We start from the raw sequence: 288,358 nt of genomic DNA on the forward strand, positions 1-288,358 counted from the left end.
TTTGTGGGATATGGGGATGTCTGCCTGTGTGTTTGCCTTTTCTCTCTCATTGCCATATTATGCATTTTGCATTGTAGATAAGCAGGCATATTTTATTGATAATAAAAAACAACAACCCATAATTCCCTGTAAGTTGCTTCACACAGGGAAACTGGCCTTGCAGGGTGGTGATGGAATGAACACCCAGAAGGGAATTATGGACATTGTCTTTAGATAGCATCTCTCCCTCCTTTGTTTTTCCATAATTTTGGCTTCATGAGAGAATCCCTGCCCTGCCACACTGACTGCAGTCACTACCCAAGCGAAACACAGAATAATTGCCCAGAAATGCAACAATGATGGTTACTTTCATGCTAGAGTAAACTTCAAAGCAAGCTTCCACGTGGCCTTCAGAAAGCTCAAGATCTGCTTTTTGGTGTCCTGGCCCCGTGTCATGCTTTGAAGCTGTGCTTTTCATCATCAAGAGTATTAGGCTCTCTTTTGACCTTCCCACTTGTAACTTACCGGAATTGCCAGATCAGATTAAAGCAGAGGTCCACTTTGCAGGACACAATCTCCCTAATACTGGCTCTTTCCATCTGCTTCAACAGATATTTTGACCTTAAAGAAAACTGCCTTGGATTGCTCATGCATATTCTGCCTTGTGCATTAGTGCTTATTTAAAATCAGGGAAGAGGTGCATTTCGCAAAATGATTTTAGTCCCCACAAAAAACCGTCCAGCCCTTTCTGGTGATTTTTCAGAGCTGGATAATCAATCATTCCACAGAGGCCCAAAAATGTAAGGGAATTGTTTGTATTTTAAATTTCTATCCTACTCTTTCTCCAGGGAGACAAACATGAAAAAGTTAAAGCGATACTATTAAGTTCTTATTGGCTATACAGTGGTACCTTGGTTCTTGAACTTAATCCATTCTGGGAGTCCATTTGACTCCCGAAACCGTTCGAAAACCAAGGCGCAGCTTCCGATTGGCTGCAAGAGCTTCCTGCACTCAAGCGGAAGCCGTGTCAGATATTTGGCTTCCGAAAAACGTTCGCAAACCGTAACACTTATTTCCAGGTTTGCAACATTCGGGAGCCAATTTGTTCAACAACTAAGCAGTTTGGAAACCAAGGTACCACTGTACTTGCATTTATTCCAGATTTTAATAACTGCATTCCGAATTTCATTGTTTGCAGTTTTCTCACTTTTGCTTAACCACATCCAACTTATTCACCCAAAGCTAGCGCTTTTTTGTTTTCAGCTGCAGCGTGCTGGAACAGGGTTCTGACATCTTCCCAATAGGTGCCATTGCAGGCCAAAGGGGCCCCCACCCCTGCCTTTACGTACTTCTGAGAAGCCCAAAATGAACATTTCAAGTCAAAACGGAAGCTGGCCAGTGTGTGCAAGTCTACAGCATTTTCTAGATCTATGACTCCACCTAGCTCCTAGCCACTCCCAGCCGTGAATAGTCAACCTACGGGCTGGGTCCAATTCAGATTTCCTTTTCTTCAATCCATCTCCCATCTAGCAGCTTTGAGCTTTCCATCCAAGCCTCTACCATTGCACATGTGCAAGTTTGTGTGTGGCCCCTTCTGAGCTGTGCCAGCCATCTGTCTGAATCTAAGAGAAGGGGGGCATTTATTTGACCAGAACCAGAACCAAGGGCAACCCCCAAACCAGCTAGGAAGACATAGTTTTTAGCATCTCCAGGTAGTGAACTCGGCTGCTGCCAAACAGACATCTGTTCAGGGCTGTCCTGAGTCACTTACTGTAACAGATTCATGGTGAGTTCCGGCACCTATTTTTCTTGGGGAAAAGCACGGTCCTTTGCCAATCTCCTGGTGCACACACACATCCATGGAGGTATAGCCTTATTTGTCTGCTACCGCTGTTTGGTTTTTTGGGTTTTTTAGCTGCCTGTCATAGTGCCAACTTGCTAAGGTACCAAGATACACACCGTCGAGCTGATGTTAATTGCTATGCTTCATCACATCATTCCGCTTCATGGTTGCCCAGCAAAATAACAGTTCACTACGCTGGTTGAGAAACTCAGTCGCTACTTGGAGGTATTGGGGTTATTTGACCAAACCGGGAAAAATAACATTTAGAAATAACATTTAAAAGCTCTGTTATTCCATAAGACTTGGGTTCCTAGTAAGGCTGAACATAATGGCACTGTCATCCATCAGGTTTATGTCTCCCCTCAGTAAAAATATAGCTGGGCAGTTGTGTGCTCTACGTGACCTTCACATACCCTTCCTGTATGGCAGCAGAGCAGTGGGGTTTTCAACAAGGGACTTATTGTTCTCCCTCACTGGACGAACCTCACCCGGTAGGAATATTGAGCCATGCTTCACTGAGTGCCAGACTTTTTTTTTTTAACAACTCTATTTAAAAGTAAAAGTGCTTCTTTTTGAATTTTCATAACTTTCAAGGCCCGCTTTGCCTTTTTTTTAAAAACAACAACAACAGATTAGTTGCAAAAAGCTAGTTTCCGCTCATTGCAGGTATTGTTTATAAGACTCTCCTGCTCGGTGAACAATACTGTATAGCAAGCTTGCAACTTATGCACATTTACGGTAACTTGTGCTTATTCAACTCTACAAATGTGGAAATTTATTTTAAAGGGGGCTGGAAAGGGGGCAGGGTTCAACCGGGTGTTGAAATTTTGTGCCCCCTAACATTTTTGTGTCGGGGGCAACTGCCCCTTTGGTCCCTCCTTGCATGCTTTGCCATTGCATCAGTGGACAGACTTTTGCCCCTCCTCCTCTTGCACCCCACAAAAAAGGCTCTGGAGAGGGCCCCCCCAGAACAGCATGTGAGGAAAAGAGTGAGGGGGTATCATTCTATCTGGCAAGCTGCAAAGCGTTTGCAGATAGAACGACTGGAAATGTGTGGTATTGGATTCCATCTCTCAGGTTTGAAAAGAAGAAAAGCAACTATTCAATAAAATATCTCAGCATTTTTTTTGGGGGGGGGGCGGGAGATTACTAGAGCATGCACCTGTGTCTACTAATTTTCAGCTTGCGATCCACACACCTCAGCCAAATGAAGAAGTTACTTTTCGCCAAGATGAAGAGGAAGATACGACTGGGCAGCTGAAAAACAAAAACAGCATATATCCTGACTGCAAATTTGCCAGACATCTGAGGCTGACCTGAGCAGTTCAGGTTTGTGCTGTTATTCCCACCAGGGAAGCCAGAAACTGCTGTCAAGATTACATGCTACTGTCAAGATGGGATGTCTAGGGACAACTGGCAAATCTAACTTGGCTACTAGCAAATTTACGGATCGCTGGTAACTTTGACTATAAACATATTCTCCGAGACTAGATACACTTTCACAAATACTTTACCTCCAACTCAGCAACAAGTTAAACCTGCCAGGTCTCAGACTTCCGAGCCCCAAGAAGAGATGCAATTGCATGGCAAGACCCTCAAGCAGACCCCCCGATTAGGGTAAATAAATTCACACAGACAAGGATATTTTGTTTAAGGTTTTTGGGCAAAAATTTGGCCACAACTTTATTGATTACAGGAATGAGAGCGGTATTGGCTTAGGCATTGGCAAGACCATATCTGATTCCTGCCCCCTGAAGTCTGTAAGGGACATTGCTTCGGGGGAACCCGCCTGCATCTCCCCTGGTGTTCCCGGAGGCCTGGCATGGCCCTAGCCCCTTAAGCAGTCTTTGGACAGGAACCAGGGCCTGCCTTCCTTTAACAGAATACTCTTGAAACTGGAGGGGCAGGTGAGGCCGATCTCCCCTCCCCCATTCACCATAAGGCCATGCCTAACCGCCAAACCTTACAAAGTTGTGACGATTGCTAAGAGGTACCGTATTTTTTGCCCTATAGGATGCACTTTTCCCCCTCCAAAAATGAAGGGGAAATGTGTGTGCGTCCTATGGGGCGAATGCAGGCTTCGCGCACCTCTCCGTAAGCAGCGGGAGCCCAGCGCTGGGCTCCCGCTGCTTGCGGAGAGTTGCCTGCATGCTGAAGCCTGCCTGCGCTGAGCTCAGCGCGTCCAGGCTTCGCGGACCTCTCAGCAAGCAGCGGGAGCCAGCGCTGGGCTCCCACGGCTTGCAGAGAGCTGCCTGTTTGGGGGCTGGGGTCGGGGGAAGCTCGGGCTTCCCCCGCCCCAACCCCGCGCCTGGGGGAAAAATATTTTTTTCCCCTTTATTTCCCCCCCCAAAAAACTAGGTGCACCTTATGGGACGGTGCGTCCTATAGGGCGAAAAATACGGTAGGTAAAAACCAAGTGGCCCATGCCAATTTGCCAAATGGAAAAAAATCCTACCCGGTCCCCAACTCAAGCCGGGCAACCAAACAAAGTCAAAAGCAAGGCCAAAGGATCTAAATTAAAGGGAGGGTGGCCGGGTGTTCAGCAACACGAAGCAGGAGCCTGGCACACGTTGCGCTGCTGCATTTATACTTTCCCCCCACTATCACCCTTTGACATGATTGGGCAATAGCCCTGGGTGATTGTGGTGCCACCCCAGCATGAGGGCGATAACTCCACCCACACCAGGGTGGGGGGAACAAGGTTGAGAGCCTACCTGCAACCAGGACCATCTATTAAGATGATCCCATTTGCTTTCCTATTCTCTGCTGTTTGGGCAAACTTGCCAACAGCACAGTTTAGAGGCTAATTTTGTCCTCTGTCTGAGGGCCACTTTGTATGAAGATTTCACCTTGTCACGGGGGCGATAAAACACACAACATTGCCACACCAGAGTCGACATTTTAATAAACTGTCCCCTTTTAAGAAAAGAAAAAAGAAGAGGCATCTGTTGCTCCTATCTATTTTTAAAAAGGTTTTATTGTAATATTCATGGTATAGTGTGTTTTCTTATAGGCTTGCAAACATTTTTAAGTTGTTGCAAGATGGCCTGAAATTACCGTATTTTTTGCTCTATAAGACTCACTTTTTCCCTCCTAAAAAGTAAGGGGAAATGTGTGTGCTTCTTATGGAGCAAATGCAGGCTATCCCAGAAGCCAGAACCGCAAGAGGGATTGCTGCTTTCACTGCGCAGCAATCCCTCTTGTGGTTCTGGCTTCTGAGAGTCAGAATATTTTTTTTCTTGTTTTCCTCCTCCAAAAACTAGGTACGTCTTGTGGTCTGGTGTGTCTTATAGAGGGAAAAATACGGTATTTATTGTAATTGTTAAGAGTGGGTTTCTGTTTAATTTTTATATGCTGATATTATTATTCTATACTATTCTAATGATTGTTGGATGTTACTTTATCTGATGTAGATTGCTTATTTTTAAGCTGTTTTATTATCACATTGTTGTATTGCATTAGATTGTTGTAAGGGGTACATTCTTTGTTTCGTCAGCTTGTAAACCGCCTTGAGTGTTGTAAGATAGAAAGGTGGTATACAAATTAAAAGTGATGATGATGATGATGAATGCAGGGGTTGGCAGAACTTAACGTGATGGTTGCAGGCATGTGTCTTCCAAGGCCATTTGCTGTCAATCAGCTGTAAAGTAGATGTGCTGAACCGCCTGCCGTACCTCTTGACATTGTTCTCTTAGAAAGTTTTACTTCCAGCCACTGGAGCTCACTTTGGAAAATGTGAGCAGCTGGCAGGGTGAGGTCTGCAGGGCAGAAGAGTTCAACACCTCCCACTTTTCTGCTTGAAATCACCCCCCCATTTCCCTCCAGCTTTACAGCTGATTGGCAGCCATCTGCATTTAGAGACTGGTCTGGTTCCACCATCTCCAGCTGAGCCATCGGTATACTTCCTCCCAGAGCCAATTCTGGATCTCTGCGTTCCAGCACATTCCATTATGATTCTGTCGGTTCACTTTGCTTCGTGTTCTGCTCAGTGTGCCTTACAGTTTTACTTTGGGGAATTTCTAGAATTAATTTTGGAGTTAATTGAAAGCTTGACAGGCTGCCAAGGTGAATACAGATTAAATCGGTGCAATCCAAAATATTGATGCAATCACATCAGGATTCCTTGATGTGCTGTGATTTAATCCATACACACATCCACTATGGCGGTGGGGAGGGGGTGGGGGAGCAGAAAGAAAGAGAAATCTCTGTGGCAAACCGTGAATGTACGGCTGCGTGAACAAAGTATGGGATCAAAAGCAGAAAACCGGCAGATCACTAAAATACTGACAGCACTCCCAAAGCAAGATGAGATCACAGAACACTATAAATGTGGGGAGAAATGGCAGGGAGGATAATTTCATAAGAGTCTCTTAATTCTGATTTCAGGTTCTGTACTTTGATATAGATCCCAAGGCACAACTGTCTCGTCAAGATCTGAAGAGGTCCTTATGTCACATCCAGCACATTTCTCCTTTAACATTTTCAACATTCCTGTCACCACAAGTCTTCTAAAGATTTTTAAGGGACTCAACTCCAAATTGCTCCCCCATATTTCCTTCGTACTGGATGAGAGGTGTATTTTGCGCTAATGATATGTGAGGAACCACCCCTCAGCCTGGCAGTTCTGAAGAGGATTTTTCAGGGCTTTTGTGATCAATGCCCATCTCAGGCTTCCTTCCATCATTTTTCCTCTCACTGTTTTTCCTCTCACTGACTCACATCTGTCCGCCCTTTGGCTCACCTCACCCATTAGCTTTCATCCTCCCTTTCAGATGAGGCGATTCATGATCTCATTTTTGGAATGTGTCATCTTGCCGTGTGACCTCTGCTCCAATGGCGAGGAGCTTGAAGAAGTTTACCTTTCTTCAAGAACTCAGAGGGCCAATCTTGGTGACCCGGAAACTACAACTAATCCAGAATGTGGCAGCTAGACTGGTGACTGGGACCAAGACAATATAACACCGGTTCTGAAAGACCTACATTGGTTCCCAGTACGTTTCTGAGCACATTTCAAAGTGTTGGTGCTGACCTTGAAAGTCTTAAATGGTCTCGGTCCAGTATACCTTTAGCCTGGAGAAGAGGAGGTTAAGGGGTGATATGATAGCCATGTTCAAATATATAAAAGGATGTCACATAGAGGAGGGAGAAAGGTTGTTTTCTGCTGCTCCAGAGAAGCGGACACGGAGCAATGGATACAAACTACAAGAAAGAAGATTCCGCCTAAACATTAGGAAGAACTTCCTGAAAGTAAGAGCTGTTCGACAGTGGAATTTGCTGTCAAGGAGTGTGGTGGAGTCTCCTTCTTTGGAGGTCTTTAAGCAGAGGCTTGACAACCATATGTCAGGAGTGCTCTGATGGTGTTTCCTGCTTGGCAGGGGGTTGGACTTGATGGCCCTTGTGGTCTCTTCCAACTCTATGATTCTATGATTCTATACCTGAAGGAGCGTCTCCACCCCTATCGTTCTGCCCAGACATTGAGGTCCTGGGCCGAGGGCCTTCTGGTGGTTCCCTCCCTATAAGAAGCGAAGTTACAGGGAACCAGTCAGAGGGCATCCTTGGTAGTGGTGCCCACCCTGTGGAACGCCCTCTCATCAGATGTCAAGGAAATAAACAACTATCTGACTTTCAGAAGACATCTGAAGGCAGTCCTGTTTAGGGAAGTTTTTAATGATTGATATTTTAATGTGTTCTTAACATTCTTTTGGAAGCTGCCCAGAGTGGCTGGGGAGGCCCGGCCAGATGGATGGAGTATAATTAATAACTTATTCTTATGCTTATTCTTATTATCTTTTCCTCTGCAACCTGCCCCCCAAACCAATTTTCTGTTTAAATACTAGCTCTTTTATCATTGACCTGGAAAGGGAAGGGTCAAGCTGGCAGTAAAAACAAACCATCCATAAAGTGTGGTCATCAATACTCCATCCATAGCTGCCTAGACATTACAAAAAAGGTATTAGCTTTCATCTTATGGCCTAATATCAACTAGGTATGAGACTTGAGGGCCCTGATCTGAAAACAAAATGGCTGCAAAGCCCATATAAAATGAATGGGACTTGTGACGAGAATCTTAACCACAATAGGACATTTTCATTTCCTTTCCCTATTATAAGTGGGAAAGGACTTTGGTGGGCAGTATAACAAACAAAATAAGCATAGTATTTATATTAATAGGATAAAAAAGTATTTTCCAAAATATGAACAGAACTTGAAAGCCTTCCAGTAATACTTCTAACCTGATATATTTCCCCAAAAACCTTTCTTTTCCCTGCAGTTAGTTAGTGAGACATCTGAAATATATTGGAAATGACCCAGAGCCCAGCAGACAGAGAGATTACTTGTTCTCTTCTGCAAATGCAAGAGTGCTGTGTCAGCTCTGGGATTCCCTATTGTACACATGGATCATTTCCCAATTCAAAAGCCCTTCTGAATTATGGCCGTGAAATCAACAAGACTTTCAAAAATGTGTTTGGGATCAGTATGCAAACCAATTTAGATGCTGACATGCCATCACATGGAATTCAGAAGAGAGCCTCTGTTTCATTAGGTGATAAAAACAGCTGCCTAAGTTGATAAATAAGGCCAAGTCAGAGAGTTGGTGTGGTCTAGACTCTAGTGGACAGTGTTTGGCTTGAACAAAGAAGACCTAGATTGACATTCTAGTCTTGAAACTCAATGGATGACCATCATCCCTGGCTTCTGTTCTCCGAAGGATGTGGCATGCCCTCCAACAATTCTCCGATGAAAATAGGGGCATCCTATTCCATATTTCTATTTCTATCCCATCCAACTGGCTTGCTCCAGTCACTCTCGGTGGCTTGCAACATATAATAATAAAGAATAAGAATAAGAATAAGAATAAGAAATACAACATTAAAGATATCAGAATGTTGGACACTTTTATTGAAATGTGTCTGAGTTGATGACTGGACGGTTTAGAGTTGCCATATCTTGAAGAGCAAAAAAAGAGGACAGCCCAAGCCTGCTGCCAGCACCCCTAGGACTGTTTACAACATGGGTAGGCAAACTAAGGCCCGGGGGCCAGATCCGGCCCAATCGCCTTCTCAATCCGGCCCGCGAATGGTCTGGGAATCAGCGTGTTTTTACATGAGTAGAATGTGTCCTTTTATTTAAAATGCATCTCTGGGTTATTTGTGGGGCATAGGAATTCGTTCATTCCCCCCCCCCAAAAAAAAATCTAGTCCGGCCCCCCACAAGGTCTGAGGGACAGTGGACCAGCCCCCTGCTGAAAAAGTTTGCTGACCCCTGGTTTACAATATCTAAACTCTGCCCCCCACCCCCAGTAACCTTAATCTTAGCTGTTCCGGCTCCCAAAGTAGAAATGAAGATGCAGTGAATTAAACAAATGAATACTAAGTGCATATATGACATTTGCAGTGCATTCCTGGTCTGGCATTAATTTCTTTACTACCAACAAACAAAGGAGCCCCAGTAGTCTTAGATCCAGCATTAGAAAGGCATAGCGATTTGCCAAAGGTTTCCCACATTGCTAATGGGTACAACAAAATTTGCGCCATGGAGGAATTTCCTATGTTAAGCGATGGTGATTAACAATAGACAGTCCCGTGTTTGTTGTGTATTGCATGTGAACAATAAAATAATCTATTTCCCAACCGCATGTACTGTATAAATATGCTAATGTTTACAATGAATACAGTGAAACAGAGTCCTACTTCGATGGCCTCCGAAAAGTCAAGGCCAGCTGCTCTGTGACAGCAGGGACCCTGACGGATCCCCTCCACACAAGAAGGTCAGGAAATGCTAATGTGACATTTAGCTACAAGTGCCTCCGACTGACATTTGGTTGAAAGAGGGTCTCAGGAAGAGGGCAATTTATTGATTCTACGAAAATGAGCATCGCAACAGCGATTCCAAAAATGCCTGCCTTTTCCCCTTCGTTTCCTTCAAGAGAATGATTGCCTTTGTTGGTTCAGGGCAGAGAGCTTCCGGAGCACTCGGTTACTTTCAGATTGTTTTATGCCAAAGGAAAATATATTTCAGGCTCTCCGGCTTCTTTCTGTCAGGCAAGGAGAAATTAAGCAATACACTGTTTCAAAGAGGGTGGACAGATGCAAAGGATGTCCGGGCCCCTGCCCCTTTAAATAAGGGGTGTAGAACTATTGAAAGGAGCTGTTTTTTGCATCTTACTTCCAGATAAACTAGGGTCGTCATATTTCAAAAGGTAAAAATCGGGGGGGGGCACAAACTTGTTGAGCTTTTTCTGCAAAATCTAAAAAATAATAATGAACTTTTAAAGCTACTTTTTAGGGGAAAGCACCCCAAAATACCCCAACACTTCCAATATGGGCTACCATGCACCAAGGTTCCCCTGGACATTTTAACAAATTTTTGAAAATTCTGCCCGAAAGTTATTTTCAGCAGACGAACCCTGGATGCTGAGCCCTTGTTCCTTCCTGAAGAGGTGCAGATTCCCACCGGGCAGATGCCTCAATACTGAGCTTGGGAGTGCTGTGGTCAGTCCTTATGGGGAGCCCCCTTTACTACGTTGATCCTCCCCAATGCCATTTCCGCACTCATTCAAACAATGTTCTTCGCCTAAAAAAGGAAAGGCCATAATTTCACGGAGTGAAAGGTGGGAGGAAACCCAACCAAGTGCCAATCAGGTTGAGAGGATGGGGAAATCCTTTCTGGTCCTGTCAACCAGCGACCCAGATTTGCTCAGCGAAGGCTCTAACCTAGAGGTGGGCGGGTGAGCAGTTCTCAAGGCAAAATGCCGCGAGCTCAAGGGGAAGCAGCCTTAGATAGGCTTTTCTCTCCCCAGGGCCATCTTTAGCAGATGTGGTGCCAGGGTGCAAGTATCAGCCCAGCGCCCCCAAATTACCACAGATAGTGTTGGGGTGGCCGTAGCTACGCACTGCCAGCCATTGGGGGCGCGCAACTCTCCCCCATGCCACTGCGGGAGACTGATCCCCGCAGAGGCTTGGGAGTGAAGTTGCGCCATTCCCAAGCCTCCTGTGAAGGCCTGGGATTCGGACTCAGAGGCTGAACCTGAAGAATCCCAGCCTACACAGGATTCCCCGCCTCCAGAACCAGCTGAGCCAGGGCTGGGGCTTGAGCCTGAAGGGTCCCCACCTGTGCTGGGTCCTCAGGTGCAGGCACCAGCTGAGTCTGCTCTGGCTCCTGAGGGGATGGAGGACCCACTGCCTGCAGGTGCTCCACTTTCAGCCATCAGGGAAAGCTGAGGTTGCCTCTGGGCCCGGTAACCCTCCAGCCTCTCCTCAGCTGCAGAGGTGGAGGGAACTAAGTTCCCGCAGGAGGAGTGCTCGCCTCCAGGCCAGGAGAGGCGAGTCACTGTGGACCGGGGCCGCCCTATGCCTCGGGGCAGATAAAAGCCAGCCAGCCCCAGTCCCAAGTTGTGAGAGCCAGTTCCTGCCTGCACCCTGCCCTGCCGGAGCTCCTAACCTCACCCGACTCCCTGCCTTGGACCCAGCTTCAGCTTTGACGAACTGCCTCCATCCTGCACCCACGACCTTGGACTGGACTCAGACCTCGCCTCACGGTTAACCGACAGGACCAGCACACCTCCTCGGGAGAACGCAGCTTCCCTCCCCCACCTCCTCGGGAGGAGAGCGATCCCTGCAGAGGCTTGGGAGGGAAGCTGCATGCCCGCCAGCCTTATGGCAGGCACAACTTCCATCCTAAGTCTCTGCGGGGATCGCTCTCCTCCCGATGAGGCTTGGGAGGGAAGCTGCATGCCCGCCAGCCTTATGGCAGGCACAACTTCCATCCTAAGTCTCTGTGGGGATTGCTCTCCTCCCGATGAGGCTTGGGAGGGAAGCTGCATGCCCGCCAGCCTTATGGCAGGCACAACTTCCATCCTAAGTCTCTGTGGGGATTGCTCTCCTCCCGATGAGGCTTGGGAGGGAAGTTGCACGCCCGCCAGCCTTATGGTTGGTGGGGCGCAGCTGGCAGGCATGCAAGGAAAGGGGAGGCCACCGGCAAAGCCATGTAGCTTCTCCACTTGCTGGGGCGCCCCTGAGAGGCCCGTGCCCTGGCGTGACGCACCACTAAGCCCTATGGGAAAGATGGCTCTGCGCTTTGCAAGGACTCATGGAACAGCTGTTTCCCACGAGTCCATCATACAGAAGAAGAGTTTGGATTTGATATCCCGCTTTATCACTACCCGGAGGAGTCTCAAAGCGGCTAACATTCTCCTTTCCCTTCCTCCCCCACAACAAACACTCTGTGAGGTGAGTGGGGCTGAGAGACTTCAGAGAAGTGTGACTGGCCCAAGGTCACCCAGCAGTTGCATGTGGAGGAGTGGAGACGCGAACCCAGTTCCCCAGATTACAAGACTACCGCTCTTAACCACTACACCACACTGGCTCTCCCAGTGAGTCCATCATACAGAGAGAATACCAGGCAAAATGTTGCCCAGCATTTTGCTGTAATCTATGAGCCACAGCGCCACCGAGGAATGGCGTTCCTTTTTCCCTCAATAATCATACCCAAATCTGAATGCTAAATTTGAATCATGCTCTTCCCTCAGTATGAGGGAAGGAAGGAAAAACAGAAAGGAAGAAAAACAGAAGATGTCATTTGCTTCTTTTGATTCCCACCCTAATCCTGAAACAACACGCTCGGCTATGCTAGCGAGAGGCCCACTGCAGAGAGTCTGGTCCTGAAATACTTTATGAAGTGTGCGCTTTTAGTGCTCTTACTTTCATTCTGTATTAACATGATGCTCGTTGACAGCAAAGAGATGTAAAAACCCGTTGGCTCTGTAGGGTTCTCTCCCCCCCCCCCCTTTAATGCATGTATATGAATGGGGAAAGCAGGAAGATACCAATTAGAAACACCGGGTTCAATTTATTCAACAGGGAAAAAAATTTGTAGAAAGGATTAGTAGAGAAAGGAGAGCAGGGAAATGAGAACAACCAATGTCAAGCTCTGATGGAAGGCAGACCTGGCTGGCCTAGCTGCTATCTCAACAATGAGAAGGCCGGCTGCTCTTTTCCTTTTTCAAAATGTCATCATGTTCTCCTCATTAGAGATGCATGTTCCTGGTGCCTCTCAGCCATAGCCCACAGAGGGGAAGGGAAGGAACCATTGAGAAAATTCCTAGCCCTGCTCTATGCCTCCATTAAATGTTAGCACGTTTACGACCAGGGGACTAAGACACCCAGGGCTCTTGGATTCCTTTAAATTCACAGCTGGTCAGCTATGGGCATCTTTCCGCAAGCTACAGGAAATGAAGCCTGCCTGTGAAAAGAAAAGCGCAATATTTTCACGTAGCTCGCATGCTGCCGTGTTGAAGGGTCACATTTAATCGCTAGCAACCCAGTCCCGAAATGAAGTGTGATGGAAATTGCTCAGCACCTCAATGGTTTCAGCTAGCATCTCTTTCCACCAATCACCCATCCTGTAGAAACCCAGAGGGGTTGCGACCACACTTCCCCCTCCTTGTGAATGTTTAATCAGGTGCGAGAAGCACCGAAAGGAAATTGAAATCTGCGCAAACTCAAGGGAGACGTGAGCAGAAACGGAACGCCAATAACGTGCGCCGCTTCCCCTGGGGTCAAACCCTGAGGAAGCGCTAGAGACATTTATGAATGCAGGAAGGGATGACCAGTAGCCCCGTGGACCAAATTCAGCCCCAAAACCATTTTCTCTGGTTTCAGGTGCCCCGACATGTCATTTGCCTATCATTTCACACAATTCTGTGTCCAGGGCAGCTGTTTACCAGCTCCATCTGGTACGCAGGCTGAGACCCTCCCTGCCTGCGGACTGTCTCGCCAGAGTGATGCATGCTCTAGTTATCTCCTGCTTGGACTATTGCCATGCGCTCTATGTGGGGCTACCTTTGAAGGTGACTCGGAGACTGCAATTAACCCAGGATGCGGCAGCTAAACTGCTGACCGAGACCATATAACACCGGTCCTGAAAGATCTTCATTGGCTCCCAGTACGTTTCTGAGCACAATTCAAAGTATTGGTGCTGACCTTTAAAGCCCTAAACAGCCTCGGTCCTGTATACCTGAAGGAGTGTCTCCACCCCCATCGTTCAGCCCGGACACTGAGGTCCTCCTTCGAGGGCCTTCTGGCGGTTCCCTCACTGTGAGAAGTGAGGTTACAGGGAACCAGGCAGAGGGCCTTCTCGGTGGTGGCGCCTGCCCTGTGGAACGGCCTCCCAGCAGATGTCAAGGCAATAAACAACTATTCTACTTTTAAAAGACAACTGAAGGTGGCCCTGTTTAGGGAAGTTTTTAATATCTGATGCTGTATTGTTTTTAATATTCATTTGGAAGCCACCCAGAGTGGCTGGGGAAACCCAGCCAGATGGGCGGGGTATAAATATATTATTATTATTATTTCACAAGATATGTGTCCACACATATTTGCATGTAATGCTATGCTGGGGTCCATTAACTGTGAAGATTTTACAGCCAGGTGGTGGACTATATTAGGAAAACTCATCGTTCGTGATAGAGGGATACCCACACTGGTATCTGAAGAAGTGTGCATGCACATGAAAGCTTATACCAAGAACAAACTTAGTTGGTCTCCAAGGTGCTACTGAACAAATTTATATATATATATATATCGACTGTGTCAGACCAACACGGCTACCTACCTGAATCTATAATTTTTATACAACTTTAAGAATCAGAGCTCCCTCCACAAAGAATCATAGAATTGTAGAGTTGGAAGGACCTAGTCCAGCCCCTTGCAATGCAGGAATCTTAACACCCGGCCCCCCATCCAGTTTGAAACCAGGCCAGACCCTGCTTAGCTTTGCAAGCAGTTTTGGCACTACGCCAATCCTGGGAACTGTAGTTTGCTAAGGGTGTTGAGAATGGCTGGTAGACTCCTGCTACCATCCTCACACAACTGCAATTCGCAGAATCACCCCAGAAAGAAGAACTTATTGTTCAAGCTGGTCGTGGTGTGGATGTGCCCTTTGTCGATGCTTCTGAATTTGCTGGGTTGGAAATACGAACCGTGGGGTCTTGTAACGCTAATGAGCTTCTGTTATGTGAAAACAAGCAAATAAAAAACGAGTGAGACTCATTGGTTAGGACAAAGGCAGAAAATGTGCCTGATCGTGGAGCCTCCTGTTCTGGCTCAGTGAACAAAGGAAAGGATCAATTTGCCTAAGTCACTGTAAGTCCTCCATCACAAAGCTAGCATGCTGAGAAAAACCACCAGAGACCACAATCCTTGTTCCCCTGCAGTGCCGTGGAAAATCCTGAGCTAATAAATAAAGCTTGATTCCCAATGCAGGCGAGTGGTTAAAAGCAGCATTCCTGAGCCAGAAAGTTAATGAAGAAGGGAAGCACTGCAAAATTAATATTATCTTCCAGGTCCCGTTGCAAGTGCCGATTTTGAAATATAAAGCTCTTTATGGTTGAAAGATCTTCTGGAATGCCTCTCTTCATATAAACCTGCCCAGATTCTTAGATCATCATCTGAGGCCAGGCCAATTCTTCAAGGGAAACTTAGAGGAAGACAAGACAGGACTATTTCAGTTGCGGATGAATCTGTGGGACAATCTCCCCAGTGGGGGCTGCACAGTACCTTCGCTGATAACTTTTCAGAAGATTCACACACACACACACACACACACACACACACACACACACCAGACTTCATAAGGACTAGTATGATGATTAAGTCACTTGGAGACCTCTACGATACAAGAGGATAGCAAGTCTAATAAATGATGCCAGTGATGCCAGTGATAGTGTAAAATGTAAATTTCAGTGTCATGATCGAAATCTCTTTTATAAATAAAAAGGAATAAGGACAAACTCACACAGTGAAAAGCAGACTTTTTTCTCTTTTTTTTAAAGTCCAGTTTGGCAATCAACCCACAATGAGCATCAAACATCATCAAACACTCATCTGAGATATTCGGCATCATGGCACTCTATTCAGATGACTGATACACACACATTTAAGCAATATGACACATTTTAACGACCAGAAATTAATAGCCACATGTGTACTGACTAATGCTTTTGTCTGTTACTAATTCACTGGTCTTAATGGAGTGACTCATGGAATTTGTAAGAGTTAAAATGAGTCATGAATCCCGCATAACTAAACCAGCCTATTTCCTTACATAGGATTCCTGCCTACCTGCACAATCCAATTAAAGTTTAGTACCTTGAAGTCCAATGATTTAAACAGAAGTTTCAAAAGGGCTTAGATTCCCGCTGTTGAACTCAAAGGCCCTTAAAAGTGCTTAACTTTGATTGGTGTGTGCGTTTGCATCTGATAGATGGTGATAATTCATACCACATTAAGACATTTTATGGCGAATAGCTGGTTCACATTCATATCTTTTCTCCCTACCTTAAGCTTAGATAGTTCAGGTTTTTGCTCGATAGCCTTACAAATGTCTTTTTCACTTCCCTTCCTACACTTGATTTATTTTCTGATGAGATTGCTAAGTGCATCTCAGGGGTTTCTGTGTTTGTGCTTTGCATCTGCGACGGCCTCACATCTGGATCTGGACCCAAGAAAACCATCGGCTGAAGCTCTTTGTTTTAGTTTTCTAACCAAATGGCCCACGACTGCCTTTTGAGGTTGTCCCTCGCCACCTCCAAGCGAAACAACACTTCCAGCCAATAGAGAAGCCAGAAAGTTTAACAAAGAGCAGCACGTCACATGACGCCGGGGGGGGGGGGGCAAAATGAAAACAGAATGTTTCCCTCTTCAAAGGCCCGTGCTGCAAGAGAGACGCCCTGCAATCCAGATGTTCCAACCTCTTCCCTCCCCCTCCCGGACTTTCTGGGATATGAATAATGCCACAAGCCCTTTGCTCAAACGAAAGAGGAAAGGTACCTCCAGACATGGGGCTGGGGAGAGGGGGTGGGTGGGAATCATTTCTGGAGAGAGAACGGGGGAAAAAACGGTGGAAGGGAGGAGAAGTGGTACGAACAAGAAGATTCCTGCCAGCGTGTCAGTCCTTTTCTTCAACGCCTCTGCCAATTTGCATTTCATAACCCGATGAGCTACAGAAGGCCGTGAACTGGCACAGTTACTTCATCCCCTTGCGAGGAGGCTGGACGCAAAGGCCTCACATCTAAATTCCCCATTGCTATCATGCCGCTCTTTTGCCAGAATAGACGTTTTCCTTATTTTAATTCCTAAAAAAAAAAAAAAAATCTTACTGATTTTTCACCCATAAAAAAACCTTTGCAAATTTCAACGTAGACCTTTATTCAGCTGGATTTGTTCAGCCAGCCACATATGTGTCTTGTTTTCCTTTGCAGAGAATGCCTTCAATAAAAGAGGCAGGAGACCAATTAAAACTGGGGGGGGAAACTGACGATATTAGAGAATTGTTAATGGATTAGTTGCAGTATCACCAATTAAATGATGTTTTTAAGCTTGACAGAAAGAAAGGTTTTGACACAACGAAATCGAGGTTTGATATTGATCTGTTGGAAAACAATGTGAAAGTCGTATCAAAAATGTACACAAAAGATGAAGTAGTTAAGGCAGTGGTGATACATTGGGCTAGAAACTTTGGCTATAATATCCAACTTTCATCTTGGGGGAAATTATGGAAAGAGGAAATAAAATTTACTGCATGCTGTTTGCTGAAAATGATGTACCGTTGGTATCTAACACCAAGTAAAATTGCTAAAATGTACAAAACACGTTCTAAATTGTGTTGGAAATGTAAAGAGAAAGAGGGTACATTTTTCCATAGGGTGGACATGTACATTGGTAAAGACTTTCTGGGAAATGATATATAACGACTTAAAGAAAATGTTTAAAAATACATTTGTTAAAACATCGGAAGCCTTTTTACTAGGCATTATAGGTGAAGAGTTTCCAAGAGAAAATAAAATACTTTTTATGTATACAACAACGGCAGTGAGAATGCTACTAGCCCAGAGATGGATGGAAGGAGAAATACCAACAAAAGAAGAATGGCAGACGGAATTGATGGAATACGCGGAAATGGAGAAATTTATGGGGAAGATCCCGAACCAGGAAAATCAAGTATTTTCTAAAGACTGGAGTAAATTTGTAAAATTTCATCTCACTATTGTAGTTCTTTAAATACTCGATAAAAGGTTTCCAGTCCTCAGGGAATGTTTCATCATTTTTGTCTCCAATCTTTGCCGTTAATCTTGCCAGTTCCACATACACCATCGTTTTCAAAAGCCATTCCTTCCTTGTTCTAAAGGTTCCTGCCTTTCTTCTGGAGCTTGGATGAGGAAGATGAGGGAGAAGGGTAGGAAAGAGGCCTCCCCAGCTGTCTTTTCTCAGTGCAACAGCTCCAGGTCTAAAAGTCAGGCAACCGCATTTCATTTGCTGACGGTCGTTGTCTGCATTTATCATGTTTTTAATATTCTGTTGGGAGCCGCTCAGAGTGGCTGGGACATAGATTATTATTATTATTATTATTATTATTATTATTATTATCTAGTGATTCAACTAAGTGGTTGAAACCACTACTGCATCTTCACTTGAAAACCGGCAAGACTGATCTGAGAGGCCAGCATTATGTTCACGTTCCTTCATTTCTTCTTCTCCATGAGAAAATTCAAAACATATGTTCTTATCCATTAAACAGCACATATGTGAATGGTTATTAACAAATCCATTGATTCAAATTTATTGTCTTATATGACGGGGGGTTGGGATCATGCATCTAAGCTGTAAAATGGGCTACAAAGGCAATAAAAACAAAGGTATTTAAAAGTTGGTCAAATGGCAAAGGGGCACTTTACCTGCATCTATGACCACTTTTGTCTATCCAAGGCCAACGCTGGGAACATGAATCTATGGCACGGACGATCCATTTAGCACCACTGTGAGAACATACATGTGTGCTGTGAACCAGCACAAAGCCAGCATTGCACAACTGGTGCAATGTGAGGTCAGCTGAAGCCGGGATAATCCTGATAAATTGACTTTATACCTGGTGGTTTCATCTCAACCAAACGTATGGTCCTAAAATGAAATGGCTAATCTTTCTGCAGCGAAGTTTGTTTTCAACCAAGGGTGCCAATAATATGCGTTCATGGAATGAGGCTGCCCAGCGAAAGAAATTATGGTGGAGGGACACCAAGAAATTCTGTGGATGCCTGGGAAATCTCAAAGCTTGATGGAGCTGCACACATGCAAATGAGCAGGATTTGGCTCCCAGCAAAGGTGTCAGAGACTGAATGCAGGCAGAACAGAACTGCAGCTGTGGAAGGAAAGCAAACATACTGGATGTTAAATAACAGCGATGAGTGGAAGGCAGCAACCAGCTGCCCCTTTCTTCCTGACTCAGGAAAGAAAACAGCACTGAAACACACAGGTCACAGACAAGAGGAGAAAAGTAGTGTTATATTAGGGCACAAACTGGCCCTAATTTAAGCAACTGAGTAGGAAGGGGAATAGACCCTTTAGAAAGGAAATGAATGATTGAAAGCAGGAAAACCAGACCCTATAAATCTTGTCTAAGGGAATGTCTGTGCAGGAAACTCCTGGTTCACTGTTCTACCTTACAACCAGAAGTACATTACACTGAACTAGAGGAAAGAAGGTAACAGAATATTGTGGGGTTTGAGTATGTTCAAAGCATAAGCTCTCGCTGTTCGTTCCAAGTCCCTGCTAGAGTTGCACCAAAATCATGAGTGCTAACCTCTTGGCTTCTTCTTCTTCTTCTTCTTCTTCTTCTTCTTCTTCTTCTTCTTCTTCTTCAGCAATCACTCATAGTCGAGGAAGATTGTCTTCCATGAACACAGTTTTAACAGTGAGTCTGTAAGTGACTGTGGTGGCCAATTCTGGATCCACACGTCCTTCCAAAGTGGGGACATAGGTTTCTGGGTGGGAGCTGATCACAATGATTTGCCAAACATGCCTTCCTCTTAGCATGTTTCTCCCTTTCATCCTGAGTTTGAGCGTCTTCAAAGTCCATGACACCTTTGGTAAAGGCTGTTCTCCAACTGGAGCGCTCACAGGCCAGTGTTTCCCAGTTGTTGATGTTTACACTACATTTTTAAAGATTTGTCTTGAGGGTGTCTTTAAACCTTTTTTGTTGTCCACCAGCATTACATTTTCCATTCTTAAGTTCGGAATAGAGTAGTTGCTTTGGAAAATGATAATCAGACATCTGAACAACATGACCAGTCCAATAAAGTTGATGTTGAAGAATCATTGCTTTGACAGTGGTGATCTTTGCTTCTTCCGGTACACTGACATTAGTTCACCTGTCTTCCCAAGTGATATGTAAAAAAAGAAACACCGTTGATTAAATCTTTCGAGGAGCTGGAAATGGCGTTTGTAAGTGGTCCATGTTTCACAAGTGCACAGTAAAATGAATAGTACATCAGCTTTGTAAGCAAGCATTTTGGTTTCCCTGCGAATATCCCAGTCCTCAAACACTCTACACTTCAATTGGGAGAAAGCTGCACTTGCAGACCTCAGGCATTGCTGGATTTCAGCATCAGTGTCGGCCCTTGTGGAAATATAACTGCCTAGATAGGAACAATGATCAACATTTCCCAACATTACACCATTAAGTTAGATTTGTGGTGCTGCAAGGGGGTTGGTTTTGTGTTTGTTGATGCAGCACATTGGGTTTTTTGGCTCCTGAGCAATAGGCCAAGCTTTTCATAAGCTTCTTTGAACATATTTAGGATGGTCTGGAGGTCATCCTCCGAGTGTGCGCACACTACGTTGTCATCAGCATAAAGAAGCTCTATGACACTACTTTGCTATTTCCTATTGATGCAAACACATGTTGATACTCTTCCTTTCCATCTAAAATAGGTTTTACTTCAAATACCCCATTTCCTAAGAAATAATGAGAAAACTTGTCATGAAGGTTCTTATACATGTGACAATATATGCTCTATTTTAAAAATGGGTGGAACCATTTGCTTCTTCAATTACTTGGATATTAAGTGTACTCAGATGTCTTCCCCCTCTGATCCCTATAATATGTGAATGTAGTTGGAAATTAATGAATAAAAACAGCACCCTGAAAGAAGAAATCCCACTCAGAAGCAAGGGTCTGCTGATCTCTCTCTTAAAAGCCTCAATTTGCATGATTCCAAAAGCTTAGCTCTTCAGAAGAGGTAATATTACCAGAACTGATGAGTTTGGACTGCTTGAGTAACATGTAATAAAGAATTCAGACCGGAGGCCTCTGTCTACTGAGTCACTGGTAATCACTACCTGTGGGAAAGCTCAAAACCATCACAAAAGGAGGTAACTCTGAACCTTTTGCTTTTTAGATCTTGTTCCCCTCGGGACAGTGGGATTTTTACTTCCCATTTAAACGGAAATCAGCCAGTTTGGAAATTGCAATTTAGTCCTGTCTTCTGATCTTTTGTTTTCACAGAATTCTCCCATCATCAAAAGAAACAAACAAATGTGTTCAGTCACATTTAAGCTTATTTGTGGATAATTCATAGCCAATTCCTGCTGGCGGGATGTCGGTTACTAATAACACAAGGACTGCTGAAACGGCAGCCCTGTGGGCATCTTTCATCTAGGAGCCACTGAGAGAGAAAATGATGGCCACTTCATTCACTCCTGTTCAGGCTTCTAGGTAAGATCATTCTCATCCCATCCCTTAGGATTGATTTTGTTGATGGCTTTTCACCTCCCCTTTCTGTGGGAGATTTCATGCCATCAAACACAACTGTCTTTGCCAATAAGAAAGGGTTTAAGGACCACAGAGTTGTAAATTGTTAAAGAAGGCGCAGCTAGGCGCCTTACCTTTAAAGGTAACGGTAAAGGGACCCCTGACCATTAGGTCCAGTCGTGGCTGACTCTGGGGTTGCGGCACTCATCTCGCTTTATTGGCCAAGGGAGCCGGCGTACAGCTTCCGGGTCATGTGGCCAGCATTACTAAGCTGCTTCTGGCGAACCAGAGCAGCGCACGGAAACGCCGTTTACCTTCCCGCCGGAGCAGTACCTATTTATCTACTTGCACTTTGACGTGCTTTCGAACTGCTAGGTTGGCAGGAGCTTTACCTTTAGGGAGGAAGTATTGTTTGTTTCCGATTCATCTCTCCCCCCCACCCCTGCTTTGAACTGTGTAAGCTGAGCACATGGCTGGGACTTCAGACTCAGACCACGTGTCTGAGACCAACCTCTGTATTTTGTAACCAAGACTACCTTGCCTGCGTTTTTTCTGCTGTAAGCATTGAACGATACATGAGTGAGATGCCTATGGCTACTGTAAGTAAAGCATTTAAACTTACTTAAGTTTGTGATCTATTTGAGAGGAGTAAAGGTGGGGGAAGCAGCATTTTAAGCGCTTAACACTGGGACATTAAAGGTCTAACAATTTATATTTCCTGTGCCTTGCTGCATAGATCTGTGTTTTACTCAGCTGGGGGCTGTTTTGGCTAAAGAGTGAGTCAAGCCCTGCATGCTTACTTGAATTCAGCCAGCCAGCCATTTCTTCTTTGTAGTTCCCCACGCACGTGGGACTTCAGGATTAACTGGTATTCCCCAGTTATTTCCCAGCATTTTCCAGGGCACTGCTGAGTCTAGAATTTTGGGACTGAGGAGCCAAGCTTTATAATGGCCTGCCTCCATCGCCCTGGAATTTCCTGTGATGAAGTGTGAGCCACCATCTATCCTAGAGAAAAGGGTGTTTTTCCTCTTCACCGCTCATGGTTTTAGAGTTCTGAGAATGAGTTGGAATCCCAAGTGCCTACACTATAAAAAGACAGGAAATTAGTATAGTCCAGTACTAATGGAAAATATAAGACTTTATCAGATCTTTGTAAATAGTAATTACTCTGCTTGCAGGGTATTACTGTGAGTGATTTCCTAGTGGAACAATAATCGCGGAAGAACATTCAGTACATTTCCTTCTGTATGGAGCGTAGATGTCTGCATAAAAAATAATCAAAGGCAACTTCTGAAGTTGCTATGTTGCAAAACAGGACATAGCAGCACGGAATCCTAAATGGATCGAGGCCTTCATGCTTTAGGGATCACTTTCTTTCCCATCAGTCCCCATCATATGTGGTTATATTGATTTATTTACAACAGTGTCAAATGTCACCATCAACTACATTGATCTCTGGATAGGTTACTAACAGTGTTAATAAAAGATTAAAATACAAATATCAGCTGCAAAACAACAAAAACAGCAAGCTTAAGCCATATCTGGCATGCAAAAAGAGAGAGAAACAGATCTCATAAGTGCCCCCAAAGGGACAGGATCTTTATTTGCCCAGGAAGATACATTATGTGACCCATGAGAGCAGCAAAATAAGCAGACTGTATAACAGTGATAGAGTAAAATCAGGCCAAATCTTCATTGACAACAGCAGGCAGGGCAAGGGTTGGCATGGCATTGGAGCCAGGATCAGTTGATCATTCCAGAAGCCCCATGTTGATGGAATGGATCCACTGGGTTTGGACCGCTTCAAGCTTGTGCGATGGGAGTCAACCAATGTTGAACCTTGCCATGGTGCAAGCCAAGCAAGCTCTCAGTGGGCGACCCGGGTGCAGATTCCTACCAGGCTGATACCTCAAGCCTGGGGGTGCTGTGCTCAATTCTCCTCTCAGGTACCTTATGGGGGCCCCCATACTATGTTGATCCTGCCCAATACCATTTCCGCCCTCGTACAAATGTCATTCACCTAACAAAGGAAGGCCATAATTTCACTGAGGGGAAGGCCCATTGGGGGGACCCAATGAGGTCAACCAGTGACCCAAAATTGCTCAGTGAAGCCTCTATCCTGTGGGTGGGAAGGCAGGAAGCTCCTGAGCAAAATAGCCATGAGTTCTAGGGGAAGCAGCCTTATATAGGCTTTCACTTCCCCTTTGCAAGGGCTCATGGGACAGCTTTTCCCCATGAGCCCATTGCCCAGACAAAATACTGGGTAAAACCTTGCCCAGTATTTTGCTGCAATCTATGGGCCACAGCCCCACTGAGCAAAGGCACTTACCAGGCAAGGAACAGGCTTATACAATTTGCCCAATGTATTTAAAAGGTGATTATATGATGTCCCACAGAAAGGGACGCGGGTGGTGCTGTGGGTAAAAGCCTCAGCGCCTAGGGCTTGCCGATCGAAAGGTCGGCGGTTCGAATCCCCGTGGCGGGGTGCGCTCCCGTGTTCAGCCCCAGAGCCTGCCAACCTAGCAGTTCAAAAGCACTCCCGGGTGCAAGTAGATAAATAGGGACCGCTTACTAGCGGGAAGGTAAATGGCGTTTCCGTGTGCGGCTCTGGCTCGCCAGAGCAGCGATGTCACACTGGCCACGTGACCCGGAAGTGTCTCCGGACAGCGCTGGCCCCTGGCCTCTTGAGTGAGATGGGCGCACAACCCTAGAGTCTGTCAAGACTGGCCCGTACGGGCAGGGGTACCTTTACCTTTACCTTATATGATATTTATTAAACAACTGCCCAACGACACACAATAAAGTTTAAAAACTTAGAATGTATTATAATAAAAATTCCAGAGCTTCAGATATCTAATGAAAAACCCTTAATTAAACTAGAAGCAGCCACAACACACAAAGAACCAAGGATCGCTTCTTAGATCACTGAGATCAGTTCTTGGTTGCCATTTTCAAAGGCAACACATTTGACTTCTCGATAAAGTCCTCTATATAATATTACACTCACAAAGACACGCATTGATAGGCATTCCCAATGGCTGCTCTCTAAATCAGAAACTTCCTCTCCTTCACAATTGCATTTGAGTCAAAGCCTGGACATATTGTAGAAGCTGTGTAAAGGTTTTAGCTGGTTTCTATGAAAAGGCAGAAATGTGGAGATTATGGAAGGAATTCAATGTCACGCTAAGTTCCATCAGGGCAAGGATTTCAGCTTGCCAGACAGAAAGCTGCCCCCCATCCTCCCCCCAATATGCTGTTCTGGGGGTTCTCTTGACCACCACCACCGAGTCAATTTGGGGGACACTGCCAAAGCAGGAATCCTCGTTGCGCAAGCACAAAACTTTGCCCAGGGCTTCCGCTGATGGAACGCCTTAAGTGAATCCCACTCTATTTATTTATTTAGTGAATTATTATCTCACCTTCTGGCCTTTAACAGGGGCTGAAAAGCAGCTCTCAAAACATTTAAAAATCAAACGGACAACCTATTCTCACACAGGCACAGCTGCAAATCCCGGGGGAAACTGGTATGTGGCTCAGAGGAACAGTCTTTCCCCCCCTTCCCAGCTGGTCCTCAGCATGTGTTTGTTGCTCCATTCATTTTCAATATCAAAGGGGGAAATGGTTTAGTTGCTCATTTGGTAAAATCACATTTAGTTCATTACTCATTTGTTTCTGCTTGTTTTATCCATTTCATGTTATTTTTGCTACCTGCTGCTTTCAATAGGGGACCAGGCTGCCAGGGCAAAAGGGACCTTGCTGCCCACATCCATTTCCCAGAGCTCAGAGGGTTTAAGTCGCCCAAATATCCCAGTGATGTGGCTTTGCTCTATTATAGTCTATGGGCAATTTAAGCACCCCACCTTTCTGGGGTAGAGGGTTTGGGGATCCTTCACCCACACCTGAAATGGGTTCTGAATTTATACCAGAGGGATTATGAAGCCAGACAGAATGATAGCCCCCCATTCTCCCCAAAGTTCTGGGGGTTCTCCTGACCACCACCACCCACCCAATTTTAAGGGCACTGGGAGGTACCCAACTTTTGTAACACTATATACGGTTTGAGCTCTGACCGATACACACACACACTTAATTTTGGCCGCAGAAAACTCTCCAAAAGGTGTTTAGCATGAGAAATCGGGGTGTTGTTAGGCGATGGCTCAGAGGGGCCCAGGTCATCTGCATCTGTCTCTCCCCCCGTCCCCCACTTTTTAAAACTTAACACGCTTTTCCAAATGTTGTTTATAGGGTGGCTGGCATCACTCCTGTCACACACAGTCTTACATTCCCAGAGGCATCTCTATACATGTAAACCAGCACGTGCAAATTTTAGGCACCTTTCCACCACATGCGTTTGTGCCCCAGGCAGGAACCTAGTAACGTCCCTGGGGGAAATGCTGTGAGATTCTACTTTGGTTACCCAGTGAGATATTGCTGTCTTGTGAAGAAGGCACAACACAGGGCCTATCAAACCTCCAATTATTCTGGAGGTGGTTGGAGGATAAATGGCGCCAACAGATTTAGGTTGAATCCTGACAAGACAGAAGTACTGTTTGGGGGGGGACAGGGGGCAGGCAGGTGTGGGGGACTCCCTGGTCATGAATGGGGTAACAGTGCCCCTGAAGGACCAGGTGCACAGCCTGGGAGTCATTTTGGACTCACAGCTGTCCATGGACAAAATAAAAAACATCCTTCCAGCAGCACCTTAGAGACCAAATAAGTTTGTTATTAGAATGAGCTTTCGTGTGCATACACAATTTTTTTATTTTGTTTCGACTATGGCAGACCAACGCGGCTACCTACCTGTAGCTGTCCATGGAGGCATAGGTCAATTCTGTGTCCAGGGCAGCTGTCTACCAACTCCATCTGGTACGCAGGCTGAGACCCTACCTGCCCACAGACTGTCTTGCCAGAGTGGTGCATGCCCTGGTTATCTCCTGCTTGGACTACTGCAATGCGCTCAATGTGGGGCTACCTTTGAAGGTGATCCAGAAACTACAACTCATGCAGAATGCGGCAGCTAGACTGGTGATTGGGAGTTGCCACCGAGACCATATAACACAGGTCCTGAAAGACCTACATTGGCTCCCAGTACGTTTGGTGCTGATCTTTAAAGCCCTAAATGGCCTCGGCCCAGTATACCTGAAGGAGTGTCTCAACCCTGATTGTTCAGCCCGGACACTGAGGTCCATCATCGAGGGCCTTCTGGTGGTTCCCTCAGTGCAAGAAGTGAAGTTACAGGGAACCAGGCAGAGGGCCTTCTCAGTAGTGGCGCCCGAGTGGTTCCACAGCCCTCCCACCAGATGTCAAGGAAATAAACAACTACCTGACTTTCAGAAGACGTCTGAAGGCAGCCCTGTTTCCAGAAGTTTTTAACATTTCTTGTTTTATTGTGTTTTTAATATTCTGTTGGGAGCCGCCCAGAGTGGCTGGGGAGGCCCGGCCAGACAAATTATTATTATTATTATTATTATTATTATTATTATTATTATTATTCAGGGTCTCTAACTTAGGGTCCTGCCATACAAGACAGCACCATTGACTCAGAAAGGGTGCAAACAGTTAGCCGCCCTCAATGGATGATCTGAGAAGGTAGCAGAGTTAATTAGGGAGGTCGGCCGTATATTTGTCGAGGGGAAAATGTTTGTTTCGAACACCTCGTCAGCGGGGATGTCATGGTTTTAATGAGCCGCTCGTTTACTACGTTGCGGGGTGGGGGTGCGTGAGGGTGGGGGTGCGCGAGGGTCCTTGCCAGGAATAGGGCAGCCTCTGTACAATCTCGGGGTTTAATTAAGGAGATGGAGCATTGGATTCTTTCAGCCAAGTCTTGTGTAATTCCATCTGCTCTGAACTCAACAGGACAGGAAGCTCTTGACAGGGCACTTGGGGCCTACATCTGGAAACAACATGTTTCAAAGCTTCGAGAGAGGGGGGGAAGGGGGGAGAAAGGGGGGGAATAACAAGCAACGAGGAACAAGGGAGCAATGGAAAGATCTGGGTAGGGAGGCAAACTCACCAAACAATGGGCGTTTCTTTGAAAGAAGCATTTCTGGGGTGCATAATTGGTACCGCTGGATAAAATGTTTATCTAGGGGACGGGGAAAAGAGAAACAGGGGCTCGTATTCCTACAGTAGTTGAAAAGGTTCATGCATCCAGGGCTGGCTTCTATCATGATTGGGAACAGGCCAGTCCTTTGTTCGTTGCTACTCCAGCCTGTAAAGAAAAAAAGCAGGCAAGCAGACACTTTTTCAGTCATGAAAGGTTGGCTTGGTCCCAGAGGAGTTTTGAGAGCTACAACCTCCATCCCGCTTGCAATACCTACAGGTTTTTGTGGCTGTTGCTCTTCGCTTGCTCTAAGTTCTGCTGGCTCCAATCTCCCTAGAAATGTAATGTTCACATTTCACATTCTTCGATCGGTGGCTTCCGTACTACAAATTCTACATGCACTCGCCTAGTAGAAAATCCCATGTTACTTCTGAGTAGACATGCTTACGTTTGTGCTCTAAAATGTTAAGTTCTCGGCCATCCTTCATTAACATGAATAAGCACCTATAATGAGTTCTGGATAAACCTCCTTTGTGTCAATTCAGCTTTCTACAATGCGGAGGATCAACTTATTAAAAACATTTACCCCTGTCTTAATTGGTTTTATTTTCTCTTTTCTGGTTTTCCCTTAGTCAACAACTACAGTGGGCATTTTGTGGGAAACTGTAAGCAGAGCCAGCAATCGCTGATGTTTATAGTGAAGTATATTGTCTCCCTGCTTATTTAACATATGCAGAATTCATCATGCGAAAGGCTGGACTAGATGAATTCCAAGCCGGAATTAAGATTGCTGGAAGAAAGATCAACAACCTCAGATATGCAGATGAGACAACTTTGACGGCAAAAGTGAGGAGGAATTAAAGAACCTCTTAATGAGGGTGAAAGAATGAGAGCACAAAATATGGTCTGAAGCTCAACATCAAAAAAACAAAGATCATGGCCACTGGGCCCATCAGCTCCTGGAAAATAGAAGGGGAAGAAATGGAGGCAGTGAGAGGTTTTACTTTCTTGGGCTCCATGATCACTGCAGATGGTGACAGCAGTCACGAAATTAAAAGACGCCTGCTTCTTGGGAGAAAAGCAATGACAAACCTAGACAGCATCTTAAAAAGTAGAGACATTACCTTGCCGACAAAGGTCCATATAGTTAAAGCTATGGTTTTCCCAGTAGTGAAGTATGGAAGTGAGAGCTGGACCATAAAGAAGGCTGATTGCCGAACAATTGATGCTTTTGAATTATGGTGCTGGAAGAGACTCTTGAGAGTCCCACGGACTGCAAGAAGATCAAACCTCTCCATTCTGAAGGAAATCAGCCCTGAGTGCTCACTGGAAGGACAGATCCTGAAGCTGAGACTCCAAGACTTTGGCCACCTCATGAGAAGAGAAGACTCCCTGGAAAAGACCCTATTTTGGGAAAGATGGAGGGCACAAGGAGAAAGGGACGACAGAGGACGAGATGGTTGGATAGTGTTATCGAAGCTACCAGCATGAGTTTGACCAAACTGCAGGAGGCAGTGGAAGACAGAAGTGCCTGGGCGTGCTCTGGTCCATGGGGTCATGAAGAGTCGGACACAACTAAAAGACTAAACAACAACAAAATATGCCACAGAAGGGCTAGCGCCACCAGTTTTAACTGATTGTGTATATTTAATTTTCTTTTTCTGAGTTGTGAAATCGCATTCTCCGATGCATCTAAATAGTGGCAAGCCAGAAAAGTGTCCGTGGTCCAGACAAGCCTTGCAGTGGTGGTCAACAAATTACCATGCAAATCGGGCTTAGCATGTGGCATTCATGCCAATGTTTCACCTCCAATCTGTTTCACATTTGAAAACCATATGGTACCTATCATTTCACTCCCATCACCCCCTTAACTCTCCTTTGACCCTCACAGACCTTCACTGCAGAGAACCTTTTTTTAAAAAGCGGGCGGTGGGAGTGGGAAGAGGTCAGGATTAGATTTCTGTCTGTTGTCAATTAAATCGTATACCTAGCACTAACCAGACGTTGCTAGGATATGTCGCGACGAAGTGGTGCTTCTCCACAAAGAAGAAGAGGAGTTTGGATTTGATATCCCGCCTTTCACTCCCTTTAAGGAGTCTCAAAGCGGCTAACATTCTCCTTTCCCTTCCTCCCCCACAACAAACACTCTGTGAGGTGAGTGGGGCTGAGAGACTTCAAAGAAGTGTGACTGGCCCAAGGTAACCCAGCAGCTGCGTGTGGAGGAGTGGAGACGCGAACCCAGATTACGAGACTACCGCTCTTAACCACTACACCACACTGACAGAGAGATACCATCGCCCTGCGTCCAACCTGCTCCGCAAATCTTTCCCATCCCTCTGGCCTCATTTGCATGTTGAAATTTGCGAGGACTGCATTTTCCTCCCTTCACCTCGTTATCCTGGCGAAATGCATTCCCCGGTTCCACTGTCTGCAAGGTCACACGAGGGGATTTTGGAAGGCTCGTGATTCCAGGGGATGGGGTACTACAGACCAGGGCAAAAGAGCATCTTCTATTCCAAAACAGTAGCTGTACTGAGAGTGCACCACTTCAATCTGCAGGTGGTGGGCCACATGACTTGGGGACCCTCAATGCATATAAATAAATAAACAATCCTGCACATAGAATGCTAGATTTTCTTTTAGGCAAGAAAATCTCTTCCCCCTGGATCATGCAGGGATTTTGCTGGTAATGTGGGAATACATTCAACCATGTGATTCCCCCACCTACGTCCTGAAGTCATTCAGATCAAGAACATTTTTACCATGTGATCTAGTGTTTGTTTAGGCTAGCTCTTAGCAGAGATTGGCTCTGGGTCTCTAGACAGATTCCTTTCTGTACAGCAAATTCAAGGTTCCTTAAGTCATATTCTTCCTGTACTTTGTTTCCTCCTTTGCCTCGGTCCTTCTCCTTCTCTTTGTTCTACACATATTTGTCCTCAGATGGCCACCTTTGTCAACAAAGTTCTCAGCATTGGAGAATCATTATTTCCTATTTTTCTAGGAAAAGAGGTGCCAGAATCCACTGCGGACGCCTCCCTTGTTCTCTTATAATGGCAATGGTGTCCACCTGAGAGGTGTCAGAACTGAGTTCCGGCTGGGGGAAAAGGGGATTGTGAAGCCCACCTCAAAGTGAGCTTTACAAGCCCCCAAATTCTTCTCCAGCTCAGATTCTTCTCCCCCAAATTCTTCCCCAGCTCACTTGAGAGAGAAACACAAAAGCTAAAAACAACCAAGTCAAAGACAGGGAGGCGTGCAGTTCCTTGGCACATGACATTGTGCCAAGTGTTAAAACAGGTTCTGAAATTACCTTTCTGTCTAATTTCCTGCTCACTCAAGCCCATTAAGATCTCTCTCCCTGTGGAATTTAGCCAGCATTGGATTGTTGTCTTGGAAAAGCAGGCCCGTCTTAAAAGTGCAGGTCCACCCCATTGTATCTCCACTGGAGATACAATGGGCACCTCAGTCCCACAGTACGGCAGCTGCAAAATCAGAAGAGTCCCATTTTTCTTTCCTTGTATTAACTGAACATGTGCGTGGGGATGCTCTCAGGGCCGGATTTAGGTTTGATGAGGCCCTAAGCTACTGAAGGTAATGGGGCCCTTTATATGTCCAGCTGTCCTTTGTCAACAACAAATTGTCGCTGTTTTTTGTGTTGAATTTGGTAATTTATGGACCTAAAGGTAAAGGGACTCCTGACCATTAGGTCCAATTGCAGACGACTCTGGGGTTGTAGCGCTCATCTTGCTCTACTGGCTGAGGGAGCTGGCGTTTGTCCACAGACAGCTTCCAGGTCAAGTGGCCAGCAGGACTAAGCTGCTTCTGGCAAACCAGAGCAGTGCACGGAAACGCCATTTACCTTCCCACCAAAGCGGTACCTATTTATCTACTTGAACTTTGACGTGCTTTCGAACTGCTATGGGGGCAGGAGCAGGGACCGAGCAATGGGAGCTCACCCCATCATGGGGTTTTGAACCGCCGACCTTCTGATTGGCAAGCCCTAGGCTCTGTGGTTTAGACCACAGCACCACCCATGTCCCTACAATTTATGGACCTAATAGGTATCTAAAGTCATTTAGAAGTCAAAATAATGAGTCCATGCAGAATGTAGGCACCCTATATATAGAAATGAGCAAACCAGTGATATTTTAGGGAGGCTAGCAGACGGGGCCCATGACTTACATCATAGGAGCCTACACAACACAAAACACTGCTGCTGTATGTAGGTTTTATTTTATTTGTTTTTTATCTTATATTTTGGAAATGTACATCCAGGTTTTTTCCCTTTAATTTTTTTTTGGGGGGGGGGCCAAGAGAGTGGGGCCCTAAGCTATAGCTTCTTTAAGGTAAAGGGTGAAGGGACCCCTGACCATTAGGTCCAGTCGTGACCGACTCTGGGGTTGTGGCGCTCATCTCGCTTTATTGGCCGAGGGAGCCGGCGTACAGCTTCCGGGTCATGTGGCCAGCATGACTAAGCCGCTTCTGGCGAACCAGAGCAGCGCACGAAAACGCCATTTACCTTCCCACCAGAGCGGTACCTATTTATATACTTGCAATTTTGACGTGCTTTCGAACTGCTAGGTTGGCAGGAGCAGGGACCAAGCAACGGGAGCTCACCCCGTCGCAGGGATTCAAACCGCCGACCTTCTGATCGGCAAGTCCTAGACTGTGTGCTTTAACCCACAGCGCCACCCGTGTCCCTGTATAGCTTGTTTAGCTTATGCATAAATCTGGCACTGGATACACATCTGATCAGCATTTCCAGCCTGGGGAAGTAAGCTTTTAATATGCATTTGTTTCCTTGGCTGTTTGTTTTTAATGATCTATTGAATTTGGTTTTGTGTTCCTCCAGTGACCAATATGTTTCCAATGAAGCACCATGGTTGCTGTTTTCCAGAGCTGAATTTCTTGCCTATTGCCAGAGATATAATGTTAATTAATTCCATATACTTTGGGAGGGCGAGGGGCAAAGAATAAATTTCCCGCATCTACATAAATGTTAACAGAATCTAAAAAATTAAGAGATATGTCTCTTTTGATTTCTTAGTCTCATCTTATACCTGAATCAAACATTTCCTAATCTGACTGATGCTTTCAGTAAGCCGAGAGGTATGTCGTTATAGTTCCTATTATGTTTTTATACGGCTGTGTGAGTGCAGAGCCCAATTTTTAAAATGTTTTTAATGCTTGCTGTTTTATCATGTTTTTAATATTCTATTGGGAGCCTCCCAGAGTGGCTGGGGAAGCCCAGCCAGATGGGCAGGGTAATAATAATAATAATAATAATAATAATAATAATAAGCAATTCTAAACTTCTGTCTGATTTGATAGTGCCAGAAAAAGGCTGCTCCTGGTTCAAAAGAAAGTCATTTCCCCAACTTTTTCAAGTAACTGGGACAATATTCTAACGTAACCTTTGGGTTATATAAGGGTGGCGTTCATAAAAGTGAGAAGGGCTTTTCTTACCTATTAGCCAAAAATGTAATTTTTAGAGCTGTGCAGATATTTTTTAGCTCTCAAACTTTGGTTGGTTGGTAACAAAATGATACTCAGCTTTCCCCAAAAATATATATACTGGGAGAGAAAAATATATTTCTTCTGAATTTTTGGGAGAAGGTTGCCAACTTACCTTACTGAACTTTATTGAAAGAGCCAGACTTTTCCATTCCCCAAGCCTGCCAATCTTGTTTGTTTTGCTTTAAAAAGTTCCCATGCTGCCCACATCAGGACCAGGCTGTCTTCTGATAGCTGTCCTTGCTTGGAAGTCATTACTCCCGAAGGTCTGTCAGGAGAGATAGCCAGCAAGAAGCAGTGAGAGATGGCTTCTTTGAAAAAAAGCACTGAGCCCTTCAACATTTCTCCGATAAAAATAGGGACGTCCCATTCCACAATGATAATTTTACTATTTATGCCCCCACACACCTGGACTGGGTTTCCCCAGCCACCCTGGGCAGCTTCCAACATATTTGGAAACATTAAAACATTAAACATTAAATAAACTTCCCTATACAGGATGGCCTTCAGGCAGCTCGGGGGTCGGATAACTCCATAACCTCCAACATTTCTCAAATGAAAATACAGAAAGAGGGACATTCAGAATCCAGAAAACAGCTTCTCTAAATCAGGGACATCCCTGGAAAATAGGGACGCTTGCCGGAACTGGGAGTGACAGTTAGAGCTTTCACAAACTCTAACCGTCTTGGAACCTTGAAGAGCATCTTTCCTCCTCCATCATCTCATGTGCATCTCCTGACAGACTCACTGAGCAACTCACTTCGCCATTAAAATGTACGTTTGTCCTTCCCAGCCAGAAGTCCCCCAATGTAGCAGAAATTATTGTGTATATTGTGATTGCTTATTTATTTTAAAATTAAAGAACATATTATTCCATGTAAGGCCCAGGTTTCTAATGTAACACCTTGAACAATCCTTGCTATTTTCAGCTAGGCCTGAACACCTTGTCCCCTCATTGTCCACCCCCAAGGAAATTGTCACCTGTTTGGTCAAAATTCTTTTGGATCTCCTGGACCCGTCATGGGGCTTTCGAATCATTCATTGGGGACTTAAGGGTTATGACTTCCCCACTTCCCCATTCCAGTCCCCGAGAAGTTTACTTGCTTTCTCTCCCTGCTTTTTTCCTCTCATTCAAATTTTCCTGATTTCTTTCTTTGCTGTGCATATGTAGAGGCCTGAATATGTAACAGATTCAATAACAAATACGTAAGTTTTAACTGAATCTTTTAGGGTGGGTTTGAAATTTCAAGGGTTGTGTTGAAGGGGAGGGGAAGGGAGGACGGAAGACTAAGTTGGGATGAATGAACATGTGATAAGTTGTTTTAATTGCAATGGTAATGGTTAGCAACTAAGTACTAAACCTAGGGATGCGGGTGGCGCTGTGGTCTAAACCACAGAGCCTAGGACTTGCTGATCAGAAGGTCGGTGGTTCAAATCCCCGCGACGGGGTGAGCTCCCGTTGCTCGGTCCCTGCTCCTGCCAACCTAGCTGTTCGAAAGCACATCAAAGTGCAAGTAGATAAATAGGTACCACTCCAGCGGGAAGGTAAACGGCGTTTCCGTGCGCTGCTCTGGTTCGCCAGAAGCGGCTTAGTCATGCTGGCCACATGACCCAGAAGCTGTCTGCGGACAAACCCCGACTCCCTTGGCCAGTAAAGCGAGATGAGCGCTGCAACCCCAGAGTCGGCCACGACTGGACCTAATGGCCAGGGGTCCCTTTACCTTTACCTTTACTAAACCTATTTTACATTTTGGAAAGTTGTCTGTTCTCTATGCATTTGGGCAGCTCTTAAGATATTTATATTTATTTTATTTTTAAAATTTCTATACCGCTTTATATTTTTAATAAAAATCTCAAAGTGCTTTACAGCCTATTAAATCAATAAAACAATAGCCGGGCAATGTTCCTCTGGCCTCATGAGGAGCCTCTTCATTGGGGCTTGTGAGTGTGGCCTCACCCCCTGGGCCAGGTGGAAAGGGCCTTGCAGGGAGCAACCTCCACGACTCACAGCCAGGAGATGTTCCTCCGGCCTCATGAGGAGGAATTGTTTAATTCATGCAATTGTTTAATTGCACTGGTAATGGTTAGCAACTAAATACCAAGCCTACTGTACATTTTGGAAAGCTGTTTGTTCTCTATGCATTCGGACAGCTCTTAAGATACTGAAACCAAATCTTGCTCGATGGTTCCTGAGATCAAGGAGCTGTTTTTCATCTATATTTGGGTACAATCAGATGGCATTTTGAATCAAGATGGCAGACAGAACCTTTCAAAACTACAATGAGTTTTTGCTTTCCTCGAATTCCAGAAGGCTGTTATTAACATATAAAGCTAAATAAGGCCTTAGAAGCTTTGCCTATACAAAAGTCTACATTTGTCCTGAATTTCTGTCTGGGTGCTATTGCAGACCCTCCAAGTGTCCCTATTTTCCAGGGATGCCCCTGATTTAAGGAAGCCATCCCGGTTTCTGATTTGATCCTGGAATGTCCCTATGTTCCTTAGGACGTCCCTGTTTTCCTTGGAGAAAAGTTGGATGGTATGGAGTTATCCAACCCCCAAGCTGTCTGAAGGCAATCCTGTATAGGGAAGTTTATTTAATGTTTGATGTTTTATAATGTTTTTATATATGTTGGAGGCTTCCTAGAGTGGCTGGGGCAACCCAGTAAGATGTCTGGGGTATAAATAGTAAAATTATCACTGTGGAATGGGGCGTCCCTATTTTCATCAGAGAATTGTTGGAGGGTATGCTGTTGGGTGGCAATAGTGTAGCGCAGCCTCTAAGAGATTGAGATTTGAGTCTAGTCCAATAGTGGTATGAAGGTGTGAGTACCTGAAAACAAGCCTTATCATTGGTGCTCCCCAATCTGTGGGATGTTCTCTCAGGAAGAACACACCTGGTGACACCTTTGTTAGTTTTAGGCACCAGACTAATTCAGGCCACTGGTTAATAAATGATGCTTCCTATGGTGGCGCTTGCCTTTTAGTGGTGTGGGTAAGACCTGGCCCTTATTGTTATGTTGTTGGGTGAGCATTTGTATACAGTGGTACCTTGAGTTACAAATGCCTCAGGTTACAAATGCTTCAAGTTACAAACTCCGCTAACCTGAAAGAGTTACCTCGAGTTGAGAACTTTGCCCCAGGATGAGAACAGAACTCGTGTGCCGGCAGCACAGTGACAGCAAGAGGCCATACTAGCGAAAGCACGCCTCTAGTTAAGGGCAGTTTCAGGTTAAGAATGGACCTCTGGAATGAATTAAGTTCGTAACTAGAGGTACTACTCTATTTCTGTATTATCACTGTTTTAAAATTTTCTGGGTATAGACTGGTTTTGTTTGTTGCGCTTTACTTTTGTACTTTTGTCAAACCGGTTGGAGACTTTTTATGTTTTAAAACAACTGAATATATATATATATATATATATATATATATATATATATATATTATGTAGCAGGAAGCTTTGGATTCAAATCTTGCCTCACCCTTCAATAAGCCACTGCAGTGGTACCTCGGGATGTGAACAGGATCTATTCCGGAGCCCTGTTCGCATCCTGAATAGAACGTAAGATGCGACAGCGCGTCTGTGCGTGCGTGGGTCGCGTTATGCCGCTTCCGTGCATGCGCGGGACATCATTTTGAGCATCTGCGCATGTGTGAGCGGCAAAACCCAGAAGTAACGCGCTCCATGACTTCTGGGTTGCCATGGAGTGCAACCTGAAAGTCCTCAACCTGAAGCACATTCAACCTGAGGTATGACTGTATCTTTAAGTTTCAGGTCCTCAGTTGGGAATACTGATGTTGTTCAGCGGGTCACTGTAAAGGTTACATGCCAAATTGCTCAACACCACGTGAAGGGAGCCTGTGACCCTCCATGTTGGATTCCTTCTTCCCTCCGCCCCAGCCAGCAATGCTAAAGTCCAGAAATAACAGGAATTGCAACGCAGTAACATACCAGAGGGCCACAGTTTCCCCACCCTTGTTCTGTACCTTCTTAATAGCACTGCGGATGCTAAAATGTTCCTCTTCTCACTTACAGATCCAATGTCACTAAATGAGGAGATCACAGAGGCCAAAAGCCCTTCGCCCAAAGCTGGCACAAAGGATTTGCACCAGACAATAAGGGTGCCTGATGCGTCTCAATATTCCACGTGCCCTCTCTGTTTCAGAACTTTTGGCAATATGCTGTATGTAAACCCTTGTTTACATAGCTTCTGCTTTTCTTGTACACAGGACTTGTTGGAAACCAAGGCTGAATGTCCTTGCTGTAAGAAACCTTTCCATTCTGTTTTTCACTCAAAAAAGGTCAAAGGGCGCCCTGAAGACCTCTCGTCCCCAAGGCACGCAAAAGGAGATTCTTCACCCACCAAAAAGCACCGCAGAAGAAAACATGCTTCCTCACCTTCCAAAAAGCACCCGGGAAAATGTCCTCCTGTACCTTGCTGTTCTGGAGATTGCCTCACTCACCCCGCTCCTCCCAGCCCCAACTTGGAAACACGTCTCCTGCCTCCTCTTTCTAAGGACCCTGCAAAAGACATCCCATTCCTAAGTGAATTCACAAAACCTCAGGAGTCCTGCCACTCGCCCTTCTTAAGGAAGGCACAAACTCCAGACCAGCTCTTCGAAAAAGCACTGCAAAATGAGACTGCACTCAACTCTGCTCCAGAATGGATGGCGTCTGGAGACGGTCTTCACTACAGAACAGTATCTGCCAATCTGTCTAAACCGAGCTTTCTGGAAGCTGCCTTTTTGCTTCTTGCTGCTGGGGCCATGCTGTTCGTATGTATTTATATCTATTTCAGCTTCGTGAAGTTAGGTGAAGGCCAGAGAACTGCTGGGATGAGGGAAGGAGCATTATGATTTCTGAGGAAACGTGCCGTGATACGCCGTTTGATCCTAAGCCTCTTCACATGCTGTGTTTTTAGGTATACACCTAAATGTGTGAATGTGACAGTCCAGGTATTTGGAAACATATCTAACATACACAGACATTTAACACTGAGCCAGGGTTGGCTACAGTTCAGTGTATGCTCTGTGGCAAAACCCTCTCCCCTCTGCCTTCCCCAAATCTGAGAAACATCTGGTGAGGGCCTGCTCCAAATTCTTATGGAGAGGCCCGATTAGCATCCACATAAAACAGGTCCTTCTCAGTAGCAGCCCCAGGTATACTAGGACTCTTTGCTGAAAGAAATCGGTAAAGTCCTGCTCCCTGCTGTCATTTGGGAGGCAGGTAGCTCTGCCTCTTTGTGAAAAGTTTTTTATCACTGCACTCAGCATGGCCTGCTGGTTTTCGATATGGCTGTTGTTTTACTATTGATTGCTAACTTAGGGTGGATCTAGACACAGGGGGAAAACCTGCCATAAATAAGTCAGAAATTTGATCGGTTTAACGAAAGAAAAAAATCTCTATGGAAAATCACACGTTTTAAAATTCCTGTTCTCTTGCGCCATCTGATGTTGAATGTTTATAGTGCATTAAAATTGCTGTTTCTTCACTAATGGAGCTGAGTCCTTACTTTGTTGTTATATATGCACACCAGTTACTTGCATAGTGAGAAATTTAAAAAATTGATAACTGAGAAGTCAATTCTCAAGGAAATTGGTGTAGAGCAGAGTGGCAGATTCACATCCCAGGCCCTATCACCTCACACTGGCCAGGGCAGAAGTTTGTTTCTTGCTTTCCACTATATGAAAAATTAGGCTATTGGTGATGGGCCCGAGTGTTTTCCTCCTGTGGGATTTGCAGTAAGGCTGCAATCCTATTATTTGCATGCTTTACATTTTAAATGGTTTTGTTCAAAGAAGTAATAGAAGCAAACAATAAATGTTGCAAACAGACACATGGAAAAACCAAATGAAAGTAAAGAAACAGGTTAGAACGCCATCAGCAGAAGGTGGTGGGCACCAACAGAGGCCCTGTGGCAGAGGAAGAGGCCCCAAAATGCACACTGGGCACCCATATCTGTAGCCCAAGTCTGCGGCTCTGACCACGTCTAAAACAAGCTGTACACCTATTGCCAGAAGAACTGGTTACCTGATGATGCAGCAGTCCTTTTTCAATCCAGATTCACTTCCTATGTTTTCCCACATCCAGTCACTCGCAGCTGATAGGTAATTAGTTTATGGTTCCCAATGCATCCTTGTTGTTGTTTAGTCATTTAGTCATGTCCGACTCTTCGTGACCCCATGGACCAGAGCACACCAGGCTCTCCTGTCTTCCACTGCCTCCCGCAGTTTGGTCAAACTCATGCTGGTAGCTTCGAGAACACTGTCCAACCATCTCGTCCACTGTCGTCCCCTTCTCCTTGTGCCCTCCATGTTTCCCATCATCAGGGTCTTTTCCAGGGAGTCTTCTCTTCTCATGAAGTAGCCAAAGTATTGGAGCCTCAGCTTCAGGATCTGTCCTTCCAGTGAGCACCCAGGGCTGAATTCCCTCAGAATGGATAGGTTTGATCTTCTTGCAGTCCATGGGACTCTCAAGAATCTCCTCCAGCACCATAATTCGAAAGCATCAATTCTTCGGCGATCAGCCTTCTTTAAGGTCCAGCTCTCACTTCTATACATCACTACTGGGGAAACCATAGCTTTAACTATAGCTTTAATGCATCCTTAGGCTCTGGCGAAAAGGGGAGATAGAGAGATGAGTGCCATCAGTCTACTGATGCCCAAATCTCTGGACAGCAGAGTGACTGAAAAGCATACGGGGACAATATGGAACCCTGCAGCACCTCATAAGTCGATCGCCCTGGAGGAGAACCACTATCTGGGACCTGCCTCCCAGGAATGACAAAATCTGTCAAAGTATCTTCTTATGCTCCTGTGAGATGGTCCAGAAGGATACCATGGTTGATGGTATGCAACACCAAGAAGGAGAGATTCAGGGTTGCACTCCCCGAATGTCCATCTCTTGGGGTAACTCATCCACCAAGATATTGAATCAACCGGACTTAAAAGTTTAAAAAAATGCAATGACTTGGGCTACATTCATGAATATACAATGACAGTGTGTTTGGAAAGAACTGTATTCCTTCATTTCCCCACCCCCACCCCTCCCTGGTCTAATCCTATTTAAGCACAATTTGTAATTTTAAGACACTTGTAAAAGAAATTTAAAATCTAGGATTAGCAACTAACTAGGTGCTTATGTAATATCCTTTCAGGTGCATTCATTTGCCAAACAGATGGCTACGGCTGGGCTTTGGGGGAATAACGGGGGGAAAGGGTTGTGTTTGGGGGCTGGGATTGGGCGAAGAAGGGGAATGGTTTTTAAAAGTCAAGAAACAGTGAATTATCTTCCCAGAGAATTGGGGGTCCCTACTACAGCTGTCTGAAATACTCAGGTGAGAGGAGAGCTGGAAAGTTTCCAAAGTGCTGGGAATTCTTTTCCTGGAAGTGGAAAACACAGTACATTTAAGGCTTTAACCCTCTGCATGTTTTAATACTTGATTGGAAGCCGCCCAGAGTGGCTGGGGAGACTCAGCCAGAAGCGCGGGGTATAAATAAATTATTATTATTATTATTATTATTATTATTATTATTACTTACTAGTATGTACCCACAGAGGGTTTCTTGTCCAAATAAACATGCATAATAATAATAATAATAATAATAATAATAATAATAATAATAATTTATTATTTATACCCCGCCCATCTGGCAGGGTTTCCCCAGCCACTCTGGGTGGCTTCCAAAATAATATTAAACTACTGTGATACATCAAACATTAAAAGCTTCCCTAAACAGGGCTGCCTTCAGATGTCTTCTAAAAGTCTGGTAGTTGTTGTTCTCTTTGACATCTGGTGGGAGGGCGTTCCACAGGGAGGGCGCCACTACTGAGAAGGCCCTCTGCCTGGTTCCCTGTAACTTGGCTTCTCGCAGTGAGGGAACTGCCAGAAGGCTCTTGGTGCTGGACCTCAGTGTCCGGGTAGAACGATGGGGGTGGAGACGCTCCTTCAGGTATACTGGACCGAGGCCGTTTAGGGCTTTAAAGGTCAGCACCAACACTTTGAATTGTGCTCGGAAACGTACTGGGAGCCAATGTAGGTCTTTCAAGACCGGTGTTATATGGCCTTGGCGGCTGCTCCCAGTCACCAGTCTGGCTGCTGCATTCTGGATTAGTTGTAGTTTCCGGGTCACCTTCAAAGGTAGCCCCATGTAGAGCGCATTGCAGTAGTCCAAGCGGGAGATAACCAGAGCATGCACCACTCTGGTGAGGCAGTCCGTGGGCAGGTAGGGTCTCAGCCTACGTACCAGATGGAGCTGGTACACAGCTGCCCTGGACACAGATTTAACCTGTGCCTCCATGGACAGCTGTGAGTCCAAAATGACTCCCAGGCTGCGCACCTGGTCCTTCAGGGGCACAGTTACCCCATTCGGGACCAGGGAATCCTCCACACCTGCCCGCCTCCTGTCCCCCAGAAACAGTACTTCTGTCTTGTCAGGATTCAATCTCAATCTGTTTGCTGCCATCCATCCTCCAACCGTCTCCAGACACTCACACAGGACCGTCACCGCCTTCACTGGTTCTGATTTGAAAGAGAGGTAGAGCTGGGTATAGCAATGAACTGTTCAAAAGAGACAAGAAAAAGCCTTGCTAGCTCATTTTCAAAAGGTCCTTTCCAATTGCTTCCAAAGTGTATTTGACCCGGGGGGGGGGGGGAGTCCTCCCTGATGCTACATCATTTTGAACAGAATTGTTCAATAGGCACAAATTCTTGGATCACTGCATATCCCACAGAGGAAGAAAGAACAGCCTATTCCAACGTGTCTGAGCTTCCTTACCCAAGAATATCTTGCCATTTCTACCAGCTGCGACTGCACCTGCTGGAGAAGGATGAGTCAATCAGCTTTGGACAGCTGCTGCATTTCAGACAGGCAGCAAATCATTTGGCTCCATGTGCATCATCACCTTTTTAGGCCAGGGGGAGTTGTTCCTTTATTAACCTCCTGAGGAAATAACTATAAGTACAACTATAACTATAACAGGAACTAGGAGCCGGGCTAGAGGAGCTACAAGGAGCTACATTATCAGCCTCTTCACAGCTTCCCCCCACCCCTGAATTTGCAAGGAAGCTGCAAATTTGACTGACACAACAGCAAGGAGATGAAGGTGTCCAATTCTCTCCCTTTCAGCTGTTTGCCGTTCAAAAACTGGGGTGCCTCTCATGTGATACCCAGCCACCGGGAGAACGATACAGTGGGACCTTGGTTGTCTAACTTAATCCATTCCAGGAGTCCATTCAACTCCCGAAACGGTTTGAAAACCAAAGCACAGCTTCCAATTGCCTGCAGGAGCTTCCTGCCCTCAATCGGAAGCAGCATCGGACATTCAGCTTCCGAAAAATGTTCACAAACTGGAACACTTGGACGCCCGGGTTTGCGGCATTCAGGAGCTAATTTGTTCAGGAGCCAAGCCGTTCGACAACCAAGGTATCAACGTATAGGGACCAGGATCCTTCTCCCACTGAGAGGGGGAGAAAGAGGGGCATCTTAAATAATAATGAAGTGAATATAAAAAGGTAAAGGGACCCCTAACCATTAGGTCCAGTCGTGGCCAACTCTGGGGTTGTGGCGCTCATCTCGCTTTATTGGCCGAGGGAGCCAGCGTACAGCTTCCGGGTCATGTGGCCAGCATAACTAAGCCGCTTCTGGCGTACCAGAGCAGCGCACGGAAATGCCGTTTACCTTCCCGCTGGAGTGGTACCTATTTATCTACTTGCACTTTGACATGCTTTTGAACTGCTAGGTTGGCAGGAGCTGGGACTGAACAATGGGAGCTCATCCTATCGCGGGGATTCGAACCACCGACCTTCTGATCAGCAAGTCCTAGGCTCTGTACTTTAACCCACAGCGCCACCCACATCCCTGAAGTGAATATAGGGGTATCCTAAACAACAACAACAACTTGTTGGGAAATTGTTGCTGTTGTTGTGCGGCTTCCAACAGATACGAAAACACCATAAACATTAAACATCAAAAACTTCCCCTTTGCAGGGGATGTCTTCTAAAGGCTGTATACAGTGGTACCTCAGGTTACGTACGCTTCAGGTTACAGACTCCGCTAACCCAGAAATAGTGCTTCAGGTTAAGAACTTTGCTTCAGGATGAGAACAGAAATCGTGCTCCAGCGGTGCAGCGGCAGCGGGAGGCCCCATTAGCTAAAGTGGTGCTTCAGGTTAAGAACAGTTTCAGGTTAAGAACAGACCTCTGGAATGAATTAAGTACTTAACCCGAGTTACCACGGTAGTTACTTATCTCCTTGGCTCAGGGGTCGCATAACTTCATAACCTCCAGCGTTTCCAATGAAAATAGGAATGTCCTAAGGATAAGCAGGGGACGTGGGTGGCGCTGTGGGCTAAAGCCTCAGCGCCTAGGGCTTGCCGATCGAAATCCCCGGTTCGAATCCCCGCGGCGGGGTGCGCTCCCGTTGTTCGGTCCCAGCGCCTGCCAACCTAGCAGTTCGAAAGCACTCCCGGGTGCAAGTAGATAAATAGGGACCGCTTACTAGCGGGAAGGTAAACGGCGTTTCCGTGTGCGGCTCTGGCTCGCCAGAGCAGCGATGTCACGCTGGCCACGTGACCCGGAAGTGTCTTCGGACAGCGCTGGCCCCCGGCCTCTTTGAGTGAGATGGGCGCACAACCCTAGAGTCTGTCAAGACTGGCCCGTACGGGCAGGGGTACCTTTACCTTTAAGGATAAGCAGGACATTCTGGGATCAAATCAGAGACCTGGACGGCTTCTGTAAATCCGGGACTGTCTCTGGAAAACAGGGATCCTTGGAGGGTCTGGAAATATAGGTGGTTTTTATGCATTCAGAGGAGGGACCTGGTATCTCTTGCTTTTAGCAAATCAATATCTACATAAAAAAGTGTATCTCCTTTTCTTTCCCTCACAACTCCATTAAGAGATTGGCTGGTTTCCCCTGGACTAACCCTCTCAAGTAGCGTTCTCCGCTGATGAATGCACAGCCACGGTTTTTGCTTACGGTCCTAAGAGGAACAGTAACTCCACATGACCCCAACTTAGCCTCACGCCCCGTAGCGCTTCTTCTGCACGGAGCCAGGACTTTAGATCATTTTCAAACAAGTAACAAATATGCTTGTATGTCAGCTTCTGAGCCAAGAGAGGTTAATCAGCGGCTTTTTCCTTAATCGTTTAAATACAGGCCAGCTGCAAAGCCAGATCCTACGTTACTTCGCGAAAATGTGTATGGAAAACTTTTCGCTTCTTTGGGCGCAGAGATCTTAAATGTATTTATTCTTCTGCCTTTTCATATTTTTCTGCGTTTCTTCCCAACGTCCTCCTCCATTGTTCGCTCCACCTCTGCCTCAAAGCCTGCCATTTTGGCTTGAAATGAAATTGCAAACAGACCTGGTGCTGAATTCTGAATGTTTTGGTCGCAAGCATGGCTGTAAAGAAAACCAGTGGCTTTTGGGGGCGAAAAGAACTCACTTAGGCCCAGTTCAGATCCTCAATGGACCTCTGTATACACACCAAACATTTCAAGAACCCCCAGACCCCCCAAAAAAATAATCCTGGGAACTGTAGCTCACCCTTCACAGAGCAAAAATTCCCAGCACTCTGAACAAACTACAGTTCCCAGGATTCTTTGTGCTCTAAAGATACTTTTAACATGTTATATATATATCATACAAGATTATAGCCTCCAACATTTCTTTGAAGAAAATAGGGACATCCTATTCTATTATTATTATTATTATTATTATTATTACCCCTCCCATCTGACTGGGTTGCCCCAGCCACTCTGGGAGACTTCCAAATAATAATAATAATAATAATAATAATAATAATAATAATAATAATACAGTGATACCTCGGGTTACATACACTTCAGGTTACATACGCTTCAGGTTACAGACTCCACTAACCCAGAAATAGTGCTTCAGGTTAAGAACTTTGCTTCAGGAGGAGAACAGAAATCGTGCTACGGCGGAGCGGCAGCAGCAGGAGGCCCCCATTAGCTAAAGTGGTGCTTCAGGTTAAGAACAGTTTCAGGTTAAGTACGGACCTCCGGAACAAATTAAGTACTTAACCTGAGGTACCACTGTACATCAAACATTAAAAAACTTCCCTAGACAGGGCTGCCTTCAGATGTCTTCTAAAGGCTGTGTAGTTACTTATCTCCTTGGCTTGCATAACTCCGTAGGCTCCAACATTTCTCTGATGAAAACAGGGACATCTTAAGGAAAAGTGGGACATTTAGTCTGGCAGGCATTAAGGCTACTTTACAGATTAGCAGCGCTTGCCTGCTTCCTCATGCTCAATTTCTAAGTTTCTATATTTATAAATGCAGTGCACTTCTTTGAGGAAAAAAGATCATCTGTCGCCAATATTATTTTTTTCCTTCCCCCAAGAACTATGCCTGTAACAGCTGCCTCTGGAATATCTTTACCACTCACTCCGGAGAAGTGAACATGTGGCTCTTTCTTTTTTTTTACCCCCTAACCAAATGAGGCCAAACTGCAGTCACTTGAAGGGCAGCTATTTCTCGAAAGGGGGCCTGTGTTCTGTGAAAACCGAGATGCCCGAGAGCACTCGCCAAAATCTTATTTACAGTCTGCCGGAGCTTTTCAGAAGCAGGTAATCTACAGTGCATCAGGTCACCCGAGTGAAATAGAAGCCTAAAGAGAGATAACTATCCTTTTGAACCAACCAATTTCTCATAATTCTAGAGTGGGATTATTGGTCAGATCCGTCTCAAGGTGTCTGGAATGAATCCACTCAGGCACGTCCCAAAAGCAGGCGTTTCATCTATCATCATATATATATATATATATATATATATATATATATACACACACACACACACACACACACACACACACACAATTTTTTTGGGAGTATACAGAATTAACTAAAATGACTTATAAAATTCGAGACCAAAAAGGGACAAAGTTTGAAGAAGAGTGGGGTAAATTTGTTGCATACATAAGAATTAACTGTAGAAGTTTAAAAACTATAGCAGGGTTAATATAAACCCTGTGATGTGTATAGAGAGTGAATAAAATCTACAAGAGAAGATATATATTGAGAAAACCGAAGCAGGGAAGGAAGTCTGGGCATGAATATACGCAGTGTAAATAAGATGACATAAAAGGATGACTGTAAAAGATTGTTTTATTTCTCTTTGTGAAAAACTCAATAAAAAGTTTTTTTTTATTATATATATATATATATATATATATATATATGTATATATGTATATATTACTGGAGGTGGAAGGAGGGAGGAGGGTTCAATGCACAAAAGAAAATCCCTTTTAACAGAATAAGCAATATCAGAATACCTGTTGGCAAACAAAATAGACAAATACCAAGCCTCAGTGAAGACTAACAGCCTAAGCTACTCATTTCTCCCTAGGCTTTCAGCCTACTCAAATATTATTTTAAGCCGCCATGCAGAAATGAAGAGACATTTAAATGCCACATGTCTTTTACTGAAACTCAACGAGTCCAGAAATTATGCAATCTCACCTAGTTTAACGTGGGGGGAGGGAGACACAATGGGTTGAATGGTACTTTACACCGCAATATGACATTTGAGTCTTGATTGATCTCCAGAATTATTTTGTCAGAGCACATTTCCTCCAATTGTTATAGAAGCCACTCCTTCCATGGTACAAGAATCTCTTAGACTGTTTTATTTTGTTTTCAGTCGTTCTTAAATCGCCCGGTGATGCAAAAGCATCCAATGGGTATAGGATAAATTTTCTTAATTAGTCAATCAAGTTAGCCGACGCTCCCTCAGAAGTACAGGCAGAACTGCTTCCACAAGTCAATTAGACACACAATGTCTTTGTTGTTGTTTAGTGGTGTCCGACTCTTCGTGACCCCATGGACCAGAGCACACCAGGCACTCCCGTCTTCCACTGCATCCTGCAGTTTGGTCAAACTCATGCTGGTAGCTTCAAGAACACTGTCCAACCATCTCGTCCTCTGCCGTCCCCTTCTCCTTGTGCCCTCCATCTTTCCCACTGTCAGGGTCTTTTCCAGGGAGTCTTCTCTTCTCAAGAGGTGGCCAAAGTATTGGAGCCTCAGCTTCAGGATCTGTCCTTCCAGTGAGCACTCAGGGCTGATTTCCTTCAGAATGGATAGTTTTGATCTTCTTGCAGTCCATGGGAGTTTCCTCCAGCACCATAATTCAAAAGCATCAATTCTTCTGCGATCAGCCTTCTTTATGGTCCAGCTCTCACTTTCATACATCACTACTGGGAAAACCATAGCTACAAAGATGGATCTGCTTTCTTTACCTTGCCAACCTGGTATGGAAGGACTGCCTTGGACCCTGCCATCTGCCTCTGGCCCTTTGGATCCTTGTTTCCTTGTGCTAACACTGGATCTCCAATCTGCTATGGAGGCAGAGTTGGCTAAGACCTGTGTCAGAGAAGGTCCTGGGGACGGGAGAAGAAGAAGAAGAAGAAGAAGAGGAGGAGGAGGAGGAGGAGGAGGAGGAGTTTGGATTTGATATCCCGCTTTATCACTACCCGAAGGAGTCTCAAAGCGGCTAACATTCTCCTTTCCCTTCCTCCCCCACAACAAACACTTTGTGAGGTGAGTGGGGCTTAGAGACTTCAGAGAAGTGTGACTGGCCCAAGGTCACCCAGCAGCTACATGTGGAGGAGCGGGGAAGCGAACCCAGTTCACCAGATTACAAGTCCACCGCTCTGAACCACTTACACCACAACCTGCCAATAGCAGGGCTATGGGTTGTTCTCTCCAGCATTGAGGAGAGCCTCGAGGACCCAGTTCCCTCTGCCAAACTTAGAGAGGGAAATGAAAAGTGGAGGGGTTAGGTTACAGCAACAAATGAGCTTTCAAGTTCTTTAAACAAAGCCGGCAAATCCATTAAGAGAGGCAGACCGCTGTGTTTAGTCTGAGGATCGCATGGTTCCTCTATGCAGCAGTATTTCATCCTTGTACGTTCCCACTTAGTGGAAAAGGAATACAGAGAGAGAGAGACAGAGAGAGAGAGCAAGGAGCCATTTACAGTATCTTTGCTGCTTCATTTTCGTTCTCTAGGCCCAGTGCTCAGTAGCAGACTTCCAGGGGGAGGGGAGGTTTTCCCCACGGCCGCTGCAAGACCGACAAGGCACTGACAGCAGAGATACAGCTGGAGATGCCTTTACTCATCCCTCGAAAGAGCCTGTGAAACCCAGCCACTCAAATTCCTCTCAGAAGACTATATAGGAAGCCAGTGCCGACGCAGCTGGGGGTACAGATAAGGGGTGTCCTCTCATGACCCTAACTGGGCATGACATTCTGCGCTACCTTCGCATTTGTGGAAAAGCAGGCCACATGACAACAATCTGATAATGAAGCTGACTGACATCCCACCCCCAAGACCTAGAGTACCACAGAAGTCACTGTGGGATCTTTGCAGAATGCAGCTTGTTTTCCTCCTTCCGCCCCCCTCTGCATGAATGGGTTGGCTGGAAGGAGCACAGTAGTTTTCCGGTGCAAAACTCCGCCAGACCTGGAAGCCATTTGCATGTCGAGGTCCCCAAGACACCCCAAATAACTCACACATCACACAGAATTTTTGTTTAAGGTTTTTGGCATAACTTTGGCCACAACTTTATTAAAATACAAAAAATGTGAGTGGTTGCTTAGGCATTGATTGCGACTATCTGACCCCAGTGGGGACAGACTGACATTTTGCAAGCCTGCAAAAGTCAGAAAAGGGGAATACACTTGGGATAGCGACTGAGCAGGGAACCTGCCCTCAGCCCTCCCCAAATGCAACCAGGGGCTCTTGTGTGGCCCTAGCCCCTTGACAGGGTTTGGACAAAAGCAATGTTGAGCCCCTGTATTCCTTTAATGGAATACCCTGCAGCAGCAGAGTCTGAGGGGCAGGCACAGCCACTCATGCCCCTCCACCAACCAAACCATAAACCAATGCCTAACCGCAGCCTTACAAGTTGTGACAATTTGCTACGCAGTAGGCGATAACCAAATGGCCCCAGCCAATCAGCCAGATGGACAAAATTCCTACCAGGCCCCTGCCCCAAGAGCAGATGACCCCATGACAGGCATAGCAAGGTCAATGCGAACAACCTTAAATATGGGGGGGGGGGACGGCCAATCCGATGCACGGAGTGAAAAGAGGAAGCTCTACGCTTCGTGCAGGGAGCTTTAACATTTCTGGCTGTCAATCACATAATGGCAACATTAACTTCATCACAACAACAAGGGAAGCCCAATCACAACAGTGGCCAATGATCAAATAGCCCACCCCACAACTTTGGAGTATCTTGTCGGCCCCCACCGCAACACGTGCTCTCCATGAAGGAGAACATGCTTTGCCAGAAGACACTGCGCTTAGCTAAGCAGCAGCCATTTCTGTGCTGTCTTGAATATACTTCCCTTCTGACGATACGCTAGCAGGGGAGCTGTGCATTGAATGTCAGTAACAACGCTCAGTGGGTCATCATTGCAGTTCTCTCAGTCATGAAATAGGTAAAAGGTAAAGGACCCCTGGAGGGTTAAGTCCAGTGAAAGGCGACTATGGGGTTGCGGCGCTCATCTCGCTTTCAGGCCCAGGGAGCTGGCGCTTTTCCACAGACAGCTTTCCGGTGGCCAGCATGTGGCCACCATGACTAAATCGCTTCTGGCGCAACAGGACTCCGTGACGGAAACCAGAGCGCACGGAAACGCCATTTACCTTCCCACCGCAGCGGTACCTATTTATCTACTTGCACTGGTGTGCTTTCAAACTGCTAGGTTGGCAGGAGCTGGGGCAGAGTTACACAGCTGGGATGGGCACACCACCAGAAGGGACTTTACTAAGCACTGAAAGCCAGGACCATATAACACTGGCCCTAAAGGATCTACAGTACATAGGCTCCCAGTATGTTTCCAAGCATAATTCAAAGTGTTGGTGCTGACCTTTGAAGCCCTAAACGGCATTGACCCTGTATACCTGAAGGAGCATCTCCAGCCCCATCATTCAGCCTGGACACATTGAGGTCCTCCTCCAAGGGTCTTCTGGCAGTTCCCTCACTGCAAGAAGTGAAGTTACAGGGAACCAGGCAGAGGGCCTTCTCTGTAGTGGCCCCCTCTCTGTGGAAGACCCTCTCTTCAGATACCAAGGGGCATAAATGCCAAGGGGATAAATAACGACACAAGGAGATAAATAATTACAAATTCTTAGAAGACGTATGAAGGCAGCCCTGTATAGGGAAGTTTTTAATTCTTGACATTTTATTATGCTTTTATATGTGTTGGAAGCTGCTCAGCATGGCCAGCATATCATAAAATTAAAATATATAGGTCTATCCACTTATGGGACTTGGTTCCTCAGGAAGTCAGGCAAGCCTCATCACTGACCCACCATCTGCAAAGGGATATTTCTGTAATGTCCTTTGGGAATTAAAATGTGAGATTGGCTGCAAGGCTTGAACCTCAGCACACAGCAGTTTTCTGACTAAAAAACACATTTAGAGATATGTGTCTTTATAAAATAACTTGAAAGAGCCCTGAGTTTCATGCATTGTCCAATCAGTAGCATATTTGCTAAAGAAGTCATGGGCAGACTGAGAGGGAATGGCATAGAAGACAATTTAAAAAATAATTTGTATTTCTTTAAGGAAATTTGATACTTTTATATATATATATAAGGTACCAGTATAACCATACAAGCTTCCTACACTACCTGACCCATGATGCTGTTTGTCTAAAAGCACCCTCAGCTTACCAGGTTGCAGAAATGGGTCTTTGAGTCATCCCCATTTCCAAAGGCAGAGATACACATATGCGCTCTCTCGCTCTCTCTCTCTCTCTCAGAACAAAGACACATAGGAAAGCAAGAAATCAACGGATGTTAGAACATCCGCATCTGAGCGTTCTTTGGACAAAGAGGAAGCTCTCTTTGAATTTCCCAGTTTAACAGACAGAACTGGTCTCAGATGCCGAGGGAGGGACAAACCCACTATTGGATCTTGGCCAATCCCCACCCTTGGAAGCCCAGATTGACACCATGACCAGCCAATCAAGAGAAGGGGAGCTATTTTGACTACCGCCCCACCGCAGAGCCTGCCATGATTTCTGACATTCTCTTCTTTAGAGCATTGAAAATTCACTCACACGTGTTCATGTCATGCACCTGACATGACAAAGCAGTGGGGAGATTGGGGAAGTTTCTGCTCCCAGGTGACAAATACTTACTCTATAAAGAGAAGGACACGTGCATTCAAAGCACCAACAACTGAATGTCCATGTAACTTTGTAATCCCACTAATTTCCTTCACTAGGTGGTAAAGGACCCCTGACCATTAGGTCCAGTCGTGGCCAACTCTGGGGTTGCGGCACTCATCTCGCTTTATTGGCTGACCCGGTACAGCTTCCGGGTCATGTGGCCACCATGACTAAGCCACTTCTGGCGAACCAGAGCAGCGCACGGAAACGCCGTTTCCCTTCCCACCGGAGTGGTACCTATTTATCTACTTGCACTTTGATGTGCTTTCAAACTGCTAGGCTGGCAGGAGCAGGGACCGAGCAACGGGAGCTCACCCCGTCATGGGGATTTGAACTGCCAACCTTCTGATCGGCAAGTCCTAGGCTCTGTGGTTTAACCCACAGCGCCACCCACGTCCTCACTAGGTGGTAGGCAATGCTTTTTTTCAGCCAGAGCACAATTCCAGCACCTCTCAGGTGGGCGCCATTGTAGGCCGGTGCCCCCCACTCTGTGTCTTGACTCCACCTAGCTCCCAGCTGCCCCTGGCCACGACTGGTCAAGCTACAAGGCAGGGCCGATTCGTATTTTCTTTTCTTCAATCTGTCTCCCATGTAGCAGGGGCAGCCTTGAAGCTTCTGATCTGCCCTAGTCATCTGCCTGAATCTAAGAGAATGAGGGGGTTAGGGGTGTGTTTATTTGACCTGCACCAAAAACAAGGGCAACCCCCAAAACAACTAGGGAGATCACTTGGCATAGTTTTTAGTACCTCCACGGGTGCTGAATGTGGCTGTTGTCAAACTGGCATCTGTTCAGGGTCACCCCGAGTCATCTGGCGACTTACTGTAACAACTTCTTGGTGAGTTCCGGCACCTGTTTTTCTCTGGGGAAGGCACTGGTTTTAGGGAAGCCATCGGATCAGAGGAAATCGATGGCTATAATCTGAAATACAGTGGTACCTCGGGTTACATACGCTTCAGGTTACATACACTTCAGGTTACAGACTCCGCTAACCTAGAAATAGTGCTTCAGGTTAAGAACTTTGCTTCAGGATAAGAAAAGAAATCGGGCTCCGGCGGCGCGGCGGCAGCAGGAGGCCCCATTAGCTAAAGTGGTGCTTCAGGTTAAGAACAGTTTTAGGTTAAGTACGGACCTCCGGAATGAATTAAGTACTTAACCCGAGGTACCATTGTATAGAAAAGGCACCTGAAGTAAGGCTTCTTATATTATTATATTATAAGATGCTGATTCTAATTTACCTGCACACATTGAAAACGTATTATTTGAAAACATTTTTGCAAAGAGAGCACTTGGCCCGTGGAACAATTAAAAGGCATCTTACGCCATGAAACCTATATGCTGCACAATGTTTTTTGGGAAATGTAGGGGGAGATGTTTATGATACCAAAACATTAATTATATAGGGGATGGCTGGTGTAGCCTATAGACCAGATGATGATGATGATGATGATTTATTTATACTCAGCCCATCTGGCTGGGATTCCCCAGCCATTCTGGGTGGCTTCCAACAAAATATTAAAATACAATATAGTCCATCAGACGTTCCTCATCACCCCGACTTAACAATGTCCTAGGCTGAACTTTCCTGGTGCCAGGGTACCTAATGCATGGAGGCATGTTCTCCACCACTGAGCTATAGCCTCATCCTCAAGGCATTTGTCGTGGTGACTCAGTGAAACCTCATGTTCAGAGACTATAGACCTCGGAACATCTGTTGCTGGAAGACAAGGGGTGGAGGAGAAGCACTGCCTTTAAGCCCTGAGCTTTTCAGAAGTACCTCCAGATGTTGCTGAACTACAACTCCCATCCATCCGTCCTAATCATTGGCCATGCTTTCAGGGACCGATCGGAGTCATAGTTCAGGCCTTCCAAGTGTCCCTATTTTACAGGTATAGTCCTGGATTTACAAAAGCTACCCCAGTTTCTGATTGGATCCCGGTGTGTCCCGCTTTTCCTTAGGACATTCCTATTTTCACCAGAGTAGTAGTAGTAGTAGTAGTAATATTTATACTCTGTACATCTGGCTAGGTTTCCCCAGCCACTCTGGGCGGTTTACAGCACATAAAAATGGTAAAACATTAGACATTAAAAGTTTCCCCATACAGGGTTGCCTTCAAATGTCTTCTAAAAGTCACATAGTTGTTTATTTCCTTGATATCTGATAGGAACGCCCAAATGTTGGAAGGCATAGAATTATGCAACCCTCAAACAAAGGAGATGAATAACTATACAACCTTTAGAAAACATCTGAAGGCAGTCCTGGACATTCGACTTCCGAAACATTCAAAAACCAAGGCGCAGCTCCTGATTGGTGCAGGCACCCTGGAAACAATAACCAACAGCTGCATTGGATGCTTGGCTTCCAAAAAATGTTTGAAAACCTGAACACTTGCTTCTGGGTTTTCGGCATTCGGGAGACAATTTGTTTGTCAACTAAGCCATTCGAGAACCAAGGTTCCACGGTATAGGGAAGTTTTTAAATGTTTGATGTGTTATTTCATTTTTAGATTTGTTAGAAACTACCCAGAGTGGCTGGGGCAATCCAATCCGATGGGTGGGTTATTATTATTATTATTATTATTATTATTATCATCATCATCATCATCATCATCATCACGGATGTCCCTATTTTCACCAGAGAAATGTTGGAGGGCACGATAGCTCTGCAACACCTGGAGGGTCACAGATTAACCATCCCTCATCTAGGCACATGCTGCTCTCAAATGGTGGGCTTAGATGGACCTTTGGTCTGGCAAGAGTATTGTTAGCCCGGAAATGGAAGCAAGAAGAAATTCCGACAAAAGAGGAATGGCAGACAAAATTAATGGACTATGCAGAATTAGATAAAATGACGGGAAGGATTCGAAACCTGCGGGACCAGAGATTTACAGAAGATTGGAAGAAATATACGAACTATTTGAAGAGCAACTGTAATCAACAAATTACGCTAGTAGGACAACAAGAAGTTTTGAAAGGAGAAATATATGAAACATTGCAAAGTAGAGAAAGAATAGAGATATGAGTTATGAGATTTAGATGTAATAGTGAAACTAAGAAATGTATATTAAGTGAATAGAATGGAAAATTTTCAGATGTGATTGATGGAAGTAAAAAAAAACTGTATAATATGTAAAAGTGTGTGTGTGTGTGTGTGTGTGTGTGTGTGTTATAGATAGATAGATAGATAGATAGATAGATAGATAGATAGATAGATGATAGATAGACGATAGATAGACGATAGATAGATAGATAGATAGATAGATAGATAGATAGATAGATAGACAGACCGACCTTTGTCCATCTAACAGACCTTGATTTGATTTGATTTGATTTGATTTTTATGGATCTGTGAGAACTAGCTGAGGAATATTTCTTTGTACATCCGCTGAAACAATCTTGTGCAAGGAGCAAAGGTGGGGAGGGGAACACTGGGAACTGGGTTGCGAATAAGTAAAGACTGCAATGAGACGTAGGGTGATGCTGTTGCTAAGAAACTGACTTGAATGGACAAATTGTGCATCTTTTGAAGGCGGCTGCAATGGACACTGCTGGCTCCACTACCTTAGGGAAGGCGGTGCCCATGGAATCCAGCGGCAGCTGCTGGAATCCACTGCCATGCCAAGACATTAGAGGCTTAATCCATTTGTCTCTGTGGTTGATTCATTCACTTCAAAGCAATGCAACCCTAGGAGACAAGAGCATGATAGGGAATCTTTTCATTTGAAGGATGGGGAGGGGGGAATTAAGGAAGGGGACACCGAACAAAGGGAGTCGAGCAAATGGGAGCCAGTTCTCGATATAACTTCACAGAGCCAAGAGGAAGAAGACACATATCTTGAGCTCAGACCAAGAAGGAAAAGGCATGGGATGATGCCAGGCACAGTTGTTGTTGTTTTTAAAAAGCCCACGTTTGCGAGTGGATGAGAGAAACCAATCTGGAAAGGAACAGATACATAAACAGAAAAGGAAATTGCCAACCGGCAGGAGGAAGGGGCTCAGAAAAAGAAAACGGAGAGCAAGTTTAAAGGAAGCCACCTACTGACTTCTGGAAGTTGTTCATGTACTCTGTAATTATGTTTGCATCGACTCTCTTAACATAGCTAAAATCCATGGCTCATGCTTTATTTTAAGGGTTGCCTCTCCGTACAAACACTTCCTCCAATACTGCAAATGAGTATTATTTATGTCTTAGATGTTTAAATACTCTTGGCTGCCCTTTACTTGGATGGAAATTGTAGCCGTACAGAAATGACTATTGCGGCTTCTGACGTCAGGCAGCAAGGTCTGTTTTGTGGTCTCATCTCTCTATTGCTTAATCTGCACTGGAGAACAATCGCCATTCCTTTCACATGGGAGGTTTCCGTGCAGCCGAGATGCCTCTGTTCAACTTTAAGGACTCATCACAAACAAGAGATGTAAACACAAACATTGGGAGATGCCAAGAGACCTAAAGCCTAAGAGACTTGGGGCTGCAGCCACATCTGCACATACCACTTTGAGCAGTCATGGCCTCCCCCCAAAATCCTGAGAACTGTCATTTGTTAAGGTGGTAGGAGAACCCTGTTCTCAGAGTTTCCTGGGAAGAAGGTTGGTGGTTAAATCACACCATTAGGAGATTTGGGGTGAGGTGTCACCTGTATGCTGATGACACCCAGCTGTTTTTCTCCATAACATCTGCATCAGGTGAGGCCTTGCAAGCCCTGGACCAGCAAATAAAATAAAATAAAATACTTATACCCCACCCACCTGGCAGGGTTTCCTCAGCCACTCTGGGCGGCTCAGAATATTTAACAGCATGCAGCGGACGCTCGGATTGCGAACATGATCCATGCGGGAGGCACGTTCACAACCCACAGCGTTCGCAACCCACAGCACCATGTCTGCGCATCCGCGGGTCGCAATTCGCGCTTCTGCGCATGCGCAAAGCACGATTTAGCAGTTCTGCGCATGCGCGTGCGCCGAAACCAGGAAGTAACCCATTCCGGTACTTCCGGGTTTGGTGCAGTGTGCAACCCAAAAACACACAACCTGAAGCATCTGTAACCCAAGGTATGACTGTATTAAAAACACGATAAAACATCAAACCCTCCAACATTTCTCCAATGAAAATAGGGATGTCCTATTCAATAATGAAAATGATGAGGAGGATGATATTATTTATAGTCTTCCCTTCTGACTGGGTTGCCCTATCACTCTGGGCAGCTTCCAACATATAAAAAAAAAAACTTCCTTATAGAGGGCTGCAAAGGTATTTTGAAGTGAGTTGCCTTTGGGTCTTTTGTCTCAAGACAGTGTGGCATGAAGATGTAAACAAAGCTCTCAAGGAAAACAGCTCCAGGAGAAATGGGTGCTGTTAGAGAGAGAGAGAGAGAGAGCTTTGCTTATAGGTCTGTTTGGATTATTTCCTATTTTCTAAGATGTTGAGCTCGTGCTGGACAGCACAAGATATTGTAAGCATATTTTTGGATGTTTCATTTGATGTTTCTGTTTGGTTTCAAAGAGATCTGCAATTAAAAGCTTCCATAATATTTTCAGGGGTCCAGACAATGATTTCTTTCCAAAAGGAGTCAGTTCTCATGCTTCCAGTCACTTCAAACTGCACAGTTTTAATACCTGCAATACTCAATAGATAGGGCAACAGTGGATTCATTGCCAAGGGTACAAGCCACTCGGCTCAATCGTATGCCCACATACTTGGAAGGTAAACCTAATTGAACTTGGTATAATGGGAAGGCTCCTAATATCACAACTGGGTTGTTTCACTACTGCACGTAAGTCACTGGCAACAGGTTTGTTTTCTTTTAAAACTCAGATTTTGCCCAGACCTACCGAATCCCAGGGACGCGGGTGGCGCTGTGGGTTAAACCACAGAGCCTAGGACTTGCCGATCAGAAGGTCGGCGGTTCAAATCCCCGTGACGGGGTGAGCTCCCATTGCTCAGTCCCTGCTCCTGCCAACCTAGCAGTTCGAAGGCACGTCAAAGTGCAATCAGATAAATAAGGACCGCTCCGGCGGGAAGGTAAACGGCATTTCCGTGCGCTGCTCTGGTTCGCCAGAAGAGGCTTAGTCATGCTGGCCACATGACCTGGAAGCTGTCTGCAGACAAACGCCGGCTCCCTTGGCCTAGAGTTGGTCACGACTGGACTTAATGGTCAGGGGTCCCTTTTCCTTTACCTTTTACCGAATCCCAATGAAATGGGAGGAAAATATGAGCTGGCTTTTTTTTTATACCAATGACATCATGTGTGTGGTGGAGGGGGAGGGGACCATGAGGAGCACCAATTCTATATATAAAAAAACCACACACCTTAAAGTGCACATAAGGACCAGATAATGGCAGGAGGGTGAGGAAGAGCAAGAGATGTGAAATCATTAAAAAGAAAACAAATGAACGGTGCTTTTTTAAAAAGTGCTATTAAAAAAAGCTATAATATATCACTTTACCCATTGTAGTTGTTGGCTGCAATATCAAGAGAAAACTGAACAACTTGGTCTTGGCACCTGCGCGTTTTATGCTGTTTTATGAAAATGTAAAACAGACCTTTTTCTCCAAAACAATGGCACGCTGTTTGAACTTTTGACTTTCCTGCAAGGTAGTGCAAAATTGATTTGCTCGGCTACTGCACACTGGCAGGGAAAAATGATGCCCATTTGAAAGGTGACAGTGTTTGCTTTCCATTGGCAGACCAATTAATTTCACTCTCCTTCAAACCACAGTTCCCTCCATTGTAATGAGCCGCACTCTTCTTTCAACAGATATGACAGACACCAACTGGGTGCCAGGATTTGTATGCTGGATGGCTGTGGCTAGTGCAATTTCACAACATAAATATGGTGCCAGATTCAATGCCTGTTGAAGCTTCTGCCTGAACGAATGAAATGAAAACCAAGACTTTGTCTCTGTTATTATTGCCATAACAGATTCACTAAACAGTTAGGTCAAATTAGACATGATCATTCTCTGATCTTACTGCAAACCATACATCTCAACGCTTGCCTAAATGTAAATCTCAGGCAATGAGGTAAAAGAACTTTCCTTTCTCTGCAGACTTTTAACAGTCTTGCATTTCAGTGATGGACTTCATAAGTTGGTTGTTTTTTTTACTTGTTTATAATAGTAGCATTGCTAGATGGGGAGTTTGGTGCTGACTGATTGTATGTTTTTGTCAGCCTTCCAGAAACTTATGAATAAAGCTGAGTATCCTATTTTCAAATACACAAATAGAATTGTAATACCACTGTAACAGAAGCGGAACACAGGGCAGATTGTAAGGCATTCAGCATTATTCCGCATTTCTGCTGCTTAAGTCTGTTTCTCAAGAGGAAAGGATGTTTATCTTACTTCCTATCTCGCTCGTAAGTAGCCTGATACATAGTCTCAGCAAGATGGAATGGGTGAGGCCCACAAATGAGTTCCACCCATTAGCTACCAGAAGCCTGTCCAGATTTTTCTCAGTTGTTTTTTCCTCTGCTCTGGTCGTCTCTCTTTGTAACTAGAATGGACAGAAGTTTCATCTTGCAGCAAAGAAGCAAAATGCCATCCTAGTTCACGCAAAACACTAAGCCCAAGTTGTTGTTCTTGTTGTTTAGTAAACATATACAGTCATACCTTGGAAGTTGAACGGAATCCGTTCCGGAAGTCCACTCTACTTCCAAAACGTTTGGAAACCAAATTGCAGCTTCTGATTGGCTGCAGGAAGCTCCTGCAGCCAATCAGAAGCTGTGGACGCCCTGTCAGTTGTTCGGGTTCCAAAAGAATGTTTGCAGACTGGAACAGTCACTTCCGGGTTTGTGGTGTTTGGGAGCCAAAACATCTGAGTTCCAGGGTGTTCAGGATCCAAGGTACAACTGTACCTTCCTCTCTCCAGTGTGGTGTAGTGATTAAGAGCAGTAGACTCGTAATCTGGTGAACCGGGTTCGCTTCCCCGCTCCTTCACATGCAGCTGCTGGGTGACCTTGGGCTAGTCAGTTCTCTGAAGTCTCTCAGCCTCACTCACCTCACAGGGTGTTTGTTGTGGGGGAGGAAGGGAAAGGAGAATGTTAGCCACTTTGAGACTCCTTTCGGGATATCAAATCCAAACTCCTCCTCCTCCTCCTCCTCCTCCTCCTCCTCCTCTTCACAAAACGTATCTGTGCCATGGAGCAAATGAGTGGGCATTCCCACACACACACCTAGGTACAAGGTAGAAAAACAAAACCCAGAGCTGTGTGTCTGTGTGTGTTAGCTGAGCTGGAAGCAGACTGGAAGCTGGAGACCCAGAGACAAACTTGCTCCGTGATGGATCCAAAGATGTAACTAATGGAGATGCAATAATAATAATAATAATAATAATAATAATAATAATAATAATATACCACCCTATACCCGGAGTTCTCAGGGCAGTTCACAGAACAAAAAGAGTGGGCAGTGAATATTGTAAATAAACAAATAATCAGTTCGTTACAATTGACAAAAACCAGGTGACCAAAAAAAAATTATACTTTTCAGATACATACATTTCGCTGATTTTACAATCATTTCGAATCATTTTAAAACTCAACTTCTTTCCCCCTCTTTCTGCGGTTCCTTAAATTTATTTTTAATATCTTCTACATATCCAAATTCACTTAATTTACTCATTTGTTTATCTTCTTTAAATAGATACTGTATTTATCTGTTTATAAGACTAGGTTTTTCCCCTAAAAAATAATGTCAAAAATTAGGGGGCATCTTAAACCTGAGTCCCCCAAAATAGGGAGCGTCTTATACATGGGGGCGTCTTAACTGCAGGTTATTATCCTGCCAGTGTTTTCATCTGTTTACAATTTACCGTTTATAAAAAGTTTGTTATCTTGATTTCTAATTCAGGTGACATTTAAAACCTTTATTAGAAACCCAGAAGCTGCTTGTCATCCTAAACATTTTTATTTTTTTTTAAGTTCTGTTCTTCTCTCTCCTCAGTGTCCCAGCTCCACGGGGAGGTGTTCATTTTGTGAGCCACTCCAACCTATGTCCAAGATGCATAGATGTGTAACTAAAACAATATATCCAAAAGACAGCGCAGTCTCTCCTGAGCTTCATTCCAAGGGAACCAAACTTTGGGCAAATGCCGGAACTTCTCACTGCTCCAAGATCAGGCTGTGTGACAGTATAGTGCAGATGGAATCAAAACTGTCTTCCTCAAGATTCAGAGGCAGAGGAAATTGACACTTCTCATCATAGGCGTTGGAAGAAAAAGTTATTCCTTCAAGTGGTAGCATGTTTCAAAACAGAATAAGAGGAGGAAGCGCTATTGGTGCTTCTGTTTTCAACACTTCTTCATAATGTGTGAAACCGGCCAGGAAACCTCTGAGCTAAGGACATGCCCCACTGTTATTCAAGCTATTTCGGCTTTCCTGAAAATTCCTCAGTCCCGTCCAAGGAGGAACCTCCAACTCTACTTTGTGTCAGCCAAAATCCATCGGCAACCAAGTGATGTACAGAACTCGCCCACATCCAAAGAAAATTTTGCAAGGTCTCATCAAAGCCTCCTAGCCTGCCGTCAAAATCCCTCAGATGTTTTGCCTGAGAGACCCACAGATTCTCTTTGAATTTCATTTGTGGTGATAGAGTAGCAATTTTGCTCACTGGAGGGGGTACAATAAAACCATGTTGTGAAACCTTGCACTGATAGACGGAGGGTGGGGGGCTTGCAAGGGCTGCCGCAGCCTTCCTGATTGTTCCATTCCCATCTTTAGAATTTTATATGGGACTTCTGCCGCTGAATAAAGAGGGAAATTGTTTCCTTATCTTGATGAGCACCAGCCGTTTGCATGAAGAAGATTATTGCAGGAAGCTCATCCAATGCGCCGTTTGATGTGTCGCTGAATAAAAGACACACAGTAATAATAATAATAATAATAATAATAATAATAATAATTTATTATTTATACCCTGGGTGGGACCCGGGTGGCGCTGTGGGTAAAAGCCTCAGCGCCTAGGACTTGCCGATCGAAAGGTCGCGGTTCGAATCCCCGCGGCGGGGTGCGCTCCCGTCGCTCGGTCCCAGCGCCTGCCGACCTAGCAGTTCGAAAGCACACCAGGGTGCAAGTAGATAAATAGGGACCGCTTACTAGCAGGAAGGTAAACGGCGTTCCGTGTGCTGCGCTGGCTCGCCAGATGCAGCTTGTCACGCTGGCCATGTGACCCGGCCTCTTTGAGTGAGATGGGCGCACAACCCTAGAGTCTGTCAAGACTGGCCCTTACGGGCAGGGGTACCCTTACCTTTACCTTTACCTTTATTTATACCCCACCCATCTGGCTGGGTTTCCCCAGCCACTCTGGGCGGCTTCCAACCAAACATTAAAAACAATACAGCATCAGACATTAAAAACTTCCCTAAACAGGGCTGTCTTCAGTTGTCTTTTAAAAGTAAAATAGTTGTTTATTGCCTTGACATCTGCTGGGAGGGTGTTCCACAGGGCAGGCGCCACCAGCAAGAAGGCCCTCTGCTTGGTTCCCTGTAACCTCACTTCTGGCAGTGAGGGAACTGCCAGAAGGCCCTCGGCGCTGGAGCTCCGTGTCCGGGCTGGATGATGGGGGTGAAGACGCTCCTTCAGGTATCCTGGACCAAGGCTGTTTAGGGCTTTAAAGGTCAGCACCAACACTATGACTTGTGCTTGGAAATGTACTGGCAGCCAATGAAGATCTTTCAGGACAGGTGTTATATGGTTTCAGCAGCCACTCCCAGTCACCAGTCTAGGTGCTGCATTCTGGATTAATTGCAGTTTCCAAGTCACCTTCAAAGGTAGCCCCACATGGCTGATTATGAGAGTACATCAGCCCCCCAAATTCTTCCCAGGGGATGGGAAGATGCAGCTTCATCTGCGGTTGCCCATAAATCACCCCCGAGTTCGAAAGAAGGGGGGGATGGGGGCACTGGACGGAAAGCCCTCGAGTGAGCTCTGGATCTCCCTGACGCTACTTCTGAGAGTTGCATTACTTAAGATGAACGACTGGATATAAAAAGTAAATGCACATGTTTCGAGCGAATGAAAGGGTATATTAACTGCTAATTAAGCCAGCCACTGAGAAATTAAAAGTGACAGGAATGAACTGAACAGAAGATTACCTCCAAGAATTACAGCTATGTCGGTATGTTGAAACGGAACGGAAAGGGGGGGAAGCTCCTTCTTCTTTTATTTACGATACTGCCTAACAACCCCTCCCCTAGAAGAACCATCACATGACTGATAGCAAGTGAGATTGGAAAACAACTGTGTGGAATAGATTGTGTGGAAACAAAAATATTAATTAAAGGCTTTGCTTTTTGGAAGATATGGAAGAAAATGAAAGGCTCTCCGGTGACGCAGTCCTTAATCGGGATCCGCCATTATGAGACAGACTAAGTTGCGAGATTGATAGTCAGAGGGGGAGGTGAGCCATTGCTTTGTTTGGATTGTGTGTTTGAGTTGGCAAACCCTCCCCTGGAAAGACTCATTTATGGTGCAACTGGTCTGGGAAAATTAACGAGCAGACGCTTAGACTTTATTACATCGGAACAGACTAAAATGGTGCCTGCCGCTCGAGCAGGACTGTTGGATCAGCGTGTGGTGATTTAAGGGGAGGCTTACAAAATTCACACAGAAATATAACAATGTTTGGTTTAACTCGCCTGCAGAAACAACTCAGAGGTTATTAAGAAGAAAAATGATAACAACAAGAAAACTGGAAGATGGGTTTTGTGAACATCAAAAGCAGCAGAAATATGAAATGATTGGACCCTCACTGAGCTCGAAACATGGGAACCCCCAACAAAGTTTAAAATTTGGCAAAATATTCAGACTATATAATATGTATTGGTATAATTAATGTGATATGATTGGATTGTTAAATGGAAAACTTAATAAAAATTATTATTAAAAAAACAAAACAAAGGTAGCCCCACATAAAGTGGATTGTAGTAGTCCAAGCGAGGGATAACTAGACCATGCACCAATCGTTTATACAACAAGTTATTGCCACAGAGGCTCTTAGGCTCAACTGTTTGCAGTGGCATGCGGTGAAATCTTTTGTAGGGAAACAGTTAGGGCCAGAGGTGCCAGCTTGTGAGGGCGAATGAGGGGGTGACATCACACATGTGACGTCCCCGTGGTTGCACGGATGAGCATCACGCCGTCCTCCCTAAGCCAGGCAGAAACTTCCCAAGCTTAGGAAGGAGGCACCAGGTTTTAGAGTATTAATTAGAGTATTAATTTACCAGGAACATTTAGGGGACTAGCCTAATTCCCCTAGTCTACTAACTACATGCCACTAACTGTTTGTTAGTCGGGACACGGGTGGCGCTGTGGTATAAACCACTGAGCCTCTTGGGCTTGCCGATCAGAAGGTCGGCGGGTCGAATCCCTGCGATGGAGTGAACTCCTGTTGCTCTGTCCCAGCTCCTGCCAACCTAGCAGTTTGAAAGCACACCAGTGCAAGTAGATAAATAGGTACCACTCTGGCGGGAAGGTAAACGGCGTTTCCATGCGCTCTGGTTTCTGTCACGGTGTCCCGTTGTGCCAGAAGCGGTTTAGTCATGCTGGCCACATGACCCAAAAAGCTGTCTGTGGACAAACGCCAGCTCCCTCAGCCTGAAAGCGAGATGAGCGCCGCAACCCCATAGTCGTGTTTGACTGGACTTAACCATCCAGGAGTCCTTTACCTTTTTACTTTTAGGCAGTTGTCAACACTAGCTGGGTGCCCTGCTCTGTTAACTTTCTCTATGATATTGGATTGGTGGGCTGATGTCCACAGATCCAAGCTGGGAATGCTGATTCCTCCTGCCTGTTATTAGGAGCTCATTTGTGTTGAGTCAAAACAATGGTCCTCCTGGACCAGAACACCCTTGGCTTTGCTTGGCTTTGATGTTGATTCTTTGAGGTCTCAGGCAAAGACCTTCTTGGGTCTCCTCTGCTGTCTATTATCCATTGTACTCAACCTGGGACTTTGTACATGCCAATCACTCTCCCTGTGATCAAAGTTCAGATCAGGGATGTACAAAATCCCTGTTTCTCTTTTAATGGATTATTTCTGCAGAGTTGAAAAGCAAACTTGTCTATTCGGGGCATGTACAGTATGTGCAAATGTGGGTATTTCACATGTTAGCCTATTCAAGGCATGTATGTGCGAATAGTTATTTCATGTGTTAGCTTGAACCTCACCTCCAATGCACTCTTGGCATGGCACGCCCAGCCTGGTATTGCTTTTTTCCTTACTCAGGTGATTCGCAGGACACAGCCCCAATCTGTAGCAATACCACCAATTGATTCAGTGATTCCTCAGGCTACTTTTACCATTGCGTGTGGCGAATTTCCACGTGACCCACCTGCCTGCTATTATAATTATTATAATTATTTTCAGCAAGGGTGGCTTCCATCCTGCAGAACAGGTGCAGGTGTTTTAGGCTGGAGCAAACTAGCCAGATGGGTGGGGTATAAATAATAATATTATTAATATTATTAATTATTATTGCTACTACTACTTCACAATGTATGTTGTGCTAATGCTTAATGCGAATGTCCTTTCCCCCAAAACCTTTACAATGTTACTGGTTATCAAAATATCATCACTTTCGCTCCCCACCTCCACCCCATTTAATCAGATTTCCTTTTCCAGGGGAAAATGGATAAATTAAAGGGCGGGCACCAAATTGTTTCCAATTTCTTAATGATCCATTTGCCATATTGACCCCTGCATGGGGAAGCACCCACACCATGAAATCTGTTGGAGAATGCGTGTTGAGTTTTTCTTGTTGTTGTTTGTTTTTTTGTTTATATATTTATGGTGGATCATTCTAGCCTCCGTTATAATTTAGCACAGTGGTGGAGAACATACAGAGGCTCTTCTACTTCATCGTGGTGGGTGCTTTCCAAAACATGAAGGCCAAAAAAAAATTTCAACAGCTGGAATGTTTTATAGAAATGTTGCATGACTTTTGAGGGGGAGGAGGATGGAGATGAAAGCAGAAAAGAAACTGGCTTGGGGAGCCTTGTTGGAAAATTGGTTTTTAGTGCTAGATAGCCCACTTGAATATATGGAAGTGAGAGCTGGACCATTAAGAAGGCTGATCGCCAAAGAATTGACGCTTTTGAATTATGGTGCTGGAGGAGACTCTTGAGAGTCCCATGGACTGCAAGAAGATCAAACGCATCCATTCTTAAGGAAATCAGCCCTGAGTGCTCACTGGAAGGACAGATTGTGAAGCTGAGGCTCCAAGACTTTGGCCACCTCATGAGAAGAGAAGACTCCCTGGAAAAGACCCTGATGTTGGGAAAGATGGAGGGCACAAGGAGAAGGGGACGACAGAGGACGAGATGGTTAGACAGTGTTCTCGAAGCTACAAACATGAGTCTGACCAAACTGCGGGTGGCAGTGGAAGACAGGAGTGCCTGGCGTGCTCTGGTCCATGGGGTCATGAAGAGTCGGACATGACTGAACGACTAAACAACAACAACAAGCCCACTTGACTCCTGCATAATTTGTACTATGGAAACCTATGGCAAGCCCATTTTTCATTTGGCTGGCGACTGTTGAAAACAGACGCGATGGACCTCTTGTCCCGTCAAGGGGGACTCTCCTCCTGCTCTCAGATTCTTAAGGAGGAGACCTCTAGCCTTGAGGATGCTGATGTGTGGTCTCTTCTTCCTTCCCTTGAAGAAACGAACAAAAAGCAACAACTCAGCGGAAATAGGTCTTTACATTGACATGGGTGAAATCAATGCATACTCTTTTTCTTTACAGAGATGCCTTTTCAAGGGTGAATTTTCAGAGCTCTCGGGGATGGGTGTGCTTCATTGTAAAGACAAGGTGGTTTAGAGGGTCAGGAGGCGTTGCAAAATAAAATTTAACAAGATCCTTTGCAACCACTTCAAGTGGCAAATAGGCTGCTCTCAGTCCGGTGACGTTCCTGCCTAATTTGGGATAGAATGCCCCACGGAAGTGATGCTATGTTGTTTGTGAGAGACAGCTGCAACACAAGTGAAAATTCAGCAAGCGAGGCTCTTGCAGATATGGTTGGATGTCACACGGTTGTTAAAAGGCACAAAAGTCCTGCCAGGAATAAAGTTGGCAACCCTCCACACACGCACACACACAAACAAACCTGACAGCGGATTCAATTTTTCATTCCTTTTCTCACGGCGAACGCCTTAGTGCCTTAATGTTAAGCAAACTCACCATTTTGAAAAGAACATTCCAGAATGTTTTAGCAAGAAGGCACCTCTTATTTATCTTTCCCCTTTTCTTGCTATCCTTTCCTTGTCAGCACAATAGATTTCTTTTCTTATAAATATTTGTACCTAAAACAGGTGGAGGTGATGAAAAAGGGGTGGTTTTAATGGGTGCAGACCTCAGAGGCAATGAAGAAAGCAACAAGTCCAAGCTCGTTTGGTTGCTTGTTTATTGCCATGCAATATTGTCAATTATAAGCCTAATGGAAAGTTCAGGAATGTGGGTGTGTTGCCATGAAGGGCAGATCAACAGCACCATATATTCAAAGAACATCTGGTCACATTTAAAGCACATGACCTCACCAAAGAATCATGGGAACTGTAGTTTGTTGGGTAAGCTGGGGACAGGAACTCTGTGAGGGGGAAACTATAGATGCAATGATGCTTTTTCTACCTGGGCAGTTATCTTTACAAAAGAGCCAACATCGCCTGAGCTCTGCGAGTGCAGCTTTCTCTCAATTGAAGTGCAGAGTGTTTGAGGACCAGGACATTCGCAGGGAAACCAAAATGCTTGTTTACAAAGCTATGGTACTACCAACCTTACTGTATGCTTGTGAAACATGGACCACTTATAAGCGTCATCTCCAACTCCTTGAAAGATTCCATCAATGGTGTCTCTGAAAATTTTCACACATCACTTGGGAAGACAGGCGAACTAATGCCAGTGTACTGGAAGAAGCAAAGATCACCAGTGTCGAAGCAATGATTCTTCAACATCAACTTCGTTGCACTAGTCATGTTGTGCAGATGCCTGATTATCGTCTTCCAAAGCAATTACTCTATTCCAAACTTAAAAAAGGAAAGCATACAGTGTGTGTGTGTGTGTGTGTGTGTGTGTGTGTGTAATCACAATATGCAAGCTGCCTTGTAGACTCTGTACCCTAAAAGGCAGGCTATAAATAAATGTATAAATAAATGGCTCTATTCAGCAGTTCTCTACATGCACACTGTATGCCTGAATCAATGGGCTGCACCACTGACGCATGCCCTCCAGCATTTCTCTGAGGAAAATAGGGATGCCCTATTCAAAAATAAAAATAAAATAATTTCATTATTATTACCCCACCCATCTGATTGGGTTGCCCCATCGGCACTATAAACACACCCTCCAACATTTCTCTGATGGAAAAAGGGATGTCCTATTCCATCATCATCATCATCATCACCATCATCATCATTTTATTGTTTATACCCCGCCCATCCAGCTGGGTTGCCCCAGCCACTCTGGGTGGCTTCCAACAGATATAAAAACACAATAAAGCATTAAGCATTTAAAACAACTTCCCTATACAGGGCTGCCTTCAGATGTCTTCTAAGGGTTGTATAGTTACTTATCTCCTTGGCTCATGGGTTGTATAACTCCATACCCTCCAACATTTCTCCAGTGAAAATAGGGCTGTCCTAAGGAAAAGTGAGACATTCCGGGATCAAATCAGAAAATGGGATGGCTTCTGTAAATCCAGGCCTATCCCTGGAAAATAAAGACACTTGCGGAGTCTGTTCATGTCATGCACATCACTGATCTTACTGTCTCCATTATGAGATGCTTGAGTTATAGAGTGAAATTCATGAAGGATAATGCTATCATTGGCTACAAGTCATGATGACTATGCTCTGTCCAGAGGCATTAATGCTTCTGAAGACCTGTTTCTGAAAGCCACAGGAAAGGAGACTGCTGCTGTGCTCTGTTTCCCACAGGCATCTGGTGGGCCACTGTGAGAACAGGATTATGAACTAGATGGACCATTAGTGTCACGGTCCGGTTCATGGGTGATCAAAATCCTGGCTGGGGACGTCAAGGGCAAGATGGCGGGCTGGGAGCAGGAATGGGAGTCCAGAAGCCAGGAGTCAGAAAGCCAAGAGTCCGAGGGTCAGAGAGCCAGGAGTCAAGAAGCCATGGGTCCGAGGATCAAGAAGCAGGGAGTCAAGAAGCCGAGGTTCAAGGATGAACCCCAAGAAAGGGAAATGCTGACCTTATATCCCTTCCCGGCTCTTGCCACCAGGTGCTGTGAGTTACCAATTGGCCTCACCTGTGAGACAGCGCCTTGCCTCTTTAGAACAAACTTAAGAAGGCCCCAGTCCTGCAAAGTCCTATTGGTCACAGGGCCTGGCTCCTGCACGCACACCTGACAATTAGCCTCATCCAGCAGGCTCTTTCTTATATTCTTTACTGCAGATATTGCAGAAATGCAGAAAGAAGAGGAAGCACAAGTTATACACGCTTTCCATGGTCTCCACATTCAGAACTGCATTCAGGATTCCAGAGATGTTGTTTGCTTGTTTCTAAAAAACCAGACTTTTAGATCCCACAAGTGATATCCTATTCATGAAAAAAACCAAGGAGCTTTGGGCATTTCCCTAGAAAGTGTCTAATTCTTTCTTCTTCTGTAGTTATTTGGTAAGTGTTTTGTTGGCGTAGGGGGGGGGGAGAATTGGATTTGTTTCCCCTCCTGATGACCCCACCTGCAGATCCTTTGTTAAAAGACAAAGCACCACCAATTGGCATTTTCGAACTTCAGAGCAAAAGCTAAAGCTGGAGGGTTTGTTTTGACATCTGCTGTTTGTGGAAGGTTTCATCTTACAGGGTCAGATAAGCCATGTCTAAAGAGGAAATGAGTTAATGGAGTGGTTCTGATGATTGGGACAGGTGAGATGTAGCCCTTGGGGGGGGGGAGAAGCCGCAGGTATGCTTCCTTATTTAAAATAAAGCACAAGAAACAGCTCCTGGAAGGATATGGAGGGGAGAGCTTCCACCATAAGCTTCCAAAATCTGTAGCTCTGGTTATTTTAAAGGAAAACTCCATACATTCCTCAGCTGCTTCCGTGCAGAAAATTGCATTATCATCATGTGACAATCATAAGCAGGTGTGGTTAATGTTACGTGCTCACTTAATGGGGACTGCCATCAATCCCGACTTCTCAGTATACCTATGCTGCAGGTGTACAGTAAGTATATGCTGCAGTAGATGCGGGTGGTGCTGTGGTCTAAACCACTGAGCCTCTTGGGCTTGCCGATCAGAAGGTTGGTGGTTTGAATCCCCGCTACCATCACTCTGTCCCTGCTCCTGCCAACCTAGCAGTTTGAAAGCACACCACTGCAAGTAGATAAATAGGTACCATTGCGGCGAGAAGGTAAATGCCGTTTCCATGCACTCTGGCTTCTGTCACAGTGTCCCGTTGCTCCAGAAGTGGTTTAGTCATGCTCGCCACATGACCCGGAAAGCTTTTTGTGGACAAACGCCAGCTCCCTTGACCTGAAAGCGAGAAGAGCTCCACAACCCCATAGTCAGCTTTGACTGGACGTAACCATCCAGGGGTCCTTTACCTTTTTTTCCTAAAAGGGGGAAAACAATTATCTTTAAAGTTCTGTTATGGTTCCCCCAAAAAGCAACCTGACACCCTTGGGGATCAGCACTCAAAAACATGAGGCAGCTGCTGAGGCCCTAACACCTTGCCCAGTTCTGCACACTGAAGCTGGGCAGCTTTATCTGCATGCTGCTGTTTTCAATTTTAATAATTTTTATTGGAATTTTATTCACAACATAATATAAACCCCCACCCCCAATACACAAATCTACCCTCATTAAACGTGAACATAACATACAGTGAGCATAACATACAACAATACGAACAACGAAATAAAAGACTTCCTTTATCCTGTATCTGGCCTCCTTATTTACTTTTTATAAACTGTTTCCTTTATGAATAATTATTAAGATTTTTCTAATTATAACTTAAATATCCACAAAGTCTCCTGCAGACATTAATTGAAACAAGTCCAGGTATGTATTTTAGGACACTATTTTGTGAAGTATTCTCTGCATTTTCCCCATGATTTTTGAAACTCTTGTCTAGTGTGATCTCTAATTGTCTCTGTTAATCCAGCCAGTTCAATATGCTCTAACAGTTTGTCTTGCCATTCCTTTTTTGTTGGCACAGTTTCTTTTTTCCAGTTTTTAGCAATTAGGATCCTTGCCGTGCAAGCTGCTGTTTTCATTTCTCACAGGGCCAGAGTGGGGAACCTCTGGCACTCCCGATGTCGTTGAACCACAACTTCCATCAGCCCCAGCAAACATGGTCAATGACCAGGGATAATGGAAGTTGTAGTACAGCAGCATCTGGATGCAGAAGGACTATGGGAGGTGGCCAGTGGTGTGCACATGACATCACCCTCTTTTCAGCATCACCTTCTAATATCTGCACCCTGGACTGCTGTTCAAGGCACAGTTTAGAAGAGATCTGTTCATAACAGATTGCACCTACCAAAGATTCACCTGACTTTGAAAACTGAGGGAGCAAGGATTTTAGGAACATGCCTGGTACTGAGTAAGACCATTGGTCCATCAAGCTCAAAACTGTATGCACTGACGGTTAAGTATAGTAATGGAATTCACTGAAATTGCAAATCCTTGCATGCGTTACTATGTGTTTAGATTTGATTGGCTGGCAACTGAATTCTAGAGAGTTCTGTAGTAGTTCTCATGTGATTGGCTAATGTTGGTCACATGGGAGGTATCTAGTGAAGAAGAGACTCCATTTTATGTGTAGCAAGATGACTCTGTTTTAGAATCCACTGTGAACACTGCTAAGTTGAATGGAGTGTTGGAGTGCTTCTTCTCTGCTGGAAAGAAAGACAGCAGAGCTTCAGGAGAAGGTAAAAGTGGAAATCTCTCCTAGGAGCTGCAAGCATGGTGTAACCGAGATACAGAAGGCTGAGTGCGGAGCTCTGGAAAGGAAGGAAAATACAGTTGTTTGGAAGCTGGAAGAAGAGACTGTGAGCCCATGCTTGCGACTGTAAATATCATGTTTTAATTCATCAATAAGATTCTGCAAGTAAAGCTTTTCAGTGTTAAACTCTGGACATGGGTTTAATTCCCAAAGAAGAGTGTCAGTCACATATACTTTAAGATTCTCAGCTGCAATTTCACTACGCTTAATTCAACACTGACTGCAGGGAGCCTCTCTCCATGCTTCCAGGTGGGAGACAATTTGAGGCTCAACCCTACCCAAAGATGCCAGGGTTGAACCTGCATGAAAAGCCAGATGCTCTACCAGTTTTTCTGGGCTGGCAGCACAGAGGGCATGGTCCCTTTTGAACATTTCCTCTCCGCCTACACCTCCTGGCAGCGCTTGCTCCTTCCGGCAGTTTCCTCGCTGCTACTGAGGTCCTGTTGAAGCAACGTTGACACAAGAGCAGATAATCACGGTGACACCAGCCCTCGAGGTCGCCAAAGGACAAAGCTGCCGTTTGTTTGGCTTCACACATTGCGGCTCTTTATTCCACAGCTCTGCGGTGGCCTGTAAAACTCTCCCTCCCCCCCCCACCAAAGTAATTGCACAGCCGGAGCATGAAGAGCAAAGCGAATGAAAGCAATTTCTGTTTTCTTGTGTTGGTAAGCTGATGATATGGATGGCGATTTGTTGGCCTAGAGACCAAAATGATCCAAATTAGCTGAGAAAATTGGGACAGCTTTCTTGGCTCTTCAAAGAAGAAACTTGGATAATGCTTGCTGGGATACCCATTACCAAAGAGCAGAGCTACTCTGGTATGCGTGTGATTTCGCCCACCCCTGAAAAACTTTAAATCCTTTGATTAGGTTGAACTTGTTTTTTGTTTTTGTTTTTTAAGTTTCTTCCCCAATGTTAACGGAAAAATCTGAGGGCTCCCTTGGACAAAAACAAAGACACCAACCAGGATAACTTGGAGCAAAACAGCAGGCTGCAGGCTTGGCCTTTATTGAATACTGTCGCGACAGGACTCCCACCTGCAACAAGATGAAGCAAAATGGAAGTCCAGAACAAAAGAAGACCCCAACTTTTATTAGTTACTAATCCCCCAAACTACACCCCTAAGACTACATCACAACTACATCACAACTAGGAGGGGTTGAGGGAGGAGTTGTGGAGGTAACCTGAGTGTCTTGTCGCCTGGCTGTTTCCTCCTTTCCCCCCTCCCCATGAGTACTTTCCAGGTGACAAAGGGGAGCTTGCAGTTTCCTGCCCCCAGAGGGAAGAGCTGATCATTGTCCTTTGTTCCAGTCCATGCTGAATCCACTCCCATATGCAAGTTCTTTGTGATCTTGATGGTCTTCTGTCTAGGACCATCAGGGTTGACATAGCAACTGGGCAGGGCTCCTGTGTATGTGCTGGTATGCTCAAGGGATTATGGCTGGCCTGTATCAAACCTTCCCCATTTTGTAGTCCTTCCTTCATGGAGTAAAATAAAAGTGGAACAGTGCAGATCCGATGTATGGTTGATTTTCTATGAATTTATAACAGTAGTGTGTGTGAGAGTGTGTGTGTGAACTTTGTACAAACTGAATGATTGGGTGGGGGGGTGTTTCCTGCGACACCAACAAAAACACAATTTCAGGGAAAGCTCTGATTCCCATTTCTGTCACTGCCCAAGTGCTTTACCTCGACTAAATTATCTTAAATCAGTGATGGCCAAACTTGGTCCTCCAGCTGTCTTGGAACTACAATTCCCATCATCCCTGACCACTGGTCCTGTTAGCTAGGGATGATGGGAGTTGTAGTCCAAAAACAGCTGGAGGGCCAAGTTTGGCCATCACTGTAAAATGATAAATGCTGTCCTCCTGTTTATATTCACAAATTCCCTGAATCAGCTCTACTGTACAGAGAGTAACCTGACCAGCAGAATGAAGCCGGAGTGCAGAGGGAAATTAATAATAATAATAATATATGTATTCATTTATACCCCACCCAATAGGCTCCCAACAGAATAATGAAAATAACACAATAAAACATCAAACATTAAAAACTTCCCTAAACAGGAAACAATAGTTCCATGAGCACATATCAGCTAAAAATCCCCCGGTCATTCCTGTCACAGAAGGGCTCATTTCCTGAATGCAGAAATGCAGCCCTTAAAAGTAGTCCTTAAATGATAAATCAGCATGTGCCATTAAGGTAAGACGAAATGATTTTGAGGAGATATGGAGGGTGTTTGTAGAATTTGTACTGTTGAAATGGAAAGGGGTCAAACCATCACAAGAGATGTTGAAATTTTGGGAGGTTGGGGAGTTACAATGGAATGAAGACACAAGAACTACCCACTCTGGAAGAATGGCAGATGAAGGTGATGGACTCTATGGAATTGGCGGAAATGACCGGCAGAATCCGAGAACAGGGAGAAGAGTTGATTGGAAGAAATTCAAAGACTATCTACAGAAATATTGCAAAATTAATGAATGATAGAATGATGTTGGAGTGAGGTTAAGGGGTTTTTAGTAATAATGTTATGAAGGAATGTGCAAAATTGGATTGTTAACAGGTGAAAATTTAAAGTTATAATATATTAAGATCAAGATAAGGATAAAGGTAAAGAGGGAAAGGATTTGCTGAATAAATGAATTGAACTGGAATACAAGGAGGGGAGTCGTGGGGAGGTCCGGGAAACAAGTAAATGCAAGATATGTTATGAAAGGTCGAACTGTTTTTAATTGTTTCTTATTTTTGTATTCTTCTTTTTTCCTTTTTTTCTCTTTGTAATGTTTTGGAAAATTTTAATAAAATATTATATTTAAAAAAAGGGAGTTACAATGGAATGGTCTCAGTGGTGGGGTGCACATTTTTATTCTTATTTATTTATGGTTATTACTTTGTCAAAATAAAATTAAAAATTAAAAAAATGGGTTAAGATTCACATGTCTGAGCAAGCATGGTAACACATCACCCACTATTTTTGTTTATTTTATTGCACTTAACCACCACCTCCTCCAAGGTGTTCAAGGTGTCCCTCACCCCATTTTATCCTCACCAGAACCCTCTGAGGTAGGCTAGTCTGAGAGGCAGGAATTGGCCCAAGATCACCCAGTGAGCTTCATGACTGAGTGGGGAATATGAACCCTGGTTTTCCAGGTCCTCTAACCACTACACCACAGTGCCTGTACCTAATCCTCTTTTTAAACTGTAGGTCCCAGAGAGCGAACCTGGAGTCGTCTGCATGCAAAGTATTACCCCCAGAATTGTCTCTGGAAATTTGCCAAATAGGAAATGCAAAATGAATCTGGGGAGTCGCCTTCAAGATAAATTTGAGAATTGTTGAGGGCAGTCAACATGAATATAAGAAGTCCAGTGAAATTTCTCAGAGATCCCTGTGGAGGTTCCTCCTTGGTCAAAACATATGGGGTTCTTTTGCCCCCAAGAAAGCTGAAAGTGTGGATTTTTTTTCAGGCATCAAAGGGAGAAGGAGAACTTGGGACTCGAAATGCCACACGACTGCTTCCTAAGCATTCTTTGTTCTCTGTGCAAAGCTATCAGATATTTTGTTTGTCTTGAAACATCACTCACCATAGTCAAGAGAGATCTGCCCCCTTTTAAACTACAAACTTTACCTAGCCTTCTGCTCTGTACCCAGACGGATCTGTGCTGTTCTCTTGAGCAAATTTATCTTGCAATAAAGCTACTGGAAAGATCAACAAAGAGGTCAAGCATCAGACTCCAGTGCCATAATATTTGAGAGACAAAATGAAGCCCTCCAGCAACTTTCCAAATCTTGCCCTAATAACTGGGAGGAACTGAAATCATCATCATCATCATCATCATCATCATCATCATCATCATCGAATCATAGAATCATAGAGTTGGAAGAGACCACAAGAGCCATCGAATCCAACCCCCTGCCAAGCAGGAAACACCATCAGAGCACTCCTGACATATGGTTGTCAAGCCTCTGCTTAAAGACCTCCAAAGAAGGAGACTCCACCACACTCCTTGGCAGCAAATTCCACTGTCAAACAGCTCTTACTGTCAGGAAGTTCTTCCTAATGTTTAGGTGGAATCTTCTTTCTTGTAGTTTGGATCCATTGCTCCGTGTCCGCTTCTCTGGAGCAGCAGGAAACAACCTTTCTCCCTCCTCTATGTGACATCCTTTTATATATTTGAACATGAACATTGTTGTTGTTGTTGTTACTATACCTCGCTCATCTGGCTGGGTTTCCTCAGCCACCCTGAGTGGCTTATAACATATCTAAAAACCATAATAAAAACATCAAGCATTTTAAACATTCCAATACACGGCTGCCTTCAGATAACTGATAGGGGGGGCATTCCAGAGGGAAGGTGCCACCACAGAGAAGGCCCTCTGCCTGGTTCCCTGTACCTTCGCTTCTCGCAGTGAGGGAACCGCCAGAAGACCCTTGAAGGAGGACCTCAGTGTCCGGGCTGAATGATGGAGGTCCAGACACTCCTTCAGGTATACTGGACCAAGGCTGTTTAGGGCTTTAAAGGTCAGCACCAACACTTTGAATTGTGCTCAGAAATGCACTGGCAGCCAATGAAGATCCTTTAGGACTGGTGTTATATGGTCCCGGCGGCCACTCCCAGTCACCAGTCTATCTGCTGCACTCTGGATTAGTTGTTGTTTCCAAGTCACCTTCAAAGGTAGCCCCATGTAGAGGGTGTTGCAGTAGTCCAAGCAGGAGATAACCAGGGCATGCACCACTCTGGTGAGACAGTCTGCAGGCAGGCAGGGTCTCAGCCTGTGTACCAGATGGAGTTGGTAAACAGCTGACCTGGACACAGAATTGACCTGTGCCTCCATGGACAGCTGTGAGTTCAAAATGAGTCCCAGGCTGTGCACCTGGTCCTTCAGGGGCCATTCAGGAGCAGGGAGACCCCCCGCCCACCTGCCCGCTCCCTGTCCTCCTAAAACAGTACTTCTGTCTTGTCAGGATTCAACCATAATCTGTTAGCTGCCATCCATCCTCCAACCGCCGAAAGAAAATAAAGAAAGAAGGAAAGAATGGACAGGTATGTTTGCACACAAAGGTCCGTATAGTTAAAGCCATGGTTTTCCCAATATTGATGTATGGAAGTGAGAGATGGACCATAAAGAAGGCTGATCACCGAAGAATTGATGCTTTTGAATTATGGTGCTGGAGGAGACTCTTGAGAGTCCCATGGACTGCAAGAAGATTAAACCTATCCATTCTTAAGGAAATCAGCCCTGAGTGCTCACTGGAAGGACAGATCCTGAAGCTGAGGCTCCAATACTTTGGCCACCTCATGAGAAGAGAAGACTCCCTGGAAAAGACCCTGATGCTGGGAAAGATGGAGGGCACAAGGAGAAGGGGACGACAGAGGACGAGATGGTTGGAGAGTGTTCTTGAAGCGACCAACATGAGTTTGACCAAACTGTGGGAGGCAGTGGAAGACAGGAGTGCCTGGCGTGCTCTGGTCCATGCGGTCACGAAGAGTCAGATACAACTAAATGACTAAAAACAACAACAAAATTGGTAAGCTGGAACGTGTGCAGAGAGGGTGACCAAGATGATTGAGGGTCTAGAAGCCAAGCCTTATGAGGAACACTGGAGTGGGGAATTCTGAACAGACTGCAGTCCTAACCACACCCACTGGGCAGGAGGTACCTGCAGTTGTACCTGTGAGACTTTTCCCTGAGCAAACAGGAATAAGATCCTCAGAATATTCATTCCTACAAGATGTTGATTTACCAGCACAAACATGTCCAGGTTTGATGTTCTCCGTTTCTTATAAAACAATGTAACTTAAAACTGAGGGCTACAATGGGAACCGAGTCTCCGATTTTCCTTTCAGCATCCAAGAATTGGCTTGCCTTTTGAGCTTTCGCTGCCAGTCCACGTTCCAAATGATCTGTAAGAGGGAGAATGGTGAATATCTGCTTTCAGTTCCAGTCCAGACCACAAGCAATATATTTCCATCTTACATGACAGGCTTTCAAAGGCTTTGACACACAGAGAGAGACATACACACACAATGGGAAGAAAGGGGGAAAGAAGAGAATGTCTCAAGAATGCATGTCTTCTGTTTATCGTGCCTCTCCATCAGTCGCAAGAGGAAACCCCTGGCTTGTGTCCACGATGAAAATGCAGAGATATGAAAGATAAGCTGAATGGGTCTTTTTCATGGAATTCACATTGGAGGTCAAAGGTGGCACTACAGACCAGCCAAAACTGACTCCAAAGAGAAATGAGACCCAATTGACAGGGGGCTGGGATCTTTAAAGGAATGTTAGCTACTGGGAAATTTGGAAACAGTTAACAAGAGGAAGTTTATTTCCACTCCACCCCAAGTGCCCACAGAAATCCATTTATCGCAGGCTTTCTTGTTTATGAGGAACCAATAATCAGCTCCAAGGGGAAAGGGGAGGAGAACATGACACATCCCCAAGCGAACCTTCTAACATCATCATCATCATCATCATCATCATCATCATCATCATCAAAAAAGCCTATTTTCCAGATATAAATAGAGCTGTAATGGCTCGGTCCAACATTCCACAAATCAAATATTCCACTTCCGACTGTGTCCAGCCAGATATCTCTGGGGGAGCTCATGAAGAACAGGGAAGGAAGGTTGCATTTAGAGATATACTGCCATTATTGTGGAGGTCCAGCCAATGGGGAAGCTCAATGAATGGCAGGGTGCCCCGGAAGAGCTCCAGTGAATGTTCCCAGGTGGTGGTTGGGCAGAAGCTACTGCTGGCAGTATCCCTACTGGTCACCATGGATATGTTCGGGTCATAGCTGTCAAGCGTCCCTTATTTGGCGGGACAGTCCCTTATCCCAGCGCCATGTCCCACTGCTTTCTCTTATTGATGATGTCCCTTAAATTTCCCGGGTTTCAAAGGAAGCAGCTCTTCTCCCTCCCTACCTGCCGGCCAGGGAGGAGGGAGGCTCCAACTGTGTTGCTTGGCTGTGTTTGCTCATCCAATAAGAAGTCTAAGAACGACTGGGGGGTGGAGCTGGCATGCCTTGTGCCGATCAAATCGGCTGCATTACCTGGGGACTAGCCTTTGCTCAGCGCTTCCCAGCGGAGGGGTGATGGTAGTTTTCCTTGAGGCTTGAGGCTTCGTTTGGCTGCTGGCTAGGCTTTCTGCCTTTGGCTCGGATGGGCTCAAAAGTTGAACATACCTGTGCTTGGAATATCCCTTATTTTGGCTGCTGATCCCTTATTTTTGAGGTTAAATCTGTAAGTTGACAGCTATGGTTCAGGTATCAGAATGCATCTGGGAGACGAGTCAGGGCTGTTGAAGAGTCTTGAGGGTTGGATTAGGAGCCCTGGGGGACCACATTCAGACCCCCACCAAACCCCTGTGGTTCCCCATCCATCCTCTATATTCTGCCAGGCTCCACCCACCAGCTTGTGGCATGGCCCCACCCATGGCTCAATTGTTTTATCCCAGAACCTACCAATGAAACTACTAGGTCTTCTCTAGTTTTGCATGCCAAAATTCTGCCCGTTTGTCTCACATAGGGAACTTTGGGGTGCTGCCCTGTGCCCCTAAAGTACAAAACATTTTAGGGCCCACCCTGCCCAAACAGTGGGAACATGTACAGAGGAGAGCGGCCAGGATGATCAAGCCTTATGAGGAACAGTTGAAGGAGCTGGGTGTATTTAGCCTGGAAAAGAGAAGACTGAGAGAAGATATGTCAGCCGTCTTCAAATATCTCAAGGGCTGTCAAAATGGAAGATGGAGCAAAGTTGCTTTCTTCTGCTCTGGAGGGTAGGATTTGAACCAATGGCTTCAAATTACAAGAAAGGAGATTTCAGCTAGACATCAGGAAGAACTTTCTGACCCTAAGAGTGGTTCAACAGTGGAACAGACGCCCTTTGGGAGGTTGTGGACTCTCCTTCCTTGGAGATTTTTAAGCAGAGGGTGGATGCCCATCTGTCATGGATGCTTTAGCTGAGATTCCTGCCTTGCAGGGGGTTGGGCTAGATGACTCTTTTTTTAATTATTATTTTTTATTATTTTATTCACATAATATACATTCTTTACAAGAGACAACTCCAAAATAAAATCATATATAGCAAAACCATAAGTCTCATGTTTTCATTTACACTGATCTCCTTTCCCATACCTTTACTTGATATTTCTTGCTGCTTTCTGCTTTACTTGTAGAATCTTTATGCAAATTTAAATCTCTTAAATCCTATACCAATCTTTAACAATTTCAATTAATCCCTTCACCTCCCTCCCCCACAGCCCAGTACTTCCCTCCACCTGTGTGTGATCTTCTTTGCCAGGCTAGATAACTCTTGGGGTCCCTTCCAACTCTACAATTTTGTGATTCTATGAGTCTACCCCTAATTGTGAATGTTTTCAAATTCTGAAAATCTCTGTGAAGATTCCTGTCACAATATTAAACACAGAGAGGGAGAGAGAGGTTTGGTAAGTTTCATCTCTTAAACACAAATTTGTGAATAGGTCAAAAGGTAACAACTGCAACAAATTACAGCTCTTTTCATGCTACTTAAGTGAGCCCTATGCCCATTTCAATGTGGGGAACATAATAGCTGTATACAGGTGAACGCAACAGGTTTTGCATGACAGAAACACAGCCTTAGCCACAGCTGGGAACAATCAGAAATGGCTAACTCATCAGTGCTTCTTTTTGGATTTGAACACACTGCCAAATGTCTGGGGGTATTCACTCAAACTAACCTCCCAAGCCTATAAAATTAAGGTAGAAACCGAACACCAGCTTTTCCACAACTCATTTATTTCTTTCTTTTTTGGTAATGTCTTAAGAACGTTAAAAAGAGCCCTACTGCATCATCTGACCAAGAGCTAGGGATGAAGGAGGAATTCAGATCAGTTTGCATTTAGAGGCAAATCTATGTGATTTGCATTTTCCAAAACAATATGCAAAGCGAAACATATCCATCTTTTAACAATTCACCCTTCTCTGAATTTTTCAGAGCAGTTCTCTAGCTGAGTAATATGTTCAACAAAGCATGGAGTAGGGCAAAGTATATTAAAATGCATAAATTACCGCACTTTTCCGTGTATAACATGCCGCCGTGTATAACACTCCCCCTATTTTTGGGGACTCAAAATTAAGAAAATTGGGGGGGGGGGAGAGATTCCCCAAAGTTGTTGAGCTTTTTTTGGGGGGAAGGATTGCCCACAGCTGTAGAGCTTTTGAGGGGTCAGAGTTGTTGAGCTTTTTTTCGGGGGAAATGCCAAAAAACACTCAGTCGCCAGACCGGCAATGCCGCTTGCCCGTGTCAACAATGCAACCTATCCTCTGTCCCATTGCCAAAAAAAGCAGCAAATCACCTGCCCAATTGCTGCAGCGACAGCCAATCAACAACAGCCCTTGCAGCAGCCACCAATAACAATCTCCAACTTGTGGCAGGAACCAACCCCATGGCCCCACAGTGCCAGTATTTTGCCACAATTTTCTCTGAATATGCACATTTCTTTATGAAATGATGTCTCATGTTTTTTCAAAGCAGCTTCCCCTAAAATAATGCATTTCAAATGTTTTTTTTTAAACTACCGTACTTTTCCATGTATAAGACCATGTTTTTTTATTCCAAAATCATGCTCAAAATTTGGGGTCATCTTATATATGGGTAGTGCACTGTTGATTACAGCTGCTCTTCAAATAGTTTGTATATTTCTTCCAATCTTCTGTAAATCTCTGGTCCCGCAGGTTTCGAATCCTTCCTGTCATTTTATCTTATTCTGCATAGTCCATTAATTTTGTCTGCCATTCTTCTTTTGACGGTATTTCTTCTTGCTTCTATTTCTGGGCTAACAATACTCTTGCCGCTGTTGCATATAAAAACAATTTAACATCTTGCATATTAATATCTAGATGAGTATTGTCGACACTGACGGACATTGTTCGGGCAGGGGACTTTCCCCAGCCCTACTTGAGATGCTGGAGATCGAACCTGAGACCTTCGGCCTACAAAGAATAGCTGTCAAGCGTCCCTTATTTGGCGGGACAGTCCCTTATCCCAGCGCCGTGTCCCGCTGCTGTCCCTTATTGATGATGTCCCTTAAATTTCCCAGGTTTCAAAGGAAGCAGCTCCTCTCCCTCCCTCCTTGCTGGCCAGGGAGGAGGGAGGCTCCAACTGTGTTGCTTGGCTGCGTTGCTCACCCAATAAGAAGTCTAAGAACGACTGGGAGGTGGGGCTTGCATGTCTTGTGCTGATCAAATCGGCTGCGTTGCCTGGGGACTCGCCTTTGCTCAGCGCTTCCCAGCTGAGAGGTGACGGTGGTTTTCCTTGAGGCTTCGTTTGCCTGCTGCCTGGGCTTTCTGCCTTTGGCTCATAGGGGCTCAGAAGTTGAACATACCTGTGCTTGGAAAATCCCTTATTTTGGCTGCTGATCCCTTATTTGTGAGGCTGCTGGTCCCTTATTTTCAAATCTGTAAATTGACAGCTATGCTACAAAGCAGATGCTCACCCACTGAACTAAGGCCCTTCCTCTACGTCCTCGCCTCTCTCTGCCTGTCAAAAGCTAGAAGGTTAGCTCCTTGGTTACTTAAAGTCTTTTCACCCTGATCTTGAGTGGAAAAGGCTTCCAGAGCAGCTTACAAATTGATTTTAAAAAGGAGGAAGAGAGGACTTGCAACCTTAAAGACATGACACAAACGGAAAAGGCAATGGGGAAGGAGGGGAAACAAGCAAACTAAGGCACTAGTTCTTAAAGTTACCAAGAACTAGCTGGGATGGAAACAGTTGGGGGGGGGAATGAGCCAAATCTTGCTGATGGAATGGCCCTGTGACATAAGTTCTCAGAACTGCATGGCTGAACTTCTTAGTTCCCCCCAAACTCTGCCAAAAACAGAAAAGGAAAAAGCGTGGTTCTTGAGGCCAATAGCTCTTCCTATTAATTGTTTACATTAACATCAGGATGCCTGAAGGCTTAGTGCTTTAAGGTGAAATGTCAGCCCATCTCAGAAGGGCTCCAAAACGCCCATCACCGTGCCAGCAACAACGCACAAGAATCCATATTTCCACCCACATGTTTTCCTTCCCTGCCCTTTAGGGAGCTCGACTGGGACCTTGACGCTTCGTAATGCATAAGGTTTTGGGAATCTCGTTTTGGCCAGAAGTCAAACAGCTGCAAGTTGTGAATGAACATCGTCTCCAATGTTGCCGAGGATTCGTCTTATGACAGGAGATATATATAGCAAGAGAGTTTGAGGCCAGGGCGACCCATAAAGCTCTCTGGAGTCAATGAATTTCTGCTTTTAATGCATCATTCCAAGCTCGTTAGGAGGTGGAGGAGAAAGTGTTTGGCATTCTAAAAACAACTTACAAACATTCTAGAAACAATTTAACAAATTCAGCCAGTAATCTTAGGGCTGCATTGTTTATCAGCCATCAAATGCTTATGTAAAAAGCAATGTTTTCAATTTCTTACCCTGTAAAAAATAATAATCCCAGAGCTTTTCTTTGGGGAATTATAGGGACAGAACTACCTAAATTGTATAGAAATTTATTTGTGTATGTTACCACAGCAGCAAGAATGCTACTTGCCCCAAAGTGGAAAGAAGCAGAAGTCCCAGCAAAGGAAGAGTGGATATAAAAACTTATGGAATATGCAGAAAGCTGAAGTTTCTGGGCCATTTTCAAGGGCAGCCCCACAGACAGCATATTACAGTAGTCCAAATGGGAAGTTACTGGACGATGGACAACTGAGACCAGGCTACCCCCGATCTATGATTGCCCACATACTGTCTCGCCAGAGTGGTGCATGCCCAGGTCATCTCCCGCTTGGACTACTGAAATGTGCTCTACCTTTGACTTGGAAACTACAACTAATCCAGAATGCGGCAGTTAGACTGGTGACTGGGAGTGGCCACCAGGACCATATAACACTGGCCCTGCAAGACCTACATTGGCTCCCAGTACGTTTCCAAGCACAATTCAAAGTGTTGGTGCTGACCTTTAGAGCTCTAAATGGCATTGGCCCAGTAGACCTGAAGGAGCGTCTCCACCCCCATCGTCCAGCCCCGACACTGAGGGCCTTGTGGCAGTTCCCTCACTGCAGGAAGTGAAACTACTGGGAACCAGGCAGAGGGCCTTCTCTGCGATGGCGCTCTCCCATCAGATGTCAAGGAGATAAAGAACTACACAACTTTTAGGAAACATCTGAAGGCCACCCTGTATCAGGAGGTTTTTCATGTTTGAGGTTTTGCTATGTTTTTATATGTACTGCAGCCACCCAAAGTAGCTGGGGAAACCCAGCCAGATGGGCAGGGTATAAATATTATGATTATGATGATTATGATTATTATCAAGCACTTCTAGCCACAGAAACTACTTGAGACTTCAGTGACAAGCTGGAATCCAGGAGTACTCTCAGACTACTGAAGTAGATGTTCAGGAACTCCTTTGTGGCTGCACTGGTTTTCAACGGTGAATGCTGGTTTGGTGCCAGATAGGGCTCCTATCACATAAACATGCAACGGTTTGCTTTCATGAGTGCTGCCGGCTTGAGTGATAACGCATTTCCCCCCTGAGCAAATATTGATACTGCAAGGTCTCCATAGCACCAGCGATTCTTTGATATGCTTTATTGGGTCATAGATGGTTTCATATAGAGGCCTTCCTCCTCAGGTTCTATCTGCCCTTTAAGCAACTGTATTTTCTCAGGCTTCAGACTTCTGTCTCATTAGTGGGGTTTAATTGGTTTGGTGATGTTTAAGCAGCCTGTATTGTTTTATACATTTATCACTCTGGGGCCTATTGGCAGAGGGCGATATACAAGACGCTTAAGTAAATAAAGAACAAACACTACAAATCCCATGCTGCTGTGTAACTTTGGGTGGGGTATAAATAAATTATTATTATTATTATTATTATTATTATTATTATTATTATTATTATTATTTGCAGTTGCTAAGGGGAGCCCTTCAAACAGCAGGCCTCTCTGTGTAGCGCCCACTCCTGGGTGAGGTTTCCCTTCTGACTTAAAACTCCCTGTCTCTGTCACTCTACGATTGCACCATCCTCTTAACAACATTACTTTCTTTGTTGGATATTTTTTATTCATTATCCTTTTATGCTTATGTATAGCCCATCTTTTTCCCTGACAGGGACTCAAAGCAGCTTGCAGATTAAAAATAGGAACTGCTTTAAAACATAGGTGGCTGCCCTCCAACATTTGTCCAGTGAAAATAATATTATATAATTATATTATTTATACTCAACCCATCTGACTGGGTTGCCCTAGCCATTCTTAGCAGCTTCCAACATATATATATATATATATATATATATATATATATACACACACACACACACACACACACAACATATATAATGTGTGTGTGTGTGTGTTATATATATATATGTGTGTGTGTGTGTTATATATATATATATATATATATATATATATATATATCACATATATATATATATCACACACATATATGTATATCATATATATATAACACACACACACACACACACACACACACACACACACACAATAAAACATTGAACATTAAAAAGAAACCTTCCCTACACAGGGGTGCCTTCAGATGGTTTGGGCTTTGGACAATCCTCCAACATTTTTCTGATGAAAATAGGGACATTGTAAGGAAAAGCGGGACATTCCAGGAGCAAATCAGAAACTGGGATGGCTTCTGTAAATCCAGGACTGTCCCTGGAAAATAGGGACAGCCGCTCTGTGCTTTTCCCTGCCAAATATCAGACGCCCTACCTGTTCCCCAACGAAATGTTTGGTCACACGCCACTGCTATAAGGTCAATAGTGAAAGTATTGGAACTTGGAACAAATGTTCCCCTTTCCCAACGAAACGGCTGGTTCTTGTTTCCTTGGCAAACCGTTACAATACGGCCTGCCTAACTGTGGCGAAGTTGCACCCATAATCTTAATGTGTTGTCTGTGCTGTTGTAGCGTAAACTGTAAAAATGATCTCCATAGCCCTTCTGCTTGGAGAAGAGGGTGCAAGTGGGCAGTAAAAATCAGCGTGCGACGAGCACTATTAGTACAGCTGTGTTAAAGCAGCTGTGAGCCACATGAGCCTTAAGCCAGGCTACGGCCTAGGGCTGCCAGGATGTGAGTAAAATATTCTGCAGAACAAACAACATGGCTGAGATGTGTAAATAGCTCCTTATGTTCCGTCCAAGCTAGCCCCAAACCCCATTAAACAAGGCTTTGGCTTGTTCGGTTTTTTGTTTATTTGTTTTTGGAGGAATAATGGATTTTCCATCTGTATTCGGTGACGTTGCTGTCTGGCAACTTGGAAGCTGGTTCCTTTGATCTTCTGCTCACCTTTCACAACTGGTAGGAGGGGGTTATTCTACAGGGAATCAAAAGAAAAGCCCGCTTCTAGCCAAAGTTTAATATGAAGGAGATGTTTGTCTGCCACGGCCTAGACAGTCTCCTTGCATTGTGGAACAAGGATATAAAATTTACAGCATGCTATGGTTTAAGAGAAAATTGTATGAAAATGCTATAAAGATGGTACCCAATGCCTAGTAGATTGGCGAAAATGTATAAATTGAAGTCAAATAAGTGTTAGAAATGAAAAGAGAAAGAAGGTACCTTTTTCACATGTGGTGGTCTTGTCATAAGGTTAAAGCTTACTGGGAAATGATCTATAATGAATTGAAAAAGATGTTTAAGATAACATTCATTTAAAAAACGCAGAAGTTTTTCTCTTGGGAATTATAGGATTAGAACTACCCAACTGTATAGAATTTTTTTTATTTATGCAACTACAGCAGCAAGAATGTTATTTGCTCGAAAGTGGAAAGGTGAAGAGGTCCCGGCAAAAGGAGATTGGATACATAAACTAATGAAATATGCAGAAATGGCAAAACTTACCATAAGAATAAGAAATCAAAACAACACACTTTTTAGAAAGGAATGGAAGTGGTTTATTGAGTATTTACAAACAAACTGTAAACAGATTAAGACATTGGCAGGATTATTGTAAAAACCTGCAGTGCATGTAGATAGATGATAGATAGAAAGATAGATAGATTAGAATAGACGAATAAAAGAGTAAGTTAAGACAATTTGGAGTATGCAGGAAAGGACAGAAATAAACGTAAGGGACTGCAGAAAGAAGGGGAAGGGAGTCAAAATTGAAAATGTTAAAACTTGGCAAAATAATTGTTGTGATGTATACTGTATAAATAAAATTTATAAATAAAAATTAAACCAAAATAGACATTCTCCCTGCATCTGCACCCGCTCCAGATTTCAGCATAAACAAAAGAGGCCGGGAGAGTTATAAGGAAACCAGTGAGGATGACGTAGGTTTAAGAGTCAGGATAGTTGAAATAATGAAGTGTGGATGGAATGTTTGCCTGTGTCTACTTCTAAGACCTTAACCCAGAAATTCCTAAGCTATTGGACATGATACTGCTGTTTGTGTGGTGTAAGCAATAATTTAATTTCCCGTGAGCTCAAGCACCCACTCAAAAAAGAGGCTATCAGCTCCATCTCTGAAGAATTTTGCCTTATCCCAGATCCGATTATTTCCCATCTTTTCCAGCATCATCTCCTCTGGCCAATAGTGGAAATGCTGGGAATTTGGAACCTTCTCTGTGAAAAATGCCTGTTCTTGCCTCTCACCTGCCTTCTTCCCAAGCAGCCTCTGCTGAGGGCAAATAATTTCACATGGGGTGAGTTCTGGCCACTGAATTGCTTCCTGATGTAGAAGAACTCGGAGACGGCTGACCGTTGCTTCTTGGTAGGATCTGCTGCTTCCGATCAGGAGGCATATTCGTTTTCGTTTCATTATTAAATTTGCACGCCACTTAATCGCCACGGCTTCTAAAGGGGTTTAGCCAATTGCAGGATGCGTACGATCAACAACCGAAGCAGGAAGTTCAAGCTGGAACATCAGATAGCCAATTGCAATAGCCACCCAGAATGGCTGGGGCAACCCAGTCAGATGGTTAGGGGAAGAAGAAGAAGAAGAAGAAGAAGAAGAAGAAGAAGAAGAAGAAGAAGAAGCAGCAGCAGCAACTGTGTCCTCAAGAGCCAGCAGATGGTCATTGCCAATGGAGCCTCACCTATTTCATAACTGTGGGGCCACCAGTTGAAAACCACCTCCATCATCTTTTTTATATATATATTTTTTATTCATTTTCACTTTCAACAATTGTCATGACACATAAACCATAGTCATTTTACAAGTAGGATTCTCAGAATACCAAGACTTTCCTCCACAGTTTCCCTAGATATTCTTTTCAAACTGTATCGTATCATATTCTCCATATTTTCTTAAAATTCAATTCTTACCATAGTTCTCGTTTCATTGCAAGTGTGTGGTTTTTAAAAAATAAACCTGCCAATATTTTTAATTGTTTACAGTGTTCTGTAAACATGAGAGCCAGTGTGGTGTAGTGGTTAAGAGCGGTAGTCTCGTAATCTGGGGAACCGGGTTCGCGTCTCCGCTCCTCCACTTGCAGCTGCTGGGCGACCTTGGGCCAGTCACACTTCCCTGAAGTCTCTCAGCCCCACTTACCTGTTTGTTGTGGGGGAGGAAGGGAAAGGAGAATGTTAGCCACTTTGAGACTCCTTAAAGGGAGTGAAAGGCGGGATATCAAATCCAAACTCTTCTTCTTCTTCTTCTTTTAAGTAACTTATAAAATTTCCCCATTCTTTATTAAATTTATTGCCCTCTTGATCTCTGATTTTCCCAGTCATTTTTGCCATTTCAGCATAGTCCATCATCTTTATCAAACATTCTTCTTTTGTAGGTAGATTGTCCTCCTTCCATCTTTGGGCAAGTAGCATCTGCACAGCTATTGTAGCATACATCAATAATCTCTTCTGATCCTTAGGTATTTCTGGACCTAAAATTCCTAGTAAGAAAGCTTCAGGTTTTTTTCCACAAAAGTAATTTTAAGCATTTTTTTTTTCAACTCATCATAAATCATTTCCCAATATACTTTTGTTTTCTTGCATGTCCACCACATGTGGTAAAATGTGCCTTCTTTCTATACATTTTTGTAATTTAGTAGGAGTTAGGTACCACCTCCATCATCAGGTAGTGACAGAAACATGTCCTCCAACATTTCTCCAAAGAAAATAGGGATATCCCATTCAATTAGTAGTAGCAGCACCACACCCATCTGACTTGGTTGCCCCAGTCACATTAAAAAACTTCCCCATAAAGGGCTGCCATCAGGTGTCTTCTAAAGGTTGTATAGTTTCTTATCTCCTTGGCATCTGATGGGAGGGTGTTCCACAGGGTGGGTGCCACAACCAAGAAGGCCCTCTGCCTGGTTCCCTGGGAAATTATTCATAATGAGTTGGGGGGGGTGCTCAAAATAACATTCACGAAAAACCCCAAAGCTTTTCTTTTAGTACAGTGGTGTCTCGCAAGATGAAAAGAATCCGTTCCGTGAGTCTCTTCGTCTAGCGGTTTTTTCGTCTTGCGAAGCAACCCTATTAGCGTATTAGCGCTATTAGTGGTTTAGCGGCTATTAGCAGCTATTAGAGGCTTAAGGGATTAGCGGATTAGCTGCTAAAAGGCTATTAGCAGCTTAGTGCCTTAGAAAAAGGGGGTGGGGAGCGGGGGGGAAAATCGCAAGAATCGCAAGACATTTTCGTCTTGCGAAGCAAGCCCATAGAGAAATTCGTCCTGCGAAGCGCATTGAAAAATGGAAAACCCTTTCGTCTAGCGGGTTTTCCGTCTTGCGAGGCATTCATCTTGCAGGGCACCACTGTACTGTATTTTTCGCTCTATAAGACACACCCGACCATAAGACGCACCTAGTTTTAGAGGAGGAGAATAAGAAAAAATAATTTCTCTCCCTCTCTGCGCAGCACCCCTTCACTGAAGCGGCAGGAGAAGTGGAGCCCCTTTCATTTCTCCTCCTGCTTCGCAAAGGGGTGCTGCGTAGAGAGGGAAAGCTGCGCAGCGCCCCTCCAGCGAAGCGAAGCCAGGAGAGCAAGAGGGATCGGTGTGCATCCACTCCATAAGATGCACACACATTTCCCCTTACTTTTTAGGAGGGGAAAAGTGTGTCTTATAGAGTGAAAAATACGGTAATAGGTTCGGAGGTACCCAAAGGAAAGTATTTGTTTATGCTACCACAGCTGCTCGAATGATATATGCCCAGAGATGGAAAGAGGAAACAGTTTCAACTAAGGAAGATTGGCAGCAAAAACTGTTGGAGTATGCAGAAATGGTAAAACTTACCGGAAGATTAAGAAATCAAGAAGAGGGCTGTTTCAATACAGAATGGGGAAACTTTGTTGAATATTTGATTAATGACGGCAAACAACTGAAATCATTTGCAGGATTGACATAAGAACGTGCAGTGAGAATAACCTAAACAGAGCATAAAGGATAAACAGTAAATAGAAATGAATTGGATGTGCAGTGGTAAAAGATATAACATAAGTAACCGCAGAAAGGGGGCGGATGATTTGATATTTTAAAATCGTTGTGTAAATTTATTTTGGTGGTAATATCTGTAAAATGAGAACAAGAAAAATAAAATTATGAAATAAATAAAGGTTGTGTAGTTACTTATCTCCTTGGCTTGGGGGTTGCTAAACTCCATACCCTCCAACATTTCTCCGATGAAAATAGGGAAGTCCTAAGGAAATGTGGGACATTCCAGGATCAAATCAGACACCGGGATGGCTTCTGTAAATCTGGTACTGTCCCTGGAAAATAGGAACACTTGGAAGGTCTGGAGAACTGGATTCGATTTCATTATCTTAATGCACAATGGAGGACAACATGCAGAAGAATGATTCTCATGACCCAGGCAGGAACATACATGGGCTCCATTTATACTGAGTAATTCTTACTTTGACAATGTGTTGAGAGCGTAAGAGTGAAGAACGTCTCCCATTTTAATTCCGAAAACAGCATGCTCCAGTCTTCGGAAGCCAGGAAAAACCCTGCCTTAACCTTTGACTGCCAGAATATCTCACTCATTCCACCGAACTGCTCCCTTAATGAAGGAACATTTTTGCTCCTGCACATTGTGTTATGGGCTCCCTCCATCCTGTTTTCTTGCAGGGAGAAAGGGAGTGCCTCATTTCTTGAAAATCGCCAGGGGATCGTCTTTTAAAATTGCTCTGCCAGATACATTTTCCAGGTAGGAGAAGAAACAGTCCTCGGCTATTAAAAATACAAGAACCAGCTGTGCTCTTTAATTCTTGAGAAAGATGGATAATTCGCAAGTATAGGGCTCTGGCCCAAATAGTCCAGCAGTTCTTGGCTAAATGGGACCGTTAACTACCTATTTTCAATCCCTAGACAGTGGCGTAGCGTGGGTTGTCAGCACCCGGGGCAAGGCAAGTAATTTGTGCCCCCTAACCCGGGGCAAGGGATGCGGGTGGCGCTGTGGATTAAAGCCTCGGCGCCTAGGGCTTGCCGATCATAAGGTCGGCGGTTCGAATCCCCGTGGCGGGGTGCGCTCCCGCTGTTCGGTCCCAGCGCCTGCCAACCTAGCAGTTCGAAAGCACTCTCGGGTGCAAGTAGAAAAATAGGGACCGCTTACTAGCGGGAAGGTAAACGGCGTTTCCGTGTGCGGCTCTGGCTCGCCAGAGCAGCTTCATCACGCTGGCCACGTGACCCGGAAGTGTCTTCGGACAGTGCTGGCCCTTGGCCTCTTTGAGTGAGATGGGCGCACAACCCTAGAGTCTGTCAAGACTGGCCCGTACGGGCAGGGGTACCTTTACCTTTACCTTTAACCCGGGGCAAGGCAAGTAATTTGCGCCCCCCCGCTGCACTGTCCCTCCCCCAGATAGTCCCTCGCTCTCTCTCCGCACCGCACCGCACGCCTGGCACCCTCCCCTCCACAGTGGGCGGCGACCCAGCGGCTTTGATCGGATTCGCACAGCCAGCACTGCAGTGAGAGAGAGTGAGTAGCCAGGTAGGGGCAGAGAGCTGCGAGTGCGAGCACGCCCCCCCCCCCGGTGTTGTGCCCGGTGCGGCCGGCCCTCCCTGCACCCCCCACGCTACGCCACTGTCCCTAGATAATACGTTTTGCACCACATACACATGGATAACCTTTGTATGTTGTATTCATTCATCCAAAGTGACTACAGGCAGTTTGTATGCTCAAGTGAAAAAATTGTCCCTGGGTCTAACTACCACAAGCTGCAGGAAGGGGGAGGGGGAGGGTGTGTGTGTGTGTGTGTGTAGGCAAAACTCAGCTTGCATACATTTACAGGGGAAGATAATCAGGCTTGGGAAGGGCTGGAAACCCAGCCACCAATTCTCTCCTGCAAATGCATCCCCTTCCCCAGATTAGCATTTTTGAGGCAAACAGGAAACTGATTTTTGTCATGTAGTTCCATCCTTAAAGGTAAAAGGACACCTGACAAGTCCAGTCGCGAACGACTCTGGGGTTGCGCCGCTCATCTCGCTTTAAAGGCCGAGGGAGCTGGCGTTTGTCCTCAGACAGTTTCTCGGTCATGTGGCCAGCATGACTAAGCCGCTTCTGGAGAAACCAGAGCAGCGCACGGAAACGTCATTTATCTTCCCACCAGAGCGGTACCTATTTATCTACTTGCACTGTGTGCTTTCAAACTGCTAGGTTGACAGAAGCTGGGACGCGGGTGGAGCTGTGGGTTAAACCACTGAGCCTCTTGGGCTTGCCGATTGAAAGGTCGATGGTTTGAATCCCTGCGACGGGGTGAGCTCCCATTGTTCTGTCCCAGCTTCTGCCAACCAAACCTAGTTCCATCTTTAAGCACAACTGAATTGCAAATATGCAAACACATGTATCATATAAAGTGCTTTTTTTTCTTTTTTTAAAAAATGTTTAGGGGTACTCTCATTTTGACTCAAGAAAATCACCATTTTAAAGTTCAAATCAGGAAAAATAAATACAGTAAATGGACAAAAGTACAAAGATTCACAAAATGTTTAGGGGTATGCATACCCCTGCGTCCCCCCCAGGAAAAAAGCACTGATCATATATACATATTTTAAACTGCTATGGGCCTCAGGAGGTTGTGCTTTAGAAAATTAATATAGAAGAAACCTGGTTCCATTTCCCATGGTGCACGTCTCCTCATTGGCTATGGGGAGTCCTCAAATATGGCTGGCAAATTGTCCTTAAAGTTATATTGGTGGAATTTAGCAAAAGAGAGGTCTGGGCTTGGTTTGGTCTTTGCTCTTCTTTAGAAATTATTACCCCTGCAAATTATCGAAATAAATGCTAAAGTGTTCAGCATCCAGCCAGTTTAACAGTGGCCTCAGCACCGGAGGGAGACTTTATGGAATACAGCTGTGCTTATTTTATGGCTTCCGGGCCTTTTACAGTTTTTGCAGTGTGCCGTTTGTGAGGCTCCACTCTGCCTTTGTAGAGCAGGCAGGGTGCTGGGAGGGGGGGGGGTGTTTCAGTCGAACGTTTTCAAGCTGAAAGATGAAGCTTTGTTGTTTTGTTTTTTAAGCTCAGTAGACTCCTTGTTAGAGAACAGATTCAAATTAAATTATATACAATTGGTGCTCCAAACCGTTTCACTGAGTATTGTGTATCTGGGGCTGATTCCGCCGCTGGAAAAATTGGGGGCATTTGCGGTAGGTACGACCAGCTCTAGGAGTTTACCAGGTGTCACGGTCCGGTTCATGGGTGATCGAAGTCCCGGCGGGGGACGTCAGAACCGGGGGCAAGATGGCAGGGTGGGAGCAGGAACGGGGGTCCAGAAGCCAGGAGTCAGGAAGCCAAGGGTCCGAGGATCAAGAAGCAAGGAGTCACAAAGGCAGAGGTCCGAGACTCAAGAAGCAAGGAGTCACAAAATCAGGGGTCCGAGGATCAAGAAGCAAGAAACCAAATGTAGCAAGGCAGGGAACGTGTAGCTGTGGCAAAGAGCTGAAGGGAAATGCTGACCTTATAACCCTTCCTGGCTCTTGCCACCAGGTGCTGTGAGTTACCACCTTGCCTCTTCAGAACAAACTTAGGAAGGCCCCAGTCCTGCAAAGGGCCTGGCTCCTGCACGCACTTTTGCCGTTGGTAGCAATTGTCCTTCACAGAATATCAAGGACTGCCCCTCTCCATATGAACCTACCCAGACCCTGCAATCATCACCTGAGGCCCAACTTCATGTGCCTCCTCCTTCATGTGACGGGTCCAGAGGGTCCAGAAAAGGGGCCTTTTCTGCAGTGGCTCCCCACTTGTGGAATGCTTGCCCCAGGGAGGCTCACCTGGTGCCTTCATTATATATTTTTAGGCACCAGGCAAAAACAGTTTTCTTTAACCAGGCCATTGGCTGGTTGACATCCGCTGCTCTTTTAAATGTGTTGTTGGAGAAGGGGGTTATTGGTTTGGTTTTGCTCTTGTTTTTATTTTGTGTTTTTATGTTGTAATTTTATGTTTACAACTGCTCTGAGATCTATGGAGCATTTAGCATATGCTCCACCACTAAGAGACAGTCATTACTTTTAAATATTTACTCACATTTTCTTTGTTTCAGACTCTTAAAATCTCAATTTTGTTGTTTCTTACGCAGCTAAGTTTTATCTATGATATGCAGTCATACCTTGGTTTTTGAACAGCTTAGTTCTCAAACGTTTTGGCTCCTGGACGTCGCAAACAGGGAAGTGAGTGTTCCAGTTTGCGAACTATTTTTGGAAGCCGAACATCCGATGCTGCTTCCTCAGCTTCCAATTGGCTGCAGGATCTTCCTGCAGCCAATCCGAAGCCGCGCTTTGGTTTGCTAACGTTTTGGAAGTTGAGCGAACTTCCGGAACGGATTCCGTTCGACTTCCAAGGTACGACTGTATAGCTTTGCTGTGCTTCTACCAAGTTGCTAGGAAACTTTACTAAATGCCCTTGTTATATTTTCATGCTTTTATGCAAACTACTTATTATATGGAATAGTATAAAAACCGTATGGATAAATTAACTTTTCTGATTGGGTGGCAAAATAAGACTGATATGTCTTCAAGTAACTAGCCTTAGCTAATCAAAGAAGCAATCATCAATTACTATTGAAATTGATAGGGTTAGTGGAACTAATTTACCTCCCATTAATTTCAAGGCAACTTTAGTCTGGCTAAATTTATCTGGGTCTCTGCCCTGGAGACCTAATTACAAATATTGCCCAGTGGCATACGTAAAATATTTATATTAAAGAATTAAGTGGCTGGATATGATCCAATTTGAGAAGATTTATCAAGTGGATGGGGTTAACCTGAAAGAGCGTCTGCACATGTTGGGTCAGCCTGCACATGTGCAGAAAGTCATATTTTTTATCACATAGTTTCTGAGCATCCTAGAATTGTAGAGTGGGAAGGGACCCTGAAGATCCTCTATTCCACCCCCACCCCACCCCGAAGCCTGGGCATTATCAGCACCACGCTGTAACCAACTGAGCTATCCAGCCTCATTTGACAGTTTCAAAGAGAGAAAGGGGCTAACGAAAAGTAACTTTTGTACAAGGGTCTAAAAAGCGGGCCAACCTGAATACAGTGGTACCTCAGGTTACAGACGCTTCAAGTTACAGACACTTCAGGTTACATACTCTGCTAACTCAGAAATGGCACCTTGGGTTAAGAACTTTGCTTCTGGATGAGAACGGAAATCGCATGGCGGCAGCGGGAGACCCCATTAGCTAAAGTGGTGCTTCAGGTTAAGAACAGTTTCAGGTTAAGAACAAACCTCCAGAATGAATTAAGTTCTTAACCCGAGGTACCACTGTAATAATAATAATAATAATAATAGTAGTAATAATTTTATTATTTGCACCGTGCCCATCTGGCTGGGTTGCCCCAGCCACTCTGGGCAGCTTCCAACACACATAAAATAAAATAAAACCCACCATACATTAAAAACTTCCTGATACATGACTCCCATACATGACTCCCTTCAGACGTCTTCTAAAAGTTGCAGTTAATTTCTCTCCTTGACATCTGGTAGGCGGGCATTCCACAGGAAATGCACAACAGCCGAGAATGGTGACCACAGATATTGTTTTTACAGCCCATGCTTTTTTGGGGGGGTGAGGGGGGTTTCTGGGGGAAACAACACTTCAAGATAAAGGCTAGTGTCAATATTGATTACTTGGGCCTATTCGGCTAATTAATGCCTTGCCACCAAAAGGGTATCTTGCATGCACTCCCAGCAAAAGCCCTGGTGGCAGTTCTAGTTTATCTGAGGCAAGAGCTCCGTATCATTCATTTATTTAAGGTCTTACATGCAAAACACAGTCAGGAAAGTAGGGAGAAGGTACAGATGGATCTGAAGCTGACCGCCCACCATTCCTAAGGGCGAAATACCATCTGAGCAGGGTTATGACCTTCAGTTAAATAACTGAAGCTGTGGTGGATAATTAGGATGGGTGGTAGGGAGAAAGGGAGCAGAGTTTACATTTCCTTCATGTTATCTCTAGCTCTGACACTCTTCCCCAGAGTTCCTGTAGAAAGCACTCATCCTTCCTGAAGGGCAGGAAGTGTTTGTCGGAATGGGGATTTACATATTCCCTTGGCGATGGGGCCGCTCACCCAGATGGCATGCTACTTATTTCCTTCAAACAACAAAATAATGTGGGCAAAGTTGAGAGGTTGCATTGTTTGGAAAATGCTTTTCTTGGTTGTATTCTGCCCTTAGCTCAGCTATGAAGTGTCCGTTCCCCTGTAGAATGTGGGACTCGGTGTTGTTAAGGTGAAATAAAACCAAAGATTCCATAAGCAAGAGAGAAAACGTAAATAGGCCTGCTCCAAAACTGCTGTGCCGTTCATGTTTTCAGGAGATGCTTAGAAACTGCAACAGCTTCTTCATTCGCAGTGGCAGCAAGGATTTTTCCTCCTCCTCCTCATTTCGGTAAAATTAAAATAAAGAAGAATCCTCAGCCACATGGGGTTTAAAGATTAAGACCACCCACTAGGTATGGGGGGAAAATTGATTTGCTTCACATTTAAATGTGAGCCCATCTAATTTGCTCTTTCTGAAAAAAAATATGAGAACTGAAATTCAGCCATCCTTTGAAATCCACCTCTTTGAATTTTGCGAGCAGGGCCGGCCCACCCAGGAGGCAGGGTGAGGTGTCTGCCTCAAGTGGCAAGATACATAGGGGCAGCAAATCCCAATTTAGAGCTTTATTCTCCTCCTGATTCCCCTCCTTGTTCCTGATGCAGATCTCTACGAACCCATTCTTCCCGTGTGGAGAGTGGGGTGCCATTTTATGTTTTGCCTCAGGTACCATATTGTCTTGGAGGAACCCTCTATGCAAGTTCTCCAGCTAAATACAATGGTACCTCTCAATGCGAATGGGATCCGTTCTGGAGCCCCGTTCGTATCCAGAAGCGATCGCAACCCACGTCTGTGCATGCGCGGGTCGCAATTCGCAACTTCTGCACATGCGCATGATGTCATTTTGGCCGTCTGTGCATGCACGAGCAGTGAAACACGGAAGTTATGTGCTCCGTTACTTCTGGGTTGCCGCAGCGCGCAACCCAAAAATACTTATCCTGAAGCTACTTCAACCCGAGGTATGACTGTAATGCATATTCTGGGGTAAATGCATTCATTAAAGTGCATATATTCATGAAAACAACACACCAAAATGCACTATTTTAGAGGAAAGTGCTTTGCAAAAAAAAGTTGTACATTAAGCAAAATTGCATACGAATGTATATTGTTAGGAGAAAATTGCACACAAACGCTGACGAATTCTCATGAGGACTTTTAAAGAAATTAAAATGGTGTGGAGATATGGACAACTGAATTTAAGATTGGAAACATGAGAAACTGAGGGAAACCAAAATTGACAGAGTTGTCCACCTACCCTGAATAGTCTTAGAATTCACCCGCCATAGATATTGCACTTCTGCGGGCAATGAATTATCCCATGAAAGTATGAGAGGGGAGATATTTGGACCAGCTTTAGACCATACATTTCTCAAAAAGGCAGACTACAGAATGCCCTCTAATTCTAAGCACAGCTCTTGTGGTGTTTTGCTACCTTAGTGCTACATGAGCTTTGCTCCTACAGGAAGCAAGTATCCCAAAGTTGTTTCAGTGTTGGCGTTCAGTGGGGCATCCTGAGACTTTGAAGCGAGAAGGAAGGATTTCATGGGGAAGTGGATGACATAAGGCCTCTCCTAATAGGTCGCCAAGCATCAAGACAATAACTCACACTTTCCCAGGCCTGAACTGTGAATTAGATAACAGCACAAGAACACATGAAGGTCACTTGCAAGATAAATAAGTCTGGTGGCTTTGTTTGAGAAGGAAACCTTACAACATAAACTCTTTTCTAGTTAGGTTACCATATTCGTTTTAATTAATATAAGGGAGGATGGATATAAGATGGGCAAATTCAAGATGACTCCTGTTTTCCTAACACCCCACTTGCTCTTAATTTGTTACCTGCGCTGTGGGTTAAACCACAGAGCCTAGGACTTGCCAATCAGAAGGTCGGCGGTTCGAATCCCCGCCACAGGGTGAGCTCCCGTTGCTCAGTCCCTGCTCCTGCCCACCTAGCAGTTCGAAAGCACATCAAAGTGCAAGTAGATAAATAGGTACCGCTCTGGCAGGAAGGTAAACGGCATTTCCGTGTGCTGCTCTGGTTCGCCAGAAGTGGCTTAGTCATGCTGGCCACATGACCTGGAAGCTGTCTGCAGACAAACGCCAGCTCCCTCGGCCAATAAAGCGAGATGAGCACCGCAACCCCGGAGTCGGTCATGACTGGACCTAATGGTCAGGGGTCCCTTTACCTTTACCTTAAGGAACATCCTTACATGGGATCCTCACATGGTTAACCTTATTGGTTCTTTAATGGGCTTATGTGGAAAATTTTCCAACTACGTTTCAGTTACAAGCACAAGATGAGACTTTGGAAATTGGAAAATAAAACACTTTTCTGTTAGTGGAGCCCTGGCAGTTCAAGGCCTAGCAATTTTAGGAAGCTTCCAGATCAAAGAATGTATGAAGCGACTGGAGGACAGCTCTGGATTTAAAAGACACAGCAAATAATCCTGGCATTGATATCTTTCCAAACCACATGTACCAAAACTGTTGAAGTATTATTGTCACGTTCCCAACACTTCGCATGTTTTAGAATGCCCAGAGGGCCAAGGCTTTGAGGGGGACCCAAATGAGTGAATTCAGTTTTCATCTCTTTGTCATTCATTAGTTTCTTTCTTTTTTCTTCCCCTCCCTGCACCATAAAAGCATGTATCCAAATTCTGCCAAATGTGACATCTCTTGAGTATCCAATTCCTTCTTTTTAAAGGAACCATATGCATACTTTTAATTTTCCACTAATTACAAATTCATGGCAAGTGTGAAGTGATACTTTAGGGTCTAGTGGTGTTAATTTTCCATGTCTGTAACCAACGACATGCAAAGTGTCAAAGTGTTACTTTTCACATGGTCCTCAAATAAAATTAGCACTTTTCTGTCATAAAGTATGCCGAAAGAAATTGTATGTCTGGATGAGGGAGGTGAAAAACCTCAAGCCAAAATAACCAAGCATCTTTTCAGGTTAAATTGTAAATGTGAAATTGAGAAATGGTAGAAACATAAAATACACATCTTTTTCTATGCTATTCCAGCATCTGGAAAAAGAGGAGATTCAGAGGAGATATGATAGCCATCTTCAAATATCTCAAGGGCTGTCACGTGGAAGATGAAGCAAGGTTGTTCTCTTCTGCTCCGGAGGGTAGAATTTGAACCCGTGGCTTCAAGTTACAAGAAAGGAGATTCCAACTATACATTTGGAAAAACTTTCTGACAGTAAGAGCTGTGCAGCAGTGAAACAGACTCCCACAAGAGGTGGTGGACTCTCCTTCCTTGGAGGTTTTTAAGCAGAGGTTGGATGGTGATCTGTCATGGATGCTTTAGCTGAGATTCCTGCATTGCAGGGGGTTGGACTAGATGACCCTTGGGTCCCTTCCAACTCTACGATTCTATTACCGTATTTTCCGCTCTATAAGACGCACCAGACTACAAGACGCACCTAGTTTTTGGAAGAGGAAAACAAGAAAAAAACTATTCTGAATCTCAGAAGCCAGAACAGCAAGAGGGATCGCTGCGCAGTGAAAGCAGCAATCCCTCTTGCTGTTCTGGCTTCTGGGATAGCTGCACAGCCTGCATTTGCTCCATAAGACGCACACACATTTCCCCTTACTTTTTAGGAGGGAAAAAGTGAGTCTTAGAGAGCAAAAAATACGGTATTCTATCTTTTTATTTGTTATTTCCATCATGTTCTTTTTTTCCAGGCAACCTATGATAAGATAAGATACAACTTTATTCGCATTAGCCAATGGCCATAGCAACAGTAAAACATTATTGTATATGCAGAAAAGGAAATTTGATATAAGAGTACAATTTAAAGTCCTGAAGTAGCCATCAGTTAGTGGCCCTTATTCTGATTGGCCCTGCTATGAACCTGGCAACCTTTGCTGTTATCTGCTCATTTTGATCTGATAAAAGAAAGGGCGTTGTGGTAGTGGTTAAGCGCCCTGGGATGGTTAGTACGAGTGGGGTGATGATCTCGTTCCTCAGGTCTTTGTAGAGAGTACAAGACAGGAGGACGTGTGCCGCTGTTTGTGTGCTACCATCTCCACAGGGGCAACCTATGAAGGTGATCTTGAACACGGCATGTGTTATTCAGAAAAGACAGCTTCTGTACTCAGAACTTCCATCTAGCTATTAGTCCTAATAGATATTGACAGTGAGGATGGGGCAGATACTTGATACAGTTCAGATGCAAATACAAACCTACCCAACCCCCACTTTCCAAAACTATGTGTGAACCATAACATAGGCATCCTTTGGTGAGAGCCAGTGTGGTGTAGTGGTTAAGAGCGGTAGTCTCGTAATCTGGGGAACCGGGTTCGCGTCTCCGCTCCTCCACATGCAGCTGCTGGGTGACCTTGGGCCAGTCACACTTCTCTGAAGTCTCTCAGCCCCACTCACCTCACAGGGTGTTTGTTGTGGGGGAGGAAGAGAAAGGAGAATGTTAGCCGCTTTGAGACTCCTTAAAGGGAGTGAAAGGCGGGATATCAAATCCAAACTCTTCTTCTTCTTCTTCTTCTTCTTCTTCTTCTTCTTCTTCTTCTTCTTCTTCTTCTTTTTCTTCTTCTTCTTCTTCTTCTTCTATTTATACTTCCCTGAATTTTGCACTGCCCTCCTCTAGCTAAGTAATGCATACAGAAATGCGTATATCAGGGTCAAGTGTGGCACAGAAATGCATATATTGGTGGAAATAACATACCATCGTTATTACCATTGATGTATGGAGAGCTAAGTTTAAGAGTGTAAAAATGAGACAAATGATCAGATTCGCCTGTCCCCTGACAGTGCACTCAGAAGAAATAACCACAGAGTTCAGTGGCGCTTACTCCCAGGTAGATATGGGCCGGGTTGCAGTCTTGTAGAACTGTCCTCTATTTCTCTCATTCTTTTGGAAGCCATCTGTGTCAGTGGTTTGAATCCCAGTTTGTGGTGGTGAGTTCCAGTCAATTTTATTTGTAGTACAGTGGTACCTTGGTTCTCAAACTTAATCTTTTCCCTAACCAAAGCATTCCAAAACCAAGGCTTTCCCATAGAAAGTAATGCAAAATGGATTAATCCGTTCCAGACTTTTAAAAACAACCCCTAAAACAGCAATTTAACATGAATTTTACTGTCTAACGAAACCATTGATTCATAAAATGAAAGCAATAAACAATGTCCTGCATTCACACACTCAATCAATCAATCAATCAATCAGTAGCTGAACTGGGTTCCACACAGTCACAAAAACAAAAAACAAAGAGCCGCAAAAACAAAAACACAAAATAAATAGCAAAAACAGACAGACCTGAGCATAACACTCAAAACGGAAGTGTGGCACTCAAATCGGAAGTGTAACACTCAAAACGGAAGTGTAGCACTCAAAATGGAGCACGTTCAGCTTCCAAAAAAAAGTTCACAAACCGGAACACTTACTTCTGGGTTTGCAGTGTTTGGGTTCCAAGTTGTTTGAGTACCAAGGTGTTTGAGAACCAAGGTAAAAAGCTGTGTGTTTAGTCCAGTGGATGACTGAGGTTGTGCACTCATCTCACTCTATAGGCCGAGGGAGCTGGCATTTGTCCACAGACAGCTTCCGGGTCATGTGGCCAGCATGTCTAAGCCTCTTCTGGCGAACCAGAGCAGTGCACGGAAACGCTGTTTACCTTCCTGCCGGAGCGGTACCTATTTATCTACTTGCACTTTGACGTGCTTTCGAACTGCTAGGTGGGCAGGGACAGAGCAACAGGAGCTCACCCCATTGCAGGGATTCGAACCGCCGACCTTCTGATCAGCAAGCCCTAGTCTCTGTGGTTTAGACCACAGTGCCACCCACGTCCCTTGAGAACCAATGTACCACTGCATTATTATAAGAGTGAGGATTCCCCCTAGCCCTCCACACTGTTCACAATTATGATGAAGTCCATCCCACAAGACACACAAATCAGGGCAACTAAGGAAATAAAGGCATCATATGTAAAGGTACCAGTCCAAGGTCAGTGGCAAAAATCACAAACAAGACGCAAGAATTCCAGTCCCAGTGAAACACAAGGAACGTTGAATTACCTGTAAGCATCAATTGCCCTTCCAAAAGTGCTGGTCAATTGCAACATCCCCTACGCATCAGGAACACCAATGGGACACAGGAACACAGGATGCAGAATGGCCTGCAATTTATGGGAGAAATTAGCAAGACTTTTAAAGGCTGCAACTGAATAACTGAAGGCAAAAAAAGCTACAACATCAAATTCAAAACAATGAAGATATATCAGTGGGTGAATGGAACAGTTCCAGCCATCTGGCATTCATATGGCCTTGGCTGGGGTTGTTATTGTGCAGACATAAATGACCCACTCATACCTCCAAGCAAGGGCTTTCATTAACTACATATATCAAAACACTTTGTAGCTGGTTAATATTACAGCCTCACACATGCTAACCCCCTTTCACTATTTTTAATCTCTATAAAGTTTGAGGGTTCCTAGTCCATCAGTGTTCATACATTTTCATTGTTACCGTAGTCGGTGGAATACATTATGCATCCTGCAATTTCAGAAGGAAAAAAGGGAGGGGGAGAGAATGAAATGGCAAATTATTCATGCAAGTCCACCTAGGCCTGGAAAGAGCCTGTTCTCCAACAGAGCAAATCCTGCTTCTGTTGAAAACAGCCATCACGAAAATGGATTGAAATAAACTCTACTGCACATGTGAAATACTAGTCTAGACTTCCTGTTACAGATCAGTTTCAAATTACTTGTCTGTGTGAGTTTCCTGTGAGTTTGTTAACTACAGTGGAGTTAAAACAAAGCAACCAGCATGTGCTGGCTTTAAAAGAAAAAAAAAAACCCATATATGTTAGACTTTTCAGAACTCACAGTGCTTCCACCAAGGATTTACAAATATGGGTCGGTACTCCCTTTAATGCTGAGGAAAGGATCAAGGAAATTGTTTTAGCTTCACCCAAGGCCTTCATGAAACCCGCAGGTACAAAATCAAAGTAATAAATCCACAGCACAACGTTTTTGTTGTTGTTGTTATTTAGTCGTTTAGTCATGTCCAGCTCTTCGTGACCCCATGGACCAGAGCACGCCAGGCACTCCTGTCTTCCACTGCCTCCCGCAATTTGGTCAAACTCATGCTGGTAGCTTTGAGAACACTGTCCAACCATCTCGTTCTCGGTTGTCCCCTTCTCCTTGTGCCCTCCATCTTTCCCAACATCAGGGTCTTTTCCAGGGAGTCTTCTCTTCTCATGAGGTGGCCAAAGTATTGGAGCCTCAGCTTCAGGATCTGTCCTTTCAGTGAGCACTCCGGGCTGATTTCCTTCAGAATGGATATGTTTCATCTTCTTGCAGTCCATGGGGCTCTCAAGAGTCTCCTCCAGCACCATACAACAATTGCTGGCATGCTTTTTAATCTCCCTCTTAGCTCTGACTGCCCAGTAAACAAAAGAAGTCACAGATTTTAGGTATTACATTAAATACTTCCTTCTTTAACTTAATTGACCAGAAAGCAGCCCTGCCTAGGAACAGAGGGATAAAGACTCACTCAGGTCCCAAAAACAAAAACAGAGGAACAAAGGAAGAAACTGGTGCTAGGAAGTAGTAACTTATTTTATGAAGATTCATGACAAATATGTTTTGACCATAGGTCTTCCTCAAAAGCAAGGAGTCTTCATGTATCTAGCAGCAAACCCCTTTTCCCACTCACCACAGACTGTGCATGTGCAAATATGTCCATTTTTGTTTCCCTACATTTCTCATTTTTTCCAATCTTCTCCACATTTCCACATCAGTTTGCTAGTTTAAAAAAAAGTCCTCAGGAAATTGCTTCTAATGTTGTTCTCCCAATATTTTTCCCCCATGAAATTCTCCCTGCTATAATTCATTTTTAATGTTATTTTCACTCATATCTGCACATATACACTCACTTTATCTGAGTATAATTTCACTGTACACATTTAATTTCATTGTACACGGGTATAATTATTATTATTATTATTGTAAGCAATTTTGTACATAGGATTCAGCTAGAGAACTGCTCTGCAAAATTGGGGACGTGCGAATTGTGAAGGTTATCTGTATTTTGGTCTGCATTGCTCTGGACAGTGTGAATTAGGTAGATTTGCACATAAAGGTGAACCAGCCTGAAATTCTCTGCCATCTCTACCTGAGAGTAAGCACCGCTGGACGAAATGGAACTTACTTCTGAGTGGATGTGTGTAGAATTGTACTGTCATTTTGATAGAGCAAAAACAGCAAATTCCAGAGTTCGCAACTGAAGAGTATATTCTTCATAGCAACCCATACCATGTAGGCACAGGTATTGTTCATCAACAATCTGGAAGGAAAAGGCTGTCAATGTTGAGGTCTCCTCCACACTTTGCTTGCTCCGCAACTAGAAAACGTGGGTCCAAGTGGTTTTCCACGGGCTGCTTGCTTTTTAAGCAGTTTCCCATTTGCTCTGCCGCTCTCCCTGGGAAAACTCTCTCTCTTTACCATTTAATTAGAGCAGGGGTAGGCAACCTAAGGCCTAGGGGCCGGATCCGGCCCAACTGCCTTCTAAATCCGGCCCGTAGACAGTGGGGCATAGGAATTTGTTCATCCCCCCCCCCCAAAAAAAATATAGTCCGGCCCACCACATGGTTTGAGGGACAGTGGACCCACCCATGGATGAAAAAGGTTGCTGACCCCTGGACTAGGACATCCCTGTTTTCATCAGAGAAATTTTGGAGGGTATGTCATGGCTGATAGCAGCTTCAGGGGCAGGCATTTATATTGGGTTAATGGCACAAAGTGAAATTTTCTTCCCTCAATGCTATACTCCTGATCCAATTTGCTCCTCTTCAAAGTCTATAACTGGCAGAACTTATAGCAAAATTTCCAACGCCCACAAAGTCTGCCCCTGGGATCTCTCCTCATCCACTTCCTTCTCTGTCTCGGTCTCTCTGTCATTCTAAGATAGCTACTAAGTTTTGTTTTGTCGCCCTGCTAATTATTTGGTTAGATCAATCTAAAAGGGAAGGAAGCCAAGCCTTCACTAAGTGTTTTTTTCTAGTAATTTCTGACAGTAAATATAATAGATCCAATTTAAGTCTCGGAAAAAACATTTACAGAAATACTATGTGAATCATACTTGCTGAACATTACCGTTTTCTGTAACGTGTGGCACTAATGGCAATCAGAAATCATTAAAATATGCTCTGACTGTAATTTCTTTTTCGGAACTGCTTATATGTTTCTGGTAAACAATGGCTTTTTCTAATAAATTTCTAATGGATTGGTTGGAAGACAACTATGGTCAGACACGTTTGGGGGAATCTGGGTTCAGGCTTTCTGACCGTACATAAAACAGATTGCATCTAGTTAAAAGCTGAAACCTTTTCCTTAATTAAATTTCTTGTGCCTAAAGGTACTAGCCTCAAAACTAAAAATCAACATTAAAAGAACCTTGTAATATTATACAGACACTGAGTGGGCAGAAAGCAGACTTTTCATCTTAGTTTTTATCTTCCTGCCTTTTGTGAGCATAAATCAGGCACTCAAACAAAGTAATTTTTTTTTAAGAAGAAAAAAATAATGTGGAACAGAATTTAGGAACAAATCTAGGAAAGGTATGACTTTCACAAGTTTCCGGATTCATGGGAAATGCCGTGCTTTCTTTTAAATTCACATATTTGTATAAAATGAACTTTTAATCTAAGTCAGTGCAAAAATATTCGTTTGGAATCTGTTCCTTCCTCCAGCTTTTAAGACTTCAAGATGCCAGAGGTAGCTTTCATAATTAATCACATCGTGCGCATCTGTGTACAATTACATAAATATGCTTCATTCTTAAAGCTGTGTATACCTGATGTAATGGAAGTTAAATTTATTAAGTATTTTAAAAACATATGGTTTTCCCTTTCTCCCATATGCAAGAAGCTGATTGAAATCTCATACATAAGCAGAAACTGTTGTCTCTTTACTTTCATCTGAAGACTGGAAAACCACTCAACAAATCTGCGCTGAGAAGGTGTTGCGTGATGGCCCATAGCATAGAGGCAGCAGTTATTTGGTTCAATAAAACACAAATTCCTCATGGATCCTAGAATTCAAATACCATGGTTTTCCACATTCTAACTTTCAGCTGCCTAGCTGTCCAACCTTTCATTGACATCACAGAATCTAAACCAATGACTCTAGAGATGTTGGGCTATTGCTATTTACTGTATTTTTCACTCTATAAGATGCACCAGATGACAAGACGCACCTAGTTTTTGGAGGAGGAAAACAAGAAAAAAAAATATTCTGAATCTCAGAAGCCAGAACAGCAAGAGGGATCGCTGCGCAGTGAAAGCAGCAATTCCTCTTGCTGTTCTGGCTTCTGGGATAGCTGCGCAGGCTGCATTCGCTCCATAACACACATTTCCCCTTACTTTTTAGGAGGGACAAAATGAGTCTTATAGAGCAAAAAATACGGTATGTGTTCGTTTATTGCTATATTTGTTTACTGCCCCTCCAATCAAGCTCTCTGGGTGGTTAACATAAACAATAAAATACAAAATACAATTCACAATAAATGGACACCAGAGGGATCTTATATCTCAGGACCAGGGTCAGCCCAAGACATTTTGGCACTTGAGGCAAACCACAAAGCGGCGTCCTCCTTCCCACCGGAGAAGAAGAGGTGAGTGAAGATCTGCATCAGGAACAAGGCGGGAATAAAGATCTACATTGGGATCTGCTGCCCCTGTGGATTCTGCTGCCCGAGGCGGTCGTCTCACCTTGCCTCCTGGGTGGGCCGGCCCTGCTCAGTGCAAATCAACACAGTGCTGAGGCTGTAGATGGGTCCACTGATCAGAAGATAAAATATCTCTCTGATCACTCTTTCGTGATCCTAAAGGACAACAAGAAGAACATTTCCTTCCAGTCTAAGTTGTAACCACCACAGTACTGAGACCAGACCAAAGGCCTCTGATTGGGCTATAAAATATCCCTCTGACTATTATTTAGACATTGGCTGTGTACATACTGTACAATGAAAGCACATTGAAGAAGAAGAAGAAGAAGAGGAGGAGGAGGAGGAGGAGGAGTTTGGATTTGATATCCCGCTTTATACTACCCTAACAATCTCCTCTCCCTTCCTCCCCCACAACAAACACTCTGTGAGGTGAGTGGGGCTGAGAGACTTCAGACAAATGTGACTAGCCCAAGGTCACCCAGCAGCTGCATGTGGAGGAGCGGGGAAGCGAACCCGGTTCACCAGATTACGAGTCCACTGTTCTTAACCACTACACCACACTGGCTCAGTTTCCTGCAAAGAATCGTGGGAACTGTAATTCATGGCTCACAGAGCTACAGTTCCCAGCACTCTTAACAAACAACGGTTTCCAGGATCATTGAGGGGAAGTCATATGCTTTAAATGTGCTTTCACAATATGTGGTGTGCATGCAGCCATCCTCTTTAAAGGGTAGTCAGAAGGGGATTTTATTTCTTCCCTCGGTGCTAAGCACCACAGCACTGAGACAGGATATAAAAAGCAGGTTTTCCTTCAGTCTATTGCAGGTGAGTGAAAGGCCACCTTTTAAAAAAAGAAAAAGGTAGAGAACTAAGCGCTGTGGCACTTTGCACTGAAATCTGAGATAGAAGATCCTCAGCCTACTCTTTGGAGATCGGTTTTTTTTTTGAAAGGCAGTCTGAGGGATCTGTTATCTCCAATCTGAGGGTCAAGTACCAAAGTGCTGAGATCAGAGATAAGGACCCCTGTTTACTCTGTAAGAGCAAAAGACAACATTTCTCCCTACTATCACTCCATTGCTGGGTGAGTGGAAACACTGCATTTGAACAGATCCTTCAAAAATCGATCTGTCCTTTGGAAGACACAAGATCTACCCACCCGGGAAGAATGGCAGATGAAGCTGAAGGAGCTTCCTGCAGCCAATCAGAAGCCATGCTTTGGTTTCCGAATGTTTTGGAAGTTGAACGGACTTCCAGAACGGATTCCATTTGACTTCCAAGGTACGACTGTATTGTGCTGTTAAGCAGGTCACTTGGTCTCTGCTGAACAGCTTATTGGTGGGAACAGAGCCAGAAGGCTAGTTTTCATGACACAGCTTGCATACAGGCAGATGTTTGCAGATGTTTGTGCCATGGGACAAAACATCTAGAGGGCACCAGGTTGGCAAAGATTGGATAGCTTGAGGACAGATGCTTCAGAAGGTTTTTGTGGGGAGGGGGCAGAGAGGCATTTCATTAGACTATTACCCTTATCTATAAATTAGAAAGTGCAGATACTTTCTGATACTTCTGAATATGAAGTAAAAATTCTCTGTGAACTCCTTAGCCAATACTACTACATTATTTAGCTTCCATCAAACAAAACAAAACCAAAAAAAAAAAAAAAAAAAGCGGGGGAAGGAAAGGAAAGGAAAGGAAAGGAAAGACATGTTTTTACTTCCAGCAATCTAATAGTATTAAGCAATTTAAATTATCTTTGGGATACACCCAGTACTGATAAACAAGCTTAGCTTTTCTTTTTTAAGTAACCTGGGGCTATTCACAGCTGATAATTAACCTTGACTTTATGTGTTTATTATACAGGACAGCTAACATTCACATTCAGCCTACCTAATAAGAGATGAAGAGGTTGAGGTCCACAGCATTGCTGCTTTTTAAAAACATAATAGCAGGGAGATAATATACACAAAGAGGTCTATAATAAAACTTTTGTGCATGTAAAATACATGATCTTTTTTCTATATTCACACATATGTATCTTCAATTAGTAAAATTAAATAATACAAAAAACATCCCTTGTTGCACCGGTTCCATGAATTAATCTGAGATTTATTGTGCAAACTGTACACAAACAATATGCACTGGCGCTGGTACAGTATTCTTGATGTGGCGATTCTCATTTTTCATTTTGAAAGCGAACAATGCATATTATGCTGCCTGGAAAAAGAAATGGGAACACACTGACAATGAAAAGGGACGTAGTGAATAACTGAACCAAGTGGATATGAACTCCACCAAATAAAGAATGAAAAGCTGTGGTTATTTTAGAACAACAATAACACACAATGAATTATTAGAAAGCAGAAGGAAGTTTATAGGGCAGGCACATTTATAGTATTTTGAGCACGCAGCTGACAGACAGGAAAAATGGAAACCAATGAGAGCTAAGGCTTCTTCCATACATTAAAGCAGTGTCTGAAGAGTTACTCCCTTGTAATCTAGTTGCATGTCACTCCAGTAACATTTAAATCAGGGATCACCAACTCAAGGCCCATGGCCACATCTTGCACCCTAAAAAATGCCAGGTCTCCTTCCTAGATTCAAGAAAGGTATCAAATAGGCCTACTGTTGGCTGTGGGAACAGCAGATCATGGAAGGAAGCTGCCATTCACTCCTGTAAAATTAAGTTCCTGATCAGCAGAACTCTAGATGGAGGAATCACCAGGGCTACATCCAGGCAGAGATCATATATTGCAAACAGATCATTCAGGTCCATTATTTTTTTTGCATGTGCAATTGATACGCGAGCATCCACACATTGACATATTTCCAGCCACAGGACCAATTGTTATTCCACAGCTTGCAATCCACACTAGTGGACAAAGTATGACAAAAAACACGCAGGTAGTGTTTTTGTTGTTGTGTCCCTTGTCTCAATAAACTCTTACCTCACCCAATCCTCTTCACAACCAGGACACACCTGCAGGTAATTCCGCACCTATGTATATGCACCTTTAAAAAAACCAACCAGGTTTTGTGCACAAGAGTACACAAAAACAAGCGTTAGTAACCGTGTTTCACAATGGAGGGGGGTGGAAGCTTCTACAGTCATACCTCGGGTTACAGACGCTTCAGGTTGTGTTTTTTCGGGTTATAGACTCGCCAAAACCCAGAAGTACCGGAATGGGTTACTTCTGGGTTTCAGCAGTCACGCATGTGCAGAAGCACTAAATCGCACTTTGCGCATGTGCAGAAGAGTCGAATCACAACCCGTGCGTGCGCACACACGGCGCTGTGGATTGCGAACACTGCGGGTTGTGAACGTGCTTCCTGCACAGATCACGTTCACAACCCGAGAGTCCACTGTGCTTTTGGAGAATGGCACAACGCATTTCTGTTTCTTGGGGGGGGGGGGATAATACTGAGGAATTCAGCAAGATTGAATTTGCCTAAGGCTTCCACAAGAGTGGTTTTTTTTTAAAAAAACCACACACCCAAACCCCTAATATATGTACTGCAATGACAGTCTCTGAGGATTAAGCCCTCATACGTTATACTGTGCAGAGATCTTGACGGACCAGCTGCTCTTAACTGGCTTGCTAAAATTCAAATGTGCCTTTTGCAGGCAGCAATATGCTGAAATAGGCACAGTCCTGGCCACCCTTTTAGAAATGGCCACAGTGCGCTTAGGTAAGTCACGTGTGACAAACCACCCATTAAAAAAAGTTCTTATGGGCTTATACACCAGTAGTGATTGCAGATATACAACGGGTTATTTTTAAATCAGTTTTTCTGTGGAATGGGTACATCTGGATTAAACAAAGCATAGCTAAGAGCTGGCATTTTGATGACCACATCACGTGGATGGCAGAAACCAATCCCACAATTAACATCCATCTAGAAACACCTGTAGGAAGGGCCAAGCATATCTCTGCTTCCTTCCCATGGCTATACAGTATTGGGTGCAGTTGGCTTTGGAAGAAACATCATTTCTCATGACCATGTGGTTCCTCCAAGGAAATGGTAGCACATCAGTACTGGACCTGATCCATGGGGAAGAGGCTCCCATGCCACATCAGTAATGCACGCATTGGCTCTCTTGCCTCCTTTGGGTTATATTTCAGTGTTTCTGTTGTGCAACTTTGCTTTGTGTGAATGCTTGTTTGGTTGTAAGTTGCTTTGGCTGGCCTTGGGCAGGATAAAGTAACTAGAAAATGTAACAAACAATCTAACAGACTTGAATTGTATTTTATTCTTAATGTTCTGCTTGCAACTTAGTATCAGTTAGACACTGATTAATTCCTTCTTGTTTGTCAAATTATATATCTGTATCTATACAGTATATATATATATATATATGCATACAAAGAACTACTTTAGATGTATCCATTCAAGTCCCAACTCCTGGAGAGTGAATGGAACAAAATGCACCCTGGCCTTTGATACTTGAAAAGTGTATTTTTTTAGGACCTACTATAGTAGCGACTGCAATTTGTTTTGAACTGTTTTTAATATTGTATTTTATGCCATAGTGAGCTGTCTTGGGACCTAATGGTGAAAAGCAAGCAATAAATAATAATAAACTATGTTTACAGTGGTACCTCGGTTTAAGAACAGCCCTGTTTACAAACTATTCGGTATATGAACTCCGCATAACCAGAAGTAGTGTTCCAGTTAGCGAACTTTGGTCTACGAATGGAAGCTGAACGGTGGAAGGGCACCGGCAGCCGGAGGCCTAGTTAGGGAAAGAATGCCTCGGTTTAAGAACGGTTTCGGTCTAAGAACGGACTTCCGGAATGGATTAAGTTCATAAACCGAGGAACCATTGTACATGTTTTGGGTGTGTAAGGGGTGTCAGGGGAGCGGTAGTAGGATTATAATAATGGGTTGGAACCAGTGTATGGTCAACAAAGGTGGCTGGGGAACATAGGAGCCAACTCACGCCCTCCCCATACAATATTTGAGGGGGCTTCCCCTCCCCCAAAAGTTGATGGCCATTGCCATTCAAATGGTGTGTTTGCGCCGCATCATGTGATCGATTATGTAGGACAGGGCTTACTTGCCTCCCCCAATATTTTATTCAAGTTGACACCACTGATGGGTTGCATCTAGTGTAAGGTCAAGCGGAGGTGGCTGAACTCCTATAGGCTGAGGTCTCTTTGGCCCCATAAAATATTTTAGGGGGCTGTCCCCCCAAAGTTGATGGGCATTACCATTCCAATGGTGTGTGCATGTGCCATGTCATGGGATCCATTTTATGGGGTGGCCATTTTATGGGGTGCCATTTTATGGGGTGGCCATTTTATGGGGTGCCATGTCATGTGATCCATTTTATTCAAGTTGGCACCTTTGGTAAGTAACACTCCTTGTGTAAAGGGAGCACACACTCCTTCTTCTTCTTCTTCTTCTTCTTCTTCTTCTTCACCACCATCATCATCATCATCTTCTTCTTCTCTTCTTTGGCAATCACTCATAATCAAGTAAGATTGTCTTCCATGAACATGATCTTAATAGTAAGTCCGTAAGTGACTGTGGAGGCCAATTCTGGATCCACATGTCCTTCCACAGTGGGGACATAGGTTTCCCGGGGGGGGGGGGGTTGATCACGGTGAGGGTTTCCCAAGCGTGCCTTCCTCTTAGCACGTTTCTCCCTTTCATTCTGAGTGCGTGCTTCTTCAAAGTCCACGACACCTTTGGGGAAAGCTGTTTTCCAATTGGAGCGCTCGCAGGCCAGTGTTTCTCAGTTATCCGTGCTTATACTGCAGTTTTTTAATATTTGCCTTGAGAGAGTCTTTAAACCTCTTTTGTTACCCACTGGTATTTCGCTTTCCATTCTTAAATTGAGAATAGAGCAGTTGCTTTGGAAGACGATAATCAGGCATCCAAACATGACCAGTCCAACAAAGTTGATGTTGAACAATAATTGCTTTGACACGGGTGATCTTTGCTACTTCCTTTACACTGACATTAGTTCGCCTGTCTTCCCAAATGATATGGAAAATTTTTCGGAGACACCGTTGATGGAACCTTTCGAGGAGTTGGAGATGACGTTACAGGGTTGCCATGTGTCCTCTTTTTCCAGGACACGTCCTCTTTTTCAGAGGTAAAATATCTGTCCGGGTGGATTTTTAAAACGTGTCAAACTGTCTCTGGCTATACTATACCCCCAAATCCTGTCTACACCAGGGGTCGGCAAGGTTTACCTCTCCTGGGCCGGATCACTCTAGCGGAGATCCCTCTGTGGGCTGGATTGTGTGCGTGTGCGAGCACACCTCCCTGCAATTTCCCGCACTGGCTTCTGCACAGACGTGATTTCCGCCATTGTGTGCAGACGATTTAGGAAGGAGAAAGGCCCATTGGGGGGGATAGTTCGGGTCAAAGTTGTTGAGGGTTTTTTTCAGGGAGGAGGTAAAAAGTTGACTTTTTTTTTAGGGAGCCACAGTTGTTCAGCTTCTTTGGGGGGAGCCAATGATCTACCAGTGATCTACCTGATCACGATCTACCTGTTGGACATGCCTGCTTACATCATAGGAGCCTACACAACACAAAACACTGTTGCTGTATGTAGGTTTTTTTTAAATCTTATATTTTGTATTTTGGAAATGTACATCCAGTTTTATTTTCTCCTTTAATTCTTTTTGGGGGGCCCCAAGAGAGGGGGCCCTAAGCTATAGCCTTGTTTAGCCTACACGTGAATGCAGCTTATACTTAACCCTCAAAACTCTCTCTCCCCCCCACCCACCCACCCAGAGAGGGAAAGAGAGAGAGAGGCGGGCAGCAGCGCCATTTGCGCAGGGCACGCGGCTCCAACGCGGGTTGGGGGAAAAGGCGCCAGAGCCGCGGAGCCCTGAAGAAGAAGAAGAAGAAGAAGAAGAAGAAGAAGAAGAAGAAGAAGAAGAAGAAGAAGAAGAGAAGGCGGCGGCGCAGGGCGAGGAGGCGAATTCGAGGCTGAGCGCCCCACAGCCACCGCTCTGCTCGGGAGCGCAGCCTCGCCTCCGAGTCCCCTCCGAGAGAGAGATGGAGATGGGGAGAGGATGGTGTTGCTGACGCTGCCGCCGCCGCCGCCTCCTCCTCCTCCCCGCTGCCCCGCCGCCGCGAAGTGAGCGGCTGGAGTCGGCGGCCGACTTGGGACGAGGCAGCGGCGGCATTAGCAGCGAGAGGCGGCGGGAAGACGCGCCTCCGGCTCAGCCCGTCCGTGGGGCTGCGGGGCGAGGAAGGCGGCGGGGCGCATCGCCTGGCCCAGGTAAACGCGGAGTGGGGGTGGGGGAGGTAGGTAAGCGGGTGGGTGGATTTTTCCCGTGGGTGGGGGGGGGGCAAATACACTTTTTTGGGGGGTGGAAATCGGCTTCTCTAATACTCGGCAATCATTATTTTTTATTTTTCTGAAAAGTCCCTTTCCTCTCCTCTCCTCCACGCCAAAAAAGTTTCCCTCCTCGCTGGAAGAATGTCTGCTTTCTCTCCCTGCTTTCCAATAGCTTCTTCTATTCCTCTCTCTTCCATTTCGCCAGGGGAGGTAAGGGGAAAAAAAGAGTTTTCCTTCCACGTCGCTGGGTTTTAAATGGGTGCGATTGGAGGGATCCGCTCGTTTTCTCCTCCTCCTCCTCCTCGGGGCTTTAAGGGCGACTTCGTGGGGAGGTTTAGCGGCCATAGAGGTCAGGAGACAACTCCGAGAGTGGGGTGGGGGGTCATCTTACGCGCGCGCACCCCCAAATTTCGAGGGGTTACACCTCCCACCCACCCCAATAAAAAGTGGGTGGGCTGTACAGTATTGCCATTCCAATGGAGTCATGTGATCGATTATCCAGGGCCGGACTGACTTGCCCCCCTCCCAATATTTTATTCCAAGTTGGCACCCCTAAAACCCCTATAAAATATTCACCATCCCCTAGTGAACGGGCATTGCCGATCTTGGGGTGTGGGGGTGGGGCTTATTGTCGCTCAATATTTTATTCCAAGTTGGCACCCCTAACCCCCCTATAAAATATTTGGGGGGTGCCCCTCCCCGTGAATGGGAATTGCCATTCAAATGGTGTTTGTGCGCCTTGTGATGGATTATGTGGGGCGGGGCTTACAGGCCCCCCTCAATATTTTATTCAAGTTGGCACCCCTGTGAGTGGTTTCGTCCCAAGTCAAGCTGTCGTTTTCCCCGCTCCCCAACCCAGTCTCGAGTATCCTTGTTTAAGATGAAATTTGCGACATAGTAAACAAGATTCTTCCTCTGTCTAGCAAGAACCACAACTCTCTGCAAATTCTGCACCCCTTTTTCCAAGCGGGAGTTTTGAGTTCTTCCCCTTGGGGGTAAAAAAAATAAAAATAAGGTGCCCAGTTTTGGAATGTAAGGTTTAAGATCCCATCTTGATTTCTTTGGAATTTGTTACTCTGCAATAGGTTTCCAAACCTAGGTATTTCCCTCCTCCTCTCCCCCCCAACCTCTGCTCCTTGGAGCCATATGGTATTTTTGAAGTTTAAAGAGTGGCGACACCCTGGGAGTGTTGCTCTCAGCCTAAGCTGAGGTGTTGGAAATGCATAAGGATTCAGTTCCCAAGAATTAACCCGTTGTCAGCTTCCTTGCTTCGGCAATTTATGACAATATTGTTGGGTGTGGATTAGAAATCCCACAGCACGTTTTAAACCACCTTAAGTTATTCTTGCAGTCAGGGTGGTTGAAAAGTTGCGAAATGGTTGATTCTCTCCCCCCCCCCCAGCAGACAATTCTGATATGTTTTAGTCACTGTATGATGATAATTCTCCATTAACATGAAATATAAGCCTCTTCTGGTCCTAATTAGCTGTGCAGCCCAATCCCAGGCTTGCTTACTCAGAAATAAATCATACTGAGCCAGTGAAATTTACTCTTAAGTAAACATACTTAGAGTTTTACTCCTAGAGCACAATCCTAGAGAAGTAAGTCCTACTGAGTTCAATGGAACTTATTCCCAGGCAAAAGTGTAATATTGCGGCCTTAGTTTATTCAAAGTTGAATAAGGACTTTGTCTTAAATATGCACCGTTTGGTCTGCTAAGTATAAAGGAAAGTGTGTAGATTGAGCATGTTTCAAGCACTGCGTTTTCACAAGCTGTCTTGCCTTGGACAAAGCATTTTAGTTGAAATAATCGTCAAAGCAATGAGGCTTGCATGGACTAAATGCTGCATACTTTTAAAATTAATATTCATAGCGTCACAAATTCTGGGCTGATTTAAGTCCCTTTGTGCTTTCTCCTATTTTATACATGTGCTTGCTTAACTACAGAAGAAAAAAGTATCAGCATGATTTTGTAAAAATGCAGAGGAGCTCAGGATAAGAATGTATACACAGAAGTCTTTTGTCCAATTTCATTTCCTTAAGCTTGAAGAGGCTGAACAAGGATAGCCAGGCATAGTCTAGATCAGAAGAAGAAACTGGAAATGAATGAATGAAAGAAAGAAAGAAAGAAAGAAAGAAAGAAAGGTTAAAATCAAAGTTGACCATCTTTATCCATACAGTGGTACCTCGGGTTAAGTACTTAATTCGTTCCAGAGGTCCATTCCTAACCTGAAACTGTTCTTAACCTGAAGCAGCACTTTAGCTAATGTGGCCCCCTGCTGCCGCCGTTCTGCCGGAACCTGATTTCTGTTCTTATCCTGAAGCAAAGTTCTTAACCTGAAGCACTATTTCTGGGTTAGTGGAGTCTGTAACCTGAAGCGTATGTAACCTGAAGCGTATGTAACCCGAGGTACCACTGTATTTCTATCCCCCCTCTCCTGTGAGTCAAATGGGGAATCTAACTTCAAGTGAAGTCTCTAAATCATCCTAGGGCAGGGGTCTGCAACCCGCGGCTCCGGAGCCGCATGTGGCTCTTTTACACCTTTGCCACGGCTCCGGGGCGGATACTAGCGAGGGGAGGAGGCGCATTGTGTGCCCCAACACTCCCCACAGTGGCGGGCGCTGTACTGGCTGTGACGTCGCATGGGGGCGGTGCGTGCACCGTCCCGATGTCACCTTCCTGCCCGCTGTCAGATCGGAGGGCAGCGGCGCGCATGCTTTAAATGTCACAATGGTTTTGCGGCTCCCAGGTGTTTTTTTCTTCGGAAACGGGTCCAAGTGGCTCTTTTTGTCTTAAAGGTTGCAGACCCCTGTCCTAGGGTGCCTACCATTTGTTTTGACCTACAACTCCCATCATCCTTGACCATTGGTTGTGCTGACTCAAGCTGATATGAGTTTGTAGTAAAAACATCTGGAGAGTACCACACTCGTGCAAGATGCTCTGCATGTTCTCTGACTGTTTTAGATACAGTGTTTTTCTATATTAATCCATCTCACCACATGTTGATAGGATCTCTTCCGCTTTGCATTTCTGCCCATTAAATCATGACATTTCTGTTTTTAGGGATTTCCCTAAACAATAATGGGAACAGCCACAGCTCTTGACGATTTATGATCGCTGGCTTCACTCACTAGGACAGGAGCAGACCATGTGGTTCCCTCCAGATGTTTTGCTCGACTACAACTTCCATCAGACCCTGCCAGCATAGCCAGTGGTCAGAGATGATGGGAGTTGTGGTTCAACAGCTGGAGGGCATCATGTTTGCTAACCCTGCACGGAGGGGGAAAGTAAGAGAAATTGTGTTTCTTGATTTATGCCAATTTATAATTGTCATTGCTTGGCACCGATCATTAGATCTTCCTGCAGACTTCATACTCCAGAGCTGTGTCACAAGTCTACGATTTCTGCTCATTTCAGTTAAGAAGAGACAGAGGGCTAAAATGGCCAGCTGTGCATCTCTACCCCATTTACTCCCATTGAACTCCTAGAGGGCTCCATCTTGTTCACACTTCTTTTGACTGTGTAGTGAGATTGCATGGAGGTTTGGATTCATATGCTGGTGCCACCCAGCTGTGCTTCTTTTTAATCTGACCCGGGTCCTATAGAATCTGTGTTTCTTGCCATGGTGACATTTTGGAAGTAGGTGAGCTAACTGAAGTTGAACCACACTAGACTGAAATAATTTTGTTTGACACCTTTCGCATGCTTGTCTATTTGACCAGGATACGATGACGACAATTCATGCCTCTGTAACCTCAAGGTAGTCTGTTGTCACTTGCATGCTCGATGTGGACTGTCATTGGTGACTGTTCAGGAACATCCGTTTGTATAGAACACGCCAGCTCTTTTGATCACAGAAAAGAACTGTGTTAGTTCCCCATTGTGTTTTGGACACTACTGCTATGAAGTCCTCCATATCTATATCTACATTCCTCAGAGACCAACTTATTTCCAAATTGACCAATGGGTCAATTACAAACAAGCATGGGAATGTAGAGAGGCTGCCCCACAATTAAGAACATAGGAAGAGGTTTACAACAAGCCAAAGACCTGCCTGAACAAGGAGGTCTTCACTTGCTACTAGAATGCCATCAGAGAAGGGGCCAAAACAGCCTTTCTTGGAAGGGGGTGCCTGAGCCTGAAAACCTCCACATCCTCACATCCCTGCCTGAAGAGTCTTTAAACCCATGAAGGTTCCTATTGATCCCAAGCCATTTAAGGATCTAAAGGTCATGGCTAGCACTTTGAATTGTGCTCAGATAGAAACAGTCAGCCGGCGAATATGTTTTATCATAACAAGGAAGGGAGTTTCATGTTCCCAATAAGTTGACCTCAGTCAACAATCTGGTTGTGGAATCTGAGCAAGTTGGTACAATGATGCTCTTCTTCCTAATTTTTTGTTACCCTTGCTGTGTGTTTGGCAAATGGTGGAAAAGAAATGGAACATAGTAAATGAATGAATACATCAATTATAAGCTTTTTCAAAAAGGTCTAGCCAGTGGTTCTAGGCCATTTCTTTAATGTCAATAAATCGAAACTCAAATATTGGGTAAAATGCACCACCCCTATTTTGGTCATTTGTGCATTTGACCAAGTTTTTCATTTGACCAAGTTCTAGGTGCTTCTGACTTGGAGATATAGATAGATGTAGATATAGTTGATATAGATATAGATGATATAGGTATATGTCTCTCTCTCTCTCTCTCTCTATATATATATATATATATCTTTAAGAGCAGGGAGTGGGAAATCATTCGTTGGTGCCAACATATTTTTGTTGCATTGTGTGTTCTGCTCTACAGTGACTCATTTTTCCAGGTTGGGGAATTTGATTTCAGTTTGGCAATGAAAATTGTTGGCTCTGGAGTCTGCTGGGGTTGTTGTGGGCCAAAAGTCTTGCATGACTATCATGCAGGAAATATATACATATATCTGTTTTTAGCATTTGGAACTTTGGCTCATGGAATTCATGTCATGGCTGCTATTTATACAAATACAGAGGTGTAGTTTTAGCTTATCTTAACCTTTTTAATTAAAAAAAAAAAACAAGCACTGTAGGTCTGTAGATTCTGCATGGCCATTTGAAAAACACACACACTGTGCTTACATAGGTAAGGCCTGTGTATGCTCACAGTTCAAACCCGCTCCCCGCCCCCACTTTATTCAGTGGGGCTTATTCCAAGGCAAATGTGCATTGGATTACAGCCTTAATTTCCATAGATCTCTTACAGAATTTCTTGCCTTTGACTGCAATCTCAGATTTCACAGAGTTTCTCAGTAGCAATCTATTAATTTTCAAGCTTATAAATGTATAACTCATTACCTCGAACTTCAAACATACCGTGATGTAGTCTAATAACTCTTTTGCCCTGCTTTCTGAAATTTAGAATTTCAGGGAGCACAAGGGAGTTAATATGACACAGAAATGACTAGAGATATTATAGTGATGTATACAACTATACCATTTTTAGTTTGGAGTGTTCCTCTACTTTCTCTTAACTTTTAGATGAATAATGCAAACCAGAGGAACTTAAGGATGAACTAGACTTAAGGATGAACTAGTCCTTATTTAGTTGTGGGATTTTAATGTGTGATATTTCCACACAATGCAGAATTGTTTCTTTTCAGTATGCATTTTCATATGGTTGCATCTGTATTTCACAGCGGCCTGGTTCAAACATCATGCTAAGCCAGGAGTCAGCAACCTTTTTCAGCCGTGGGCCAGTCCACCATCCCTCAGACCTTGTGGGGGGCCGGACTATTTTTTTGGGGGGGGGGAATGAACAAATTCCTATGCCCCACAAATAACCCAGAGGTGCATTTTAAATAAAAGGACACATTCTACTCATGTAAAAACACGCTGATTCCTGGACCGTCCGCGGGCCGGATTGAGAAGGCGATTGGGCCGCATCCGGCCCCTGGGCCTTAGGTTGCCTACACCTGTGCTAAGCTAAACTGTGGCTTAGCAGGGACATGGAAGTCTTATTAGCTCCCATAGAAGAGAGTTCACTGCTGCTCTGCTCCTTCCTGGTCATTTTTGCTACCTACGTAAGGTAGGATTTGGCTTCACATTTCATCTGAATCAGGAATTGCAGTCAAGCTTTTTCCTCAGTAATTATGAGCTAAAGGTAAAGGTAAAGGGACCCCTGACCATTAGGTCCAGTCGTGACTGACTCGGGTTGTGGCGCTCATCTCGCTTTATTGGCCAGCATGACTAAGCCGCTTCTAGCGAACCAGAGCAGCGCACGGAAACGCCGTTTACTTTCCCACCGGAGCGGTACCTATTTATCTACTTGCACTTTGACATGCTTTCAAACTGCTAGGTTGGCAGGAGCAGGGACCGAGCAACGGGAGCTCACCCCGTCGCGGGGATTCGAACCGCCGACCTTCTGATTGGCAAGTCCTAGGCTCTGTGGTTTAACCCATAGTGCCACCCGCATCCAATCATGAGCTACACCAAGGTTTTTTCTTGGTGCCTTGGTATTTTTTATCCCGTAATTTATAGACATATTTGGTTGCTAGGAAATAATTTACTATCTGGTTGTACTGGCTAAAGAATGTAAAAGGTTGTATACTGCCATGCGTGGCTTGACTTGCTTGCTTGAGGTAGATGGAATTTCCTTGCCTATGAACACCTGTGATTTTATGTAATATGGAGCCCCTACTTTTTTGTTCTGTGCCATGATTTAAGCTCCAAGATGTGGAGCTGCTATGCTAAGAATCTTGTTTTGCAATCGGTTTTGAAAGTTGCAAGTTCTGTGATTCCTTTAAACTGCTGCATCTCAGATATGCTTGAATCAAGCCCAGTATTGACTGTGGCTGTAAAGAAAACAGTACCTCTTGAAAAAGAACGGCTGTTCTTGCTGTTTACATTTCTTAGGATTTAGATTTTGTTTTTCTTGGTTTATCTTTATGGTATAGCGGTGTTAAAAGACGTGGAAGGATTGCCAGTTAATTTGCATGGTTTCAGCACTATGTTCAAAATAACAAATGTAAGCATTGGAAATAGGTCATATTAGCCTCCTTGCCCCTCTTTTTTTAAAATAAATGAAGATACAGTAAAGTATGGAAAACATCTGTTCTGTTTTCTTTTTCTTCCTTATCTTCAATTTAAACAGCATAAGTTGCTTAAATAAAGATAGCTTTTGTGGACAGATAATTGGTTGGCTAAAAAAAAATGTGCTAAATTTCCATAGATTGTGTACATTACGCTTAATCATAAATTTACTCTGTTTTTGAACTAGAGCATGAAAATGAAAATGGAGTTAGCATAGTGATTCAAGAGCCCAGTCCTATGTATGCTTAATTGGAAACAAGTCCTGCTGAATTCAATGAATTACTCGCTAAGTGCTCCCCTAGAGAATGAACCAAGAAGTTCCTAGTTCAAATTAGAGCTGGGCCAAATATCTTACCTCCCACGTTTTTGCAGGCCATTTGTCCTCCACATAGGATAATCAGCTATTTTGGGGGGAGTGGTGAATTTTCCAAAATGTTGTCTTATCAAATACTGTAGCATCAAAAAAAACCTTCAAGCAGCAATTTTTTTTGTTTTTTTTTTTAAATAAAGAAAGAGGAAAAATAATTGGAACCTCTGACATACCTAATAAAGTAAGACAAAGTAAATAGAAAGATGCTACTCACTCAGCCTCCCCCTCACCCAAAACTAATCCAGTCTTCTGTGATGGTTTTTGATGCACCCCCTTGAAAACTGTTGGACCAAATACTTTGTTCTAGCAAAAATGAAAAATCTTAACTCAGCCACAAATTCACTAGGTGGCTTTAGACAACTGAGCTCTTCCTCAGCATGTAGATAATAATACTGGCCTATAATACTTGAAGGGACGCGGGTGGCGCTGTGGGTTAAAGCCTCAGTGCCTAGGGCTTGCCGATCGAAAGGTCGGCGGTTCAAATCCCTGCTGCGGGGTGCGCTCCTGCTGTTCGGTCCCAGCGCCTGCCAACCTAGCAGTTTGAAAGCACCCCTGGGTGCAAGTAGATAAATAGGGACCGCTTACTAGCGGGAAGGTAAACGGTGTTTCCGTGTGCGGCTCTGGCTCGCCAGAGCAGCGATGTCACGCTGGCCACGTGACCCGGAAGTGTCTTCGGACAGCGCTGGCCCTTGGCCTCTTGAGTGAGATGGGCGCACAACCCTAGAGTCTGTCAAGACTGGCCCGTACGTGCAGGGGTACCTTTACCTTTTTATAATACTTGAAGGTTCTCAGACTTGCTGGTATGAGAAGTTATTTGAACCATTAGGAAAAATGACCTGCATTTTTCTTATAAGCTCAAATTTTTAATTATTACCATTTAAGTAAGTTAGGGTTGCCATATTTCTTTTGGCAAAGTTGTTGAGTTTTTTTCAACGTTATGAGCTGCCATATGCCTGGGTTTTCCCAGATGTTTTAGCCCATTTCATACCCGAACGCCATTCCTGACGGACAAATCATGGTTATTTTGGATGTATTGCAGCCCTAAGTAAGCCTTGTGCATTTTCTCCCCTCATACACATATCAGTGTGGTTTTATTGTGAGTTTTTACAAAAGTTGTCTTACTGCTCTGCATGATATAATTAATAGTACCCTTCATATGTGGGCCATCATGACATTTCCTATTGACTAGGACATCAGGAGTTTCCTGAATGTTGATGTTCCCCTCCCTGGTAGTGTAGGAATCCTACCCACCCACCCTCCATTGTTACCACTGAGCTGGTTCGCATAAACAATGACTTGGTGAGATAGCTAAGGAGGTGGGCTGACTTCTGGAGAGGAGCTTGAAATTCCTTTCATCCACCTAAGGCCTTTTTGCTGACATGTGCATTCATGTGGTCCCCAGATGGGGTGGAATTGTTATCTGGGAACCCAAGGTTGAATTATTATTATTAAGGTTGAATTATTATTTCATTTGGGGACGCGGGTGGCGCTGTGGGTAAAAGCCTCAGCGCCTAGGGCTTGCCGATCGAACGGTCGGCGGTTCGAATCCCCGCGGCGGGGTGCGCTCCCGTCGTTCAGTCCCAGCACCTGCCAACCTAGCAGTTCGAAAGCACCCCCGGGTGCAAGTAGATAAATAGGGACCGCTTACTAGCGGGAAGGTAAACGGTGTTCCGTGTGCGGCTCTGGCTCGCCAGAGCAGCGATGTCACGCTGGCCACGTGACCCGGAAGTGTCTCCGGACAGCGCTGGCCCCCGGCCTCTTGAGTGAGATGGGCGCACAACCCTAGAGTCTGTCAAGACTGGCCCGTACGGGCAGGGGTACCTTTACCTTTATTATTTCATTTACATCCCATCTCCCCCCCCCCCAAGGAGCTCAAGTTGGCATATATGGTTCTCACCTTCTTCATTTAATCCTCACAACAACACTGTGAGGTAGGTTAGGCTGAGAGGCTGTGATTGGCTAAAGGTCACTCAGTGAGTATGATGGGCAAGGGAGGATTTGAATCCTCGTTTTCCAGGTCCCAGTCCAACACTCCCAAGTACTATACAGTGGACGCTCAGGTTGTGAACGTGATCTGTGCAGGATGCACGTTCGCAACCCACAGCATTCGCAACCCGCAGCGGCACGTCTGTGCATGCACGGGTTGCGATTCGGCACTTCTGCACATGCGCAAACCGCGATTTAGCGCTTCTGTGCATGCGTGACCACCGAAACCCGGAAGTAACCCGTTCTGGTACTTTTGGATTTTGGCGGTCCGTAACCCAAAAAAACGCAACCTGAAGCGTCTGTAACCCAAGGTATGACTGTATCAGCTTAGGAGGTCTTGCAAGCAGACCATTATGCTTATGTTCCCTCTATTGTGTATGTACTGATCTTAACATTAACATTTGCAATCATGGTTAGGTAATCATAAAGGTAAAGGTACCCCTGCTTGTACGGGCCAGTCGTGTCCGACTCTAGGGTTGTGCGCTCATCTCACTTAAGAGGCCGGGGGCCAGCGCTGTCCGCAGACACTTCCGGGTCACGTGGCCAGCATGACGAAGCTGCTCTGGCGAGCCTGCACCAGTGCAGCACACGGAAACGCCGTTTACCTTCCCACCAGAGCAGTACCTATTTATCTACTTGCACTTAGGGGTGCTTTCGAACTGCTAGGTGGGCAGGAGCTGGGACTGAAAGACGGGAGCTCACCCCGCCGCGGGGATTCGAACCGCCGACCATACGATCGGCAAGTCCTAGGCACTGAGGTTTTACCCACAGCGCCACCCGCGTCCCTTTTAGGTAATCATAGTGTCCCTCAAATATATGTTTGTACTGCAACTCCCATCACCCTGCCTGGTTCTCTAAGCAATCATATGAGAGATGGAAGGTGTGAGTGAGAAGATAACAAGACAGCTTGACAGACAAAAAGTTCTTTCACAGTTGCTCTGTTTTTGAAATTCTCTGATTGTCCCAGTTTCCAGAACAGTCGCCATGTTAGTGTGCATCTTGCAAGTGCCGCAAGGCAGGTGTATTCTCAGTGATTCTCAGTGATTGATTGAATGATTGGGAAGGTTGTTTTACACTGTGTACATAGTTGTGAAGGAAGCTCCTTTGCATGGAAGAATGTCTCTTTGATGTGGCCATAAAACACTAATGCAGGATGTAAATGCCAATTTGGCTCCTTAGCCTGAGGTAATGTTTTACTGCCTTAACCTTTGCACTAGACTCTAGTTAACCAGACTACCGCCTACTTTGCCTGATGGAAATACATCTAATTACTAGGTTACAAAAGATTAAAGAATTTAGATGGCAGGTTCAGAAGAACCTAAAGTGGGAAATAGAGTAAGGCTCAGTTCCACTGAGACGTAGCAGCTGTATTCCTAACAAGTAAAATCAAACTTTAATTGGTCATTAGTATTTTAGATGCCTTATTAAAGATACCGCATTGCAATCTATTCAGCGTCTATTAATCTATTAATGCTGGGATAGCTCAGTCAGTAAAGCAAGAGGCTCTTAACCTCAGGGTCATGGATTCAAGCCCATTGGTGTTCCATTGTGTTCTCTCTAGGGGTGTCTATTTGACACAACACATGAGGATAAAGTCCCATGGACTGCAGGAAGATCAAACCTATCCATTCTGAAGGAAATCAGCCCTGAGTGCTCACTGGAAGGACAGATCCTGAAGCTGAGGCTCCAAGACTTTGGCCACCTCATGAGAAGAGAAGAATCCCTGGAAAAGACCCTGTTGTTGGAAAAGATGGAGGGCACAAGGAGAAGAGGATAACAGAGGACAAGATGGTTGGATAGTGTTCTCGAAGCTACCAGCATGAGTTTGACCAAACTGCGGGAGACAGTGGAAGACTGGCGTGCCTGGGGTGCTCTGGTCCATGGGGTCGCAAAGAGTTGGACACGACTAAACGACTAAACAACAACAACATGAGGATAAAGCAGGTCTGTGCCCGCTGCCACAATCTTCTGGTGGATGCACACAGACCTTATAAGAAGGGGCTCAGGAGGGTCATTTGGCCTCAGAACTCAGGCTCAAAGAGGGCCTCAAATTTAGGCATGTGTTAATTTTTTGGCATTTGCTAAGTTTCACAACTTGTTTTATGCACATCGGACCACAAAAGAAACACTCTCACAGTTTAAAACTGGAAATTTAACAAATCAGAGATGTGATTTCATAAAAGACATTTGTCTGATAATGATTGCCGATCAGAAGGTTAGCGGTTTGAATCCCCGCAACGGGGTGAGCTCCCGTTGCTCGGTCCCTGCTCCTACCAACCTAGCAGTTCAAAAGCATGTCAAAGTGCAAGTAGATCAATAGGTACCACTCCAGCAGGAAGGTAAACGCCGTTTCCGTGCGCTGCTCTGGTTCTCCAGAAGCAGCTTAGTCATGCTGGCCACATGACCCAGAAGCTGTACGCCGGCTCCCTCAGCCAGTAAAGCGAGATGAGCGCCACAACCCCAGAGTCAGACACGACTGGACCTAATGGTCAGGGGTCCCTTTACCTTTACTTTAGTCAGATTACTTCTTATTAGCTCCCAGAGAGCTTTTCTTCTCCCCTCCTATCATTACCCACAAAGGCTTCTGAGGAATGGGATGGAAAGAAAGACAAGAGCGTTACTTTGGATCCCACTTCGGAGCTTGAAATCAGGCCTGTATTTCCTTCAGGGCCCTCAGACCCATTTGCCCAGCCCTGCCAGTGGAGTGACACTAGTATCACTCTGCTGGTGCAGAAGCCCTGTTCCACTCACCAAATGGAGCTTCCTAACCAACTGAACTATCTGCCAGCAGAAAGACCCAACTTGGAGTGTTCCAGGGGAGGGGCTGAGTTTGCCTGCGATTTCCTGTATCCTGAGCTGGCCCTACTGACTTCACTTGACTTAATCCAGGCCCAATCTCTACACCACCTCCAGGCTGGCATAACGGTCCAGGCTAGTCTTTGCCGCCATCTTCTGCCCAGGCTTTGAATTCTTTGCTGGCTATGCTGCTCCATCACATCCTATTGCTGCCCAGCCTGTGTTTGAATTATGCCCATCACCCTTTTTTTCCATTTTAATGGCCACAGTGAAGTTACTGTCTGCTAAACGGTTACAGATTATTCAGTAGCTAATGTTGAGTTCAGAATATCTTGGTCTGCAACCTAATTGAGGAAAGTACCTTTGAATTACAGCTGTATCCATTCATCTGTAAAGTACACTACCTACCTATCATTCATTTATTTATTTTTTAGTGAGCACACAAAGCTTTGGGAAATATGCTGCTTAAGTTAATTTTTATATTATTCTTTGAGATAGAAATCAATTCAGTGCACAAAGGAGAAGGGATTGTTTTCCACATATTTCTAATAAAGTTTATCACTGTTTATCCTGCCAGAATCAGAGGCAGGTGAGAATTTAAAATAGTTCATTCAGCTGCCAGTATCTGTAAAAGGTTACATACAGTATGTGGATGTAAACCAAATGGGTGTCAAGATTAGAACAGTGGAACATTTTACTTATACTGTATCTATTCTTTATTATTTTGGATAGGGAACTCTGGCAATTTTGGGGAGCGCTACAGCCCTTTAAATAGTCCCCTACAGCAAATCTTTCAGAAGTGCTTTTAATTTTAAAGATATTGAATGCCCCTTAATAAGTAGCATTATAACAAACAATTGCAGTTGAAGATGTTTGGATTATGGGTTTTGGTTTAATTATTCTAGAATGCTGATAAGCACTTGGAAGCTGCATTACCCCAGTCCAGTGCCATTAACTTTGAGAAAGAGCACGTGTTGTGGTGGGGGCTGCCAGGACACTCCAAAATTCGGGGCGGGCTAATTGACCATTGGCCACTGATGCGATTGGGGCTTCCCTTGTTGTTGGGAAGAAATTAATTTTACCATTTGCTGATTGACAGTCAGAAATGCTAAAACTTCTTTCACGAGGCTAGGGCTTCCTCTTTTCGACCGTGCATCGGATTGCCCGTCCCTCCCTCCCTAGAATAGGGTTATTTGCTTTGACCTTGCTATGCCTGTCATGGGGTCGTCTGCTTTGGGGCAGGGGCCCGGTAGGAATTTTGTCCATCTGGCTGATTGGCTGGGGCCATTTGGTTTTTGCCTACTGCGTGGCAAATTGTCACAACTTGTAAGGTTGTGGTTAGGCATTGGTTTATGGTTTGGTTGGTTAAGGGGCATGAATTGGCTGTGCCTGCCCCTCTAATGCTGCTGCTGCGGGGGATTCCGTTAAAGGAATTGGGGGCTAACTATTGCTTGTCCTCTCTGTCAAGGGCCTCGGGCCATAGCAATGAGCTCCTGGTTGCATTTGGGGAGGGCTGAGGGCAGGTTCCCTGCTCCGACGCTACCCCCAAGTGTATTCCCCTATTCTGACTTTAGCATCGTGCAGAAAGTCAGTCTGTCCCCCATGGTGGGGGCAGATAGTCGCAACCAGTGCCTAAGCAACCACTCACAAATTTGTATTTTAATAAAGTTGTGGCCAAAATTATGCCAAAAATCTTAAACAAAAATTCTGTGTGATGTGTGAGTTATTGGGGTGGCCCTGGGGACCTCAACACGCAAGAGGTTAATGACAAAAATATGTCTATATCTTTTAAGTGAAGAGTTTTCTACCCAAAGATTGCTTGCTACTGCAATTTCTACAATCATGATAGCGTGTAGTAATGGCCACCAACATGGGAGGCTTTAAAGGTAGATTAGAGAAAATCACGTACGAATGAGCTAGCTCTTAGAGACTCTGTGTACAAGGTTCTGGGTCCTGCTTGTGGGCTTTGCATAAGCATTTGGTTGGCCACTGGGAACAGGGTGCTGGAATAGATCAACCTTTGGCCTGATATTCTTCTTATGTTTCTTCAGAAAAACGTGCCAGATTACTGGTTGATAGTAGATAGTTGGGACACATTGTGCCTTTATTTACTGGTTTACTGGTTATCAATACGTTTCTGTGTCCAGTATAAAGTGCTGGTGATTACAGTGGTACCTCAGGTTACATACGCTTCAGGTTACAGATTCCACTAACCCAGAAATAGTACTTCGGGTTAAGAACTTTGCTTCAGGATGAGAACAGAAATCGTGCTCCGGCGGCGCAGCAGCAGTGGGAGGCCCCATTAGCTAAAGTGGTGCTTCAGGTTAAGAACAGTTTCAGGTTAAGAACGGACCTCCGGAACAAATTAAGTACTTAACTTCACCCCCATCGTTCAGCCCGTACACTGAGATCCAGCGCCGAGGGCCTTCTGGTGGTTCCCTCATTGCGAGAAGCAAAGCTACAGGGAACCAGGCAGAGGGCCTTCTCGGTACTGGCACCCACCCTGTGGAACACCCTCCCTTCAGATGTCAAGGAAATAAGCAGCTATCCTATTTCTAAAAGACATCTGAAGGCAGCCCTGTTTAGGGAAGCTTTTAATATTTAATGCTGTATTGTTTTTAACATGTGATTGGGAGCCACCCAGAGTGGCTGGGGAGACTCAGCCAGATGGGCGGATTATAAATAATGAATTATTATTATTATTAATATTATTATTATTACCACTGTACCTTTAAAGACCTAAGTGGTTTAAGATTGGGTTAGTTGAAGGACTGCCTTAATTCAAACCAACTTGCCTATACCATGTGATCTGCTTCAGAGGCCCCACTTACTGCCTACATGCACAGCCCCATTTGCTTATTCTAGTGAGCAGAGCTTTAAAAGCATTTTGGTAGTACTAATAGCTCACAACAGTGCTGTTTTCCGTATCTGTACACAAAGCATCAATTCATAATTTGACTGATGTCATGTATGGCTCACAGGCTGCTCTGTGAATACAAAATGTATTCCTATGGGGTGGAAGAAGAAATGTTGAATATTAGTATCATTTTTGCAGAGAAATGCAAAACGTTTACTGACTTAAAAAAAGTTACTTGAAGCCTCTTCACAAGTTACTTTTTAAAGGTTTAAACCAAAGATGTTTTTATTTATATTCTGCAAGCAATTGAGAATACTCTTTTTTAAGCAAACTTTTGATTCTGTTGCTAGATTGTTTTGATTGCTGGTGCTCCTCTTAGCATTTTTGTTTGTGCTGCTTTTTATCATTTGATAATTTGCGTTTTCATGGGTTGCTTTTATGTTTGTCTTATGGGTTGCCATTTTGAGCGACTCCTCTGTAGAGCTCGCAAAATGCAGTATACAGTGGTGCCTCGCAAGACGAAAAGAATCCGTTCCGCGAGTCTCTTCGTCTAGCGGTTTTTTCGTCTTGCGAAGCAACCCTATTAGCGGATTAGCGGTTTAGCGGCTATTAGCGGCTATTAAAGGCTTAAGGGATTAGCAGATTAGCTGCTAAAAGGCTATTAGCGGTTTAGGGGCTTAGAAAAAGGGGGTGGGGAGCGGAAAAAAATCTCAAGAATCGCAAGACATTTTTGTCTTGCGAAGCAAGCCCATAGAGAAATTCGTCCTGCGAAGCGCATTGAAAAATGGAAAACCCTTTCGTCTAGCGGGTTTTACGTCTTGCGAGGCATTCGTCTTGCGGGGCACCACTGTACATTTAAAAATAAATACAGGTGGTGATTATTTCATATTGGGGTTCTGTTCCTGGCCCTTGTGCACATCAGTGGAGCACATAGACGTGTGTCCCACCCTGTTATACCCTATTCTGCCATGCCCCCATTATACCCTTTTTATGACATGTTGAGTGACATTTTTGGGTCACATCCAGGTTCTGCTTCGCACATGTGTGCGCAATTGTGCATCTTCTGGACAAGCATTAATCAGTCATTGGTTGTTTTTAAATCACCATTTGCAGCAGGCCTCTGATCTCATTTTACCCCCAAAACAATTCTAAGGATCTGAAATAACATGAATTTCCGAAGGCTTCTTGCTGCAGAGAAGCCACATACTTATTTACTGAAGTGCTGCAACTTTTCTGCAAAAGTAACTGAACAATTAACTGAAAGCTTATTTTTCCTGTAAGTGTCCCCAGCTCCAATTGCACAGTGGTGTTGGATTGGCATCTTGGGCTTTTAAAATAAAAGGAAATAAGTAAGAGGATGCTTCAAGAAGTGATGGTTAAAAGCTCTGTGTACTCCCAGGAATCAATCTAGTAATATTTGCCATTCATTTAATTGTTTTTCTGAAAGTCATTAGTAGCCCAGTATAGAAGCTATTCAGCTACTTAGGGAATCTCTCTATGTTTTGCATATTAAATTATCACTTTGCATAAAAGCCTTTCGCTTCACCCAGAAACTCCAGCGGGTGCAGAATGCCACTGCGAGGCTTCTTACGGGGTCCTTGCCATGGGACCACATTCATCCAGTGCTATACCAGCTGCACTGGCTCCCGGTGGAGTACAGGGTCAGGTTTAAGGTGCTGGTTTTAACCTTTAAAGCCCTATACGGCCTAGGACCCTCGTACTTATGGGACCGCTTCTCCCAGTATGCCTTGCGGAGGACCTTACAGTCTGCAAATAATAATATCTTGGAGGTCCCGGGCCTCAAGGAGGTTAAAGTGGCCTCAACCAGGACCAAGGCCTTTTCGGCTTTGGCCCCAGCCTAGTGGAATGCTCTATTGCAGGACACCAGGGCCCTGCGGGACTTGACATCCTTCCACAGGGCCTGCAAGATGGAGCTGTTCCACCTGGCCTTCAGTCCGGGCCCAGTTTGGCCCCTCTATGGGACCCTGTAAGTTACCTTTTTGGCTCTTTTATCAGCTCATGTGGGACCAACATGGATAGCTAGCCCTGATGAATACTTGAGGTTCCCGACCCCTATGGTTGTAATTAGTGGGCAGCCATTTAATTTTATCCTGATTCTAATTTTAAGCTGTATTTTAATCAATTGTTTGTTTGTGTTTTAATGTATTTGATGTTTGCCGGTGAGGGCGGGGTATAAATCAAAATTTACTTACTTACTTGTAAAAGTCAGTATAATGTATTTTTATAGCCAGTTGCTACATTAATGCCCATTCTCCTACTCATTTCCCAGCTTAAAGGGTTTTAACCAAACCTAAAAGTAAAAACACCATTGGATTCAGAAACAGCACCTGCAGAAACATTAGAAGCCTCTGGCTTCAATAAATTTCCTGAAAGAAAATACAGGTGACTCCCTATTTTATGCAGTTTCACTGACACACACTTTGGGTTTGGAATGTAGCCCCCATGTAAATGGGGAGTCGCCTTTATTGACTGATTTCTAATTGGTGACTTTTACAAAGGCTGTGGAACCTCTTAGGTTGAAAAATTCCCATGTGCATAACTTGGGGGGGGGCATATTTATATTTGGGCTTTAAAATAAAGCCCTCAGTTCGAAATGTAGATAAATAATTTCTGAAGAATTTGTGGTTATCCTTTCTGAAAAAAGTATTCCAAATTTAAGCTATAGAACAGACTTGAAAATTGCATCTCAGTTGTAGCTGCTTGTACCAGTTCCTGAAAATTGTTTTTTGGACAAGCTGCAGAACAGATGCCTTGTTGTTTAGTTGTTTAGTCGTGTCCGACTCTTCGTGACCCTATGGACCAGAGCACGCCAGACACTCCTGTCATCCACTGCCTCCCACAGTTTGGTCAAACTCATGTTGGTCACTTCGAGAACACTGTCCAACCATCTCGTCCTCTGTCGTCCCCTTCTCCTTGTGCCCTCCATCTTTCCCAACATCAGGGTCTTTTCCAGGGAGTCTTCTCTTCTCATGAGGTGGCCAAAGCATTGGAGCCTCAGCTTCAGGATCTGTCCTTCCAGTGAGCACTCAGGGCTGATTTCCTTAAGAATGGATAGGTTTGATCTTCTTGCAGTCCATGGGACTCTCAAGAGTCTCCTCCAGCACCATAATTCAAAAGTATCAATTCTTCGGCGATCAGCCTTCTTTATGGTCCAGCTCTCACTTCCATACATCACTACTGGGAAAACCATAGCTTTAACTATATGGACCTTTGTCAACAAGGTGATGTCTACCCCAGTTTAATTGGTCTCCAGTCGTCCACACTAGCAGAACTACACTATCCACATCACAAATTGAATATGAAATGTTACCAATCCATGATGTCATTAAAAAAGAATTTGGTTTTGGTACTGACCATATTTTGCCAGCAACTTATTCATTGATGCTGAGCTGGACAAGTGTATTAGCAAGGCAGCTACAGCAATGGCTTGCCTCTCCAAAAGGGTATGGGAAAATGTGGTGTTGATGTCCAATACCAATATGAAAGTCTACCAGGCTTACGTGTTGAAGACACTGATATATGGAAGGGAGTCGTGGTCAACCACCAGGAGCAATGCCTTGACGCCTTCCACGTGCTGCGTCAGGAAGATTTTGGGTATCACATGGCAAGACAGTTTCTCAAACAAAGATGGGCATTTCCAAGCCCACATTCCCAGCATGTCCATACTCCTGTCTCAGTGACATCTATGCTGGCTTAGTCATGTCCACAAAATGGAAGATGGTAAGATTCCCCAAGGATATGCTCTACAGGGAGCTGGCTTCAAGCACCAGGTTCATTGGCAGACCAACCCTGCATTACAAAGATGTCCGCAGACATGACATGAAAGCTGGCAATATCAGCCCTGCCGTGTCGGAATCCCTTGCAGACAACGGCAGTGCCTGGACACAGACAGATTGTGCATCCATAGCAGTGACCAGAGGAGGAAAGGCTGCTGAGAGGAGCACTAAGAGAAAAAGCACTGGGGCACATCTGCAGCAGCACAACTGGATGCCTTCATAGGCTCCAGCTGCAACAAAACATCTCTCTCCACTATCGCTCTCTACAACCACAATAGGCTCTGTAAAATTCCAACAGTTCGACTTTACCCCTAAAGGCACACTTCTCCATTGTCTCCCAAGACAGACAGATTCCGCCAACAAGAACAACATTTAGAACCTTAGCACTGGTAATATTCATGGACATTAATTGGGCCATATAGTTTTAGGCGGCTTTAGGTGAGATCTTCTTAACAATAATTAATCACATTTTCACAGATATTGAGGCAAAATGAAACCAACATACAGATTAATTCCACAACAGGAGCCATGTCCAGTGGTTCTGGAATCATAGAGGCAATCTTCTATTGTTTCACAAATTTTTGTAGACCACACAGGCCTGTTTTGGACAGTCTATCCAGCAATAAATGGGGACTGGCAAAGTGTTTTTTCAAACACTCTTGTTTAGCTGTTTGCTAGGTAGAAAAAATAGGAGATTTATGGATCTCCTGGTGGGCTGCCAAAATAGCTGGTGGGCTATGTTTGGTTTGGTGGCTCACAAATTGTGCACTCCAGAACAGATTAATGCTGAAGTGCATCTTGTGAGGATGAACCAAATAATGAATATGAACAATTATACAAAGTGACTGAGTGAGAGCTCATGGGTAATGACCTGATACAATCTTGCAGATTTGCTAGGTCAAGGGAGAGGCTGTGATGTGTAGAGGCAAGGGAGAAGAATGGAGATGCAATAGCTAAACTGAGTTGAGGAATGGAAGGTCATCACTCCTAGAACATGCTACTTTGCCCTTTGGGTACTTTGCCTCTCCAAACAAACCTGGAACCATTAGTGGAACATGCATTTATTTATCCTTCCACACCTAATAAGAAAAATAAAATTCTTCCTGACCATGATGCTTGAAAAATATCAAAAATAATGTACCTTTGAAGAAGAATGACGGATTGGGAACCTTAGGCCTGGGGGATGAATGTAGCCCTACAGTCTCCTGTTTGACCCTCTTCTCAGGCCATAGCCCTTACTGGCCCTGCTCTTCATCATTCTTGAGCATTTTTTGCTGAAATGTGGCCTTGAACTCTGATAATGCTTCTCACTTTGCCAGATGGAGAATTGAAACCTCTACCTTGTGTGTGTGTGGCTAGAATATTGTTGTTGTTGACTCATTTAGTTGTGTCCGACTCTTCGTGACCCCATGGACCAGAGCACGCCAGCCACTCCTGTCTTCCACTGCCTCCTGCAGTTTGGTCAAACTCATGCTGGTAGCTTCAAGAACACTGTCCAACCATCTCGTCCTCTGTTGTCCCCTTCTCCTTGTGCCCTCCATCTTTCCCAACATCAGGGTCTTTTCCAGGGAGTCTTCTCTTCTCATGAGGTGGCCAAAGTCTTGGAGCCTCAGCTTCAGGAGCTGTCCTTCCAGTGAGCACTCAGGGCTGATTTCCTTCAGAATGGAGAGGTTTGATCTTCTTGCAGTCCATGGGGCTCTCAAGAGTCTCCTCCAGCACCATAATCCAAAAGCATGAATTCTTCAGCGATCAGCCTTCTTTATGGTCCAGCTCTCACTTATAGCCAACTACAAAAGCAAGAGTTGGATCCATTGCTCTGCCCAATGTTGCTTCTGGCCCTGCCCCCGCCCCCAAAAAAGATTTTCCATGAGGGAATATGGCCTTCAGGCTGGAAAAGTTTCTTTGCTCATGGAATATTGGGAAGTGTGTAGGACACCGAAGAAGATGTGTTATAACAACCATGTGTAAGAAGGAGGCAGAAGTAGATTCCACCATGGCATGTGATGCTTAAGATTGTTGGTTTGTGTTTAAATCTGACTCAGGAAAGCAGGGCTCTCACTGGGCATCATTAGTAATGCTAAAGGGACCCCTGACCATTAGGTCCAGTCGTGGCCGACTCTGGGGTTGCGGCGCTCATCTCGCTTTATTGGCCAAGGGAGCCGGTGTACAGCTTCCAGGTCATGTGGCCAGCATGACTAAGCCGCTTCTGGCAAACCAGAGCAGCGCATGGAAATGCCGTTTACCTTCCCGCCGGAGCGGTACCTATTTATCTACTTGCACTTTGATGTGCTTTTGAACTGCTAGGTTGGCAGGAGTAGGGACCGAGCAACGGGAGCTCACACCGTCGCGGGGATTCGAACCACCGACCTTCTGATCGGCAAGTCCTAGGTTCTGTGGTTTAACCCACAGCGCCACCCACGTCCCAGCTAGTAATGCTAGAAAGATATTTAAAGAAAGGACCCTTCTTGGTGCTAATCAACCTGTACTATGAGCACTATGGCAAATATCACTTATCTATCTAAGGGCTAATGCCCGTATATAATCAGTATGGGAAGTTCTCAACATTTTTTTAAACAACAACAAAAAAAAATCAGAGGAAAGAATGTCCTGGGTAATAAACTAGCATTGCCTGAGCATCAGTAACATAGTGCTAGGATGGAACTGAATCTGGGTATGTTTATCTAAAGAGAAGTCAGCAGACTGCGCAAGTCTAGCAATCAAGTCTGTGGCTGGGGGCAGCTGAGACACAGAATGTGTTAAGTGTCACTTTAAGAAAAGGACAACGGAGAAAATTGAGGGCATGAGGTTTTTTTTTAAAATCACCCTATGCTCCCCCACTTCCTATAGAGAAAAAAAGTGTTGCGGTGAGTGAAGTGTGAAAGCAAGCTCTGATACCAACACATTTAACATTTTATTGAATAGCACAGAAATAGTGGAAAGAAAAAAATGCTCTCTGCAAGCCCTAAATAGTACAGTAGTACAAAGCTTCTGTTCAAGGCTGTCTGGTGGCCTGAACAGGAGCGTTCTGTTGGGGCTTGGGAATACCCTGCAAAAGGTTGTTGCAGGAGCTCACTTTTGCTGAAGAATTTGTCAGCTGTCATGGAATTAAGTTCCATGCATTTGTATCTGCACATTTTGCAGCCGTTACATGAAACCTGTTAGCAATCTTCACTGAAGTTATATGTAGCTCGGTTTCAATAGACTTGGGTAAGTTCTTTAATGCCAGTGGCTATTGAAATTTGCAACTCAGACAATCTCAACTGAAAAATACTTGATTTTCTAAAATCCTTTACTTTGGAAGATTCTTTGTGGAATCTTTAGATACAAACTGCAGTCAAATGATCATTCAGATCGTGGTTTGGAGCACCGAGAAGTGTGTGTGTGTGTGAGAGAGAGAGAGAGAGAGAGAGAGAGAGCGCGTGTGCGCAAGTTGGTTTCATTGCACCCACTGTACAGTGGTACCTCGGGTTAAGTACTTAATTCATTCTGGTGGTCCGTTCTTAACCTGAAACTGTTCTTAACCTGAAGCACCACTTTAGCTAATGGGGCCTCCTGCTGCCGCTACGCCACCGCTGCACGATTTCTGTTCTCATCCTGAAGCAGAGTTCTTAACCCAAGGTACTATTTCTGGGTTAGCGGAGTCTGTAACCTGAAGAGTATGTAACCTGAAGCGTATGTAACCTGAGGTACCACTGTATTTACCATTTTTTACTATCTGAAAAGTGTTGCTGCTGTTGAAGCTTATAAATCATAATGATTGGGAATAATAACATATATAGTTCAGCCCATATATAGAACATATATAGTTCAGCCCCTCTGTAGCTCAAAGAAGCAAAACCCATTTCAATACCCAGGATTTTTCAGTTGGCCAAAACGAAAACACAAACTTTACTTGCATATAAATATCTAAACATTTTCATAAATATGGCTGTGCCAAATATGAGCTGAGGTGCAGTGGCTGCAGCACAAAATAGAAGGGATAGTCTGTATCCTACACTGATGCTGGTACACCCACCACCCAATTCTGCAATATGCTTTGCAATTGCAAATTTGTATACAGAAAGCCTGCAGCTTATGCATATTTAGCTCTATGCACTTAGCAAAAAAAAAAAAAAAGAAAAGAAAAGAAAAAGAGAGAGAGAAAAAAAGAAAAAGAAAAAGGGGGTGTGCGTCCCAGGAGGAAAGGGACTTTGGCAGTCCTGTGTTTTGACTATACGGTATGTGGATTAGGCTTTAGGCACACTCTCCAGAATGTAAACCCAGTGTAAGTTGGGGCATACTGTACTTGGGATCTCAAAACACTTAAGATCCTTTGCAGTTACAGCTTTGTTTAACTGGAGTTTTAGCACATTAAAGGTTTTCTGAAATCTAACTTTAATATGCATCTTGTAAGGATTTCTGAAAACTACGTAGGTTTTCTCCTTGTGTGAAATAATGTATTGCTGTGTATGTTGGATGAAAATGGCTGTTGGAAGTAGCACTTGGTCTTTTTATGCTCAACTTTCTTGTTTTATGTTTGAAAAACTGTATTTCATTTAGTTTTAGGGGTTTTTTGGGGTAAATGATTATTCACACAGGTTTGTCGCCTTAATCCATCTAGTAATTTCTTTTGACTTTTCTAAGGTTCTAAAACGTGTCTTCTGTCTTCTAGGCCCAAATGTCAGCATGATTGAGAACTGACTCAGAACCTCAAGACTTTACTTAAACATCTGATACGTGAAAGGAAGGGGGTTAACAGACCACTAACCATGGCAGACCCTTCGGCCGAAGTTCCCTTTTCTGTGATCACACAACCACAGCTAATTGAGGTAAGCAGAAACAGTTACAAGATTTTTACTAAGCTCCGCTGCTAAATTTTTATGCCTGTGCAATTGTCAAGCTTACATTTCTAAGCTCTTGTGTAAAACAATCATGTACCTTACTAAATGGCGAGAGGTGACAGTTGGTCAGCTGAAAAGGACCCCAAACTGTGACATATTTTAAGCTTTTTCTAGCTACTGCCACTGATAGGGTTTCAGAAGTGTTTTTTTGGGGGGAGGGGGGACTTAACTTAATTCAGCTAACATTTTGCAAATGTAGTATAGGTACAGTAGGAGCATATCTGGTTTTGCAGTGCAGGAGGTACCAATTGGCTAGAAGCCAACACAGATACAGCTTTGCGAAATGTCTATATCCATTCTTAAAAGACAAAATGAGGGAAGCCTTTCTCAGATGATTTTGAAATAAAACATGTATCCAAGACGTTGATAAACTGTCACTGTAAAATGTACAGTTGATAAACTGTAAACTGATAAAGATGTTCGTGAAATTCTGTAATGTGTAGACAGTGCATGTTATTGCTAAGGAGTAGTGTATCCTGAGAAGTAATCCTCTGACAGCATTTTTTCGCTTTTGGTATGCCTGTTATAGAATATGCTTGTCAGCAGAGTAATTGCACTTTATATTCATTCCCGTCAAACCCCACCCCCAAATGATTAACCTTCCAAAGTTACATGAAGATGAATTGTAGTGGCTTAAGATAAGATGGAAAATATGTGAAAAGCAAACAAATTGAAACAACCAGGGCAGCCTCCAAAAGCAATGCTTTATAGAATGCCAAGTTTTTCCCCCTTCATGATGTGGAATAGTTAGCACGTAATGCATATATTGAACACTAAAGCTATAATGAAATTGTGGTCTCCTTGACCTGACCTCAGTGGGTCACTGATAGAAAACCCATTTTTTCCATGGCCTCAGATTTCTGTTTACTTAGTTGTATATGCTATTTACATATATTTTTTTCCTGGAAAGGTTCATCACAGCAAGTAAACCTTAGTTGAATGTCATCTATGTTTGCAAGAGTCTAGTATACTGCCAGGATTTTTTTTTTTTAAGTAAAAAGTTGAGTGGTATGATCATGCCCCCTAAAACCTTCTGTCTCCTGTCCAAAGGAAATATAACTTAATGGGGTCTGGATAATGGCTTTGCTTACTTTTTCTGCCATTCCATGAGTTTCACAAGTTGATTGTTCATTACCATCTGAGTGTTATGGTATTTCATACCGAGGAGTGTATGTCTATAAAAACCAGGCAGCATTGAAAAACCTACTTGCACATCACTTTAAACCATAATTTAAAATAAGTTGTTCCACCCCTGCTCCTGGTGTACCAGAGGAAACAAACTACAATAAGGCCTTCTCATTATTTGTGGTTTGTTTCTCTGAAGTTGAAGAAGAGCAAAATAAACTGGTTAAATGTGATGTGCAAACCTACTCAACTTTGCACTGTTTTAAACATCTCCACTGCACAAGCATTTCAGAACAATCTTGCCTACATTGACTCCCAGTACATTTCCAAGCACAATTCAAAGTGTTGGTGTTGACCTTTAAAGCCGTAAATGGCCTCGGTCCAGTATACCTGAAGGAGCGTCTCCACCTCCACTGTTCTGCCTGGACGCTGAGGCCTTCTGGCGGTTCCCTCTCTGCGAGAAGCAAAGCTACAGGGAACCAGGCAGAGGGCCTTCTTGGTAGTGGCGCCCACCCTGTGGAACGCCCTCCCATCAGATGTCAAAGAGATAAACAACTACCTGACATTTAGAAGACATCTGCAGGCAGCCCTTTTCAGGGAAGTTTTTAATGTGTGGCATTTTAATGTATTTTTAATCTTTGTTGGAAGCCGCCCAGAGTGGCTGGGGAAACTCAGCCAGATTTGTGGGATACAAATAATAAGTTGTTGTTGTTGTGGTTGTTGTTGTTGTTGTTATACCTCCCCCACTTGCTGTTCTGGAGGTTCTTCCGGTTCCCCACCCCCCTACATGCCAGTTGTGTGGGGCATGGACAATTCATGGCATGAATTGCTGTTTGCTGAACAATTCACAGAATAATAGTTATCATGTTTTATTACATAGTTGGAGACTGTGAGTTTGAGAATGCTAAGCACATTTAAAAATCATAGCCTGATTGATTATATAAGGCCAGAATAGACAGTGCGTTGTTGTTTTTCCTGGTTTGAAGCAGCGTGACAGGGCTGTCCCTCCTCTAAGGGAATGAGACCCATGCTTGGCTTTCTGACACCACAGCAGAAAAGGAAGTGTGGTAGGGAGGGAGGGCAAGAGGTGGAGTAACCCAGATGGGCACAGTAGGGTTTCTGCTGATTACATAAATTCTTTGGGAGTGTGTGTTGTGTGGGTCATAACTGTCTTGGCCACCACTATTTTTGTATGCTGCCCCTGGCTTCAGCTTAACACAATGTCAACCCTGATGAAAGAGTGTGCTATGTTATTTGTATAAATGACAGTGATAAAATACTGGAAGTAGCCCTTAGGGAATGTGGCACTTTGAGTTTAGGCTGTTCCCTCACTCTTTCTCAAGAAAAAAGCCATTTGAGGGTTAAGGACAATATGACTTCCTTGTGTATGTTCTATTTCTCTCTTTCTCGCAAGCTATTTTCATTTGGTTGTTCCTTTGTAGTAATTTTACAATGAATAAATAGTAAGGAAGGTCAACACCCTATTTGGTTTTTTCCTGGCAGTCTGTGGAGGTTTGTAATCATAGCTTCCAACAGGGTCTCTTATGGTTTGTAATCATAGCTTCCAAAGAGGTCTCTGACCTCCTTGACACACAGTTGTTTCCACGGACTCCCAGTTGCTAAAAATCCCTTTTTGGTAATGTACACTTTGGACAAGCTCCTCTGTCACACACAACTGTCCAGCTCATATGACTTTCTTTGACAGTTGGCGCATATTATATACTCAGGTTTCAAACTATAATGCAAATAGGAGAAAATAGATAATGGGATTTTCTTGAACTTTTCCTTTCGTCCTTGAAGATAGGAACAATAATATTCTGCTTTCTAAAATACTAGCAAGGAGGTACAAGACAAGATTCAAACACCAAGATGCTGAAACCAGAATTTCCTTCAAAGGCTAATAGTTGGTTTGCTTTTTATAAAACAAGTAAACATAGAATCAAGAAGATGGTATCTTAAAGTGCCTTCTGCTTAGAGTTCAAATCTGTGGCCATATTTTACATAATACTTTAGTTGGAAGAACTGTTTGCTTGCAGTTGTTGACTGCTTTGGAATAGTAGCTGGCTGGATCAATGACTGAAGGATAATGGAATCTTATTTGGTATACAGTTGTTTTCTTAAAATAAATTACAGTTTGAGTATCTTATATTTTATTGACTAGACTGTATTTAGAGTTTGTTTATGTTTTAATTCCTTTCACAAAGAAGAAAAAGTTCCTATCTCACAATTTTCAAGGTTTAAAAATATATTTCTACTGAAATCCAACCTAGCATACCATTTGCTTTGAACCAAAATTTAGGAACAGTAGCAAGTTTTTAAAGCTTATCAGAAGAACAGGGAACCACAATCCAATTTTCTCATACTACAGCTCTTCATTCCTATTTATTTATTTGTTAGGTTATTGTGACTTTTCAGCACTTGAAGTAAGCCAGGCAATATAGGGGACATACAACTCAGTACATATTTGCCAAGGACAGAAGTGTTTGACTCCCAGCCCATTACAGTGCAAATCTTCTTTGTCCTTGCAAAACCAAAAGCGGGGGATATAAATAGTCGAAATGACTGAAAGTGGTATGTTCTGGTAGTTTAAAAATGTCTAAATATAAATATACACAAATTTATTATGCGAATGGAATGAATGAAGAGAACCAGAGGATAACGGAGACAGATAGTTGGCGCAAAAGATAAACAAACATTAAGGGACAGCGTGAGCAGAAGGGAACAGCATGGATTACATAAAATGACATTTTCATGTTGCCTCTGCCCACGGTCTATACAGTGGAAGGTTCACTGTCATGCAGCTGGATAGAGCAAGCAGGCTTGAGAATTTACGTTTTCTGCACCTAAGTAATAGGGTCCCCCCCCTTTAAATACCACCCATAGATAGGTAACACAGCCGAGAGTAGCAAACCCAGTGAATTGCATCCTTTAATCAGGATCTGTTCACATTGTTTCGGAATAAAAATTGTTGCTTATACAGTCATACCTTGGATTTTGAACAAACTGGCTCCTGAATGATGGACGCCCAGAAGTGAGCGTTCTGGTTTCCGAACAATTTTCGGAAGCTTCCAAGGCTTTGGTTTCTGAATGTTTTGGAAGTCAAACGGAACGGATTCCATTCGACTTCCAAGGTACAAATGTAATTAACTTTGAAAAAAGTAGGCAATATTGTGTGCTGGGATATTCTTAGCTGAAGCCTTTCAAATAACTTAGTCTATTACAGAGGCAGTGATAGACTGCATACTCCTGTTGACTTTTCAGCTCCTGTAAGATTTCCACTGAATAGTTTTCAGACTTGCTAGTTCCACATAGTCTTTTAGCTAGAAACTGAAATCCAGGGATGTTCTTAGGTGTAATCCTGCTAGAAGACATCTATTACACGTTGCATTCTCTTAATTACTTACAGCATGCATACATATTGGCCACACTAGAAGGCACAATTACATTACAGACAAAACTAGTTAAGCAGTTGTTCCCTTTTCTTAAAGAAGCCTTAGAACTATAATTCTGCAAGGAATCTTGGAGTTCACTAACTGATAGTAAAGGTAAAGGGACCCCTGACCATTAGGTCCAGTCGTGACCAACTCTGGGGTTGCAGCGCTCATCTCGCTTTATTGGCCAAGGGAGCCGGCGTACAGCTTCTGGGTCATGTGACCAGCATGACTAAGCCACTTCTGGCAAACCAGAGCAGTGCACCTTACCACCAGAGCGGTACCTATTTATCTACTTGCACTGTGACGTGCTTTCGAACTGCTAGGTTGGCAGGAGCAGGGACTAAGCAACGGGAGCTCACTCCGTGGCGGGGATTCAAACCGCTGACCTTCTGATCAGCAAGTCCTAGGCTCTGTGGTTTAACCCACAGCGCCACCCATGTCCCTAGCATGCAACAATTTCATCAAAAGATGTTCCTTAGCTTTGTATGGGACAAGCTACCCCACATAAACTGGAATGATTAAATTGTCAGGACACTTTTTGTTTTCCTCACATTAATTCTGAGGGTGCTATGTAACTGAACTACTTTATTCATTCATTGCTATCCTTTTGTACCATACATGCCGAAGGAGATGTTTGGTTCTTTATCTTTTTTATGTTTCCCCTCCTTTGATTTTGTTGTTGCTTTCCTTGTTTTGTACCTATAGAAAAATACAATAAAACTGTTTATTAATAAAAGTCTTAATGTTTGTAGTAGCGCAGTGATAGTTAACCTAATTACCGTATTTTTCACGCTATAAGACGCACTTTCCCCCTCCTAAAAAGTAAGGGGAAATCTGTGTGCGTCTTATGTAGCGAATGCAGGCAGGAGGCTCTGCTCAGCGCTCCCTTTAAAGAGCTGTGTGGAGCGTGTGTGCAGCTCTTAGGGGCTTTTCCCCAAGGAGGGAGAAGGGCTGCCCTTCTCCCTCCTAGGGGAAAAGCCCCCATGAGCGTGCACTTTAAAGGGAGTGCAGCTCTTGAGGGAGCCTTCATCCCCCAGCCCGGGAGACGCTGCGCACATCTATCCCATAAACCAGAACAGCAAGGGGCTATCCCAGAAACCAGATCCCTCTTGCTGTTCTGGCTTCTGGGATTCAGAATATTTTTTTCTTGTTTTCCTCCTCCAAAAACTAGGTGCATCTTACGGTCTGGTGCGTCTTATAGAGCGAAAAATACGGTAGCTGAATTTTCTCTTCCAGTGGCTTGTAATTCTTACGCAGTCTATTTGACCACTGACTAGACAGCAAGGTGGAAAATCAATTAAGCTCGAAAGGCTTTTATCTGTTACATATATTTTTACCCATAGAGGTAACTTTTGTTCAATACTACACATTACTATTAAAGATGGGCAAGCTCCCTCTCCCTCATGTCAGTTTAGCTCAGAAATGAGTTGAGCTACAGTATTTCCAAAACAAGTCCCAAGCCAACCCAGTCTTGTCATGCCCTGGACTGCCCTTCTCGTTAAGGATAACTGGCCAAGTTTAGTGGCACTGGAAGCAGCAGCACATGAGGAGAGAGAATTAGAGGAATCTATCCCTCCAGGACAAGATTAAAGTCTCTTGGGCATGTGAGCTACATCTCCTGCAGCTTCTCCCAAGGTCCATCTAGTCCACCAGGTCTTTGGTCCTGGCACATAGTTACGTGGCGCAAACCTCCCCACATCTCTCTCCCCTTGCCCCACCACTTCTTTCACCTCTCAGCAGCCTGGTAAGTTATCTTTAAAGTGGAGGGTGGAGGGTGGATTGGAAATTGCATGGACTGGTGTGGAGGGTAGGCGTGAAATTGGGAATTCTTCTCTGGCTCAGATTATAACTTGGGGCTTGGGAATGTGTTGAGTTTTTCCCCTTTTTCTTTTTTGGAGGCAAGGCATTGTTTCCAGACCTGAGCCCAGATAGCTTCACCAGCATCCCTATTCAATGCATATACTTCTTGTGGAAATATATTAATAGTATCTAGAACAAAATTGGTAAATTTGAAATGGATACCAGTGACTACAGATCTGACATATACTATACCACCTGTTAAATTAGACAGATTCAGCTCCACCAACATGTCATTTTCCATACGTTCTTTTTTTATATATAACCATAGTTTTAAAGCTTTTGTTTTGTTGTTTTGTTCTTTGATTTTGATTGCCTGTTCTAGTGGTCTTTATTTTTCTGGCACAGCAGTACTTCCATAGCCTAACTTCTAATTCTGCTCTGTCTTCTTCTTTTCAGTCTACAGTGATGAGCGAACCCCAGTGCTACTACAACGAAACCATTGCCTTCTTTTACAACAGAAGTGGGAAGTACCTAGCCACTGAATGGAACACTGTGAGCAAGCTTGTGATGGGCCTCGGGATTACAGTATGTGTCTTCATCATGCTAGCCAACCTCTTAGTTATGGTGGCCATCTACGTCAACAGGCGTTTTCACTTTCCTATTTATTACCTAATGGCTAACTTAGCTGCTGCGGACTTCTTTGCAGGGCTGGCATATTTTTACCTAATGTTTAACACAGGACCCAACACTAGAAGACTGACTGTAAGCACCTGGCTCCTTCGCCAGGGTCTCATTGACACTAGCCTGACAGCCTCTGTTGCCAACTTGCTGGCTATCGCCATTGAGAGGCACATCACAGTGTTCCGCATGCAGCTACATACCCGGATGAGTAATCGGCGCGTGGTGGTGGTAATTGTTGTCATCTGGACTATGGCTATTGTCATGGGTGCCATACCAAGCGTGGGCTGGAATTGCATCTGTGACCTCGCCCACTGTTCCAACATGGCACCACTCTATAGTGACTCTTACTTGGTCTTCTGGGCTATTTTCAACCTGGTCACCTTTGTAGTCATGGTGGTCTTGTATGCTCATATCTTTGGGTACGTGCGCCAGAGGACTATGAGAATGTCTAGGCACAGTTCTGGACCACGTAGGAATCGGGATACCATGATGAGTCTTCTGAAGACTGTGGTCATTGTGCTTGGTGAGTACATTTGCCAGATTTTCTTTTCTCACAGCCTTCCCAATGGGGCACCATTCAATCCTTGCTGGGAAGATGGAGGACTCATTCCCCGTCAGTACTCTTGTTGTGTTGCATTTCAAGAAAATGCTGAGTGCTAAAAGTATTTCGTGATGTAAAATACACATTTCAGTTGTGCCTTGTTCTGTGACTGTTTACTCCTAAGTCTTCCAAGTCATAGACTGCTGGGATGAATTACTTGCTCAGTTTGCATTCCTATTTTTATAAGATCACTTTCACCAACACTTAACACCAGCATTCTAAATTGTACAAGTTACAGAGTTAACTTCCCCCTGTCCTGCACCCCATCTGTATCCAGCATTTATCATGCAGGTGGAAGTGCCGCTGCAGTCTTGGAAGGCCTTCCACATGAGCTCCAGCTATTGATGCTACTAAAGTACGGTGGTACCTTGGGTTACAGACGTTTCAGGTTACAGACGCTTCAGGTTACAGACTCCACTAACCCAGAAATAGTACCTTGGGTTAAGAACTTTGCTTCAGGATGAGAACAGAAATCGTGCTCTGGCGGCGTGGTGGCAGTGGGAGGCCCCCATTAGCTAAAGTGGTACATCAGGTTAAGAACAGTTTCAGGTTAAGAACGGACCTCCAGAACGAATTAAGTTCTTAACCCGAGGTACCACTGTACTGTGGAAAGGAGGCTCACTGCATTGGCTTCCTCCTTGCTCATTGGAAGGGACACTTAACTTTTAAGGCATAAGAAAGGCCCTTCCATGTTTAATAATAATAATAATAGTTTATTATTTTTACTCCACCCATCTAGCTGGATTTTCCCAGCCACTCTGGGCGGCTTCCAACAAAATATTAAAAAACAATAGTCTGTTAAACATTAAAAGCTTCCCTAAATAGGGCTGCCTTCAGATGTCTTCTAAAAGTCTGGTAGTTGTTTTTCTCTTTGACATCTGGTGGGAGGAGGGCATTCCACAGGGCGGGTGCCACTACCGAGAAGGCCCTCTGCCTGGTTCCCTGTAACTTGGCTTCTCGCAGCGAGGGAACCGCCAGAAGGCCCTCGGCACTGGTATGGTATACAACAAAATAACTATCAGAAGATATTATATTGGGGTCTTTTTGTTTGATAGTTAATGCCTAGCATGTGCAGTTTAGCATGTCTTGGCGCCAGATGGTTTGCTGGCTATTATTCAGCATCCTTTTATTCTGTTGATTCAGTATGAAGATAACTACATTCTGAAAGCTGGAAGTACATTCAGGCAGTTAATAGGAGTGAAATGCTCATTTTCCCCTGCTGAAAATATAACAAAGGCTTTACATGTTAATGTTAGTCATACCCGACTAAGCCTCACTAAGTAACAGTGATGATTCTTACATTGTTTTGATAGTAATTGTTAGGACCGGAGCCAGCACGTGCTGTGGCTTTCAAGATATTTAAACACACACATAGCTCTCAGCAGCATCAGCCCTCATTTTACAGTCTCTCTCCAGTGTTTACATGCACAGGGATGTGAATTTAATCATGGTCCATTATCCTTTACTAATTATTGTCTGTGGGACTGAGATGTACTTCTGTTTACGAAGCTGTTAACAATAACTTTGCTAGCTATAGAAAAGAAGATTATCCCTCTTTCCCCCTTAACATATCTGCAAGCAATATTGTAAGAAATACAGGAAACTTAGGCAGCTGTTTGAACGTGTTATGCTAAAAATCTTGGAAGTTAAAACCAAAGAAGAGGATTTTCAGGAAGTGGTGTTTGACTATGAGTGAAAACTAATTTCAAGGAGAGATGCTAAGTTGACTTTGCCTTTGGCATAGAAAGACAGGACATAAATATCAACACAACTGGGGAAAAATTAATTCCACTTATTAAGGTGTAAGGCCTGTTAATTTGAGTTGGATTAATTTCTGAGTAAACAAGTTCAGGATTGTGCTGCACAATGGTACTTACTTCTAAGCAGTAGCGGATGGCATGGTGCAGCCACAACACTCACCTGACCCCTCATCAGTTGCAAATACGGGTGACATGTTTAAACAGTGTGTGGCGCTGTGGGTTAAACCACAGAGACTAGGAATTGCTGATCAGAAGGCCGGCAGTTCGAATCCCCGCGACGGGGTGAGCTCCCATTGCTCGGTCCCTGCTCCTGCCAACCTAGCAGTTTGAAAGCACGTCAAAGTGCAAGTAGATAAATAGGTACCGCTCTGGCGGGAAGGTAAACGGCGTTTCCGTGCGCTGCTCTGCTTCACCAGAAGCGGCTTAGTCATGCTGGCCACATGACCCAGAAGCTGTACGCCGGCTCCCTCGGCCAATAAAGCAAGATGAGTGCCGCAGCCCCAGAGTCGGTCATGACTGGACCTAATGGTCAGGGGTCCCTTTACCTTTTACACAAACACCAGGGGATGCCAAGTGCAAATGTTGTTTTGATGGCTTACAAGAAGAGGTTGCCTGGTTTTTCAGAGGTGATAATTACTTTTAAATATATAAGATAAAAACATTACTGTATTGGCCCAAATATAAGCCGTACCCGCAAATAAGTCGCAACTTTTAAATTGAAGGGGGGCTGCTTCCTTCCTCCTTCTTTCCAATGGCTTAGGGAAAGCTTGGGAGCGGTGGGCAAACTGTGAGCCATTGCCCCGCTGTCCCAGGCTGCTCTCTGGGGCGGGGCAGCCTCGCCGCTTTGCCGGTGGCGTAAGATCGCGAATATAAGCCGCTCTTTAACTTTTCACTGTTGGAATTTGGAGGAAAAGTATGGCTTATATTCAGGCCAGTACGGTAGTTTTCTTTAATACGGAGAAGAAAGAAATGTGTTTGATGGTTTCCTGAGACCATCTTTTTAGAAGTCTACGAAAACTCAAGCAATTTTATAATTAAAAACTTGTAAACACTTCCACAGAGTTCTGAACACATTGAGAATAAATAGCTACTGAGGTCTGTCACATCATATCTGAATATAGCACTGTTTATTATTAGGTTTATATTCCTCCAAGAAACTCAAGGTGCTGTATGTGGTTTCCCCATTTTATCCTCACAGTCCTGTGAGATAGGTTAGACCAGGGGTCAGCAAACGTCTTCAGCAGGGGACCGGTCCACTGCCCCTCAGACCTGGGGGGGGGGGGGGGCTGGACTATATTTTTTGTGGGGGGGGGGAAATGAACTAATTCCTATGCCACACAAATAACCCAGAGGTGCATTTTAAATAAAAGGACACATTCTATTCATGTAAAAACACACAGATTCCCGGACCATCTGTGGACCGGATTTAGAAGGCGATTGGGCCAGATCCTGCCCCCAGGCCTTAGTTTGCCTACTCATGGGTTAGACTGAGAGACTATGACTAGCCCTGTGAGTTTTATGGCTGTGTGGGAATTTTAACTAGGCTTCCTCAGTCCTAGTCTGAAACTGGACTCGAAGCACCACATTGTACTGGCTACCCAGTATCTGCCCGTCAACCCAAAGCTGTAGTTTTTGTTCAGACAATTAACAAATTTGAACAGTACCCCAAGTATACATTATTTTTAGTGTGAGAAGCATGGCTGTGTGGTGTTCATCACCAGTTTACTAGGCTTCAGAGAAGTGGGAGCATAATACTTTCTGTTTGGACTTTCAGATTTAGACTTCCATAACTTATCAAGCACTTGGGTTCTTCCAAACTGAAATGTCTTAATGGAGTTCCCGAGTAGAAGGTCAACCTGCCAATTATCCCTCATTTTTAAAGAGCTGCCATCATTGAAAGAGCAAACGAGTGGAAAATTCTGCATTCTACCTCAGGCATTTCTTTCTGTACAGCATGAATGGCAATGTTAGCAATCTGACTCTGCCAAGACTGTATTTCCTAGTCTTGGAAAAGCTAAATAGGCCTAATATATGCTCTCAGACATGCGTGTGGAAAAGATTACTGAATGTTTATCCGCATGTTGCATGGATTTTTCCAAATAAACTTTTGGCTTTATGCATCAGTAAACCTTGTATACAATACTGTGTGGAGAGAGAGAGAGAGAAGTATTCTGGCTTCTCCATTGTCCTAGCACCTGGTTGTTACATCTGTTATCTGAGACAAAATGAAGGCTCTTGCTGCGAAGAAGGGGGAAAATAAATATTTGTGTTCTTTTAAAGGAAAAGTCCCTGCAGCTAGCTTTTAAACAAAGTTTGAGCTGCCTTAACTCTTTTTATATTGGGAGAATTAGGTACACACCAAATCAGATTACTGGATAAATGGCATTTTAATGTCTGTTGCATGAATGTGTGGCAAAGAATGCCCTAGAGTCGTGGCCTGCATGTGACAGAATGAAGACGTCTGTGAGTTCTCCCTTCACACAGCTAGGAACGTAATCGGGAGATGCTGCAAGTCATTCAGCCATCGCAATAGTTTTTGGATATTGAAAGAGGAGGCATCCTAACGACAATCGAAATACCTGGTACCTCGGGTTACATACGCTTCAGGTTACATATGCTTCAGGTTACAGACTCCGCTAACCCAGAAATAGTGCTTCAGGTTAAGAACTTTGCTTCAGGACGAGAACAGAATTCGTGCTCCGGCGGCACGGCAGCAGCAGGAGGCCCCATTAGCTAAAGTGGTGCTTCAGGTTAAGAACAGTTTCAGCTTAAGAACGGACCTCCGGAACGAATTAAGTTCTTAACCTGAGTTACCACTGTATGATCTTCACTTGCATGTATAGAATATGGCGGCTCTTCAAAAAGGAAGCAGCGCTCATGTCATGGAGATGTGCTTTTGTGCAATGAGTTTAAGATCAGAGGTTAAGTGCTTTCGTTTTTGAAGAGCCTGTGAATCCATTTAAACCCACATTGCATACAGGCAACTTCTCTTTCTTTCTCTCTGAAGTAATTCCCTTTTTAGTATAGTTGGGGGGGTGGGGCTCGGATCTTTCCAATGAACAGAAAAGCGTTTTCATCCATCCCCTCTGTACTCACAGAAGGGCCAAACAAGAGAATCTTGTTTATCTGCCCAGTAAATGCCTAACATTGTGCCTGCCATCTCTTTTACAGCCTTGCTTTGCTCCAATAGGATGGTTTCCCTTCTCCAGATGGGGGGGAAATCTGCTCCTGGTAGCATGAGTGATGTGGGATCCAATCGAGTTTCACAAGAGGGTTCATTGTTTTGACTTATGACTAAGATGACTTGAACCTCTGGCTGGAGCAGTCGGGAGCTGGCACACTGCATCATCCCACAGAATTGCTGAAATGTTTAATCTTGGGGCAAAGTCAAAACAGAAGAGATGCCCCCTCCCCCATTCATGCTCTTTTTGTGTCTCCCCCCGCCCCCCCGAGTAAAATATTTTAAACAGAAGGAAATGATTTCATAGTTTGAGCTCTTTTCTCTTTTTAACAAGGCTGCTTTTGAAATAGCTAAAGTAATGGAGAACATAAAACTCCTTCTCCATAGCATGCCTCTTTGCTCTGGGGCTTACATAGAAATTGATTTATATAGCATACATAGGCATGAAAATGGACCCTGGTCAGGCACTGATTCCAAGCCTAACAAAAAAGTTTTAAATTTGAAATGTGCTTTAGAAAAGGGAGCTTACGGGAACATGGTTGGTGCAGTATATTTGTGCTTCAAGCAAATTGAAATACTAGGCATCCTTTCCTGGATCCAAGGCCCTCTGAGTAAATTTGTCCAGGATTCAGGTGTTAAAAGACTATATTTTTTTTTTTTAGTTTTATGGAATTTCCAAGACAAATAAAAATGCACTCAGTACATTCGCTAGGCAGCCCAGGAGCCACACAGCTCTGTCTCATGGCCCTAACAGGGCATGGAGGAAATTTGCAGTGGACTGGCCACATCACACATTACAAAAACTTTGGAACAGTTGTCACTGGGAGGGCATTTTCTGAGGCACCCCTATAACAAATATTTTCACCTGGTTTGCACATAGTACTAAACCATGGCTGAGCATTATGTGCCAACCATGCCCACATACTTGTGGTTGTTTAGTCGTTTAGTCGTGTCCGACTCTTCGTGACCCCATGAACCAGAACACACCAGGCACACCTGTCTTCCACTGCCTCCTGCAGTTTGGTCAAACTCATGCTGGTAGCTTCAAGAACACTGTCCAACCATCTCATCCTCTGTCATCCCCTTCTCCTTGTGCCCTCCATCTTTCCCAACATCAGGGTTTTTTTCCAGGGAGTATTCTCTTCTCATGAGGTGGCCAAAATATTGGAGCCTCAGCTTCACGATCTGTCCTTCCAGTGAGCACTCAGGGCTGATTTCCTTCAGAATGGATAGGTTTGATCTTCTTGCAGTCCATGGGACTCTCAGGAGTCTTCTCCAGCACCATAATTCAAAAGTATAAATTCTTCAGCGATCAGACTTCTTTATGGTCCAGCTTTCACTTCCCACATACTTAACTTTGTAATAAATCTAGATGCCAACTTTGCTGCCACATACACCCAGACAACATCATTATTGGCCCCAGTAACATGAAACATACCATCTCAGGCCTATTGAAGTGTTCATCTTCCAACATTATATATGCTATCAAAATGCCAACTGTGCCCTTCAGCTCTCTATACTGGACAAACAAGACAGACCTTATGCCAAAGAATAAATGGACATAAATCTGACATCAGGAATCATAAAACAGAAAAACCAATAGGAGAACACTTCAGTCTCCCAGGACATTCTATACAAGATCTTAACGCAGCTGTCTTATTGCAAAAGAATTTTAGAAATACACTTGAAAGAGAAGTTGCTGAATTACAACTCATTACCAAACTAAAAACTATGGAGAGACCTGGTCTGAATAGAGAGATTGGATTCATGTCCCATTATACATGCTAAAGCTAATTTTGATCATCTATCTCTTTAAAAATCCCTTGCCCTTCCCTGTGGAGCCAACTGCCATCATTAACAGTCATCAACAGTTATAAGGTTATAGTGACCTCTGCGTCAGAGTATCTGAACAAGAAAGCTCATACCGAGAAAGTTTATACTTAATTGGTCTTTAAGGTGCTACCGGAACATCTTTCAATAATTTTTAAAAAATCTTTCATCATTGTTATTTATTATGACAGACCAACACAGCTACGTACCTTTGGTTTGTCTACTGCCAATAAACCAAGATCTGAAGCCATAGCTTCTTGTTGCCTTACAAACTGTGGTTTGTTTTAAGTATGGCTTGGCATTATGCTTGATCAAACCCATCCACATTTCTTTAACTATAGTTTGTTTGACCACCACACCCCAGAAGTTCGCGAAACTATAAGGTGTGAGAGCAGCTGGAAGGCAGATCAAGCTGTGAAGAGACAGGCTATGGTTTGTTTGATCATCTGGAGGCTAGCCTGTGGTTTGTTAAACAACCATGGCTTAATGTTATGTGAAAACTAGGCCATTTAATAAATGTCCCCTGACTTATCACTAGTCCAGCATTCTCTTTCCCAGAGTAGCTAACCAGCTACCTATGGAGAGCCCAAAAGCAAGGCATATCAGCAATAGCCATCACTCATATTGTTGTCTCCCAACAGCTTGTATTTGAGGCAAGCTGCCTCTGATCCTTCTAACTATTGATAGCCTTCTCCTACTTTACTTTGCATGAGCAAGTGTTGTAAACAAAAAATTGCCCTTTTCCCTTATGGGAGCCAAGAGCCCATATAGAGGCCTTACATAGGTTCCCTATTGGTAGGAGAAAATAGCAGAGGCCAACCAGAGAATATTGAGAAGCAAAGCAGCTAGTAAGCTTGATCTTTATTGATCTGTTGCAACAGGGTGCTCCCCTCACCCGCAGGAGAGGAGGAGGGACCCAGAAAAATGGCATGCAAGGCCTTATAAAGACTTTTGAAATTCCCATCCTGTAGATGAAGACCACCCCCAGAAACATCATACATACATCACAGAAGATGCAGTCTTAAAACAGAAATTTGAATGTTGTTTTTCTCCTGTTGTTGTTTATCTCCTGTCTGGCAGGTTACTTGATTGGATTGCCTGGGGAGCGAGCCTGGCCATTCTTTTGTAGTGATAAATACTTATTTCCTGGGCCAGGTCACAGGCTCACACCCTATTCATATCTTAAATGTGTCCTTAAGACAGGATTTGTGAGGAAAGAGACAATGGGGAGGTTTCCCACTTTGACCTTGCAGAGAAAACATTTGGTCAGTTTAGGAATCAAAATGGTTCCAGGTTGGCCTTCCTGTGCTGATCTATGTATGTGCTTGGTTGGTACACTTATGAGCATCACCATATATCTAAGACCATAATATTCTTATCACACAAGTCACCACCACATCCTGTGGTACTGAATTCTGTAGTTTCACTGCATGCTGCCTTTTGTCTGTCTTGAATCTCATCACTCTTCAGCTCCAGTGGATGATCTGAGGTTCAGTACTGCAAGAAAGGGAGAGGGAATCTCTGTCTACATGCTTCACACCATAAATAATTGTACACAGCGACTTAAATTATGAGATGAATACTGAGTCAATTGCAATAATGCGCCACATGAATAAATTTTGTACAGACTTATATATGTGCACATTGGCTAGACAGGGACCACTGTCTTTAATAAAAGATTCACCTTATTGAATTTGGCTCCCAAGAGGACCTCTGACACAGCAGCGTTGGTGTTCCTAGAGATTTTGGAAGATAACTGGGTTTTGTAAGGGTTTTTGAATGGCCAATGGAGCAGATCATTGTTTGCACAGCTGCAGTGAAAGAATGCCTGTTAAGAGTGGGTATTCCAAGTACTTTGAAGTGTGTGAGTGAGAGAGAAAGGAGGGTGGTTTTTTCCTTTGCACAATAGCTTCGTTTTATACCCACATGTTCTGTTAAAAAGCATGTATCCTAGTCTCCTCATATATTTTATACTACCTGTTTTCATTGCTGCCTGATCATCATTATTGTTAACAATAATTTACCTAATAGTTTAGTATGAAATCACTTGTGAAACTGAAAGCAAAGTAGGCTGGTCAAACAAAGAACCTTAATGAAAGATTGATTAGTCAAAATGCCACCCAACAGAACAGCTGGTTTTCTCCAGTATTTACAAGTAAAGCATATGTTAAATAACTTAAAAAGAAGATACAGGTTAGTAATAAATTACACAATTTTTGAACTGTTAATTACAAAAGTAAATCAGTTGCCAGGAACTTTAGCACAAATTTGTAAAATCATTGCAGAATCAGAAATGCTAAGTAACCATTACCAGGCAAAATGGAAGGCAGACATTCTAAGAATAATACCAGTAGAAAAATAGATATGGAAATATATTCCATGATTTACCTTCTGTAAGAATCTTCAGGATTTTTCTTAGTAAAACCATCACTCAGTGGGATTTAATACCAGCCAGACTGAATAGAATTTATCCAACTTGGACTGATCATTGTTGGAGATGTAAAGCGTCCAGTACAGATCTATTTCATGTGTTATGGGAATGTCCCATAATTAAGACCTTTTGGCAAGCTGTTTTACAAGAAATAAGAAGTATCCTTGGTTATGGGATCAAGTTAGGATTTTGTTTGGTTATTTTAGAGCTACTACATCAGAGGAAGATTTTGAAAGGGTAGCCTTATTTATTAATGTCAACTAGAATGCTACATTTTGTCAAAACGTGGGAAAAAACCTAAACCATCTAGACACTTGGATTTCTAAGGTATGGGAAATTGTCTATATATGGTCAAGCTGACAGGCACAATTAGAGAAAAAGTAGGCAAAATGAATGACAATATTTGTAGAAAAAATGGAGTTTGGTTATCATTTGTTGGAACAATGAAGTACAAGATCAAGTTAATCCATATCTGTTGTTACTAGGAGAAATATTATAAAGAATTGCTCATTTTAAAATGTGATGAGTGCTAATGTTGATATTTGTAAAGGGAAAAAACAATTAAAAGAAGGTACAGGGACGCGGGTGGCACTTTGGTCTAAACAACAGAGCCTTGGGCTTGCCGATCAGAAGGTCAATGCTTAGAATCCCTGCGACAGGGTGAGCTCCTGTTGTTCAGTCCCAGCTCCTGCCCACCTAGCAGTTCAAAAGCACGTCAAAATGCAAGTAGATAGATAGGTACCGCTCTGGCGGGAAGGTAAATGGCATTTCCATGCGCTGCTCTGGTTCACCATAAGCAGCTTAGTCATGCTGGCCACATGACCCGGAAGCTGTCTGCGGACAAACGCCAGCTTCCTCGGCCTATAGAGCGAGATGAGTGCCGCAACCCCAGAGTCGTCCGCAACTAGACCTAATGGTCAGGGGTACCTTTAGCTTTACAGGAGATTTACAATATTAATTAATTCAATGCAAAGCTATAGAAAATTACTTTTTTGGCCCAAAGTATAGTACAAGCACCTTTATTCCTGACAAGCTACAAGTTAAGGTGTTGAATATGGTGCAGGTACACCTTCATTATTGCATTCCTCCACAAAAAGAAAGCTTTGTTTTCGATGACCCAGTAATTCCAGCAGTGCAACACATCAGCTGAGGGCGATTCCAATAGGAAAGAGTTTAACAAGGCACGCTGGAGTTTTGACCATTTCCCACTTCCAACCTCTCTCCGCAAGCAAGAACCCTTTGCTGTCATTGCAGATTGAAGCTGACATTTCACCATGCAGGCCTTACTATCTGTTTGCTGTACAGCTCAAGGAAATGCTACGTTTTCATAGCTTCAATGAGGATTAGTGACATAAGTGGAAGGTGGTTATTTTCAGTAAAGTATCTATATGAGGTCATGGAAACCTGTTCAGTGAATTGCTCTTTATATATAAAAAAGGGAGGAATTTCAAGAGGTGCTGCTGCAACTGAGTGGAAAGCACTACAGCAGCTTTAAGTTTGGATGTCTGTTCCTGTTTTGTCAACCCTTCCTGATTATTGATGGCAACGGCCATAGAATTGTGAAGTTGGAAGGGATCCTGAGGGTTATCTAGTCCAACCCCCTGCAATGTAGGAATCTCAACTAAAGCATCCATGACAGATCCAACATCTGCCTGAAACCTCCAGTGAAAGAGTCCACCACTTTCTGAGGGAATCTGTTCCACTGTCAAACAGCTCTTACTTTCACAAAGGTCCTCCTGGAATAGCATTAGCCTTTTTTGCTGCTACAACACTCCACTGACTCACGTTAAGCTTGTGGTCTATCAAGACCCCTAGATCCTTCTTACATGTATCCCTAGCGTGCCAGGTGTCCTCCTATCTTCTGTTTCTGCAGCTGGTTATTCCTGCCTAAGTGTAGAACCTTATATTTGTCCATATTGAAATACATTTGGTTTGTTTTGGTCCAGTTCCCCAATCAGTTAAGGCCACCATGAATTCCAATTCTGTCATCTGTCATCTCAGTTTGGTGTCATCTGTAAATTGGATGAGCACCCCCTCAATTCCTTGATCCAAGTCATTTTCAAAGACGTTGGACAGCAACGGGCCCAGGATAGATCCCTGTGGCACCCCACTTACGAATTGTGAATATGTCAGAACTGATTGAGTTCCTGCTTACGTTTTCCCCTCCGCCTTCAACTCTTTATTTACTTTAAATTTTAAAAAGGTGGTATATTGCTAAAGTGAATATTTGACTGGAGTGAGGGAAGGTTAGGTCATGACATGAGCGTTATGTGTTATCTGGCAGTGTGATGCTTTGCTGGCTTTAAAAATAAGGATAATACTGTGTGTTAATGGAACCATAGGAAAGCAGCTGTCTTTCAGAGGTGACGAAGGCTCTGTAGCGTTGCTACTCATAAAAAAAGAGAAAAAGATGTGGTGACAAGCTGTGAAATGAAACAAAACTAAAGGGCCAAGAAGATTTAATAATCTTTGGATGTCCACACTAGCTCATTCTCACATGATCTGTCATTCAAAATTGCCCAAGGAACCATGGGCAGTTGACATCTCATGCTCTTCTGAAATTAGGTTCCTACTCCTGCAATAGAGAGCCTATGGTACTTTCCCATGGAGCAGTTGACACAAGGTTTACAACAGGTGAGGATGCATCAGGGAAAGAAGTGCAAAGGTAAAGGGACCCCTGACCATTAGGTCCAGCCGTGACCGACTCTGGGGTTGTGGTGCTCATCTCGCTTTATTGGCCGAGGGAGCCGACGTACAGCTTCCAGGTGATGTGGCCAGCATGACTAAGCTGCTTCTGGCAAACCAGAGCAGCGCACGGAAACGCTGTTTACCTTCCCGCCGGAGTGGTACCTATTTATCTACTTGCACTTTCGAACTGCTAGGTTGGCAGGAGCAGGGACCGAGCAACGGGAGCTCACCCCATCGTGGGGATTCGAACCGCCAACCTTCTGATCGGCAGGTCCTAAGCTCTGTGGTTTAACCCACAGCGCCACCCGCGTCCCCGGAAAGAAGTGTATTTCCCCCCAAATAAAATTAAGAGCTTTCAGAAAATGTCATAGGTGCAGTACAGAAGTGCAGCAATGATAGAAGTCTGGACCAGAGTCCATAACTAAGGGTGTGGGAAAACCCCTCGGTTTTTGTGAGAATTCTAGGCAGAAGAGCCATATCAAAAATAAAGAGGGCGTGGCTGAATTGTAAGCTTAGGTACACATCATTAACATACATCTGCATACTATTTTCACTGGTATCATCAGTGCCAAGCAACTGAGAATGTGCTAAAGCAACATTCTAAAGTCTTCGCAAATCTTGAGTCAGCCCTTGAACAGTTAATTCATGACCTCATGTTATTGTTTCAGTGTTTCTTATTATATTTGCCATCTAAATTGTAGGCAAGCCCATAAGGACATAAAAATTATTGTTCTATGAGTGGCAGCTACAATTCTAATGATAGAAACAGATGTGTAAGCTGCAGCAAGATTCCTTGGTGGCTGTATTTTTTGGCCTTTGTGCAATATGCTCTCCCCCCCCCCCATGCTGCTCCCCCTCCCCATTTAGGCTCAATTCTTCTTGCACTCATCCGCCTATTATTATTATTATTACTACTACTACTACTACTATTTACTTAACCAGCGCCACTGAGATATAGCACAGCTCCAGAAGATTTTACTGAGTTAGGCAAAGCCTGAAGCTGGAGAAAATACATTCTTGAGTGGATGGCTGCTGAATAGAGAAGAACTATTTAATTTCTTCTTAGCTGGGTTTTTCATCAGCAGTGCTTGTTATTTCAGCTCAACCAAGCATTAGGAGCCTCCATTGCTTTTCCACATGGCATGGCTGCTCTTACATTTAAAATCCCCTCTCTTTAGTGGAAAACTTCCATAGTAACTCTGGAATGCTAAGGAGTGCGTTGGGGCTTACAGGCTGTACTTGACCCACTTAAACCCCTCTTTAAAAATATATATCAAAATATCAAAAAATGAGTTGTAAACTGAGAGATACTTCCAGAATGGACTGTTTCTAGAACAGAGACTGAATAAAGGCTTTCAAATAAGGAAAACTACTGCAGGGTCACCACTGAACCCATACATTCTTAAAAGAGATATTATTCTTTTCTGATATATTCCTCCTCCTTGCAGAAAATATTAATTAGAACTAGGTTGGCAGGAGCTGGGACCGAGCAACGGGAGCTCACCCTGTCACGGGGATTCAAACTGCTGACCTTCTGATCAGCAAGTCCTAGGCTCTGTGGTTTAACCCACAGCACCACTCGCGTCCCTTGTTGTTGTTTAGTCGTTTAGTCATGTCCGACTCTTTGTGACCCCATGGACCAGAGCACACCAGGCACTTCTGTCTTCCACTGCAGAGCACACCAGGCACTTCTGTCTTCCACTGCCTCCCGCAGTTTGGTCAGACTCATGTTTGTAGCTTTGAAGACACTATCCAACCATCTCATCCTCTGTCGTCCCCTTCTCCTTGTGCCCTTCATCTTTCCCAACATCAGGGTCTTTTCCAGGGAGTCTTCTCTTCTCATGAGGTGGCCAAAGTATTGGAGCCTCAGCTTCAGGATCTGTCCTTCCAGTGAGCACTCAGGGCTGATTTCCTTCAGAATGGATAGGTTTGATCTTTTTGCAGTCCATGGGACTCTCAAGAGTCGGACTACCCCTTTGTACCTTAGCTCTTGAGTTGCATCCTTGGCCAACTGCTAACACTGTTCTTATATGGCTGCAGTGGGGAATGTTTCCAAGTGCTTATGGGCTACAGCTCCCAGCATCCTTGACCACTGGTCATGCTGGCTGGGGTGGCTGGATGAGAGTTGGAGTCTAACCTTTGTGGTACAGTACTGAGTCCTTATATAAAAGCTCAGAAAGAGCTGGCTCTAAATATAGGCCAATATGTGCTTTGGATTGAACGTCAATATGACATGAAAGCATTAGTAAAATATGATACTTCAACAACACAAGGAAATGTTGGCAGGCCTATATTTTTAAAAGCATAAAAGCAAGAAAGGTGGTTTTAATTTGTTCCAGTGCGCAGGCTGCCTTATAGTTTGGGGTTTGTTGCTTGGATTCAAACCTACCCAGAGGTTCACTGGTGCAAATGAAAACAAGGGCATCCCCATCAGTAGCATGGAGATTACTCAAAGGGACTTGCTTTTGAATTTTGCCCTCAGGTCAAGTTCCCAGGCAGCACCAATAAGGAAGCTGTAATAATAATAACAATATATATATACTGCTGAACTTTAAGATGGATTTTTAAAAATAGTAGCAAATATAATACTTAACGGTTTTAAAAGTAGTCCCCTGCCCTGTGATGGATAAACTAGGGAAATTACAAAGCTCTTAGATATATTTATCACACACTTGAGAAGTCAAATGTGAATAGTGCCTTTGAGCCAAATATTTCTGACTTTCACTTTGTGCTTCAGGTGACCTCTTGTGGTGAGCCATAGATCTTGCAATAACATGGTTGTGTTGCTGCTTCATTGCCACGGAGATTGTTCCAGCAGTGGCCCCAATTTCAAAATACCTCTGCGTTCACAGTGGTGGTGTATTTACGGTCCTTAAAGCAAAATTGGCAAGTGTTTTGTAGTGTTTTGACTGTATTTGGATTAAATCCTGAAAGGTGGTTAAGCTATTCAGCTTGCCTAAGTTGCATGTTTTCATCTGGAGAATGGCTTTTTTAAAACGAGGGTTGCTTGCCATTTTTCTGAAAATAGCATGCCCCTTTTAGACCATTGTTGTTTGCTGTGGGAAAATGTCAGCTCCACCAGTGCGTTAAGGAGCAGCTTTAGATGGCAACCCATCTAGATGTTGTGTTTTTACAGGGATGTGGTGCTTTCCAAAACAGTGCTTAGAAATGTGGGACCGCTGAGCATTGTTTGATTCAGCTATCAGTAAATTAATGGACCCAGTTCAACACTGTAGCTCAGAAGCGATGAATGACTCCCTGAATTCCTTCTGCTCCCAGGCCTGTAATCTGCATCCTTTAATTAGCCTGCCTTTATTTTGGCTGATGCCTAATGAGTGGCAGTACTTTGGTTCGTGCCAAAGACAGAATGTGCTGCACTAATTTCCTCATGCTCATTTTTCAACAACCACATTTTTCAGGTAGTAGTATCTCAGAAAGCTGGAAGATCATACAGTGCAACTGCTTGCACTCACGCAAGATCCCTTATGCCTCAACATTTTTAATGAATTAGCAAGAGTATCCAGATGTATGGGTTGCCAGCACCAAGGGTGCTTGCAGCTTAATACTGTAGAGCAGGCATCCCCAAACTCAGCCCTCCAGATGTATTGGGACTACAATTCCCATCATCACTGACCACTGGTCCTGTTAGCTAGGGATGATGGGAGTTGTAGTCCCAAAACATTTGGAGGGCTGAGCTTGGGGGTGCCTGCTGTAGAAGGACCGTACAGATGTTGTAAATGGGTTTTTGGCAACAGGTTCCCTTTTAAAATAACTGGTTGTATTTTCTGTGGAAAGGGCCCATCAGGATTAAGTGAGGGGGAAATACAGACTACCAGTTTGATGCCAACATATGGAAGCTGTGGGGAATTTCCATGCACGAGGAGCACCGATCAAACAATAAGCACCCATCTGGAAGCAACCAAACTTCCATTATACTGGAGGAGCTTATATAGCAAGAAGTACATTGAGTTACACAAAAACACATGGCTAAGAGTAAAGCTAGGGTCTATTGTGTTGTGTGGCAAACTAAAACCTTGGAACTGCCAGCTTATTCTGAACTCCACCATTTCCCCTCCGAGAACTGAGACAACCTTAAAGGAACCTATTCAGAGATGAGCCTCACTGAGTTTAATAAGACCTGTAGTACAACTCTATACATACCACCTGGAATTAAGTCACACTTCTTTAAATAGTAAGTGCACGTAGGATTTCAGTCTTATTCCACCCCCCAAAAAAAACCCCCAATATTCTTTTTCTATGGCTGTTTCCCATTATTGTGATTTCCCTCTGTGCTGCCACCTGGTGCCGTTTCCCTCATTACGCAACTGGGGTTGCAGCGCTCATCTCGCTTTCAGGCAAAGGGAGCCGGCGTTTGTCCACAGGCAGCTTTCTGGGTCATGTGGCCAGATTGACTAAACCGCTTCTGGCGCAATGAAACACTGTGACAGAAACCAGAGCACATGGAAACGTTGGTTACCTTCCCATCACAGTGGTACCTATTTATCTATTTGCACTGGTGTGCTTTCAAACTGCTAGGTTGGCAGGAGCTGGGACAGAGCAGCGGGAGCTCACCCCGTCACCGGGATTCGACCCGCCGACCTTCTGATCAGCAAGCCCAAGACACTCAATGGTTTAGACCAGAGCGCCACCACGTGTGGTGTGTAGTGGTTATACTAAAACCTGTGTTTCAGTTCATGTATTGCTTCAGAAAGTGCAAGGTAGCTGGATTCACCTTTAAATGCAAACTAAATTGAATTTCTCTCCCAACCTACTTAAAAGGTTATTGTGAGCCTATGTACACCACATTGAGTTCCTTGGAGAAACGTGGGATATAAATGTAATGATCATCATCAGAATGGTGCAGGGACATGGCAATGTGTCAGCCTGGTTGCCTTCTCAACAGGGCAAAGTTGAGATGCCTTAGTTATTTGCCCAAATGTATTGGCCCATCACTGATGAAACCAAGGAAACTGCCAATGCAGTGCAACAGAGGAAGACAAAGAGGCTGAGCCCAGTTGCTTTAGTAAACCCCATTAACACTTTCACACAAAAAAAGCTGAGGAAGGGAGAAATTTTTGTGAAACTCAACCCTCTCTTTCCAGCTCACCACTATTCCTGATGTTCTTTAACTCGAGATTGCTCTACATTAACTATATCTCCTATTCTGGTGTATTTAAGGAGAATAGTCACATTGCCAGCAGAAATTGAAAACAGCAGAATAGTCCCCTTCTAACCCCAGTTGGCTGCTCATAGAGCATCAAATTAAAACTCGTGTCATAATCTATAGGCACCAACACTGGCCAAATGCCTCATATGTTTTAATGCCTTATCTCGGACTTTTTAAATAGCATTTGCACTGAAGCAGCATAGCAGAGAAGTTGTTTAACTGATAAAAGATGATAAAGACACAAACACTTCCTGTTAGTGTCAGAGTTTTGGCAGGGATGGGATTCCATGGGGACTGCATTATAACTTTTGTAATGGGTAAATGCTTCAAATTGTCTTGACAACAGCTGGGCCTCATTCATAACATTAGTTTCACATTATCTTTCTGGTTTTAGATACCATTGAAAATCCTGACTGTCCTAACTCAAATACTTCTGTCCTCTTTAAAGTTCCTCTGTTTATCTAAGCAGTTCAGTTTGTTAACTGAAGAATGAAAACTTACTTTGCCTGCGTCATTAAGAAATCCAGCCCTAGCATTTGAAGTGCTTTCAGTTTTCCCCAATTGATACTGAAATATAAATTCCATTCTACGTGGCACCCTACGAACTATGACTTTTTGCTCCATAAAAGAAGACTGTGTTAATGGGTTCTTTTAAAAAATAAAAATCATTACATGTACAGTGGTACCTTGGTACTTGAAAGGCTTGGCTCCCGAACAAATAGGCTCCCAAATGCCACAAACCCAGAAGTGAGTGTTCCAGTTTGGGAACATTTTTCAGAACCCAAATGTCCAACACTGCTTCCGATTGAGTGCAGGAAGCTCCTGCAGCCAATCAGCTGTGTCTTGGTTTTCGAATGGTTTCGGGAGTTGAACGGACTAAGTTCGAGGACCAAGGTACCACTATATGTGTGAAGCCTGTTACTTAGCTCAGCTCAGATGTGAGTGGTGTTGCCTAAGCTATACTGTGAACCTTAGAATATAATGTGATATGGTTTGTGCAGAAATCAGTGGCACAGCAGAGGGATATTCCCAGAACCTTATTTTGTGCAAAAACCGTCCTCTTAATACAATGTTCCTGGCTTCTCCGTATTTCTTTTTTTCTGCTAAGCATGCTGATAAGTATTTTTGAGCATCACTCCTGTCCCAAAACATGTGACGGAAATAAATGTTAGTTTGAAACATGGAGAAGAAACTCTCAAGTTGGATTCGTGGAAAAGCTTCAGGCATATTCCCCCCTCGCTCTGGGTGACTGGTCATTAGGGTCAATTTCACACGACTTTGCCTTGACCTGTGGGTTAGGCCCAACCCAACTGCAGTCAGAGTATAAAGAGGTACTTTTTAATTGCTGCAACATATGCTCAAAGAACTGGCGAGCCCACAGTAGGCCAAATCTACTTGACAGGCACTCTTGAGCAGGTGGTGAATGAATTAGGTAACCTATTTTATTTACACGTATCAATCCAATTGTTATCCCATCCATCTTCTCAAGCCTACATAGGGATCCCGTCAGCCCCAACTCAGCCATGCCCATTAGACTTCATTGCTTCACTCCACGGATGAAGCTAATTGGTCCACAACTTTGGATTTGCAAACATTCTTCCCATGCCTTATTATTCCCTTGTTTAGGAATCTGGAAGCAATGATGATAAAAACAAGATTCCTTTGGATTACAAGGATAAGACAGGCCTAGAAGCCAGGAGGCATAAATTATGTAGGAGTAACTGAGTCCTTTCGAATGCTTCCCCCCCTCTCTCTTTTTTATCAAAGCCTTGAAATAACTTCCTTTCTGCCATGCTCACCTTTTAGGTTTTTATTACCTTGGCACCATCTGTTCATTCCTTCTAGTTTTGCCTCATTGATTCCTTCTCCAAGCGAAACAAAAAACTAATAATCCTTTTTTGTTTCATGAAAAATGCTGATCCTCTTTTCATGTTCAGGAATAAAGGATGAAATATTTTGGAACTGGGAGTAGCCTAGAATAGTAGACTCCCTGTGGTGTGTGATTTGGAAAGGGCAGGCGCATTCCTGTGTCACCAGATAATCCTACCCCATAAGAAAAATAAAATGTGTCATGCTTGAGAGATACCTCAGCTGTTTGTTGGATAACTTTTCAAACAGACTCTTACTTACCCTGTCATTTGAAATAAGAATATTGTCCCATTGCAATTAGTACAAGAGTTGAAACGGGATAGTTTTGAGCTTTTGGATTTCAGATTTCATATCCTTGGAGAACCCTTTGCACATTGTAAGCAAAAGAACCTCCACTATGTTCTATCTAGAGCACATGCTTAAGGTAAAGGTAAAGGGACCCCTGACCATTAGGTCCAGTCGTGACCGACTCTGGGGTTGTGGCGCTCATCTCACTTTATTGGCCAAAGGAGCCGGCGTACAGCTTCCGGGTCATGTGGCCAGCATGACTAAGCTGCTTCTGGCGAACCAGAGCTGCGCATGGAAACACCGTTTACCTTCCCGCCGGAGCGGTACCTATTTATCTACTTGCACTGACGTGCTTTCGAACTGCTAGGTTGGCAGGAGCAGGGACCGAAGAACGGGAGCTCACCCTGTCACGGGGTTTCGAACCGCCGACCTTCTGATCGGCAAGTCCTAGGCTCTGTGGTTTAATCCACAGCGCCACCCACGTCCCTGGAGCACATGCTTAGGCCTGATTAAAAGGTGACACTGGAAATGTAAAACAAAACCAAAAGAAAACAAGACACTTAACGGCATTCTACCTGCTGCTTCTTGTTTCAACTGACCCAGACCACAGTCACCATGTACTGAACACCTATAGAGATCGTCGATCCATAATGTAGTAAAGCTGCATGCATGAGTGATATAACCAACTTGCATAGAACCTCACATGGGTTTTTCTCACATCCCTGGTGCAACATTTAAATTGGGTCTTAGTTTGTCCACTGCAGCGGCCAGGCATGTTGAATCTAGCTGTTGTGTCATGCAAAGTGAGTCATGCCATACCATATATATGCACATTGCAGGGGAAGAAACATAACAATGGAAAACCTATCTTTCAGGCTGTTTGGTTTACTGAGCAGCACTTCATGGAGCTGTTCTTATTCTGGGAACCGGGACCAGTTCCAGGTTTGAGTGGTCCCTGGGCATTGTGCTCTTGAGAAAGCCTACTCATCTATCAGTAGGTCCTGGAGGATTTACTTGGCTGTGGCAGCAGCAACACTCTTAAGTAGCGTCAGATCAATGTGATGTTGTGGTTGGAATGTCACCATATGTCAGGTGCGCGTGCAAGAGCCGGGCCCTGTCACCAATAGGACTTTGCAGGACTGGGGCCTTCCTAAGCTTGTTCTGAAGAGGCAAGGTGCGGCCACACAGGTGAGGCCGATTGGTAACTCACAGCACCTGGTGGCAAGAGCCAGGAAGGGGTATAAGGTCAGCATTTTCCTTCGGCTCTTTGCCACAGCAACATGTTCCCTGCCTTGCTTATTGATCCTCGGACCCCTGACTTCGTGACTCCTTGCTTTCTGACCCTCTGACTCCTGGCTTCCTGACTCCTAGCTTCTGGAAACCCATTCCTGCTCCCACCCTGCCATCTTGCCCCCAGTCCTGATGTCCCCTGCCAGGACTTTGATCACCCATGAACCGGACCATGACACCATAAGACCTGGAAGACCATGGTTCCAGTCGCCATACAGCCATGAAGCTCACTAGGTGGGCTTGGGCCAGTCACTCACTCTCAGCCTAACCTACCTTTGGGGAACAGGATAGCTATGTATGTCAGTGCACTGTCAGCAATAGGATCTGTCATGGCAATGGGCCCCTGGCAATTGAACTGCTTGAATACCTCTGTTTTAAGGCTTCTGTGGGGATTAACCTGCAGTGTAGAGCCTTGTTATCCAGCATCTCCATGCTGAGAGATGATCCACTGAGAACCGAGACAACTATTTTGATCCTTTTCATATTTTTGGCCCAGGAGCCGGTAGCCTGCAGCATTCTTTCCTTATTTACGTATGGATTTCATTTCAAGATGGTTGCAGCTCTTGCTTTTCAGTCATGTGTTGAAATATTCAAATTCATATTTGAATTTTAGAGTTGGAATATATACCATGAGGGCCATCTAAGCTCCTGGAATGCAGGAATCTTTTTCCCAATGTGGCAGTCAAACCCATGGCCCTGAGATTAAGAGTATTGTGCTCTACCAACTGAACTATTCCTATGCATGTTGTTGTTGTTTAGTCGTTTAGTCGTGTCCGACTCTTCGTGACCCCATGACCCCATGGACCAGAGCACGCCAGGCACTGTCTTCCACTGCCTCCCGCAGTTTGGTCAAACTCATGTTTGTAGCTTCGCGAACACTATCCAACCATCTCATCCTCTGTCGTCCCCTTCTCCTTGTGCCCTCCATCTTTCCCAACATCAGGGTCTTTTCCAGGGAGTCTTCTCTTCTCATGAGGTAGCCAAAGTCTTGGAGCCTCAGCTTCACGATCTGTCCTTCCAGTGAGCACTCAGGGCTGATTTCCTTAAGAATGGATAGGTTGGATCTTCTTGCAGTCCATGGGACTCTCAAGAGTCTCCTCCAGCACCATAATTCAAAAGCATCAATTCTTTGGCGATCAGCCTTCGTTATGGTCCAGCTCTCACTTCCATACATCGCTACTGGGGAAACCATTCCTATGCATACACCAACAACAACCTTCTTGTTATGTTACCTCTAGCTTGCTTAAACAGTTCAATACAGCAATTGCCTTCAAGGAATAGCTAAATCGCTTCCCACCCCCCAAAATGTGGGGACAATAGGTAATCTTGCTTATCTTTATTGCAGGTATTTTAATAGATGTTGAGAAGCTGTGCTCCAGAAATCCACATAGTTGTTTTGAAGGGATATGTTCCCAAGTCAAATAATAGATTAGATTTTTGCTCACTTATAGTAAGTGGCCCAGAATCTTGGAAGGTCAGTCCTTGATAGAATCATTCACTTCATATGGCCTCCTCTGCAAAAGCATGTAAAAAGGAAAATCTGATTAATGCAAGAGTACGAAGGTTACTTTTCTCACAGTCCTCAGGAAAAATGGCATTATTATGGCTAGAGGAGAATTTTGTTTGGTCTGCCTGTGTGACAAGGCTGGAGAAAGCAAGCTTAGGTGTAGTGGAGCGGGCATAAACACACCTGTAAGGAAGATTTTGAGTGTGGCGAATGGTTTGTAGGAGGGAGCAGAAAGAGAGAGGCTGTCTTCTGTCCTACCCTATGATGAGCTGAGGCTCTTCGGGCCAAGAGGAGTTGAAGACACTGTCATCTGGCATAAAAGGGGGCTGCAAACACCCTGAGGTTTAGGGGAGCATACCACAGCATATTTGGGCAAGCTGACTGAATGTACAGGTTGGAACATTCCTACCTTTTAGATTCCACACTTATCCAAATTTTGCGATGCAGCTATTGGTGGGGGACACACACTGAAATGTTGTTTGTCTTTTAAATGGCGTATTTTGGGATAAAATACCTTTAGAAATGCGTGTGTTGAGATAAAATACATGTGTAAAATGTATTTTGCGATAAAATGCAAATTTAAATGTGACTTTTCATGCTTTACTTTTTAATTCACATATTTATGAGGAAACAGGACGGAAGTGAACCAACCAGTACAAAACTGACGCAGATCAGAAATAGATAAATAGCTTCTCCCCCATCCTATGTTCCACTGAATGTGTCTTGCAAACTTTCCCTGAAAGGCATATGAAATGGGTTATTTCCTATTTTGAGGCTTGTTTGTTCACTCAAAAGATTTCTATACTGCCTTTCACCAAAAATGGTCACAAGGAGGTTTACAACATGTATTTTGGAATATGGTTTGTCTTTTTGTTCTCTGTAGGTTTAGCCACTTCTTGAGGTACCACCGCCAAATTTGGCATGAGAGTTCCCAATGGGGGTGAGGGGAGGTCTTCAACAACTTTGGGATGCTGGCCACCATTTTGAAACAAAATGGCAGACCCAAAGATGACTTTGGTGTAGCTTCAGCCAATTTTTGGCACGACAGGTCCAAACTTATAAATTACACTGTCCATTTAAAAATCGTAGTATTTATTATTATTTTTTGCTTCTAAAAATACCTGGGCAGCACCAGTACTGGATTCAAATCCCTGCTTAGTCCTGAAGCACTCTGTGCTAATCGGTATCTCAGCCTAGCCTACCACACAAAGCTGAGGATTAACTAGTCTTCACTCATAGTAGACCTATTGAAAGTAATGAACATAACTGAATACCATGCATGGCATTGAGTGCCTGGAGTAAAGGCATAATATTTAAAATGTGGTGAATGTGTTCAGAATATGTGTATAGATAGATAGATGATAGATAGACGGACAGACAGACAGATAAAACTTTATTCGCATTAGCCAATGGCCATAGCAACAGTAAAACATTACAGTATATGCAGAAAAGGTGTGCTCCCCATGACCCCATGGACTGGAAGATAAGGCCCAAATATTTGAAAGCTTTGACCTGTTTGATTGGCTGATTTCCCATACGCCAACTGTGGGGCCTATATTTTCTTGAGAGAACCATAACTTTGGTTTTCTGATAGTTTACGGCCAGGTGTTCTCTCTGGCAATACACTGAGAATTCTCTTATCAATCTTTTTAGGCCTATTTTTGTTTGGGATAAGAGAACTGCATCATCAGCATATAAGAGTACAGAGATTGGTTTTGAGGCCAGTTTAGGGGCATGGAACTCTGGAGATGTTAGACACTGGACCATGTCGCTTATGTACAGGTTAAAGAATGCCGGAGCTAAAATGCATCCTTGCTTGACTCCCTTTGTGGCTGGTACAGATCCTGTAAGTTGGCCATTTGTAGAGCAACACACTTTCAGCACAGTGTCATAAAAAGGCAGTTAATCAGATATAATAATCTTCTGTCTATGCTTGAGGTGTTCAATTTAGCCCATAGTCTTACTCGTGAGATATTCATATATATTATTTCTCCCTCTTCATTCCAGGTGCTTTTATAATCTGCTGGACTCCTGGATTAGTCTTGTTGCTCCTCGATGTTTGCTGCCCACAGTGCAATGTCCTGGCATATGAAAAATTCTTCTTGTTACTTGCTGAATTCAACTCTGCCATGAACCCCATCATCTACTCTTACCGGGACAAGGAAATGAGCGCGACCTTCAAACAGATTCTTTGTTGTCAGCGGAACGAAAATGCCAATGGCCCAACAGAAGGCTCTGACCGATCTGCTTCTTCGCTCAACCACACCATCTTGGCTGGAGTGTGTAGTAATGATCACTCTGTGGTTTGAAATTGAACTGAAAGGGGTTTTTTTTTGTTTTTCTTTTTTTAAGGAAACAAAAACAAGACACCCACACATGAGAATTTAGTGCTGGGTGGATTACTAGTTATTAAACAATTGACAACATTGTTGGAGGTCTTGGAAGCAGAGGAGAATAACAATTTTACTAAGCTCTACTTTAATCACTAATGGACGATAGTACTTTATTCACCAGTGCCCAGTCCACAAAAACTGCCCAGTCTTTAGAAGCCTCACTGTTGTTTTGTTTTTATCTTCTGCTTGGTGGAAGTAGAAAACGAGCTGCTTACACTGGGAAGCTGACAAACGTTTGGGAAAGCCATTTTTAAAGCTACTCATAACTAGCCTTCATCAGATGATATTTTTGTGATGGCCCTAACTGAAAGCATCTCCAATTAATTAAGCTTAATAACTGCTTCAGTGCCTTCTCATTTAGAAATTTAGGCTTCCTTCTTGTTGTTTTTAAAATGCATTTCATTAATAATTATCCCCATCAGCATGCTTTGTGATGGACATTTTCAGGGCAAGGACAGAAACCTGTTGTAGCCTTCATTTTTATTCACACTGCCAATAACAATGAAAAACACCTGTTTTACTACTACAGTTGTCAATATAGCGGCTGGGAAACGAATGTCTTTCCCTTGATTTACTAGAGTTTGAAAGCAGGCTTGTTGAAGATATGGATGTGCTTAATTCTCACACTGAAATCGGTGGGAATTAAAAGTTGTTTGGTGACTGGGTATATTGCCCTCAAGACATTTAGCGTTCTTTAGTAAAGAATTAAGCAATCTGCGTGACATATACTGGAAGTTTTAAGAAGTTTCTCATGGCCAGATCATATGGTGGATTATAAAATTCTGAAAGAGCCACCTTCAAATTGGCTAAGGTGAAGCATGACCATGCGTATGTTTTTTAAGTGTATTTGTAGTGTCAAGTCTTCTAATTGAAGGGATTTTACTTTTGGGGGAAAGTAAAACTTTTTTTAAAAGAAGGAATTTTCTTCGCTGTTTTGCACAGAGTGGGAGATATTTCTTTTTGATTTTTCATATTGCTTAGGGCTGGGATGTATGTGGCCAGTTTTCCTCTTACTCGCCCTAAAAAAGCCTGTGACAGGATTGAGGGGGATGACAGATTTATCTAGTTTAAGTGGGAAATGCTTAATCTAGTGGGGCTATCTTTTCTTTATTTTTAAAGCCACTGGCTGTGAGAATGGCAAAAGCAGGCCTCTCTCCACGCATGCCAGGACTGGATCTCATATTCTGTTCACTGAGGTTTAAGGTTCAAATGGCAGTGGGTAGAGAGATGGAACTTATCACCACCATCACCCTCGCAGACAGTGTATTTTAAGATGTAGGAAAAGGCAATCTTACTACGGTAGGCAACTCTCACCGGAAATCAGATGAACCAATTCAGTCACCCCTCCCCGCCCCCCCCCCACAAAAAAGTCACCCCACATTTGCTACCTAAGAAAGAGGTGGCAAATTCTGAGTGCTTTTGCACCTCGGCCCTAATTTTCCTTGTCATCCAACTATTTCCTTGACTCGGAGTCCAGTTTCTGTTTGGTTTTGATTTTTGTTTTACAGGCAACATAAATCAGTATCACAATGAAAATGTGTTAGTATTCCGTTCCTACAAACAAGATTTGTTATTTAGAAAAATGGATTTAGAGTTAAGCCTTTGCTTTCGTTACTGTAATCTCTTGATGGAGATGAAATATAAAGAGCTCTCTATAGCAAAGGCTAAGGATTTTAAAAAAAGGAAAAAAGAATTTGCAACCATTGTGATATTGGTGTAGCTCGCTACATCAGTAACAAATTTGCAGGCCTTCTGTGCTGAGAATCTGCGTACATCGGACAGAACATTTGCTTGAAACCTTTGCTTAAAATAGATCCCTCATTCTAATGTTCTGGAGCAACACATTCAAGATAGTACCATGTTTGTGAGGTAGAGTATGTAGATTTCTAAGAACAACGTGTAGCAATGTCAAAAAGGTAAAGAGTATGTACAAACATAGAATATTTAGTAATATCCTAAGTGAAAGTAACAGAGAAGTGTGGCTCATCCTACCAAAAGGTACCCAGAAATCACCTGCCAGTTAACCAAAAGTTTGTGAGATGGCAAATATGAAATGAAATTAAAAGCAATGAACCCATTGTTCTTTACTTATGTAATTTGCCTAATGAAGAAGTCAGACTGTTAGATTTTTTTTAAAAAATGCCCTCCATGCTAAGCCACTAATAAAGTTCTCTCGATGAATATGTAATGTTTGGTGTACATGTGCCTGTCATCATTCACTGGATTTGTTTGGCATCCCTCAACCAAACAGAACTAAAATGTTCCTCTGTACTACAACTATAGAAATCGTATAAATGGCTTAGAAGCCACTTTGGCAATTAAGCAGTTTATAAATACAGTGGTACCTCGGGTTACATAGGCTTCAGGTTACATACGCTTCAGGTTACAGCCTCCGCTAACCCAGAAATAGTGCTTCAGGTTAAGAACTTTGCTTCAGGATGAGAACAGAAATCGTGCAGCAGCAGCGTGGCGGCAGCAGTAGGCCCCATTAGCTAAAGTGGTGCTTCATGTTAACAGTTTCAGGAACAAATTAAGTACTTAACCCGAGGTACCATTGTAAGTAGAAAAGTAGCTGTATCCAGAACAGTTGTGGCAATAAGATGTGTAAGCAAGACTCTACAGTCATACCTTGGTCTTTGAACAGCTTAGTTCTCGAACGTTTTGGCTCCCGAATGTTGCAAACCCGTAAGTGACTGTTCCGGTTTGCAAACTATTTTTGGAAGCCAAATGTTCGATGGGGCTTCCGCGACTTCTGATTGGCTGCAGGAGCTCGCCTCGCTTTGGTTTTCAAATGTTTTGGAAGTCGGGACTTCCAGAATGGATTCCATTTGACTTCCAAGGTACGACTGTACTGTAATGTATACACAAAGGGAACACAAAACCTCACACCCACGAACTGATATGGAAATTTGAAGAACTGAGCTTAAGAATGGAAAATGAGAAACCGATAGGAACCGAAACTGACAGGTGCACTCATCCCTAGCTTCACCTCACTATTCATCTACCTCTTCTGCGATTGTTGCCGTAGCATGAAATCTTCTCTAGCGAAAGGCAAGCAGACCTTCAACCCATCTTGCATGTCACTGCGCCTGCCTCCCCCTTGTGCTGCCCTATGAGTTGTAGGGTTGTTGGTAGAGTTTGGACAGCTGTCCACAGGCACATTGGCTCATCCAGTCACCTGCTCCTACAAGAGCTATCCTTACTGTCTCGCAAACACAGAACATCAAAGCACATTGTGGGCAACCATAGAGAATGTTAACTCCTTTGCTTGTTTATCAGCATTCATAAGGAACTCCCTCCCAGCTTGTGTTTTGCTAGGCAAGCATGAATGAGCCAGGAATGTTCCTAGTAATTCTATTCCCAAAGGCAGCCCAACACTTCAGGATGTCGCTGAAGAAAGAGGAGGTGGTCCTCAAGGGAGAAGGGAGGCCCACCTAAGGACCAACTCTTAATATGATGGCATGCCTCTTCTCTCTCGGTAGCAGAAATGCAGATTCCAAGGCTGCTCTCAGATCTTTTGCACAGAGCGACCTCTGAAGAAATAAACAATCTGGCAGGCTAGATCAAAATAGAAAGGCCAAGTGTAGTGGTTAGCAAATGGTTTCTCAAATGTCAAGATTAAAAACCAGTTGACTGTGCACATCACACACGAGAATTCCTCCAGATCCATCCCATCTTTGTCTCCCTTTAAGACTTGTAGCATGATTGCGTTTAGTGTAATATATCTGTGTCTTAGAACTGCGCTAGCCCCAACTCCCAGTGGACACACAACCTCCGACACATAAGGGATGCATCTTGTATAAATGTGACAAAAGCGCATTCATTCCAATGGGTCCTTCCATTTGCTCCAGCAGATGCTTCTATTGTCACCTTCTTTGCAGCGACATTATTTACAGAAGTCATTGACAGTTCTAGTGTGCAAAAGCATTAGCAGCTTCTGTTTGAGAAATGGCGGTGGCTGTTCCTCTCTGTGTGTGTCCCCAAAACCCACAACTTCCTTCCAAGCACGCTGAAAGGTGCACCCAAAATTATTTGAAGAGGCATCCCCCTTGCACGGACAAGAGGGACAGCATACGGTGGAACCTCGTGTTACATACCACCCCCCTTGCTAATGCTTCAGGTTACAAGCTCTGCTCACCCGGAAGTAGATGCTCCCAGTTGTGAACTTTGCCCCAGGATGCGAGCGGAAGTCGCAGCATGGCAGCAGCAGGAGGCGCCATTAGCGAAAGCGTGCCTCATGTTACGAGTGGTTTCGGCTTCAGAACAGACCTCCGGAATGAATTAAGTTTGTAACCAGAGGTACCACAAGCATACACAATCTGCATCTTTTGAGTGGAGCAAAAAACTTGTGAAAATGCATAGTCCAAATAGCATGAAGAAGCAAATAAATGGTCTTCTTCTTAGGGCTATGCTTTAAGCAGGTCACTTCCAGATGACCTGTTTATTGAGTGTTCATCCTTGTTTGTTTGCAGGAAGGCTATAAAGCATACTATCAGGCAGTAGTTATTCCACACTTTCCCCCATGCCTGAAAAAAAATCCATTGGAAAAAAGGAGATCTGTTGTTCAATAGCACCAAATCCACTTTAATCGCACAAAATTGATTTTGCAGGTATGCTGTTGAATCTCACCCACAAAAATACCAACAGATTCAAAGTGCCCACAGTCACCTGCCTGGCTGGATAGATGTTTAATTCAGGCCTTAAAGAAGATTGGGAAACTTGTTGGAAGGACTATAATGTGTTACCTTGGTTTTAAAGTGTGTGTTTGCTCTTTCTTGGCTCAGTTTCCAGGCAGCTCATCCGCACATTCCAGTGTTAATCCCTTCGTATATGTGCTTTCCTATTTTACATGATCCATTTTATACTTGAGCTCAGTTTTATAAATATAGATCAAAGATGTTACAGTTTTATTTAAAATTCCTTTGAAGTTCACGTAACAGTACTTGACGTGGAGGTATCAGGAGAATGTGTGCTGTTTAAATTCACCTAGGCTTCTTGGATTTAAGCTGGTTGTGTGATGAAATGCCCCCTGAATTTCATATAAACTTTAACTCTGCTCTGCTCAACACTCCCTGCTGAAACATCCTTTCTAGGGAGGGAAAACAAAGTGGTTCAAAAAGTGCGTGCTGAAGACTGACTCACACATTACCAATGTGGTGCTGGAGCTACAAAAAGATTTCAGAATTATAAAGCGGTTCTAGTTCCCCCTCTGTTTGGTCTAATAATTTAAATCTAATTTGTTTGTTAACCGGGGGGATGTAGGAGTCATTAGGGAGGGATTCCACCCAATTTCAGCATCATTTGAATAACTGAATCACGTAGGTTGGTTGAATCACAAAAGAAGTTCCCACATTACGGAGGAACCAAAAATGCATCTCCTCCAACATTTCCCTGATAAAAATAGGGATGCCCTAATCAAGAAGAAGAAGAAGAAGACTTCCAACATATATAAAAACATAATAAAACACTTTAAAAAAAACCTTCCCTGTACACAGGCCTGCCTTCAGATGGCTCGGGGGTCGGATAACTCCATGCCCTCCAGCATTCCTCTCCAACAAAATAAGGACATCTGTGTAGACCCCAGAGTTTCATATATGGCAGTGTGTGAAATGGTTTGGGACTGAGGTTGACAATATGAAAGTGTACTGTACGCTAAGTGAAGTTTAAGCTGTGTTTAATAATAATCTAATATCAACTTTTGCTGATAATATTCCGGTAGCTAGGCCCAATTTCCGACTTTTGCACATAGATACGCGGGTGGCGCTGTGGGTTAAACCACAGAGCCTAGGACTTGCCGATCAGAAGGTCGGTGGTTCGAATCCCTGTGATGGGGTGAGCTCCCGTTGTTCGGTCCCTGCTCCTCCCAACCTAGCAGTTCGAAAGCACGTCAAAGTGCAAGTAGATAAATAGGTACCCCTCTGGCAGGAAGGTAAATGGTGTTTCCGTGCGCTGCTCTGGTTCGCCAGAAGCGGCCTAGTCATGCTGGCCACATGACCCAGAAGCTGTATGCCGGCTCCCTTGTCCAATAAAGCGAGATGAGCGCCGTAACCCCAGAGTCAGCCATGACTGGACCTAATGGTCAGGAGTCCCTTTACCTTTACCTTTTTCTCATAATAGTTCCCAATATTAAATGCACAAACTTACTGCATTGAGTGGCAGCACTTTTCCAGGGATTCTGACAAAGGATCCCTCTTCGTCCCACCTGGAGATGCTAGGAATTGAACCTGCAACATTCTGCCCGTAAAGCTGTTCCCCTAGCACTGAGCTACACTTAACAGTTATGGTTAATTCTGAGATTGCCTGTTTGGCCTTTGCCGCCTCTGGAAGTCTGCCTCTTGCGTGCAATAAAACAGCTTGTGTGTGGTCTGAAAGGCCACACAAGGATTGTTGGATATCAACTTTGGAAGGAGATCTTTTGAACTCTGGTCCCCTTTAAAACTGGAGACCTTCATTTAGAACCTTCGGGAAACAAGAGAGAATGAAATAAACAGATAGCTAAGCCATGGAGGATTTTTTAAAAAGCCACACAGGCCAAAACTATAAATTATTATAATTTTTTTCTTGAAAATCATTGTGTCTCAGCATGAGGTCGCCCCACCCTGAGGTGCAGTGTATCTGATGGGGAATATCTCCTGCCAGGAAGCAGCTCGTCAATTTATATTTCTGTTAACCACAATGGTGACTGATCTCATCGGAAAAAATAGAGAGAAGTTCAGAGTGTTGCAAAGATTATGAAAATCAATGTAAAGCTGTCTTTAAAAAAAAAAGTTTATTAAAGCAAATAACATTTTTTGTGGGATGGGGCAGTTGTATTCAACATAGAACATTCCATCATTGCGATAATTTCTCCTTATGCAATGGAACATTCTCCCCCTGTCCCTCTGTGTTCCCTACTAAATCTCTTTTGGGGTGTACCCTACCCTCTGGAGCTGATCAGAGAGAGGGAGAGAAAAGAGGTACAGAATTAATTGTTTTTTCTCCCTTTGGCAATAAGCACTGTGGAATTCTTAGGTACTTGAACATCGTGTTTTGCTCTCTTGGGAATTCTAATGGAAAGCGTTTGTGCGCGCATGTGTTTTGAGGCCCTCTTATGCCTTGCATCTGCCAGGGGAAGTATGCAACTCTCAGGGAGTGACATTCTACAGAGGAGAACTTCAGGGTGTTTGCTGTGTCCAGCTTGATGAAAAACGAGTGTCTAGGATCAGTCAGATGGTTGGGATCCCAACACATTTTTGTAATGAATAGATCTCCTGTCGCAAACCCGGGAAGCTGCCAAGTGAGGTCAGCCACAGGCCACATTTATGTAACTTTACCAATAGCATGAAACAATTCATAAATCTGTGTTAACAGTCTATGAGTGCACGGGAAAAGCTTCTGCCGCTCCTTGCCTTTGGAGCCATAAATCTTAATCTTGCAGAACCGCCAATGTTATAAGAACCACAACTTGGGAGTCCCAGGTGAGATTTTAAAAACAAAAAAACTGTCAGCGTTACACTGTTTCTGCTCCCCTTGAAGCCAGTAATACAATGGTGAACCTTTCAGGTGAAGCTGAGTGTTTCTCGAAAATGCACATACATAATCACCTCGTGTCACAGAACTATTTCCAACATGGGACACGAAGCAGATGTTGCAGGTAGGGTAGCCAAAGTATAAGAGGTCAACATTTTTTGGGGAAACGAAGGGAAATTCTGCAACAATGGTGCTGGACTGTTCTGAAATCTGCCTTGTTCATTGTGTTGAGATGCTCACCAAATGGCAGAGATGTGTGTGTGTCTTAAAATCAGCTTGCCATTGGTCCCGTTCAGATGAAAATATCTCAGCTGATTAAGCCAATATAGTCTCAAGCCTTTCCCGCCTCCTTCACCCCTTCTTTTAGGAAGCCATAACTAAACCAGGAAGTCTGGGTGGGAGTTGGGCAGTTGGCTGGCAGTTTTGCCATTGCTTTGCCGAGTGTGGAGATGTTGGTGAGGACAGACAAGATGTAATTTATGGACCACATCAAAGGCATTTTAGAAGCAAGAAAATCCTCTCTTGGGCTCAAGGGAGAGAAATGCATTGCATTGGATTTTATATGCATAAATAGCACTGCTTGTTATTAGTTGCCATGAAGAATCATCTTCAAAACCTTGGTGTGGAGTCTACTCCATCACTAGGGCTTTGAGGATGAAACCGCTGTGTCACTCTGCATGACTCAGAAAAATAGCCAATTCCTTCAGTTGCTCATAGTTCAAATCCTGTTTGCAGATTCATCATACTATCATATTTCTTTAAGTAGTCCGAAAAAGGTTTCCATTCTTTCACAAAACAATCGTCATTAGGTTTTCTTAGGACTCAGCTACATTAGTCAAAAAACAGTGTTTTGAATGCGTTATAAATGTGCAACACCAGATGGCGCAGCAAAGCAAAAAAAATCTTAGCAATTTTCCATAGCATTTTTTTTCTTTTGTTACAACGATTTAATTTCTGACTTATTAATAGTGGGGGTTTTCCCCCTGTGTGTAGATACACCCTTATTTTAGCTGTTAGCTTTGCTGATTCCACATAGTCCATGGCTTTACTTATCCATTTTTCTTTGGTGGGAACTTCTTCTTCCTTCCATGCAGAATCCTAGTTGCATACATAAACAACTTAATAATCTTTTTGGAACTTATATCACTATAATGCCTAAGAGAAAAGTTTCAGGTTTTTTGTTTTTTTTAAAGGTATAATCACTTTAAACATCTTTTCTTATCGTAGCCAGGCATTTTTTCGGAATAAATGCCTAATCATTAGAAACAAAGCAATGAGATACAGATACAAATATATTTTTGAACTAACTAGAAGCCTTAATGGGTGGGACACTCTCTGGAACATGAGAGTGAAGGAAAGCGAAGGGGCCTTCTCATTCCTGAGCCTAATTCGATAGTGTGCTAGGATTGACTATACTGTGAATGGCAATCTAACCACCTTCCCATCCAAACAGCCATCTGTGGCTGAATCATGGAGCAAAACCCTTGCTCCCAGAGGAGGCCAAGAAGCCAGTGGCACAGATTATTAGCTGCAATGTTTATACTGTAGGAGAGAGAATCTTGGCCTTCATCACCAAGTCTGAATACAAATATATACAACAGGAGAATGTTGTGAGTGGAAATACTGATTATTGTAGTGTTTGGATTGTTGGCAGCAGATGTGGCTAACTGAAGATCAAATCCTTGCTTAGCCAGGAAGTTCATTGAATAGTCTGGAACCACTCTCTCCCTGCCCAATAATGATAATCATTTTATTATTCGTACCCTGCCCATCTGACTGGGTTGTCCCAGCCACTCTGGGCAGCTTCCAGAATATACAAAAACATAACAAAACATTAAACATGAAAAACTTCCCTATACAGGGCCTCCTTCAGATGTCTTCTAAAGGTTGTATGGTTACTTATCTTCTTGACATCTGAAGGCGTTCCACAGGGAGGGTGCCACTACCCAGAAGGCCCTCTGCCTGGTTCCCTGTAACTTCACTTCTCATAGTAAGGGAACCAGCAGAAGACCCTTGAAGGAGGACCTCAGTGTCCAGGCTGGACAATGGGGGTGGAGATGCTCCTTCAGGTATACTGGGCCAAGGCCGTTTAGGGCTTTAAAGATCAGCACCAACACTCTGTGCTTGGAAACATGCTGGGAGCCAATGTAGCTCTTTTAGGTGTTATATGGTCTCGGCAGCAAGTCCCAGTCACCAGTCTAGCTGCTGCATTCTGGATTAGTTGTAGTTTCTGAGTCACCTTCAAAGGTGACATAGAGCACATTGCAGTAGTCCAAGCGGGAGATAACCAGAACATGCACCACTCTGTCAAGACAGTCTGCGGGCAGGTAGGGTCTCAGCTTGCGTACCAGACGGAGCTGGTATACAGCTGCCCTGGACACAGAATTGACCTGCACCTCCATGGACATCTATGAGTTCAAAATGACTCCTAAGCTGCACACCTGGTCCTTTAGGGGCACAGTTACTCTGTTCAGGACCAGGGAATCCCCCGCACCTGCCCATCCCTTGTGACCCAGAAACAATACTTCTGTCTTGTTCGGATTCAACCTCAATCCGTTAGCCACCATCCACCCTCCAATTGCCTCCAGACACTCACACCTAACCTTATGCAAGCAAAAGTCATTAGCACACTTCCAGCCAGGCAAAAACATTTGAGGAGGGGAAGAGCACAGCCACAAAGGGGGTGAGGCCTGGGAAGAGTCACAGGGGCCAAGCAGAGAGGCCTGGGGGGCCGCACTCAGTTCCTGAGCCTGAGATGCCCCACTACAGAACAAAACAAACTCCTCTGCCCTGAATCAGAATCTTGTTCTGAGTTCATTATCGTTTGGACCATATATTCTTGTTTTCATGTCGAAAACCTGCTTATCTTTCTAAACCGTCTAGTATGTAGTATACCATAATATTTTATCCAACGCTTTTTAAACACTGCCGTCCAATAAGTAAACCCTTGGGCTTGTTCGACATAGGCTGGGGTGGAAAAAGGAACATTGTTTTGAAGCATCTGCTTCATAGTGCAGTGAGCTCGCCAAGAAAAATATTTGTGCTGCTTCGTGCTGAGTCAACATATGGTTCAGAATAAACAACACGCTCGTTTTGCTTGGCGCAATGGTTTGTGTCATGGAAGGTCGCTGGCAAAACATGATGGCCACTGAGATGCTGCAGCTTGTCCTCCTCCGGGATCCAAGAGAGTGTTTATAGCACTGTGTTTATGAGATAACATGGAGATAAAGGCTTTGTCACTGGTGTATAGACCCAGCTGGATTTTTTAAAGATATATGTAGAGCACCGTGTATGGCTGAAGCAGCCAGTTTGGACTGTGGAACTTGTGGCCTCCAAAGTTAGCTTAACATTCTCTCCATCCTTGACCATTGGACATGCTCACTGAGGCTGATGTGAGTTGGGAGCTCTACAACATCCAGAAGATGGCAAGTTTTCCATTCCAGATGCAGAAGATGTTCAACCTTATGTGTTGCCCTCATCCCTACTGGGACCCAGAAGCGGCCTTGACAGGCAAGGTAGGAGAACTGTTGCCTTCGGACCCTACTTCTGAGCTTCCAGACAGCACCTAGAGAGGTCTGCTTTTGGACACAGGGTGCCACATTGGAAAGGCCAGCTTTTCCCAACCTGGGAAACACAACTCCCATCAGCTCCAGCCAGCATGAGCAACTGTCAGGGAAGGTGGAAGTTAAAAGCAGCAACTGGAAGGGTGGGAAAGGCCGAGATCAGGGATGGAAGTACCTGTAAATCTTGATAATATTTACATGTTGTTGTTGTTCCTAATTCACGCATTGCTCCATTCTGTTCTCCCAGTGGCGAACTGGAAGCCTGAAATCAGGACCTGAGCACAACAGTGCTGTCCTCATTTGGGCTTCCTAGCAACTTATATTCAGAGAAGTGGAGGTAGAAATATAGCCATCAAGCCATTGATTGACTTATCCTCCATCTCTCTCCTGAATCTTACAACATTCAGCTTCAGTAAATGCCTCCAAGCTCTAGAATTATGAGAGAGGAAGAAAAAAATTCTCTTTCCTCCACACCATGCAGAAGGGCTGAGAGATTCCATATCACAGCTGATGTCAAAAACTGGAGGAATGGGTGGAAGGAACCAGCTGGGGAACCCTGAAGAGAAGAAGGCTCAGAGTCTGGGAACTGGTGGGGGGACTGATGAGTGGCCGGAGGGAGAAGACTGGGAAGAGAAGGTGTCAGAAGATGAAGAGATAACAGGGCTTTGTGAGCTGGGGGAGATGGTGGCAGAGAGCAGTCCAGAATCGGAGGCAGAAGCTGAAGCAAGAGGGTGGGAGAAGGAAAGCCAAGAGGCAGAGATGAGTCAGGCTGGTGAAGAGTCACAGGGGTCTCCCCCTCCTGCTGTAACAAGCTTCCCTCCCGCCTTGTCTCCCAGAACCAGAAGAGAGCTGAAAAGGGCAGAGCAGAGGTGGACTGCATGCAGACGCAGTCTCCAATTGCTTGGGGAAAGCCCTGGAGAGGAGGGGGCAGATGGCAGTGGGGAGGCAGGAACTTTCAGTCTTGGCAGTGATTCATGGGGCCAGACCTACTGGGGACCAGCTGCTATGCTCATTAGGACTGAGCCTCAGCTAAGTGTGCGGAGATTGTGCTTTTGCTAATGAAGAGTTAACTCAAACTTTGAACGGTGTGATTGAGTGCTGGCTGACAGCTGATTATGTAAACTAGATTGGTGGAGGAACAGAGAGAAATGACTAAGAGAGATGGGAGCATGAAGTTTCCAGTTCTGGGCAGGGCCCTAAACTTCAGCTCAGGAAGTTTACACATTTATCTGACTATGTGCAAAGGCATTCTTGTCTGGGTGACTGCGTGTTTGCTCAAGGTCTTGCAACCAGGGCAGCTGTGGTCCCTGACCACTTGTCAGTATGTATCTTGGGACTTTGTGGTGGTTGCAAACGGCAGCTAAGAGGCCCCCAAGGCACTCCATAGTTCTGCAGGCTTTTCTCTCTAGGGGTCAAGTGCACTTGGCAAATCTCTCAACAGACTGTCACATGTCTGGATGTTAAGAACTTCCCGTTCCCCTGCTGTTCCTTTCTGGGAGACATGCTGTATCATCCTGTTAATGATCGGCAGGGTACCAAAGACTTCTAAGTCCCCTTCGCTGTAACCCAACTCCAACTGCCTTATTCCCTGGCATCCCGTCTTGTGAACTGAATCCAACTCCCCCAACGAAAACTGATAAATTTAGAAGGCAATGATCTCACCGCCAAGGAGAGTGAATGACGCTCTTTTCATTCACATAACCCTGCTGGCTTCGTGCGGTGTATAGCTCTGCTCATTCACCACCAAGTTGTTTGTTTACACAAGGCATCGCTCCCCCTCCCCACATCTAAAGTTCCCGAAAATTCTGTGTCTCCTGTGATGGATGCACAGAAATATACGTGCATGTTCATTTCATTTGCAGCCAGTCAGTACATACAGTGTATTCCGTTTTCAGACAAAATAAATGAACGAGGTTTTAAAGGGGGTTAGAATTGCAGGACATCGATCAGTGCTTTTCTGTTCTTAACCCACACATCTAAAATGGTCCCTCGTGGAACAGGGTGTATACAAGGAATTGATTTCTCCATTCTTAAATTCAGCTCTCCATATTTCTGCAGCAAATTTGCGATTAAAAACAACAACAACCCTCGCATCGGTGCGAATTTCTTCTAATAAACACATTTTGGAAGCAATTTTCCGATAAAATACATACAAGATGAAACCCTGTACTCTTGCCCGCCTGATCAGATTGAGCAATGTTGTGACTCAGGATAAATCAAGACATGAGATATAGACACATGTTCAAAATCACCTGTGAAGAACTTCCTGCTCTGGAAGGAGTTGGGTTTTTAGAATTGTTCTGAATGCTCCTGCTATGATATCCAACATGCCCCCCCCAACTCTTCGTTTCCTCTTTCAATTGATTGCATTTGAAATTCTGCTGCTGCGTTTAGCTTATTCTCTGATCTTGTTTTAGTAGTAGTGGTTTTTATTTTTGAACGTCATGGTTTTTCACATAACAGAAAGTCGTGATAAAAAAAAAGTTTTAAAAGAAAACAGAAAACAAAAATGACATTTCAAGAACAGGGTCCTTGCTGGTTATTTTCAAAATACACTTGTGTCGCTTCCTGAAGTTGCGGCCTTCACTCAAGTCAACAACCAAACTTGCTTCAGTTTCCTATTGGGAATGTTGCCTAAGCAGCAACTACAAAGACTGTGTTGGCACAACTGATCCTGCTGATATATTGAGGTCCAGGCTCCATCTTTCACCCAAGCTTAGTCATTCAAGAGAGGAGGCCATGAAAAGCTGCCCTCGGTCGCACAGCTCATGCATGATCAGCTGCCACTGCCCTCTCATACATGCGCTCCAGAATGCGATAGATGCTCGCAAAGCTCGGCCTGTCAGAAGGGAGCTTGCTCCAACACAGACGCATGAGGTTGTACAGTTCCAGAGGGCAGTTATCTGGGCAGGACAGGACATTTCCGTCTCTCACGTAATAGATGACTTCCTCGTGAGCCATCCCGTAATAGGGCTGCAGGCCAAAGGCAAAGATCTCCCACAGGACCACGCCGTAGGCCCAGACGTCAGACTCAGTCGTATAGCGATTGTAGAAGATGGACTCGGGGGGCATCCATCGTATGGGAATGGCGTCGTTCTCATTGGCTTTGTAATAGTCTGCCGAGTACATGTTCCTGGAGAGACCAAAGTCTGCAATTTTGACCACCATGTTTTCTCCCACCAAACAGTTCCTGGTGGCCAAGTCGCGGTGCACAAACTTGCGTTCTGAGAGGTAGGCCATGCCAGCTGCCACCTGTTTGGCAATGCAGAGCTGGTCGGTGCACGAGAGTCCAAGCACGCTGGGGCTCGAGGGCCTGATCCGCATGTCAAGGTTATTGTTGCTTAGGCTACAGAGGTTGCGTGGCGATCGGTTGCGCAGGTATTCGTTGAGGTCCCCGAAGGCCATGTATTCGAAAAGTAGGCACATGGGCTTTCCAACAGCACACACCCCTGAAATCAAGGATAGACATGCAATAAATATTTGCTTGCTTGCAGGCCAACAAGCTTGTCAGCAATAGCAAGGTGCTATTTAATGTGCCATGATATGCAGGCATTTAAATAATAATAATCTTATAGGTTCTTTTCCCCCTACAGAGGATGTCCAGCAGTTAGGTATTTAAGAAAGGAAGTCCTTAAATGCTTCCTCAACTGGTTAATTGCAATTGCAACTTGGAATTGCAGCTACCAACACTCAAACTCTGCGTTTTAGGAGTTTTATTGCTTCTGTTGTTAAGATCAACGATAACTCACGTTATGAACCTGAGTTGCTGGTAGGGCAAAGCAGGTTCTCCTTCATGGAGAGCACATGTTGCGGTGGGGACAACCATGACAACCCCTGTTGCTGGGTGGGTTAATATGGATGACCATGAATTTGATAGGGCACCTCCAATTGTTGCTGGGGAGAATTAAATGTTGCAAAATTGTTTGATTGATGGGGGTGCTATTTATTCCCTGTGCGCAGCGTTGAGCTTCCTCTTTTCACTGCTCACATTGGATCACCCACCCTCCCAATATTTAGGATTTGTTGGTGCTGACCTTGCTATGCCTGTCATGGGCTTGTCTGCTTTGGAGCAGGGGCCAGGTAGGAATTTTTACCATTTTGCTGATTGTCTGGTGCCATTTGATTTTTTGCCTGCTGCGTAGCAAATCGTCACAACTTGTAAGGTTGCGGTTAGGCATTGGTTAATTTTGATTGGTGGAGGAGGCATGGTTGGCTGTGCCTGCCCCGCCAATGCTGCTGCTGCAAGGCTATTCCGTTAAAGGAATCCAGGGGTTTACCATGCTCTTGTCCAAACCCCTGCCAAGGCGCTAGGGCCACGCAAGAGCCACTGGGAGCATTTGGGGAGGAGGGAGAGCCTGGCACCCAGCTCTACAATCTCCCCCAAAATGTTTTCCCTTACTGACTTTCGCAGGCTTGCGGATGTCAGTTCTGTTCCTACCTCTAGGCGGGAACAGATAGTCGCTAACCAATGCCTAAGCAACCACTCACATGCTGTGATCAATAAAGTTGTGGCCAAAATTATGCCAAAAACCAAAACAAAGATGTTGTGTGAACTGTGTCTTTATTTGAGGGTGTCCTGGGGGGCCTCGACACGCAAGTTGCGTCACACAAAGCCACTGCATGGCTCAAGAAATGCAACTTCCCCTCCCTCTCCTCCTCCTACAGCCCATCCCCCAATCTGCTCTGGGGAATTCCCCCCAGGTTTGGGGGGGAGGGGTCCACAGGTTGAGCTGGGGGAGCCCAAGTTCTGTTGCATGAGCAGAAATTTGTCCAGTTGCGCAATGACTTCGATGCATTCAACCCAATGGGATTCCTTCCTCCTGCCACCCGAGTGCAGCTCTCCCATGTGTTAGTGTTGTGCGAAGAAGAGGAGGAGGAGAAGAGGAGGTTAAGGGGTGATATGATAGCCATGTTCAAATATATAAAAGGATGTCACATAGAGGAGGGAGAAAGGTTGTTTTCTGCTGCTCCAGAGAAGCGGACATGGAGCAATGGATCCAAACTACAAGAAAGAAGATTCCACCTAAACATTAGGAAGAACTTCCTGACAGTAAGAGCTGTTCGACAGTGGAATTTGCTCCCAAGGAGTGTGGTGGAGTCTCCTTCTTTGGAGGTCTTTAAGCAGAGGCTTGACAACCATATGTCAGGAGTGCTCTGATGGTGTTTCCTGCTTGGCAGGGGGTTGGACTCGATGACCCTTGTGGTCTCTTCCAACTCTATGATTCTATGAATAACCATGGCACCAATGTATGTACTAATTGTGTTAGGACCATTGCTGGGAAGAGAATCTCCAGTCCCTTCCTGCCTGGGCCCTCTCAAATGTGCAGCCTTGCTCACAACACTCTTCCCTGGTTGTTGTTTTTCCTTTGAAGGCTGTGCATGAAGGCTCTTCGGCACTGGCAACTTCCAAAATTACAAATACATAAAAGGAAGATAAGGAATGCTAAAGCTGTGACGAAACTATGCCTGCTCCTTCCTATTGCATGGAGGTTGAGCCCTACAGGTCCTGAATGTGCTAACATGTGCAAAGAAATGAGCGAGAAAGCAAAACGGAATTGCCAAACAACCTAACCACTGTTCTGTTTTAAAAGTGGTTTGCCTCTTTCGTACAAGAGGTGCTCCTGCTAACAGATCTCTGGCTGCATTTATGGTTTTCTCCCACATGTTCAAATCTCTTGTTTTAATGCCAGCTAATAGCTGTTCAGGATTTTTACAGATTTCAGCTGCTGGAGCATTAACCACTGGAATGAGCTAAATGATTACATTGTGCAATTGTGCAGCTTTTGAAATATGAATTGCTGAAGTATACAGCCTTATAGAGCTCATATTCAACCTAAAAATTGGAGTATGAAAGGTGAACAAAGAGTGCAAGTACATTTAAGCCTCTGATGTTCTGATGGACATTTCTGCCCCATTTAGTCACTGAGGCTTGATTTTCGCTCCTTCTCGCCATTGGGGGACGGGGGACGGGACGGAGACAGACATTTCACATTTCCAAAACAGCTGGTCCAAGCTAAAAAAGAAGTATGCACGTAAAAGGGTTCTCGGGTCAAGTGATGTTCAACAGTCCCACACCCCCGCAACATAAAACTGATGGATTCCTTTGGCCTTTCCTAATTTATCCAGCATGGTGATAATAAACAAAGGGATCTCTCCAACTGAGTGTCCACTTCCTGTTTCCCCTTTCTCCTGCTGAAATGTACACAGTCACTTGGGCCCGAGGAACTAACTTCAAACCCCTCTGTAACACCTCCCCCTGCCCCCCGAAAAAAAAACTTCTGGCTTGACAATATTTCTAGCAAAATAAACTTTGTTTGGATTGATTACTAGAACCAGTCATATTCATTTGGAGAGATTTGCAGCTGACCAGCCCAATGACCTATGATGTTGACGGGGAGAAAGGAGGCATAGCATGATAACATCAAATCATGCATTGTGTTACGCTAGGCATTATCAGAAAGAAGGAAGGAGAGGCAACTCTGCTTTTGCAAAGGATTCTGGGAGAACACTCAGTTCACACACGGACAGATAGATCGAAGACTTCCGGTTAACATGGTGACAGGTTAGGCAGTTGGCTCCGGAGCTCTACAGATGGCACAATTTTAATTGAGTTTCAATGAGTTTTAACCTCTTTTAAACCAATAGCTCAATTGGTTAGAGCATGGTGCTGATAACGCCAAGGTTGCAGGTTCGATTCCCTTATGAGACAACTGCATATTCCTGCATTGCAGGGGGTTGGACTAGATGCTCCTCAGGGTCCCTTCCAATTCAATAATTCTATTAATTAATTTATCAGTTTCACACATGCATCCAGATGTGTCAGAGGCCTGGTTTGCACAACGCTGTTTTGTTCTTGGCTGTGGCATGCAGTTGATGAGATAAAAGATAAAAAGGTAACAGACTCCTGGATGGTTAAGTCCAGTCAAAGGCGACTAGGGGTGCAGCAATCATCTCACTTTTCAGGCCAAGGGAGCCGGTGCTTGTCCGCAGACAGCTTTCCGTGTCATGTGGCCAGCAGGACTAAACTGCTTCTGATGCAACAGGACACTGTGACGGAAACCAGAGCGCACAGAAATGCCGTTTACCCTCCTGCCACAGTGGTACCTAGTTATCTACTTGCACTGGTGTGCTTTCGAACTGCTAGGTTGGCAGGAGCTGGAACAGAGCAATGGGAACTCACCCCGTCACCAGGATTCAAACCGCCAACCTTCCAATTGGCAAGCCCCAAAGGGTCAGTGGTCTAGACCACAGCACCACCTACGTCCTGCAGTTGATGAAGGGAGTCCTTAGCCATGAGTTCCAGTTTGGGTGACAAACTAAGTCAAACCTTCGCTTAACTTAGAAAGGAACACAGAAGAGCAAAATGGCAGTCTTGGTAAGCCGCAGTTTGGCTCCCTGTGTCACGTGAACCAAGTCAGAAGCAGCACAAAAGACCAGACTCCATGTTCTGTTGCTTTTGGTATGGCAACTGCTTCCTCAATATGTCACCCAAGATGGCTGCCTAGTCTGCCTGCATCTTTGAGCCAGTGGTGTGGGATAAGGTGTGGGGGGGGGGGGTCCATAACAATAAAAAATGCATATTGATGGTTTTAAGAAGAAGAAGATGTCAGATTTGGTACCTAAAAGTTTCACAATGTTTGGATTATCAAATTCAGCCATGAGGGCCGCCTCTCTCTGGAAGTCTGCCTGCATGTCTGCTGAGGCTTCTTCTTTGAGCATCTTCACAGCCACCATTGTGAACGGCTCGTAAGGAAGCAGTCCAGGGGCCCTAAGAGAGGAGGAGAACAAAAGGGAACGAGGCAGAGAGAAAAGTCACGCGCAGCTGCAGAAAACGAGAGCATCCCTTTTGCTATGCATTTTCAGTGAGCAAAACGTGCACCCACATGAAAAATGCAAAAGATGCGTACAAAATGCACCAGTTACTGGTGATTACACAGAAAAGTATTTAGAAGTGTGTGTTATGAATAAAAGTGCATGTTTTATGGAAGACATGCACACAAAATGTGTACAAATGCTTGCCATAATGGCATGCAACGGGAGAGAAAGGGAGAGAAAGGATTCAGGAGTGTGTGACAGTGAAACCAGAATGGGGTGGAATGAGCTGCTCAGCTGATATCTAGGATCTTGCCCATCCCATTCTGGTACGACATTCTTTGTCCCCTACAGCAGAGATCAGCATCTCCCATATATAACCTAAGGAATACAGTGGTACCTCGCAAGACGAATACCTCTCAAGATGAAAAACTCTCAAGACGAAAGAGTTTTTCGTTTTCTGAGTTGCTTCGCAAGACGGATTTCCCTATGGGCTTGCTTCGCAAGACGAAAACGTCTTGCGCCTTTTTTAAAAAACCGTCAATGCATTCCTATGGGAAACCGTCAATACACAGTGGGGCTTCACAAGACGAAAAAATTCACAAGACGAAAAAACTCACAGAACGAATTAATTTCGTCTTGCGAGGCACCACTGTAAGTTGCTGGCTGGTGACACCATTCACTTTTCTCTCTCACTGCCTCATAAACACCAATTGTGCATCTAGCTCTGAGGACTTTGTGTGTCAGCTGCTGGCTATTGTACATAACTGTCTCGGCCTCTGCCTCCCTTTGATGTCCACAGGCTGCAACCGCAGAGGAACAGGTATGAATAGAAGGAGGCACCCATTTCCTTTCTGAACCAGGTTCATTGCTTGCAGCGCTGTGCTGTTTCCATTCTGCTGCGGTTCAGCTTCTGACGCTAACTACATTATTTCACTTGCTGCGGTGCTGCAGCAGATAATGTACAGGCAACCCCCCATTTACGCACATTCCATATGTGTGTGACTGCGCACATGCCCATCGTGCCAAACCTGGAAGTGAAAAGGTCAGGAAAACGTCACAAAAGGGGGCGGAATGGGGCAGGGCAGAGGCGGGGCAGAACGGGGTGTTTGCAGACTTTTCCAATGGTGTTTCAAATATGTCCGTTTGCCCCTTTTGGGGTGGGTGGTTTTGTGGGAGGGCGCCGGGCCTCCCTTGTGAAATGGCATATCGCATGCCAGATCATCCTCCTGCCGCCAAATCGCCCAATGGTGGCAGGATTTGGAGATCGTCCCCTGGGTGTGAGGCCAACTGCCCAATAGTGGTGCTTGGCACTGCAAACAGGGCCAGGATAAATTCACGGCCTGCCAAACCTTCAGCCTCCTTTGTGCCGTGCCTGTTCTGTGGCAGCAACGAGGATGCTAGCTTGTTAACCTACCAGTGGCAGCAGGTTCCTGCACCCTTGCAGTCACCATCACAAGACAGTTGGGCAACAAGTGAAGGGCTTCCTACCATGGAGCTGGTGCCAGAACGGGCACTGTGCCTGCTCCTCTGCTGCTTGCCTAGCCACCATCCGAGGTGTGGGATGTAATCCACTGGGAGCAGTCAAATACAACATTTCTTGTTTTCCTAGAATGGACATGCAAGGGGATGTTGGTCCAGCCAGTATAAACTTCCTGTTTTTCTTGGGCTGGAGCATCCTTCCCTTGCATCTGACTAGAGGTGGGCGTGACCTTACCTGTCCAGGTAACAAAAGGACGAGTCATGCAGCACTCTCTCCCTTCTCTCTTTTTCTCTCTCTTCTTTGTTGGACCAGCGTTTTAGCTACGAGTGCTCTGCTAGCTAGCAGAAGCACTGGGACTATTCCCCACATGGGGTAGATCCACATGTACATATTTGTAACTAAGTCTGCCTTCAGGAATCCAACTGTGAACTGATGATGTGAGTAAACTTCTTTTATTGACTTTAAATAAGATTGTTGTGTCTTTATTCTTTTAAGAGGGGTTAAAGGGAACTTACCAGGAATGCACAATTCAATCTTAAAGGTAAAGGGACCCCTGATCGTGGACGACGCTGGGGTTGCGGCGCTCATCTTGCTTTACTGGCCGAGGGAGCCGGTGTACAGCTTCCGGGTCATGTGGCCAGCATGACTAAGCAGCTTCTGGCGAACCAGAGCTGTGCATGGAAACACCGTTTACCTTCCCGCCGGAGCGGTACCTATTTATCTACTTGCACTTTGACGTGCTTTCGAACTGCTAGGTTGGCAGGAGCAGGGACCAAGCAACGGGAGCTCATCACATCGCAGGGATTCAAACTGCTGGCCTTCTGATTGGCAAGCCCTAGGCTCTGTGGTTTAGACCACAGCGCCACCCACGTCCCTCCTAATTCAATCTTAAGACAGACTGAATTGTTTAATAGTGAGAGGCTTACACAAGCCTGCAACCAGCTATCTGCTGTGCATGTAAGAAAGGGGAACTAACTCTGCCACATAAAGAAACTTGCTAGTGCAAGTTATAAACAATATATCCTCTCCTGGCACCCTGAATATTCCCAAACTAGGCTCAGGAGCCCTGCTTAGAAATCCCTTTCCCACGTCCTAGCATGATCTGAGTGTATCTGGCCTCAAGATGGGGCTCAGAAGGAGATGGGAAGGGAAACTGACAGCCTCAGAGTGGCACCTGCACTCCCTCTTGCCTTAATAACCCTCCCTTTATTCAGCTGAGATTATTTATGTCTGAGCTGGCCCATGGCCACGCCTATGGGGATGCCATCTCTGTGCTGTCCCTATGTATGGCATTATATAGGAGGAGACGCCTGCCTGGGGAGATGTAGCAGCCATCCCAAAGCTAACTTGCCCAGCTGTTGCTGAAACGTCAGGGTGTTTTACTACCCAGTAGCTATAGGAAGTCCCAGTCTCCAAAGCAAACTTCCAGTTCTCTTATCGCCCGCTCCGGACATGTGGCAGTGTGACAGCTGCAGTGTGGATACAGTAAATGTCACATCATTGTCAAATGCCTGAGAATGGCTTCCTGCCCATCTGAAAACAAATCTTCCAGGAGAGCAACACAGCTGCAAGGCTGGCCCATGTGGTTTGACAACCATGAGCGACACCGTTTTCTGCACATGCCTCAGCTCAAGTTAAATGCCTTTTTGACCTCTGCCTTTGGGGGCAATGGCCATTCTTTGCTTAGCTAATTCTTCGAAACATAGAAAAACGAAGACAGGAAAGGTGTCTAACATTGGGGTTCATGTAAACAGAAACGACCAGAGATGACAGCTGGCCATTTACCTTGCTTGGAAGACTCGGCCGAAAGCGCCTTCTCCAATATCTCTCACATATTCGATATTGTTCCGTGGATACTCCAGACTGAATAACTTTGGGTTCAAGAGTAGAGGCATGCGCTGGTACATGGGATTTGGGTGCAATCTGTCCAATAAGAGCTCAGAAGGAAGTGTTGTCAGGGCTGGGGGTGCTGACTCCCTGAAACAATGGGTGGAAGATTTGTTGCAAGATTAGAGCAAGCATAACGTTGATGATGATGTTGCTGTGGATATTAAGCAGTTTACCAGTAAAAAATAATAATCAATTACACAAGTATTAAAAATAAACTTCAGTAATTGAATGCATCCACAAGTAAAAAGAAACACAAGAAACAATCCTATGTATAAGACAACCCCTATTTTTTGGGACCGCATCAAAGATTTTTTTTTAGGGGGGTGGGGGAATTGCCCAGAGAACAATGACTTGCAATGACATCTTGTGTTCATATTCACAATGGAAACAGCAAGTGCTCTACTTGGCACAGAAAAGTGATGGAAGAAAAGTACCCCTCGTTTGTATTAAAATAAATCAGTGCTGCAGTTTCAACTGTAAGCACCGTTTAGAGCTGAAATTAATGGAATGAAGCGCTCTCAAATCAAATCAACTGTCCTTTAATAGGCATAGCAAACCACACATCAAATAGGCACCGTATACAAATTATGGAAAATATTAACTCAACATAACAAGGTTTCTCCCAGTCAGATCTTTAACTCCAAAGAAAATCAATTTGCATAAATAATACAATACAACCACTAAATCTCTTTATAATGGCCCAGTCTTTCTACATGGACAGCACTCAAAAATTCAACCACTATTAAAGTAATTTGATCATTACTGTCTGAAAGCAGGTCCTGAACCATTGGTAGCGTAGAAGTCAGCCTATTGAGTTGTAAGGCCTCTAATAATTGGCTTCTGGCATAAATGCCAAAATCACAAGAAAAGAAAATATGCTCCAAAGTATCAGGTTCCTGTTTACTACATTTGCAAAGATGCTCTGATTCTGGGAGAGCTAAATATCTTCCTCTCACTATCATTGAGGGAAGCATATTAAATCTGGCTAACATAAATATCCTGCACAATTCATGATTCGTGAATCTCTCTCTCTCTCTCTCTCTCTCCAGGAGTTTTACTTAAAGGTGTCTCTCTCTGAAGGAGGCTGCAACCAGGGAAGCCCCAGATCTTACCTTGTTTTGTTTTTCAGCTGCTTGCGCCTCCGGCAACAAACAAGAGCCAGGATCACAAGGATGATCAGCATCGCAAAACTGGAGATGATGGAGATAATGACAGTCATAGAGTATGTCGGGGAAGAAGAGGGGGCGAAGGGGAAACGTGGAGGAGCCGCACTCAACTTCGTCGTTTCCTGGGTCAAAGATGCTGAAAGGTAAACAGGGAATTTGAGAGCGCTTGCTTGCCATTTATTTATTTGATAAATGTTAACTTAGCACAGTGGGACACAGTGGGTTAAACCACAGAGCCTAGGACTTGCCAATCAGAAGGTCGGGTTTGAATCCCCGCGACGGGGTGAGCTCCCGTTGCTCGGTCCCTGCTCCTGCCAACCTAGCAGTTCGAAAGCACGTCAAAGTGCAAGTAGATAAATAGGTACCGCTCCAGCGGGAAGGTAAACGGTGTTTCCGTGCGCTGCTCTTGTTCGCTAGAAGCAGCTTAGCCATGCTGGCCACATGACCCGGTAGCCGTATGCCGGCTCCCTCGGCCAATAAAGCGAAATGAGCGCCGCAACCCCAGAGTCGTCCACGACTGGACCTAATGGTCAGGGGTCCCTTTACCTTTACCTTTAAGTTAGCACAGACATAGCTTTTATAGATGTATTCTATCAATGAGGAGACCCCTACTCCCATCAAAGAGTGACAATTCTCAGGGTAGTTTAACGGTTAATCCCTCTTCTCAGGGAACCCTGAATACAGACTCCCCAAGTGTCCCTATTTCCCAGGGACAGTCCCAGATTTACAGAAGCCATCCTGGTCTCTGATTTGATCCTGGAATGTCCCACTTTTCCTTAGGATATCCCTATTTTCATCAGAGAAATGTTGGAGCGTATAGAGTTAAGCAACCCTTGAGCCAAGGAAATAAGTAACTTTACGACCTTTAGAAGACATCTGAAGACAGCCCTGTATAGGGAAGTTTTTTTAAAATGTATTATTAAGTTTTTATATATGTTGGAAACTGCCCAGAGTGGCTGGGGCAACCCAGCTGGATGGGCGGGGTATAAATAATAAAATTATTCTTATTATGGAATTTGACATCCCTATTTCCATCAGAGAAATGTTGGAGGGTGTGTTTATAGTGCAGATGGGTCCTATTTCTTGTATATATAATTTTTATTAAATCTGCTGTTTTAAAATTTAAAATATTCATTTAAACATCCTTAAAATATCAATGACTTCCTTTCTTCGCTTTCCAGGTTCATTTTGCATACCCTAAATCCCTACATATTTTACAAAAACTAAACCATTCAGTATTTCATTATTGCATCCATCAAAACTTATTTACACTGTTGAATTTATCTTAATGCTGCCAAAATTTTCAGGTGTAAACTATTCCCACCCCCATATATTCAATAAACGTTTTCCAGTCTTCTCTAATGATGGGGCCTATTTCTCATTTAACAGTGTGAGATATAAAAGGTAAAGGGACCCCTGATCATTAGGTTCAGTCATGGCCAATTCTGGCGTTGTGGCACTCATCTTGCTTTATTGGCCGAGGGAGCCGGCGTACAGCTTCCGGGTCATGTGGCCAGCATGACTAAGCCGCTTCTGGTGAACCAGAGCAGCACACGGAAACACCGTTTACCTTCCCACCAGAGTGGTACCTATTTATCTACTTGAACTTTGACGTGCTTTCGAACTGCTAGGTTGGCAGGAGGTGCTATATATATATATATATATATATATATATATATATATATATATAACATTTCTAGCCTTCTTGCTGACTCACAATGCCTATATATATATATATATATATATATATATATATATGGAGGGCATTGTGAGTTAGCAAGAAGGCTAGAAATGTAATAGATAAGAGACTATAATCTGTTAAACCCTATAATCTTTCTAAATCTCGAGCAGTTTGTCCTTTATGGTATCTTTCCTTGCAAACGGAAATGTTGCAGTGTGTAAATGTTAATGTTCAGGGTCCCAGAAACTACACACCATTCCATTCATAAAAAAACAAAACTAAAAACCATCAGTTTTCCTGCTGCAGCTGTCATAGAATCATAAAATTGTAAAGTTGGAAGGGACCACGAGGGTCATTGAGTCAGTCAACGTTCTATGGTCACTGAGCACACTGAATGCTCACTGGATTGTTTTGGGGGTTCTCCCCCACTTAGGTATTTGCCCTCTTATAGATTTTCGGTACTTCTGCAAACTCTGGAGTTCCCCTAAGCCTGCTGAGGCCTCCAGTGTGTGCATGCAGGTGGTGCAATTTTGGCGACATGAGTAACAGTGCTGACAGCCTCAACATCAGAAATAGACAGGGAGATAGATTCGTGGTTCTGCATTCCGATATCTGGCAGACTGGCTCAAAGCTATCAATAGCGCTACGCAGCTCAGATCTACGGCATGCCTGCCACATCTCTCAGCACAATTTATTGATTCAAAACAAGCCAGCTAAAACTGGACGCACCACATATTGTAAAAAATATACAAGCAGCGTTAAAGATTCTGAAGCAACGCATCTGCAGCTTTTGGGGCTAACGGTTTAAAGATTTCTCAACATTAAGCAGTTCAGAAATTCATTTCAATAAATGAAATGAAAATGACTGGACTAGAGCCAACGCGTAATAAGATCAACACCCAAGGGGCACCTTTTGCTATGAAACTGTACGTTATGGTTTCTCACCATCTCCACAATGAGGCACGTTGCAGTATTCCCATTTCACAGATGAGTCCCTCGTGTAACACCAGGGCCGTGCATTTTCACCCCCTGGATTGCGGCAATAGTTTTCTGCACTGGACAGCTCCGGGAAAGCCAGAGGGGTTTTCCGGTGTGAATGGGGTACCTGGTGACAAGGAATAATGAAAATGAATGCTTTTTCAGAGTGCGTTAAATTCCGTTGGCATCTTGAAAAACAATAATCAAACGTCTGACGGACTGGTTGGTGATGGGACCTGCTTCCATTGAAGTGATTTGTACCACCGGCTCCCAGGTATATCTCAAGTCAGTGCTGTTTTTCTAGAAAAAGAGCTGCCAGAACTCACCATGAACGCCTTTCTTGTTCTCTTATAATGGCAATGGCGCCCACTTGACAGATGCCAGAACTGGTGAGTTCCAACTGGACAAATCCCTGCCTCGTCTGCTTTAAACCATCACCGCCCTCCAGCTTCAAATCAACCTTCTTACCTGTTCATTCCACTTCTGACAGGGAATCCCAGAGGTGGTGACATTGACAGGACCCTCATAGGTTAACCCATTGCCTTTGTAACAAGTTGCTGAAGAGAAACAGAGGAAAACGGAATCGTAAAGCAAGGTGCCACATCCCACTGGGCTGAACAGAAGGCTTGCCCCTATCTCAATGCCCTCCTGACGAACAACAACTGGGCTGAATCTCTTAGAATGTCCTTTTACCAGTCACTGGAAATCACAGGTAAAGGTGTGTCGCGTTCCCCTTGGGAGGAGCGTCACTTGGCGATGGCTGATCGGGTTCCAGCCAGGGTAATGGATGGTGAATTTCGAGATCAACCAAGGGGCTACTGGAGTGTCCTGTCTTTGACTTATCTAGATTGGGCTGGCATTCTTTATGTAGCTGGCCTTTTTGCTCTAAGGTTTTCCTCCCCAAGGGAGTGTTATGGCTGGGTGCACCACGCGTATCCATCCTTAACGGCCCTGCTGAATGAACCACGGGTCTATGACAAGTGCCCTCCGACAAAGAGAACATTGATTGCCCGGGGTCAGTCCGGCAATACGACAAATTTGGCAGTAGTTGTTTTCGTTCTGTGTCTTTAAAAACTCGCCTCAACTCAATATTATAGTCCTATAAGAGGGCCCTATATTTCAGGAGCTTTTTAGGAGTAGCCGAGTTGGGAAATGTCAGCATGAGTCTTGTAAAGGTGAGTGCTTTAGTATTCGGCTCCTGCTCACAGGGTTCCCACAGGCACGAGGTTGGCCACTGTGAGAAGATGGTCTACATGGACCTTTGGCCTGATCCAGAAAAGCTCTGCTTATGTTCTGTTCCCCTGCCCGCCCCCAAATGCCCCAACACCCATTTCAGCAGTCTCCTTATCGCCCTTTAAGGCTTCGACCGCATCAAAAAATACAGCACAGAAACATGATTGCTGGCATGGAATCAAATTTAATGCCCTACAGTCTTATGAGATCTGTGGGTATAAATTTAATAAATATGTGTATAACAAAACACCAGGCTATATAATAATTCTCATTATATTGGTGCAACACTGGGTGCTTCCACACAGCAGCTTATAAAGTGCTTGGCACTGTCAGGGCATGCATGGTTTTTTTGCATCACGTCATCATCAAAACGCCATTCCCCTGTTATTGTCCTGTTTCATCCCGATTTACCGTTACCGCAGAAAATCTGATAAATTAAAAGAACAACAACAACCACAAAACATTTCTGGTAAAGTGCAGATTCCGAAGAGAGCCACTCACTTGTTATATCCTCCTTTTTAAGCTCTGAGGAAGGAAAAAGACACAAAGATGTCATCAATTTGTATAAGAAAGATTTTGAAATGTCGCTGTCTGGCGGTGTTAGCACTGTCCCTCCCGCCCCGTGCTCTGATTAGAGGGTTGCCAGTTTCAAAGGTTTTCAGCCACTTGCTACAGCTGTACCTTCAGCTAATGCTGAAGACATTTGCAAAGTCTGATGTACATTTCCATGTCATGAAAATTTTCTGATTTCCGTGTTTCAAGCTGTTGCTAAAGGTCACAGAGCGCCTAGATTAAAGGTGGTTCAAACATGTTCACATGCTACATGCTGAAATTTAGCTTATTTCACAGGACGGTGGAGCAGAGCTAGTTTTGACAGGTTCCTGGCCCAGAAGAGTTAGCAAGCAATGCTTTTAAAGGCATTGAGATTCTGACACTCCTGCGCTTCCTGCCTGCTCTGGAGGAAAAGTAGAGTCTTGCTTCCCAAAGCAAACTAGGAAGGAAGGCCAGGCAAGCTCTCCAGGATGATAGCTAAGATAGCTACTCTAGAGGGCTTGCAACATTCGGCTTCAGTTTAAAGTTTACACCCAATGAACACCTAATAAATTAGCTAAAAGGTATAAGGAGGTTCCTAAATAACTGCTGGAAGTATAATAATTAATAATAATAATAATAATAATAATAATAATAATAATAATACCTTTATTGTCAGTGTACAACCTGTGTACAATGAAATTAACCAAGCCTTCCTCCCCCCCAAAAAAACACTCAATGTCTTTGCACTCTGTGTGCTTGTCACACAACACACCAACCCTGTATGTCAGTTGCACTATGTTATTTTCCGTTCAGCAGCCTAACAGCCCATGGAAAGAAACTGTTTTTTAGACTGTTGGGATGACTGATTATACTTCTATATCTCCTTCCTGAGGGTAGGAGATTAAAGAGGTGCTGGCCGGGGTGTGAATCGTCCCTGAGAATTTTTCTCGCTTTCCTAAGGCAACGATCCCTTGCGATGTTATCTAGCGGACTCAAGGGACAGCCCATGATATCATGTGCTATGTTCACCACCCTCTGTAGAGACTTTCTGTCCATGGCTGTCAAACCAACGTACCACACTGTGATACAATATGAGAGGACACTTTCTATTGTGGACCAGTAGAAGGAGGTCATCAATTGTTGTTTAACATTGTTCTTTCACAAGATCCTTAGGAAATGGAGTCTCTGTTGGGCCTTCCTAACCACCTGAGTTATATGTTTCTCCAAGTGAGGTCCTCACTAAGGTAAACTCCCAGAAATTTAAAGGAGGAGTCTCTCTCCACACAACTCCCCCTGATATACAACGGGGCTAGTTCCCCTCTCTTCCTCTGAAAGTCCAACACCATCTCCTTTGTCATCCAGATAGATGGATCCTATTTTCATATGTGGTGGACTTGTAAGAAAACAAGGACATTGCAGGAGATTATATATGATGAGGTAAACAACAATCCTGAAGCTTTTCTTTTAGGGATTATAGGGACAGAAGTCCCCCAAATGATGATTAAGCTGTTTATGTATGTTACAAGTGCAGGTAGGAATCTCTACACACAAAAATGGAAAGAAGCAGAAATACCCACTAAAGAAGACTAGACAAGCAAGTCAAAGGATTATGCAGAACTGGCAAAGTTAGCCGCTAAAATAAGAGAACTTAATGGCGAAGGTTTTGTGAAATAGAAACCCTTTTCAGATTATTTAAGGAAATATTATTATTATATGATGAACAAGTAAGCAGGATTTGAACTATGAGCAACAGAAGGGATTGAAGATGATAGTAGTTTTGTTAAGGTTTAATAGACAGAAGACATCTATTAAAACATGATGAGAAAGGGGGTGGGAAGTAAAAAAAAAAAGTTTTTATTATGTATTGAAATGTTTGCATGAAATTTCGGAAAACTTAAAAAAAAACTTCAGGGGGAAAAATATAAAGTTTACACCACATAAATGTGTTGAGACAATGGGCTACTTATTGAACTGCTTACCAAACTGTGGGATCCTCGTGCAAGTATTGGGGTCCTGCTGTATGCTGGGGAGACTGTTGCACTTGGGAAGGGTAAGCAACATCAATCCAGGCTTATAGATTCCTTTGCGGGCATTTTCTTCCATCGAAAGCCATTCTTTAAAGCAGTAGAGATCCTTTACAGCAAGGCAGTGCTCTCTAGAGTGTTTCACAAACAACAGCAGAATGCACAGTCAATGATGTGACGGCGACAATATTACCCTAACTATGGACAGCCAGCAGCATACAAGAAAGTCATCATGTGGTGTAAATCAGTACAGATTACATTGATTCTGATTTTTTTAATGCTAGCTAAGTATCTGGCCAGACACTGCCATTGCCCTACTCTTTTACCATTGATTTCAATGGAAGTTGCTTCTGGCATGAGATGCATTCGGGTACTCTATGCGTCATTGAAATGTTACCAGAAGCATTTGACGCCACCAGGCCCTCTCCATAGATCAGACAAGAATATAGTTTGAATATTTCCTTGGTTTTCTGCGCTTCTTTCTCTTTAAGGAAAGACTTCCCACGTAAGTTTAACAGGTTTTGTCCTGTGATTTTGCAAGCATATTCACATAGGACTTTCTTCTTTAAAGAAATTAAAATTCCATTCTCAGGATAAGGTTTGGCGGTAGCACAGAACATTCTGGTGCTTCTCCTGAAATTCTGGTTTGACATTAAAAACAAAACTCAAAAACAAAGCCCGTTTAGACAGTCCCTGAGAAAGTGTCTGGCTAAAGCAGAGGGAGAGGGAGAGACAGTGTGGCTTTGATTGAGACCAACTGGTTTCCAGAACAGTCTCTGGCATGTTGACATGAGAAATTATAAATGAGAATGAGCAGGGCTGGTGAGCACTGCTCAAAAGCCCCCTCTTTGTTCTTGGTCCTGATGAACTGGGAGCAGCAAACCAGAAGCATCGGCATGTCACTTGGTCCAAACCCAGCTTTCGGGTTTATTTCCAGCAACAAATCATGAGCGTTAGGCTACAACAAACCTTGGCTATTACTCGCGATTTTGTTTGGAAAGCAACAAACTGCCAACCCAGGTTTAGGTCAGTGAAGGAGTGAAGCAGGGATTTTAAAGCCAAATGCACCAGCATCCTTCATGTTAAACCATGGCCAAATTAATCTCTAATTAACAGAAGAACCTCTGCTTCTTAATGGCGGCGTGGGGGGGGGTTATTGGCATGCCTCTCACATTCCATGCTAGAGCGAGAGCCAGGTACTGAGATGAACTGCAAGTGGAGCCCATCCCCCCTGTCCCTGGGGGAAATTTACAAGGATAATTACCCTCAATCATCCTTGTTTTTTCTTTGCCAATGATCTCCCGCTGTCATGGGAGGTGCCTGCATTAAGGCAGACAGGAACCGGAAGCCAACCATGGCTAGATGTTAACCATGGTTGAAAGTAGCAAGTGAACCAGGCCTCCATGCATAGTCGCTATGGAACAGTATGGAAGAATCCATATCTGGATTTACTCAACTTACCCCCTCCTTCCCCACTCTCCCAACCTATCCCATCCCCACTTTATAGCAAACAGTCAGGTACAAGCCCCATGGCTGTTATGACTCAGGAAGTTTATACAAGAGAACAGCTTCCGGTTCTTCACTACATGCTAGCAACTAGCTCCCTACCAGGCAATAGCTATCTGCCAATCATTGACTAACAATGACGAAAGAATATACGTTATATTCCATCGATAGCAAGGAGCACTGGCAGGTTTCATTGCTTTCCTATGAAAACACGGGCTTGCTGGTTGCCCACTTTATTTGGGGAAATCAGAGTCAGATGGAAAGAATGAATTGCACAGGACTGTTTATTTATTTATTGGAGGTCACATCTAAAAATGACCCGATAAATGCTCTTATAAACAAAACACGAAGCCACACTTCTCACTCGAAGTAACAGGTGGTGGTAGCAGCGGCTGGTCAGCCCCATGCAAGCCTCTGGGGAGAAAGCCCTGCTTTAGGATGGATTTGGGAAGGCTTAACGTTTTCAGAATGACCTATGAGTCAACGCATATATTCATTGGATGAAAGGGTTCGCTGGCTGGGATCCAAGGAGCTCTCTGATTGGCTCCAAGTACGGCACGCCCAGCAAGGCTCTCGCTTCAGGGTGGTTCCTGAATAGCAAATAACTTTGGGAACCCCTGGGGATTGGCAAAAGCGGTCTGTGATATGACATGACAGCAGTTGTGGATGGGGAGGCCCAGAGGAAAGCAACTAGAAATGCCACAGAGCAGATTCGATCTTTTGAGCACTTTGGATCAATGCCATAAGAAACGCAGTCATGAAATGCACATTTGATCTGGAATAATGACCAAAGTAATCCAAGCCAATGCGGTTCGTTGGGCCTGATCCCCTAATTAGCTGAGGATACTTGCAGCATTCCAGTCAGGGGTGGTGGGTGGTGGGAATGAAACAGACACCAAGCCAATCCTTGCCAAACGCTAAGGAATGTCCAGCATACAACGTCTGCAATTTGTCTCCAATAATGAATAGTAAAAAGGTAAAAGGTAAAGGTACCCTTGCCCGTACGGGCCAGTCTTGCCAGACTCTAGGGTTGTGCGCTCATCTCACTCAAAGAGGCCGGGAGCCAGCGCTGTCTGCAGACACTTCCGAGTCACGTGGCCAGTGTGACAAGCTGCATCTGGCGAGCCAGAGCAGCACACGGAACGCCGTTTACCTTCCCGCTGGTAAGCGGTCCCTATTTATCTACTTGCACCCGGGGGTGCTTTCGAACTGCTAGGTTGGCAGGCGCTGGGACCGAACGATGGGAGCGCACCCCGCTGCGGGGATTCGAACCGCCGACCATGCGATCGGCAAGTCCTAGGCGCTGAGGTTTTACCCACAGCGCCACCCGCATCCCACAATAATGGATAGTACTAATGATTAAAACTTAACTTCCTGTTCCACATCTACTTAGGCACAATCATAGCAATATTTATACACAGCAGTCATCGTCAACGCCAATAGCCAATTAATAAATAATCTGATTTCAAAGCAACTCACATTTTGAGGGGGAAATTTTTCCCCAACTCGCATTGGGGAAAAATATAATTGGAATTCCAAAATATAATTTGGAATGTACTGTATTTTTCACTCTATTGGACACACCGGACCATAGGACGCACCGGACCATAGGAGGGGGAGAACAGGAAAAAAAATTTTTTTCCTTGTTCTCCCCCTCTAAAATAAGGTGCGTTCAAGGTGCATTCACCCGAGCGTGTGGAGCTGGCGGTGGGGGGAAGCACTGCTTCCCCCCACCCCCAGCCTCAAAGATCCCTGAAGCCTTTGGAGCGCAGCGCCCTGCTGCCCTGCAGAGGCTTTGCGCGCAGCCGTCCCCAAGCCAGAACAGCGAGACGGAGCCCTCCGCAGCGCTCCGTCTCCCTGTTCTTCTTTTCAGCTTAGCGGCGCAGCCTGCATTCGCTCTATAGGACGCACACACATTTCCCCTTAATTTTTGGAGGGGAAAAAGTGTGTCCTATAGAGCGAAAAATACGGTAATTCCCAAAATACGACATTGTTCTTTGTATTTCTCCATGTGTACTCTACCCTTTCCTGCAGGATGTGGTGAAATTGTGGGGGGGCGGGATGAGGATCAGGTTTGTTTGTTTTGCTCACTTGTGTTACCTGCAAACAGGTTTTGGAGCAGCTCCGATCCTGGAGGGATTGCACTCCTGGAAGATGTAATGACACAGCAGGGACTCAGCGGCTGGGCGGCAAAAGGGACTCACTGTTTTCAATTCAGCCCACGCTGTGCGGACAAGGAGTTCTTGGGTCTCCTCTGGGTCTCCATAGGAGGCGTTGAAGAAAACAAAGGCGTCCTTGGCCAACAGAGAGCTACACACCTCTCCTCTGTATGTGCTGCAGTAGCCTGTATCACCCTTGTAGAGTCTGATGGGGAAGAGAAAAACACACACGGGAGGATTTCTGAGTGTTGACAAATCTGCAGACTGTACCATCAGCACTTGAAGTGCTTAAAGCTAAACCCCTAGAACAGTTATTATATGGGGCTCAGATCTGGACAGGCATTCCCTTTGGATCTACAGAAGCTGTTTAATAATAAATAATAATAATTTTTTATATTATACCCCGCCCTTCCCGGTTCAGAAAACCGGGCCCAGGGCGGCTAACAACAACTTTAAAACACTTAATTGATGCAACAACAACAAAATACAGTATAAAACGTGAATAACAATAAATTCAGAATTCAAAAATCAATTAGGGGGAAATCCATCCAATAAACATTAGATGATCACCAGGGCTAGCTGGCTAAATTAGTCCTATTTGGGCCAGCGAGGAGACCAGGGGAGAATTAGCTGTGGGATCCCAGAGCGTGTAATCTTCATAAAAAGGGGAGGGGAGGGGAGGAAGGGGAATAAAAGATCAAGCTAACTCCAAATTGAAAGTCAAGCAGAATAGCTCTGTCTTACAGGCCCTGAGGAAGGAAATTAAATCCTGCAGGGCCCTGGTCTCATGGGTTTGGTCTAAGTTCCTAAGGCAATTCTTTCCTCTTCCATCCAAATGCTTCTGTTCCATTCCAAATGCTTCCTTGCACTTGGAGACTAATCTCCCCTCTGTTGAATTACAGACTTGGCGTAGGACATTTAATTATTGGCTTCGCCTAAATTTAAACCCCACTGGCCTACCACCCTTAGTATTGCAAGATTGTCATGAGAGCACTTGGACTAAAATTGTCAGCTGAAAGCTTTACTTTTCTGGTTTATCACCGTAAGTTATTAACACTGGGCTTCCGTAAAGCAGATAATTTAACCAGACAGAGCCTATGTCTATGATATCGAGTGACAGAATAATCTGGCCACAATTTTGTCCATGGTATGATTATTTTCCACCTAGTCATTTTGACACTTTGTCACCCTATTTTCAAAATTTAACAATTCCAAAATACAGACGCGTTTTCACTTTCGCAAGATTGAATATACTGCCTTCAGCTGTACTTGAGGGAATTTCAAAAAATTCCACTGGAAAAACGGTTATGTCCCTGTGGAGTTCGCAGTATTGAGTCTGTGGCTATTGTCCTTCTGGCTTGCACTCTTTATAAAGATTTGAGGAGTGAGGCTATTACCCCTCTATTGTGGTCCATACTGGGTTGCTCAACCACTGTTATGGTGTCCTTTCTCTTGGCAGATCAAGATGATCAGGTGACAGCAAAAACTGCAAAGTTTTTAGCAGGGGCAATTAGAATAAGATCTATTATTTGATTATGGATATAAACCCCCCAAATGTATTTTCTATGGTTACGTTTTTACCTCTATCTTCAGTACATTTTATTTTATTTTATTGCTGATGGTGAAACCAGCAAGGACAGTGACTTTGGGAGTGGGCGGGGCCAGCACAGGTAAGCCCCTTCCATTCTCTGCATGTTACTTGTATGTGTGAAGGCTAATGGGAGAGGCTGTTTCTAAGGCAAAGAGGAAGAGAAAAGGCATTCTGAAGCCTAACTGGTTATAGAGCAAGGGAGTGTTGAAGATGGAAATTCAAAGATGGGTCTCTTCATTGCCTCGCCAACTCAACATGAAAGAAAAGCCAGGAGGATCATACTTAACTAGAAGCATGGTTGCTGTTCGTTCTGTCTTGACCCACATCGTTCTGCCCAGACACTGAGGTCCAGCGCCAAGGGCCTTCTGGCGGTTCCCTCACTGCGAGAAGCCAAGTTACAGGGAACCAGGCCTTCCCAGTAGTGGTGCCCGCCCTGTGGAACACCCTTCCATCAGATGTCAAAGAAAAAAACAGCTACAGTGGTACCTCAGGTTACAGACGCTTCAGGTTACAGACTCTGTTAACCCAGAAATAGTACCTCGGGTTAAGAACTTTGCTTCAGGATGAGAGCGGAAATCGTGCTTTGGCGGTGCGGCGGCAGTGGGAGGCCCCATTAGCTAAAATGGCGCTTCAGGTTAAGAACAGTTTCAAGTTAAGAACGGACCTCCAGAATGAATTAAGTTCTTAACCTGAGGTACCACTGTACCAGACTTTTAGAAGAGATTTGAAGGCAGCCCAGTTTAGCGAAGCTTTTAATGTTTGATGCATTACTGTATTTTAATATTTGTTGGATGCCGCCCAGAGTGGCTGGGGAAGCCCAGCCAGATGGGCAGGGTATAAATAAATTATTATTATTATTATTATTATTATTATTATTATTATTATTATTATCATCACCATCATCATCATCATCATTACACAAGGGTCACAGAGTTCAGTTTATACCAGTCCCAAATATTAGGAAATGTCAAAGGAGCTATCTGCACCTCTGTTAAAAAATTTCCTTCCCTCGGCTGACTTTCATCACCAACTTACTTGCTTGAAGGATGTGAGCTGCCTGCCACTGACAAGATGACTCAAGGTTTCCCCAACACTCAATATGTGTAAATATGCTTCCCAGCTGTAGGGACACTGATTTTTTTTCTCTCCCTCTCTCTCTTTCAGCATTCCATACCAAGGTTGCAACGTTCTCCCTTGACTCCATTTCTTCTGGGATACGATCAGGGTTGGATTAAAAATTTTTGCTCGTGTTTGCAGAAAAGGAAGTGATTCATCACGACAGTAACCTGATAGCAGTGCAATGTCCCCGTGGACATAGCAGACGAGCCAAGATTAATGTTTCTCCTGTGTGTAGCTCAGTCCCTTTTCATGAATGATACATGCACACAAATGCAGCGCTTGCATTCATTGAATTAATTTTACTGGCGTTTCTGCCTGGTTTTGAACATCCCTTTTACACTGTAGTACCTTGTTCTGTAATAGAAGTGTGGCTTAATAATAATATAAAAAATCATTGTAACAATATGTCGCCTAAATTTTAAATGCCAACAAGAATGGTGTGCTGGTAAAACGACATGAATCTATCAACTTTGAATCTTTTCAGAATAAGATCTTTACAACTATCCTAAGTATTCGTAACAGCATGTCTTGAGTTTTATTTAAGGCCTCAAGTCGGCATATTTTAGGCAGAACAAAGTGTGTACTTAATAGTTTTTTCAACTTGTTGGTTTATGTAACTGAAAATTCCTGAAGACATGCTCTCAAATGTTTGTTTAATGGAACAGATCCAATCAAGTTCAGTTAAACAAATGACATGCTTTCGGAAGATTAGAAAGATGATTCATCCTGAAGGCTTTTCCATGAATTATTTGCTTATGTTCTATCAGTTTTAGGGCAGCAATTACAAAACTGGATTATTTTTTTTAAAAAAGGTAAGAGATGCATAATTAGTTTATTTTGGCCAACACTAAGGTTGCATCTTAGTCTTTTCTGACATTATCAACCTGAGACTGAAAAATGTGTTTCCCTTTTTTTAGATCCAGTCAAATTCTTCATACAGTCGTTGCTAGGAGATCCCATACAATCTTTGCACTGAAAAGAAGCACACAATCCACAACTTTTGCCCTGGCTGTGACTGAAATGTGCTTAGATATTGTCAAGATCCATATGGTTTGATTAATCTGGTGCCATTTCATTTTGGGTCTCTGTATCATTTTGGGTCTCTGTCTTGCAATGCTGATGTTTTCGTTTTTATTTTGGTCGGATTCTGTATTTGTTTTACTTTGATTCTTACCTCTGCTTTTACCCAGAGCTCTGCAATAGCTTACGGCTAAAAACAAATACATTTGACACTGGCTTGACTTGTATTCTCCAACAACAGCAATGGGTTGTGTCAGGGAACTGCCATCAGTGCCGGAGGGAGAGAGCAAAAGCCAGAGGGATTCCAGAGAGCGTCCAGGGTTTGGGAGAAGCAGTCCATCTTCTGGGGAAGAGAATCAGCGTAGCACCAGTGGAGAAGGGGGGCAGATGGGGGAAGCGGCGAGACGGTCGCATGACTCCTTGCCTGGGACCAGCGGGGAGAGTAGGGGTCTTCCGTTGCCCACGCCCTCCTTGCGCAGAAGGCTTTCGCGCAGAGAGAGTAGGAGAAGACTAGGCGTCAAAGAGCTTCTTTGCTGGAAGAAGTTTAAGAAACGCCCACTGACGGATTCTGCCAGCGATTGAGTCAGCCACGGGTGAGTGGCTGTCCGGACAGAAAGGGTTCACTTAGGCAACCCAGCCAGGTGTTTGCACCCAGCCGGGAAGATAAGCACCGGCTTACGCACGAGCAACCCCTAGAACCATAACAGGTTGCTATAACAATTAAAACATATTAGCTCGAAACCAAAGCTTCCCTTCCATCGTTCAAACGCTGTTGGTTTAAGAGGCTTAGAAGGAGTTTGCAAATGAACGAATACCAATTGGTAACTAACAATCTCGTGCATTGTTACCACTTTGCAAGCTTCTCGTTTCCTCCCTTTGCCAAGTGGTGATGGGAATTTCACCTTTCTGCTGCTTCCTATAATTCGCCACACCCTAAAACCCTTCACTCCACAGACTGCTGTTAGCAAGAGTGGGGTCAGTGGTGGAGGAATCCTCTCTGGCATCTGTGGTGGCGCACCCAGGGCCAGGGCGAACCACCCATAGGGGCGGGGTGGGGCACACAGCACCCATAGGGATGGGGCATGTGGTGCCCTTAGTGAGGGGCGGTGTGGGGCGCATGACACCCACAGGGATAGGGTGCGTGGTGCCCATAGGGACGGGGCACGCCACAGGGCCTCAGACGCCCTACAGCAGGTGGGGAGGCAGCGGACAGATAGAGTGTAGCCTGCGGGTACCCAAGATGCTTGGCTCGGGTCCGCTGCACAGGCCCAGCGGTTTGTGCCGCCCGCCATTTTGTCACCCCCCTCAATGGAGACACCTGGAGTGGGTCCATAGCTGTCAATGTTTCCCTTTTTTTAAAGGGGAAATTTCCTTATTCCGAATAGGATTCCTCACAAGTAAAGGGAAAAGTTGACAGCTGTGGGCGAGCCGCACCTACTGCATCCCCCTTGCTACGCCCCTGAGTGGGGTAACTCACAATGGGATGGTTTCACATCAGGCATTTCAGATGGGAGATGAGAAAGCGATTGTGACTGTTGCTTTGAATAGCAGCCACACATTGCACAGAAACATCTAATGGGTAGAGCACCCCTAGCACCTCCAAGGAGGGGAACCTGTCTGAAATCATGGTGAGCCTGTCAATGGAGCCAATGATGTGGCAGGGGTCAGCAAACATTTTCAGCAGGAGGCCGGTCCACTGTCCCTCAGACCTTGCTGGGGGCCAGACAGATTTTTTTTGGGGGGGGGGGAAATGAATGAATTCCTATGCCCCACAAATAACCCAGAAATGCATTTTAAATAAAAGCACACATTCTACTTATGTAAAAACATGCTGATTCCTGGACCATCTTCAGGCCAGATTTAGAAGACGGTTGGGCCGGATCCGGCCCCTGGGCCTTAGTTTGCCTACCCATGTGCTAGAGGAACCAAAGGTCTGACTCCGTGTAAGGCAGCTCCCTCTGTTCTGATATCCTTAATTTCTACCCCAGCAGGAAAAGGTCTGTGACCTGCTTGGCAGGTGGTTCCATGTGCCCTGTTTGTGTCACACAATCTTTTGTCACACAAAATCCATCCCCAGGTTACCCTTACCTCCATTCTAATAGCGCAAGAGTGAGGTCCGTCCGAAGAAAACAGTTGCGTTGGAGGGAGTGAGAGGAGGAAAGAGAGAGAAAGAGAGGTGAAACGGCCAGTGCAAAATAGATTTGCATCTTTACACAGATAAAGCTTGGAAGAGCTCAGTAGCGTTTTTCTTTTAAGTTTCTAAGGAGAGGGAAGAGAATAAAAAATACCTTTGGATAGTGCCATAGCTGGGGAGGGGGAGGGCAGGGGGGCTAGCCAGGTTTTTATGCCCTGGGTGAAGCCTTCAGAGGGGCACTATTGAGGCTCCCTGCCTGCGTACACAAATGTGCAGTGCATGATGTGAGCAGGGCCAGATTTCGGTTTGATGAGGCCCAAAGCTACTGAAGGTAATGGGGCCCATTATATGTCCAGCTGTCCTTTGTCGGCAACAAATTGTTGCTGATTCTTGTGTTGAATATATGCTATATGGTAATTTATGGACCTAATAGTTATCTCAAGCCATTTGCCCATGTTGCCCTGCAACCAGTCCATGCAGAATGTAGGCACCCTATATATAAAAATGAGCAAACCAGTGATATTCTAGGGAGCGGGCTAGCAGGCGGGGCCCATGACTTACATCAGGCATAGGCAAACTCCAGCCCTCCAGGTGTTTGGGACTACAATTCCCATCATCCCTAGCTAACAGGACCAGTGGTCATGGATGATGGGAATTGGAGTCCCAAACATCTGGAGGGCCGGAGTTTGCCTATGCCTGACTTACATCATAGGAGCCTACACAACACAAAACACTGTGGCTGTCTGTAGGTTTTCTTTCATTTGTTTTTTTATCTTATATTTTGGAAATATACATCCAGGTTTTTTTCCTTTAATTTTTTTTGGTCCTCCCAAGAAGAGTGGGGCCCTAAGCTATAGCTTGCTTAGCTTATACATAAATCATGAGTCAAACTGGGTCTTTCACTTGGGTGAAATGAAGCCTAGTTTTACCCCTGCCCTCTGAAGAAATTGTTCTCCTGATTTGGTAACAGGCATAGACGCACAAAAGCAAGCTTCCGAAACAGGTATCTACCTGGATGAGGAGTCCCATAGGGGCAAAACCAAAAAATCCTCCCAAAGCATTTTCTGTATGTCTATTTCCCCCTTCAGTTCACTTCCACAACAGTTTGTGTGATGCCCGCTGAGCAAATCGGAAAATCCACAAAGGGATCCGATTGTCTGTCTCCCACATCAGTTTTGGGGAAAAGGGGCAGAGAATACAGACATTATTAGCCTTGCCTGGTTTAAAGCAGACCAGATAAGGGGTGATACTGGACATCAACAAGGCTTTAAACAGCCTGGTTCTCTCCACATCTACTCAGAAGTAACTCCACGTTACGTTTGATGGTACTTTAGGTAAAGGTCCAGTCGTGACCGACTCTGGGGTTGCTGTGCTCATCTCGCTTTATTGGCCGAGGGAGCCGGTGTACAGCTTCCGGGTCATGTGGCCAGCAGGACTATGCTGCTTCTAGCGAACCAGAGCAGCGCATGGAAACATTGTTTACCTTCCCGCTGAAGCGGTACCTATTTATCTACTTGCACTTTGACGTGCTTTTGAACTGCTAGGTTGGCAGGAGCAGGGACTGAGCAACAGGAGGAGAAGAAGAAGAAGAGTTTGGATTTGATATCCCGCCTTTCACTCCCTTTAAGGAGTCTCAAAGCGGCTAACATTCTCCTTTCCCTTCCTCCCCCACAAAAACACTCTGTGAGGTGCGTGGGGCTGAGAGACTTCAAAGAAGTGTGACTAGCCCAAGGTCACCCAGCAGCTGCATGTGGAGGAGCGGAGACGCGAACCCGGTTCCCCAGATTAAAAGACTACCGCTCTTAACCACTACACCACACTGGGAGCTCACCCCGTCGCGGGGATTCGAACCACCGACCTTCTGATCGGAAAGTCCTAGGCTCTGTGGTTTAACCCACAGCGCCACCCGTGTCCCAAGTAAATGTGTCTAGGGTTGCAGCCTGCCATGGGCGGTGAAGGCACTATGCCGAGCCGTCTTTCCTATTGGGCTTACTGGCACGTTGCGCCAGGGCGCTGGCCTCTCAGGGGCTCCCCAGCGAGTGGGGGAGCTGTGCGGCTTTGCCAGCAGCCTCCCCTTTCCCTGCCAGCTGTGCCCCATCAACCATATGGCTGGAGGGTGTGAAGCTTGCCTCTGCGGGAGGAGAGCAATACCCGCAAAGGCTTAGGAAAAGGTCGACAATTCTGGGAAACGGGGGTGGGGCGGGAGGAGGGGGCTTTGAACCATAGCACCAGATATGCTTAAGACGGCCCTGGCACTATGCTACCTTCCCGTTCCTCACCAGCAGGGAGGTCAGGGCGATACATTTGCACCTTGCCCACCTCTCTGCTGCCTCACTGTTCCCGGCGGAAGTTAGGGGAGCTCTACAAGTCGTCGTGTTTTATCGCTGTTCAGAAAAATATCTGAAGTGGCGCCCCCTCCTACACTGAGCTGCATGGGTCAGCAGAGGAGGCCCAGCTATTGACGCTGCCAGGCTCTGTGGGTTTGAGCAGGCGCAGCCTTCTCTGTGGTGGCCCCTCCAAGTTGTAGACTGCCCTTCCCTCTGAGGTGCGTCTTGCACTATCACTGCATGCTTTTCAGGGACTGGTCAAGACACACCTCTTTAGCCAGGCCTTTGGTCAAGCGGATATCCTCTCTGCCCCCGCATTGCTGTCCTCTGCAGCTCTGCCTGGTCATTCTGATGTTGGTTTTATTTCATTATTTTATTCGGCCTTAACTTGAATTGTGGCATTTGCGGGGGGGGGGGCAGAGGTGGATGGGTGTTACTGGGAGCATTTGGTGAAGGACAAATAACAAATAAATGAAGACCACACACAAGATCAAAGTAATCTCGGCGTGATTTTTGCACCTTGTTGTGTTGTACACATTGTGAGCAGAATGGGAAATGGCGGGGGGGGGGGGGGCGGAGAAACCACAACATTTTTCCTGAACACTTTGGTATTCCATATACAGTGGTACCTCAGGTTACATACGCTTCAGGTTACATACGCTTCAGGTTACAGCCTCCGCTAACCCAGAAATATTACCTCAGGTTAAGAACTTTGCTTCAGGATGAGAACAGAAATCATGCTCCGGTGGAGCGGCAGCAGCAGGAGGCCCCATCAGCTAAAGTGGTGCTTCAGGTTAAGAACAGTTTCAGATTAAGAACAGACCTCCGGAACGAATTAAGTACTTAACCTGAGGTACCACTGTACTTTCCTTTGGGACCAACCTGTCCCCGCTTCATGTAAGTAATACTCAAGATGTTCATGCCTCCCTGAACTATTTTCACATGGCTGTTAGGTGATATTAATATAGATCTTCCTCACTTCCTTCTCCTGGATGAGTTTACAGAGTGTCTTGGGACACCGTAACCAGGACGGCAGCAAATATGTTGGAAATTATAGCTGTGCCAACCTCTGAAGTGTAATAATATAGGAAGAAACAGCCGGGAATGAGGTGCACTCCTGGATCAAATTTATCCTGCTGCAAATTACAAGGAAGCCAAGCCCTTCAACTTCCTATGAGGTCTCTCTCTGTGTGCGAGCGAAACCCCAGGCAGAAGTTAAAGGACATTTGATTCCCCCACAAGTGCCTCTTTCTCTAAAAGCATACCTGATACGTTGATAGTGGCTGCGGCTTTTGCTGTGCCATAAGTCTCACTGTGCTTATTCGTTGCTATGCAGGTGAACAAACCCGGCCGGGTGACGTAGACTTGCAACCTGGAATCGATCACTCGGTCTTTGACGGTTTCTACGATGGATCCTGCGGAGACCTAAAACAAATGAGCGACGGTTCAGATGTATTGAGTAAAAACCGCAGGTCATCAGAATATAGAAGCAAAACAAGTGTAGCTGGTGCAGAATTCAGCGGCCAGGTTGCTCACCGGAGCAAGACGGTTTCAGCATATTACACCGATCCTGGTCCGACTGTACTGGCTACCAATTAGTTTCCGGGCCCAATTCAAAGTGCTGGTTTTTTGAAGTCTTAAATGGCTCAGGACCAAGGACTGCCTCTTCCCCTATGAACCCACACGGTCCCTGAGATCATCTTCTGAGGTCCTGAAAGACCTACATTGGCTCCTGGTGCATTTCCGAGCACAATTCAAAGTGTTGGTGCTGACCTTTAAAGCCCTAAACAGCCTCGGCCCAGTAGACCTGGAGTGTCTCCATCCCCATCGTTCAGCCCGGACACTGAGGTCCTCAGTGCAAGAAGTGAAGTTACAGGGAACCAGGCAGAGAGCCTTCTCGGTAGTGGCACCCTCCCTGTGGAACGCCCTACCATCAGATGTCAAGGAAATAGACAACTATCTGACTTTTGGAAGACATCTGAAGGCAGGCCTGTTTAGGGAAGTTTTTAAAGTTTGATGTTTTATTGTATTTTTTATATTTTGTTTAAGACCACCAAGAGTGGCTAGGGAAACCCAACCAGATGCGCAGGGTATGAATAATAAATTATTATTATTATTATTATTATTATTATTATCATCATCATCATCATCAACAACAACAACAACTTAAAAAGTCAATAGGGCACAAGACTCTTAATCTTAAGGTCGTGGGTTTGAGTCCCGTGTTGGGTAAAAGATTCCTGCATTGCTGGGGGTTGGACTAGATTACTCTCATGGTCCCTTCATATGTAGCATGGTAGACTACGACTGTTTTTAATTATAAATAACCAACCTGCTTGCAAAGGGGGCGGGGACATGGACTGTGAGGTTAGGACCAATGATTTAAACCTGTAATATTAGTACATTAACGTGGCTCTCTTGCCTAGGAAACGAATAAGGGAGAAGGTGTTGAAGAGCCAGTGATTTAACGCTGATATTGTATACCCTGCTCTGATTCACACAAGCATTTAGAGCTACTTGTTCGCTTTCATTAGGAGCACATATTTCCTACATTAATAGGCATGCTTGTAATAATACTAAGAACAAACCAGAAGTTGGTCTGGTGAAAAAGGGCCGGTGTCAATTAATCCACAGGTTGTCAGGTTTCCCGTTTCTGTCTAAATATTTTGTTGAGCGAAATATTTAACCAGGTTGTTCTTTTAGTCAGAAATCACTTCTCTGGATTTAGTGTGCAGAAGCAATTTCCTCAAGGGCATGAACCCAGTTCTGATTGAGTTCATAGTGTCAGAGGCAAATGCACCAGATTTAATAAAGTCTCAGGTTTAAACTGTTTTTCCTTATTTGCCGTAGGATAAAGGCAGATTTCCCTGAAGTCAAGGAGGAGGTCAATGATGCTCTTTCAGCGAGACATGTGCGTCAGATTTCTTAGTGCAGAAAGACATGTGCGTCAGATTTCTTAGTGCAGAAAGTATTGATCTCATGTGTAAAGATCTTTCCTATGCTTTCCTATTCTGATTAATTCTAGAAGCTACTAGAAGTTTCTCTGTATGAGAGAAGCAGGGGCAGAAGGGCTAATGATTGTTTGGGTTATATCTTCAGAGAAGCTGAGTACAGCTACTTTGAATTAGTTTTCTCCCAATTAAGGTCATGGTGACTATAAATATAGTCCAGAAGGAGCCTGGGTTTTTACCTTTTCTCTTCTCTCTCTCTTCTTTCTGGTGTGGTGTTTCTGTTTCTGTACATAGGATGCTTAGTGCTAAGGTTTAGTCTTATTATGAGTTAAGTTTATAAGTGCTGCAACTGATTTTGTATGGAATAAGCCAAACCTCATTGTATTGGATTTGATAACCATTACACTACATTTGCCTTCAGCACAAGTAAAGCTCTGTTGAATGAAGTACTATTGCCATAGCTGTAAACTTTTCCCTTTTCTTGCGAGGAACCCTATTCGGAATAAGGGAATTTCCCTTTAAAAAAGGGAAATGTTGACAGCTATGGCTATTGCCTCTGGTCTGTTTTTGGGAACTCTGCTGAACTCAGCAACGCATTTAAGGTTTTCCTCCACACATGACAACCTATGACAATGTGGACCAGATCCAGATTTACAGAATCATAGAGTTGCAAGGGACACCAAGGATCATCTAGCCCAACCCCCTGCAATGCAGAAATATCAGATAAAGCATCCAGAACAGATGTCTATCCAACTGCTACTTAAAAACCTTCAAGGAAGGAGAGTCCACCACCTCCCGAGGGAGACCCTTCCTCTGTCAAACAGCCCTTACTGTCAGAAAGTTCTTCCTGAATCTCCTTTCTTGCAACTTCAAGCCATGGGTTCGAGTTCTATCCTCCAGAGCAGGAGAAAACAAGCTTGCTCCATCTTCCATGTGACAGCCCTTAAGATATTTGAAGATGGCCCTCATATCTTTGGGTTCATGCCAGAGTGGTGCATGCTCTGGTTATCTCCCGCTTGGACTACTGCAATGCGCTCTATGTGGGGCTACCTTTGAAGGTGACCCGGAAAAGCAAAGGGTAACCCCCTTTTAATGTGTGGAGTGGTCATTGTAAAATCAAATAAAAATTATATGAGAGAGAGAGAGAGAGAGAGAGAGAGAGAGAGAGAGAGAGAATTGGGTATAGAATAATCAGAGGCAGCAATGGAGGTATAGGCCTTCTGACCTTGTTGTTGTTGTTTAGTCTTTTAGTCGTGCCAACTGATTTGTTCAAAATTGGGAAAAGAGTACGACAAGGCTGTATATTGTCTCCCTGCTTATTTAACTTATATGCAGAATTCATCATGCGAAAGGCTGGGCTGGATGAATCCCTAGCCGGAATTAAGATTGCCGGAAGAAATATCAACAACATCAGATATGCAGATGACACAACCTTGATGGCAGAAAGTGAGGAGGAATTAAAGAATCTTTTAATGAGGGTGAAAGAGGAGAGTGCAAAATATGGTCTGAAGCTCAACATCAAAAAAACTAACATCATGGCCACTGGTCCCATCACCTCCTGGCAAATAGAAGGGGAAGAGATGGAGGCAGTGAGAGATTTTACTTCTGACCTTTAAAACCTCTATTCTGCAGTGTGATAATTTCTGGGCTTTGGCCCTTCTTTTTTTTAACACCTAAGAATGGTCAGTTGGTAGCGCCAACATGGTCCCTCAAACTTCCTTTCCCTTCTGTTCCTCTTCGTCTTAAAGGGACCCTGTCAAGTCAGGGAAATGTTTGTGTGTGTGGCTGCAGATTTTGGAAAGGAAATGTGAGAACTCGGAAGGCTGAGTCAGAAGGCTTTGCTCTCAGCCTGGACCACACAGCCAAGGAGACTTTCCTTGCCACGTTCGCTGATAGAACTCACAGGGACAGGGAAATAAACGCAGGGAGAATTGAAAAGAGCTTCAGTTCTAGGGGCAAGCTCTGTCGCCAAGCTCCCATTAGGTAATAACAATCCCCTACTGCCTTGGCACAGCTAACTTCAGACCAGCTTGAAAGACAGTTAAGCGCTGCACTCTTTGCCATTTGCACCGTGGAAACGAGGAGAAAATAGCTGCAGGAAACCTCGTGAACATTGCAAGGGACTGCATTTTTAAGTCCGGGCAGCTTTTCAACTTGAAATGTGAGACCCTGGTAAATTATGACAATTTATTTCGTACAAAAATCCTGTCACTCACTCTCAAGAAATCGCTTTTTTTTAATCCTTAAAAAAAATAAAAATAAATCAATTTAGGAATTAAACTTGAGACAAGATCAAGTATATATTTAGGCTACAAATTCAGATCCAGTTTTACACCCATTCCACTGACAAAAAGAATGCAGAGAGCAGTACTTTGGCAGGAAAGCTGATACTTCCCTATCGTGGGTCCCCATGCACTCAGTTCGTAGCATTCCTTCGAGAGAGAGAGCAATGCCTTGTAACTGATAACAAAGTTCAACAAAATTAAGGAAGTGCAAGTGGGGCCTGCAATAGAAGGTTGCAGGGCAAAGTGCTCCTGTTCAGAGTTCCAGCCAGCCATGTTCGCTTTCATTCCATTCAATCCCCATCAATCTCATTTTCTATTTCCCCACCTCCAATAGACACACGGTATTCTGTGTGTATTCTAGGGATGTGGGTGGCGCCGTGGGTTAACCACAGAGCCTAGGACTTGCCGATCAGAAGGTCGGCGGTTCAAATCCCCGCGACGGGGTGAGCTCCCGTTGCTCGGTCCCTGCTCCTGCCAACCTAGCAGTTCGAAAGCATGTCAAAGTGCAAGTAGATAAATAGGTACCGCTCCAGCGGGAAGGTAAACGGCGTTTCCGTGTGCTGCTCTGGTTCACCAGAAGCGGCTTAGTCATGCTGGCCACATGACCCAGAAGCTGTAGGTTGGCTCTCTCGGCTAATAAAGCGAGATGAGCGCTGCAACCCCAGAGTCGGTCATGACTGGACCTAATGGTCAGGGGTCCCTTTACCTTTACCTTTATTCTGTGGCCCCTGAGTATATTCTCATGGGGCTTCTTTATGCCCAGTTAGTTTACCCCTCCCTCAATGATTGTTTGTACTTCTGCACTCTTGTGGGTGGGTGGTACAGTTTCAGCTACAGAATGATCAGCACTTGAGCCTGAGCATCGCTAACAGAGGGCATATCTTTGCATGCCCAGTTGCAGACCCTCCTTCCTCCCCGGAAGCCAAGCCCAGATAATTATATTCGCGTTTTTGTTTTTTTTTCTTTCCCCCTCTTCAAGTTTAAAGGTGCGGCTTTTATTTGGGTATGGCTTATATTCGTGCTGTGATAATAATTTAAAGTCTTAGATATATAATAAATGTTCATAAATGTACCAACCAAGCACATACATAGATCAGCACAGGAAGGCAGACCTGGAACCATTTTTGATTCCCAAACTGACCAAATGTTTTCTCTGCAAGGTCAAAGGAAAATGGAAAAGCCTCCCCATTGTCTTTTCCTTCACAAATCCTGTCTTAAGGGTATGTCTGTCTGTGTTTGAATAGGGTGAGCCTGTGACCTGGCTCAGGAACTAAGTATTTATCATTACAAAAGACTGGCCAGGCTCCACAGGGTATCCAATCAAGTGAGCATTAACAGGTAACCTGTCAGACGAGATAAACAACGCACTCAGATTTGTGCTGTAGACTGCCTTTTCTGTGATGTAGGTATGATGTATCTGGGGTGGGTGGTCTTGGGTTACACCCTTTCTGTGATGTCTTTATGATGTATGGAGGGGTGGTCTGGAGCTCCAGGGCTGGGAATTTAAAATTTCTATATACAGTGGTGCCTCGCAAGACGAAAAGAATCCGTTCCATGAGTCTCTTCGTCTAGCGGTTTTTTCGTCTTGCGAAGCAACCCTATTAGCGGATTAGCGCTATTAGCGGTTTAGCGGCTATTAAAGGCTTAAGGGATTAGCGGATTAGCTGCTAAAAGGCTGTTAGCAGCTTAGCGCCTTAGAAAAAGGGGGTGGGGAGCAGAAAAAAACCTCAAGAATCGCAAGACATTTTCGTCTTGCGAAGCAAGCCCATAGAGAAATTTGTCCTGCGAAGCACCTCTGAAAACGGAAAACCCTTTTGTCTAGCGGGTTTTCCGTCTTGCGAGGCATTCGTCTTGCGGGGCACCACTGTAAGGGCAGGCACACCTTTGTTCTGGGTACCTCCTCCTTTCCTCCGTGTGAGGGGAGCACCCTGTTGCAACAGATCAGTAAAGATCAGGCTTACTAGCTGCTTTGCTTCTCAATATTCTCTGGTTGGCCTCTGTTATTTTCTCCTACCAGTAGGGAACCTATGCAAGGACTCTATATGGGCTCTTGGATACCCCATAAGGGGAAAAGGGCAGGTTTTTGTTTACAACAGTCCCAATGTGGTAGCTAACTTGCTCCACAGAGCACATACTTGAGTAAGGATCTCATCCTCTACTGGCTGAACTGGGAGACCCCCTGAGTCAGTGGCGTAACGTGGGTTGTCAGCACCCGGGGCAAGGCAAGTAATTTGCGCCCCCTAACCCATGGATTTGTGCCCCCTAACCCGTGGATTTGCGCCCCCTAACCCTAACCCCCAGATGTTGCGCCCGGTGCGGCCGGCACCCCCTGCACCCCCCACGCTACGCCACTGCCCTGAGTTAAACCTGTGCACACACCCACACACCCACACACACCCACACCTTGCAGTGATTCTTTCTAGACCTTCATTTATTTTCCCTTAGCCTAATAATTCATAACCTCTGATGTCTTGAGGACCGTTTTCTTAGTTCTTGCTTTGGGTGAGTCACATATTTTCCTGCATTCCAGCTGCTGCAAAACTCAGCAGTCCTATCCAGCTCACAGACCCTCCAAGTGTCCCTATTTTCCAGGGACAGTCCCAGATTTACAGAAGCTGTTTCCCAGTTTCTGATCTGATCCCAGAATGTCCCGCTTTTCCTTAGGATGTCCCTGTTTTCATCAGAGAAACGTTGGAGCGTATGGAATTATGTGACCCCAGAGTCAAGGAGATAAGGAATTATACAACCTTTAGAAGCCATCTAAAGGCAGCCCAGTATAGGGAAGGGGTTTTTTAAATTTAATTTTTTTAACGTTTTTATATATGCTGGGGAAACCCAGTCAGATGGGCGAGGTATAAATAATAAAATTATTCTTATTATGAAATAGGGCGTCCCAAGTTTTCATTGGAGAAATGTTGGAGGGTATGCAGTTGCACTGAGCAAGCAAGATGAATGAAAAAGAAGCATGAATGGAAGTGTGAGAGACATTCAGATGTCAAGGAGATAAAGAGCTACACAAATTTTAGAAGACATCTGAAGGCAGCCCTGTATCAGGAAGTTTTTATTGTTCAATATTTTGCTGTGTGTTTTATATATGCTGTATATGCTGTAAGCCGCCCAGAGTGGCTGGGGAAACCCAGGCAGATGGGTGGGATATAATAATAATAATAATAATAATAATAATAATAATAATAATAATAATAAGTATTATAGATTCTCATAGGTAGCTGTGTCGGTCTGACGCAGTCGAAATTAATAAAAAAATTTGTCCAGTAGCACCTTAGAGACCAACTAAATTTGTTCTGGGTATAAGCTTTTGTGTGCATGTTTATACCCAGAACAAACTTAGTTGGTCTCTAAGGTGCCACTGGACAATTTTTAAATTATTATTATTATTATTATTATTATTATTATTATTATTATTATTCCAAGTTTTGTGCATGCTTCACATCAACTAGTTACGTGTCAGTGAAAACTGATACAGGGCTGATAAGTCATTCAGTCCAGCTCCATCGGAAGGTAGAAAGAGTTGAGTTTTCATTCAGCATAGCTATTTACTTTGCAAAAACCTTTGGCATTTTCTTGCGTGTTTCCTTTTTTACTCCCCGGCCTCCTCAAGGTCCAGCTGACAGCATGTGGCCTGCAGACCTCAGCTAAAGAATCACACATGTTCCCAGCAACCGCAAAGACACTTACAGCTTTTCCATTTTCAAGCCATGTCACCGTAGGGGTTGGAATGCCTGTTGCTGCACATCGCAGCGTCACCACAGAGCCAAAGCTGACATTGTAGGATTCGGGAGCTTTCAGGATTCGGGCGAAAACTGTATATGGAAGAAGAAAAAGTTGTGGTTAATATTCATGGTCAGCCACTGGTCAAAACTCTGGGGATTTCTCTGGCGGAAAGCACATCAAACAGCTGAAAGTCAAGCTAATCTGAGGTAAAACCAAATCATTACTGAAGGCAAAAAAACAAGCATCGTCATAATAATATTTATATGCCACCCATCTGTGACTGGGTTGCCCTAGACACTGTGGGCAGTTCCCAACAAAATAATAAAGACACAATACAACATCAACCATTAAAAACTTCCCTAAACAGGGCTGCCTTCAGATGTCTTTTAGACAGTTGCTTATCTCTTTGACATCTGATAGGGTATTCATCCACAGGCAGGGCGCCACTACCAACGTGTCACTTTGTTGTAAAAGGTAAAGGTAAAGGGACCCTTGACCATTAGGTCCAGTCGTGGCTGACTCTGGGGTTGCGGCGCTCATCTCACTTTATTGGCTGAGGGAGCCAGCGTACAGCTTCTGGGTCATGTGGCCAGCATGACTAAGCCGCTTCTGGCGAACCAGAGCAGTGCATGGAAATGCCGTTTACCTTCCCACTGGAGCGGTACCTATTTATCTACTTGCACTTTGACATGCTTTCGAACTGCTAGGTTGGCAGGAGCAGGGACTGAGCAATGGGAGCTCACCCCATCCCAGGGATTTGAACTACCGACCTTCTGATCAGCAAATCCTAGGCTCTGTGGTTTAACCCACAGCACCACCCGCGTCCCTCAGTTTGTTGTACTTTTGCGCATATACAGTGGACCCTCTGGTTACGAATCTAATTCATTCCAGGGGTTCATGTGCACCCCAAAAAATCCATAACCAGAGGCCTTCTTCTATGCACGCGCGATAGAGTACTTCTGTGCATGCGCCCGCGGCAAAGCCCAGAAGAATACACTTCTGAGTTTGCAGCATTCGTAGCCTGAAAGTTATGTAACCAGAGCGGTATGTAACCAGAGGGTGCACTGTGTGTGTGTGTGTGTGTGTGTGTGTGTGTGTGTGTGTTTTCTACAGTCCTGTACACAGAATTATGTACACAGAATTACGCATACCCTACAAAAGAAATACCAAAACTACCTATCATGCTAAAATAAAGGTTTGTGTCAAAAAGCTGGCTTCTGTTGCATGAATAAATTATACAAAATTGCATCCCCGATCATGCCTGGATAGCTCAGCCAGTAAGAACCTGGTACTGATAAGGTTGCAAGTTTGATCTCCATATGGGACAGCTGCGTATTCCTGCATTGCAAGCGGTTGGACTCGATGGTTCTCGGAGTCCTCTAACTCTATGATTCTATTATTCTTTTTACATCTTTTACTGCTTGAGCAGGCAAAGAGGGCCACCAGAAAAGGCCCCAAGGGCCACACGTGGCTCTCGGGGTGTGTGTTGGACTGCCCTGATCTGGAGGAGCAGACATTCTCCTTCCCTGCCTTACAGAATCAAGCCAGCCCCTGTAAATCAAATAGGTTGCAGATTCATGTAGCAGCGGTGGTGGTGGGGAATCATACTGCATGTATTTCACCAGTAGATTATCAGAAGAAACCTTTGCAGACACATTCATAATACAGAGACCGAAACAAAATGTGAAGAATTTTTGTCTGGCGTCCCTGTAGAAAACCCATGTAATACAACGACTCATTTCTATATTCGCAGCAGCAAATCCCTAAAGGCAAGTGCATGGAAGGATAAGATGTGTTCGAATTACCTTCCTAAGGAAATGAGGGAGGAAGTTCTTTTCATGCCAGACCTTGTTCTGAGCATGTAAAGGAGCCTTTAGCCGCATGTATAAAGTTAAAGGTAAGCCAAGTCTGTTGGCTCAGCTGTCAAGAGCATCTGATGACTCAAGTCCAGGAAATAGTACACCGTAATAATTGTTTTAAAGATGTCTCAAGACTGTGGGCTTCTCCATTCATCCCTTTTGCCCTGCGGTTTCTAGGTACATGTTTGCACTTTGAAGCTCTGAGTCTGAGCATTGCTGTTGGTTGGTTGTTTGCTTGTTTGTTTTGCCCGGCCCCTTTCCCTAGGAAAACGCACTCTTTAACGCTGTAGCAATTCGGGTTTTTGTGGATTGCCTGTTTGCTCCAATTCAGTATTAAAGAGCGGGCTTCCACGGAGAAGTTATTATTATCGTTTAATTTATTTATGACATTTATATACCACCATGGGATGCGGGTGGCGCTGTGGGTTAAACCACAGAGCCTAGGGCTTTGCCGATCAGAAGGTTGGCGGTTCGAATCCCTGGACAGGGTGAGCTTCTGTTGCTCAGTCCCTGCTCCTGCCAACCTAGCAGTTCGAAAGCACGTCAAAGTGCAAGTAGATAAATAGGTACTGCTCCAGCAGGAAGGTAAATGGCGTTTCCCTGCGCTGCTCTGGTTCACCAGAAGCGGCTTAGTCATGCTGGCCACATGACCCGGAAGCTGTATGCTGGCTGCCTCAGCTAATAAAGCGAGATGAGCACTGCAACCTCAGAGTCAGCCACAACTGGACCTAATGGTCAGGGGTCCCTTTACCTTTACCTATATACCACCATAGTCTTCCAAGGATCTCAATTTGGGATACATCTTCCCCATTTCATCCTCACAACTACCTTGCGAGGTGGGTTAGGCTGAGAGACAGTCACTGGCCCAAGGTCACCCAGTGAGCTTCATGGCTGAGTGGGGATTCGAACCCTGATTTCCCAGGTCCTGGTCCAACACTCTAACCCAGAGGTTGTCAACATGGTCCCGACCACCCACTAGTGGGCATTTCAGGATTCTAGGTGGGTGGTAGGAGGTTCTACGGCACAAGCTGAATCCTCCTTCCATCGAGCACTGGTGGGCGGTAAGGAAATTTTACCATCAAGAAAGATGCATTAGTGGGTGGTAGGTATAAAAAGGTTGACTACCCCTGCTCTAACCAATACGCCACGCTGGGACAAATAATGATGATGATGATGTGGGAATGTTCAGGGATGAAGGAGAGGATATATTGTCTGATTATATCCTTTTCCAACTTCTGTTAACAAGTTCCACAATTTAGCAGAGTAACATTCCCCTTTTTAAACTTGCAGCGGATGCATTTGCTCAGGCTCGCTAAAACCTCTATAATAACTGTTCTGGTATTTTCTCCTTATTCCCTCATAAAAGATAAGACACAATGCAGTCTTCTACAAAAGTATAAAAAGAGTTTACTCACATCTCATTCTGTTCACAATAGGATCCCAGAAGGCAGACTTAGCTTAGAAAAGTAACATATACCTAGAAACTATCTCATAAGAAGACAGTCCCTTTGTCCTCTCTTGGCTGGAAGCCAAGAGGGCATCTTTGGCTAAGCAGATGCTGTTTCTTCGATGCATGTAGTCAAAAGAGAGAGATGGCTGCCCTGCCATGTGCTTTTGTCATTACCTGCACAGGTGAGGCCATGCCCACCTCTAGTCACATGCAGAGGAAGTCTGTCCCAGCCCAGAAGGAAACAGGAAGTTTACCTGCTGGCTGGACAAACATTCCTCCCCGTGTGTAAACATGTTCACTCTAGGAATGTTGTACTTGACTGCTCTTGCGTTTCACATCCCACAAATAATGCTCGGACACAAAGCTTTAAAGCAGAAAGCTTTAAAGTCCCTTTGTTTAATTCTCCGCACTCTGTCCTTTGTAAAGTTTTCCGCGGCAAATATTACAGGGCTGACTAAAACCCCCAACAGCATTCTGCATATCCATCAGAGTTTGATAATATGCTTCAGGGAAATAATAAAGAATAATTAAAATGGCAACAACAATAACAACAAGCATCACTGCAAAGTTTTGATGGGGCCCCAAAGTCTTAAGTGAATCAGGACAGGTGGTCAAGTTATTGCCTAGCAACTTCTTGTGAAGTTCACACGGTCAATCTGGAAGCCTCCTGCTAAAAGAAGTGGAGGCAGAGAAAGGCTTTTGTAAAAGAAGGTCTTGGTGGATTGGGCCCAGCATCTGTTGGAGGCCAAAGACACAGGCTGGGCAGCGAACTAAATGAAATCTCACTCTGATCGAAACCAAAAATTCATTTGTTCCCAAGTGTCAGGGAACTGGCATCGGAGCCAGAAGGAGAGGGAGGGCTCCAGAGGGATTCCGGAGAGCGTCCAGGGAGGGAGAGAAGCAGCACATCTTCTGGGGAAGGAAATCAGCGTAGCCTCAGTGGAGGAGTGGGGCAGAAGGGGGAATTGGCGAGGTGGCTCCAAGACTCTTTGCCGGGAACCAGCGGGGAGAGCACGGGTCTTCCGGTGCCCACACCCTCCCTGCGCAGAAGACTTCCGCGCAGGGAAAGTAGGCGGCGACTAGACGTCAAAGAACTTTTATGCTGGAAGAAGTTCAAGAAACGCCCACTGACGGATTCTACCAGCGATTGAGACAGCCATGGGTGAGTGGCTGTCCGGACAGGAAAGGTTCACTCAGGCAACCCAGCCAGGTGTTGGCACCGATTTACGCACAAGCAACCCCTAGAACCATTACACCAAGGTTCCCACAAACACAGCAACAAAAGGAGATGAACCAAGCACTGTGTTTTCTTCGTCTCTCCAATAACATTCAATTTATTTATGACGTTTATATACCACCATAGTCTTCCAAGGATCTCCTTGGACAAAGAAAGAACCAGTGCACATTAGGAGATACCAGTTTCCACCAACACTAATTATTCTCCCCTGCAAACGCACCCCAGGCTGTATGGATTTATTTTTCCTTACTGGTCTCCAGCACTGAAATCAAGCCCAGCTGAGGGGGCAAAAATAACCAGATGCAGCCCTTTCAGGGGGAGAACTGGCTCGCGTGGGAAATATTAAGTACCCTCTCACTGCCAATTTCCACATACAAAAAACCTCCCCCTGTTCCAAGCCCAACATTCTGTTAACACAGCAAATGAGGGTTTGGAGATACACATTGGACAACTTGAGAAGCGACTTGCCCTTAAGTTTAATGCGGGCATTTATCTAACTCCACTAAGCAAGGAATTCGGGGCTGACTTGGGTGCATGAGAAGAAACATGACAGTCAAGAGACATGGTCGTGGTCCAGAGAAGAGACCGGGAAGCTAAAGGACCTTCTCCTTTCTCTGAGCTTCATTGTGAAGGTTGCAGTTCTTGCATGTCCCCTGCCAAGGACTAATGATTAAGCGGGGCGGGGGGGGGGGGCTTAGCTTTCGAGATCTGCTTTTTTCATAATTTTTTTTATTAATGATTTTCTTATTTTACAGAAGTAAGTGTAATGTCTCTAATATATTTTCCGTGTAACATTTTTACAAATCCGTTTCATTTGTTCAGACATTAGGGGGAGGGGGAAAAAAAAGAAGGGGTGGAGGGAGGGAAGATGGGTGGGGTGGGGTCGGGTGGCGATGTTTCTGTTATGCTTAATGTATGTAGGGTTTGGTGTCAGCGTTGCTTGTGCTGTTCACTTGTGTTCCTTTGGTGGTGAGAGAGGTTGGGGTTGGCCTAGGGTGTGATTGTTTCTTTGTTTTCGTGTGTGAGTGGGGTGGGTGGGTGTTTTGGATCAGGTTAGCCATATTGATTTGTACGCTGTTGGTGGATTATTTTCATTGTCTTGTTGGGCTGTGTCTGTGATAAAGGGGAGCCATACCGGGGTAAAGGCGTCTTCTTCTGTTTGTCCCCGTGTCAGTTTCAGTTTATTGGTTAATTTTTCTAGTAGGGCTGTTTCCCATACTATTTGGTACCATTGGTCCATGCTTACTCCTGACAGGTCTCTCCAGTGTCTGGCTATGGTGTCTCTGGTTGCTGAAAGTAGGTGGGGTATGAGTTCTTTGTGGTGTAAATGGGCATCGTTGTCTTGGAAGATGTTTATTAGGGCCAATTCTGGGGTGGTGTCTAATACTTGCTTAGTTATTTTACATATTTCTTCCGTGGCTGTTTTCCAGAATAGATCTGCTGAAGTCATTTAGGTGCCATCATTCACGCCCACATATCAAGTCCTTTTCACACAGACTTTGCTTTTTGTTGCACACTGGACTGAGCCCAAGGAGTTCTCTAGCTTCTCTGGATTTTATAATGTGGAAAGCACAGTCCTGCTGATGACCGTGAGGGACTGAGACTGCCACAGCTTCGTGACACCCACATGCATTATCATCATTGTTACAAAGGCCCCTGTTTAAGACATGCACTTTGTTAAACCATGCAGATTGCGTGTGCGAGGCGGAGCCGTTTCCCAATGAGGTGCGCGCAGCCATTTATCCTGGCTGACTTCCAAATCATTCAGATAATTGGAAATTTGGATAAATGGGTATGCCAGCCACGCGAGGTGACATTTATACTGCTCTGTGGGGTGAATACACAGTGAACGCACAGAATGAACTTGCGCAATGTGGTGTTTAGATTAAATCGTGTTTGATTAATGGGGTTCTACTGAGTATACAGTAGTGGCTTGCAAGATTCGCCCATGCCAAATTTCCCGTATGTTCTCTTTCCTCCATCAGTTCCATGGAGCTGTTGTTAGTTTCATCAACCAAACAGAGTTGACGGGTTGGAATATTGCCACTGCAAAGATCATTAATGCTATAATCACTAAAACACAGCACACATGGTCTGAAAATACCTCCGTCTGTTGCATTTCTCTCATTAAGAGCTGCACAACAAAGAAATTGATAAAAGAGATGAATGTTCCAAGTTCTCCAAACAAACAAGCCCTGCATATGTCACAATTTATGTATTATTATTATTATTTTTAAAAAACCTACCAAATTACTTACTGCCATGACCGCATCTTAAGTGCAATGCTTAATTTTGATAGGAGGCAGAATTAAAACAGGAGCTGTGTTAAAATATCATAATTCCCTAAGGGGGGAAGCAATGCAAGTTTGGAACATCTGCAGAAGACTTTTAAGGCCTTTAGTCTGTATCCCTTTCATCATTGTTTATTTAGAATGAGCATTCCAGTACTGCAAGCAGATAAACCCTTCGGGTGAAGTGTTGTATTTGTACGATTTTGCAACATAGTGCAGAACAGTCTGTGCATTAATCGGAGTGAATTAAAGAGATTATTTTGAACTAGACCATCCCCATTAGTGTCAGTTTTATAAATTAAGAAATCATTTAAGTGTGGGGGAGAAATGTATCAAGGACATAGTGTTCAGAATTTGAATATTTTGAACATTTAGAAGAAAATAAATTGTTGTAAAAGTGCTGCCAGCTTCAAATAATAATAATAAAAATCTATAAGAAAGTATTAAAGAGAGATGGGCAAGGTTAGTTGGTATATGCATTACCAAATATGAATACTTATGCACAGGGGGAAATATTCACAGCTCAAGGTATCATAAAAATAAAAATGTTCTTATTTTTGGAAATGTAGGCATATTTATGTTAAGCCTGAAGAAGGGGAGACTAAGAGCAGTTGTGGTTGGTTGGGTGGCGATCACAGGCTCCAACTCCTATGGGGCTGAAGACGCCTTACTTCACCTCCCCCCAAAGTATGGGGGAAAGGAGCTGAGCCCCCCCCCCAATCGTGAGGGTCTGAACCCCACCAGGCCCCTCTGCAGTGGTCCGACGCGGCTTCCGCTTGAGTGCAGGAAGTTCCTGCAGCCAATCGGAAGCCCAACCTTGGTTTTTGAACAGTTTCAGGAGTTGAATGGACTCCCAGAACAGATTAGGTTTGATAACCAAGGTACCACTGTAGTCGCCAGGGGTCCAACATGGCAGAGTGCCCAAGATGGACCTCAAGATGCTTCCTCCTCAGCTACAGTCAGAAGGTTCTGCCAATTAATATTGGATTGAGGACATGAAGGCTCATTTAGAGAGATAAAAGCCAATGGCTACTGCCTAGAAATTGCTGCTTCTGGTTCCACTTATACATTACCCATAAGGTGAGTTTGCTTCTATCTCTGTCATTGTTCTCACAGCATAAAAGGTGAAGGGACCCCTGACCGTTAGGCTGTGGGAGCCGGTGTACAGCTTCCGGGTCATGTGGCCAGCATGACTAAGCCGCTTCTGGCGAACCAGAGCAGCGCACAGAAATGCCGTTTACCTTTCTGCCGGAGCAGTACCTTTTTATCTACTTGCATTTGATGTGCTTTCGAACTGCTAGGTTGGCAGGAGCAGAGACCGAGCAACTGGAGCTCACCCTTTCGCAGGGATTTGAACCGCCGACCTTCTGATTGGCAAGCCCTAGGCTCTGTGGTTTAGACCAAAGCACCACCCGCATCTCACAGCATATTCAGTTTTTTTCAGACCGTGTGATTACATATCACTGCTAATATGATTATTTGGCATGTTAGTGACATAGAAGGATGGGCTGCTAGTATGGTCTAGTCCATGTGGCTGGAAGATCTAGATTAGGATGGGGAATCTGTAGAACTCCAACTTTCTGCATAACTCCAACTACTATTAGCCCAGACAAGCAGGGACAGTGGGCAGGTATTAAGGGAGTTCTGTTCCAGCTACATTTCAGGAAGGCCACAGATTTTCCCCACCCATGTTCTAGATGTTCCTGGAAGCAATGTTGGAGCAGCTTCAGGGCTGACAGTAACCATATAATTTTGAAGGAAGGCAGAAATTAGGGGATCTAGGGCAGCTTCTACATGCCACAACTTCCTGATGGAACTATTGAGATAACTGTTGAGGTACCTTCTCCCCTACTTTTCCTAGGGTACCTAAGACCTGTGTGCACTGCAAGAGTGCAAAGATGAAGAGGTTCCAGCCAGGGACCTTGTGTCACGAGCTCCTCAAGAGACCATCAGTCAGCCCCAGAGACCTCTGTTGTTCTATCTTTTGCAGCATTTGTTTGTTTTCATATTACAAAACTGCTTATCTGCCTCGAGTCAGAAAGGCAACATATCAGTGGAATCGAAATGATCTCATTCTCTGGCACCTTCACAGAAGACTCCATTCGGATGTTATGCATCACCCCAAAATATCTTGGAACGGCTCTAATTTACACCCTGCGAGTAGCAATGGCATGAGAGGAATCCCCAAATGTATGTTCCTAGAAAAGTTTCTTTATTCAGAATTTCCACAGTAACAAAGCTGAGCTTCCCAGAATAGAATGAGTTGTTCGCTTTCAGTTCCCTCCTCAAAACTAGGCTAGTCTTTAGGCTCAATATCCCAAGGTCTTTCTTCCAAATGGACATTGGATCCAAAGTTGAGTCTATAGATGGACCTTAAGGTCCATGAATAACCCTAGTTTAGAGGTCCCGGGCCCTATGGAAGCCAGACTATCTTCCACCAGGGCCAGGGCTTTTTCAGTGATGGCTCCAACCTGGTAGAATGCTCTGTCCCATGAGACTAGGGCCCTTCAGGATTTAATCTCTTTCCGTTGAGCCTGTAAGACAGAGCTATTCCACCTGGCCTTTAATTTAAATTCAGCCTAATCTTTTATTTCCCTTCTCTTCCCTCCCACTCCCCTTTTGTGAAGATCACCCGCTCTGAGACTCCACAGCTAAGTCTCCCCTGGCCTCCTCTCTGGCCCAAGTAGGACCAACTCAGCCAACTAGCCCTGGGGATTATCTAATTGATTTTTGATTTTTGATTTTTATTGTTATTCATGTTTTTATACTGTATTTTATGCTGCTTTTATAATTAAGTGTTTTAAAGTGTTTTAAATTTGTTGTTAGCCGCTCTGAGCCCGGTTTTTGAACCGGGAAGGGCAGGGTATAAAAAAAATAAATTATTATTATTATTATTATTATTATTATTATTATTATTCTGGATCACTCACCTTCCACTTCCAAAGTTACAGGCTTTGAGTACGCCGTCCCAAGGCTGTTCTTTGCCATACACCAATAGTGACCACTGTCTTCTCTTCGAACATTATGAATCCTCAAGTTGCCTGATTCAAGAATCGCAATCCGAGCATTTTCCTGCCACAAAAAAACCGGCCCAGAGTGAGAAAGGAAGGGATTTGTTTTACTTCAGGGCTAAGGAGCTTTCAGACGATGGGTCAATAAGGGTATTTTGAGCCCAGCGCCACCACTCACACCTGAAACGGGTTGCTCACCTTGATAACATTTTCTCCTTTGATCCATGATACTGAAGGTTTGGGGTTCCCCATCGTAGTGCATGGAAGAACAGCCTTCAGGCCTTCTATGACTTTCACATTGGAAGGTGGGCGGGTTATTTTGGGTTCTAAAATGAAAAAGGTCAAAATGAGACGGAGATAGCGATAGCTGCCACATATCCAAAAGTCAAGTAAGACTATAAAAAGGAGGGTGGGGGAGACAACAGCCCTGTTTTCCTCTCACTATTTGTGCTACAGGTATGTTCACTTTCTTCTAGTTCAGAGCAGAAACAAAGGTTTCCCTAAACCCCTGTCAGGGACTGGGCAGGGGAGGAATGGTGGAGACCGCATTCCCAGGCTGACCCTTCCAGGGAGAAGGAAGAGGGAGACAGTATAGATTTACAACAGGGGTTTGAGGGAGGTCGCAGCTCAGAGGCAGATGAGGGAAAAGTTGGGAAATAATGGGAGATGAGGAGGCAGAACCAGAATGGCAGCTGGCTGTCACAGTGCCTTTGGAAAGCATTCCAGACCCTCCATCTCCCAGAACCCGGCAAGCCTTAAAAGTAGGAGAGCAATGAGCTCAAAGACAGAGGAGGTGATGATGATGATGACGAATGAGGAAGTGGGAGAGATTCCCTCAGGACAACGCCATTATCCAAGAGGCTGGGTTCTATAGCCTCTCTCTGTAATATTGAAATGAAAAAGGTTGTTAAGAAACTTTTCCTTGTGTTTATACTTTCCTGGGCAACCAGCCGGGAGCCGCTGACAGCATCCTGACAACCCCTGCAATGCAGGAGAGTGGAGAGGCATTTTCAGTGGGAAAGAGGCAAACAAGAGGAAGATGCTGAACTCTCCACACTCACAGACTCCCCTTGGGGTTTTTTGACCCTTCGCTTGGGCTCATTTCCAGTTTTGGATCCTGATTGGGAGGGAACAAAGGTACTGACTGGGATCATTTAAAACAACAACAACAACAACAAACCTCCTTGTAAGGATTGTTGAAAGAGGAGAGGCTTCAACAGCTGAAAAGACAATAGAAACAGCAACCCTCCGATATATTACAGGAAGGGGATTCAAAGGCAGGGGCCTCCACACTAAAGGCCCAATTCCAATATTGCAGAGAATGAACCACCTGATAAGATGGCATCCTCAGAAAGCTTTCTCCTGCAGAGCACAGGGATCAACTGGGTAAATAAGGGGTGACATTTGAGAGGCCTGAATGGGATGAACAGGCAGAGGAGAAGAGGAGGAAGAGGAGGAGGAGGAGGAGGAGGAGGAGGAGGAGGAGGAGGAGGAGGAGTTTGGATATGATATCCTGCTTTATCACTACCCTAAAGGTAAAGGTAAAGGGATCCCTGACCATTAGGTCCAGTCTTGACTGACTCTGGGGTTGCGGCGCTCATCTCGCTTTATTGGCTGAGGGAGCTGGCGTACAGCTTCCGGGTCATGTGGCCAGCATGACTAAGCCGCTTCTGGCGAACAGAGCAGCGCATAGAAACTGCACTGGTACCTATTTATTCACTTGCACTTTGACGTGCTTTCGAACTGCTAGGTTGGCAGGAGCAGGGACCGAGCAACAGGAGCTCACCCTGTCGCGGGGATTCGAACTGCCGACCTTCTGATCGACAAGTCTTAGGCTCTGTGGTTTAACCCACAGTGCCACCCATCTCCCATCACTAGCCTAAGAAGTCTCAAAGCGGCTAGCGTTCTCCTTTCCCTTCCTCCCCCACAACAAACACTCTGTGAGGTGAGTGAGGCTGAGAGACTTCAGAGAAGCATGACTAGCCCAAGGTCACCCAGCAGCTGCATGTGGAGGAGTGGGAAATCGAACCCGGTTCACCAGATTACGAGACTACCACTCATAACCACTACACCACACTGGCTCACTGAAAGTTATCCTGACTACACATCCCCAAAGTTGGGTTTCTCATGAGGCAACTGCCACAGCTATGAGCAATTCATAACCATGTCTCAAATCACAGATGCATCCCAAAGGCAGAAACAGACTGAAACATAGGCTGCATCTATACAGCTATGAAAAAACGCTCTGGGGAAAAAATGTTTTAAAGCTCACAATGGAAAATTTCACAGTGCCATCCAGTGTCACGGTGTTATAACACATTTATAACTTTTCTCTTTTTTTACTAGTGTAGTTGAGTCCATATAGTCTTAAGGCAAATAAGATATTGTGTCTTGTTTTCTTTTTCATGTGTGGACAAAACCAACTATACGTTCAGTATCGCATGTGTATACTCACTCATTTTCACCTGCAACGCACCACACCTTTCCGCCGGTACCCCTACGCCATTGTTTGCAGTGCAGCAATAGACTCCATCATCACTTTCCTCCACACTCAGAATGGTCAGGAGCTGCCCATTTTTCTCTATGCTATACCGTGTGTCAAAGAACCTGAAAAATACATTTAAGGGGGAATTTTAAAAGATGCATGCTACAGACCTGAGCTTATTCACTTGCTGTGAAATGTGGGCTTATCACATTCACATATGTGAAATAGGCGTACACCTATTTTCTTTTTTTCAAAAATGTGTGGAAATTAATGTGCGGCACCAGCAAATACAGACTTAGGATGGGGAGTAATAACTGGCAGAAAAATAGCTGTGGAGCTTAAGTTGGTTACAAATGTGGGGTGCCTGCCCCTCTCTCTTCAAGTGGCAAGAACCCATGGGGTCCCAGGCAATCACGCTGGATCTGTGCTCCTTTGAAGAACTGAAGACACGGCAGAGACAGTCGTGGCGTGAAGAAAAAATGGTTTATTCACCCAATTCAAAGTGCTGGCTTTGACCTATGAAGCCTTAAACGGCTCAGGACCACAATACCCCAAGGACCGCCTCTTTCCATGTGAACCTACCCAGACCCTGAGATCACCTTCTGAGACCCTCCTTAGTGTGCCTCCTCCTCGAGATGTCAGGAGGGTGGCAACACAAGAACGGGGCCTTCTCTGTAGTGGCTCCCCGTCTGTGGAATGCTCTCCCCAGGGAAGTTCACCTGGTGCCTTCATTATACACCTTTAGGCGCCAGGCAAAAATGTCCCTTTTTAACCAGGCCTTTGGTTGATCTTATTTGTTATGTACTGAAGTTCTCACCCTGGGCCAGCAGGGGGATACTGTAGATAGTTATGCAAATGAAGGATCGAAAAGTGACGTTCAGTGATTGGATAGTTTTGTATGCAAATGAAGGATCGAAAAGTGACGTTCAGTGATTGGATAGTTTTAGAATGTTGCAACAGTTCCAATTGTTCTGTAGCTCTATATAAGGAGGCTGACTGAGCTCCTCAGCCAGTTCTGTTCCAGCTTACAAAATAAAGAGCTGCTTTGGAGAAATCGCTGTGTCGTCTGCTATGTCAACCCACAACTTAACATTATTGACATCAAATATCATTTTATAATGTGGCTCTTTTGAGGGGGGGGTTAACTGGGTTATTGTTTTTGGTTTGATGCTATATGTTGTGGTCTTGTTTGTGAACCGCCCTGAGACCTCCGGGTATAGGGTGGTGTATAAATTGAATGAATGAATAAAATATTTATTTTATTTGGAAGGAGTCCAGATCTTACACCATAGTCCTTTCAAGAGGTGCTGGTAACCCGCAAAGCAGTGCAGGCACCCTTCAGCCAACCTGCCCAAGATGGCTCCTAGCTCTTCTTCCTCTCAGCCACCCTTGCTCCCAGAGCAGTTACCTTGGCAACCTTCAAAATCCCCACTCTCTGTTCACACCTCAGGGCCACAGCTGTCAACTTTTTCCTTTTTTTAAGGGAAATTCCCTTATTCCGAATAGGATTCCTCACAAGAAAAGGGGAAAGTTGACAGCTACGCTCAGGGCAAGGGAGAAGAAGTTCTCTCGTATTGTTAATGGATTGTTCTTTTGATCGCTGTAGCTCAGCCATGTTGTTTTGCATAAGCTAGGCCAGGATTTCCTCTGCAGCTTGCATTCTGCTTTCATATCCCAAATAACCCGAATCCTAGCATTTATTAATTTCTAGAATTTAGGGAAGGGTCCCCTCCTTAAATCTATAACAGACACCAACATCTTTTGCCCACATAATTTTTACCTGATGGGAATGTTATTGCGAGTCCACGTGATCTCTGCCTGAGGATAAGCCTCGACTACACACTCAAAGATGGCCACCTCTTCGACTTGGGCATCCACTGTTTCAAGAGAAGCGGTGATGATGGGCGCTGCAAACAGAAGGAGGAAAAAGGAAGATGGCTTAAGAACACTAGTAACGTTCATGGGAGACTCTTGGGTTCACTCAAAAGAAATATACCTGTCTTTTATGCACAAAGCAAGCCCTCAAGGCAACTCAGAAGACAAAAGCAATTACACCCAACTAAAAGTTATCAATGAAGGACAAAGAAGAGACAATCAGGTAATTTGTGATGAGGGAGAAATTCCGTTCAGTTCAGTTTTAAAGGCAATCCTACCCAATGCACACTTTATAAAGCAAGGTATGAATTGAAAGACAGCCATCCTTCAAAAACCACACTTCTCTGAAACTGGCACTCCTCCAAATTTCGCAATGCCATTCTCAGTTAATTTCTGATGTGTGCAAAACCTAAAATGGTGGAAATGAGCAAGACCTCATTTAAAAAATATAGAAGATGAAGAAGATGTAGAAGATGAATCTACTGCGGCAGAAGATGCCCCCTAGGCCTAGGCCATTTAGAACTTCAGAGATAAGAACTGGCATCAGCATTTTGATGCAAACATCTTCTAATAACCCATTTTATGCTGTTTTGACTAATAATATCCACATTTTTTTGCCTAGTGTTTTTCCCTAATACGATGTGCGCTCTAGTAGTATTTCCTTGAATGTGGGCAATTTTATGTAAACCTTCCTGTGTTTACATTATTTGGTCGGAGAACTGCACCAGAAAATTAGGAGAATGTCTTACTGGACAGGTAGTTATATTCCATTTTGCAAGGTTCGAATGAGGTACTTTCTCATTAAAATACAAAAAAAGTTGACTTTCTCCCCTCCTTTCCCAAATACAGTGGCACCTCAGGTTACATATGCTTCAGGTTACATACGCTTCAGGTTACAGACTCTGCTAGCCCAGAAATAGTACCTCGGGTTAAGAACTTTGCTTCAGGGTAAGAACAGAAATTGTGCTCCGGCGGCGTGGCGGCAGCAGGAGGCCCCATTAGCTAAAGTGGTGCTTCAGGTTAAGAACAGTTTCAGGTTAAGAACGGACCTCCGGAACAAATTAAGTACTTAACCTGAGGTACCACTGTACAGGGCATACTTTGCTTCTTTTTCTTTGGAGGTGTAGCAGATTTTGTGATACAGCTGACAAATACATATATATATATATATAACACCCTGTTTAATCCAAGGCCTCAGAGAACTGTAAATACTTTTATATCATGTCATAAAGTTATGATTAATGGAGATCAAAAGGGCGCCTCCTGCGAATTCTTTTTCCTTTTCTTGGCGTATAAAGGCACACAGCAAACAATTCTTTCAATGTATGTTTGCCAAAGACATCCATCGAGTGCCGGGTGAATTAGATATTGCCGACAGATCCGTTTTGCACTTTCTCTACAGCACACTACAGAGAATGCTACAAGCAGCTGGGAGAACCCCCTGACCATCCAAGGATGTTAAAACACTGCCCTCCTTACAGATAAATTACCAAATGGGCATCATGAGTGAGGCAAGCTTACACCTGAGAGTCAAAACATCAGTCTCTTAGAAAGTCCTAAGCATGGATGAGATCTGGATCAGGGATGGTCAAACCTAAAGGCTGGATTTTTTCTCGGTGCTATCTGTTCCCTGGCACACATTCAAATGGGTCTAGTAACATGCTGGTTTGGCTCTCCGGCTTCCACCTGAGATCCCACTAATGAAATCCTCAGTAAAGATTGCCACTAAAAAAGTAACATATGAATATAGCATGCTGTTCGTTGAAGGAAAACTATATGAAAACGATGTACCGTTGGTACCTAACACCGAGTAAAACTGCAAAAATATCTAGAACTAGTTCGAATCTGTGTTGGAAATGTAAAGGGAAAGAGGGTACCTTGGTGGTCTTGTGGAGTGGTAAAAGGCTTCTGGGAAATGATATACAATGAGTTAAAGAAAATGTTGAAGAAAACTTTTGTTTAATTGGACTCCTTGGCAGGTTTTGAATAAACATACACAAATTTATTGAGGGTTAACATAGTAGATAGATAATATAAGGATGTATGCAATTTTCTAATATGCAGAAGTTAAAATTGGTTGAGAAATCAGAAAGAGGAGCTGAGGGAAGTTGTGGGAGGGAGGGAGGGTTTGTTGGGGAGGTGGGAGGGGAAAATGGGGGGGGAGTAATGAAAATGATTTGTTTGAATAATTTGTTATGTGAAAATTGTCAATATTGTGTTTTTTTTTAAAAAAAGAAATAAAACTTTTGTTTAAAAAAACCCAGAAGCCTTTTTGTTAGGTATAATAGGTGAAGAGATACCAAAAGAAGACAAGAGACTGTTTATGTATGCAACGACAGCAGTGAGAACGCTTCTAGCCCAGAGATGGAAGGAGAGAGAAGTGTTGACCAGAGAAGAATGGCAGACTAAACTGATGGAGTATGCAGAAATGGAGAGAGTGATGGGAAAGATCAGAAACCGGGAAGATCAAGTATTTTTAAAAGACTGGAATAATCTTTAATATACCGTATTTTTTGCACCATAACACTCACTTTTTTCCTCGTAGAAAGTAAGGGGAAATGTCTGTGCGTGTTATGGAGGAAATGCCTACGGGTGGCATGCCTACGGATTTTCCTCCTCTAAAAACTATGTGCGTGTTATGGTCGGGTGTGTGTTATAGAGCGAAAAATACGGTACTTAAAAGACCGCTGTAAACAGTTGAAATCATTGGCAGGGATATAATGACACTTGTCATGTGAAATGAACTTTGGAAACTTTGAATATATAACAGATAGATAACGGTAAAAGGTGCAGAAAAAGGAGAAAGAATATATTTTCTTTGGAAACAAAATCCTTGGGGGTGTTAGTTTCTGTTTGCCACTGTGCGGTGCTTTGGAGTCACAAGACTCTATTTTGCATTCCACACATTCCAGACTGCTGGAAGTCTCAAGGAAGACAGGAGACGGATGTGACGTTACTGGTTTCCTGTTCCTTTGTTTGTTTCGGTTGCTCTCTGCTCTCACAGAGAGAGGATGATTTCTTTTCTGTCTGCGCAAGCTAGCAGTAAAACTCTTAGCGATGTAGCCATAAATCTCATCCCTTCTGCTGCTTTGATTCTCTGCCAAATGGGAACGTGCCTGGAGGCCTCATCAAAGGCCCAGGTCGTTAATTATCGTCGGAGGGGATTCCGAAGGACTCGATCGGAGGAGGATGAGCTTTATCAGCTCGGTCGTAACAGAGATTCCGACGGGGGTGGGTGGGAGGTCCAAAGGTTTGATATAACCATTTTATTTTAATGTTTGGAATGTTTTTGAAATGCTCACTTTCTGATCTGATCCTAGAATGTCCTTTTCCCTTAGGACGTCCCAATTTTCATCAATGTTAGAGAGTATGGAGTAACGCAGCCCCCAACCCAAGGAGATATGTAACTATTCAACCTTCAGAAGACATCTGAAGCAGCCATGCAGAGGGAACTGGTTTTTTTACTGTTTACTGTTTTATTATGTTTTTATATTTGTTGAAAGCCTCCCAGAGTGGCTGGGGCAACCCAGTTAGATGGGTGGGGATGTTGTTGTTGTTGTTGTTGTTGTTGTTGTTATTACAGTGGTATTGTACCTCAAGTTACAAATACTTCAGGTTACAAACTCCGCTAATGTGGATGAGTTACCTCGAGTTGAGAACTTTGCTCCAGGATGAAAATGGAAATTGTGTGCCGGCGGCGCAGCGGCAGCAAGAAAGCACTCCTCTAGTTAAGGACAGTTTCAGGTTAAGAACGGACCTCCGGAACGAATTAAGTTTGTAAGTAGAGGTACCACTGTATTATTATTACAGTCAAACCTCGTAACTCGAACGCCTCTGTTGCCAAACGTTTCAGTTCCCAAACCCCGAAAAGCCAGAAATAAGTGTTCCCGTTTTCAAACATTCCTCAGAACTTGAACGTCTGACACAGCTTCCACTTGAGTGCAAGAAGCTCTTGCAACCAATCAGAAGCTGTGCCTCGGAACTCAAACATTTCGGAAGTCGAACGGTCTTCTGGATTACATTCTGGATTACATTCGAGTTCTGAGATCTGACTGTATTATTATTATTATTATTATTATGGAATAGGATGTTCCTGTTTTCATCGGATAAATGTTGGAGGGTATGTGGGATCTAATATTCATTCTCTCACTGGAGCTCTGTACTGAGCCAAATTTTTGCAAAAAAAGACATTCCTAGGCTTTTCTTGACAGCTTGTTTGCATCTTAAAAGTCTAGTGTGACACATGATGATCCACATAAGCCTGACATCCTTTTGCTTTCTCAAGAAAAATAATAATCAAGTGTGGGTGTTTCTCTGAGAGATCACGATTCCTTCGTGCAGAGTTAAGGAAAGAATGCCATCCATTTGTGGGGGGTTGCATCCAGCTACTAAATCATTTCCACACTCAGAGTGGATTTTCTCCTCTGCTGTACTCATGGAAGCTGTTCCTTATGCACAACGATTTAGCTGGATACAACTCTTTCTTTCCTTGCGCTTAGACAACAAAAAGTGCCATGGCACCAGTTTTCATGGGCCAAGCAGCTAATTAGGAGCTAATGTTTTCGACTTGTGACTCAGCCTGTTCTATTTACAAAAGCTGTTGACAGCATTATGCAGTTGGATTGTGGGCACAATCTTACCGCCAGTATTTTAATTAAGTTCATGCAAACACTTCTTTGAAATATTTGTGTAAATCTTCCTCCCAGCACATTTCCCCCCCTCCCACCACCATGTGAAAAATAATTTATAAGTAGTGTTCATCCTGAACTGATAAAAACTGCTTGCACAACCCGTGGTCTTAGCGGCCAACCTCTGTGTTGTGTGCAATTGAGTATCTGCTTCATCCAGTGCTTTGGGGAATTTTTAAATGAAAATAATAGCTTGGCAGGCAGTAACCAAGAGCAGAAAAATGGCTGACAACTCTTTTCCTTTCTGCTATAGGTAAAGGTAAAGGGACCCCTGACCATTAGATCCAGTTGTGACCAACTCTGGGGTTGTGGCACTCATCTCGCTTTACAGGCCGAGGGAGCTGGCATACAGCTTCCGGGTCATGTGGCCAGCATGACTAAGCCGCTTCTGGCAAACCAGAGCAGTGCACGGAAACACCTTTTACCTTCCCACAGGAGCAGTACCTATTTATCTACTTGCACTTTGACGTGCTTTTGAACTGCTAGGTTGGCAGGAGCAGGGACCGAGCAACGGGAGCTCACCCCGTCGTGGGGATTCGAACCGCCGACCTTCTGATTGGCAAGCCCTAGGCTCTGTGGTTTAACCCACAGCGCCACCCGCATCCCCTTTCTGCTATATGTCCACCCAAAAGTTCACCTGTCAATTTGCTTTCTCAGCTAAGTAGGGAAAGGTACAGGCTCTCCAAATTTCTCTCTCACAGAAGAAGAAGAAGAAGAAGAAGAAGAAGAAGAAGAAGAAGAAGAAGAGGAGGAGTTTGGATTTGATATCCTGGATTTCACTCCCTTTAAGGAGTCTCAAAGCGGCTAACATTCTCCTTTCCCTTCCTCCCCCACAACAAACACTCTGTGAGGTGAGTGGGGCTGAGAGACTTCAGAGAAGTGTGACTAGCCCAAGGTCACCCAGCAGTTGCATGTGGAGGAGCGGAGACGTGAACCTGGTTCCCCAGATTACAAGACTACCGCTCTTAACCACTACACCACACTGGCTCTCACAGGAGAGACAGCCATGGGGAGTCGAATATGGGGACCGTGTTGAACAGACAAAGCAGGTTCTCCTTCATGGAGAGCACATGCTGCAGTGGGAGCAACCCTGACATCCCCTGTTGCTGAGCGGGTTAGTTTGGATGGCCACAAATTCCATTGGACACCTTCAATTGTTGCTGGGGAAAATTTATTGCTGCAATTTTATTTGATTGATGGGGGTGCTATATATGTTCCCTGCACGCAGCGTTGAGCTTCCTCTTTTCGCTGCACACATCGGATTACCGCCCACCCTCCCTTTATTTAGGGTTTGTTCGCGCTGACCTTGCTATGCCTGTCATGGGGTCATCTGCTTTGGGACAGGGGCCTAGTAGGAATTTTACCATTTGGCTAATTGGCTGGTGCATTTGGGTTTTGCTTACTGCTTAGCAAATCATCACAACTTGTAAGGTTGCGGTTAAAGGTAAAGGGACCCCTGACCATTAGGTCCAGTCGTGACCGACTCTGGGGTTGCGGTGCTCATCTTGCTTTATTGGCCGAGGGAGCCGGCGTACAGATTCCGGGTCATGTGGCCAGCATGACTAAGCTGCTTCTGGCGAACCAGAGCAGCACACGGAAACACCGTTTACCTTCCCACCAGAGTGGTACCTATTTATCTACTTGCACTTTGACGTGCTTTTGAACTGCTAGGTTGGCAGGAGCACGTACTGAGCAACAGGAGCTCACCCCATCACAGGGATTCGAACTGCCAACCTTCTGATCGGCAAGTCCTAGGCTCTGTGGTTTAACCTACAGCGTCACCCATGTCCCTACAAGGTTGCGGTTAGGCATTGGTTAATTTTTGGTTGGTGGAGGGGGTATGGTTGGCTGTGCCTGCTCCTCCAATGCTGCTGCTGCAATGGTATTCCATTAAAGGAATCCAGGGGCTCGCCATGCTTTTGTCCGAACCCCTGGCAAGGGGCTAGGGCCATGCAAGAGCCCCTGGGAGCATTTGGGGAGAGGGGGGAGCCTGGCGTCCAGCTCTACGATCTCCCCCCAAAAAATTTCCCTTACTGACTTCCGCAGGGGTGCGGTTGTCAGTTCTGTTCCTACCTCCAAGTGGTAACAGATAGTCACTAACCAATGCCTAAGCAACCACTTACATACTGTAATTCAATAAAGTTGTGGCCAAAATTATGCCAAAAACCAAAACAAAAAGGATGGTGTGCACCGTGTTTTTATTTGGGGGTGTCTTGGGAGTCCTTGACATGCAAAAGTTGCTGAACAGACAGAAAGTTAAGCAGCCTCCTTTTCTACGACTTGCCCTCCTTCTTCAATGTCAACCTCTCTCAGAGCTGCCTTTAAAAAAGAGAGAATAATGTGGGAAGGATCACCAAACTTCCAGAAATGTGTCACTTGGGCCCTAAACAGATCTGTAAAATGTCAGCTGAAGTCATCATTTACAAACTGAAGTCTGAAAATTAAAAACTGAAGTCCGTCAAAGTTTAAACTGGATCATGCGCCATAGAGGTGTGACACTCTATGCAACTGCATATATTTAAGAGATATAGTTACACATCTTCAAATGCATAGGTAGATATAAAACATACAGTATTTTTCCATGCATAAGACTAGGTTTTTTACCAAAAAACTTGGTTTAAAATTGGGGCTCGTCTTATACATGGGTAGAGCTGAGGGCTGTTTTCTTAATTTGGAGTCCCCCAAAATAGGGGGCATCTTATACATGTGGGTGTCTTATACATGGAAAAATACGGTATAAAGCAGGAATAGGTCCGACTGAAATTGAATGCTATTAACTGTTCACAAGGCTGCAATGAATATTTGGATCTGTGTGTATGAAACATATATAGCCATATGAGAAGATCTGTCTATCGATCTGTATTTCAATGCATCTTTTAAAATGTGTATTCTTTCTGAATGTGATTTCTATATGGGCTTTCAGAATAAATATTTGACGTATTCTGTTTTGTTTAGTTTTGTTTTTAGCTGAATCATGCACGGAGTGCCAAAGTCAGTGGATAAACAGATGAGGCTACAGTCCCGTGCAAACTTAACTAGAGGAAAGCCCTGTTGAACACAGTAGGGCTTACAAACGTGCAGAGAATTGCACTGTTAAATTCTAATCCACACCTTGGTCTGGGAGATACAAATCACATCAGTTAGTTTGCACTGAATGGGCAAAGATCAAATTCCTCAAGCATCCCTATATCTTCCTATCTGGCACACTTCTGAAGATTTATCGCATGCAGCCTGATAGTCTTATCTATTTACTTACAAGTCGCACAGAGTTCAGTGGGACTTAAGTCTCAAAAGATTGCTAGCTGGAGCATATTCCAGCTCACAGCACAGGAAAAAGGTTTCTGTCTTATCACTTCTGTTTAACACGATACGGAGGATAATCAGCCTTCCCACGCAAACAGCCCAGAGAAATTCCTTCCTCCATCACAGCGCCACTGATACGGCAGTTTTGTAAACACAAAAGAGACACCGGTTCTCCTTTGAAGGTGCAGTGCTGGGAGAAAGGAGTTCCCTCCTGAAAATTTCTGCGGCTTGTATATCGATCACAGGCTTTGGAGCAAGTATAAAACTGGGGGCAAAGGAAACAGAAGATGGACATTAGCTTACACCAACCTTTAGGAGATTTCTCAGCCAAGCTGAAGGCCGCAAGAGTGAAGAAATGGACCAGTGGAATGTTGAGAGCGTCTTTCATGATTAATCCAGGAGGGAGAAAGGGATATGTCTTCTTCAGCCAAAGGCAGGCATATTCCTTCGTGGCGGCTTCCCGTTGAAGCACGGCTTGCTGCAACGTCCCTCTCAGCCACTGTCCCTGCTGTGGGTACTAAGTATAATCAGGAATCCTCGCACTTGCTTGCAGTGATGGACAGGACCAGCTGCTGTGCTTCCACTTAGGTCAGTACCAAAACGTGGGGGCTCATGAAACAAGAGAACACAAATCCCTTTAGAATTCCTTCTAAGCAAACATTCGGCAGCAGACAATGCCCTCGATGCCTTTCTAATATAATAGCTGGAGCCAGGGCGACAGAAAATGCCCGGCCTCTGCTGTGGCCAAGAGCCAACAAACACAGTGTTGTTCTTCCACGTATTTATTAAATTTGTATACAGTGGTTCTTCCACGTATTTATTAAATTTGTATACAGTGGTACCTCGGGATGCGAACAGGATCCGTTCCGGAGCCCTGTTCACATCCTGAATTGAACGTAAGATGCGACGGCACGTCTGCGCATGTGCGGGTCGTGTTTTGCCGCTTCCGTGCATGCACGAGAAGTCATTTTTGAGCGCCTGCACATGCGCGAGCGGGGCTCCGTTACTTCCGGGTTGCCACGGAGCACAATCCAAAAGCACTCAACCTGAAGCACATTCAACCCGAGGTATGACTGTACCGCCTTTCACGGTGCTGTTTTTTTCTAGAAAAAGAGGTGCCGGAACGCACCCTTGTTCTCTTAGAAAGGCAATGGCACCCACCTGAGAGGTGCCAGAACTGAATTCCGTGGTACGAGTGGTAGTCTCGTAATCTGGGGAACCGGGTTCGCGTCTCCGCTCCTCCACATGCAGCTGCTGGGTGACCTTGGGCCAGTCACATTTCTTTGAAGTCTCTCAGCCCCACTCACCTCACAGCGTGTTTGTTGTGGGGGAGGAAGGGAAAGGAGAATGTTAGCCACTTTGAGACTCCTTAAAAGGGAGTGAAAGGCGGGATATCAAATCCAAACTCTTCTTCTTCTACTACTACTCATAAGGTAAAGGTAAAGGGACCCCTGACCTGTCCAGTCATGGCCTACTCTGGGGTTGCGGCGCTCATCTCGCTTTATTGGCAGAGGGAGCCAGCGTACAGCTTCCGGGTCATGTGGCCAGCATGACTAAGCCGCTTCTGGCGAACCAGAGCAGCGCACGGAAATGCCGTTTACCTTCCCACCAGAGCAGTACCTATTTATCTACTTGCACTTAGAGGTGCTTTCAAACTGCTAGGTTGGAAGGAGCAGGGACCGAGCAACGGGAGCTCACCCCGTCACGGGGAATCGAACTGCCAACCTTTTGATCGGCAAGCCCTAGGCTCTGTGGTTTAACCCACAGCACCACCCATGTAGATTTAAAAGGCTGTTAATCAGTCAAAGGCCTGGTTATAGAGAAACATTTTTGCCTGGTGCCTAAAAAGATGGCACCAGGTGAGCCTCCTTGGGGAGAGCATTCCACAAATGGGGAGCCACTGCAGAAAAGGCCCTCTCTCGTGGTGCCGCCCTACTGCCCTTACGCAAAGGCAAAATAGAGTGCATACTCTCCAACATTACTCTGATTAAAATAAAGAAGTCCCATTCCATAACGATAATTTTACTATTCAAACCCCACCCGTCTAACTGGGTTGCCCAAGCAACTCTGGGCAGCTTCCAACATATATAAAGGTAAAGGTACCCCTGCCCATACGGGCCAGTCTTGCCAGACTCTTGGGTTGTGCACTCATCTCACTCTATAGGCCGGGAGCCAGCGCTGTCCGCAGACACTTCCGGGTCACGTGGCCAGCATGACAAGCTGCAACTGGAGAGCCAGCGCAGCACACGGAACACTGTTTACCTTCCTGCCGGTAAGCGGTCCCTATTTATCTACTTGCACCCGGGGGTGCTTTCAAACTGCTAGGTTGGCAGGCGCTGGGACCGAACGACGGGAGCGCACCCCGCTGCGGGGATTCGAACCGCCAACCATGCGATCGGCAAGTCCTAGGCGCTGAGGTTTTACCCACAGCGCCACCTGCATCCCTCCAACATATATAGAAACATAATAAAACATGAAACTTTGTTTAAAAAAACCTTCCTTCCCTATACAGGATTGTCTTCAGATGGCTTTGGGGGTCAGATAACTCCATACCCTCCAACATTTATCCAATGAAAATAGGGACATCTTAATGAAAAGTGTGACATTCCGGGATCAAATCAGAAACCGGGATGGCTTCTCTAAATCAGGGACATCCCTGGAAAATAGGGACACTTGACGAATCTAAGAGTGGTATTCTGACCAAGGCAGAATAGAATGGTATTAGTGGTACTGCGGGAGGCAGTGGAACACAGAACTGCCTGGCATGCTCTGGTCCATGGGGTCATGAAGAGTCGGACACAACTAAACGACTAAACAACAAAGTAGTACAATTACTTCCCTTGATCTGGAAATTATACTTCTGTTGAAGCATTGGCTTTTTTTTTGCTGCTGCATCACACTGTTGACTTTTGTTAAGCTTGTGGTCCATCAAGACCCCTAGAACCTTTTCACATGTACTGCTAGTAAGCCAAATGTCCCCCATCTTATTTTGTGCAGCTGGTTCTTCCTGTCTAAGTGCAAAACCTTACATTTTTCCCTATTGAAATTTATTTTCTTAGCTTGGGCCCAGTTTTCCCATCTGTTAAGATCATTTTGAATTCTGATTCTGTCCTCTGCAGCATTAGCTACCCCTCCCAGTTTGGCAGAACCCTGCAGCACCCCAATTGTCACTTTTTCCAGGATGATGAGGAACCACTAATAAGTACTCCTTGGGTTCAGCCAGTCAAACAGCTACAAATCTGCCTAACAGTTACCTCGTTCAACCCACATTTTACCAGCTTCCTCGCAAGAATATCATGGGGGAATTCATCAAGAGCTTTACTGAAATCAAGATACACTATGTCCACAGCATTCCCCTGATCCACCAAGCTTGTACTCCATCCCCCAACCCAAAAAAGAGAAATGAGTCATGCAACTAGAAGATCGATAGGTGTAAAGAAACTGCTGGTCAGAAACTGCTGCCGAGGGAGAAAAAGCATATTTTGTTTTCATGCCAGCAACAGTCATACAAATTGAGATGACTCAGGTCCGCTATACAGTGGTACCTCGGTTCTCAAACAAAAATGTTCCAAAATGTTTGAAAATGTGTAAGCGGCCATTCTCAGACAGCTGGTACAAAAGCTTTCTTATTTTTGCAATCAAGAAAATGCTTTTTCTTTAATGCATTTTTTATCAGACAAAATGCCCAAACAATCAAAATTCTTCTGAAACTATATAGAAAGGGCTGGGGAAGTGGGGGACACACAAATTAAAATATGTGAAACATAAGGAGGATACGAACAGGAAGGAAGGAATTCTGATGGGGTGAAAGAATGAGGCAACTTAAGGAGATTTTGGGGACCACTTCAAATGGCGCAAGAGCCACACGTTGCCCACCTGTGCCTTAGAGCAGAGGTAGCCAAGGTGACTGTTAGACTACAGATCCCATCTGACGTGCAGCGTAAATTAATAATGCAGAGTTTTCTTCAGTAAAAGAATAAAAGCTTTACTGAGTTAAAATAAACTTGTTTGCAAATAACAGCATAGTGAACAGAAGATTAAACTATCTTCAGAGCATACACAGAGTTTCCATTGGGCACTGGCTTCACGGACCACAGGCTCCACCCAGTGGCGTAGCGTGGGTTGTCAACACCCGGGGCAAGGCAAGTAATTTGTGTCCCCTAACCCAGGGCAAGGCAAGTAATTTGCGGGGGGGGGGGGCGCTGCACTGTCCCTCCCCCAGATAGTCCCTCGCTCTCTCTCCGCACCACACCGCAACGCACCACACGCCTGGCACCCTCCCCTCCACAGTGGGCGGCGACCCGGCGGCTCAGATCGGATTCGCACAGCCAGCACTGCAGTGAGAGAGAGTGAGTGAGCCAGGTAGGGGCAGAGAGCTGCGAGTGTGAGCGCGCCCCCCCCCCAGATGTTGCACCCGGTGCGGCCGCCCCCCCTGCACCCCCCCCCCACGCTACGCCACTGGCTCCACCACACACAGAGAGACACTGAGGCTGCCTGCAAGCAGATACAATACTTATACAGAGAATGAGTCATCTTCAAGATGGGTCACAGTAATCAGGGCCGTCTTAAGCACATCTGGCGCCCACTCCCCTTTCCCAGAGTTGCCGACGTTTTTTAGGAAGGATGGCGCTGCCGGCGACACGCCCAGCTGGAGGAGGCGGGCCGCGGCTGGAGGGCAGCTCCTCTGGCAGGGCAGAGGCAGAGGCTGGACGCAGCACCTGCTGGCTTAGCTGGACACTTTGTGCCAGGTTGGCCATGGCAGGCGGAGGCTCCAGGCGCGGCGCTGCTTCGGCGCGGCATGACAGAGGTGGGCGAGGGTGGCGAGCTGATGCCGGGAGGTGCCACGTCCAGCCCCCACCTCTTCCCTGGCACCCTTCAGAATTTGGTGCCTTGGCACCCTGCGCCACTAGCCACTATGGGTAAGACGCCCCCGACAGTGATTCAGCATGCTAAATGATTCTGCAGCTTTTCAGCATTTCACAACATTTCTGGACTCCTTTACCGCTTCTACTCTCAAATACCTTTGTCACATGACACCATCAGCCCCAGCCAGCACAGCCAAGGGTGATGGGAGTTGTTGTTCAACAACATCTGCCGGGTTCCACATTGACTGTCTCTGCTTTAAGGGTTTGTGCGAGTTGCCAAACAGGAATCTTAACGAAACACCCAGGAGCACTTTTCTGTGAAACTGGCTATAAAGAGAGGCAGGGTGGGTTGCCTGCAACTGAAACTGGTGGGCCTGACAGGACCAGATCCTGCTTGCTTTCGAGTGTGCTGCAGTCACTCCAAAATTTATATTTTTTGCAAAGGGGAGTTTGATTACCAGATTGAAGGGTGTGTTGTGCTGGGCTGTATTCCCAGCCTTTGATGGACCTTACTCTTTCTGGACGCTAATAAATCATCATTGCCTGGGATGGGGAGCAGTGCTGAAGCAAATACAAATACTTAGAAAGGACAAGCTGTTTTGCTCTGAGAAAACAGATAACAACAGACTGTCACGTCCCACTGAAATCTGTTCCAAAGGGGGGGGGGGATCAGCTTCCTCACTGTATCTAACCCTGCCCTTACTCTGGGGACCAGCAGCGCCTAGACAGAATCTGGCCCAAATGTTTAGAGGATAATAGAATTGGGAGTACTGTATTTTTCTGTGTATAAAACGACACCTTTTTTTGGACCCAAAATTAAGAAACCAATATTTCTTCAGTTGTTGAGCTTTGGGGGGGGGGGCGGAGAGCAGGGAGATTGCACAACAGAAATATGTTCTTTCAAAGGGGAAACTGTCCACAGACCTGTCACAATTAGGAAAGCAAGGAACACAATGTGACCAGGATATTGTAGATTGTGCCAAATTCACTCGTATTTTAAAAGGAAAAGAGCCTCAAATGGCTGTCTGTTCATGTTTAGCGGTACCTTGGTTGTCGAACGGCTTGGTTCCCCAACAAATTGGCTCCCGAACACCGCAAACCTGGAAGTGAGTGTTCCGGTCTTCGAATGTTTTCCGGAGGCTGAATGTCCAACGCGGCTTCCAATTGAGTGCAGCAAGCTCCTGCAGTCAATCAGAAACTGTATCTTGGTTTTTGAACCGTTCTGGGAGTCGAACGGACTCCCAGAACGGATTAAGTTTGACAACCAAGGTACCACTGTACACTTCCACCAGACTGCTGCGAAGTCCTCTGGGTGGATTGAAGATTCCCTTTGAAAAACAGCTACCAGTTTGATCTATCATTCCAAGATAGATTTTTTCTTTTTCCCTTTAAAATAATTTTGTAATTGGTTTTACACAATTTTATACATTTAGCTTTGACCATTTCAAACATTAAAGTAAAAGCTTCTTTTGAACCTTCAGAACTCCTTCCTGCCATGGATTTCATATTTAAGATTAATTTTCTCCATCTTTTACCATAATCCATCTGTTATATATCCATAGTCACCATAGTTAATTCCACAATACAGGTGTCATTACATTAATGACAAGATAGATTATGTCTAAGAGTTACTAATAAAATAAATAAAAAGAAGGAAGGAAGGAAGGAAGGAAGGAGATTGGCTTCCAATCCACTGGCTTCCAATCCGCCATTTGTGATCGTCTCCCATCTTCTCCGACCACAAAGCCATTTATTTCTCCCATCAACAAAACAACTTTTTTTGTCTGCCTCTGTTTTTCCAGCAGGAGTTACTTTTCTCATCAGGCCATTGCCACAGAAGCATTTTAAGAAAGCTGTTGGCGGCGAGGCTGGCTTATGTTATGTGGACACCTGCCTGGGAGTGAGTACAATGAGATCAGCCACTAACAAAGGCCATGAGCCAGCTGCTAGGCTTTGAGTAGCTAAGGAGACCTCTGCCAAGTCAAAAGAGCAGTCTCAAAGTGACACAAGTGTTAGGTCTTTTTATAGCCAGCCTGAGCTTTCCTGAATCGCTCTTTGCTGTAATGAAAGTGAAACAGAACACTTCGATTTCTCCGAACATACAAAGCTGACGCAGACCTTGGGTCTATTTCAGCCAACGTTGCTCTTTGCTGATGGGAGACAACACCTCTCTAGAATTGGGAGCAGAGGTCTTTCCCATCACCTGCTACCTGAAACTCTCAACTGCATATGCCACAGATTGAACTTGAGAACTTCTGCGTGCAAATCAGGGCTCCCTGAGCTCTTCTTGCCCTTCTCTGCTGATTTTGTCCAGCATCTGGTATCTGAAGTTATACTGCCTGGAGCAGAATCTCTCCAAAGCCCCCAAAGTCTCTCCTAGCCCTGATACCCAAGATCCTTTTACACGTGGAGATGCTGTAGGTTGAACCTGCAACCTTATGCTTGCAAAAGATGAGACCCACCTCTGAACTATGGCCTACTCTTCGAGAACATTTATCATTTAGCAATCATAAGCAGAAATCCCAGTGGATTCTTCTTGCCTCATCACACCCCTGCATCGCTCAGTTTGCTGGATGTATATGTTTTCTTTTTCTTTTTCTAGCTTTGATTTCCCAACTCCATCAGTATTGTCATGTTGTCTTTCACCAAACAATTGATTCCTTGAGTACAGGCTAAACAGTAAAAGCGACACACTGAATATTAAACCTCTCTCCGTTGCTGGAACTCCCAGCTGAAATCTCTATACCGATGCTGACATCTGCTGGTTGACTTTGTGATCCACAAAGCTTTTCATTGAAAGGGCAAGTCCCTACGTCGCAAGAGAGAGTTGCTGCTAACAAAAAGCTGGGTTCAGTTTGAACTTTTGATTGATATGGCCCCAGATACAAGCCTTCTGGAAGCTTCACCGGTTCTTGTGAATTCTCGGGCAGGTCCCATAACAACAATGGGGAGACGTTTTGAAAGATGGGTTAGGATTTTCAGGAATGGCCTGGCAAGGGAAGGTCCCGGGTAGAGTTTGTTTGTGCACCTGTACTCAATTAAGAACTAAGTGTGGATTGATATTACCACTGAGTCTACGGTTGGCTGTTTTTCTTTGGTATGTGTTTCCAAATGGAGAATGGGTGGTCTCCCATGGCCCTGGATCATGTTTGGATGGACCATCACTCAACTCATTTGTGGAGGGACACGCCCTGTGATGATGGAACCTCACATGACCTGGTTACTAGGAGCAAGCTAAGAATATAATGTGAGGTTTAAAGGTAAAAGGTAACGGTACCCCTGCCCGTCTGGGCCAGTCTTGACAGACTCTAGGGTTGTGCGCCCATCTCACTCAAAGAGGCCAAGGGCCAGCGCTGTCTGAAGACACTTCCGGGTCATGTGGCCAGCGTGACATCGCTGCTCTGGCGAGCCAGAGCCGCACACGGAAACGCCATTACCTTCCCGCTAGTAAGCGGTCCCTATTTATCTACTTGCACCCAGGGGTGCTTTCGAACTGCTAGGTTGGCAGGCGCTGGGACCGAAGAGCGGGAGCGCACCCCGCCGCGGGGATTCGAACCACCGACCTTTCGATCGGCAAGCCCTAGGCGCTGAGGCTTTAACCCACAGCGCCACCCGCGCCACCCACGTGAGGTTTAGTCAGCCACAAATGGATCATAAGTTGAACTTAAGAAGAGCCTGTAGGATCAGGTCAGTGGTCCATCCATTCCTGAATCCTCTTCTCAAAGTGGCCAAACAGATGTCCATGGGAAACCTGTAAGCAAGATCTGAGTGCAAGAGCATCTCTCCCTTCCTGTGGTCTCCAGAAACTGGGATTCACAGGCATGTTATACGCTGAAAGAAAACTCTATGAAAATGATGTACTGGTGGTATTTAACTCCTAGTTAAATTAGCAAAAATGTACAAAGCATGCTCAAATGTACGCTGGAAATGTAAGGAAAAAGAAGGCACCTTTCATCAGAAGTGGTGGAATTATAAAGTAGAAAACGATTTTGGGAAATGATATATAATGAGTTGAAAAAAATGTTTAAAACAACCTGTCAGGTGCTGTTGCGGTTGCTCGAGAGTAACCAGGCAAGACTCTGACCTGTCTTTTATAGGCTTTATTTTGGTGCAAACTATTTACAGTGAAGAGCGTCATAAGTTCATGTCTGGCTCAATCGCTAGTAGTATCCGGGAGTGGTCTGTTTTTGTACCTCCCTCAACATAAAAGTCTCGTCGCCCCCAGGCTTTTCCGCCCCTCCCTGCGCCTCAGTCTACTGCGCAGGATGGGCGCTGGTAAGGTTGTGCTTCCCGCCTCTCTCACTTGCTCAGTCTTGGTGTTAAGGCTCTTCCTAGCATCCTCTGGTCCTTGCACCTCTTCTCCACTGGAGGTGGGGCTTTCCTTCTCACCGGAAGAGGAACTGCTTTGCAAGATTTTCGGAGGCTCCCTGTAACACAACTGCCCTTCTATCTCTCCCCTTTGAGCTGCTGGCAGTTCCCTGACACAACCTTTGCTAAAAAAGAAAAAGCCCGAAGCCTTCCTTTTAGGAATTCTAGGTGCCAAAATCCCAAAGAGGCAGAAAAGACCATTTATGTACATGATCACGGCTGCACAGATGCTACTGGCCCAGAGATGGAAAGAAGATCCTACCAGAGAAGAATGGCAGATGAAGTTAATGGACTATGCTGAAATCGCTAAAATGACTAGAAAAGTCAGAAATCAGAAAGACCAGAATTTTAACAAGGAATGGGGGAAATTGTAAACAGTTAAAATTGTTAGTAGGATTGGAATATCATTTGTAGTTTAAGGCTGAATTCTGGACATAATGGAAGAGGTAAAGAATTTGGAGTATCGTAAAAGATGTGGGAGGAAATGATTAATAATAGGACTCACAAAGGGGAGGATGGAAGTCCAGAAGCATTGCTGCCTCTAATTGTGGATTTTGGGGGCAGTGGGAGAGGCACAGAAGGTGGGAGACATGATAGGAGCGTCTCCACCCCCATCATTCTGCCTGGACTCTGAGGTCCAGCTCCGAGGGCCTTCTGGCAGTTCTCTCATTGCGAGAAGCAAAGCTACAGGGAACCAGGCAGAGGGCCTTCTCGGTAGTGGCACCCGCCCTGTGGAATGGCCTCCCATCAGATGTCAAAGAGATAAACAACTACCTGACATTCAGGGAAGTTTTTAATGTGTGACATCTTAGTGTATTTTTGGTCTTTGTGGAAGCTGCCCAGAGTGGCTGGGGAAACCCAGCAAGATGGGCAGGGTACAAATAATAAATTATAATAATTATAATTATAATTATTATTATTATTATTATTATTATTATTATTATTATTAATTATTATTATTATACAAACAATTCTGCCTGGAGGGGAAAGTGAATAGGGCCCCTGCCTAATACTAGAACCAGGAGTCACTCAATGAAGCTGAAGGTGGAGATTCAGGACAGCGAACCAGAGCAGTGCACAGAAACGCCGTTTACCTTCCCGCCGGAGCGGTACCTATTTATCTACTTGCACTTTGATGTGCTTTCGAACTGCTAGGTTGGCAGGAGGTACTACTGTAGTAAAATTGTTACAGCTTGTATATTTCCACTGCAGCGCCACTGGAGGGCAGCAAAAACTCAGCACTTGATTCTCATTGCTGATTCTTACAGGGTGGGCTCATTGGTTTAAAGCCGCCAAGCCTGTTCTAGGATCTTTGAAAGCTTCTGATAAGATCTTTAGTTACTGAATTAGTGAACAATTTTAAAATGGATTAAGATTTCAAGGCTGCCTATACCTGAATAAGGGACGCGAGTGGAGCTGTGGGTTAAACCACAGAGCCTAGGACTTGCCGATCAGAAGGTCAGCGGTTTGAATCCCCGCGACGGGGTGAGCTCCCGTCGCTCGGTCCCTGATCCTGCCAACCTAGCAGTTCGAAAGTGCATCAAAGTGCAAGTAGATAAATATGTAGTACTCCGGCGGGAAGTACTACGTGCGCTGCTCTGGTTCGCCAGAAGTGGCTTAGTCATGCTGGCCACATGACCCGGAAGCTGTACGCCAGCTCCCTCGGCCAATAAAGTGAGATGAGCGCTGCAACCCCAGAGTCGGCCACGACTGGACCTAATGGTCAGGGGTCCCTTTACCTTTTTATACCTGAATAACCATCGGTCATGAGTGATTAATATCGTTACAAAAGTTGGGTGCTTCCCCATCCTCAGGAGGTTCCATGCACTCACCAGGGTCTGTGTTGCCTTGGAGAAATGAGACATGGCAGAGACTGTTGTGGCTTTAAGAAATGTGGTTTATTTACCTATTTACACCTTTGGTCTGCATGGAGGGAGTCCAGATCTTATGGCACAGTCATTTCAAGAGCAGCTTGTCCCCCCACCCCCAGCAGTGCAGCAGTGCTGAACCAAAAGAAATGATGTATCTTCTCATTTGCTCCCCACCATTTCAAGTAGCCAATGGAGTAATCTCCAGATGTGGCTGGCCTCCAATCCCCATCAGCCCCAGCCAGAATGGCCAATGGTCAAGGACGATGGGACTTGTAGTCCGGCAACGTCTAGAACTATTGGCTTCTCCCGGCCTAAAGCTTTAGTTTCTTCATCTATGCCTTGTTCCAACTAAATTTTGCAGTCCTAATTTATACACACACATACCCGCTCCAATTTCCAGTTTTCTGTGTGTGCTTTGAAAGACTACAGCTGACGGCTTTATTTTTTTTAATCCATCTTGAGCCCATTTCTTGATACAAGGCAGTCATCATAAATGACAAATGCCCGGCTCCTTCTGCTAGAAAACAAAGTGGCTTTGAAGTTGATGATGAAACTTTGACAAGGCCAGGGGTCCAGCTCTGCTGCAAACTCGAAATAACCTCCACTGGAGACTCATGGTTTACTTAAAACAGGGCCCTTGACACCCACATAAAGCCAAGTCCTCCTTCTGTTTATCAAGGAACACATAAACAATGTCAGCAAAGGCAGCGTTAAGCCAGGAGACTGAAGTTGACCCCCTGAAATACTGCTTGATGGTCATCAAAGAAGCAAAATGTCCATTCACAGATAATTCTGGAAAGTTTTTATTCTGGTTCTTCTTTGAAAGGGTTTCTTACTTATGTTCCTTCCTAGCATTATCAGTCTATTTGGACTGGACAACTAATCCAGAATGCAGCAGCCAGACTGGTCACTGGGAGTGGCCGCCGAGACCACATAACACTGGTCTTGAAAGACCTACAGAGGCTCCCAAGTACGTTTCCAAGCACAATCCAAAGTGTTGATGCTGACCTGTAAAGCCTTAAATGGCCTGGGTCCAGTATATCTTAAGGAGCGTCTCCACCTCCATCATTCTGCCCAGACACTGAGGTCCAGCGCCAAGGGCCTTCTGGCAGTTCCCTCATTGCGAGAAGCAAAGTCACAGGGAAGCAGGCAGAGAGCCTTCTCGGTGGTGGCACCCACCCTGTGGAACGTCCTCGCATCAGATGTCAAGGAAATAAACAACTACCAGACTTTTAGATGACAGGTGAAGGCAGTCCAGTTTGAGGAAGCTTTTAATATCTGATGAATTATTGTATTTTAATGTTTTGTTGGAAGTCGCCCGGAGTGACTGGGGAAACCTAACTAGATGGGTGGGGTATAAATAATAAATTATTATTATTATTATTAAATGCATTCACAGCACAGAGAGGACTGCATTTGCCAGTGGCCGAAGACCAGCAAAGGAATCATATGGCAGAATGTTCCTCATAGAATCATAGGATTGTAGAGTTGGAAGGGACCCCAAGGTCATCTAATCCAACCCCCTGCGATGCATGAATATTCAATGTCCTCCATTCAAGCAAACTCTCTGCATGAAGAAATCAGCCACGTGAGGGCAAAGGCTTGCTAAGGTTGCCATATGTCCTCCTTTTCCAGGACATGTCCTCTTTTTCCGGATTAAAATTTCTTGCCGGGCACATTTTAATTTTTGGCAAAATGTGAGGGGGTTTTTGTCATTGGTTTTTGTTGTTTACAGTAACCCAAGATTTTTTTTTTAAAAAAAAACCATTTTAAAAGCCCCATGTGTCACGCTCTCACCCCTCGCCATTTTTCATGAATGGAATGTACATGTTAAACAGTTTAATAAATTGTTCTGTGCGCTTATGTTCACAAAGATGTGAACATGAGCCCAAATACTTTCATATGGCAAGCGAGGGAGCAATATGTATTATTATTATTATTATTATTATTATTATTATTATTATTATTTTCTCATTGAAAATTAAGAGCACTGCTATTAGCAATATATCACAGCTTCTATAGCCTACATATAGTTAGGGGTATTTAAAATGAGAGCCATCATAGTAATCTGTAGTTAGAAATTGCCCAATGTTGCCCTCTGTTTTTGCTCTTCAAAGTATGGCAACCCTTCTCCCTAACCTGTTAGTTTTCTATGTGCAAAATGTGGATGAATGGTTGGTTAGTTGAGAGGTGGGGTGACATTTTATCAAATGCCGTTGCCCATTTGCAATCTAAAGCAATAGAACCTAGGCGACGATTTTGCTACCTCTCTGAAGCCCTACTCAGGCGTCACAAAAAGCAAAGCATTTTAGGTGTATGGAGCTGCACATATCTCCTCCTCCAAGTTGTCTACCTTTAGTGGCAAGATCTGAAAGAGGATTTGCAAGTGTGTTGGCTTGAACGCACTTACAAGACTCAGAAGCAGACTTTGGGCTCTCAAATTTCAGCAGCGCCGTGCGCAAGGCTGAACTGCAGCAGCCTTCCTCCGCCTCTCATGCTGTGCTCCACATTATTGTTGCAGCACCTCCTACAACACCAGCACCCGGTGCAGCTGAACCAATCGTGCTACCCTAAAACCACCTCTGCAAGAGACCCCTGAACAGGGCCAGATTTAGGTTTGATGATGTCCTAAGCTACTGAAGGTAATGGGGCCCTTTATATGCCCAGCTGTCCTGTGTCAACAACAAATTGACGCTGTTTTTGGTGTTGAATATATGCTATATGGTAATTTATGGACCTAATCGGTATCTAAAAGGTAAAGGTAAAGGGACCCCTGGCCGTTAAGTCTAGTCATGGACAACACTTGGGTTGCAGCGCTCATCTCGCTTTACTGGCTAAGGGAGCTGGCGTTTGTTCGCAGACAGCTTCTGGGTCATGTGACTAGCATGACTAAGCCACTACTGGCAAACCAGAGCAGCGCACGGAAATGCCGTTTACCTTCCTGCTGGAGCAGTACCTATTTATCTCCTTGCACTTTGACGAGCTTTCGAACTGCTAGGTTGGCAGGAGCAGGGACCGAGCAACGGGAGCTCACCCTGTCGCAGGGATTTGAACCGCCAACTTTCTGATCGGCAAGCCCTAGGCTCTGTGGTTTAGACCACAGCGCCACCCGTGTCCCATAGGTATCTAAAGCCATTTGTAAATGCAGAATGTAGGCACCCTATATATAGAAATGAGCAAACCAGTGATATTTTAGGGAGCAGGCTAGGAGACGGGGCCCATTACTTACATCACAGGAGCCTACACAACACAAAACACTGTTGCTGTATGCAGGTTTTATTTTATTTGTTTTTTATCTTATATTTTGGAAATGTACATCCAGTTTTTTCCCCTTTAAATTTTTTGGGGGTCCCCAAGAGAGTGGGGCCCTAAGCTATATATAGCTTGTTTAGCTTATACATAAATCTGGCACTGCTTGCTGCTTGCTGCTGAATGTAGCGAGCAGTCACAGCGACTGAACTCTGTGGTTCCGTGGAACTGGCAACCTTGATCCGCTTTGGGTGGCGGTATGCGTGCACCACACTGCAGGCAGAAAAATGTCTAATAATGATAATCTGCCTCTGAAACCCATTCCTGACATATTTTTGCCGTGACTCACACGAGCAGCAGTAGTAACAAAGTAAAGACAATCTTGGCCTGGCAACATGAACCAGAAACCGGACACCAAACAGACAACATAGCAACAACAATAGAAGCCAGGGCAGCTGCACACCAGGCAAGGGGGGAAATGTTATTTTACGCAGTTAAAAAAGAAAAGAAACATAAAATATATTTCAGGAGAGAAAACAAGGAACTTACCATTTATGCAAACATAGAGCAGGCTTTTTCTGGCTGCCTGATTGTCACAAGCAAGGGGTAATTTCATTATTTCTTCAGGTTTAAATGCATCCTCATCCTAAACAGGCTTGGTTAATGGGAGTTGGGGTCTAAGGGCTCGTCCACACACCCACTTGTCCCAGGAGCGGGTGGCACTGTGGTCTAAACCACTAAGCCTCTTGGGCTTGCAGATCATAAGGTTGGCAGTTTGAATCCCCGTGAGGAGATGAGCTCCCGTTGCTCTGTCCCAGCTCCTGCCAACATAGCAGTTTGAAAGCACACCAGTGTAAGTAGATGAATAGGTACCACTGTGGCAGGAAGGTAAATGGTGTTTCCGTGCGCTCTGGCTTCTGTCACGGTGTCCTGTTGCACCAGAAGTGGTTTAGTCCTGCTGGCCACATGACCTGGAAAGCTGTCTGTGAACAAATGCCAGCTCCCTCAGGCTGGAAGCGAGATGAGTCCCGCAACCCCATAGTCGCCCTTGACTGGACTTAACGGTCCAGGGGTCCTTTACCTTTACCTTTTTTACCACTTGTCCCACCCGTTGTCCCCAAACTTGCTCTTTACCACTGAATCGGAGCAAACACCAATCAGGTTTTCTGCAGATTGACATTTGCTCCAATTGAGTTTTTCTGGGGAAATTGGCGCAACAAGAGGAAAACATCTCAGACCTGTGCTTTATAGGTGCGGGACAAGCACAAGTGTGGAAAAGCCCTAACAACACCCGGTGGGCAGCACAGTAGATACCCCCTGGTCTAGTCACTAGGACAGGATACATGGGCTTCCCCATTTTATCCTTTCAACAATATTGAAGAGTCCATCAATGGTGTCTCCAGAAAATTTTACACATCACTTGGGAAGACAGGAGAATTAATGTCAGTGTACTGGAAGAAGCAAAGATCACCCGTGTCAAAGCAATGATTCTCCAACATCAATTTTGTTGGACTGGTCATGTTGTGTGAAGGCCTGATTATGGTCTTCCAAAACAACTACTCTATTCTGAATTTAAAAATGGAAAGTGTAATGCTGATGGTCAACAAAAGAGGTTTAAAGGGGTTTAAAAAGGTCTCTCAAGGCAAATCTAAAAAAATGTAGTATAAACACCAACAACTGGGAAACACTGGCCTGCAAGTGCAAGAACAGCCTTTACCAAAGGTGTCATGGGCTTTGAAGATGCTCGAACGCAGGACGAAATGGAGAAATGAGCTAAGGAGAAGGCATATTTGGCAAACCCTCACCATGATCAACGCCCACCCGGAAACCTATGTCCCCACTGTGGAAGGACGTGTGGATCCAGAACTGGCCTCCAAAGTCACCCAAGGACTCACTGTTAAAACACTGTCTGTGGAAGACAGTCTTACTTGGCTATGAGAGATCACCAAAGAAGAAGAAGTAGTGACTGGCCCAAAGAAACCCAGTGAGCTTCACATTTGACCTTACAGTTCAAGCCTGACATCATCCACTAGGCCACACTGTCTGTCTTGTGGACTTACACGGAAAGCCCATTTGTTTTCAAACTTGAGTGGATAAGGTTACGGCACACAGTATATGAAATCACCCCCTTGTTCTGTTTGGATGCCTGTCAGGGGCTTCTAAAACAATTGTACAAAATTTTATTATTTTTCACTCCATGAGTGGAGGCAGCTGTTGTCTCCCACGTCAGGGGCTTGCAATGCATGTGTCCAGAGCATCCGTCACCACCGATTAAAACACAGCAGCCTTGAACTCTCGTGGCGGTCCATGTACGTGTCATAGACCCCAGCGCATGCACTTAGAGCAGCTGTGCTGCAGCCAAAATATATAGAACTCCAAACTGTGGCTTTACTCCCAGCCCCCCATTTTTTTTATAAGCAGGACTGCGTCAGTTTTAAGAGCACGAGCTGCAGCTAATCTCCCTTCAATCGGGACCTCACCATAGCAAGCTATTATCCCTCTGCATCAGGGAAGGCTTACGTTTTTGCAGGATAAATGAGATCTCCTGGTCCTGAGGGATGGCTATTTTTCTGAGTCAGGCAGAGCAATGCAGTAGCTTCATGCTCAAAGCCCTAGTGATGAAGTAGACTCCATGTGTGGGAATGTTAAAGATAGTAGGAAAGCATATATTAGATAAGCATTATCCTTCCTTCATTCACACTAGTAAGTGATGTAGCAGGGTAAATTACCCTCAATATAGCTGGAAGCTAGTTTGCAGATTCGTTTGAATCTCTCATTTATTCGTGGTGTCCCCTTTTGATCCCTCTTAATGGCATAAAGACACAAGAGTCTTTCTGAGTAAAGTAGCAAAAAGTTTACTCACATTTCAGTTCACGGTTTGATCCCTGAAAGGTTGGCTTTACTTAGTGGTTACACAAACTGTGAGTTCATTTCATATGGAGGCTGAACTCATGTGCTGCTGGCTGAGAGCCAGCAGACAGCAAAATTACATTAAGACAACAAAATGGCTGCAGGAGAGCAGCATGGCAGCAAAAGAGCAGCAAGCAAGAAGAGAAAAACAATAAGTGAGAAAATGGCTGTGTGACTCGGCTCTTTTATGGAGTCAGCCAGAGCCACGGCTATCTCCCAGGTCACATGCAGGGGGAAGATGCTCCAGACCAGTGGAACAGGAAGTTACACTGACTGGATGTCCCCCTGCCTGTGCCCACTCTAGGGAAATAAGGAATATTGCACTTGACTGTACCAATGGATTTCATCCCACACCATGCAGAAGACTTTGAAGATAACTCTTGCAGGAGTTATTAACAACCAGTAGCATTGATGCATATCAAGTCCAATACAATGTGTTTCTCTCCCTTGAGCCCAAGAGAGGGTCTTCTAGCTTCTAAAAGTCCTTCAAAACAGTCAATACATTATAGCTTGTCTCTCTTCACCCAATCCTCCAGACACAGCATCTCCACACTGAGCGAAACAATGGCAAAACAACCAGCCAACCCTCCTATCCCTACTGAAGACACACATAAGCTCACTTTTATAGCAAGTTAACCAATTGACAAGGCAATGATTCCGCATTCCGTTGACCTTAGTTGGAGTCATAAGATTTTGCAGTTGGTACATTACATTACATTACATTACATTACATTACATTACATTACATTACATAGGGTTTTTTCCCCCCCAATAGGTTACATAGGGGTTTTCCCCCCAATACAATTTATTATTTGTAGTAAGGTTAAGGCTTACTAGGGACACGGATGGCACTGTGGTGTAAACCACTGAGCCTTGGGCTTGCCGATCAGAAAGTCAGCGGTTCGAATCCCCACAACGGGGTGAGCTCCCATTGTTCGGTCCCTGCTCCTGCCAACCTAGCAGTTCGAAAGCATGTCAAAGGGCAAGTAGGTCAATAAGTACTGCTCCAGTGGGAAGGTAAATGGTGTTTCCATGTGCTGCTTTGGTTTCGCCAGAAGCGGCTTAGTCATGCTGGCTACATGACCCGGGAAAACCATCTGCGGACAAATGTTGGCTCCCTCGGCCAGTAAAGCAAAATGAGTGCCGCAACCCCAGAGTTGTTTGCAACTGGACTTAACTGTCAGGGGTCCTTTACCTTTACCTTTACCTTTAATGCTTACTGGAAAATGATATACAATGAAATGAAAAGGCTGTTTAAAATGACATTTGTAAAACAAAACAAAAAAACAAAAAACAGAAGCCTTTCTCTTGGGAATTATAGGGATAGAACTACCTAAATTGTATAGCAATTTATTCATTTATGCAACCACAACGACAAGAATGTTACTTGCCCCAAAATGGAAAGAAGCAGAAGTCCCAGAAAAGGAAGAATGGATACAAAAACTTATGGAACATGCAGAAATGGCAAAACTTACTGGAAGAATAAGAAATCAAGATAACAAATTTTTATAAAAGAATGTAAATGGTTTATTGAATATTTACAGATAAATTGTAAACACTGGTAGGATTATTGTAATAACCTGCAGCTACATAAGAGTATACATACATAAAGAAGATAAATAAATAAGTTAATTTAGAGATGCAGAATATATTAAAAATAAATATAAGGAACCACAGAAAGAGGGGGAAGGAAGTCAAGTTTTGAAATGTAGAAATGATTGTAAAATCCATGAAATGTATGTATCTGAAAAGTATAAATATTTTTTTAAAAAACGACAATTTATTCTTTATAAAATATATTTTCCAACAAATACAGTGCAATTACTAACACTAAGGCAGTGGACCTTTGAATACAAGGTGTTGGAGACAAGCAACGGGAGGGAGCTCTTCATTCTTCCCAGGCATCTTGTTGTTGTTTAGTCGTTTAGTCGTGTCTGACTCTTCGTGACCCCATGGACCAGAGCATGCCAGGCACTCCTGTCTTCCACTGCCTCCCGCAGTTGGTCAAACTCATCTTACTCGTTTCAAGAACACTGTCGAGCCATCTCATCCTCTGTTATCCCCTTCTCTTTGTGCCCTCCATCTTTCCCAATATCAGGGTCTTTTCCAGGGAGTCTTCTCTTCTCATGAGGTGGCCAAAGTCTTGGAGTCTCAGCTTCAGAATCTGTCCTTCCAGTGAGCACTCAGGGCTGATTTCCTTCAGAATGGATCGGTTTGATCTTCTTGCAGTCCATGGGACTCTCAAGAGTCTCCTCCAGCACCACACAATTGGAAAGAGGATCTTGAACTAGACAGACCTTAGGTCTAATCCAGCAGGGCATTCTAAGCCCCTGAGGAGCTTGCAGGGAGGGCAAGGAGAAGGGAGGGCCGTGAAGAATGAAGAAAGCTGGTGTGGTATAGTGGTTAGAGCCCTGGACGAGGACCTGGGAGACAAGGGTGCAAATCCCCCTCACTCACCTCACCAGGTGACCTTGGGCCAGTCACCTTCTTGCAGCCTATCCTACCTCACAGGGTTGTTGTTGAGGATAAAATGTGAAGAGGGAGAATCGTGTACCTTGAGCTCCTTGAGAAAAGTTGGGGGTATGAATGTAATAATAAACGAAAACATAAATGTGAGCCAAATCTCTTACAAGTACTGGGCACTTCATTGCAGTAGGGAACGAAGATTAAGGGGACAATCAACCCAGGAAGTGTTATAAGAAATATTTATAAAGGCACAATCAAAGTGGGACACAATGTGGACCCCATTATCCCTTTCAGTGGTGGGGTGCAACCTGCAGACAACATATTTGCATGAGCTTATCCTTAGCTGCATCGTAGTGTCACATTGCAAGAGGTTCTGGGGCACAACTCTCAGGTGTTGTGATTATGTGGAGACAAATATACCTTTAATGGGCTCTTATCAGAATCTCCTATGTGATACAGTGGTACCCTGGTTCTCAAACTAAATCTGTTCCGGAAGTCCGTTCCAAAACCAAAGCATTCCAAAACCAAGCCGTGCTTTCCCATAGAAAGTAATGCAAAATGGATCAATCCATTCCAGACTTTTAAAAACAACCCCTAAAACAGCAATTTAACATTAATTTTACTATCTAACGAGACAACTGATCCATAAAATGAAAGCAGTAAACAATGTACTGCAGTCACACAATCAATCAGTAGCTGAACTGGGTTCCACACAGTTACAAAAACGCAAAATAAATAGCAAAAACAGGCAGACCTCAGCATAACACTCGGAACGGAAGTGTGGCACTCAGATCGGAAGTGTAACACTCAAACTGTAGCACGTTCGGCTTCTGAAAAATGTTCGCAAACCGGAACACTTACTTCTCTATTTGCAGTGTTTGGGTTCCAAGTTGTTTGAGTACCAAGGCGTTTGAGAACCACTGTATAGGGGAATAATAGCATTGGCCTGTATTGTCAGGATAAGTACTCAGAAAAAGGACTGTAGGCATCATCGCCACGGTTACCAGATTAAAGCTCTGAAATAAATGAAAACAAATTAAACCTATGCTTTTAGAGATAACTTTGAAACATGAGACAGTCCTCTGGGTACCTCTTCTGTGCAAACTGAAATGGATGGATGGATGGAAGCAAGAAGACCACAGCAGAATTTTTGTAGAAAGCCTATTTATTTCAGTGTGGTTTGCACAGTTGAGGTCCTTGGGGAAACCCAAAGATTCCAAAGTTAGCATTAAAGCAAAAATTATTGTAAACTTTATATCATGATTTGAGAGTGCTTAAGGAGGCCTAATCAAATTGAAAAAGAAGGGGATATGCCATCTTTTTAAAAAAAAAATAATCCATAATATATATATATATAATGTGAACAGTAAATGGGTTTGATACAAATTATGAAGCCAGTCAAACATACGGTAATTTGACAGAAATTATGAAGCCAGTCAAACTGTAAACATGTCAGGGAAACGGAATAATCCAAAAACCCACATTTGGCATGAAGAACGGCTTCAACTATGTCAAATGCTATGCAGCCATGCTCCGGTTCCATTTTAAGAGCCTGGCAATAAGAACATCCTGTTAATTTCATGTGTGGTTTATCAGTCTGGGTGACAGCATGACTCAGGACCACTTCTGAAGTTGCTTTTAAGATACATACAAATGCCCCAGAGGAAAGATTGTGTATGGGTCTATGGCCGGAATTGGCAACCTGGCCCCCCCCAGGTCATCCATGAAGGCCTTTGTTGGTGCCCACAGGCAAGCGCTTAAGGCTTTGAGCTTTCATGGAGAAAAATAATCTCTAGCCCTCCTAGAAAGTTAGGAATCAAAATGTGCAGGCAACCCCTTCTAAGCAGTCAGCCTGGCTGCTCCCACCTGTCAGTATTTTTAGCCAAGGAGTGAAGTCAGAACTGTGACTGATAATTGAGTTGTTTGGACACCAGTCAATGGGAATCCCCAAGGTACTAAATAGCTGCTGCTTCTCCCTCCCCTGTACCATACGTTTTCTGCTTCTGTCTTACTCTCTAGCAGTGGCGTAGTGTGGGGGGTGCAGGGGGGGCTGGGCGCACCGGGCGCAACATCGGGGGGGCGCTCGCACTCGCAGCTCTCTGCAGTGCTGGCTGTGCGAATCCGATCCGAGCCACTGGGTCGCCGCTCACTGTGGAGGGGAGGGTGCCAGGCGTGCGGTGCGGAGAGAGAGAGCGAGGGACTATCTGGGGGAGGGACAGTGCAGCGGGGGGTCAAATTACTTGCCTTGCCCCAGGTGCTGACAACCCACGCTACGCCACTGCTCTCTAGTACAGGGGTCAGCAAACTTTTTCAGCAGGGGGCCGGTCCACTGTCCCTCAGACCTTGTGGGGGGCAGGACTATATTTTGGGGGCAGAAATGAATGTATTCCTATGCCCCACAAATAACCCAGAGATGCATTTTAAATAAAAGCACACATTTTACTCATGTAAAAGCATGCTGATTCCCGGACCGTCCGCGGGCTGGATTTAGAAGGCGGATCCAGCCCCCGGGCCTTAGTTTGCCTACCCATGCTCTAGTAGTCCATGGACTCCTTCAAGTTTGGCCTTCCCTTCCCCCCTTGCAACCAATTTTCCCCTGCACCTTTCCAGAGGTGTGTTCGCCTTACATCAAGTACTCCCTAGCACTTAATTTCCTGCAAAGAGCACAACACCATGTTAACAAATCTTCTCCCCACCCCAAAAAATGGCAAATGCAAAACGTAAAACATATGCAAAGCGGGTCTGTTGAGTACAAGATGGCAGCCTAAGCTATGGTTAAGGATTGGCACTGGGGAAAAGAGGGTTAGAATCAAAGAACTCTCGAGTTGGAAGGGACCATGAGGGTCATCTAGTCCAACCCCTGTAATGGAAGAATCTTTTGGCCAACATGGGGCTCAAACCCATGACCCTAAGTCTCTCGCTCTACTGACTGCGCTAGCAGGACATGTGTGACTTCACAAGGTAAATATGAGGTAGTATGGGCAGACTCTAATTTTGCATTATGCCATGCCTCCTCACAGAAACCATTTTGTGTTATGCCCTGTCCCCCATTTTGTGATTAGTGCCCATAGTACTCTATCAAAATTTGGAATGTGCCCTCTGGTCCAGGGAGGTTGGCAGCCCCTAGCCTACGTCCCTTTAGAAGCACTGAACAACATTAAGAAATGCCTGGATTTGGATTGGTACAAGTATTTTAAATGTGCCCCCCCCCATGGGTGGTGGGTTGTTGTTGTTTTTTGCCATTCCAAAGTAATCCTCATTCACTCTCTTCTCCCCGCTCCCCGTAGTTAACTGAAGCCAGATGGCACAATTTTAATAGGCATTGCCATGTTTAGGCACTAAGTATGAAAATGTGAAAAGCCACCCATAGCAATTCTGGTACCGGGGAAGTGAGTCACAAACTCATTTGCATTTTAGGAATTACACTACATAATTTCTCTGGAGTGCCGTTTCAAAACAGATTCGACATCATCTTTGCAACCCAGAACAAACTGGTTTTTTAAGGTCTGTACTACTTTTTGTGGCTTTGAACACATCAAGTGCAACCCCCGCCCCCCCGTACTGTAAAATTAAGCTTCAGATAAATTCACTTTATATCGTGATTGAAAATAACCTTCCCTCTCATGGAAGAACAAGCTTACAGTTATGTAATTTTCATTTGCATGGAAAGGAAAGGGAGGTCTCCGGTTAATTTGATGACTACTTTAATTAAAGGGACTCTGGTGGCCACAGAAGGACTGGTGCCCACAGAGCCTAGGACCTAGAAGGTCAGTGGTTTGAATCCCCACAACGGGGTGAGCTCCCGTTGCTCTGTCCCCGCTCCTGCCAACATAGCAGTTCGAAAGCGGAAAGGTAAACAGCAAGGAGAAGGGGATGACAGAGGATGAGATGGCTGGACAGTGTTCTTGAAGCTACGAACATGAGTTTGACCAAACTGCCAAGTTGTTGACCTTTGCTTGCAAAACCACACACACACACCCGAATTTTTTGAAATTCACCAAAAAATCTACACTTCCGACATGGCTTGCCACATGCCCGGGTTTTTGCCAGGCGAATCCTAGCTATGTCTTGGAAATTCCAGATGTGTGGCAACCCTAATATCCCACCTTTTCTCCCAAGGAGCTCAAGTTCTTCACCCCTGACACCCCATTTCTCTTTTCAAAAACAACCTTATAATATGGTAGATTAGTCTGAAAGATGTTGACTGGCCCAAGGTCACCCAGTGAGCTTAAGGGCTGAGTGGGAATTTCAGCCAGTGGTCTCCCAGGACTTAGTCTACCACACTAACTACTGCACCACTCCGGCTTAGACATGCCAGTCTCCAAATATAGAGTAACACAGTATGCCAACCCTAAATGTTTCTGATTGGAAGTAGGTCCCATGGCTTCTAGTGAAATTTGCTTCTGTGTAAGTGAGCTCTGCGATGCGGGTGGCGCTGCGGTCTAAAACCACTGAGCCTCTTGGGCTTGCCAATCAGAAGGTAGGCAGTTCGAATCCCCGCGACTGGGTGAGCTCCCATTGCTCGGTCCCAGCTCATGCCAACCTAGCAGTCTGAAAGAACGCCAAAAAGTGCAAGTAGATAAATAGGTACCACTCCGGCGGGAAGGTAAACGGCATTTCTGTGCACTGCTCTGGTTTTGCCAGAAGTGGCTTAGTCATGCTGGCCACATGACCTGGAAAGCTGTCTGCGGACAAACGCGAGTTCCCTCGGCCTGTAAAGCGAGATGAGTGCCGCAACCCCAGAGTCATCCACGACTGGACTTAACTGTCAGGGGTCCGTTACCTTTAAGTGAGCTCTGGAACTTAGCTTTTAAGATTACTTTCTGGACTGAGGATTTTTCCAGTGTCACCATACTGATTTATTTCACCCAAGATATGTAAGGGAATCCGGAATTTAATGCAAAGCATGACTGGAGTGGGGGAGGTTGGGGGGGGGAGAATTCAGTGGAATTGGAAGAATTTAGAAAATAAAGTATTCAAGATCTGTTATTTAGATGTACGTCCAGTGGGTTAAAAGTCATTATTTTTTCATAGCATTATCCTCTCCCAACTTCTAGTTTGGCTTTTTTCCACAGTGCATAGAGCCAAAGTATACTGCTGTACAAAAATCTGATATTAAACAGTTGAGTGCCTAAACGTGTGTAACTAAATCGTTGTGCCTGAATGACATTGGCAAAGTTTGGCAATGACACTATTGCTGAAGTCAAATTGCAAATGATGGGGGTAGATCTGTGTGTTTAAATCTGATTCTGAGCCAATCACTAAGAAACCAGGGGGTTTTCTTTATTAAAAGTATTTCGGGTAGCCTTTCACAGTAATTACCCTCACAAGGCTGATTGTAATATAGAAAATATTGTTAAAACATGTAAGATAAAATAAAGTCATTTTAGGCAAAACAAATTGTCATTAGATAAAACCGTATCATTTATGCCCAGCTATAAAAAAATAATTTCAGCTGAAGCATCCTAACACCATCAAGAAAAAGCTAGGTAGAATTGTTGAGCTTTTATAGTCCACTTAAAAACTTGAATTGAAAGGAAAGACCATATCTCAATGTGTAGCGTTCTAAAGATGTGAAGCCACCACCGAAAAGGCTCTCTCTAGTGAGTGCCAACCTAATTGATGTTATTTGTGGGCATTCAAGGATAGCCTGTGCATATGTCTCATTAACATATGAGAGTGCTGGAGGTGAAATAGTTAAACAAGTTACCCAATCAGAACCCAGGGGGGTGGAGTCAGAGGGACTATAAAACCAGCTCTGGGAGGGGTGAAGGGGGAGTTCGTAGGCAGTTGGGTGGTTGGTTGGAGTGGGAGTGAATAGGAATAGAGTCTGTGGGTAGGTTGAGTTAGTGTAGAGAAATAAGCTGAGTCAGGAACAGTTAGGAGCTAGGAAGACAATTAAATTTCTGAGAGGTGGTTTAGTGAGTGGGAGCAGGTAGCGGAAGTTACAGGTCTGGATAGGACCCTATGATTGTAATTGACCGATACCATTTATGAAACCACACGCTTGTTAAACTGCAATAAATAAACAGAAATTTATGTTCCAATTTAACCCTGACTGGACTCAGTATTGTACCAGGTAGGGCCTGGGTGGTGGCAGCGAGAAATAAAGTGGTGGCACAGTGATCAATAGATGGTGAAACGTCCGGGGACCCTGTGTGATCGCCACACCAGTAACCAGTGCAATTGCTACGATATCGACATTACATATTCAGACCACCTGTCTCCCACCAACATTTAGATGGCAAACATTTTGTACCAGTTGAACATGCAGTGCACTGTAGTAGCCTAGTCTGGATCTTATTAGCACATGAGTAACTGAAGCAAGTTATACTTAAAGAGAAAAATGGGCACATGGATGAAGGATACAGAGGTAGAGGTCAAAGTAAAGGATCCCTGGATGGTTAAGTGCAGTCAAAGGCAACTAGAGGGTTGTGGCACTCATCTCTGCTTTCAGGCCGAAGGAGCTGGCATTTGTCCACAGACAGCTTTCTGGGTCATGTGGCCAGCAGAACTAAACCGCTTCTGGCGCAAAGGGACACCGTGGCAGAAAACAGAGTGCACAGAAACGCCGTTTACCTTCCCGTCACAGTGGTACCTATTTATCTACTTGCACTGGTGTTCTTTCGAACTGCTAGGTTGGCAGGAGCTGGGACAGAGCAATGGAAGCTCACCCCGTCGCACGGATTCGACCTGCCGACCTTCTGATCAGCAAGCCCAAGAGGCTCAGTGGTTTAGACCACAGCGCCTCCTTCCACCCACAACTTACCTCCTTGCTAACTTCTGATATTGCAGGAAAAGTTATGTCATTGGACAGTGAGCAATGAAGTAAGTCATGGGAAAGTTAAGGGCTCGTTCCCTCATCACTCATTCCCCACTTTCAATGTGAACAGGGTAGATTTGCAAACACAAAGATCTGCATGTTTGGGTATACCACCCATGCTGAACTAATGTAAATCACCGGAGTGTTGTTTGAAATAGTGATCAACAGGGCTATCGGCACATTTTCAAACACCGTCAAGAAGAAGGCCAGGCACCCAAATTCCTCCCTTAAAAAGCAACATTTCTCCCTCATCTCTTTTAACTGCCTGGGCGTTTTCTTTGTTTCCAAGCCATGCCTTTGTGACACTGAAGTTGACAATCTTAGCGGAATTCCTCCTTCCTTAATCCTCCGGATCATGCGTTCTGTTTTGCAATTGAATCTATTTTTAAAGGATAAATTGCCTTTGCCCTAACTAATCATGCATATACATATAAATTATATTTTGTCTTACGGCCCACTGAGCCATCAACCTTTTGACACACAGAGTCCTATTGGGCTGAAAAGGGAAGAACTGGATGTGCGCTGACAGTAGGATCAGCGGGGCGAGAATCCCGTCACTCGGCAAAATGTGAATTTTCATTAATCTCTGTATGAGGAGGATTAATGTATAATTGTCTCCTAGATTTTTCAGCTTTGCACATGTGCGGAGGTTGCTGAGATTAAAATAAACTGCCGCATTTTCACAGTTAGCGGTTCTGAGCACTAGAACTGTCACGTCCTGACAGTAAGCGGTTTCAGAACATGTAGTTATAATGAGCGAAACTGTTTAATAATGTTGTAGGGCAACATGTATTTCATCTGGCTAATAAAATGGCCTAGTCAACTGGGAACTCCTGAGCAACCTCTGCAAAAATGCAGTTGTAGAAAAGCATCTTAAGGCTGAATACAGATGATCGCTTTTCAGAGACCTGGAGGCTGTATTGTACAGCAGCCATTGTCTGTAGAAGAAAACATTAATTTCTCTGTGTGTGTATGTCTCATGCCATCTTCATAGTGGTTGCGCAGGTTTTCTTAATTCATTAAGCAGAAAAAAAGTCCAGAGGCTTGATCAGTAAGTACTCTGGCAACAGACATGTGCATTTTGGTGTGATGTTCACTGCTGCTTATGAGTGCCCAGGTATGGGATGTGGGTGGCGCTGTGGTCTAAAGCACTGAGCCTCCTGGGCTTGCTGATCAAAAGGTTGGTGGTTCGAATCCCTGCGACAGGGTGAGCTACCATTGCTCTGTCCAAGCTCCTGCCAACCTAGCAGTTTGAAAGCACACCAGTGCAAGTAGATAAATAGGTACCATTGTGGCAGGAAGGTAAACAGCATTTCCATGCGCTCTGGTTCTCGTCACGGTGTTCCGTTGCTCCAGAAGCGATTTAGTCATGCTGGCCACATGACCCGGAAAAGCTGTCTGCAGACAAACGCCAGCTTCCTTTGCCTGAAACTGAAATGAGTACCGCAACCCCATAGTCGCCTTTGACTGGACTTAATCATCCAGGGGTCCTTTACCTTTTTTTCTTTTTTTCTTTTAGCACATATACTGCATATCCCTCCATATACTTTTAGGTAAGATTAAACGTTTTGCTGGTTTAGAACGTGTAAAAGGATGGAGACATACCAACAAACATGCCTTTAAAAGAAAAGAAATATTTTATACAGAAATTATCTAGACCCAAAGCTACTTACAATCTGGTCCAGTCAATTTTGCCATTCTATCATATGTCTGAGACTAAAGAAAGAGGCTGCGTTTAGGCCAAGCTTTCCTTCCACCCAAAGTCCTTTTCCTCACTGCATATACCAGCCTTAGCCTTTTGGCTGAGAGTTACAGGCCAAAACATCTGGAGGGCAGTAGGTTAAGGAAGATGGATAAACATGTTATCACTGAGAAATCAGTCAAGGATGAGCTCCACCCCCGTCGTCCAGCCTGGACACTGAAGCCCAGCTCCAAGGGCTTTTTGGTGGTTCCCTCACTGCAAGAAGTGAAGGTAGCTTCAGGGAACAGGGAACCAGACAGAGGGCCTTCTTGGTAGTGGCACCTACCCTGTGGAACACCCTCCCATCAGATGTCAAGGAAATAAACAACTACAGTCAAACCTTGGTTTCCAAATGCTTCTGTTTTGGAAAGTTTCATCTCCCAAACGCCGCAAACCCGGAAGTAAGTGTTCTGGTTTTTGAAAGTTTTTCGGAAGCTGAGCGTCCGACGCGGCTTCCGCTTGAGTGCAGGAAGCTCCTGCAGCCAATCAGAAGCCATGCCTCAGTTGTTGAACATTTCGGAAGCCGAACGGGCTTCCGGAATGGAGTATGTTCAACAACCAAGGCTTGACTGTACCTGCCTTTTAGAAAACAGCTGAAGGCTGTCCTGTACAGTGGTACCTCGGGTTAAGAACTTAATTCGTTCTGGAGGTCCGTTCTTAACCTGAAACTGTTCTTAACCTGAGGTACCACTTTAGCCAATGGGGCCTCCTCCTGCTGCTGCTGCTGCAGCACGATTTCTGTTCTCATCCTGAAGCAAAGTTCTTAACCCGAGGTACTATTTTGGGTTAGCGGAGTCTGTAACCCGAGATACCACTGTATAGGGATTTTTTAATGTTTGATTTGTTTATATTTTTTATATCCTGTCGTAAGCCAGCCAGAGTGGCTGTGGCAATCCAGTCAGATAGGTGGCATATAAATAATAAAATTATTATGATTATTATTATTACTTGAAAGGAAAGAAAGGGAAGGGACTTCTGTGGCACAACGGGTCAGTGTGTTTGGCTGTTAAACCAGGAAGTTGGTGGTTTGAGCCCACCCAGGCAGGATTCCTGCATTGCAGGGGGTTGGACTAAATGACCCTTGGGCTCCCTTCCAACTATACAATTCTATGACTGGGTCAAATGCAACCTTTTTTGAAGTTTGAGAAACCCTTATAGAAGCAGTTCGAGCTGCGCTGGGGTTTATTTCTTTTTGGCTGATCACTGAACTGATCTAGTGCCCAGATCAAGGGAAGTAGTAAGGTAAAGGTAAAGGGACCTCTGACCATTAGGTCCAGTCGTGGCCGACTCTGGGGTTGTGGCGCTCATCTTGCTTTATTGGCCGAGGGAGCCGGCATACAGCTTCCGGGTCATGTGGCCAGCATGACGAAGCTGCTTCTGGCGAACCAGAGCTGCGCACGGAAACGGCGTTTACCTTCCCGCCAGAGCGGTACCTATTTATCTACTTGCACTTTGATGTGCTTTTGAACTGCTAGGTTGGCAGGAGCAGGTACTGAGCAATGGGAGCTCACCCCATCACAGGGATTCGAACCGCCCACCTTCTGATCGGCAAGTCAAAGGCTCTGTGGTTTAACCCACAGCGCCACCAGTGTCTCTTAAGGGAAGTAATAGTCCCACTCTATTCTGCCTTGGTCAGACCACACCTGGAATACTGTGTCCATTTATATGGGCACCACAGTTGAAGAAGGATGTTGACAAGCTGGAAAGTGTGCAGATGAGGGCAACCAAGATGATCAAGGGCCTTATGAGGAACGGTCGAAGGAGCTGGGTATGTTTAGCCTGGAAAAGAGGAGACTTAGAGGAGATAGGAGAACCATCTTCAAATATCACATGGAAGAGGGAAGCAAGCTTGTTTTATCCTGCTCTGGAGGGTAGGACTCGAACCCATGGCTTCAAGTTACAAGAGAGGAGATTCTGACTAAACACCAGGAAGAATTTTCTGACAGTAAGGGCTGTTTGACAGTGGAACGGACTTCCTCGGGAAGTGGTGGACTCTCCTTCCTTGGAGGGTTTTAAGCAGAGATTGGATGGCCATCTGACCCGGATGCTGTAGCTGAGAGTCCTGCCTTGGTTGGACTAAAGGGATCCCTTCCAGCACTATGATTCTACAATTGCTTGGAGGTTTTCGAGGAGACGTTGCCTGGCCATCTGTCCTGGATACTTTAGCCGAGATTCCTGCCTTGCAGGGGGGAATTGGACTAGACCGTTCCAACTCTACAATCCAATGTTCTGGGACTTGCCTTCCTTTGAAATAAGGGACCTGGGAAAACACTGGGCGAGATAGGAGGCTTCCTGGAAGCGGGAGGTTGCGTTCCCCCCTTCAGTCAAACACACACTCCCCCCCCCCAACCGGCCACCCCCACTCCCGGGTCTCCCGCTGCGCCTGCTGCTACAAAGTGTTTCCAATTACCGTGGCACTCGTGGTATCTGGATGCATCCCTCGAGCCCGGCATCCTCTCGCCGCCCCTCTCTCTCTCTCTCCCTCCCTCCCCTCCGTCCGGCGCTGCCTGCCAGACATATGGGATCAATCAGAGCTTAAGCCTCGGTGCCGATGTGTTTGCGCCGCCGGGAATGTTGACAGCCTGGCAGACACCGACGGCGCTCGGGTGACAAGGAATCCGGAGTCAGCCGCGACTTGAGCGAAGGGGAGGAGCAGGAGGAGGACGGAGCTTCCTCTCTCTTTCTCGCCGGTGCCCCCTTCTTCCTCCTTTTCAGAAACACGTCGGGGAAGGGCTTGAGGGACGGCAGCGCTTTCCTTCTTCCTCGCAGTCAGAGGCTAGACGCCGCTGCCGAGCGCGCCCAGGGCTCTCTATCTCTCCACGTGCGCTCTCAAAAAAGAAAGGGCTTCGCGCGCGAGAGGGGAGAAGCTCGAAGGGGCGTCCGGCGCGCGCAGCTGGGGGGAGGCGATCCGAGTTGGACCCGGGGGGATGTGGCCCCTGCTGGCGGTGTACCTGTGGGGCGGCGCGTCGCTGGTGTGGGGCTGGGCGCCGCCGCAGCCGCTCAGCCTCTCCCGCCCCGTCGACTTGAGCTCCCTGGCTGCGCGCTCGGCGTCACCCTCGCCGGCGACGACGGAGGGCAAAGTGGAGAAGCTGGGCCGGGCTTTCAAGCGGCAAGTGCGGCGCCTGAGGGAGCGGAGCGGGCGCCTGGAGCTGGTCTTCCTCGTGGACGAGTCGTCGAGCGTGGGCCAGGCCAATTTCCGCAGCGAGCTGCGCTTCGTCAAGAAGCTGCTGTCCGACTTCCCCGTGGTGCCCACGGCCACGCGCGTCGCCCTCGTCACCTTCTCGTCCAAGAACAACGTGGTGCCGAGAGTCGACTACATCTCGCCCGCGACGGCGCGGGCTCGGCAGCAGCACAAGTGCGCCTTGCTCGGCAGGGAGATCCCGGCCATCGGCTACCGAGGGGGCGGCACCTACACCAAGGGCGCCTTCCAGCAAGCGGCGGTGAGTGGCGGGGGTAACGTCGGAACGCGCAGGGTGGGTGCCAACGTGGTGCCCTCCAGCAGGAGGGCGACTTGAATGTAATGTTAGGGGGCAGATAAGCCCCGTCCTTTGGGAGGGCACAAGGAGGGCACAAGGAGAAGGGAACAACAGAGGGCGAGTTGGTTGGACAGTGTTCTCGAAGCTACCAGCATGAGTTTGACCAAACTGCGGGAGGCAGTGGAAGACAGGAGTGCCTGGCATGCTCTGGTCCATGGGGTAAGGAAGAGTCGGACACGACTAAACAACAACAAGCCCCATCCTGCATAATGGATCACATGTCCGGCACACCACACCATTTGAATGCCAATGCCCATAATTTATTTAATATACATTTTTTGGCCCCATCAAAGATTTCGTTGGGGGACCCAAAGGTGCCAACTTGAGTAAAATATTGGGGGGCCCAAGTAAGCCGCGTCAGCATTCTTGACCACTCTTTGAATGGCGATACTTGGTGCTTTTCTGCCCAGGGGGTACTCAATGGTACCCAGGACTGGCACCTTCTTCTTTGTTGTTAGAAAAAGTGTGGCACCTATTTTTCTAGAAAAATAGCACTGTCGATGCCTATCACCTTGGGGGAGGGGAGGAGCCCTCAAATATTTTAGGGCTGGCGAAGAGACCTTGGCTCCTTGAAGTTAGATGTTCTGCTCAAAGACAAAGCATCTGCATTGCAGGCAGAAGAGTCCAGGGTCAGTCCCTGGCATCTCCCGTGCAGATAGCTCAGCTGGTGGAGCATGAGATTCTTCATCTCAGGGTCATCGAATCAGAGAACTGTAGAGTTGGAAGGGACCACAAGGATAATCTATTCTAGCCCAAAACCCTGCAATGCATGAAACTTTTGCTCAGTGTGGGGCTCAGGGCCGGATTTAGGTTTGATGAGGCCCTCAGCTACTGAAGGTAATGGGACCCTTTAGATGTCCAGCTGTCCTTTGTCAACAACAAATTGCCACTGTTTTTTTGTGTTGAATATGTGCTATTTATGGACCTAATAGGTATCTCAAGCCATTTGCACATGTTGCCATGCAACCAGTCCATGCAGAATGTAGGCACCCTATATATAAAAGGTAAAGGGACCCCTGACCATTAGGTCCAGCCGCGGACGACTCTGGGGTTGCGGCACTCATCTCACTTTATTGGACGAGGGAGCCGGCATACAGCTTCCGAGTCATGTGACCAGCATGACTGAGCCGCTTCTGGCGAACCAGAGCAGCGCACGGAGACGCCGTTTACCTTCCCGCCAGAGTGGTACCTATTTATCTACTTGCTCTTTGATGTGTGTTTGAGCCGCACATTGGACAAAAGATTCCTGCATTGCAGGAGGGGTGAAATACATGACCCTCATGCATAGATGACAACCCTTAGGGGCCAAGGTCCCTTTGCCCCCCTCCCCATAAAATATTTGAGGGAAGGGGGCCAAAGTTGATGGAGATTCAAATGGTGTGCATGTGCTACATCATGTGATTGATTTTGTGGGGCAGGCCTTGCCTTTATGTTCCCTCCACATAAACATTTTTATAGGGATACATTAAATTTGACAAAAGTAAGTGTCTAGTTCTCTGATGCTTGCATTATGGGTCCCCACCCCCCAAGACCTTCAAAAATCTTCAGTTTTTTTGAAGTTGAGTTCCAGCGATTTCCAAATTTAGGACACGTATCTTCAAAATGTGCACGCCACAAACTCTGAGCTGCATGCACACCAGGAATTATGTATACAGTGGTACCTCGGGTTACATACGCTTCAGGTTACAGACTCCGCTAACCCAGAAATATTACCTCAGGTTAAGAACTTTGCTTCAGGAGGAGAACAGAAATCGTGCTCCGGCAGCGCGACAGCAGCAGCAGGAGTCCCCATTAGCTAAAGTGGTGCTTCAGGTTAAGAACAGCTTCAGGTTAAGAACAGACCTCTGGAATGAATTAAGTACTTAACCCGAGATACCAATGTATTACCTTCATTCTATATTTGTGGTGGCGACTGGTACTGAACATACAGCTCACGCTTGCGCTAGTTAAGTTGTAGAAGCCTTTTAGCAGGCAAAGCCGAGTTGCTCCCAGAAGGTACTTGAGTAACAGCAATAGTTTTGAACAAAATGTTTGTGTCAGTGTAATTTGCTGACTTCCAACGGGAAACATTGTTACCTCCAAAATGAATACTTTCAGCACACATAGACAAATAAACACATCTACATTACCAAAAACCAATGTAGCTTTGATATATACATAGAGTTGTAGGGTCACATGCAATTTCAGGGTGAAACTAGGCTTCATTTCACCCAGGTCAAAGACCCAGTATGGCACCCGCCTTGTGCATTTGCATACACACGAATACAGGATGGGGGGCCTCAATGGTGCCCCTCTGGAGGTTTCACCTGGGCAAAAACTGACTAGCTCTCTTCCCGCCTCCCCCCCCCCAGTAGCTATGGCACTGATGTGGGGCTGGGTGATATCAGCTTTTCAACATCACAATGTATCGCCACCCAAACATTGTGATATAGTGGTAAAGGTAAAGGTACCCCTGACCATTAGGTCCAGTCGTGGCCGACTCTGGGGTTGCGGCGCTCATCTCACTTTATTGGCCGAGGGAGCCGGCGTACAGCTTCCGGGTCATGTGGCCAGCATGACGAAGCTGCTTCTGGCGAACCAGAGCAGCGCACGGAAACGCCGTTTACCTTCCCGCCGGAGCAGTACCTATTTATCTTCTTGCACTTTGAGGTGCTTTCAAACTGCTAGGTTGGCAGGAGCTGGGACCGAGCAACAGGAGCTCACCCCGTTGTGGGGATTCAAACCGCCAACCTTCTGATTGTCAAGTCCTAGGCTCTGTGGTTTGACCCACAGTGCTACGCGTCCCTTGGTTCAAATGCCAATTCACCCTCTTGATATACAGTGGTACCTTGGTTCTCGAACATAATCTTTTCTGGAAGTCCACTCAACTTCCGAAACGTTGGAAAACCAGGGTGCAGTTTCCGATTGGCTGCAGGAGCTTCCTGCATGCAAGTGGAAGCCGCGTCAGATGTTCGGCTTCCAAAAACCGGAATACCTACTTCCAGGTTTTCGGCATCCGGGAGCTGATTTGTTCGTCAAATAAGCTGTTCGAGAACCAAGGTTCCACTATATAGTGTTACATTGCAATGTTGAAAAGTGGAGGGAGGAAAAACATGAGCCTGGGCCCATGAGGTGCTGGGGTGAAAGCACCTCTGCTCCCCTGGGGGGGGGGCAGGGGTGGTTTCACCCAGGTCCCTCATGGGTAAGGGATACTAATGGGATACTGAGTAAGGCATACTAATGAAGCCCCCTTCCACACTCACTTACATCTTATCCTCCACTAAGGAATGCTCCAAGGTTTTGTTGTTGTTGTTGTTGTTATTTTATGAAGTTTCCATTTTACAATACAGTGGTACCTCGGGTTACATAAGCTTCAGGTTACAGTCTCCTCTAAGCCAGAAATAGTACCTGGTGTTAAGAACTTTGCTTCAGAATGAGAACACAAAGCGTGCCCCGGAGGCGCAGCAGCAGCAGGAGGCCCCATTAGCTAAAGTGGTGCTTCAGGTTAAGAACAATTTCAGGTTAAGAACAGACCTCCGGAACGAATTAAGTTCTTAACCCGAGGTACCACTGTATATAAATACTTCCTCATTTTTCACAATTAACTTTTGCTCATATGAGCTTGTCAACAACCCCCCCCCCCATCTCATGGTTACCTTATATCAGGCATGCCCAAAGTCTGTTTCGGGGGCCTAATCTGGCTTGCCGGTCACTTTAATCTGGCCCCTGTGGCAGTTTATTTCCTTAAAAAAAGGTCAACAACCGTGGTTGGCCCTTTGATCAGCCCTCACGGCCCTTCACTTCATCAAATCTGGTCCTTTTTAAAAAAAGTTTGGACACCACTGTAATTCTTTACTTTGTCACCACGGTTGTCTTTCTTCCTGTTCACAATACACCATTTCACATTTTTAAAAGAATATGTAAAGTGGTAGAGCCATCATCATTACAAGGATTCTTAAGCCAGTCCTGCTGGTGTTTTTAATTGTTTGCAATTGTCTTTCAAATATTGTATAAATTTACCCCAGTCTTTTTGGAAAGCTTGATCGCGCTGGTTTCAGATTTTCCCAGTCAGCTTTGCCAGCTCTGCATATTCCATCCTCTTCATCTTCCACTCTTCAGTTGTTGGTAGTTACTGTTGCTTCCACCTCTGGGCTAATAAAGTCCTTGCTGCACCAATGGTGTTTTTTTTTGGGGGGGGAGGGGGGTTAAGAAAATGATTCCCAGGATTATCAACACTGAATGAATAGGAATCGGTTAAAACACTCAGATCATGAAATTACATGGATGCATATTTACGACAGCATTTAACTCGTTTTTTGAGCCTCAGAGTTGTCAAATTGTCATTTTCACATTTTCACCGTAATAATGAGAGTTATCTGTTTTAGCATGTAATATTATTTCTATGTTTATATGCATTTCTCTTGCCTAACGTTAAGTTAGCTCTAATAATTCAACACACGTTAACCACTTGGTAAGAGCCCTTATTTATTGAGGAAAGCTATGATCGCATGTATTACAAACCTCAGTTGTCAAACGTAATCCATTCCGGAAGACCATTCGACTTCCGAAATGTTCAACAACCAAAAACTGAAAGTGGAAGCCTCAATACAATAGAGAAATTCAAAATGGAAGCCGCGTAGCATGTTCGGCTTCTGAAAACCGTTCAAAAACCACAGGAGTTACTTCCGGGTTTTCAGCATTCGGGAACGGAAACGTTCCAAAATGGAGGCGTTCGGGAACCAAGGTTTGACTGTAACCATTTTCCTGACAGCTTGTGGTACTATAAAGAATAACAAATTCATTATGGTGTATGCTTTTGTGGCCTGGAGCCTACTTCATCACATATATAATATACACAGTGTACAGTGGTGCCCCGCAAGACGAAATTAATTCGTTCTGCGAGTTTTTTCGTTCTACGAGTTTTTTCGTCTTGCGAAGCACCAATGTGTATTGACGGTTTCCCACAGGAATGCATTGGCGGTTTTAAAAAAAAAGGCACAAGACGTTTTCGTCTTGCGAAGCAAGCCCATAGGGAAATTCGTCTTGCGAAGCAACTCAGAAAACGGAAAACCCTTTCGTCTAGGGAGTTTTCGTCTTGCGAGGCATTCGTCTTGCGGGATACCACTGTATATCATAGAAGATCTCTGGAAATCTGCATGGCATTTGTCATGTGGTAAAGTGGAATGTGGCAGCTTTTATTTAAGAAATGACTCTTTAGGTATTTGTATAACGCCTATCATGTAACATCCCAAGGTGGCTCACAACATAAAAAATACAACAATCCACTAAGCAGGTGAAGAAATTGAATCAGGGTTCAGTAGCAATCTTGATACTGTTCTGTCATCTCAAAAGTGTAAGGTAAAGCTAAGGCTTTTATTTGCTCTGTGAGACAGAAATTATTCACAGTCTCTTGCTTGGGGCATTAAAATTATCTTATTTTTATGTGGCAACTTAATCATGTTCCTTTTAAAAAAATATCCTCTGTAACATGTCCTACACAAATACATTTATTATTAAAGATGTGCATAAAATATAGGGCAAAGTTAAATACTTTCATGTCTCACTCAAATCGGTGGAGCTTAACCTAGCTGCATATCCCACACACTTAACTGGGAGCAAGTCCCATAGAACTCAGAGGGGCTTACTTCTGAGTAAACATGGATTGCGCTGTTGCTTAATGTTGCCTGGATCAGGTCCAGGGAGTTTTGTATGAAAAAGGTAAAAAAAAAAAAATTGTCTATGTTAACGTAGGAACTTTTTTTTATTTAAGCAGGAATAAGTAAGAGGTAATGAATTTTTTTTATAATTTAAGTTTGAATGATGCATTTCCCAATTCAAATATATATTATTATTATTGTTATTATTATTATTTATTAAATTTGTATACCGTCCTGTACCCGCAGGTCTCAGGGTGGTTCAAATATAAAAATCATCACTTACTTGAATATAGATCTACTTGTAAAATGTCTTTCTTGCTTTCTACCTTAACACTAACAAAATTTGCAAGTAAATCCACAAATTTCAGGTGGGTATGGCTGCCATTGAATGCGAGCTTTGTAGGGAGTCAGTCCTGTTGAGGTCTGTGGGGTCTAATTCTATGTGAATATGCTCAGTAGTGCTGCACAAGAGCATTTATGACACCCCTATCTTGTCTGCATATTTCTCTTATGCTGTAATTCTGTGCACACTTTCCTGGGAGTAAGCCACATGCTTGAACACTGTGCTCCTTACTTCTGAGTGAACGTGCATAGGATTCTGCTGCTTGTATTCACACACAGTTCAAAATGGTCCAATTCCACCCATACAGCTCTGCAGTTCTTGATGCAAAGGAGTGCATGCAATTCATGAAGTGGCTAATTTTTAAAATAAAAACACCCCCCCAAAAAAGTTTTTTTTGAAGACTTACAAATTTATTATGACATAAGGCTATATGGACGCGGGTGGCGCTGTGGGTTAAACCACAGAGCCTAGGACTTGCCGATCAGAAAGTCAGCAGTTCGAATCCCCATGACGGGGTGAGCTCCCGTTGCTCGGTCCCTGCTCCTGCCAACCTAGCAGTTCAAAAGCACGTCAAAGTGCAAGTAGATAAATAGGTACCGCTCCGGTGGGAAGGTAAACTGCATTTTCATGCGCTGCTCTGGTTTGCCAGAAGCAGCTCAGTCATGCTGGCCACATGACCCGGAAGCTGTACGCCGGCTCCCTCGGCCAATAAAGCGAGATGAGTGCCACAACCCCAGAATCGGCCATGACTGGACCTAATGGTCAGGGGTCCCTTTACCTTTAAGGCTATATCACAATAAATTTGTTAGTTTCCGTTGCTTTAACATTCCGTAGTTATAACTGCAGCAGACTTAACCCAACCATTCCTCTGCAATTATTTTTCAGTAACCTTTGTTTCTTCAGGAATTTCTGTTGGTTTTTAGGAGCAAAGGGTAATTCATTCTACGTTGATTTATCAGCATATCAGAAAGCATCTTCCAGGGTACCAGAGATAGCAACCCCACTGTATATCATTGATCTAGTTCAATGCTCGGTGTATCTAAATAGGTTTCAAATCCAGTTAGGAATATCCCAAGTGTTCTTTGCCCAGTGTGGTTAGGAGCAAGGAATTGGTTTGAATCCGTTTGGTATATTATCATAAGGTATAGCATTATCTCTAGGATATTTTGCCACTGATTCTTTTTAAATTCGTTTTAGTTACTGTTTCACAAATTCCATTTCAATAATCACACAGAACATCAGTATAAACATCAGCAATTGGAGTACAACATCTTTAGAGCTAGATAGAGCCTTAGCGGTCTAGAACAGTATCTCCAGAGGTATATAATCTACTCATTTCATCCTGACTTGGAGGAATTGCCACTGATTTCAGTGTCACAAAGTTCAACACACTGGCCCAAATCCAAGACAGATTAGTCTCACTAAAGCCCCATTGAAATTAATGGGGCAGAAACTACCGTATTTTTCGCTCTATAAGACACACCAGACCATAAGACACACCTAGTTTTTGGAGGAGGAAAACAAGAAAAAATATATTCTGAATCTCAGAAGCCAAAACAGCAAGAGGGATCGCTGCGCAGTGAAAGCAGCAATCCCTCTTGCTGTTCTGGCTTCTGGGATAGCTGCGCAGCCTGCATTCGCTCCATAAGACGCACACACATTCCCCCTTACTTTTTAGGAGGGAAAAAGTGAGTCTTATAGAGCAAAAAATACAGTAGCTGCAACTAAGCTGGCCTGTTGAATTCAGTGGACCATAAGCACAAATAATTTTGTCCTGATTTGGACCACTACTTATTTTAAATGTGATTTGTTAGGATGATACAATTCCTCCCAACATAATCCATTGATCCGCTAAAATGAGGATGCTAGAATCACTATCTTCTTGTAATGAAGTATTGTGTGCTGTAGATTGACTCAGCCAGATGTAATTGGTTCTCTCTTGATATTTAATATATCTCGTCCGTTTTCTAAGGGGCTCTTACCTTGTGAATCTTCTTGCCAGACAAATTGCAACTTGGAGATACAAACAGTACTGTCCTGTCCTGGTAGGGATTATAGAAGACTTCTATTATGTTGAAATGCCATTACTGGAATGAATAGAGGAACTTGCACTTCAATGTAACAACCACCTTTTTTCTCTTCTTGTGAGCTATTATGCCACTGTCCTCTATTTTTAAACACTATTGTATTACACCTATGCTCCTTGTGGTTCCTTTGTGATATTTCTCCTTTACTAACTTTAATTATTCACCCATGTTCACTTGCTTCCCCAAATTTAAAAATAATTATTTCATTACGTTTGCACAAAAAGACTCAAATCCTTTTTTTCAAGAGGCTCTCCAAAATATACCCAAAATCTTTATGGAAGTGCATTATAGACTATTGATATGTAAACTGTTGTTCCTATGGAACAAAAGGACAACTGGTGTGGTAGGAGCTCTGGAGTATTGTAGCCGTAACCATTGACTTATGGTCCAAATACCACAAATGAATCTAAGCTCCATTGAATTTCACGGAGCTTCTCTCAGAAAAGTGGTCATAGAAGATCCATACGTTTTCTGACTAGAAGTGAATAGAATTCTGCTGCAGAAGGTCTTATTCCTGGCCTGCAAAGTTTAGAACGCATATTCTACGTTTTATGGATATCTTGCATTTTATAAAGCTGAGTCAGCCAGTTTGAATAGCCCCTGATAGTCACTCACCCAAGACTGAGCAGTAGCTTTGTGGCTGAATGGAACTTTCAACCCAGACTTCCTGGGCCAAGTCCAATATTCCGTCCACTACACTGCAGGTCCGCCTGGGGTAATACTAATACAGTAGTGCTATGCTTAAGGTGATAATACATTGTTGTTGTTGTTTAGTCTTTTAGTCATGCCCGACTCTTTGTGACCCCATGGACCAGAGCACGCCAGGCACTCCTGTCTTCCACTGCCTCCCACAGTTTGGTCAAACTCATGCTGGTAGCTCCGAGAACACTGTCCAACCATCTCGTCCTCTGTCATCCCCTTCTCCTTGTGCCCTCCACCTTTCCCAACATTACGGGCCTTTTCCAGGGAGTCTTCTCTTCTCATGAGATGGCCAAAGTACAGGAGCCTCGGCTTCACGATCTGTCCTTCCAGTGAGCACTCAGGCCTGATTTCCTTCAGAATAGAGAGGTTTGATCTTCTTGCAGTCCATGGGACTCTCAAGAGTCTCCTCCAACACCATAATTCAAAAGCATCAATTCTTCAGCAATCAGCCTTCTTTAGGGTCCAGCTCTCACTTCCATACATCACTATTGGGAAAACCATAGTTTTAACTATACGGACCTTTGTTGGCAAGGTGATGTCTCTGCTTTTTAGATAATACATTAGGGTTGGTCAATATTTCAGCATTCATGATATATCACCAGCTAAACTGAAATAAGGATGGAGATATGGAGAGCCCTTGGCTGGCTGCATGGTTTTTCCTGCATTGTGATTTTTGCTGGCGCCTGCTCTTGTGATTTGCTTCTCAGAGTATGAGGCCAGGGAGAGCTGAGCTACCACAGTTAACCGGGGCTGCGGAAATCAGACAGACCTCAGCGGAACACTCAGAATGGAAGTGTGGCAGTCAAATCAGAAGCGGAACACTCAAAACGGAGCACGTTCAGCTTCCGAAAATAGTTCACAAACTGGAACGCTTACTTCCGGGTTTGCAGTGTTTGGGTTCCAAGTTGTTTGAGTACCAAGGCATTCGAGAACCAGGGTAGCACTGTATTTGTAAGGTGGAACAAAGGAGATGAAAATTAATTAAATGCAAATGAGTATTCAGGTTAGTCACTGCTCTGTGATTTATGATACAGTTACAGCCTAGTTATCTACCTTTGCTTTAAAATACAATTTTAATTTGAAGACTCCTTGGTGTTGCTCTTTCAAGAGATCTCTTGCTAGAGATCAAGAATAGCCACTGAGTTGTTTTATCTCCTGCTCTCTGGGACGTGCAATTACTCCCTGTGATAGAAGAAACAAAGGCAGTCATATTACTGTTGCCGGCTGTGCTGAAGGAAGGAATGCAATTAGTTATCTTTACTTAGCGGTGCGAGAAAGAAAAATAGCTGAGCTTTTCCTAGTGGAGTGAAGAAAAACATTTACTGAAAAAGCAGACTTTGAACTGACAGGTTAATCAATTACAAAGTGTTAAGGGACCTAATTGCACGGTTAATTCTAAGAGAGTTTAAGGAATTTTTTACAATCAATTTCAAACTTTGCTTCAGCATTTTACTATTTAAGATTTATGGGGCATATTCACCCTAAATTCTTCTACCGTGGAGTGTGTTTTCTTCCAGTTGTAAGAGATCGAATACTTAGCCAGATAAACTCAAAAATATGTTAGTAATTGTATTATCTTGCATATCCTTGTTATCTCACTGGATTCAGGTACAAAAATACTTTGTCCCACATTGCCACAATGTAAATATATTCATTGTGTTAACCAGAGCCACTCTAATGTGGGTCCTTAGTTACTGTGGACATGTAAATAAACATTTATTCCCCTTGGAACATTCCTTCACACCAAACACATTTCATGTTGCTGACATGTCCTTGGAAAAAATGACATGAAATTTAAGGGAAGGGGTGTATGAAATGATGGCTGATCTTCTCAACAGGAAAAAAATGGGGTTGGTAAACCTGTGGCCTTCTAGATGTTGTTTAAAAAAACGCATTGTTTTAATTAAAAAACGAAAGAAAGAAACACCATATAAGGGTAACAACAGGAAGATTTAAAGGAACTATTGGAAACTCAAGGCAGTAGAGACATAAGATGATCAGAGCCCCACCGAACTTGAAGCATGGGAAGTCCCAATAAAAATTTATAATTTGGCAGAATATTCAGACTATATGATATGTATTTGTATAATTTGTAATATTTAATGTGATTTGATTGGATTGTTAAAATGGAAAATTTAATAAAAATTATTTAAAAAAAAGAAAAGAAAGGAACACCATATAAAATATAAGCACCGTTCAGGTTTATTGGCAAAGATAGGACTTTCTGGTATATGAAAAAGGAGTAACTAAGAACGTATTCTAATATTCTGTACTTCTGGTACAATATGAAGATTAGCAGAGGTTCGTCACACCCTAAGGTCTTGCTTGTGTTTTATGTGTTTTGGACATAGTAGTTTCAGCTGCGATATTGCAATGCTTGGAATGAAACCACAGTCTCTTGTTTTCCTTCGACACCCCCACCCCACCCCCACCCACCTTGTGGGTCCATTGTTTGGAGCCAATGGAGGCCAGCCAGGACTGTCTGACTCTGAGGGAGCTGGGGCTATATTGGAATTTTCAGCTGAGGAAGTAACAAAACATGGGAACATGACCTGAAAGTTTAAAAATGCAGGGCATATATATAATCTCTGTTGTTTATGAGAGGACTAATTAGGCCCAACAACGAGGTTGCCCACAGGTGACTCCTAAATGAACTTCTGGGCAAAACTTAGGATAAAGAGAAATTTGGTTTATCAGAATTTCAGGAGGCGTGGGGCCAAAACAGAGGAGTAGAACTTATGTTTTAACCTGGTTCTGTCCTCCCAAAGCAAAAGGTGGCCTGTTTTTTAGAGGTGATAAATTATTCTGTTTCCTATAGAATTGTCTCCCCACATTCCGACTCACTATTTCCTTTCTCCACAGCTGAGCAGCATCCCTGAAAATGACCTCCAATGGGGGGGGGGAAGCATTTGTGTGTGTGGCCCACTCCTTCTGTAGGAAGGACATGGGTGATGCTGTGGTCTAAACCACTGAGCCTCTTGGACTTGCCGATCGGAAGTTTGGCAGTTCGAATCCTGGTGACGGGGTGAGCTCCCGTTGCTCTGTCCCAGCTCCTGCCAACCTAGCAGTTCAAAAGCATACCAGTGCAAGTAGATAAATAGGTACCACTGCGGTGGGAAGGTAAACAGCGTTTCCGTGCACTCTGGTTTCCGTCACGGTGTTCCAGTGCACCAGAAGTGGTTTAGTCCTGCTGGCCACATGACTTGGAAAGCTGTCTGTGGACAAACACCGGCTCCCTCGGCCTGAAAAGCGAGATGAGCGTCGCATCCCCATAGTCGCCTTTGACTGGACTTAACAATCCAGGGGTCCTTTACCTTTACCTTTTTTACCTCTGTGTAAAACCAGTACACAAGGGGAGAGAGTGGGAATGAGCAACTTAGCTCAGTCACTCTCCACGAGTTGGAGAACAAACTTCTGAAGCAGGAGAGAACTCATGAAAGCTCTGTGCACAGTTTAGATATGGGTTCTGAATACTATAGGAAGCCTCCACAACCACAGGAGCCCTCCCCCCCCCTCACTTCAGAGGTTTGCACTGCAACTCTGTAGGCTCCTGTTTTGGCTTTACACATGAGTAGACCTCCTGAAGAGGGCTTGTATGGTCCCCAAATGTTTTCCTGCATATAAACACAAATCAGAGAGCCTTCTTGGTTGTGGCACCCACCCTGTGGAACACCCTCCCTTCAAATGTGAAGGAAATAAGCAGCTATCTGAAGGCATCTGATAGGCAGCCCTGTTCAGGGAAGTTTTTAATATTTAATGCTGTACTGTTGATTGGGAGCTGCCCAGAGTGGCTGGGGAAACTCAGCCAGATGGGCGGGGTATAAATTATATACTATATTATATATTATATATATACTATATTCTATATTATATAGAAGTGGGTGACTTCTCATTATAAGAAACTGCCTGTAAGACCGGTTGATAGCATCTGTATTATGCTATAATATAGCATCTGTATTAAGGCTGAATATAAGTGTGTGAACTGTGAGTCAGTAGTACTTGGCTTTTTAACTACGCTGGCTGCTGAAAGCTTGTTGATCTTACGGTCTTAATGCTGGGTGGTCCTGCAAAAGCTGCAGTTAAGCAGTGTAACTAAAGGGAGTGCCCCCCTGGCTGAAAAGACCATGAGTAGGTCACCAGTTTGCTTGCACTTGGCCTTGAGATGCTATTCCCCTCCCCCCTTTCTTCCAGCAAATACTGCTTCACTCCCGTGCAAATGCTTCCAAGGTGATATTACTTATTACCGATGGCTATTCCAACGGAGGAGACCCCAGGCCCATTGCAGCGTCCTTGCGTGAATTTGGAGTCGAGATCTTCACGTTTGGGATATGGCAAGGCAACATCCGGGAGCTGAACGACATGGCTTCTCACCCGAAGGAGGAACATTGCTACTTGCTTCATAGTTTCGCAGAGTTTGAAGCTTTGGCTCGCAGAGCCCTCCACGAAGGTACTTGCCTTCCAGCTGAATTTTGATAAAATGCAACACATTTCACTCCATGTAGAATACTTTCATGGCATTCAGAAATATTGTCATCACACTGAACTTCTGTTATTTATTTGAATTCTACATTAATCAGGAAATCCTGATCAAATAGTTGATCAACTAAAAATTCAGGCGCTGAAGGAAACCATCCTTTTAGATACACAAATGCAGTAATGCTAAACACCAACGTACAGAAAACAAGCGTGAGGCCTGTGAATGGCATGACACGCAATCTGAGCGTAAGATTCACCTTAACTCTGGGGTGGCTAGCTCTTTTTTGGGGTCAGACAATTAAGCATCCCTCTGAGGACCACATGCCAGCAACAGGTGTGGCCAGTTCACATTTATGCACGTGTAAAAGCCACTTGCCAGATGAAGTGAAGCTGCTATGATACCTCCCAGGCAGGTGGGTCGCTGTTGCTTACTGGGAGGGGGAAGGAGTGGGGCGCGAGAGGCTGTGGAGGTCGATGTAGTGCAAAGATGCTGGCAGGGACACCAAATTGTCTCTGCTAGTGCATTTATATACCACCTGCACTCTTTCTGAGCACAATTCCAAGTGTTGGTGCTGACCTTTAAAGCCCTAAACGGCTTCGGCCCAGTATACCTGAAGGAGCATCTCCACCCCCATCGTTCAGCCCGGACACTGAGGTCCAGCTCCGAGGGTCTTCTGGCAGTTCCTTCACTGCAAAAAGTGAGGTTACAGGGAACCAGGCAGAGGGCCTTCTCGGTGGTGGCGCCCACCCTGTGGAACGCCCTCACATCAGATGGCAAGGAAATAAACAACTATCTGACTTTTAGAAGACATCTGAAGGCAGCCCTGTTTAGGGAAGCTTTTAATGTTTGATGTTTTATCACATTATTATTATTATTATTATTATTATTATTATTATTATTATTATCCTGTTGGGATTATTCTGTCCAGAGTGGCTGGCAAAACCCAGCCAGATGGGTGGGGTATAAATAATACAATTAA

The 288,358-nt window shown here is 44.6% G+C and overlaps 3 protein-coding genes and 3 long non-coding RNA genes across 9 annotated transcripts in view; 4 read left to right on the forward strand and 2 right to left on the reverse strand.

The window, feature by feature from the left end:
* Positions 1–18,324: 18,324 nt before the first annotated feature.
* Positions 18,325–50,811, reverse strand: LOC310667913. Of its 2 annotated transcripts, XR_014506406.1 has the most exons (9): positions 50,666–50,811; positions 41,736–41,900; positions 35,074–35,174; positions 33,076–33,228; positions 30,757–30,928; positions 27,727–27,782; positions 27,420–27,617; positions 24,414–24,540; positions 21,852–22,491 (listed from the first exon to the last, which is right to left on the reverse strand). It is a non-coding gene; the product is annotated as an uncharacterized lncRNA (long non-coding RNA). The 2 variants fall into 2 exon arrangements; XR_014506405.1 differs by lacking the exons at positions 21,852–22,491; positions 35,074–35,174 and adding an exon at positions 18,325–20,610 and having other exon boundaries at positions 50,666–50,810.
* LOC310667952 lies at positions 33,492–38,453 on the forward strand. The gene is made up of 2 exons (XR_014506475.1): positions 33,492–33,734; positions 36,994–38,453. It is a non-coding gene; the product is annotated as an uncharacterized lncRNA (long non-coding RNA).
* Positions 50,812–50,975: 164 nt separating the features above from the next.
* Positions 50,976–60,982, forward strand: LOC310668019. Its single transcript, XR_014506549.1, has 3 exons — positions 50,976–51,221; positions 51,571–52,001; positions 60,105–60,982. It is a non-coding gene; the product is annotated as an uncharacterized lncRNA (long non-coding RNA).
* A 26,116-nt stretch (positions 60,983–87,098) lies between these two features.
* On the forward strand, positions 87,099–171,597 carry LPAR1 (lysophosphatidic acid receptor 1). Of its 2 annotated transcripts, XM_083420461.1 has the most exons (5): positions 87,099–87,153; positions 113,230–113,560; positions 137,136–137,292; positions 144,180–144,927; positions 169,024–171,597. In XM_083420461.1, exons 3-5 carry the CDS (start codon positions 137,233–137,235, stop codon positions 169,323–169,325), a joined length of 1,110 nt encoding a protein of 369 aa, XP_083276587.1. In that variant the 5' UTR covers positions 87,099–87,153; positions 113,230–113,560; positions 137,136–137,232; the 3' UTR covers positions 169,326–171,597. The 2 variants fall into 2 exon arrangements, with proteins under 2 accessions (XP_083276587.1, XP_083276586.1); XM_083420460.1 differs by lacking the exon at positions 87,099–87,153 and having other exon boundaries at positions 112,887–113,560.
* A 10,980-nt stretch (positions 171,598–182,577) lies between these two features.
* Positions 182,578–242,919, reverse strand: MUSK (muscle associated receptor tyrosine kinase). Its single transcript, XM_083420920.1, has 16 exons — positions 242,615–242,919; positions 234,220–234,346; positions 232,410–232,561; positions 230,153–230,280; positions 229,874–230,015; positions 220,071–220,195; positions 212,404–212,563; positions 202,889–203,204; positions 199,238–199,413; positions 197,226–197,249; positions 195,960–196,048; positions 195,459–195,618; positions 192,779–192,968; positions 191,562–191,753; positions 188,101–188,249; positions 182,578–183,930 (listed from the first exon to the last, which is right to left on the reverse strand). Exons 1-16 carry the CDS (start codon positions 242,691–242,693, stop codon positions 183,248–183,250), a joined length of 2,892 nt encoding a protein of 963 aa, XP_083277046.1. The 5' UTR covers positions 242,694–242,919; the 3' UTR covers positions 182,578–183,247.
* A 30,228-nt stretch (positions 242,920–273,147) lies between these two features.
* SVEP1 (sushi, von Willebrand factor type A, EGF and pentraxin domain containing 1) overlaps positions 273,148–288,358 on the forward strand; it is a 138,233-nt gene continuing 123,022 nt past the window's right edge. Inside the window, exons 1-2 of one of the 2 annotated variants that reach the window (XR_014506257.1) lie at positions 273,148–274,038; positions 287,094–287,349. Coding sequence is in view for 1 of the 2 variants with exons in the window: in XM_083419154.1 (XP_083275280.1) it covers positions 273,526–274,038; positions 287,094–287,349 (769 nt within the window). In the remaining variant the exon portion in view is untranslated. The remainder of the gene's footprint in view (positions 274,039–287,093; positions 287,350–288,358) is intronic. The other variant, XM_083419154.1, reaches the window with a different exon arrangement.

The sequence above is a fragment of the Podarcis tiliguerta genome, assembly GCF_965153285.1.
Source record: "Podarcis tiliguerta genome assembly, chromosome: 17".
Classification (NCBI taxonomy): domain Eukaryota; kingdom Metazoa; phylum Chordata; class Lepidosauria; order Squamata; family Lacertidae; genus Podarcis; species Podarcis tiliguerta.

Coding starts and splice junctions, on each gene's coding strand:
- LPAR1 (XM_083420461.1), top strand. CDS start 137,233: ATGGCAGACCCTTCGGCCGAAGTTCCCTTTTCTGTGATCACACAACCA. Junction 137,293..144,179: donor CACAACCACAGCTAATTGAG/GTAAGCAGAAAC, acceptor TCTTCTTTTCAG/TCTACAGTGATGAGCGAACC. Junction 144,928..169,023: donor GACTGTGGTCATTGTGCTTG/GTGAGTACATTT, acceptor TCTTCATTCCAG/GTGCTTTTATAATCTGCTGG.
- MUSK (XM_083420920.1), bottom strand. CDS start 242,693: ATGAAAGACGCTCTCAACATTCCACTGGTCCATTTCTTCACTCTTGCG. Junction 230,016..230,152: donor AAGGAGAAAATGTTATCAAG/GTGAGCAACCCG, acceptor TTTTTGTGGCAG/GAAAATGCTCGGATTGCGAT. Junction 199,414..202,888: donor GCTCCAAAACCTGTTTGCAG/GTAACACAAGTG, acceptor GAAACACTCTAG/AGAGCACTGCCTTGCTGTAA.